This window comes from Buteo buteo, chromosome 12, assembly GCF_964188355.1.
Source record: "Buteo buteo chromosome 12, bButBut1.hap1.1, whole genome shotgun sequence".
Taxonomy (NCBI): Eukaryota; Metazoa; Chordata; class Aves; order Accipitriformes; family Accipitridae; genus Buteo; species Buteo buteo.
The window spans coordinates 33,201,103-33,489,460 of record NC_134182.1 but is presented as its reverse complement, the minus strand read 5'-3'; the positions used below and the strand labels follow the sequence as shown (position 1 = coordinate 33,489,460).

Genomic DNA, 288,358 nt, shown 5'->3' with positions numbered 1-288,358 from the left:
TTCAGCTCACCGAGATGGGGCAGCTCCTCCGATCTCAGTGATTTCGTCCCAAGTTAGGCCAGCTGCGGATATCGGCTCTCACTCGCCACCAAGGGAGGAGCCCAGGCAGGCAAGAGCCTCCTCACCCTGTTGTCCTAACAGGACTTCAGCAGCTCCCTAGTTATTTCAATCATATTATACATATTAACTGATAACGACCCCAAGCAGCCTCTGCCCTGCCCAGCGCAGCAGGCAATGCTCTTCAGCTGGGGCCCCTTCCACCCGGGACCCAGGTCCGCCTGTGCCCTCCCGTAAGATGCCCAGGTTCTCCTACACCCTTGCTAAACCATACTTCAGCTTCGGGGCTGCTGTAAAAAGGGGGGAGCCCACCTTACCTCCCACCTTGCCAAGCACCCCACTCCCTCCTCCGTTCTACCATTAGTGATCATCTGGCTGCAGGGTGATCAAGGGAATGGGAAGATCCAACTCAGCATAAATAAAATAAAATAAAATAAAAATGTTGTCAACTCATTCAGTTCCCTGACCGATCTCACAGCGCAGGAGTACTTACGCTGACACAGCACAGCCTCGGGCACCTGCCCCAGCCCACACCCTCTGCTTTGCAGCAGATGAGCGAATCCACAACCCTTGGTCCAATTCTTACTCACACCTGAGGCTCCTGTGAGGATACCATAAGTGGGTGCAAGTCGCCACTAGATAGTGTTAGAGTGCCTCAAAGGAGGGTTATTTCATATCTGCATGGCAAACTGCTATTATCTTTCTTCTTTTCACAATAATCCTACAGGAAAGCACAGTAAGGTTCAAATAACTGTGCTTATTAACTCTGCGCGAGGTGTTACGTGAACATTTTGCAGTGCTAGTAGTCTTTTGAACCACAGTAGGGCCAGGAAACAAGTCACATACAATTTAAAAGAAAGTTGGCCTATTCCCCTCCGTTACAAGTAGGCTTTAGTATAAGAATTACTGCAGTTAATCTACGCAAGCAACCCAGAACAAAGGAAAAAAAGCCAGTAGGTTTTTCAAGACAGTGCCAGCCAAGCAAACGATAGACATACCCAGGGTGGGAATTCAAAGACAACCAACAGTGACCTAATTGTTCTCCCATCAAAGTCTATGGGGGTTTTGCTATTGATTTCCAATATAGCTACCGTTTGCATAGGCTGGAATTTAACAGTGGTGGAAAGACTTTCAGTTTTACAGACTGCCTTTTCCTGTTCATAACTGCAGAGTCCTTTTTTCATGTCAGCTCCAGAACATTTTTATATTGAAAAGTCATAAATATTCATCTCTATTGAATTTTCTCTTGGTGCAGTTTGGAAGCTGGAAGCGAGGCAGGAAAACCAGTATCAGAGATTCAGAAAAGAATCGGCCAACATTGTGGAGTCCCTCTGCAGCAAACCACATCTACTGTCTGACACGTGGTTTTTTCAGAGTGTTGCAAGAAATTCTAATCTGGGAAGATATGAGGTGGATTCAAGGAGTGTCTGACTGGTTGGGCAGAAAGAGTAGGTAAGAGCCTAGACTGTGATGCTATTGTAGTCCGGGAACCATGAAGATCAAAATCCTATCAGATTACCGATGTAGTTCAATTAAGTGCTCAGACATATACACACTCGTATTTATGTATATGGGGCATCACAACCCCAAACCTCCCATGAAAGCATATTAGATATTCATATTGCAGTAATGGCTAAACACTGTCAGCGGTGGTATTTTTGTAATTTGCTCCCTGCCATTAGGAACACCGTGCTAGATGGCACATGAAACAATCCCCCCGCTACAGCTTAGGGCAAGGACAAGACACCATAGAAGGGCAAGATGAGCAAATGAACAACACACGGGCATTGCATTTTGCCACCCCTCTGTTTGCACAGTACAATGCCACTCACCTAGCAGATATTTTTCACGTTAGTTATTTCGAATAAGTCAACAAATGCATGTTTATGTATAAATGTTAATTATGCCTATGTAAAGGAAACCAAGATGATATTAATGACCCTCTCTGCACTCCGCTTTGATTTTTTTTCATTTGATTCATTGAGTTGGCCCCACTGTGAGTTGCAGGGTGGCTGAGGTTTAAAAACGCACATGATGGATCTCTTGGGCTGAACTACCCAGCAGCCTTTGTAGCGGAGGTCACATCTTAAACCATTCCCTTGCTCATAATCATGTCAGAGTCAATAAACATTTATATCCGAATACCAAATGTAGCAGTGCTGGTGGTTTAGATTAAGGAGGAAGGAACATGGGTCAGGCAAAGAGACCACTCTATTGGTTTTCTCTGTCACAATGTCTTTGATCAATACAACTAGCATCTCTCACCACCTGTCCCACCACCTGAGAATATCCTACTTGCCTCTGGAGAATAGCCTGCCTGGAGTCTCTTAGAAAAAATATTATTCTCTCAGTATTTTTACAGAACCTTGAAATGTGATCTGTTCTGGTCTTTCTTCAAGGTGAGACCTGATCTTTTCAGCCATGAATTTGCAAAGTTCACAAAACAATTCAGACATGTTCGTGAGGGTGTTTCCAATGTCACCAGGACAGATCATAAATTTTGCTGCTTCTGCCAAAACCAGGAGATAAGCTCTAGGCTAAATTGCAAACTCAGCTTAGTCAGCTCAAGGCTGAGCCCAAATGCTTCTGACACCCCCACACATATGTTGAAGTACTTGTAGTTAGCCTCTGGCTTTCAAAATTGGCATTTAAGTAGATAGAGTTTGTGCTCCTCTGGGTCTCAAATAAATTTTACTGAGTGGAAAATAAAGTATGTAAATTATTAGTCCCAAGATTTGGGTAATTAGAAGGTTAGTCAATTTATATCAGCAAGTGCAACAACCAACACAATGCTGCAGTACACCTTCTGCATCTTGCTGGACCAATTGGCACTTAATGACAGTGAAATTCAAGGTATGCTGCTAACAAACCTGCCCTCTCCAGTGACAGCTGGAGCTTGTGAACTGCCTTCGATGATTTTTCTGCCACTGCTGTGCACAGGTTTCTTGAAATCTCACCTTTGTGGGAAATTGGGGAAAATGAGGGAGAATGCTCGTGACTGAGCATTCACAGACTAAATTTTGTCTGAAGCAACGGCTGATTTTAAGTGGTTTCAAATCATCCAGTCAGAGCAGTCACTGGAGGGATAGGTTCACTGTGGCAAAACAATAACAGTTTAGGAAGTGTTTTCAGTACATTTCAGTAAATTTGGAATACCCTTCTGTGAGTCTTTCCTTTAGGCAACTGGTGATCTAGACAGTTTTAGAAGACAAAAGTAGAGAAAAAAGAATAAGCTGAGTTTAAAATCCCAACGATGCAGCGTTTGTATGTGAGCTGGGTGCACCAGACCTAAAGCAAATGCTGTGGTGGCACAGCCAAATTCTTCGGTGTCGTGGACCTTAGAGAGATATTCACACCAAGAAAAAATTGTAAAAATTACTCTCCCACTTTGTAACATCATACAGGATCCCTTCTGTGCTGGTAGAAATACCAACATAAAATGCAGAGCAGTAGCAATGCAGGCGGGTAACAGTGATGGACGTTCATCTGAACTCCAAACATAGCTCACCTTGACCACACACATCTCTACTATTAATTGCTATTTACTCATATGAGAGTTCATTCACCATAAAGCTTGGGAAGCCCTGGGAATACGCTCTCATGCTGGCAAAGACACCAATGACAGCTGAAGGTAGGCCTTCAGCTGCCTTGAAAATTCATACCTCCTGAGGATTTGCACCCATCCCCTCCCATTACTGGTGTTTTTTTATTTGTTATGCTCCTCAGAAAGTTTTACCCATCAGCACCATGCAGTTTGGTTAAGCAATTCTACCCCATGAAGTAGATAATTTGAATGCCATGGAAATTCGACATTTTCTGCCATGTTAATAACATTTGCATTTAGGGGAAAAAAAAGAAAGAGAAAGGGAAGAAAAGAGAGAAATTAAAACTCCCTAATTGATGCACAAACCAAAAGGATCAAGAACACTTTGGATTATTTATTCACAGTTAACAATTTATCCAGCCCTAATTACAGCCGCTAGAACATTTTCTTAGCTGCAATATTAATTATACTTCTTTCATGGCTGCTATTTATATGAGCAGAAGATGAAATAGGCAATTAGGTGATCAGATGCTACAGCAGTATCACTGATAATTTTTTTCACAATAGGTATCATTATCCTCTTAAAACGGTGCTAAAGGTTGGGTGTAATTGCTGCCCGTCATTTACCACGGAGTACAGAGAGTTCCAGGAGAGCCCTTATGGAACCAGAGAGCAGGTCCAAGGCAGCCCCTGTCCCACGAGCAAGCCCAGCTCACCCAAAACAAAGGCACGTGTGTGCAGAAAGGTTTCTCTATTTGCAAAGGCTTGAGTATCAATTACAAACACAAAAAGAAACAGAGAAGCTAAGGGAGAAGGCTGCCAAGAAACACCAGATCAGAGGCAGGACAACACTAGGCGCACAGTCCTAAGAAAAACTAAAACAAAGAGACTTCTGCACCTCCGTGCTGAGCGGAAAGGGGCTCAACACCGCAGGCAGCTGGAATCCCCGTGCCGTCAGAAAAACAAGACTCTGGCTCGACAAAGAAGAAGAAATTAAAAGAAACCCTTGATTCCATCACCATTTTCTCCAGCTATGGAAACAATCTATCATGACACTTTATATTTAGCTGAACACTTGCGTCAAAAAGGATAAAAACAGGAAGAGCACTAATATCTTGGTCTTTTATATTGCTTCTTCTATACTGCTTTTCATAGGAGGTAACACGTTATTTCCATTTTGTAGGTAGTAAAGCTGAAACACCAAAAAAAACCCCAAACTAAAGCATTACCGTACAACACAACAGAAGAAATAATATTTCCATTATAGAAGCTCCTATAAAACCTATTAAAGCAATAAGTTCTTAAAATTACTTTTTATGGCATGTTAAAAAAGAAAAAAAAAAGGAAAAAGGCAGATACAGCATATTTAATTCCATAGAATCTTGGAGTAAATTATCCATATGAAAAAATCCATATTAAAATTCAACAGAACTTATACTGGCATTATCTCTGCTTATTTTACATCTCATATGCTTTGTTCCCATAAAGATCTTCTTCCCCAGAAAAGAATAGAGGAGACCTATCCCGGGGCTTCATTTTTCTTACTTTAAAGTTTGAGAAAGAGGGGTCTGCAAACTATTTTTTACTCTGTTCTTCCAGCAGAAGTCTATTTTGGTCAGTTTTGTGAGCCTGGCTTCTAAGGTTAGTTGACTGCTTGCTCCTTCTGTGTGGAAAATGAGAGCACTACCACAGATTCAAGGATTTCCTTTTAGAAAGAGACATATAAATATAAGAGGATTATCACGTTTACTATTTAAAGTCCCAGCAACCTGCAGGATTTATTTTTATGAGTCCTGTTAATTGTCACAGTTATAGGAAACAGTAAACTTTAACTAACAGAAAGGAAACTGGTTTGCTTGTGTTTTGCTCTAACAGAGAGAATAAAGCCGAGCTAGACTTTTAGTTATTGCAAGTGTGCACAATTTTGAAGGCCAGAAAAGACGACGTATGTTTGCAGAAAGCAAAACAATTTGGTCTGTGATATCCTGCTCTGGAGGGGCAGCTGTGAGGCTGAATCTCAAACCGGTGAGAGGGTGCCTGACACTTGCCCGTTTGTGAGAACCACTGTTTCATGGAGTAATTGGGAGCAGCCAGGTTGCTGGTAGGAACACCCCGAGCCTACTGCCCTGTGGCAGGACGCAATTATTAGCCTAGTGTTGGTTAAAAAATATGCGGTGGCCAAATGTTTTTTTAAAGCTTCTCCAGAAGTGAAACTTTTAAAGGGAACGCATTGATCTGGGCCAAGTTATGAATAAGTGAAAGCTTAAATAAATAATTTCCACAGCTTTGCGTTTACATCAGCTGTTCCATCCCATTCATGCCAAATTGTTTTTGTGAGATAAAACTGTTTACATTTAACCTGATTATTTTGATTTTCTATTAAAATACTAAGGCATTATGTTTAATAATTGATACTGAACTATTGCAACGTGACTAGAATGAGACAATTAAATATTTTCAAATGAGCTTTAAGCAGGAATTTCCTTTTCAGTACTTTTAAAACTTTGATTCCTCTTCAGAATATCAGTTTTCAAATACTTGAATTTCTATTTTCTAACTGGGTTTTGCCGGTCAAAGTGCCCTATGGCTTTATAGTTCAACCTAATTTTCACTGTTTCTTTGTCCATTTAATAAATAATATCTCTTCCTACAGCTCATTCAGAGTTCATTGCTGGAAGTATATTTCTGTAGGGAGTTCTTTTTTTACAGCCATGACACATTTCCTTCCAAAATTTAACTTATTGAATTCCTTTGGTTTCCTTAGCTGACCTGGGCTTGCCAGGGAGAAATATGTAGCTTAATATATTTGAGGCAATAAGAGCCCTCATGCAGCTGATGAAGCAGCAGCACTGGCTAAGGTTAATGGGGAGAAACATTCCCTTTAGAATGTGCTCGGTGTGGTACCATGGAAATCGGAACGATTTTGCTGAGCAAAGACGACATTTTTCTTTGAACGTTGCCTCCTGCAAAGCAAACTAAACTCCAGTCCCGCTTCTCAGAACCATGCACTACTTTCTAAGGCTAAGACACATGATGGATGGCCCACATTGTTTGAAGACAAAGCTGTTTATAAATATCTCAGCCTACGACAAAGGGCCTGATCTCACTTATACCAATTTTAGCCCAGCTTTACATCAACTTATGTGAAGGAAGATCTGTAACATGTAAACTCTGGAGAGTAAAGTTTCTTCCAGAAACGTGATCTGCTTCCTGTATTTAAAAGATATTTATGCTCCCTCTGTAGCAGGCTGGAGTCTGCAGGGATATTTTTTTTTCCTGAGGAAAGACTGATTTATGATGCTCTGTTCATGTTGCTATGTAGTCAGTCCCCTCTGCATTTAGAAGGTCTTTACCTTTTTACCTTCACCAGCAGGACTTATCAGCAAATGCATACAGAAAAGGGATCACCAGGATGAGGCTGTCACCTGATGACATCTGGGCAGACATGATGTCATGCAGATTTCTGTATCTCATAACACAGACTGTGAACAATATCACTTAAAAGACCAGGTAGGTAGATAAAATACCCCCGTTCTCATTTTAATGAACATAAGTAATTAAGATACCTTCTCAAGTCCTCCTTCTACACCCTTGCAGCCCATTGCCTTGCTTGCCCTCCTTTCCAGGCTTGCTGAGAAATATCCATAGTTTCTCAAACATGTACAACTCAAGTTGATGGACTCATATGTCTGAAAACCAGCGATGAAGGCGAGCTGGAAGATTAGAGAAATGCCACAGTAGGTCATCCAGAAGAATCAGGTCTGGAGGGGAAAGGAGAATCCATTAATAACAGACTTGTTTCTTTCCACTTCAGAGCTCTCAAGGTGCAAAGCTTCAGATGTGCAAGATTTGACAGGCCCGTAGCACTTACAATTAGGGTGCATGGACAGGGGCATTTGGCACCAATGAGATGGTTTGTGAAGAAAATGTACCATTTCGGTCATCTGACAATGGGAGTGTTAGACACTTGTCACAGGCAGAAATCGGAGGAAGACGGCAGCCAAACAAGGGCCAGGACACTTGCAGCGGGGTCAGTGAGAAGCCCAGAGTTTAGGCAGTGGGAGAGGAGTTCCTCAGTGATCGAATACCCAGAGAAGAAAGGCAGCTGTAAGGAACGTCACGGGGGAGCAGCAGTGCAGCTGGAAGAGGGGTCAGCATCACTGAGCCAAAATACGAGACTCCTCAGGACCCAGAGGAAAGAGCCAGTGAAGCCAAAGCTGAAAACCAGCCAGCTCCGCCTTGGCCAGATATACAAAAGTAAGGGAATGTGATGAATTTCAAGCCGAAGCAAGGGCTCAGCTCCACCACAGGTGAATCCCTGAGCAGCTGCCTATGGGATGTGAACGGCCTGTGCCCAGCCTGGCTCCTGCGCCCGCTCCCAGGGAAGCAGCTCTGGGGCTCCGCGAGAGGCAAGGGAGCAGGGGCGATGCCCGATTAGCATGGGACTGATGGTTCTGGTTTCTCCAGTCTGAAACTCACTCTTAGTGAGCTAGTGATTAACATTTGCTGATTAGAAAAAAAAAAGGCAGAAAGTTCACAGCTCAGACATGAGCAACATAATATTAATCAGCTTCCCATCTGAAATACATTGTAGGACTCACGATGCTTAGGAAAAACTCACCAATACAATCTTCATAATTAAAAAGAAATGAGACCACTCATTCAAAACAAACAAACGCTTTGAAACTGAAATTGCTTTCTTAATTGTGAATTATTTTCCCCTTCAGCTCATGTTTTTTTGGATTCCTTACTTCAGTGTGACAAGAACTTGAATTTTGGTGTTTTGTTTTTTTACACCTTTATAATCTCTGAAGGGCTAGATTTTGATATCACCTTCCACACTAAGGTCCTGTTGGCTTTGTTGGTCTGCAAGTAGTAAAGTTTACTGTACAAGGGAAATGTAGCTTGATCCTGATCTTTCCTTCATTAATATTAACAAAAGGTGGCTTCACCTAAGTCAGCTGTCTAAAACTAGTGAAACAGAGCAGAGGGAAATAAAACCTCTGTATTTCCACCACTGTTTGTTCTATAAACCCTGGAGAGACTGAACAGCTATTTTCTCCATCATTTCTACTTGAGCAAAAAGTTCCTAGCCATCCTCCTGAAGCCTAGCATTATGTCTGCTTTTTTATAAACTACACCATATCAAGGACTAAAAACCCATCTCTTGAATTGGTTTGGAGCATAGACTTGACTTGTGTCTGCTCAAGAATGCTTACTTCTACACATCTTGAACATCTTGTGTCAGGGAAAACAAACCGCAAAAGACTAGCTGTTGATTTTATCCATGCAACAAGTTAACGTAACATGCATGGTAACTGTATATACAAAAGGATTTCCTACAGAAATGTGGATTTATTTTACTACAGGAGGAAAATAAGAGAGCATATTAGAGGAGTCAATGTGAGGAACGTAGATTAACAGTGTTCTTGGCACTAAAATCACACTGGTGTAAAGCTGATTCATTTCTGATTTACATTAGTGCAAATTCAAACTGGCTGTGACTTTTTAGTTAATGTGACAGTAAAGCTCACTAGTCACTCATCTGAAATGTTTCCTTCTGGGCAACTGTGACAGAGTGATGACTTCAAGAAGGCTGTTATCATTATGGCTGTGTCACTTACTGTCCATAGGACAAAATAAGCTTCAGAAAGCTGAACTATTCATTAAACCAGAGCAACACAGAACTGAAAAAAAATAACATTGTATGAAGAAAATAACACAGAATACAAGGCCTTGCATCTTTATACAACTATTTTCTGCAAATAATGCAGGTGTAAGAAACTATAAAACTAGACCTCTCCATTAGTCCATGTAAATAACAGTTTTCTAAATTGTCTTTATACTTGTTTCTCACTGGTGAATCACTTCCTGTGTTCTTGCTACATACTCTTCAGTTACAATGACGTAAACTACTGCAGTAAATGACAAAAGAAAAAATATTTCCTTTCTTTCGACAGAGAAGTTGAAGTCCTTATGGAAAAGGAAGAGCTCTGACTATTTGGCACCTGCATCTATGCCAGCATGATCATCTAATAAAGCACAGAACAGTGGTAAACCTCTATTGCAGTCTTCCCAAATCAAACAGGTTTTCAGCATAGAACAACACATACCTAAAATTCTGCAAAGTGATGTGAGATTGCAGCGACGAGCACGATCAGAGCAATATGTCACAAACAATCACATGTCCTGGCCAGTCTTCCAGAAGACAAGCAGACATTTTATCTCTCAGGAGAGCAAAAGTAATGAAAGGGTTTAATCCATTTGTTTTGTTCTCAAAAGCAGGGTCCAATTCCAGCATAATATCACAAGAAGCATCTGTTTCATGTTAGCAATCAGTCATTCGTCAGCATTCAAGCCACCATAAATTCATCAACTTGGAACGCACCTGAGGGAAACCCTAGGAATGGAAGAGCAGGAATGTTGCTGGTCCAGACGAAGACACAGTAACAGCTCTAGGTAGGGAAGGTCCCGAGCCCCAGTGTCAGGCCCCCTCCTTTTAAACATGTGCTACCAGACCTCATTCAAGTCACACAGGCACTAAAGCCACACACATGCATACCATGCAAAATGGTATGACCCTTCCTATGACCCTTCCCTGACTCCTATTATCCAAGGAGAAAATGACCTCCTCAGGGCCCATCCAGCCCGAATAACTCTACGATGCTCTCTATTGCACCGGGTTAAGCAAACCTGAGATCGAGGTGCAGCCCACTGCCCATAGGCAGCCCAGGGCACCTCTGGCAGGACGAGCGCCTGTCGCTGCCCACCGATTCCCCCAAGGTCTCTAACCAGATCGGCCGGCACTGCCCTCGGTGCCAGGGAGCGGTAGGTCGGTGTAACTTTAGCCTTTACTTCTCCTGGTACGAGGAAGATGTCCGTACGCTGGCCATGAAAAGCAACAAATATGCTGGCGTCGCAGCACTTTTTGTCTTTAATAAGCACTTATGAAGGCAGGATGACTGGACTGTTGCTGCTTCTGCAGACAACTAGGTTTAATGTCAGATATCTAAAGCGGCCTAAATATTACTTTACTGGGGCGAACATCAGGTACTGCCATCTGAGACTCCTGGCCTTAACTCACAGCAATCAGACTGATCACTTATTCCAGGAATTTACCACCACACCTGCTCCAATATGTGTGCTCCAATGCCTCCCTTTACAGTGACAGTTCCCTTGAATGCTTTGCTAAAATCAAACTGTATGTGTGTATACTAACAACCAAGGAAGTAATGATTTAAATGTATTAAAAATGCTCAGGTTACCCAAATTTCTGATTTCTTACAAATGTTTCCTATGTAGCTGACATTAAGTGCAGCCTGGATGACTCCAATCGCAGGGTGCAGAGCGGTCTCTATTGGAAGTCTCTCCCAGCAGATTAGGCATCACGACATCAGTGAACGCTTTTAGAGACATCCTACTTACCATCTCCACTCCTCACAGTTAATTTTTACAGGAAGCCAAATACAGTATTACAGAACAAAAGTCTTGAAAGGTTTTGTTTTACTTCAGAGGTTTGTCTGCCCTCTTCCTCTGCCCCAGAAAACCTAGTGTTTCCCCATATATTTGTCATTCTCAAGCAAAGAGTGCACATTTGGTGCACTCAGAATATTTGATTTAGAATCCATATGTATAAAAATTCACTGAAATCCCATTTGCATTTACTGTTTTTTAATACAGGAAAAAATTACTGATATTATGCAGGATGGCAAATGCTTAAAAAGAGCATTCCATGGGTGCTACATCGCTGTTTTTTCGGCTCAAGCAGCAAGCTTTGGATTTTTTCTGTTGGGGTGAGCTGTAAAGTACATTGGACATACCTAGCACCATTTGAGACCTCCTAGGACATCCAAACCACATCTGACATGGGACTTCTGGAAGGCCATTGCCCGCTGGAGAGGGAGGTAGGAGTCTAAGTAAGTAGAATACTGTTAGAGCACCTCAAATGATGCGACATGCTTGCAAATTGCTGAATAGTTTCCCAAATCTTGTTTCTTGCAGTGAAGAAAAGCAGGCGGTTTCTTAGCTTAAAAAAATCTCTGCCAACTATCCCAGGAGACTCCATATCCAGCCTCTCTCTCCCTCTGCTTCATTTTAAAGTCAATTTTCCGCTAGGGACAGAAGAACATTTCCTTAGCTGCTAAGTTCATTTGTGTGTTCAAAAACCTGGAAACCCCTCAGTCCATATAATTTAGCACAGAGGGCTTCACCTTCAGAAGCAAATTAAAAATCATAACAACCTCAGATAGATAACTTATTATAAATGTACTTTCTCAGATTTATAGACGCATGTGCAGGAGCTCTGATGGGTCTTGGATGCCTCTGTGTAAAACAGTCCAGGCCATTTAGAAATCGGAGATTTGCCAAATCTACTTATGTGTGCCCCAGTATATTGAGTGGTAGCCTCATATATCCAGCTAGTTTTACTATAAAAAGCAAAGCTCTGTTGAAACTGAAGGCAAATGTTTTGCTTTCATGAGGTGATGGTTCCTGGATCTGAATCTCACTTATTCACAGTTATTAACATTTCTCAGGCTAAGAGTATGTCATTAAGAGTATAACAATGTCAATGTAACAACGCATAACAAGTAACAAACCAATTTCAGTGAAGCATTTATAATGACGGATTGTTACCAATTTTAAAATACTTGTCATACTTCCTTATGTCTGGAGTTAGGAGATATCTTCACAGGCTCCTTGACTGATTTAACGAAACACAGACCTTTTCCCCTGTGATAGCTGCCTTGAGTCTCTGCACAGACAGGGGAGCAAACAGACGCTTGCGGGGCATGATGCTCATGTCCCAATATGGGTGCCTGGAAAGGGCAAATGAACTGAGCCATAAAAGGGACTATTTCTTCCCTTAACGATAACGGGCATGCAGGGTGATCAGCTTAGCTCTCAGAGGCTGGAGACTTTCAAATTCAGCAAGAAGGGTCCCACCGGGAGTGCCTGCCGCCTTCATTCTGGTAATGGCCCCAGGCGCTATGACAGATTGAAGGGGAAGATACTCAAGCGGAAGGCCAAGGGCTTGGCCTAGATAATCAGAGACATGTTAAAGAAGCACATTCCACTCTTCACATAGGTTTTCTTCTTTTTGAAAAGCAAAAAGCAAGTAGTATTATTCTTTAATATGGGTCCTTTCCCATTACCCTCACCCAGGCTGAGAAGGACAGCTGATGGAGAGCAGTTACACTGAAATACAGGAGGACATGCTCTGCTTTCTCTATCCCATAGGCAAGGCTGGGATGTTTGTAAACAGGAAAGCAACTTTGATTTATGCTGTTCAGAAAAAAAGTCTTTGTCTTTATAACTGGAAATGCAGCTCTTCAAAAGTCAAAGTTTCTATGGGCAAAAGTAAGTTTTCAGTTTTTCATTAGGACACAGAAATGAAATGCCTTTGAATCACATCGACCTGAACAGAAAGGTTCTCTGATGAATTTGTGATGCATCTGTTCAGCACTAAGCTGCGTCCCCTTGAATCGCCACCGTGCTATACACGAGACTGCAGCACAACATGAGCTTTCCCAAGAGGACAGATTCTCATGCTGCCCCTTCAGCTGAAACAATACACCTAGATGGGCAGTGCATGACTGTGGTGTGGCCAAACAGGTTCAGTCCAAGCAAGACACTCAACCTGGAGAGAAAAATTGAAAGCAGAGGAGCTGGAAGTAAAAGTCCCACAAGAGTCAGATTCTCAGTCCTCTGGACACATTAAAGGTTTAAAACAAACAAACAAAAAAGATTAAAAGAAGCATTTCATTTCAGTTAAACAAGGACTATGAGTAAATGTGAGACTGGAAAGTTTGGGAGTTCCCCAAGTCATGAGGAAGAAATATTAGAAGTATCAGAATTTTCCACAGGATGGAAATCCTGGTCTTACACCCACCTACAAGAATGACCTCAGGTTCTCTGCATTTAAGATGGATGTGGGCAGGAAGTGAAAAAATGAGATTTTTCTTTCTCAACATTAGTATTTCAGTTTATCAATGATTCAGGAAGAAGAGAGTCTACCGATACACATTCAGAGGCAGCTTTTTAAAAATGAAAATAGTCAGCTTTTTTTTTGTTTTAAAATTATATTTAGCAGAAAATAAAAGATAGAAATCCTGCAGTATGTATTTCTAGGAGGTATAATTATAGTTCACCTCTTTTCAAGATAAATTAAATCCATGACTAACAATGCTTTTGCTAAGAACAGGAATGGTATTTAGACCATCCTATGCCCCAAACCTCTTTCTTATCTTGTTACATTTCTAAAGATGAGATTCTTTCACATGTGAAAGATTTTTGAAGGACAGGTGTTTATAATGGAAGTGACAATGAGAAGTCGATGATTTTCATGTTAATTTAACAAATAATGTGAAATCATTTAACAGTAACTTGCTTTAATTATGAAACAAGAACATCTCTTTCCTCTGATTTTGAAACAGCACAAATAGAGCTGTTGCTTTAAATTGATGCTTCAGGCAATCTCACACATTCCCTGATCACCTTAACATTTTCTATACGGTGGTATGCACATTTACTTGCACTACATGCCCAAGGGTCAAAGTATGGTGTAGGCTGCACAATTAGAGTTATCAAATATTTATGCAGATGTATAACTCTGCTGGATATGCATTAAGTGCCTCAATGCAAGAAACAAAATATGTGTGTGGAGGAAAACAATCTGCACAATACAAAGGCAATAGTTGCTAGGAACTTTGTTCAAATACTGCCCACCTTCTGCTTTTTTTATCCCAGGCTGTCCAAAAAATGGTGTTACTGAATAAAAATGAAAGTAGCAGATCCTAGATTTCTGCCTCACTTAATTCACTCCTTTCTAAACGTCTATGCTCTTAAGCGTTGGCAATACTTTTCTTCTACTTCCTACTGTTGTAACTTGATACAGCGATCAGAGATAAAGTATTTAAGAATGTGCTGCCTTGATCATAGGTAACTTCATAAGTCTTGCCAAAAGGCAATAGGTTTCCCCCTCCAGGATGCAGAGTCAGCCACAGCTATTTCCAGATAATTTACGAAACAATTTTATAGTCTCAGGATCCCAAATTAAGGTGTAATGAGGTGGAGGAGATCTATGTGCTATCACAGCATCTCGTGATAAGTAACCTTCAAAGGAGTGTTAGATAAAGTAGTCAGATGCGTACTTTACATGCATCGTTTCTGCAACCTATCCCCAACTCTGCATGTCTGGAAAAAAACAATTGGCAAATTCCTTGTAAAAATGTGGGAGTTCCTTGGTTAGTGACTAAGGACTCCAGCTACCCCTGGAAGCATGGAGCTGCTTATTCAATGACAAGAATTAATGCCTGGCTAAGGGACTTTCAAGGGGCACCTCATCATGTAGTGCCTTTCAGCCTGGGATCTGCAGACCTGGGGCATGCAAAGTGTCTTCCCAAGATGACCACGAGGAAAGGTTAAGGAAAACAAGACTATTAATGTAAGAGGCTTACATACCTCAGTACCTCTACCAGAGGATGTGTCAGGCCCATCAAACAGAAATAAAAAGCCCTCAGGCTGCTCTAAGTCAGTGTGTAGAACAGCTCTGTCTTATACAGAAAAGTAGAAGGATTGCCTCCAATAGAGTTAGAAAAAAACTGACATTTAATGACAGTTGTTTCTAACATGTTCTCTGGAATAACATTGATCTCATCTTTAAAATTGCATACCATTTGTTGTCCTGTCATCTTGCTGCTGTTCTCATTTCAGAATTAACTGTGCAAATTAACCCTTTGTCACAAGAAACAATGGACATTTCATTTTGGCATCTAGCTGTGAAGGTCAACTTCTTCACCTAAGTGAGAGTCCCAGATCCTTCTGGCTTTGCACAGCTTAGTTTGTGATCAGTAGGCAGACTTCTTCGCAACTACTATGCCTGCCATAATCTTGAATATTATGCATACCCACTCGATTTTGTCAAATGCAGAGTGACTAAACATTGGACTGTCTTTGAAAAACCCCCAGACCCTCCTCAACTGAATACTGCACTCTTTGTGTACATGATTGAGTTCTGTGTACCACCCATACTGCCTTTGAACTTTCACTGACTTGCTTTCAGGGTCAGTGGCCCACCTAGCTGTCTGCAAGCAAAATGGACGTGCCAGGAAGCATGAACAAAAGTCTAAGGACACAGTCACTCTGGTAATCACCACTCCCGAGGAGCTTCTGCTTGAGGGGCCCCGTTGTGTCCCCACCAGCAGGGTAGTTAGTATGACCAGGTCAGAGGAGCAAAGCTCTGCTTGGCACTTCTCACAGCCACAGCTGGATGGAGCAGGGGACTGGTAAGGGATAGAGACCTTCTTGCACATCCCATCTATTTCCCTTCTCTCTCACAGAGAGCAGAATGGGACTTACTAGCTCTGATAATTAACAAACCCGAAGGACCACCACTGAACAAGTACCATGACCAGCTCTGGCGTAACCCGATTGTAATCGCTTCTGCTTGGGCTTGCACTGAAATTGGCTCTCACGTATCTCTGTGGGACCAGTGCCTGAGAGGCAGAACTGAAAGCACTGCACATATCTTTTGGAAGAATCAACACTTGACAAAGTGTCCTGAAATGTGTTTCTCTGCCAGAAGTTATACAGCACCAGGTTGAACTGAAAATTCCTTGTTGCTATGGTTGCCACTTGCTCTAAATCTCTTTACTACTCCTTGTTGAACAGCAGCAAAGGAGAATAAAAACATATACAACGCTTGTAATTGCCTGGTGCATATTTTAACATTTCTCTTTGGTGGCTGCTTTAAATTATGCAGTAATATTGCTGGCAAGTTTCTCCAGTCCCTCTTCCCTAAGAGGATACATTTTACAGTGCTGAAATTGGACACTGGGTGTAAGAATCACACATTTGAATATTTTTTTCAGTAGCAGATGTGTCACATGCAATGTATTACAACTCAAGCTGTAAAAATTAAGTGGCATTTGCATTCATTAAGCATACATGAAATCTAATTCCACTAGGTCCAGCAGCATTAAGGTCTGTCTGTTGCTGCTGATGTTATAGTTTAAGGACATTATATTTTCTGGCTAGATTCTGTTTCATAACCTAATAAAGCCAGGAATTACATCCTGGCTTGATGCCTTTGCAAATCCAGCTCAGCGAACATGCAACATGAAAGCTGTAGATGTAAATTATTTATATTCATCATTGTCCAAAATATTAATTTACCAAGAAAGGTTTAACAGATTAAGCAAACTACAGGCACCATGCCCACAGCAAAACTAATTTAAAAGACAACAATATGATTTGCTGAATCCAACACTCACTTCTAATCTTCCCACTTTGTTACAGATACGATACAGAAGAACTGTTAACATTTCATCAAGGCTTTTTAAAGAATCAAAAGCTTACAGCTGCATTTCAGTCAACTTCCCAGAAATGTTGATCTGCACAATTCCCCAGGAAAATCAGGGATACTTTACTTTTTAGATTTCAATGTTTTTAGCTGATGTAGAAATTAGGTAAAGAAAAGGAAGGCAAAATGTGAAACAATTTTTTTTATAATTGATTCTGCTGAAAGGATAGTTTGGGTGCAGTACTACAAGCCCAAACTCAGCAAATGAACCAGTGTGGACAAATCACTTTGGTCTGTATATAGTTTCACGGAAGACATCATGACTGAGAACACAAGACTGCCCTCCTTACTCCTCTGAAATCAAATCTATCAATTAGAAAGCATGAACTGAATTTTTACTGGCATTTTCTGTGAGATGAATCCAGGTGCCAGTGCAAGTTTTCATCCACTGTCCTTAATTTCCAACTATCAAATTAACAAGGGTTCATGAAGTAAAAGTGCTTTTCTTCTAAAGTCTTTGATTTCTTCTCTGATCCTTAATGGCACTGGCAGGCTAGTCCTCCTGTTGGAAGTACCAGCAAAATGTTTATTTCTAATGAGCTGAACAACAAACCTATTTCCATGGAGATATGAGAAACAGAAAGGGTTTACTTAATTATGTACAAATGATGCCTTATTTTCCTGTAAGTAACTTACCAGTGGTCTAAGATGTTATTTTTCAGAAATCAAAGTTCTCAGCTGTATCTACAACATAATTTCAATGGCTTAAGTGTCCACCACAGGCAAGAGATGATTATTTTTGCCTTTTCAAGGACTCCTTATGGACAATCTTATCTTTGTTTCACTTTAAAATGTGCTAAGTGTATATATTTTATTTATATATATATAAATGAAAATATAAAAATGAAACTAATCTCATGTCAGCTTTACTTCCATTTCTAAACGATTCCATCCTCTCTTTAAAAAATCCCTCAAACTACCAAGCTATCTTTGAAATTCTTCAGATCTAAGCTAAGTCACCTGTATCTTTCTCCATAGTCAATGGAGAGAGATAAGAATCCTCAGAAAACTATTAATCTCATCTTAAAATAGGTGGCTTAGATAAGAGAGCTGAGCCATTTTGGAGGTCACTGTTTCCTTCTAGGAAACCATGCATTGGACAGCTTAGATCACTAACTCTCAGAAAGCTCAACTTAACTGACATCTCACTTGGTAGCTACTTTAACTGGAATCTACTTTGAGAGCACAGTCTCAGTGGTATGTTTCTTATTAATTTATTGCAACATTGTGGGAAGAAGCTGTACATCTCTTTATGAGTCAACATAAACAATTTCAACTGTAACACAAAAGCATGCAGAGGATGACTGAGCAACAAATGGTCCAGGCTGCTTTGTAACCAGCTTAGAAAAAAAGTCATAATGTAAATTCCCAGTCATATTTAGGAAGAAATTAAATAAACATTGTTTATTAAGACAAAAAAAGGTGATATTTTATTTTCTGTTTTCTAGTTTCACATTGGTGTCTGTCTAGAACTTGACAGACCACAAAATATGAACGTATTTCTATGACACTTAAAGCTGGAGAAATGCAGAAGGCTGTGATCACAGGCCCCAGCCGCTTTGCACTGCAAAAATGATACAAAACATGCAGAAAAGGCCCTTCAGGGGAAGCTGAGTTTACTCCCATCTACACCTTCTCTGCAGCGTTGGTCTGCATCAGCTGATCCCAGCCCTTCCACCACAATACTCTGTCAGATCTGTGTAAAAACATTTGCTTTGATGCGGTATGGACTCTGAGCTGGGAAACATTTCAGGCCAGGGTGCTGGTGGAGGGGAGGGAGATTTTTCATGGGTACTCATGGCCCAACATAGGAAACTGCCCTTCATTTACAGAGTGCACTTACCTTCCTTCTTCTCTCTCTGGCCCAGCACAGAGCTCCCTCCTGTAATGAGAGAAGCATGTTTTATGTAAATCACTTCCCAGTAGTCACACATTATTAATGCAGACAGCTGTAAAGGGAGAAACCCATGGCATTTAGCAGCAAGAACTGTTAATGAAAATGTCATTAAAGAAGTCAATCTGCAAGCCATGAAATAGCCCCTCTACCTTTTTCTTTTTTTCCTGTCTTAACACTTCTGCATCTCTGGGTACGTTTCCCTGAAGTCAATAATTTTTGGCACCAAGTCACAGCTTTACCTGGGGGGAGGCATCAGTTTCTGGCAAACTGGTCATATCTGAGAGGAGAAATTATTTAAACGTGGTGGAAATGTGTCAGAAATACATTAGGTAGGTATGGGACTACATGGCAAGGCTGAGGAAGCAGAGACTCCAGTGACTGGCTGTAGGTTAGGCAATTTCCAGCAGCACTGATCTGGAAGTTGCAATGTAGCCCCTACTTTGCTATGTATTTTGCAGAGTTGATGACTGAGCATGTCACTTGCTTAGATCTTGCAAGTCCTTCATGCTTGTAACTCATACTGTTCACTGGAGTACCTTTCTGGTCACATCTATGTCCTGGGGATCTACTTAGCTGATTCAAAAAGCCGAATTCAACAATTCTGCTAAAAATTTCCTTACTCCTTAAGACCATTTATGTCTCAGCATAATGGACTATATTAACTAAAAGCAACTGTCTGATAAACTGACTCAAACTGGCAATGAACACCCCTTTTTTTCTCTGTTTCCTGAGGACTTTCCATTTCCACATTTGAATGTTCAGGGTTTTCCTTTGGGAAAAGCAGCTATTGCTATCAGGGAGAGGTCACTCTGGTCTGGGTGCACATTTGCTGATCATGGCTCACAGTCATAAGGTATAAAGGAATTAGTTACCTTTCTCCTTAATTCTGAGGGCTACCAGGATCTGCATTGTATGCATGTGTTTATATTAAGCCAAAACAATTTTGTGGATAAAGTCAGCATCTTTTATTAAAACAGCCACCGTACTTAAAAAAATACCCAAGATTTTAGGCACATAGAACATGATGAAAGCTTATGTCCAAAAGTCTGCCCATTTTTTTCCTAAAAATACTATTGGTGTATTAAAAAATAATACTACTCTACTCACAAACGTTATCTCCCTTATGACCTGACAGAACTATAGCTATAACAGCCTAAAGTGCATGATCACAGGATGATAGAAGGGTTGAGGTTGGGAGGGATCTCTGGAGGTCACCTCATCCAACTCTCCTGCTCAAGCGGGGTCACCTAGGGCTGGTTGCCTAACACCATGTCCAGGTGGCTTCTGAATATCTCCAAAGACGGAGACTCCACAACCTCCCTGGGCAACCTGTGCCAGCGCTCGGTCACCCTCACAGTAAAAAAGTGTTTCCTGATGTTCAGACAGAAACTCGTGTTTAAATATACTGTTTAAACTGTGTATTGACCCTTATTTGTGCTCAGTACACACCATCCTGGCTTGCCAGTACATTCCTTTTCCCATCAGCTTGGAAACAGATTCAGACTTTTACACTGCAGTATTACAATCCACTGGTGGCAAAAGGGAAAATGATGATGAGTCTCTTTTTTCTCAGCATAGAATGGCAATTCAACACGATGTGGCAAAAAATGGCAAAAAAAAGAAGCATCGTTTCCCCATTCTGCAAAGAAGCGGAGGCACAGAGAGACTGCCACCAGTGTAAGTCTGTTCCCCTTTCCCCTGTTACTGTACTTGGCAAGAAGAAAGAAAGAGTACTGAAAATGTTCACACCAGGCAATAATAGACAGCCAGTGATGGGCGGGGAAAAGCAAAGCAAAGCTGTTTCTTGCTGAAGTGTTAAGAAATAAAAGAAAGTCCAAGAGATAGACAAAATGTAACCAGCATTTCAGAACGCTGCTCTTTTTGCCTTTGAAACTTGCACCCCAGTTTGGCAGCTGGCACTGGGGAAGGCCACTAGCGCGTCCCGGCTGCCACGGAATGCCCATGGGACCGCCAGCAGTGCTGTGTGATAGCCCGCAGTGATTTGCTGCGGCTTGTCCCTGTATCTGACTGCTATTTATTGTGCAGGACACATACAATGTTATGCCTCGGTGGATGTACTTCACTGTCATGCCTGATCAAAAGTGTTGCCTTGGAGCAATCTTAGCTTGAGAGAACCCCAAGCAGTTTTATAAGTAAGAAGTCACCCCAAGGTGACACTTGAGAGGAACAACATTAAAGTGTACTCATCTCTCTTGTGTCCCTGGCTACTTCAGAAGCTCACAAAGACTAGCTCTGCTAGCTGGTACTCAGAGAGTAAAAGGACCTTTATGCCCTTGTTCATGTTGTATCAGTGCTTCCTGAGTAGAAAACTAACTAAAAATGCTGACGCTAGTCGTGAACACTGGAGTTTTAAGTAAAGATAGTTAAGTAAAAGATTTATTTTAAGCATATTTAAGTAAAGATAAAAATATGTAAGCTAGTGAGCTCACTCTTTCTCAAATCCAGAGAGAAACCAATGGCACAGAAATCATAGAACCACAGAATGGTTTGGGTTGGAAGGGACCTTAAAGGTCATCTAGTTCCAACCCCCCTGCCATGGGCAGGGACACCTTCTACTAGACCAGGTTGCTCAAAGCCCCATCCAACCTGGCCTTGAACACTGCCAGGGATGGGGCATCCACAATCCCTCTGGGCAACCTGCCTCACCACCCTCACAGTGAAGAATTTCTTCCTAATATCTAATCTGAATCTATGCTCTTTCAGTTTAAAACCATTACCCTTCATCCTATCACTACACTCCCTGATAAAGAATCCCTCCCCATCTTTCCTGTAGGCCCCCTTTAAGTACTGGAAGGCTGCTGTAAGGTCTCCCCGGAGCGTTCTCTTCTCCAGGCTGAACAACCCCAACTCTCTCAGCCTGTCCTTATAGGGGAGGTGCTCCAGACCCCTGATCATCTTCATGGCCCTCCTCTGGACCCACTCAAGCAGGTCCATGTCTTTCTCATGCTGAGGGCCCCAAAGCTGAGCACAGTACTCCAGCTGGGCTCTCATGAGAGCAGAGTAGAGGGGGAGAATCCCCTCCCTTGACCTGCTGGCCACACTTCTTTTATAGCAGCCCAGGATGCATTTGGCTTTCTGGGCTGCAAGCGCACATTGCTGGCTCATACTCAGTTTTTCATCCACTAATACCCCCAAGTCCTTCTCTGCAGGGCTGCTCTCAATCCACTCATCGCCCAGTCTGTATTTGTGCTTGGGATTGCCCCGACCCATGTGCAGGACCTTGCACATGGCCTTGTTGCACTTCATGATGTTGGCATGGGCCCACCGTGCCTCAAGGCTGTCAAGGTCCCTCTGGATGACATCCTTTCCCTCCAGCGTGTCGACCGCACCACACAGCTTGGTGTCCTTGGCACACTTGCTGAGGGTGTGCTCAATCCCACTGGCCATGTCACCAACAAAGATGTTAAACAGAATCTTCAGGCCTGATCTCAAGGCACAAAACAGATTAGTTATACACAGAACAGTCATATACCCATGCACACATGCAGGCAATCCCCTTTAGCAATGCCAGCTGCAGTCCCCCAGGGATTTTCCTTCAACTCCAAGGAAATGCCTCCGTTGTGCATGGAGGTGTGGAGCAGAGATGCCTGTGCTAGCTCCAGAGCCAGCAAAAGTATAGCCAGTACAGGGCAACACAGCATCTGCACTAAAATGCCTGGCTCACACAAGCCACGTGCATGTTTTCCGTATGCAGGGCTGAGGCACGATGCCATCTCTGCACCACATTGCTACTGTTCAGCACAGAGATGGTCTCAGTGTGGGGAGAAGGAAATGCTCTCCCCTTGAATCCACTGCATGCAAAGAGCAGACAGTCCTTTTGAAATATCCTTCTGGTCAGTGCTTACAGTGTTACTACCAAGACTACACTTTCTCTCTCCTTAATTCAGTCTGCCTACAGCATCCTCACTAGTCTTTCTAAATTGATTTTTCTCCCCATTGGTACAGTACCCACAAGCAGACAAACAGATTAAATTATCTTTATGCTTTTGTCTTTTTCTTGCTAGGCTTATTCATAAAAGGATCAAGTATTGTCTTATAGCCCTCAGTCAGCTCTGTGTCCATCTGCTGAAATCAGGAACACAAATCCCAGATGATGGGCTGCAGCCATCATGGGTTAAGTGAGTCTCTTGGGCAAAATAAAAAATGCCACTTCTCTGTTAGTAGCTGAGATAGGACTTGTATTGGGCAAAAGCACTTGGGATGGGACTGCCAGTGTTATTTATCTCCTCAGTCTGACAAACAGCTGAAGGGAAGGATTTGTTAATGATTCATCAACCTTTCTCATTTGTTTAAGAGCTGAGAAATCCCACGCAGGAGCCCTCTGAGCAGACCTCTTCTGAAGGCAGGGGAGAGTCCTCGGGTGAGAAAACAAGCAGGACACCTTGCTTAGGAGCCAGAAGAGCTAGACTTTTCAAATGGTACCCATTAGAAAGGAGAAAAGCAGACCACCTTTTCCTTTCCCAACGAGGTCAGCAGGGGAATCCCAGGTCTATGCTATGCTGGAAGTCACACAGACACTAGAACAGCCTCTCTGCTTTTATGGTTGATGCAATTTTTAATCTGGTCACGTGGATCTCAGTAAAGCCACCAAAATTACGCTTTGTCATCAGCCAGCCCCAAACCTTTCTGTGGCATCAAGTACTCTAATAGATTTCTCTTAATTTGCTCTACTAAAAATGGGAGGAAATAGCTATTTCCTCTCATTTTTCATCCACATGGAAGTGTAAATTTTTCAAGCTTTGGAAATTCTCTTTCTTTTTACTACACAGTGCACCAGGGTTTTGTTCCAAAGTACTCGAACTAAGATATAAAAAACGCATATCAGATACTAGCAAGCCATATAAAATGTACCACCCTGAAAAAAAAGGTGTTTGGAAACCTCCCAAAAGACTTCGCAATCCAAACTACAATAAAATTAATTTAATTTTTCTGAGCTCTTTGAAAGATCCAATGCTGCCAAACACTTAAGAGATAAGTTCATGAAGTTCTTCAATGAATATTTTTTTTATCAGAAAGTAGCAAGTGACTGAAACAAGTGTTTTGCAGGGAAACATAGCAGCATTGCCAGAACTTTTGTCAGGAATGATTTTTCATCTCTAGGGTGTGATTTATGGTCAAAACCCAAGAAAGGCTTAGAATTGACAATAGCCTAAAGTCCTGGGCTCTCACAGACCTGAACTTAGGACCCCTGTGTACTAGGCAGGTTCTATAAATCACCAAGCTATTAACTACCTACCAAAGTCAGCCTCTTACTTTCACAGGTTGGCGCTGCTCCATTTTGCATTAAAAAAAATTGAAGACTGCAAGGAGGATTCCTGATATTTCTGTGGTCAGAGCACTTTTCTGGAATGTGGGAGGCCAGCAATATTAAATCTTTTTCACCTGATGTGCGTTGATTAATGAACTGTTGGACATGCTAAGTGAGGATCTTTCTTTCTTTCTTTCTGCATTTTTTCCCCATAAGAACAGAAGGAACGTGGTTTCAGCCCTATACGGAACAGAAAAGGGTTTGGTTTTTTTTAAACCTCAAAGTTGTGTACAACTAGAAAATCATCTCTCACCCAGCTGTTAGAGATGACTCATCCCTGTAAGATGGCTGTAATTTTCTTTTAGGACATTCAATAGCTTCCAGGTGAGCAGCAGTGCAGCACATAATGGGGACATCATGAAATGTAGGGGCTTCTAAAGCAAGCCCAGATTAAATGAGGGTCCTTGGAGTTTGGGAGCAGATATCCAGGTTTAACATGGAGTTAGAGGGACAGAGCTGCAGGAGCTGAGAAGTTGCAGGGTTTATACTTTGCCTGTCTCTTTACCAGGGCTCTACTCATGCTCAGGGGGATCAGGGTTCAGGAAGAATTTTTTTTTAAAGCAGCCTGCTTCGGATATGGGCAATGACATTAAACATTTGTTGCAGAGGGACCACACAGTTTCACAGTTTGGGTGGATCTAGGTGCCATTTTAGTCTTAAATCAACCTTGGGATATAACAGTTCATTCTAGTCTAGTGCCCCTGCTTTCACCTTACCACAGGTTAACCGGGGGCCATCATACAACCAGTTATTGTTTCATGTAACCAGCAATAAAACTACCCATCTGGATCACTGCACACTTATATATCAACAATAGGACATGATTTAGGAGTCCTTGGTCCTGCTGTTTCAGATATGAAACCGCAATGGAGCATGGCCATCATGTCAAAAACCACTCTTGGGGCCAGGGTTTGGGCAAAGTGCAGTGTACCCAGCAGATTTCAGCTTCACCTATGCAAATCAGCTGTTTCTGAGTTGTGCCATTACAAATACAGTCTGCATATATACATATATACATGTACAACTAAGTGAGGCAGGAACAACTGCCTGCATGCAGCCTGGAATTTTTACCTTTGAGCATCCCAGGATGGCTCAAAGGATGGGCAAAAGAAGCAGGCTACCTCCTGCAGCCCGTGGCCAACAAGGTAGCTGCACAGTCCAATTTGCTGTCTATTGCCACGTGAACAGAGCTGAAGGACTGTGTAGCATTAAACTTCTCACAGCTCTTCCTAGAGAACCTGAAATCTCCTCCTTCTCCTCAAGCCCAGGCAAACCTGCCTCCCCAAGCCCTGAACAAGGTGCCTCTGAAATGCTCAGGTCTTAGGTCCCACCACCCCCAGGAGGGAAACACGTCACTTCTCTTGCAGCAGGCACAAGAGCGTATCATGCCTGGATGTATATTGTCACTCTTGTCCCTTCACTCTTTCACCCGCATTTCCTCAAGCAGTCACAGAAAAAAAAAAAAGAAACCAGTAACTTTATTAAAACTACCTGCTTCACATGTAGCAGGAATATATTCTACTGAGAAAGTATTCGCTTTGCAGATTAAAAGTCAGCTGCACAATTCTTTAGGATAGAATAAAACTGAGTCCCCTCCAAGTAAAAACACACCTGGGTGTCTAGGGATCTCCTGAAAATCTCCAGTTCATCAAAGCACTGAAATAGGTAGAGAGCTGGGAGAAAACATGAGGAAAGTAGATGCTGATCTACCTTTTCCAGACAGTACCCACCTACATCAGCCCCAAGGAAGAGCATGTAGCTGCCCTAGGATTGCTCCAGCAATTACTTATCCTTTCTTGAAGACTTCAGATGGCTGAAGGCTCACCATCCCTTTGAAAAGCCAGTGGCAGTTGTTCTTCCCCTTTCACTCCTCCAACATAACTGTTTTAAACTGGCTCTTACAAACATGAGATACCATTTTTCATCTGAAAACTTCCTGTGAACATGCAATAACTCTTAAGACCTGGGAGTTGCGCAGAAATCCTCTGGGATGTAAATGGTGCTGCCTTCATTTCAGGTGTGCTGGCTGACAGCTGACACAAACTAACAGTAAACATGAAATAATACAACTATGTTTATCTGCACATACTGTTTAGCTTGTGGCCATCATCACTGTAGATAAAGCTCTCATGTCCCATTTGAAGAGACAGGTAAACAGATTTAGCTTAAAATAAGAATACCAAGCACCTATAGTATTTCCTGTGTGACAGACTGTATGTGTTTGTGCATATGTGTATGACAGTGTTGGAATATTTTAAACACTAAACTGCCACATCCAGAGATTGGTAAATTAAATAATCATTCATTAGTTACCATAGTGATGCAGATGCAATTGCAATGAACAAAGAAGGAATAGGGTGGGCGGGGGAAACAGAACAAATGCTGACAGGAGCAAGACCCTGCATTGATTTTTGTTAATATGTTTTTATTTATTAAAATCCCCTGACTGCAGGATCTTTTTCCATATTCATTAGAGATTCACCTGCCTGCAAAGGGAAATGGCAGATACTCTGATACAGCCTGAAAGATCCAAATCCTGAGCTGGAGCAAATTGGTATAGCTCTATTGACTTTGGCAGAAAGCAGCCAGTTTACGGCAGCTGGAGATCTGGCAAAAAAAGAGCATCTAATTCTCTTTAGCTTCTGCAGCAGCTGAATACTACTGCATCCTCGGCTACTTTGCAACTTCTTACAACAGTGCTCTCCAGTAAACAAGCACAGACAGGGAGAAGCTGGCTCTCCCAAAGCCAGCCAGTGGGTTCAGCCATATAACTGTCATTAATTTCAATGGCAGCTATATAGCTCAGTCTTCTAGTCAGCCTTGAGAATCTCACCAATAATCCCTTTTCCACTGATAAGAGAAACAGCATGTTGTTAAGAGTAGTGCTCATCAGGCAGGCTTTAAGGAGAGGGGGACGTGCTGCCTTGCCCAGGCCCATCGGTCCTCCTGCTCTCAGGCAGCCCCGCACCAAGCGGCGTCACCCGGACCCCTGCAGCACCCAGGCGTGAAAGCAGCAGCATCCATCTGAAGGAAGCTAAACGAGAGAGAGAAAGAAAGAGGACTCTGCCTTCCTTTGGCTCACTGGCAAACACGCCCATGGTCAACTGCCTGATGATAATGCTAAGTGACTGGCCTGCTGAAAGGCCAATTAAATCTTCTGAATTTATTTCTGCACATGTGTTTGCATAGAAGAGAGTGTGCTGATAGATAGAAACTGTGCTGAGACTAATGCCAAGGTCTGGGCTAGAGGACAGGGTCTTCCCCAAACCAGGGCAAACTGCCTCAGCCCTGTCCTCTGCCGTACATTCCCTCACCTCAGCCGGCGGCAGCGGGCAGATGAGCGCCTGGCCTGCGACCCTGCAGAGTAAACCAGAGCGAAGGGCAGTTTGCACTGAAATACCAATGCTACCACCTGACGTGGTTACAGGTCTCTTTTTTTAGTCCACCACCACTTAATTTTCTGGTGATAAACCATGACAAAGGAAAGGGGCCGACAACTGGGGCAGTAACAACTTGGACACAGCAAGCACAAGAAAGACACCAGAGCGCGTGTGTCAGACATGGAGTGGCCTTAGAACAAATCCCCACCACAGCCTGAGTTTGTTGCTCTTTGGGTTTCTGACACTTGTCCAATGCCAGCATAAAACTCCCAAAAGCTGTGACTAGAGGCAGCTTTTGGCTAGTGATTCTCAACAAAGTCTCCGTAGAATGGGTGAACTATTGTGACCCTTTTTATGAAGTCAAACATATCTTCCATATGTTGGAAATATTATGCAGATGCTCCAAGAAAAACCATTAACATCTTAGAGGCAGAGGTAAAAGTAGGAAACTGGGCAGTATCGTGCCCAGAGGTCTGCCTGCAGTCCATCCTCACAGCGCTTGAATGTTTCTGTCCAAAATGACCATCAGCGACTCCTACATCAGTTACCACTAACCACTAGGGCCAACATAGCACATTGCATGAATGAATCTGGGCATCCTCCTCTGAGCTGCTTTGTCCAGATGATATCCACTGCAAGATCTGGCACTCTCCAAAATGTAGGAAGCAGAGAGCCAGGCTGAGATCCCTTCTCCCAGCTCTGGATCTGTGCTGTAAGAAAGAAAGGCCACAGAGGCATAAAGGAAGCCCCAAAACATCCAGTGGCTACCCCTACTGCAAACAGTGTAAGATGCAGCTGCAAGTACCCCAGCCATCCCCCAGCAGGCACTTGCAGACAAGCCCCAAGCCGGAGGTGCAAACACGAGACTCTGCAGTTCCACGGAGGCTGCTGGGGTATGGCTGATGAAAGGACACTATTTTCTGCAGCATGAGCTAGGCACGGGGTGCAAAGCATCCTTGCTGCACTTCAGATAGAAATTCAGTCCCTTTTCTTACACTATTAGCCAAAGACAGCTGCTCAGTAATGTCATAAATCCCTCAGCATCACATAGCTTTCGTTTAAAGGGCCAGTGTTCTCTAGCCCTTTAGATAAGTACGTATTATTACATCTACTTAGACATCTTGAATACAGTAAATAATAGCCATCTTTACATAGAAACCTTCTTGACAATAGTCCCACTGGAAATGACCAACCTGTTTTATCTGGAGGTACAGGAACCAGTATTGAGCTTTTACCTACTTCAGTGAAAAAAAAAAATACCCACTTCATTGCTGTTGTGAGCTGTGACAGGAAAAAAGCTTATGTTTACAAATCATATTCTGCGTTACATTTTAGCTGATTGTAAAGACTCTCTATATACAGTCTGAGTCATGTAAGCAGACCTCTGCACAGAAGAGAACAGTCTCAGGTTGCTAGTCTGCATTTTTTTATTTCTGTTACACGTGTAAGTGACTAGTAGCCTCAAAACAACCTCTTCGCATTCACAGCACTCTGAAAAGCACAAAACCTTGAAAACTTGGTTTGTCTCCTCTCTCACTTCCACAGGTACTAACCGGGAGTAACGCGGCTGAATACAAGAGGAAACAAACGTCTCCCACGTGCTCCTGCGGCTGCTTTGCCCACACTGCCCTGCGGACACCACCGCTCCCCAAGGATGTGGCCTTTTCCCAGGACTCACACCTCTGGCAGAAAATCTGCCTCCCCCTGCAACAATCAGGCAGTAGCAGATTAAGCAGCTTCCCATTTCTCTTTACAGCGAAACAAGCACCTCTCCGCTGCCGGGCTCCATCCGTAGGACTTGCTGTTCTCCTCAGGCATCAGTAAAGCTTGGGCTCTGAACACTCTTCCCTGTATGAGACGTGTTCCGTGCTCTTACCCCATGAAGTCGTATAATGGAACCGCATATGGGGAGCATGCTGACATTGTTAAGGTTAATGATATAACAACAGAAAGCGCATTTACAGGCAAACAGATTATAATAATTGCTCAAGTGAGCAATACGAGCAACATATTGCAAATCGGCCTTCAGTGTGCTGTAGCAGCATTGTCGTCATCATCCTATTTTCACAACAGGTAGTGCGCTCTCTCTGATCCTGGGGGACGTGATACTTTCCACAGAGGCTCTCTGTACTTAACTATTGACCACACGTAAGACAAACATGCACCCTATAGCTTACTGTATACCCTAAGGCACTGTTGGGTGCCCCTCCTGCAGCTTTGTGGCATTCAGAGAAGGGCGTGATGTGGTTTCAGCATCACATGTGTCTTGCCTTTGACTTCCCAGCCAAATGATCAGCTACTGATTGCAGGTGTTTGGCAGCAAGAGGCCTTCAGTGTGAGCCCAGTGAGGCATTAAGTGCTTTAGCACCATGCACTGAGGGGGCACAGAAAATGAAAAGTGACTAAAACAAGAGATTCCCCTCCCCATCCAAAACCCAAGGGGGGCTGCTTCTTGATTTCTTTACTTGTTAGTCCTGTTTCTGGATCTTTTCAGTAGCGGTCATGACTTTTTAATGGTTTTGTGTGATGAAAGCCTTTGACAAGAGCATGTGTCACAGAAAGCACAGTGGTGAGCCATGGCTTTCATATATATGTTAACCAGCCTTTATAGCATTACGGGGCCTGGGTGACACAAGAGTAAATCAGTTAAGCTGCAGCGAAGTACACATATTCTGTACTATACATCAGAAGACAGAGGAGCATGGGACTGAAAGGCGAACAGCCAGAGAGCAGCCAGCTCCACGGTGTCCCACAGCACACGGTTAATAGGGAAATGCTGCTGTGCAAAACACGTGGGACACACTGCTGCTGGGACCATGGCGTTGGGAAAGCATGCCGTGAAGAAAAGCCTTTCCAACCAGACAAGGGTTTACACGCAACTTAATGCTGAAGTGAGATTTCGGGACAGCTTGAAGTGCTGAAGAATATCACGTTTCTGCTGCAGATAGCCAGATTTGCCCACAAGCAAAATTCACTCAGAGACATATACAAAGTGAATTTGCTTTTCCTTCTGATAATGTCGTGTGTCCCCACCCCCCACATAAAAGGAATCTCTGGCTGGTGTAAATCTGCCTTTGAATGAAACTCATGCCTCTAAACTCCTTAGGAGCTTTTTTTGAAAATCTGACTCTAAAAGTCCTGGTTTCCACTGAGATAACAGTGGTCTTATTTAGAAAACTACAATAGAGTCAGCATCTGTCCACATTTGCAGTCTCTAAGGAGAGCTACCGAATAAATGCAAGTATTCTGCTTTGTTGTTTTTTTAATTCAGGATTTTCTACAGAGGCTTAAAAAGTATCATCTACTATAACACGGAATCTTGAGATGAACAGAATAGAATAATACAAAATCAAACATTTCTAAGGTTTACTTTTAGAGCCATTTATTGGATTTCTATTTCTAGGCTTCAATTAGAGTAACATAATTTGTAAAAAGCTGAACAGGTAATCAAATTGCAATCAGCAAATCTTCTTTAAAAAAAGGACAGAGAGAGAAAAGATTTAAACAACAAGCTTTACAGATAGAAGAATAGAAGTAAATTCACTTCTACAGCCCCATGGGAAAATCTAGATGTAATCAATTCAGGGTAGAATTTAATTAAAAGACACAGCAATGGGATGGGGGACAAAATTCAGGTATATAGGAAATCTTTGAGAAATACTCCTATGAGAACACAGTAAGATCATTGTTATTCTGCTCATACAGTTGAATCATATCAGTAAGCAATCCATATACATGCATCATCCGACTTACAGGGAAAAAAAGATAGACTCATTTTCTCCCCCTACCCAAGTAGCTCCCAGCTTAGAGGGGTTAAAAGACCATAACAACTGCTTGATAGCATTCCAAATATTTCTGTGCCTATCCCCAAAATAGTAACTGGTGTATCAATTCTGCTTTATCTGAATCTTAACTCCTCACTGGCCTGCCACATAATTTTGGTTGAAAATGACCTAGAAATTAAGCATAATAATAATTACAAAAGGGAGGGAGAAAGATAAGGGACACTCAGTTTTTTCTTTAACTAAAACCCAGTATTGAGCTCCATGAGAAAGAAAATCTATTCAATAAGGCACAAGTGTACAAGTTAATGCACACTACAAACAGCAAATTATGTAAAACTGCATCAACTATTATATACTTGCTATAATCAAAAGATTATACAGCTCCCTTAGAAAATAGTTGGGAAATGCTGGCCATTGAAAGATGGTGTGAGGAAAAGACATGAAACATAACAAAAATGGAAAAGAGTCTGATGTAGCTCAGAAAGTGTTACATTTGATTTGAAAAGCATGCAAAACTCAAGCATAAAATGCTAAGAGATAAATTAATGAAATCCATCATTGCGAAGTGCAGATTATATACTGTGTTTCATTTATTGGTCTTTTTTCTGCCAGGACACTGCAGCATATGATGGGCCAGATCCTCAGCCAGCGACAGTTGTTACCAACCCGTGACTCAGCTCAGGTACCAGCACTGCCCACGGGAATGCTGAGAGTGGACCAAACAACAACACATAAACAGCTCGACACCAAGGGCATGCAAACAGAAACAAAAGGCACCTGGCAGGTGGGTCAGACACCTCCAGCAATCTGGAAACAGCACACAGCAACTTCGTGGCCATGCTGCAAGTCCAGACGAAGGCCAAAAATTTCAGTGTTTCGGACTTCCACCTGAGCAGAGAACATTTTGTCAGGATAATAAATAGGCTTTTTGTCACTTGTAGTAGTGAGAATACGCAGGAAGATTTTCACAAGGCTGGTCGGTTCTGCCAGCTGTGTGAGGTCACTCATGGTGTGCTACTCCCTGGGGACTCTTCCAACGCAGAAGCAAGTACAGCCAGTGGTCCCAGGCCTCTCCGCAGCGGACTTTTGTGGTCACTGCCCAAAATATAAATAGCTCCTATCCATCACTACCACTCCCTGTGGGCTATTAACTCCACAGTGTACGACTTCCCAGCTCCTTCCCTGGTATATCTGTGCCTTTACAGAGGCCTCCAGGCCACGCTGTAGCATGCAGCTGCAGGAGGAGGGAATTTGTGGGTGAGAACTACCCCCGTCCACATCAGACCTATTTTCCAGATAAATATAGGGTTGTCTAAAGAGTAACCACCAAGATTTTCAGATAAACTAAAAACCAAAACAAAAACCCAACCCTAATTTTCAAAACAGTTTTACTGCAATACACCTGTGACTCCTGCACACGTTCTGGAGTTCCGCACCTGTATGTTTAAAACTGGCCTGTGCCCCCATTGTACAAGGACAGGGAGCTCAGTGATGGGCTGTAGGGAACCCTTGAGGCTAAGTAGTGAGAAAAAAGACTGTCAGAAGGAGGAAGTAAAAGTGAAAAACAAGGAGAAACATATCCCCTAAACGTTCAGTAAGTTTCATGCTGTCCTCATAACACTGAGGTAAAACATTTCAGGCAGAAATCTAGTTGTCTAAGGTGAGAGCGTTCCTTCAAAACTCAGTGTTATGATGATAACAAAGAGTCTCCCGTTTGTGTTTTCTTGGCAGAGGTTTCCAACTTTCAGAAGGACAATGAGAGAATTTGCAAAAGAGAGATAAAAAACTTTCTCATTGATATATGAAGACATTGCTCTGTTTTGTTTAAATGGCCTTTATAAAATGTTCATTGCCTATCAACTGATGTATTAATTATTGATAGGGGAAAACCAGTGGGCAGCACTGCACTCAGTTTGATTGAGGGTGGGGAAACATCCTGGCTTGTAACACCAAATGCAGAAAGTGCTTCACCCACAGGAAGCTGTCCCAAATGCAAAATCATTTTTAAGGGGAAATTTCCACAGGAAAGAATGACACTGGTAAGAATAAATCCTGTTCCTCCCTCAGTCCCACTTTCAGTAAATGTGTATGCTAAAGGGCTTTTACTTTGGTTGAAACGGTGTATCACACTAACATGCTTTTTTAAACTTGTATTCTAACTGCTAGGAAAACAAAAGTGAACAAGTTAAAAGCACTCAAAAAGAAACGCATGGCAAAAACCCTAACAGCCAACAAAAGGTTTAACACAAAGCAGAAGAAATACATATATAATGTAGATGTATACAATATTTGCTGGAAGCTAGCTGGGATTATGGATGTGCTGAAAGAGCCACAGTCAGATTTTGCTTAAAATCAGATTACAGTTCAGTGTGTTGTGGGTTAAACTGTGTATTACAGAAACCTCCTAGGATTTTACACCTAAACAGAAAAAACTCATGACACCAGCTATATGTAAGAAATTTTGTCAGCATGGCAAAAAGTTCAGCTGAATAAAAAGTCGAGTTGTACGTTGTGTGTGTGCTGGATAAGCAGAGGGTATTGCCCAAACCGAGATGTGTTTTGAAAGTTCACTCCCAAAGACAACACTGGGGATGGTGTTTTTTCCAACCTAAAAAATCCTTCTATTGATTTTCTTCCCTTTAAAGAAATCACATGCCTACCACATTTCAAAGGAAACCGTCCATCCTGCAAAAGCTCTTGTTTTTCTGCTGTTGCTTTTCCCTGGGTCTCAGTAGGGGTGCAACTACACACTTGAAATGTGTATACAGCAGGCCAGCACATTGCTCACCCACTGTATAGTCAAAATCCCTGCAGGCAGGCAGGCAGGCTGGCCTTAGTGCTAACAGCAACTGCAGAATAAGAGATTCAGAAGTGCTAATGAAAGCCCAGCTGAAGAAACTGGAAAATTTTTCAGACACTATAAGAAAGCAATCTGTAATCAGGTGTATAATTACACATCATGGTTCACACACAAAGTCCTACCTAAACTTCTGGCCTTCCTGTTCTTCTCTTCACCCTAAAATCTTCCTATTTCTTTTTTTCCTTTCTCTCTTTTCTTCTTCTTCTACACAAAATGTGCTCTTGGCCCTTTGAGTAGATTTACAAGATCTACTCCTGACCTACTTTTCTATTGTTACTCCTGCAGCTCTCATCAAGAAACTTGGCAGAACCAAAAGGCTCAGTAGCAAGGCAGCAAAGTCCTCTAATGAGCTACATCAGTGAGCAAACCTTCCCTAGCTTCACCCTGCCCTTGTTTCAGTTTCTTTGTCATTCAGGTCAGGAGCAAGCTCTCAAAGGAAGAAGCCTGATCTCCCTCATGGAGCAAAGACTCCGGAACCAAGCTCTTGAATTTTACCAGAATAGCAGCCCATGGAGGACCCTAGGAGCAAGCAAGGACGTTTTGAACTTTTAGGGAAGAAACCAAATTCACTCGTCCTATTTGGAGACTAACAGCTTTGAGCAGAAACATCTGATTTGGTGTACCACTCTTAGAAGTTGATAACATGACAAAACCTAACAATAAATGCAAAGATACAAATACATCAAGGACAAGAAAAAAGGACAATGTGGTTAACTTGGATATCACACTTGTCCGGAGAGGTAACAAAGAAAGTGACAGCGAAAACGAATAGTTTTGGATTTCCTTCTGCTCATTTACTTTTTGCATCTGGCAGAACTTTGTTGCTTTTCACCCTTTCATCTCTCAGCTGTTCTCCATTCCTGCAAGATAACCCATACATCAGGTGCCCACGTGTGCATACAGCTCCCCCAGGCCTGTACCCCAGCACAGAGAGGCACCCCATCAGCCAGCAGGCAGGATTTGCAGCTTGATTAATACGTTTCACCCTTGCTGAAAAGGTCCTTTACAAAGCTCCACCGTCCTCTACCATTCCTAACTAATAAAAGGAAAAAAAACCCTAAGAAACTGAAAGGAATTTTAACAAGAGAAGTCAGTGCATGCTCTTTTTTTACAGGGTGTTATACTAGAAGTGGAAATCTTTTGCAACTTAAAAAGCAGCTAGACATGGAGCATAACCAACACCAACACTTCTCACACTGGGGAAGTTTCAATTCCAGATCTGGAGCTTTACATTATCTCTAGCCTTCGCACATCCTGTTACTACATCAGGGCTCCAGAAGGTGCAACCACTGGCAAAATATAAAGGAAAGTTTTTGGTTGTCTGGGCAAAGTTGATGTTTCCAGCTTCCCTAGCATTCTTGCTAGGTTACAACTCTAAGTACTGTTCAGGAAGAGAAGCCCTTTATTATGTACAGTACAGCACAGTTTATTTTCTTCAAGCAAACACAGAATATGTGAAAGTGGCCAGAATTACTGCTGTAGAACCTGAAGTACATTTTCACCCACAGTATGAGTAGACTTACTGACACCATGAGCTGCAGTTGGTCTCTAAATTATACTAATACATATCTTGACCATGATGCAAAAGGAGTACCTCTCAGTGATGCACAGAATTTCTGGCCAGAAGGGTCTATTATGATAATTTAGCTTGGTCTCCTGAACAGCACTGGCAATGTCCATTCATCCTTTCAAGAATACCAGCAGAGGAACCAATTAATTTTGTTTGTGATGGCACTTATTTGCAGAATGCCTCCTCTCGCCTACTAACAACTTCAGAACAGCAGCCTCCCTTCTCTGGGGCCAAGCCCTTCAGCCCTCCTTTCTCTGGGGCCAAGAACAGCCTTTGGATACCAGTGATGGAGTTACAGAGCCACACTCGAACCTGTGAACAGCTGAAACTCTCTGTAAATAGTTATCAGTTCCCTGTGTGATCCAGTATGTTAGTGACAGAAAATCACAATCAGCCTGTTTTCTCTTAGCTGGCTTTAAGTACCTGCAAACTGTGATTTCCTATGCTAGAAAGAACACATATTCATGGAGCTGTTAAGCTGACAGCCTCACTTATTTAAGCTAATACTGTCTCCTTTTTGCCTGTGTGATTTCAGAGGAGTTTCCAACACACTTCACCACATCTATGCAAATATCCTGCCACAAATTATATTGATGATATATCCTCCAGCTTGCAGATAAGATCACAGCACATTGTTTAAAGATCTGCCTTTTATACAGTCAAAGACTATGCCAAACAGCAGTACATTACAAAGCAAAGCCTTTGTTTATAAAAGAAAAATATAACCCCCCACTGGAGATCTTCTTGCTGTGTACATGGGAAATCATAGGAGTAATATTAGACCAGTATAGTTTAATAATTAAGGTAATACTTTCAGGGCTGACATTTTTCTTGAACAATACACTTTTTCCTGAACCCCTTAATCTTTTTTCACAGGGATTTAAGCTAGAGTTTTTCACTTTGTGTTGGGTCAGCTAAGGGTGTAAACATGGTCACTAAGAGACGCAAGGTTCATCAGCGCTCGTCAAGGTATATCAGCATCCGTCAGCTGTCTGCGTTGTTCGCATGCTCAGGGTTGAGCTAATCACCAGATTTGGAATGGGGAAGCAACCCTCTTCCAGATTAGCTCATCAGAGACTGCTGGTTTTTGTTTGTCTTCCACTGCAGCATAGTGCATGGTCCGGAAGCGTCTGCAAATGTCACCCAGCAAATCTCCTGCTAGCCAGGAGGACTTATAAATGCCCTTGATCTCTCCTGTTCTCCTCCTGTGACACAATTATTGTGGCATTTGGTCTTCTAGCACAGACTTAGAGTCTGTTGTGAGGAGCCTGGAAATGTACAGCATCCCAGGGGGGAGATGAGCTACAGCGCACAGGACTGCAAATCTGCAGCATGCCTTTCTGCATTTTGAGAGGCATTGACTGGATGACTCAGGTGGTGCTTTTCAGTCCTATATCTTTAGTTCACCTGTGTGGCCAATCCCTTGCTCTGGAATGACTGCCATGGAGGGAGCTGTGCAGGTATTGTGGATGTAATTTACCTGCATATCTCTAGACGTACATGACTACCCCTGAGCTATTGGCTCTAGGTTCACTTATAGTGTGAGAAGTGAAAGAGAGTCTTTTGGTGTTCATCTCTATTCATCTCTATGTTCAGTCTGCATTTGGTCAGATGAGTTCCACCTGCAATAGCAATACCATTTCAGGCTGCGGCTTTAACTCCCAGTGTCAATGTAAGCAGTGTGCTGGGCTTTGCTTTACACGCTGGTTGTGAAAAAGACTCTTAAAAGACTCTTACACTCTTTAGTGTAAGAAAAACAAAGCGACTGACTGTGCTGTTTGCCTGCCAACCTTACGAAAGATCTAAGTGTAGAGATCAAGATCACCCCACTCAACTGTAGACATTTAACCAAGCCAGCTAAACAAGCCTTGGTTCCTGTACAATCAACAGACAAAAAGAGGCTCCTCAGACAGGGAGTCAGTTAATCTGAAGGTCTGACAGCTCTGGAAGAGCCTCTCTCCCTCCCTGCAGCACAGGGCAAATGTGACTAGGTTGCCTCTGCTAAGCAGGATGAATGCAGGCCTTACAGTGGAGATGAATAAACGGGGAAGACATACAAATGAGAGGAATCGAGAGCGAAACGAAAGCTGCTGCAAAGTTGACATCTGTTTTCTGCAGCGTGTGTTTCTCACACACAGATTTGAGGTGCAGGGGTTGCACTTTGCTCACCCCTTGCTGAGAATTGCACACAGCCATCTCTTCTCACGTGGGCTGTCCCACCAGTCAGACATTCCCACACCGTTCCAGGTCTCGGCGCCACGTTCTCAGTGCATTCAGGAGAATGAGCCTTTTTCCTGTTCAAGATCAGCCTACAAAAGCACAGCTGAGTTTTCAGAAAGTATTTTACCCCCTGCCTGCTTGCAATGATACAGACAGCTTTCAGCAGAAGTGAGAAAGTATGGGGGGGAAGGAATCCTCCTCTGAGAATTTCCAGTGTTAAGGCCTTCATGAAAGATGTCATTATAAAGAAATGAATGAATGCATTTGTCAGCCTCTGGGAGGTTTCAGAGTGGCTTCTATTTTTATCTCTTTTTATCCCTTGAAGGAACTGAGAACTAATATTTGCGATGCCTGACTGAGGATATTAATGTTTTCAAAAAGCTGCCATTCCTTCCAGGGCATGGAATAGAGTAACCTGTTTGGTTTTTTTCACTGGTTCGTCTCTTGAAATGAAATTTCTGTGACTGTGTTTCCCCTAAGACATGCCTGCAAGACTATCCAAACTTTCTATTCCTGTCTATTTATCCAGTATCAAACCTTAACAAATCTGAATGATGTGTGACCAGCTAATACATGTCCAAAATACATTTCTTTTTATTTTCTTGCAGTATTTTTGCTATGCTATGCACTATTGTTTAGTCTGGACTTACAGACAGCCTAGAGACCACAAGTTCTTGTAAAATCATGATATGTATTTACTGAAGATAAAATGCTGAGAGGAAGAAAAAAAAAAGAATGATAAGGATGTTTTCAGAACAGAAAAATCTCATGGCTAACTGTTATATCAGTACCAAACTCTCTGAGTGTAATGATTTGCCTGCCTGAAGCACAAATATTTCTATTTATAGTTAGCAGAGTGGGAAATCATTAGTCCAGTTACTGGTATATTCATGCCTCATACAAGTGTCCGCAAATATGAGACGGCTTTTTGAAAAATCTTCACCCGCTACTGCAAGACTAGATGAGACTTGTCTAAAAGACTCTTCATGTTGCGTTTGATGAAGCAGATGGGTCACTGCTGAGCACACACTATTACCTTGCCAGAGGCTAGGTCTATCGTTAGAGCAACACTTCTGGCCTCCATTGGCCTGAACAGCAAACGATCAGCAGCAGAAATAGAGACTGGAGACCCCATCAAAAGGAGATGGCAAAGAGCTCACCCTGTAAGATTATATTAAGCACTCTTCCTTTATGGAGCAAAGTTTTCATATATATTTTTGTTCGTTATGTTTCAAATTTCACTCTTCACGACATGAAACCATTACCAGCCCAGTCACATGCTCACTGTCTCAAGACTTACTGTGGGGAAGAAGATGAGACACTGCAACCTCTGAGCGCCCTGCCACAGAAACAGGGCAGGCTTGTATTTTTCAGAACTTTTTCTTCTTGATTATTTCCTCTGCAAAATTAAAATAAGCAATTTAAAGGCAAATTTGAATTAGCATATTGAGGACAGTTTATTATTTATGAGATGGAAATCAGGATCTTGGATGACTGAACTCATTAAAGACCATTTGGAATAGTTCCCATCTATTTCTTCCACAGTACCCACACAACAAATAATTCACACAGTAATTAATGTCACGTCTTCCCAAACAATACATGCTTCCGACAGAAACTGTTCAGATAGGAAATGCAAGAAACTGCACTGGCATAGCAAGAAGCTTAAAATACATACCAGCAAAACCAGGAAACTTTGCGTTAGGGCAATCACAGCTGCTTTAGCTGAACTTACTGGGCCAAAGACATCCCTGAATTAGCTCAGAGAAGGTCAGCGGAGTTAGACAAGGGGGCAGTTTGGCCAACCAGGCCTCTGCACTGGCACAGCTCTCGTCTGACCTCGTGTCAGGGGCTTACAACAGACAGCACTCTGTCTTTCTGCCCACGCAGACTACATGGTGTAGCACAAGAGAAACAAGCCTATTTTCTTCCCTAGCTGTAGCCCACAGGGCTATTTGCATAGCAGTGAATTAAATACTTTTCCAGCATTGCGACTACCTGTGAAAAGTTCCTACAGGCATAGCTATGCTCTGCAACAGAGTGCAGCCCTGGGATCCCCTGGACGGGGCCAGCCGAGGAACCGGCAGCAGGACAGCTGTGTCAGCACAGTGCCGTGCCTGGACTAGTCCTCTCAAGAGCTGGGGAGATAATTAGCTAGGCAGGCTGCCACATTTTCAGCGCCTAAGAGCCCTGCATGGCAACACGGAGAGCTACGCAGATGCACCAGCCTCTCAGAGCGTCTCCCCTTGTGCTGCAGTGCCCACTCCTGAAATGCAGGAAGGAGCTGGTCAGGACTTGCAATAAGGAATTGCTCGCTTCCAGCTGCTCGCCACTCCTTGTGAAGGGCTGGTGGCCTCACCACTGGGCTGTGGTACTGCATTTCAAGGCAAGCAAAACAATCCCGATGACAGCCACTCGCCATCGCTCCCCAGGGCAGGAGCCTGTGTGCTCTGTGCATCCCAGGGATTCGTTCCCTTCCAGGGGGTGCTTATCCACTCAGCATCTCTATGTAACACTGGTCATGTCTTACGAGAGGAACTCAGGCACAGAGACATTCGATCTTCCTGAGGAAACCTATGGCAAAAGAGAGAGTTGAAGCCAGATCTCCAGATTCCCACATTTATCATCCTAAAACACAGTTTATTCTTTCCTTCTAATCAATAAAGCAATGTAACAGGCCATGATTTTGCCCTGTCCATACATTTAAGTTTCACGCCACAGCCACCACCATGGTAAGTAAGAGTCAGCAAGTTATGGACATTAGCAGGACACCAGTGGGAAGTACTCCATACTTGCCACCTGGCAGAGTAAGAGTAAGGGCAGGAGCTTGAAGGGATGAAGTGTGCAGGAGGGACATCGCTGTTGAGATCCCTGGAACAAAGCTGTTAGCCAAGAAAAGGGCCTCATCTTTATAGTGGAAATCCCACTGCCAGGCAAGCCAGGGACAAACGTCCATTTGAGAGCCATTTCTCTCACAGTCCACCTCACTGAACCATGGGATCGCTACTATGTCTCCTTGGAAAACAAGAAGGGACGTGAAAAATACAGTGCTAATTGGTTCCTCTTTTTGTGACGTCCAGAAGCAGCTTCATACCTCCTGTTCACTAAGTGGGATGAAATACTTCTGCCCCCTTCCTACTGGGCACAGGCACTTAAGTATCACTCAGCCTGATGCACAACCAGTGAGTAGGATCTGGTCCAGTTCTGCCACTCTGCATAACAACATCCCTGACTCTTTTTGTTTTGCTCTCTCTAAAGGAGAGCTCTCAAAGCAGTCAAATCGGTTTTAATTTGTTTTTAAAGGGAAAAAGGGAAACAGCTTAGAGGTAGAAAACGTGCAGTGAACAAAACAGCTGTACTGTAAACCTCTGAAAAAACATACTTTACAATGGTAATTATGACAGATTAAACAATGAGTGTCATCAGTGTGATGGTACAATGCACACAATACTGTTTCCTACTCAAATATTTGCAGACATCTCCAATTCTTTATTTTAATGAAATCTCATCTAACTATTGAATTGACTTTAAGAACCATCCTGACGCTCACAAGAGCTTTTGCTGTCAGAAGCTCTGTCAGATATTTGAACTGCAATTTGCCCCCAATGGTTCCCAGCTTGAGCTAGAGGAATGCTGTAAACATAGTTTTCTAGGAGGCAGTGAGTCAAAAAAATCACTGCTTACAGAGAGAATGCTAAACCCTGAGAGGGGCTGAGGTCCTATCCTGCTCTACAGTTACAACAGGAATTGTAAGGACACACACACCTTGAAGAAAGCTTTTGGTACAGATTTTCTCCACTTCTTACACATATGCATGCAACTGTGCTGCTGTGTGATTAAGCTGTCCTCTTTGGATGGCTAAGCACCTGGAATCCTTTCGTCATTCAGTCCATATGTGCATGACAAGTATGGGCTGCAATCATGAAGCCAAAGAAAATAAATCAATCCCTTTGAGAACTTGCTGAGAACGTCCCAGCTATTGGATGGGGAGTAACACAATTTAAACACAGATACATTAATTAATGCTAAATGACAGCATGCAAACCCATAGGGTTTCCATTAATACCAAATGAGTTCATGATGGTTTATGTCAAATAAAAGGAAAGACTGATGGTAAAGCCTCCATGTGCTAGTGACACCCAGTTATTTAAGGAAATTTACTTTGCATGTTGCTGGGCATTATGCAAAGAACATTAAATGGGTTGAATCCTGAGGTTGACCCTTCACTATTGTTTTGTTTTAAGCAAAAATGTCTATTGGCTTTAATAAGAACTTTTTTTAAATGAAGGAAATCACCTCAGATGTGACCCTTATGGATATGTCTCATTGTCACGTTCAACATAGTTGTCTAAGCTCCTGTATTTGTGACATCCTGCTTCCTGCTGGCTCTCACAGTCTCATTCTCTCTCAAGTATTTGCCAGATTTTCTCATGTTTCCTTTAAGTGTCTGCTTGGACTGAGTTTCCCCAGATCCAAGAAAGATGATGAAGACTGCTCGGTACAGAAGGAGAAGCTGTGTTTTGCCGCAGTCCCATTAATCCTTGAAGAAATTTGGAATCAGAAGGCAAGCTGGCATGGGTTGTATTTCCAAGCTGGCTGTGAAAGCCATGGATTCACACATATCTTAAAGGCCAACCATTTTTTGCCCCCCTGAGGTAATGAGAAAACAATCCTGTGTGGCACCCCTGCTGACTTTGCAGAAGTAACTCTGCCATAAGCCTTAACTCTCACCACTCTGAGAAAGTGAAATACTAAGGACAGCAATGAAATCATTAAAAAGACAGCAAACAGACTGGTGTTTGCCAAATGGACTAGGGCCACATGACTAGGCAAATAATGTTTATTTTAACACTCCCAAAGTCTGCTAAAGATAGTAGAGAATGAAAATACACGTGAGAGCTATCACACTGAAGTAAGAGGAGTTAACAAGCATCTTTAACGTAGCAACGCAAGGGAGGTATTTGGGAGCTGTACATCTGAATAGATTCTGCACCAGCTGTTCTGACCGCCCAACTGATGGGGTACTTTGTGGACAGGAAGGTACACCCTGAGAAGTGGGGAGAAACCATGGTATCCTTCATTTTGATGGATAACAAAATGCCTGTGCCAATAATGCCATTGCAACTGCTCCTAGGCTGCTCCATACATGACTAGATGTGGGTCAGTACAGAATTAAGGATCATGAAGTAGAATTTGGACACAGGAAACAGCAAAGGTCCCTGCAAAACTCTGCACAATATACAGAAACATACGCAAACAGCAAATTCTGAATAGACTGAACATTCACATTTGACTTTATTCCTTTTCGAAACCTTTTCTAGATTCTTCAAGAGAGAAACCTAAATATAGTGCAAAAACCTCATATGCTTTGCTCATGTATTTTATAATTTTTCATTTTTTCTGAACTGAAGAAGAGAGTTCATGAAAACTGAGAGAGTTATCAAAGGCTGCCATCCTTATTCCTCAATTTCTTCCTGTTTATTGCCCTTTCACAAGTGGCTGACTCAACAGACAGCTGAGAAACGACTAAATAAGTCTTCTCTGGGTGGCATTTTAAGCTGCAGTATTTTAAGAACTGCTATTATGTTGCAGCTGAATATTCCAGCAGACTGTCTGACCCCCTTCTGAATCAGAGTCCCACCAGGCTAAATATGTGCACAAATTCCAAGCATTGCCCTGCAGATTCTGCACAGAGAAGGGCAATTTTATATCCAGGTGAACAATGGCTCTTTACTCCAGCATTTGCTCTGTAAAAAAAATGCAATCTTTAGAATGACACCAGAATACGTAGATTTAATTGTAGATCTAGCAAAATGCATGTTTTCTCAATATCTTTTTTTTTTTAATAGTCCTACCTCTCCATCCATAAACAGGTATACAACTGTATAGAGAGATCTCTTTGTGTACAGAGATCAATAAATCTGAAATTTTACAGAAATTAAGGGCAAAAGAAGGCATTTCAGAGCCTTCAAAAGACAGACTTGAACCAAAGTTGCTGAGTTGCTGCTAATGATACCAATTGTCTGGGTTGGAATTTTTTGAGACGAAATGTTAGTACTTCAAACATACAAATAAGGTCAGTGAAAGACTTCACCGAATCAGCAAAATTCCTCAGTCTTTCAGTCTTTTAGAAAAAAACAGAAGAATTGAAGTCTAGTTCTAAGAAAGGAGGACTGAAGAGATTGCACTGAGAAGAACCAGAGCTATTTTAAAAAGATTACTAAATGTAACTAATGTAGATCCTAATAAGTACCTGCTGTCTTTGGGGCAGTAGCAGGTAATAAAACTTGGCTCCATAACCCTGCCTTTCTGAGGAATGCCTATTTTCTAAACCACTCTTCCGCGACATGCAGTCTGAAGAAGTGTTATCACAAGTCTCCTTAAAACGGTGGTTAGTAGAAACTAGGACTACTGGAAGGAAAAAGGTCTTTTATTCTACCTTGCAACTCAACAACAAAATGTTTTCTGTTTATTTTTAAGAGAAATATGCTCTCGTGACCAGAGGATTGACTTAACACACCAATGAGAACAAACTTTAAAATTGATACCCCTTTCTATTTAAATAATCGTTTTGTCACTAACTCGCTGACTGATCTTACACAGCTTATTAACACCTATAGTTTTCCCAGGTATTCAGTAATTTTTATTTATGTTGTCTGTGCAGAATGAAATACAGGAATAGGGCTGATTTTCAGGGACATCAAACTGAAAATTTCAGTTTCACATGAAACTGTTGGCAGTGCAGAGGCTCGGCCTTAAAACAAGGCTTTGGTTCCTCCATAATTTACCCCCTTATCTCCAGTTGCAGTTACCACACACAAAGATGCGTCTTTGCCTACGCGGGTCGGAAGTTTCAAAATTAAGAGGTTAGAAATCTTGGATTAAACGTCATAGTCACAGTATGCCCATCTGTAAAATGGGCAAAATGCCTATCCATTGTCTTCCCGGGGGAACCTCAAGAGCAACTATGTGACCACTGTTAAATACATCTGTCGCTTTCAGTGTATCAGGGGAGTCTTTTGTCATTCTTCCTTTACAGAGAATGACAACTAAATTGTCAGGCCCTCCAGGGATAGGAACGGGCTGGAGGAAAAGGAAACACAAGGAAAGCAGATGACTGATGGCAGGAGACGAATGTGGCAGCGAAACGGACTGGCCATTTGTTTCGTCTGCCACAATGTCAGTACAATGGCAACACCCAAACACTAGCAGCCTTGACGACAGAGGACTTGTAGATCTTTGGCTCATGTGCTTAGAATAGAGGCAGTGGAGGAATGGAGAAGAACTTAATTATTTACTTCTAAAGCCCTGGTCACAATTCAGAGGTCAAGCTCCTTAACTCTCATCTCAGATGTAACAGCTAATGAAAAGTGTCCTTTAAATAATAATGATCAAGGGACCTGACCAACACTGAAGGGTTGGATTCTTTAACCATTTCACACGGGTTTCTGCTTTTCTACAAAGTGATTGTGATGTGACAGAGGAAGGAAAGGGGGGAAAAGGAAGGAATAAAAAGAAAGGGAGAGGGGATTGGTCTTTCTTTTAGTTACTTCCCTGATGGTAAATGGTGAGGGTGTACTGCAACTTTAACCGAACACCATCAGTTTAGGACACATTGTTTTAGAGTCGACTTACTAACTGAACAAAACAATTTTCTTCCCAGCTCGGCAAGCATTTGCTGTGCCTGTGGCAAGGAGGCTCTGGTATAAGGGAAGGGTGGTCAGAGAGGGAAGGGCACCCTCTTTGCCAGGCAGGAGGCAAGGAGCGCAATTCTCCGCAACTGTGTCCACCGCAACTCCCACTTTACATGCACACAGGAGACAAAACAGGAATTTATCAATGCACGTTCAAGGCACTCGGGCATTACAGAGATGGAGACATTAAATATGAAGAGGTGACATTGACAGGTGATTAGAAAACCCTAATTAACGTAGAACCACAGTTTTTAAAATCTCAGGTAGGTACGGGCCCTCAACTATGGGGGGACTCTTCAGCACACAGCCCTTGGCACAGACCTCCGTGTTTCTCTTGGGGTGGGAAGAGGCCGCAAAGCAGCAGAAAACGGCTTAACATCCCTCCCGGCCCCCACACGGGCTCCTGCTGACTGATGGCGCGCAGCCCACCATCCCGCCCCGGCTCCTGTCGCTGTTACTCGCGATCCACCAGCGGGGAAAACACGACCGGGGCCTCGGCTGCCGCCTTCAGAGCCGAGGGCAGGGGCACGACAGCAGCCGCCGCGCCTCAGAGTCCGCTTCAGAGCAGACGCCAGGGAGCACCGCGTTTCCACCTGCTGCCTCCGCGGCCCCCCGCCCCGGCCTGTCACCGCAGGCTCCGGCCAGCGCAGGCTGCAACATGGCTGCCGCGATCCCCCCCCCCCCCCGCTGGGGGCACGCAGGAGGCCACGGAGCCCTGCTCCTCTCCCCACCCGTGGGATCAGGGGCCAAGTAAGCGCCTCAGAGTCCCTCGGCCCGTGCTGCCCCTGCGCTGCGCTGAGGGGGTGGCGGGTAGCTGTTCCAGTGCCCGTCCCGGGACGCCGACGCCCCCCCGCCCCCGGCCCGGACTACAACTCCCGGGGTGCTCTGCAAAGGCGCAGTTGCTGCGGGCAACGCGGGGGTGGGGACGACACCCGACTCCCGGGGGAGGCCGACCGCCCTCCCGGCGGCGCGGACAGGCGCTCCTCTCGCGAGAGAACCGGCGGCCTCACCGAGCGCCCCTCCGCCGCGCACTCCTCTCGCGAGAGCTGGCCGCCGGGGCCGCCATGGCGACGGCGGCCGAGGGGCTGTTCGCGCTGGAGCTGCTGGTGGAGGCGGTGCGGGTGGCGGCGCCGGGCCCCGCGCTGCGCCCGGCCGTGGCGCTGCGCCTCTTGGATTTCCCCACCCTCCTGCTGCGCCCCGCCGCCGCCGCGCCGCCCCTGCGGCCGGGGCCGACCTTCCCCTTCGGTCGCGGCAAGCGCTGCCTCTTCCGCTGGCGCCGGGGTTCGCTCTGCGCCGCGCTCCGCCGCCGGCCGCTCCGCGCCCTGCTGCTGGCGCTGCCCGACGGGCTCGCCCCGGGGCCCCCCCGCCTCCTCGGTAGCTGCGACGTCTCCCTGGCCCCCGCCGCCGCCGAGCTGCTGCAGCGGCCCGGGGCGCCCGCCTCCTGCGGCCGCCGCGGCCGCTACCCGCTGCAGGACGCCGCGGGCCGCCCCGTCGGGGAGCTGGTCCTGGGCTACCGCCTCACCAGCCTGGAGGCCGGTGAGGAGCCGCCCCCGCCGCCCCCCGCCAGCCCCCGCGCTGCCGTGCCCCCCGCCACCTCCCCTGAGCCGGGGGCCGAGGAGGAGGAAGAGGAGGGTGAGGAGCTGGAGGGCAACATCTTTTGCCCTCCCGTGCTCTATTACAGCCGCCAGCCTGCTGAGCCTCATCTGCCGCCAGCAGCAGCGGCCGCAGGGCAGCGGGAGCATGTCGAGGCCTGGAGGCCGCAGGAGGAAGACAAGGGCCAGAGTCCCCCACATCCCAGTGCCGGGCCCTCCTTGCTGCATCCCACCGGCCTTCGACAGCTCCACAACACCCTGGGGCAGCTGCCGCTGCTCAGTGCCCTGCTGGCAGAGCTGTCGGTGCTCGTCCACAGCACTACGCCTGCCGCTGTCCACCCCCATCTTGCCTGGCTCTACCAGGCGCCGGGGAGCGGTGGCGTGGCCTCACAGCCCCCCAGCCCCAGCCGCTCCTCTGGCCTCAAGCCTGCAAAGGCACCTGTGGGTCCTGGAGGGAGCAGCAGAGCTGCCAGCCCTCGATTCAAGCAAGGCCGGCAAGAGGCCACCTCACCAGGGTCTTCCCAGGCTGGGAGAGGACCTAAGCAAGCTATACCCCAGAGAGAGACAGGCTCTGAAAGGAACTGCAAAACTAAGGAAAACAGACCTCCCAGAAAGAAATTGTTGTACGGGCTGACAAATACACTGAGGCTGCGGCTGCAGCAGACCAACCCTGATAAGCTGATAATTCATGAAAGGAGAGAGCAGTACAGAAAAAAGCAAATGGAGATGCTGAAGGAGAGAAGCCCTTTATCCAAAAGAAAGCTGTGCAGAAATGCTGGAGAACAGCATGTGATTTCTTACAGGCATTGTAGCAAGAGAGACAGTTCAACGCAGAGCAATCAGTTTAACAAAACTGTTGAGACTTCATTACAAAACAGTGCTCTCGCAGAGTACGCTTCCATGACAGGAGATGTGTCCCCTGACCTGCAGAAACAGGCTATTGCAAGTCCATTGAAGAACGATGACATTGCAAGCAAGGAACGTCCACGCAAAGTAACCGCAGCCCCCTTCCTGCAGGAAACTGTATTAAAATCTGCTCACAAGGAAAAGTATGTGAAAACCCAGCTCCCAGCAGCTTTCCCATCAGATGCTAATGCAAATGGAAGTAATGGGGAAGCAATACACTTAAGCCATCGTAAACCCACGATGGAGCATGATGATGCATCTGTTGGAAGTGATCGTAAACCAAGCCCCAGCAGGAGTGTTGAAAACAACTCTGAATTCATATACTCGGATGACTTCATTGCTAGTCCTGAGAACACAGTTTATTCAGAAGATTTCACCAGTGCTGAGTGTACGGGCAGAGGCTCAGCAGCTCTTGACAGCAGTCCTGAATCTCTGCGGCCTGAAAGTCCAAAGCGAGGTTGGTCAGATACAGAGCCGGAATCCAGCAGGTCCAGAATTTCAAAGACAAGTCAAAGAGCTGTAAGTACTTCAGATCTTCTGCCAGTTCCTTCAGCTTCATCTCCAGTCCAGTCTTTGAAGAGAAACCGTGACTTAGAAACCAGCAAGAGAACTAGTGGTGAATCTGTTGATACACTTAACCTTGCTCAAATGGAGGCATCATTATTGGATGCAGAGCAGGAAGCCCAACAGATGAGTAAGGAAGAGAACAGGGGTGATCACCATATTAAACAAGTATCTACACTGAGAAGCAAACAAGTTAGCTCTGATACTGATCTGAGTATAGGAAAGGAACAGACCTCTGCAGGAAAAAGCCAGTCAGTAACTCAAGTTAGCTCTTACTTGCCATCTAACATGTCTGATCTTGAGCTTAGTGTGCTGGAAAACAGTTTGTCAGACAAAGAAGATGATTTTCTGGGGAAACTATGTGTTCCTAATCAATACAAAGACATCAGTGAACTTGTAATAAACAAGCTTCCGGGATACACCATGTAATTATGAGTTTTCACTGTCTAGATTAGGATATGGTATTTAAACTTTATAAGGCCTGTTACATTTAGCTGCAATATATGCAAGTTAATTTAAGACTTCATCATGCACATTTAATACACTGGTGAAATTTACTGAAGAGGTTTTTAAAATAAACTACTGTTTGAATCTCTAATAAGTGGTTCTTATGTGGTACCTACGGCATGACTTTAGTGTCAGTATCTTAATACGAAAGTAATCCAAACAGCACAAGAAACATAACTTACTGTCAAAAGCAGAAATGGAGACTGAAGCAGCAAATGCAGTCAGTACCAACAAAACTTGTCCAGGATAGAAGTAATAACATACTACAAAAACAGCCAAATACAAATATGTTCCTAACTGAACATTCGGTATTTGTTGTTCATGAAAACAGTTCCATGCTTTTCATTACAAATAGTTACTTAAAACATACAGTCACAGCCAGTAACAGCACAGACTTTTATCAGCTAATCTGTATAATGATGTATTTGTTTCACTGTTCTATCACTAAATACAGTGACTAGAACTAGATGAGCCCTTCTAGAGTTTCTTAGGTTGAAGTTTCTCATTTAAGTCAGATTTTCACAATTTATTATAAAATAGTTTAAGAATTATTGGTGACAGTAAATCTATATAATCTAGGAGAGCTTTGAGAGGTTGATGGAAGTCACTTGACCTTGAAGACTAAGGGTGTGGAAAGAGTAGGGAAGAGTGCAGTAAATTTTCAACGCTTCACAACTCCCTGATTGCATTCTCTGACATGGGGGAAGGGCAGGGGTTCAGCACCCACAGTCCAGAAACTTGGAACAAACGAGCATATTACATCATGATTTAAGGATTCGAGATAATGAAGAATTTGCCGGGTCCTCTTTTCTGTTCCATTGGTTGAACTACTACCTGCCACATCCCCTTTTCTGTTACGATGGTTAACTACTATCTGATGTTCGCTTTTGATTTCTGGTTTGGTTTTTATGACTTCCAGTTTGATCACTGATCTTAATGTCTTTTCTTTTGTTTTAACTACTGTTTTTTGAGAGTCCATATCCCTGTTACAAATTTCAGAGATGTTGTTTGACTTGAATCTGAAGAAGCTCAAAATTCCTGCCTTAGTTTTTAGGTCTGTCTTGTCCCCCCCTTTCCACTCTCTTTGAGTAGTTCGTCTCCTTTGCCAGCTTTACATTCCTAACTATCTCTTCATTTAGGACATTTATCCTCAGGGTTAAATGACAGACTTACCAAGTCCCCTTTTCCTTATAATTTACAGTCTGAATTCTTTCCCCAGCTTTTTCATTTTTCACTGCAGTTCTCTGTGTACTTACTGCAAGAGCCTGTGTTTACACTTTTGACATCTTGGAGGGATTTTTTTATTTCCATCCTACTGTGTGTTGATTTTGTAGGAATGACAGTACCTCTCCTATTTAAAGTACTAACATCTGTGAGGATTATTCAAGTACCTGGTGTTGACTTCTGGGACCACTACTACTACTATTTTTAATCTACAGGTAAGCGGCTGAAATTACCCATATATCAAAGGAATCTCTGGCCAGATCAATTCTTAAATGTTATTTAGGGTGCCTCTGTTTCATCAGCTCCAATTCCAGACCAAAATACATTTTTTCTTTTTTCTTCTAATGGCATGCACTTCTTTGATACACATGGATTCAGACTGTCATTTGTACTTGGCAGTAGTTCTGAATTTATTGATGGATTAAGATCTTGCAGTTCTCATGGGCAAAACAGTCATTAAAATACAATGCTGCCCAACCATTTTTACTGTGTAGCAATTTAAATTAATTGCTAAAACTAAGAGTCCACAATTTGAAGATCATTACTTAAGAAAAGTCTATTTTAAAAATAAAGTTTATTTTCAACCCCAAATGGGTTGAAACTCAAGGGCAAATTCCCAGTTCTTTTTCTATCCCTTATCCTATCTTCACTTTTCAATTTCCAGAAGCAAATATGGAAGGAACAATATTTCTTTTGTTTAAATAATGAAACTAATCTCTTCAGCTGATTTTATTTGGAATAACATTTCTAATGTTTATTGTGTAGTGGCATTTATAATTTTACCAGGAGAATGATGCAAATGACAGAAAAATGCATACTAGGAAGACAATAGGAGACGTTATCCAAGAACAGAAAGCCAGTATCATGCTTACATGTTTTAGTTTGGTTTTGTCTTTTCAAATATAGACTCAAGGTAGTTATTACTGCATGGAGAAATTAACAGATAGTTTCCACCCTCTGGGATAATAATCTTTTCAGATATTATCTATGTTGTTGTGAAAGTAAATGAAATTTTACTTAATATTCAAACAGCAGCTCTCAGTCAACAAAAATGGGAAAGAAATTCATGTCACTGATTTATCACTGAAAACTTATAAACCAATATATTGGCAAGAAGTACCTGCTAATGACAAAAAGATTCTATATGTCAACCCAACAGAGCAAACCAAGTTATTTACTATTGTTATAAAATAAGAAAAAAAAATGGCAGCAACAAATTCCCTTTTGTACAAATCCTATAATAATCTACACTCAACTACATTATACTAGCTAGCCAATTTTGTCATTATAACTTGCATCCTGTACCCCTGTGATCAAGTTGTTAACGTCAGAGGTTTAATAAGAGATTTCTCTACTTTAATGGAAGTATTACCCCAATTTTTCATAAAGACATCATTTCTAAATTGTAAGGGCTAAATTGCATAGATTATGTTTGTGCAGGGTACATGGCAATATGCTGGGAGAAGCAAATAATAGTAGCATATCCCCCACAGTTCTTGCACAGCCTTCCCAAAAGTAGCATAGTTACTTAAGAATACATGCCTGTTTTTCAGATACCCCATAAGCATCCCAAGAAGTAGAATCATAGTGGTAGAGCTGGCATGTCCAAGTGAAGTAGCAGAAGTGTTAATACTTTCTCTGGGAGCTCTGTACTACTTTTCTGATTCAGTCCTAAGAAAGCCAGTGCATTGGAAAACTACTTTCCTAGAAACATCTCAACTAAAACTGTTCCCTAAGGACTGCTTCACAGACTAGAAAAAGAGAAGATAGGTGAAGAGTCAAATCTTGTCCCACCACACACAAAACCCCTGATTTGAAAACTCAGCTTTTTGAGCAAGAATAGCTAATTTTTCCACATGCATTCAATCCAAGGTTCTTTGTCTTCTTCTTTCCAGAGTTCCTGGAAAGATTATTAATTAGTACTCATTACAGTGTGGGCCCTTATCCACTGGGAGACTGATGTAAAACCAAAATGGTTTCTAAGAGCCATCTGGCTGTAAGAGCTTTCAATTGCTACTGACAGTTGAGCAATCCCCATAAACACACAGTCTCTTAGCGATTTGTTGCGTGCTTGACAGAGCCAATGGCTAGTCACAATGCAAAGTGTCACAAACCCAAAATATTTACTAAAAGCTCCATATTTCCTAATTTCTCATAGCCCTCGGAGATTTCACATATAATTCTATTTTGAGTGAATTTGCTGTAGTTTTCATTTTGGTCTCATTGACTCATTAACTCTAAAAATTTCCTTGCTCCACACTATTAAGCAGTAAACTATAGTTACTTCAAATTCAAGTTTTATGTTGTTGTTAGTTACACTTTAAACTTTACTACACTAAAATTAAAATGTGAGAATTAATTACCAAAGTTTATTATAGATCCTCACTAAACAAAGCCATCTAGGTTCTTACTTTTGACTTGTTACTTTAGCAACTGATCTTTGCTTTAAATCTGTATGATATTCTAGAAATAAGGTAGATTTGCATTCAAAACCATAGTTCTGTTGCTGAAGATAAGGGTGGTTAAATCAGCTTACATAAAATTGAATTAATATTTCACCACAAGTCCTAAACTGAGAAATAAACTTAAGTATACACGTTAATTCTTTTCAGAATTTATGACCCTAAGACAAGTTTGCTATGACTGTCTTTTAAACAGTTATTCCAGCATACTATTTATTAAAATAAATTTAGTTAGCCAGTACTATGTAACTGATGGTGTGATGGGAAGAGCAGGATACCAAACACTGACAGTTTGGGTGACTTTACTTCTTCTACTGTAACGTTTCCTTGCTGTTAAGTAGTTCTGATGAGTCTTACTACTCAGTCAGTGGCTAGGAACATTTTTAAGAAGGCCCAGCCAGGCATGTTTCCTCCACTTAATATTTTTTATTCCTCAGCTCTTAGCACTCTGATTAGATGACACAGTTTCTTTTCTCTGTGATTTCTCTAATGATAGTTCCTACCACCTATTTTACAATTTGGAAGTCCTTTTCCTCGGTTTTCTGAAATTACATCCAGCCTTGGTAACTGCATGATTTAATTTTTTGACTGAGTTACTCATTCGTACTACTTTCATTTTTCTAGGTCCCATTATTTTATGATGCCTGCTACTGTAATTGTTTTGTTTCTCTTTGTGCAAGTGCTGCTCAGACTTAAATGCTAGTCATTATTTGGAAATCTTTGGGACTTGGCTTTCCTTTTCTCAGCATTTCTCGCCAGCATCTACTTTACTCCTTGCTCAGCTTTCATGGTCTAGAAAGAAGTCAAATCATTGAATCTTATATTCACAGCCTTAAAAGGTTTTGTCAACTTCTACATGCAGGATCTTCACCAGCTCCCGTGAAATGTAACACCACTCATTCTGAGCTGCTGAATGACCATCCAGGACTGTGAGCATTTGCCCGTGGTTATCAGACATCAGGTTTCCCTACCTCTCCCATACCCTGTCTTTAATCCTTCTCTAAAGTTTTGATTTCCAAACTAACCTTTCTTTTAAAATGATTGAGACCATCTCTGTGAGAACAGATCCTGGCTTTAATTTAACATGCATGTAGAGCTAATGGCAATCATATCTGCTACAGCTAATGTTTGCTACCAGCTAGCTGCTTGCGTTTTCCATCTGCCCTTTTAGTCAATATACTGTTTGATCTCCATTTCAGTTTTGTTCGCATTCAGACTCTTCCCTCATTTTAAATTCCTTGTATGTACACAGTTCTGTTATATTGAAGTCACCCAGATGAGCTGCAGCTTCACTGCCTTTTTCTTGTTTGTCGTTGACATTCACCTGTATTAAACTGGTTTTGTTTTGTTTTGGCTTTTATGATTTCACTTGTCTGAATTTTATATGACAATTGTAATGTAAACCTCCTCTGACTTTACGGAATTGCTTGCATTTTCCCAGAAGGGTAGTCAGTGTTCTCTATTGGTTTCTAGAGGATGAATTTGAATGTCTCATGCTGGAGAAAACAGTATTAATCTTCAGTTCTGCAGAGACCTCTGCAAGTGATTCACTTACCAATTGTTTAAAGTAACATGGCTTGGTAGATGAAATGTTTAAATAACATCTGAGATACACATTACTCCTAACTAAATTAACGTTTAAAGATTGATTCACGTACAGTTAAAAAAAACCCCAAACAAACCAAAACCTAAAATGTTAAGTAAAAAGCTTCAGATGTCTATTATATATATTTATTCTAATCATAGACATTTTTCAAACATTTTGGGTCATAGCCTAGTAAATTTCCTTCATATATTGCAATATCTGAGCTAAACCAGCTAAGAATTTGGTTCTCTATGTATCCATCAACAGAAGGTAGCAGGTTTTCAAAAGGAAGTAAATATATTTACATGGTCAAATCCCCTGAAATTCCACAGGAATTAGTCACCTCAAAAAAAGGTTGCAGAGTGGAAGCCTGTGCAGAGGGCTCTAAAAGTATTATCTCTTGGAATGCAAAAATGTTTTTGAAAGAAGGTAAGTTATGCTTCAACAAATATTTTCAGAGCCATTTGGAAAGTTTAGTGGTATCATGATTGAAAGAAACTCCCTTGGTGTCGAGAAAATTCCAGCTCTTTTTCTCTTGTGTTTAACTGTTGGCAGATTCAGTATTTTTCCTGTCCCTTATTGCTTATGTACTAACAGTACATAACCTTTGACTGTCCCCTAAATTTCAATGCCACCACGCAGTCATGCCTGTGAGTCCTCACAGTATCTCCAGAACCTTATTTCAGGGACATGTCCCCCCACTCCAAAATCCCTGTTGTGCCTTTCACCTTGATGCCTTGCCTGTTCCAGCTTCTCCTCATCACATATTTCATGCCGTCTCTAGAACTCAGCTTGCCCTACTTATCATTCAAAAAAATCTCCAAACACTTCTCAGACAGCTTCACTGGCTTGTTCTCATCTTTGATATAAAACTGAAGCTCTGCCCAGTGTCTGCTGGGCACTGTATGGTTTCTCCCCTTCCTGCTTCCATGCACCTTAGCTTCCTACTCTGCGCCCATTTCTCTGTAACTCTAACTTCTATTCTCAAAAAAAAAAAAAAAAAAATCTGGAAATTGCTGTACATCTCTGTTTCCTTCCTTCATCTCAGTCTTGCTCTTTCTGCCTGTGGGTAGCTGCATTGCTTAGAGTTCTTGTCTACAGGAACATGCCAGACATAGAATTTAAGACAGAAACCACCAGATCATGGCCTGACCTTCTCTACATTGTAGTCCTTACTATTTCATCTGCTTACTCCTGACTGCTGGTGTCAACACTATACTAATGATAATGCTGATCAAAATTTAATGGCATATGTAGTGAAGGAAACTCTTCAGGAAACATGGTCAAACCTTGCTAACCTAGAACACAATATAAGGGAAGCTCTGATATACCATGGGATGTGGTTTTAATTTTCTTATCCATAACTCTAACAAGACTCAGCAATAGAATTATTGTATGTAAGAAAATCTGGTTTCTGATTCATAGCCATAATTCATAGCCATTGCTGTAGTCTTCTGAAACACAATTAACAGCCTTTTGATTGTTGCAGGTCTCTCATCTCCTACTCCTCCTGTAATGCTACTTTACAGCCCTCCAAACATTGTGCAGTTTTATTTGTAAAGTGGAATAGATGCATAGGGTTTCTTCAAAACAAGCTTCTAAGCAGTAGTTCAGGGTCCTTTAACAGAAAGCCAAGAACCCAAAAGCAAGGTACTCCACTACATTTCCTATATACCCATTTTTAATAACAAAATATTGGAGCAGATTCACTGTTCTCAAAACCTTTTATCAACAGGAAATTTGGTTCATTTTCAATAAGAGCAGCAGATTCGCTAACTCACTGCTTCCATGGTATTCATCACTGTTACAACACCACTTTTTAACTGCATTCTTTTTCCAAATTTTTAGCTGTTGATTAAATTCTGACAAATTACACACATGCTGTGTGAATTTAGTTTGGGTTGATACAGTCAAGGGCTGCATCGAGGAAAGCACTAATTGCAATAGAGTCCTAACTGAAATTTGCTTCCCATTTTTCTGAAACCTTGTAGCAGTACAGGAGTCAGCCAAAGAAACATTCTTTGTCTGCTGCTGGCATCACATTTGTATGTCCAGAACAATGAGTCATGGGCAAACTTTGGTGTCAAGTTGGGGTCTAAGTTCCAGATGTTCCTCTGAAACTTTATTTTCTTCTTTTGAAGTCTTAAAATGGAACTGAAATTTTGTTTCCCCTGCCTCTATGAGTTTTCTAACAAACTGAAGGGAAGACAAAAAATAATTTTCTAGAAAGCGCCTCTGGCTTCTTAAACACACACCAAACCTAGGCACAGGAAAGCTATTCGAGGAATGTTTACAGAAACCATTTGAGAAATATTTCTAAGCACTTTCCCATTCCACTTAACATCCCAAATAATTTCAGAACAGCATCCTTCACTGTATTTATTACTTCTACTTCTGATCTCAATAGGAAGAACTGTGAAGACAGGCATTTTGTTTTGGTTTGAGTTTAGAAATAGTGTAGATCCCAGCAGTCCTGCTTTTACTGGAGCCATCTCACACAGGCCTGCCAACAGCTCCGCAACTGGAGTAAATACCAAAGTTATGGATCAGATATACAGCATAAAGCAGAGTCAAGCTGTACTGATGCAATACTAACAACAGGATTTTGCTCCCTGCACTCCAGGTCAAAGAAATTATGCCTTTCTGGAGCAGCCCCACTGGCCTTGCATTTTGACCTGCAGGACATTAAAATGCAAACAGACAAGAACGGGAAGGAGGGAGTAACTTTTAGGGACGAGTCCCTCTTGGAGGGACCCTAGTTTCATTTGCTTCTCCACTGGCTAACCTAAGCATCCCAGCTGGTCTCTCAATTACCTTCCTCATTGCACAAGGAAGAGTTTGTCTTTTAAGACAATCTGGATAAAAATTACTTACATATTAGAAATGACATCTTGGTTTGGTTTCTTAAAATGAGTAGTAGCCCATTCCTGCATAAGACACCACAACTTGATGATCTTTTCTCTTTCTTTTCAGTTTGGCTGTTGTTCTGGTCAAAATGTTAAAAACAAGCAGTACACACAGAAACACACACACCACCAAACACCCTTTGCCACCGCAATTAAAGACAACAGAGTAAAGCAAAAACAATGGAAAAAGTGGAGGAAAGCCCTGCCACTTAAAGTTTAGAAATTGCTTTAAAGCCACCAGTGGTGACAGGGATTACACGTTCTCTCTTTTTTCATCATCTTCCTGACAGCTGTTGGGGAACATCAACGAGACTTTCAGGCACATCTGCAGGGTAAGTGCAAAAATGTCAGCTGATGCAAATGAGTTGCTCAAATGCATCAGCTAGGAAACCTCCCATCCCCAGTCCTGCAAGTGGTCAGGAAATCCTTTGGGCACCATATCATCTATTATTACACTCTATTTTCCAGAAGCTGTCTTGTGATTGTCCTTAGTTCCTATGTCTAAGTAGGCAGCTGGTTCTGTCATTCAGTATCATGCTTGTTACTCCTGAAAAGACCTAAACAGTTATGTCCATTTCTGCATGAAAGCTCCTCCTCGCCATTTACTGAGAGCAGGCCAGTTTCCTGCTCTTAGAAGAATCCTCTGCAACAGCTTTACCTCCTCGTGCTTCATTATCCCACATGCAATCACAGAACCAGCTATGAGGAAAAGGCCAAGCTACCACTTCTTCATGTACATGACCAAAAGGGAAAAGACCTCCAAGGACACAGGCAGGCAGGGAAGCAGGGTACAACCCATGCCTGCAACTTTAATGGGCTTCAGTGATCATCCTCCCTTTCTGCCATGGAAAGGCCTGCCCCGCTGCACTGAGCGAGCTCATGACACACACTTTTTCTAAGCCCAGCACAGTGAGTGTTTTTCCCAGCTCAGAAGGTCCTGAGCAAGAGTTTGAGACATATGAAGTGTGTTGATGCACATCCTCCCAGGATGTATCCTTTCTTGCCTTTCATAAACCTCCAATGGTCAGCAGATTTTCTCCATTTGTTTGTCCTCTTAACATCTCCTATTCTAACTTCCCAACTTGGGTATTCCATCCCACATCCTGGAAAGCAATTGCTTCAGGATAAGTGTTCCTTACGTTGCACGTACTGATATGATGAGATAGTGTGAGATATGATGAGATAGTGTGACTTGAATTACCTCCCTGATTGGATCACAGCTTTTACAATCTCAGAAATTCTGGTTTTTTTAATAAGGATCCACTAGTTTATTGTGATTAAAAAGCTGTTAGAGTCTTACAGATGATTTAGAAAACAAAATAATAACAAAAATTCCTAACTTTAAGAGTTCCCCGTGGAAGTTTATTACTTTACACTGTTTAATAAATACTGAAGCAATTCTTTTTACGTTATTTAAACAATAAGGTATGTATATTAAAAATTTGCAAAGTACATGTAGCAGTTGTCCCAGTAACATTAACACAAACAATCTCTGCTGCAATCCAGCACAGAATATGTGGACATAACAATTAGGAACCATCTGGTGACCTGGCACTTGCTGGTACAGGAATGAAATTTCAATTAAGTTTTATTATCAGAAAATGTAGTGACAGCTCCCACTTGAAACCCCAGAGCCAGTAAACTGTCCAAATAAAGAGAAGCATGTCACCCAGTTAATGGGTTGGATCACACTGCTTGATTACATACTTTGTAAGTAACGTGCTCCCTTCCCATGTTCTTGGGCACAAGTTGCTTATGCAGTTGGATTTTTAAGAAGAACTGGCCATATGGCAGGTAAATTGGGAATCACACTGCAGCTTACTGAGAATGGGGCAATACAATAGATGAGTCAATCATTTCCCAGGTTTGACAAGCCAGGATTGCATCTTGTGCAAGATAAAAAGAAAAGCCCAACTGAAAAACTGTATTCTAATGATAAGGTTATGCTAGCTAGCACAGCAACTGTGTTCTGGTTCATCTGGAGCTGTGAAACAAAACTCAGAAGTGCAAGAAAACTTCTTCTCTCTTACTCCAGTGCTCACCTTACTATCAGACCATGATTCAGGTGGTGGTCTTCAGGGTGCCAGAAGAAAACCAGCCCATCAGCACTAGATGAACAAGCCCTAGATTTCTTGTCCTCTCTTGGCCATTGATAACTATTATTGCTATGATTGTTTTCTTTAATATTCGGTATATAACACTAAGGGTCTATCAAAAAAATATCAGTTACCTCATAAAAAAATGATTAATCTTTTCTACATTACAGTTGAGTTATAGTTCTAGTTCCATTAAAGAAATTGACTCTGCAGCTACTGACCCGTGAAAGTTATTACAGATCTCAATTTTGTAGTCAAGAAACCAATTTGTGATACAATCACAGCACTTGGAGAAGGTCTGTTCTGCTTCAACCAATCTCCAATTGTCTAAACCAGAATCAGAATTTACAAATAAGAAGATGAAATCCAGATTGTGACCCACTGCACTTTGAGTTCATTCAAGAATAATTCCACAGACCCACAATGCTGAAGAGAGTTACAGACTCAATCTCTGGAGAATTTCTCCAGTGTGCGTTCACAAATATGTGGATACATTTGACTTTGCAACATTAACCATTAACCTCAAAGTATCCATCAGGTTAAGAACGAAAGTAGAGGATTTCTCTACATTCATTTTAAAGTTTCAGCAATTTTCCTCCTTTAGCAAAGGTGACTGTGCAGACAGAAATCACTGCCATCCTCCACACAACCAAACCATCACAGCCTTTAGATTAGGCTTCATTGCACAAGTATAATATTGGTTATTGTTTATATTTATGCTTTGGGGGCATTTTGAATTAAGTAATGTATTTTTCACTCACAGAATTATTTCTCACAGGCCCTATGTTTAGTAAGGCAGCAAGCTTTGTACAAACAAAAACTATTCTCAATATTCAAACACCCTAACATAAATTGACTTTACTCCTAAATTCAAGCAAACATTGGTAGCATAATCCTGTTCTTAGAGTAAGCTCTGCTTGGAAACTAAATGGCCAAAGTGCTCCCAAGGGCAGCAATTAGTATTTTAGCCAGTGGAATCATTTGGGGAGACTCTTGTAAATTTAATGAATTCCCTAGTAGTCAATCCATCATAGTCACTAATATGCTGGCAATACTGCTACTGATAATGTTGCCAATACATTATAAGGCCTCATTTATTGCCTTAAATTTTAATTCAATGAATTCTGCATGTGAACTCTTCTCAAATGGTGATACTTTGTGCTAATGCAATCATAGATGGGCCATTTGGGAGTATAACAAGACTGAACTCAGTACACTTGGCAGGACGTCACTGGGAAGGCAAGACATTTCTCACCCAAGCTTCTGTTCTTTATCTCTTACCTCCCTAATACTTGTGCCTCTAAACTAGAATGTAATTAGAACTACCCCTTCTGGGCTTCATTTTATGGATTACAGAAAAGCACAGGGGAGAGGTCTGAGTGAAAACTCAGGCTCCCTATGTATTCATCCAGCTTTTAGACATGAATATGGAAGTGCTGAATTCAGCAGTGACATACAGAACTACAGATGATTGCGCTTGAAGGACTCAAGACTTCATCTAACCCATCCCCTTGCCCTTAGGCAAAAATCAACTTGTAACTACATAAGTCCTGACAGATTTTTGTCTAGCTCATTTTTTAAAAAAACCCGTAAGAGAGATTATGCATCTTCCTCAGGCAACATGTTCCAGTGCTTAATTATCCTGAATGTTAAAAGTTTTTCCCAGTGTTAAACCTCGGTGTCCCCTGATAAAATTTAAGTCCATTATTTCCCATCTTACACATGACAAAGAGAACAAATGATTCCCTTCCTCTTTAAGGGAGCTTTCTGTGTACTTAAGAGTTGCCTTTCCTCTTGGTTTTTCTCTGGACTAAGCAACAACAGCTCTTTCAGCCTTCCCTCACAGGCCACTGGTCATTGTTGTTGCTTTCCAATTACAGCTGTGCACTTGAAATACAGTACCCTGAGCTATACACAGTCACTCCAGTGGAAGTTTCCCTAGGACCTAGTAGATAGGAAGAACTACCTCACACACCTTTCAGTCTCTCCCTGTTTACTACTACCTGCGAGTATAATACATATCCTTCCTCTTCTATCACTTAGCTGTTAATGAAAATATTGAGTATGCCCAGAGTCATAACAACCCGTTACAATGCCTCAGTACTACTTATTTCCATTTGGACAGTGTCCCATGGAGAGCTATGCACTGAGAACACAAAACCAGCTACATTGGAAATTTGACATCCAGAGCATGTTCCCCAGCTTACCTGCAGGAATGTCAGAGCATCCTAATGTCAGAACTTGTGACATGTATTGATTCTCCCCTATCCAAACAGCCTGTTACATGGTCATAGAAAAAAATAGATTAGTGTGATACAATTTATTCTTGACAAATCCATGCTGGCTATTACTCATTTCCTTGTTAACCTCCAAGCACTTACAGGATGTTTATGCAGTTATTCGTTACAGCATTTTTCCTCTTGGATTTCAAAAGCAAAACAGTCAGGCAATGTGCAGGTAATCAGTAGTAAGGACAGTCTGTCCAGAAAAACAAATGATGAGTAAGGGAACACAACATACCTCAGTGGCTTATGTCTATAAGCAACCAAAACTCTTAATAGATCAAAGTGCAGTTGAATAGCCAAAAAAAAAAAATGCTTTAAATTGGGACTAAAGAAATCCTTTATGTTCCTTACTCATCTTTACTCACTGTTAAGGTAGACCCACCAGAACACACAGAAACTTAATAATGATGGCATTAAGCTATAGCAGTATGATCAGACTCATTCAAATCCCTGAACAACTTTACCTTAACAGGATAACTTAACTGTTAAAAAACTACACTAATAAGACAAGCAGTTCACGATGCTCTAAAGAGAAGGAAGTGTTTACAAGAGTCAGAATAGAAGTTGCTTTACCACTAAGTAGAAAGTGCATGTCTATGTAGGCTGGAAATGACTTATGGTGCAGATTTCTCACCATCAGTGCTTAGGAAGAAATTTCCTTCTAGGTGTAATCAGGAAGAGGATTATCATCTGTGAAGCATTAGGCACCGGCTCTTGCTGGCAACAGGAGAACCCAAATCAGAAAGAAATTAAAATGCTTATGGGGACATAGTACTTGCGCTACATCAAAAATAATAAACTAAGGGGCAGAGCACAGACCTATGCCCTGGTAAATAAACAACCATGCTGTTTAACAGCCTGCACCTCACCAGCTGGGCTTTAGCTGTACCCAGCAGTCCTGTCGCACATGTGCAGGCTTGGTTTGGAGGACAGCATGGGCTGGGGGCAGCTCCCAGGAAACAGACCAGGTAAGACCATCCCTGTCTAGAAGAAAAAGAACGTGGTGATATTGAAACAATCACGACTCTGCCACTTGATAATGGGCTGGAAGATAGACCTTGGCCTGCTGTCTTTACTATTATACATGCAGCCTTGAAGACCAGCCTGGAAACAGAAAAGGTTTCCCAGAGCGGGGTAAAGAACCTTACTATGAATCTGTGACAAGCTCGGAGGATCTCTCTACCCAGTCCCCCAGTGCTATCTCGATGTTGTATTTTTGGCTTAAACTGGAAGCAGCTTGCTCTCTGCTCACCACATTGAGAGGCCAAGGCTAGGCATCCAGTGGGTCATATGGAGAGGGCAGGGAAAAGGACCCAAATCCCTACAAGCCTTGCCCATGGATCCTAGTGCATGCGTCGGTAGAGGAGCACAGCACCCTTTTTTCCCCATCCAAGATCTCCATATCCCTTTTCAGCTTATGGCAGGTCCCAGTCTGCAATCCAGGAGAGATAGGTATAAGCCCCTTTTCCCTAAGGAAGGGCATAATGTCAAAGTGATCTTTTTCCTCAAATGACAGGGCCCCTCCAAATCCCAGCTTTCATGGTAGAGAGTCTTGAATGTAGTTGGAAGGGTGGCGATATTGCAGGTCTTCACATAAACTTCAAAAATAAAGCAGAAGGTGAAGCCAAAATGTGCTTTCATGCCTCCACATCCCACTGTCTCCAATCTTTACCTCCTTTTTGGACCTGAGACCTCCAGAACTTCTCTTCACTCAACCCACTAGAACCAATTTACTTCATCATTGCTTTAAACCTCCCCTCCACTATTTCTTTCCACTCATGTACCCCTTCATGACATTTTACCTTCCTACCAACATTTAAGCATTCTCTTTTCAAATTTGTACAAGCTCTTTCTGAATTTTCACAGCTGGACTCAGTTTATATTTTCCCCCAGATAAAAAGCTGCAGCATCCTTTCCTCCTTTAATTTTTAATACTGTTTGGATTCAAGGCTGCACTGAGTCACACACTTCATGTAAAAGACAGAAGCTTTGCAAAATTTCTGAGTTTTCCATTCATTCACTTTGACCATTCAGTCATTACTTTCATACCTAGAAAATCTTTTTTAAAGAAAACATATTTTCAGTTTATTGTTATCTGACAAACTGCTGTGTATTGAGCACCAGAATGAATAAAGTTGAGTGACAGACAACTTGATCAAAGGCAAAAGTTAAGCTTCATGGCTCAGCAAACACTGGTGGAATCTATAAAATCTAAAAGAATAATCTTTGGAGTGCAGGGAGAGAGTATTTCAAGAAATGTTTTTTCAAATAATCCCAAATTTAAACAATAATATTGTTAAGAAAAGCATATGGCATATCACAGATGGACCAACATTTGCATTTCAGTAAAGAAAGAGAGAAACATAACTGGAGAATAGCTTCAAAAGTTATGAACATTCAAACCAGCAGCAGAATTTGCAAAGCCAGAACAGAGCTACAGCATGCCTGCCTTCATTGCTTATGCATGACACCAGCTTTAGTGTGCTTAATAAATCATTCTGAACCTTGTATTCATAATGGATTTTTTAAAAGATCCATCAAACAGATAGTTCTTTAACTTCTGTATTTAGAATTAATTTTTATTTAACCAACCAAAATGTATCCTTTAAATACATACTTAAACATATAACTATCAGAGTAGGAACTGCTATTTTTAATTTTTAATTTGCCCCACAACCATATTAGTCCATTCCTATTTCACAAGGGAAAAAGACAGTACCACCCATAAATGTACTTTGCATTTTCTGATTCAGTTTGATTTCACTGTTCATGGATAATCATTAGATGTGATGCAAGAGCTTAATATAGTTTTTCTTAACATTTTCCCTATAGAAAGCTACTGCACAGCTACTGGGGTAGCACAGAATACGTTTGTGTATTATGCTCTTTTTCGCATGGTCCGTGGTAAGAAATTACGTTTTGACTCTAAACTTGTTTTCTGTTCTCAGAAGGATAAAGTACAGTGAGCCAAATCTGAAGTGGATTTGCTCAGGTGGTTTGGGATTTCAGAAACAACTGCTTTAAGCATGGATATGTGGCTTTTAATACAGTTCCTGTTACATTATTTAAGCTTGAATCTATTATCAAAAACATGAATTTGTAACTTGTAAACAAAAGAGAAAATATTTCTTTACTAAGTCAGATTTCCCAAGAGCTTGGACTGGAGGCTTCTTGGCAACAGCAAGAGCTTTGCCTTCTGTGTTACTCTCCCTTAGGCAAAAGAGATGAGTTGCATGCTTTTACAGTGTGGAGATATATTAATTGGATGTCAAATTTTAGCTGGAACCTATCAGATTTAATAACAGAGGCAACTTTGAATTCCAGAAGTAAATCCTTACTTAGTGCAAGCAAGGAAGGAGGGTGGTGCAGATCTCAGTGTTACAGATTGGCAACAACATGGAGAATCTGTCATCTTACTAAATACATTTAATAAGCATATTTTTTGAGTCAGCTATTCTTAGATTAATTTTCTTTGGATGCACCACATTTAAAGGTGTTAGCCCTCAGAGCATAAAAATTCAAGAGTAAGAAGTTGTAAATTATGGAACAGATCTCCTTTCAACAGAGGGCAAACTGGAGAATTTATCACAGAGCCAAAGCACAATAAAGCCTTGTCTTTCAAAGATAAACTGAAAAGACCTTTCTGTTGGGAACTAACCACTTAGTTGAATAATGATATGCCAAATTTTAAAAGCTGTTTTATCTAGGACTTTACAGAGTGGCTGTACCAGGTATAACTAAAGGTCCAGTAAAAAGGGTAAGAAAAGGGCACATGTAGAGTAGCCCTTCCTCCCAGCCTTTGCTGGATGCATGATCCCAACGATGCATCTTTGACAACATGGTGATGATCCCTGCAGTGCTAAAGTAATTATTTCAGTCAGCTGCATCCCAGGCACCCTTGCTCCATCCTTTCATCCTGTGGGAAGGCACACATGGGGTTCTCTCAGATCCTTCTGATTCTATTATTTTCCAAGGGCCTGTGGTGGAAACACAGCCTTTCTTCCAGAGGAGAGATGGAGAAAGCAAAGGATGGTTCACAACACACACCTTAGTTACAATTTTAGAGAAGAAATCAGATCGGGCTAACTAGATTTGTAACACTGGAGATACTTTTAGGCTGATCAGATGGTCAAGATACCCCTGATCAACTAAGACAGATTATAAATTTAAATTAGGTTCTTTTAAGTGATAGTTACTGTTCTCAACAATCTACACATACTGTTAGTCAGTCTTTATTTCAGTGCCACTGCAGTGAACTTTGGAGCTTGAGACCACAATATGAATGAATGTTGGATGAACACAGAGATAGGTTGGGAGCCCATAATTAGCATCTTTTCTGCACCTCTTGACTCATCAAGAACAGCACTCTGTCCATCTCTGAGGTGCCAAAAGCGCTGGGCACAGAGTTAGTGTTATTTTTCTAAAAGATTGATTCTTTTCTTAGGTCCCTACACAGGCATTGGCGATGACGTACAAGGCAAAAAGGACAATTGCTTCTCCACAAGCTCCGCTGAACATACTCTCTTGAAAGCAAGAGGAGCTCATTTATATGGATGAGCCAAGCAAATGAAGAGCTGGAGTTACTGACAGCATGCTGTAAGAGCTCTGGTTTTAGAATGGCTGCTGGTAACAGGAAGGCTCAGTGATCAGGCATCTCCATCCCTATGTTCCCACAATGCCCCAACATACCGTGAAGTCATGAAAGGCTGTGAAACATTGCAAGACTAACTGAAGGGGAAAACAGATCACTAGCCCTTTAAAATGTCTTTACTTTTCTCTCTTGTTTAGCAGTGGTTCTACAAATAGGCGGAATATATAGTTTTATCAGGCTCTTTTAGCCCCCTGAGAGCCCCTCAGGCATAAAAAGGAGGACATTTATTTTTCCCTTAGATACCTCAGAGTTCAGAAACAATACAGGTTATTCATCAGTGTCAAGTTTTGAGCTTCCTCCTCTTCACAATAGATTTTTAAATAATAAATATTCATATATTGACCTAGAAAATCTGACTTTTTGCAGTCTTTCTCACTCATGACAACAAAATTAAATACTGCATTTTCATCTGGATATTCTCCACCCTCAAATACCCATCCTCCTTTAAAAATGCTATGGGTAACAATAGTAATAACACAAAAGTAGTCCCCAAAATAATCCAAACCCTTGTGTAACTGTCGTGGTTTAACCCTAGCCAGCAACTAAGCACCACGCAGCCGCTCACTCACTCCCCCCCCACCCAGTCGGATGGGGGAGAAAATCAGGAAAAGAAGTAAAACTCCTGGTTTGAGATAAGAACGGTTTAATAGAACAGAAAAGAAGAAACTAATAATGATAATGATAACACTAATAAAATGACAGCAGTAGTAATAAAAGGATTGAAATGTACAAATGATGCGCAGGGCAATTGCTCACCACCCGCCGACCAACACCCAGCCAGTCCCCAAGTGGCGAATCCCTGCCCCCCCTTCCCAGTTCCTAAACTAGATGGGACGTCACATGGTATGGAATACACCGTTGGCCAGTTCGGGTCAGGTGCCCTGGCTGGGCATGAGAAGCTGAAAAATCCTTGACTATAGTCTAAACACTACTGAGCAACAACTGAAAACATCAGTGTGTTATCGACATTCTTCACATACTGAACACAAAACATAGCACTGCACCAGCTACTAGGAAGACAGTTAACTCTATCCCAGCTGAAACCAGGACAGTAACCTGCAACAAATCAAGGCAGAAGGGTTATTGTGGGAAAGGAATTAGACCATGAGGGACCAAGAACAGGGCAATAGCGTAAACTTCCCTTGGGCAAATGCCCCACATGGTTACTGAATCACAAGGGTTTCATACTTATTCTTAAATTATATCTGGAAAAACACAAAGCTTCATAGAGAATGTAGTTATCCAGGTAAGCAGAGTAGACAAAAACCAGACACTTTAATAACTTCTTTTCAAACCCAACCCAGCCAAATAGCAGTGAGAGATCAACTCCAGCCTAACTCCCTTAAGTCTCCTCCAGTTCCCTCAATACATGGAAATACATAGCTTAAGACCTACAGAAACATCCACTAACCCTCCACTCCAGAGGCCCATCGCTCTGCCTTCACTCAAAGCCGTGACTTCTTCCTTGGGCTTTGACTGCCACCACAGGGACAAGCCAGGACACAGGCCTGTGGGTGCCCCCAGGGCCATGATGCTCTTCCAAATACCTTTATCCAGTACAACACAGATCCTACCGTTGCAGACACAGCTGATGTCAAATTCAGACCCAGCCTTTGGTGTAGGTCTTCCAAAGACCCACTGCCTTTCAAGATGAGATTGCCTAAGGGGTCTCAGGGCTGTATCCCCATCCACACAGCTCTCCTCAGCATGAGATGGCCTCAGCCATGGGATGGGGAGCAGCTGCAGATCCTTCTTCCCCATCCAAACCCACCTGTGGCTGCACTCACTTCTGGTCCTTCCTTGCCCGCTCTGTGGAACGAAGCCAACACACAAGTCCCCCTTCACTCCCTCCATGCAGCCCAGGCTGGGGTTTGATGTGGCACACCAACCCCAGGCACTGCTCAGAGATGCATTTGCAACGTAAATGTTGCTGGCTGCCACCTAGCATGAGCTCGGCTACAAAATCGGTACCAGAATACTGCAGCCCAACAGTGCTGACCCTTGTAATACCTGTATGCAGATTAACCCTCTCTGCTTCACCACCGCAGCATTTGGCATACTATATTAAGCACTTATTTTTTCCATAGCTTCCCACAAACCCAAGCAGAGGAATGGCAGTGACAGTAGCCATTTGCCATCTAATGGCACAGGGGGGTTTCCTGCAAATACAGTTTACCTAAATTGCCATCTGCTCTCCCACACAGTCAAGAATGTTTTTCTTGTGTAAGGAGTTATCCTGGATCTAGTTTATGTAACCCTCTGAGGCACGTTAAGCCCAAAGCCTAATTGTTTTTGAGATGAAGACATATTAGACAATCAGGGTCTGAAATTATGTGTTTTGAAATCTAGTTGTGGTTAATTACCAAAAAAGAAAAAGGAGTAAAAAAAAAAAAAAATTCCCTTCTTTTCTCCTGCCTTCACCTCTGTCTGAACTCCCCCAGTTTGTTTGTGCTAGCTCTCTTGTTTATAGCCAATGTGGGTCTCCCACTGGGTTGTCCCAAGATGCATTAATAATTTCAAAGCACTCTGTTCTTTTGTGTATTCCTCACCCTTGCTAGAAGAGCATCAGTAATCACCTAACAATCCTGTATGTCTCCAAACTGAAGAGCCTATCACTTCCTCCAGAAGCATCTTCCCAAAGCCTTGCGAGTGAGCCTGCCCGTACTCCCTGCGCCTTCCTCCACTGACCCCAGAGTATGTACAAATTGTGCTGACTTTTTAAAAGAAATGACTGCAGGTGCCTAGCTCTTTGTTTATTCTGGCAAGGCTGAAAATAGCAACTGCTAACAAATATTTTGCCCTTCACTAGGCTTCTCACAGAGATGCAGCTGTTATCTCATCTAGTAAAAGTGCCAGCCCTAAGGGGAAAACAGACACTTAATTAGGTTAGGATAAGCTTCAAAAAGGTGACTATCTAAAATTAGTACCCATAATGCTGTGTGGGCTCATATCCTTAAACCGAGTCCTTACTTGTGTGGTAGGGAACAATTACTTCAAGTTTTTTTTTTTCCCATACTTGTCTCTTACAGGCTGATGGCTCTGTTTAATCATCAAAAGCAAGCAGCATGTAAGAGGAAAAAGTATGGCTTTGTCGAGGTGGACAGATCTCCGGGACACAATGTTAAGCTTCTGGGGAATATATCACTCTCTGGATTCCTGAATTTACAAACCTGCCAAGGCAAAGTGCGTCCACAGGGAGTCCACTGCAGGTTTTACAGTGAGACCAATGTGTTATGCAGAACTTTGGGATTTTTGTCTGCACCCTGTGAAAATCCACACAACAAATGGTGGAACCTGTGACACCTTTTCCCCAGTAAACTTTAGCACCCTAACGTGAGAAGCTTCCTGTAATTAGGGACATAGTAGTTAGTGCCAAATTTGCAAGGAACAAATCTAGGTCAAGTTCAATTATTAATACACAGTCCAAAACATATTGGGCTTTGGACAAATAGCCTCCAAAGTGTGGTAAGAAATTTTCTACTCTGAGCCTCTACCATCTGTACTAAAAGGAAAAGTTGTTCAAGCACATTGGCATTTTCATGAAATAGCAACTAAAATAATACTAATACAGTACACAATTTGTTTTGGAAATTGAGCCACATATAAGAGCCTCACCAAGGAATTTCTATCTCACAGTTCATGACAACAGTGTCTACAGGAAAAGCTCCAACAGAGAGACTAAGCAAAAGGTCATACCGGAACATTTATAATGGCTTAGTCTGAAAGATCACAAAGCTCCAGGTACAATCCATTAATCCATTTTTGTAACACCCCATCATCCCTTTTTATAGATATTCAAGAAGAGAGACATAAATCATGGGCCTTCTGACTTCTTTTTTACATTACGTCTGTTCTGAAGCCTTGAAAGCTTGCCTCAAAAGTTTATGAGGACAACCAGGGCGGTCTGTCAAGACTATGTTTCCCTGCTCACGTATATGAAACTATTTTTAAAATTATGGGGTACTACAGTCTGGTTAAGAGGCAAAAGGGATTAAGCCTGATTTAAAACACTTGAGGCTAAACAATGTTTGATATTTAAACAGAAATACCTTCCTGGGATTTCATATGGGGCATGTCAGTTATATCTGTAGTTTCACATAAGCACATAGACACAGACTCAATAACTTACTGCAATTAAAAATAAATACGCCGAGTCCTTGCATCAATCCTTGAAAAAGCAGATGTAAAGGAGACTACAACTAAGAAGTTCTGGGTTGGTAAGATATTATTTTTAACAGTTTTGACTATTAATGCATAGGAAGAGAGAAGATTAGAAAGCCAAGAACCTGCATCAAATAAGAAAAGACACCTCAACGTTCAGCTCCCAGTTTTGACTGTCATCCTGTTTTTCTTCAAACTTGCAGACTTCTGTGCCCCACTGTTCCTCAGGCAAATGCTTATTGTAATAAAGATGGAAATATTCCTTTGCCACTGCCCCACGCAGTGTAAGGAAATAAAAGAAATTGCCTTCTTTTCTCTGGATAGATTCCAGCCTCTGTACATTTTGATAGTTAAAACAACAATAAACATTTGGATCCATCAATAAAATGAATCATTAAAATCCCACAGTTTCTCCTCTCTCACCAGGGGGAGAAAATCAGTCTGAAAATAGGCATTGTTATGGAAGATCCCAGGGTAAGTATAGCAGCTTCTTATCCAGAGAATTTTTTGTATATGCCCTGGGCCATGCCTCTGCTTTTTCCAAGAAAAGCATGCAATAGAAAATGCGTGGATAAGCAGTCAGGATCCAGGGCCATGTATTACAGAAGGTTAACGTGCATCACGGCTATCCCTTTTGTAACACTACAGCTCAGTCATCAGCAAGGAGAGCTGGAAAAAGCTGTGGCTCAGAGCTCCCTCGGGCCAAAAGCAACACCTGTGGGTTGCTCTGCAAACTTAGCTTGTGCTGGATGATAGCTCATGGATAGGAGTTGTCTAGCCCAGTTTCTCTTGCTGTTGCAGGTAGCAACCCACAAGTGTTTCAGTTGCTCCAGCTTATTCTCCACTTCACAATGCTGTGATTCATAACTGGATGGTATCCAGATTTCCCACTTGTAAGGCAGTACAAAATAATGAGCAAGGGCTGTTTCAGGGGTCCTGACTGGACTGTCTGCCACGCACATCGAGCCTACCCTAACAGTTCTGTTTAAAACCAGCAACAAAGCTCCAAGCATGGTCCATGCTGAGCACGCATGGGGAAATAACCCCACTGCTTCATGAAACTCATACAGCTGCAAAGGCTTCTGTGCCCAAGGACAGACAGGTCCTGATGTTATAACTCCTCAGAGAGCTAGGCAGGACACATCTGTTTCAGTTTTCAAGGATATACCTTGAAGAATTCACCATGTCACAGAATTTGAGAAATTCAATAGCAAATAGTAAGTCAAAAGCACTTATATTTACTTCTGCCAAGGGGTGGAAAATAAGTAAAGGGAGAGCCTTAAAACTTTATGCAAAAAAGTAATCACTGCTAGATCTTGTCTGTAAAATATACATTGCTGAGGTCAGCTGACAACCTCAGTCAGAAACTTTACCGAGCCTTTTCCCCAAACCATATCAAATTTCAGACTTTACAGTGAGACCAGCTGAACTTTGCCTGATTTCTAGTTTTTGGCACACCTATTGGAGAGCTTTAGTTATCAGATGCCAAATAATTATTCTTTCAAGATAAAGGTAACATGGCTCACAATCATTCATGTTGCAAAAGTACAGAAGTGGCTGGAGTTACACTGAGGAGCAGTCTGACCCACCATCTTCCAGCCTTAAATTAATTACGTGAGGAAATTCACCATTTTCATATTTTACTTTTACAGGTCATTAAATACCAATGTAATTGCTGCGCTGTTTCATTTCTAGAACATGAATTCTAATTAATAGCATTGCAGTAAGTTAATTTAATATGGTAATAGCTTCAGAATAGCTTAATTGTTGTCATTATAGAGCACCTGCAGATGTTCAGCCAATCAGCTCATTCATTATCTGACCACTCTCATATATCCGTACATAGAGAAAACTTTGTCTGCAGGAAGGGTAATGAAATGTTTCCAGTGTTACTACTGGAAAAAGCTTTGCCTTTTCTAAGGGTGAAAGGTCTAAGGGGAAGGAGGTGGTTGTAGCTACATAGGAAAATTTTTTTTGACATCACTGACATTTTAGGAAATGGAACTATCGCTCAATGGCTGTAACCAGAATGTGCTGTCCTCTACTACCTTCCACCTGCACAGCTATTATAATTGTTTAAATTCAGCCTCATGTTGCAAATGCCCACAAGCTCTGTATAAGTCAACACTGGGCCATTTCTACATCATTTCAAGCAAATTCTCATGTGGACATGATTGGGAATAATCAGATGGCACTATTCTTGCTCCACTTAATGGTGCTTATCTAGATGAAAAAAACATGTTGTTTCTGGAGACCTAGAAGGGGGGAAGTTGACAAACATACTTTATAATTTCAATCCTTCTCATCAAGAAACCTTTTTTTTTAAGGTGTAACAGCAGTGTCAGAACATTTGAACTACTGGCCTGCAATATTTTCCGTCTGCCTTCCAAACAACTGACATTTTTTTTATTACTTGCATACATCCAAGCGCACCCTTGGATGCTTGGAAATGCTATTTCCAATATGAAGGTAAGGAAACAGAGGCAAACAGAGTGAAGTGACTTTCCACAGTCACTTTAGTTAAGAAATAACATATGTAACAACCTGGAATCAAAGAAAAATGGAGGTGGGTCTGGAGTTTGTCTCCTCCAACACCCCACTCCCTGCAGGGACACCTTCAGAGTGACAGCAGGTTGCTTAGGGCCTTGTCCAAACTCTGTATACTTCTAAGGATGAAGACCCTACACCTTCCCTGGGCAATGTGTCCCCATGCTGCATCCCTCTGGTTGTGACGGTTTTGTCCCTGTACTGAGCTGGTGTTTGTGTCATTGTGGTGTGTGACTGATGACACTGTGTGCCTGTCACTGCGCTCCTCTGGGAAGAGCCTGGCTCCATCTCCTCAGCCCTCCTAGCTGGAGGCAGCAATCACACCTCCCTGAGTTTCCTCCAGGCTGAACAGACCAAGTCCCTCCATCTCACCATGCCTGGAAATCGTTTCCATTCAGAAACGAGTGTGCTTTCATTCTTGGCTAGAGCTATACAGATTTGCCTGTCCTTGCTTGCACGTCAGGGTTGGTAGCTTTTCAGGACTGGCATGCAAGACTGTACTTTGTGTTCCTAAATTAGAGACTCTGTGTGCTGGTAGGAAGCCAGCAGGAGATCCTTCCTCTTCAGCGGGTAAGACAGTGCCAATCAGCCTACAAGTAGTACCAGGCCTCTGTGTGAACGAGTGGCTCCTGGCAAATGTAGGTCCTGGGGCTCCTCTTGTTCCCAAATGCTGACTTTCCCAAAATGCTGCAGGCCCCAACTCTTTCCTCTGCTTGGAAATCTGCCTGCAGTTAGAGCTGCCTGAGCCATCTCGGTCATCATGACTCAAATAGATGTAACCTTGTTTCCGAAGCATGCTGCAGTTATGTAAAGCATGAAAGGACTGTTCATCTCTTCGCAAAAGGCAATGGGAGTTCTTTTGCAATTTATTCAGGTTCTTACTCTGCAAGTTAAAACTTACAACATTAATAGACGACCTCACAGCCTTCAAAAAAGAAGGAGGGAGGACAGATGACCTGTGTGGCATGCGCTGTAAGGTTCTGTAGCACAACAAACATTATAGCAGGATTTTTAGGAGAGAAGAGACAAATTTCTGGCAAAGGAGCAAGACTGAGTAAAATGAGCTGAATTTGCCTTACAACCTTCTCTCCTCAGTAGCAGAGATCTGACTTTGCTCTTAGATTTGTTCAAATACAGTAAAGTAACAGCAGAATTCAGCGAAGGACAGACTATTAATTCGCAGCTAGGTAAATGTGCCCTTTATTCTGCTTCAGTATAGATCATCCTATATATTTGACATTCAGGTTCACTAAGTCCAGAGACCATTGTCCCTGCAGCAGAACTATAAAAGAACATTCATTCTGATTTAGTTTTGTAATTAATCTGAGGTCCTTGGATCTAATTCAAGGCCATCTCAGTTTCTGAGCTTTTAGAAGAGTTGTTCCTATTTTATACCAGCATGTGTTAAAAAAAATATTGGCCTCTTTTCCTGGAGCTGGATTTGTGCAATGCTTACATGTAAAAATAATCCCACAGAGACCCCCATGGCTGCTTTGATTGCAAAAAGCCAAATGTTCCTATCTATTCCACAATGAGGAAAGGAGCAAAGGGCTTTGCAAACTGGAAGAAAGGACAGGACAAAAGCACAGATGAGATGGGAGAGAGCTTTGCTCCATATTCCTGGTGAGTTTGCAGAATCTCTTCCGTATTAACATTGCAAAGTTTGATATCTGCAAAGTTCAGAGGAGCCAGCAAGCAGTCCCTGGAAAGGGCATAATCCTTAATGACCAGCACGTTTTTCGGTCAAAGTTAATGCTGCTTGCAGCACACAGCAGCAGCAAAGCAGCTCTGGCAGGAGGGATTTTTAAGGGCAAGGCTACCACTTCGTGGGACAGTGAGCAAGAGCGAACCAGTGCCACTGCCATGATGGAAATACTGCCCTACTGAGTCTAGCTGGAACAGGGCCCTCGAGCCAAGGAGAGCCTGTGCCAGGCTACATGGCTGTGGGGAGGTGAAGTCTCCTGAGCAGTCACAGTGCACGCTGCGTACCTCAGCCTTTCATTTCTTGCTGCAGGGAAGTCTCAGATTTGCAGCATGCACAGGCTATTTGTGGAAGGCTTTCCGTATCTCTCATGCTAACACAAACCTCTTCCCTCTCCAGGAAGGTGCTTTGGGTTTATGCCAGTTTGCAGAGCTTTTCAGATAGTTTCTCCTTTCTACCAAAGGTAGAAAGGTAGGAGGCATTTTACCAAGACGAGCAGGAACTAGCACAGAAGCAGAGAAATGACTCCTCACAGTTTCACAGGTGCTAAAGTCTGACCAGATTTTGGCTGACAACTAGGAAAAAAATGAGAGATGTGCTTTCTTTGTGTCCTTTTGCTCTCAGGAAAGATCTTGAAAGATCTAACTTCAAGGAGACTGGGAAATTGAAGAAAAGAGACAAGGTAGGTAGAAAAAAGATGACCCCAAACTGACTGTTCACTCTCTCCTGTGTGATTCATTCCAACTCACCCACCTGACCTGCAGACAACCCCTTCCAGGAAGGGGGGGAATCCCTTTAAGGGACATTCTTCTCTGAATAGAGAATGCTCAGTCATCTACATTTTCCTCCCTCACTGTGTGAGAGATTGCAGTCCCGAATGGAAACAGGAGGCCTGCCATGGCAGGGATGGTGAATAGGGTAAGTTATCTGCTACTGAAACAAACGGTGTCTCAAAGTCAAGAAGAAAAAGAAACACGCCAAAAAAAGGAGAGAATCTGCCAGATCAGACATGAACACAAGAGTCATTACTCCTCTGAGAAGTGTCCTGTCTGCTATCTCAGTAATGTCTGAACTATCTCAGAGGGAAAGGAGTGTTAGCATACAAACAAGAAAAGGAGTTAAGAACAAAATGGTAAAGCTTTGTGTAAGAGAAATCAGAAACTCAGAGACTTTTGTGTCAACACACAGTAGTGACAGTCCTTTGCAATGGCCCTGTTTGACATCAGTCCCTAGGTGTGGTCTGTCCTGTGTATGTTCACCACTAACTAGGTGGCCATGAAAGGTGTCAGGCTGACAGCCAGACAGACGTACCTCCACTGCAGTGGCCTTTGGGGAGGTGTCTGGAGCTGGAAAGAAATGCATGGAAGTGGAACTGCTTCTCCTTTTATTTCATAAAAAAACCAAAACAGGATGTGTTTCCCTTCCTCTCCTTTTCCTGGATCTGGGAGGAGAGATAGGTAAATAAAATCTCGTTCAAAAGGATAACAAATTTTCATCTCTAGTGAATTATCACTATCATAAATGTCATAGTTTTTACTTAATGATGCATCTCAAAGAAACTACTACATTTGCACATTACTTTCTGTTAGTGCACATTAGTGCATGTTAGAAAGTAGAGAATAATCTAATCAGTCTTCCTTAAATTTAGAAGTTTTATATTTAGAAAATCTTGCAATAGTCTGAGCTCATACATGCAAGCTATAACATTTATTGTACTATACTGTATTTTGCTCCATCTTAACACAGTTCTGCAACAGTCAGCAGAGAGTCTATTCAGAGATCTTCCCAGTTACAAATTTTCCAAAGGAAATTCGTTTTCCAGGGTCATTTTAAAAATATATTATATTCCAAGCTGTTAAAGGACTTTTTTTTTTTAAACCAATTTCACTCTTTGTTCTCCAGCAGGCAGCCTTCTTGCAAAGAGTATTTCCAAGATTCGTTATTCACACACGAGATCCCAGCAAGACTGCAAAACCCACCATTGAAGATGCGTGATATTGAATCAGTTCCCCAGCAGACTGACCTAACTTCCATAAACATGTCATTAAAAGCTAAGTACTTCCATCCCCCGTTTAGCAGTCTGCACATAGAGGGAACATTAACCTTGAAGCCTCTCCATTTTATTCTCTGGGAATATTTGAGCAATTCCAATTTGCAGCAACACTTAAGTGACTATGGAAAGATGTGAACATAGCTTAAGAAATCGCTGAAGTGCTAAGACTATTTTTTCCTCATTCTGCAGCCAATTCTCAGACCCCTTTAGCTGATGAAAATACAGTTGTCCCTTGGGATTTAGAATTATACCACGTGCTGCAAATTCAGCTAAAAATGCCTTAGCTGTTGGACTACAATGTCATACAAAGCACATGCCAATTCCCTGAACCACTGCTCAACCCTTAGACAGGCCATTTCTTTTTCTAACCATGATAACTGACTGTGGGTAGTGAGTGATTCAAGTGGAGAGTAGCAAACACTGTGCCGTGGCAGCAAAGAAAGCTAAATCTGTTCATCCCATGGCTGATTTTGCCCCTTTCTGCTATCAGCCAAGGGTGACAGATGAAACATTGTGTTAACCTGATGTAATTAAAAGATAGACCTGGGGGGAGACAGTACAAGCGACAGCTGTCAAAACATAGTTCAGGCACAATATTTAAGCATCTCTTATCAGTGTTTATTCATTCAAAGGTTGTACTAATAGAGAAGAGCTTGTGTACAGCTACACATGCATGTCTGTACTTGGGAAGACAAGCAGCCCTCGCAGGCTTCTCACGGAGCTGTGCAACATTTTGATGCTGGTTGTTAACACACCAGCTCAGTACTTTGTATGTAAGCCTACCTCTAGACAGTGTTTTACGTTTGCTGTGTTACGCATAACAGAAGTGGATCCCAGAGATTCCTTGCCCGGTAGCCCTGTTTCTCCATCCCAGTGATACCCAATGGGCTTGACTCAGCAGAAATTGTCCCTTTGGATATCTTTTGCTTAGACAATTTCTGGCTTGACAGCGCTGCCTTTACAGTTAAATACAAGTACTACAAATGAAGAGTGTTTGGCTATATTTTACTCTCTGTAGCAGGGATGGTCAGGGAAACCACTGCCCTGTCTTACAATGGTAGCTTGGCTGATTCCTTGGCAGCCTTCAATTGGCAGGATTCATCCCAGTTTCTTTGAGCACAGCTTCTTAAGGAGTACTGCAGGATTCAATCCAAATTGAAAATGAGTCTTCCACACTTCAGTCTGAAGAAACAAATTCTAGTGTCTGAGCCATTTGTCTGACTGTAGTCACAGGGAACACTTCCAGGTACCCTTTACAGCCTGATACAGGGAAGCCGTACATGATCCACTTGCAAACTGCACGTGGCTCAGCAACCACAGGTTTGCCAGTCCTGTTACAGTACTATGCTGTCACAAAAAAGCCAAAGGTCATCTTTAGATGGATGAGGCTAAGTGTCATACTAAGCTATATAAATAGATTAAAAGAAATTTATAAAAATTCTGCTCCATGAAGTGCTGGTAAGGCATGGTCTGGATTACTGCATCCAATTTTGGTAGCCCACTTCAAGGAAGGGATCTAGAGAAACTGTGCAGCAGTGTATGATCAAAGGGATAGGAGAGATTTAATCTGGAAAAGAGAAGGCAGAGGGGAAACTATAAGCTTCATGTACACAAAATGCTACTGCAAAGCAGGGAACTGACTCTTCCCAATGCCTGTTGCAATAGGATAGGATTAACGGCTTTGATTGCACAAGGGAGATGCAAATTTGACATTAGGAAAGCTTTCTAGTGGGAAGGTTAGTTGAGCACTCAAAGACTGCCTGGGGAGGTTGTGGAGTCTCCATCAGTGAAAGTTTTTAGGAAGAGATTAGACAATCATCTGGTCAGAACAGTTAGGGGGAGTGGATTCAAGGAGCTCTTATAGTCTCTTTCGATCTTATTTTTACAGTCCTAGAAAAGATTTTTTTGGTTTGGTTTAGCTGCAACTGTCTGTTTCAGATTCCTGCTGGCAGGGATGACATTCAAGAAAAGCGATGGGTAAAACACCTCAAAACGGATGTTTCTACATTTGCTTTGCATACTACTGCGATCACTGAAACTCCCCAAACTTTAATGTGTTAATCCATCAAAACAGTGCTTTTTTGTTTCAAAACCTGTGAGTCTGTAGTGGAAGAAGGGATGGATGTTAGGCATAATGAAACCTTAATCCTAGAATCTCCTGAGTAGTTTCCCTTTGATTTTGTGATCACAATAAGGTTTAGACACACACACACAAGTATGATGCAGAAGGAATTAATGATATGCTTTTATAGCATGAAAAGTTCATTTGAGCACACAGTATTCATGGTTTTCCTCACAAAGATCTCAGTTCCTTAAGCCTCGCTCATGCAGGTAATCCCCTTAAAACTGAAGGTAGAGAAGCCATGAAGGAAACAGCACAGCTCATCAGGAGTCAGTACTATGAGATCTGCAAGACCAAGGCACCAGTTCGTACCAGTAAGCTACTACTCTTGCATGACATCCTTGTAACTACTGGCAGTTGGAAAAAGGAAGATGTTATCTGGAATGAAAATCAGAGATTAGGCAAAATTTATTTTCTTGCTGCCAATGAAAACACCGACGCAGGAGGCCAGATTTTAAAAAAGAACATGTGTCAATATGCGGATATGCATGTGTTATCTTTTAACACTGGGTGTTCCCCGCTGCTGTATGTAATTTAAAGATCTGTTGCCATCAATAACTTATGTATCCAGTCTTGCTTGCACTCCATTGTTACATGTTACTGTTCCTATTTTCAAGGACAATTTAACATTGGTACATATTTTTTTAAGGGAAGCTCCTGCTGTACTTTTCCTCTAGTGTTTTATTTTCTTCTGAACTTTTGACCTAACTATAAACAGATTTTAGGTTATCATATTTAATACATGTATCAAGACAAAGTCTCATTTGAACCCTCCTCATCATCCCTTTCCCGCACCTCTTCCCCTAGGCTTCACATTAGATTTCAGGATTTAACTTTTTGTACATGACAATACAAAGTGAGTCACTCTTTGGAAACTCTTCCTGCAGTGGTACAGGAGTTTTAGCGGTAGTGTGATGTGCCTTCACAAAGCATGGACCAGGGGAATCTGTTTTATGATTCCCATTTGCCCATGCAGCACACATTTCAATACACATTGCATGCTGAGCAAGGGAACCTGTGGTCTTAAAGTTTAATTCCCACTTATAGCTGTGGGCACTAAATGAAATTAGCAGGTGGCAAGAAGTTTAAAGCAAACAAGAGATTCTTGATGATACCATAAGCGGTTAAGCTGCAAAATATCTTAGCACAGGAATACCTGTAAAAATGTATTTATGTTCAAAAAAGGGCAAATTCACAGTGAAAAATCTATTAATGACTCTTGAATCCAAAGATACTGCCACTGTCTTAGGGAGTCCCTGGGCCAAAACTCCCTGGATCTTGGGAGAGTATTCTGGGGAGGGATCACTACAGGCTTGCTCTGCTCTTACATTCCTCTCCAGGCTTCCCCATTTGGCTATCACCGGTGACAGAATAGTGATTAGGTGAACCTTTCTTCTGACCTTGGGTGGCTCTTTGCATTTTCTTACATAGAATTGCCTGTAGGTGATATGGGATGGACTCTGCCCCATACTTTCTAGTTTCACAGCGGCAGCTGACTCTCAGCTACAAAGTTGACAATATAATGCAGAGCCCAGCAAATCTCAGGTACTGAGCACAGGACCTACTCTTTGCTGGGAGCACAGCCTCTCACCTGCTTGCAGCACAGAGCCACATCTTGCTTGGAGACCCCCAGTTGCCAGCTGGGGTTAAACCATGACACTCACACAGTGTAACTGCAGACAGACAGGCAGACAGGTCTCTCCAGACCTGTTTAAAACACAGTGCAGAGAAAAATCTAGTCCTCTCAATTAGACAGCTGCCTACCCTGCTGGTGCTTGGTTTGTGCTCTCCTGCCTTCTCCTTTCTCTTAGGAGATGCTGTGGAACAGCACAATGAATGCTGTGGAACAAAAAGTGGAGCCAAAGCAAACATTAACTTAAACCAAGAGAACCAAGAGTTTGACATAGGAGAGTTGAAAGTGAGGCTCCCAAATTAACAAGCAAACACCTACCAGATTTTCAAAAGCACTGTTGGGATGACTGACAGAGTTACAAGCCCAGCCTTGAGATGAGAAACCTGGTCCCCATCACCGGGGGTACGCTGCATCACCTCCTCAGGAGATCAGCGGTGGAGAGTAGGCATCCACCTCATGAGCACCTGATTCTTATTAGAGAATATGTATAAGCCCCAACTTGTTAACTCCAGAGATGAAAGTCAGTGAGAACATTTAACACAAGCCTCTATTCTGAAGTCTATGACATAAGTTGCCTTTATCACATTAGGGGAATTCATTAATCATATTATTGTGGGGATACAGTGTCAGGTTGTGTTCAGCCTCAGAGCCCTGAGCCCGAGTCAAAGTATGCTATTTGGAAAAGCCAATTTCAAACCATTTCCTAAAGAGCAAATGCTTATTTGTGCGTATTTGCCCAAACAGACTTAAAATGAATTCCCAAGTCTTTGCAGCCTTCACACAATTCATCAATTTCTCATGATCAGTCTGGGGAGGCGCAGAGGAAGGCTCATGGTACTTTCATGTTTTCTCATTAAAAAACACCCATTGGTACATTAATAAGACAAGAGCATCTCAGCAGGACATATAGCTAAGTGACATTTCTTTTGAAGAAAATGCACAGAAAGGAAGTGAACCCCAGCAGCTACAGCCAGCAAGAAAACAAGTAAATGAGCTTTTGTTGCAGAGAACAAAGAGGTAGGGAGCCAGGAATGGGTAAAGAAAGTGAAGATATGACAGAAAAGGGGAGATCATTCTGCTTGGGAGCCTCATTAGTATCAACAGACTTGAAAGAATGAAAGTCTTCAGAGGTCAAACTGTTCTGATGTGTCCACCTCACTTAGGCTAGGATAAAAGACACCAAAAAACTACTGTCCCATTCTTTTCAGTGTATCACACCCTGTACTGAGCTCCATTCTGAAAGGGTTAAACAAACTGGTTACATTTATTGAGTGTACGTATTACACCCTATTTATTAAGTTCTTCCTTCAGAGTAGCCCTGCAGAATAGGACAAAGATGGAGCAAACCATCTCTCATGATAAGACTCTGGAAACCAGTCCTCCTAAATTTAGTCACAGTAAACCCAACATATCTCAATTTTTTTGCAGACATGCCTCTCTATTTAGGCCTATCCATCTTCATGTGATTATCCTTCCCTTCTTTCAAACAAACTTCATCTGAGACCACATAAACTATGCCTTCACGGCTATCAGCAGTAAATCCCCCTCTTTGATGCTACTGCCATGTTGATCAGCGCTTCTCCACTGGGAGCAGCCATTAAGCCCCACCAGACTGAGGGAGTGAAATGCATCTGCAAATACTGGCTACAAGTCTAAACACTGACTCCCCTTCTCTGGAGCATGAGCAGCTGCTGGCAGCAAAAGCAAATAAATGCATGCTTTCCAGAAATATTTACTGGTAGTGCAAAATTGTTTTTAAAAAGTAGATTCAACTGTTGAAGATTGCCTTTCCATGAACCCCATAGTTTCAGAAATACAAGTTTAGTGTGTACCTGGCCTAATGCATTCCCCACCACACTGAACCTGCTTCACCTTTATTAGAAGAGTATCTCCCTTTAGCAAGAGGAAAGCATAAGCCTCTTATGTACTCACTTCAATAGTTTTCACTTATTGCTGTGTGCTTGACAGCCATCCAAGTAGCCTCCATGCTTTGTTAACATACTGAGTATATTAATCCATTTTACAGTTTGCTGAACTCTCCCTCTATCCCTTCACTTTGACCAAGAAATTAAACTTTCACAGTCAAAGGTAGAGAAACATCTTAACATCTTACATATTCCATCATATGTCCCCAGGCCTTTTAGATATATTTGCATATTTTTTGGCATATAACTATTTGGGGGAGTTCCCATAAAACACATCATATTCTTGCTTATTTTTCTAAGTCTTGGGGTTTTTTTTCACAGTGTAGGAATAAAGTACTCTCACAGAGATGCCACATAGCATAACTAAATCTTCCAATTTATTGTACTGTTTTGGAAATTTTCAGTCAGCAACCCCCCAGTATCTGTTTTAGCTGTCTTAGAAATCTTGAAGTGTATACATTTCCAAAACATTTTCCTCCTGATCTAAAAATATCTACATTTAGTCTCTAGCAAAAGGACAGGGTATTTTAGTTGCATGACTTCATCAACTTGCCTTCAGTTTTTTAAAAAATGTTTAAAAAAATGCTTCAGTTAATGTTAAAGCATTGAAAAAATGCTTCAGTGCTACAATCTTATAAAACATACCTTAAGAAACAAACTTCAAGATATGTGGATACATTTTTTTCATACAAAGGAAATGAGAACTGAAGTTACTTGAACCCACCATAAAAAAAAAAAAAAAAATTAAAGAAACTGCATTGGTAAAAGGTAAAAATACAGAACTTTTAATTAAAAGATCTGTTTTTCCCCTTAAAGAAAATCCCTACATAGTTTTGGGACTTGTGACCTTTTAGGGTTGTTTGTTTTTCATAAAAATCAAGCATTTTCATTTATCAAAATCTTTTCATGAGGAAAATAAGCAATTCCCTGACCAGTTCTTTGAAGCATCTTGGATTATCTATCCATATTGTCACATACAAGAAAAGAATAAAAAATATCCCACAGATGGCTTCTTCCAAACTGACTCTAATATTAGTAGGCAGATGCAAATAATTAATTTATGAGCTGATATTTATTGTCATTTCAAGGCGATTAGGAATGTGTGTGTGAAGTAATGGAACTTACCAGCCTTAAGGAACCGTTTGGCACACCCAGCCCAAAGCACAGCAGTCACGTGCAGAAACCCCAAAGACAACTAGCAGAAAAAGTACCATGAACAGGAGGCATTCTGAAATAGTATTCCTATATCAAAATTAAATTGGAGGAAAATAAATACTGGCTTTTATTGCTGTATGACGTTAAGAAACAGAGGGGATTTTTAATAATAAATGCTTCAAGTTGACCCCTTTGGTATTAAACTGCAAATAAACTTTCAGTAAGAACTTCCACAAATCCAGCATTGTATTTCTAACACAACTGCTGACAGCCATCAGAGCAACAGTTTACAGTACATTAGGCTGGTAGACCAGAACTACAGATAATAAAGTAAGCATATTTCCAGCACAACTATAATCTGTAAGAAGAATTGTTTAGGTAATATCTAAGCTTGTTTTCCTCAGATGCACAATCAGAAAATACTATTTCCTGAGCTAACTCTTAGAGAAAAAGTATTCACATTTTTCTTCCTCAAAGTTATGCTAATAAGGGCATGTTATTAATAATGTTCCTCTAACAAGATTCTGATTTGCTGGATTGTCACCAGAAATTGTCCATAGATACCAAACATACCACTGGTTTTGATGAGTAATCAAACTAAAAAATTCACTGAATTATTTTCTTTCCATTAAAAAAGAAGTGACTCTTCATGATAGCTCAAGGAAGCTAACAGTCCATCCTTACTCAACAGGTACAATATGAACAGCCTCCACACCTCTGGTTAATGGCAATAACCCTGGGAAGTGCTTCTGTTCCTATGCAGAGAGATCAAATGAAGAAACTTTTGGTAGTTTGGACATTTGAGCTAACAATTCCAAATTTTTTCCCATCTAGCACTAAATTCCCTGCATTATTTGGATAATAAATTGGAATCCAATCCACACCTATTGTTGTTTAAGCTTTTTTTATGTTGCCCTTCAGATACTGAAAGCAGCCATCACTTCCTGCGAGAAGCCACACCAAATACCCATTATTCAAATACCCTTGATTTATCCTTGTGGCAATTTGAAACAGCTGCAGACAAAGTCCACAGCAGAGATATAATGAAGTTGGTTAAAAACAAGGCAGGCAAACACTGCACAATACCACACAACCTGCTCTAGTGAGCAGCACCTCTGGGAGGAGCTCCATTATGTTGATGCTACAAGCTGAAATAGGAGTATGGTGCTGTCCCAGAGAGAGAACACATCAAAGAGCAAGAAGAAAAATTGGGCACAAAAATAAAATGGTCTCAACTGCTGTATGCTGAGAGTACTGCCTCCCACTAAACTGCACTCTTCTGAAGAAATGTTTTAGGGTTATTTCCCTAACTTCGTTCTTTGTTTTATTTTTTTAACTTTTGACACACAGGAAGTTTGCACTATCCACTGCCAGTTTCAAGAGCCATCTAGTTTACATTTTGAGTCAGGCTTTCTATGTGTATCTGTCTGTTCTCCACAGATCTTTTCAATGCCTTGGACAATTTAAACAAAATTTGACAGAGATGCTGATAAACAAAACAAAACAGGCCACTGGATAAGGGAAGAAGACCACCAAGAGTGTGATGACTGAGGGAAAGGAGGTCGGACGATCTCACATGTTGATGGACACCAAGGAAAGCACATGGGAAAGTGAGACATTCCTAGTGCTCCAACCATGGGAAAGTCTTAACTGCTGCAACTGCACTTCAATCACAAGAAACAAATCCAAAGGGCTCCTTTTGGAATAAGACCTCAGTTTATGGTCACTGGATCATCACTGTGCCACTGAGGACACATAGCAGGGGCTTCCACATAAACACTCTCGCTGGGTCTCTTGATTTTTGCTTGAAGCCTGGAGACAACCTGCCAGTAGGACCAGCAGAAAGGGAGGGCTCAAGGTTATGCTTTTATCCCAGCCTCCCCACTTCTATGCTCTCCCCCTCCCTCCTCCTTATGCCATTCCCAGAGAGTCTTTGGGAGGGTCTGTGCTGCCCAAGTTTTAAACCATACAGAGTTCCTTCTTCTCCCAGGTGTGACATTCCACAGTTGTACTACTGCTTCACTTAAATGGTTGTACAATATTTTTAAAGTAAATATTCATATTAATATTAAATATTAAATATCTGGTCAGTCAGACTCCTTGCAGATAAAGATTTTAGTACATAGTGTTGGGTGTTGCTTCACAGTTCTCTGCTGTCCTGTTGCACTCACCAGTCTATCAAGGTGGCAAATCCCTGTTAATGAGGAGACCCAGAATGGAAAATTGGATGGTCCCACCAGAGCAGAGGAACAGAGGAGCACCTTCACATCCTCTGAGTATGTGAGATGAAAAATCAAAACATCAGATGTGTCCTGTAGTCCCAAGATGAACAGAAATGCTTTTCTTCATTCTCAGAACCTCCATTAAAGGAAATTACTGCAATTGTCTCAATAAAAACAAGCAGTTCCATGGGCAGCAAAGCTAGTCAAACCTATTTTACTATGAGCTGGGTTTTGTGGTTGGATTTGCTGATATTTAATAGGATGGCAGAGCTGCTTATATCTTTTGCCATTAGGGCATTATACTGTTTTTCTCCTATGTGTACTCCCTGGTGTCTAAAATGGCACAAATCTGTACCGCAGTTGTTTTTGCTTGTGGAGACACTAATAAGCACTCTCTCTCCCCTCCTCCTTGGCTTCCTCCTGAAGCTTGTGGGATTATAACACCTCTGAGATCAATGCCCTCCTGCCAATCTGCCTGAACCTGTTGGTCCACCTCAACAGTTGTTCACGGGGCAAGTGGGCATGATCCCCAAAACCTTCTTGACTTAAAAAAAGTGCTCTAAGAAGACAAGACAGCTGTGTTCATTTTTGCAGCTTCGTTGAGAGGTAGAAAATGCTCTTGTACCCCTTCACACTGCAATGAGAGAGATGTAAAATAATCCTACAGAGTTCCCTTCACTAAACTTTCTCCTGAATGAAGAGGAAGGGAGAAAGTATAGGATAAAGGTACACAGCACCAGAAACATTTTCAAAATTCATTCTGAGAAAACAGCATGACACGGGATTCATGTTCCCAGTGGAGAAAACTCACTGTAGTTTTTTCTACAGCCACACCATCAGTGGGATTTGTGGTTGTGTTTTGTGGCTGCTGAGATAGCAAAGAGCCAGAACTGGCAAACCAGCTCACGGAAACAAAAAACAAAACACCCCCCTGCAACCACTAGACTTTTACAGCAGGATTGAATTGTTACTTCTCAATTAATTGAACAGGACTTGCAATTTCTGTCATTTGTCTGATTTCTTCCTTGCTATCTACAGGCATCTTTGCTTTTACTTAAACAGTTCCTTCCCTGGCTGAGGGGGCAGGAAGAACTTCTTTGTAGTCTACATCACCCTGTTGTTCAAAAGCTTGCTAGTGTAATAAAAATTGAACCCTAAATAGCCAGTATTGAATGGATTGGCAGAAGGTCTCTATAGTACAATACAGAAAATCAGTATTTACTGTGTGACGGATGCCCCAGAATTTTGGAAAACTCAAAAAGTATTGTATGAACTTTCTGACAGCTGTATGTATAGCCAAGGACTTTTTGTCTACAGAGCTAGAAAAGCAAGATAAAAATCCACTTCCTTTACAGACTTAAGACAGTGAGAACCAGTTAATATAAATCCTCTATACCAAAATAGGGAAGATAACAAGTCTTTTGAATTTTCACATCCTCACCTCATAAGAAAAAGGGTGGAATATTTTGACTAGATTCATAGGTGTCTGTCAATAACATCTACTGGTTTGAGGACAGTCAGTCTCTATTAACAGGAATGAACTCACAACCAAGCAGAGCCGGCTGTGCACAGTGCTCTGTGGTGTTGGCCTTTGAAGAGCCCTGATGAAAGGCAAGGGACTAACTGTTAAGCTATGGATGCCTCAAAGAGCAGGGGGTTACTCCTAAATGTTTTTGTTCTGAAGAGCTAATGATTTGATTTCTGAGTCCTGACAGGTCATGAGCAGGTTGCTTTAACTTGTGGTTTCTACCAGAATATCACACCTCTCAAGGTAGTCGGAGCACATGTCCACAACGCGTGCTGGGAGCATGCTTAGACCCTTGTTGCAATACAAAGATTGTGCTGTTTCTCCCTTCCAGAGCTATAATCTGCACAAGGACAAGCACAGAGCAGATAATACCAACTCAGCCTCATGCCATAGTCCACTGCAATTGTAGACATGCGTCCTCTGAGAACTGCAGACAGGCTTAGCCTGGGATTGCACAGTGGAGAGAGAACAGCAGGACTATCCAGCAAGGTAGACATCCTCCTTAGATTGCAGCTGGGACCACTGGGAAGTCAGAGATGCAGGTAACTTAGAAACTACATGTATCACTACAGCCATGAAGATGAATGGAAGATTTCCTCCTCTCCTGCATGATTGCTTCAGTCTTTAAATGTGATTAAAATGTGAACTGAAGATAACACTGAACAGGACTGAATTAAAAAGAAAGTCAAGAGTCTCTTTGAGACCCCTTCTCTGAACCCCCTCATTCAAAATGTTCAAATGGAAAAGATGACCTCTCTCTTGTTTGTTTTGTTTTGTTTTTTTTTTTACTGTACCACTCTTGTGTCATTCTGGGCAGTCTGGGGAAGCTACTTACACAGCTTTCAGAACTAATGCATCTCCCTGTGTTGGGGACTTTACCACAAACAATTTCCCCCAAACCAAACTAACTGAAAAAACACTGGTTTTATAACACCCAAATAAACAAAAACCTTGCTGTGATGAACCACCAGCAAGTTAGTCCAGAAACCACGGTATTAAAAGATTTATGCTACTATAGTCACTCATAAAAGTAGGAGAGATTACTCTGACAGGGAGTAAAGTGGTTAGCTAAAATTACAGCTAATAAAATCACTCCCTTCACATATATTTTTCTGAGATGGAAGAGATGCAACTAAACCTGCTACAATAATGGATGCTTTGGTATCTTTAGATGACCAGTTCAGCCAAGGTCAGGCTCAGATCACTTCTGGATCCTACCAGAAGTTCTTCTGTGCCCAGTGAATTGATGGGGATTTTTTTTGTGGATGGCATCTCTTCAGCACAGCAGGCAGGACTGAAGCAGATGTGCAGAGACTACAGGTAAAATAAAGGTGGGGGAGATGGCAGGGGGAGAAAACTGTAGGCACTATAAGACACATTCTCGCTTGCATAATTAAACAGGATTTTGATTGTCTTGGAGTTCCCTCTTGCACTGTTGAGATGTGAGACAGGTCACTCCTATCAAACACAAGCCTATCTATAGGAAGGACACCACAGGACATATTGTACTCTCACACCACTACAATCCCATGCAAGTAACAAAGGTACCATAGTGCGGAACATGTCCCACAGACATCCATCTCTTTTGGGATGAAAGGCAATTTCATTACTTCCCCTCACAACTGCAAATTATACATGCTGAAGTAACTGCAGCACTTGCCTTCAGTTTGTTATAGCCAGCTTCAAAAGGAATATACTTTTACACTGAAGTGGATTGAAAGCTACAGTTACAGAAGATGGAGTTGAACAACCTCTCCTCAATTAGCAGCATCTAATCCTTCCACAGTTGTACATACAGTTTTAAGAGGTTTGGATTCGATTTCCCATTCTGTCACACCAAAAGTACCATGGCAGCATTCAGTGGAATTTACAGGACTCTCCACTAGGGCTAAGTGGTGTAACAGTGCTCGGAATCACTCTTACATGGCCAAGTGCTGCTGAAAAACAGTAGCAAGAACATAGTGATCTGCCAGGTCTCACTGGAGATCCAGTGAAGACATCGGTGATCAGGATGAGTGGAGACCACACTAAAAAAACTAGTGCTGCCTGAGAGAAAAACCACAATGAGGGAGAGCATTTCCACTCCTGCCAACACAGGTTCCAGTGATCTGCAATTTTAAAGGCAGTTTGTACGTTCAGTAAAGTTGAACCTTGGAACTTTCTGCAGACCAGGACTGTATGTCAATTACAAGTTTAAAACAAAAAACACTCATCTAGCCAGAGCAGACAACCTCACCCAACAATTCCCAAGTCACTTTAATAAGCTGCAGTCAAAACTAATTGTATGGAGAAGTGCACAATCAGATTTAAGCTCTTGGAAGTGACGGAAAATCCATCATGACTGCTACGTCCCTAATTACCATCCCATTAGAAAATTTGGCACTCTATTTCCAATATGAATTGGTCCAATTCCCCTATTAGAGCTCATTAAAACTGCCCTACTACAAATCTTCCTGTGTGTATTAAGAGTGATTAAGTCACCTCAAGTCACCTGAATGGGTGAATTTGAGAGCTTACCTTTTATTCTCGGAGACTTAATGAGTTTTCTACACGACTGTTCTCTCGTCTCTCCCTTCCTAAGTGTATTAACACCAGCACAGGTCAAGGAAGCCCAGTAATAGGCACAGTAATGCTGCATAATGGCAGAACATGCTTCTCCATCCCTGCTCTGGATTCCCTCTGCTACACTGCCAAAAACTGTGCTAGCTACTCAGCCTCAGCGTAAAACCAGGAGTACATGTTCAACCAATTACCCCTCAACCCCTGGCCCTTCCCTGTCCTTTCTGAAGCTTTCTTTCTCAAGACACAGCCCCCACTGCATAAGTGGGATCTACATCTTTTTGCTTCTGAAGCATGCAGCCTTTCATTTGTCATGCATAAATGCACTTAGTTCATAATGCAATATCAGCTGCTCTTCTTAAATGACCTACCTTGCTCATTTTTTTCATTCCACCAGTTTTTATCATCCGCAAACTTTCATGCAACAGCCTTGTATTTTCTTCATGCTGCAGACAAAAAATAATCCTCTAGATGAGGCATTAGTACTTTCTTAGCCTCAAAAAAATGCAAGCAAGACTTGTACCTTTCCTGTACAAAAGATGGCCGGCAGCATAAAGGAAATCAGTGTTCCTATTAACACAGACCTGCCACAGTTCTACTAAGATAACGAACACAGTACAAAAGGCCATTCCTCCGTTCACCCCTCATAGCCCATTTGATTTTATTTTTTTTTAAAGAAACAACTCTAGCCTCACAGTTTTTTCTTTCACTGAGGACACTGCAAAGGTGATGTTTGGTGGCTACAACCTGCAATAAGCATACAAAATTCATAGCTGATGGTAATTCTAAAGAGTTTAAGTTTTGGAGCTATGCATTCTCTGGTATTTACTAGGACCATAAGATATCTACGAAAGAGGTAAGGGGAGAAAAATTACTATCATCTTTATTACGGACTATGTCCTGAAACAGCTTTTCTGTAAGTACAGACTTTTCAAAATCACATGAGCTTATAAAAAAGAGGCTTGTTACTATTTCTGTTGTGGTTTTGTTGTTGTTGGGTTTTGTTTGTTTGTTTGTTTTAATGTACACTTAGCAAATCCTTTTGGCAGAAAGTTCCACAGGAAAGTCAAAGTTGGTCTTCTACAATCTGTGTACTTTTATGATGGGAAAATGCAAACAAGTATATAGAATTCATTGTCTGTCTGCCATTACTTTAAGTGTATCTTGCCACCAGTTCTGTTTTTCAAACTATGTTCTGTGACACATGAAGAAGACTGGAAGAGTAGATTGAAATAGAGTGATGATTCTTAACAAAAATTTCACAGATTTGCATTCCTCTCAATTTGAATGTTCCAAGCACATTATTTTTCTAAAGTCTGGTTTTCTCCAGATAATTATTTCCCTTACCTGCCTCTTAAATAATTCTTCTCTGATGTCAAGGACACCACTGTCTTTTCTAGACAGTTCTAGACGTTTTGTTAGCAACTCAGCCACTCTCAGGTTCCTTCAGAATTGGAGCCATACTGTAGCTCCTGGTGACTCGTTGCTTTCCAGTTTTCCTGTGCACTCCAGTACATGTTCTTGTTCAACATATTCATACACTGGTGCAGTGTCAATGCAGAGCAGGAGACAGCACAACAGTTCAGTTGTCCGCTTCTGCATGACCCTAAGTGCCCATTGTGTCAGATTGGTAATGGCAAGGAGAGACAGAAGATGGGATACAATCTTGTAGCTCCTCTGTCTGCCTAAATCTGTCACTCCACCTCACAGGACAAAATATACAGAAGAGAGGTTCTTCCAATTCTACATGAATAAAAGGCAGGGAATAGAAGGGGATGTTCTGCCATCCTGTCAGAACACAATGAGCCAAACTTTCTGCTTGATTTCACTCTGGAGGCCACATTCTGCCTCTTTGGCTTTAGTGAGGCTGTAAAGTGCATAGGCTACTACGAGGCATAAGAGGAAGAAGCAATTTTTAATCTGACTCTGTGTGTAGGGAAGAAAAATTACACGAACACAAGCATTTAAGTGTTTTTATAGAAGAGAACCCCTGAAGACCTACCCCAGCAGAAGATTAAGGAGCAGAAACAAAGCTGAAAAGGAAATATGACACCAAAAATAGTTTGCGTGGTTGTTTTCATTTCAGAGTGCATCACTGCAAAGACAGAAAGAAGTCAAAGAAACCAACTTTTTGCACACCACAATTCTTCTGGGATTCCACATACATCCAGTGCACCATAAACTGTAATTGTGGAATGAATGATAATTCATGGCTTTGTTCATTTCTAAGTACAGGAAGTTCCACTTGTACCCTCTCTCTTGTCCTGCTCCTGCTGTTGGCTGGGAGATCTAGTGGAGAAGCAACTGAACACAAGAAGCATCAAAGGAATAGGAAGTCAGAGTTCAGTGGCTCCTACAAGATAATCAGTGCATCACACTTGCTAGAGACTAAGATCAGAGGATAAAAAAAACCCCAAACCATAGTTTTGAAGTGGTAAGTAGTTCAGGGAAAGCCACTTTGCAGAGACTGAAAACTTTGGAAAAACTTCCTCCCATGGGTTTTATTGCATGTGTTTGGGTTCAGCATCTTACTGAGAATCCTTTATCATAAGAAGTCAATACCTACAACAAATAGTAAGATACATTTAAAACTTCAGCTCCTAAATTAAAGATTGCACTTCGAGTAAGTAAAATACAGCAATCCAGTAAGTTTTTACCGTGCAAGGGGTGAATGACTGTTTACATTAAGTGGCATTGAGCTTGTGCACTATTTTTAACCTCTTTAATTGTTTAAATATGTGCAATATTTAGGGATTATCCTGACAAAACAGCAAAAGCCTCACTAACACCTACAGATTTCTTTTTAATTCTTCTTGATGTCCATAAATCTAAATTCAATAATGAACATTGTTCAGTACTCTGTGATCTGTGCTGGATTCAGTCCAATTTGTATGTCATTGTGAAATACTGACACGCTGTAACACTAATTTTCTGTGTATGATAAAGATAAAACACAACTTGTAATTTGCTGACTCATTCTCAAAAAACAATTAATCTTCTTAAATGCTGTCTGCTTTGGAGAAAAAGTGATGGAGGAAAGAGAATGTACATCATGATGAGGTTATTCAAGTATTAATGCCACCATTATGAAAAAATGTGGTCAAAATACATTGTCTAATGCACATATCTACATGAAAGCGGACATGCAGCTATGAAACTTGACAGGCTAGAGACATTGTCACAACGTTAAAAAAATCTATAAATTCAGGGAAATCATCTAGGATCTGCTTTGCTGGCTCAGTCCTGTCCTGCAGACCACAGACTCTGTACACTGAATGTCTCAGCTGAAAAAATAAAACTCTGCATTAGAAAATGAACTTTCCTAATACTGACCTGGATAACCAAGAAGGGTTTAAAGGAACTTCTTATCTGAAGAGGAAGAAGGAACTGAATTCAATGCCTCTTCAGAGAGACAAATAGAAGAGTGGCCTATGGACAGGCCTATGGGTCTTGTGTGCAGTTTGTTCATTGTTTTAAGGATTGGCACCTATGTTGTTAACACTAGGAAGTGGGTTAGATGTAGGAGGATGCAAGATCTACAGGCTGAGGATTGCTAAGAATATGATGTATGGAGTGGAGAGCACTGAAGTTATTTCCATTTTATTTCACTTGATTGTATGATATGACTATTTGTGTTCTTTCCCTTAAATATTAATTTTCCACTTCAGCAAAACCCTCCTGCATTCTGAACTGTAATACTCCTAAGTAGATTGTTATATTCAGCAAATTATGAAAGTTTTCTCCTACTGACAAGATAATCGTCATCAAAGCAAATTGCCCTTATGGATTCCACAAGTCAACTTAGATTTCACATTTAAGTCAGACTTCGTAAGGGGAAGAGAAACCTTTCAACCTACCAACATTTCTATCATGTATCATCATAGGAAAGCAATTTGAGACACACACCGCAAACAAAAGTTAAATTAATTTAGGAATTTACTTAAACTGGTGAAGAATATTTTTTTAACTGTAAACAGTCATCTGTTTTGATACTGACAACCATTCATTAGCCCTGGTGTTTGCCAACTCAGTGCAGCAGATGTTATTTTCTTGTTGTATATTTTCATAAGATGCGGTCATTGTTTAAGCTACATTCTAACAAGGACTCAGAATTAAATGGAACTAGCTAAATTAAAACCAGAATGTTATTCTCCAATGTGAATTAATTACAATGACACACTGAAGTGAGAAGAAATAATTCGTGTTCTACAAATAGCTGCAAAATGGTTGCAATGTTAACCCTTGGCTGATCTTCATGCACAAATGGAAATAAGAGTATACTGGAAATGCTTGATATTGTGCCTCTAAGCATTCTTTTGTAACATAGATGTGTGTATAAATAATATATATTTGACGGAAGCACATATATACATGTACATATAAACACAGACAGGTATTTAAATTGTGGATTTTTGCCCAATTTAGTAGGAAAGGACAAAATAACTTGAATAAACAGGAAATCTCTTATATTTCCTCAGTCTCTCTAAACTGAAATGCAGCCCAGAGTGTTCAAGAAAGCTCCCAAAGTTCAGATAGTTTACTTCCCATTTCCCTTCTGACACAAAAAATGGTGAGATGTAATGAAGAAAGTTGTCCTCACACTATTTCAGTTTAACAGCAAAGGATGGTAAACCTATATAAGATATCTCCCTAGATTTGACTGGTTCATATATGTATCTGCTAACAATCTGAAGTGCTGGACGCTCATTTGGACTGAATTTTAAATCCCTGAAGATTCATCCACCGCCAGCTTACTGTCTGCAGGAACAAGAACACTATTTACTTTGTATTTTGTTTTTCTTATCTTTCTTATTTTTCCAACTTTATTACTTGTGAAAGGTCCAACATTACTGTAACTGGAGACTAGACTGTATAAAAAGATGTTCTCTTTATCACCAGAAAAATTGCCCTACCTTGTCCTCTCAATAAAACTTAAGTCTGAAACGTAAAACCAGCTGCCAGATTCTGACTACTAACGTGTCTTTCATCATTGTGCATTTAACAGAAACTTTATGGCCCAGTTTGAAACTCCCTGTTCAGCATTCAAGGAACACAGAATATGTGAAGAATTCTATGGCTAAGAACAAGACAAAGCTTGTAGGTCAATGTAACTTCTTTTATTAGCCCAACAGGTATAGCTTTTTGAAAAACTTGATAAAGCTTTTGGACATGCAATCACTTCTTGGGGTCTGAAATACATAATAGAAGCAGCCTACTTAAGAACTATGTAACAACAGAGAAAACTGAGAACTATGACAATTACAACAAAACACCACAAACCATTGAAGACACTAAATTTTGCTATTCGAAATTGAGACTACACAAGATAAAGGCAGCAGCCAAGTTAAACATGACATCTCTTTCATAAAAGATCATAGAGACACTGCTATTAGCCCGACAGTTAAAAGCACATGACTAAAAGCCAGTTCATGTCCCAGGCTGTGCAACTGTCCTATTCTGTTACTCTCTGTAAAACTGTAGTATCAACTTTCCACCTGTTCCACCAAAGCAGGTTCACACCAATTACATTAATCTGTGTAAATCGCATATAGGACTTCAAAGGAAAGAACTGTAAAGTACAAAGGATTGTATAATGAATAACAGTTGAAAGAAAAGCAGAAAGAACATGCAGTGTTAAGCCCAAAATATCCACAATTACCCGACCATCAGGTTTTGCCTCCCGCTAGAGTTCTGAACAAAACTTTGGAAGAAAACAGTGGAAGCAGAAATCATGGATGACGTAACAGGAATGGACCTGAAGACCATTCATTTATTGAGATCAGTGGCTCTTGCTGAAACTACAAGATCTGAGCCAGTGCAGGTGAGAAGGGGAGAAAGCACACTTCTGGTCTAAAGATCCCCTTCCCTCCCAAGGTCAGCAAGCATATCAGACTATTTGGAGGATGCAGGGGCTCAGACTTGCAAGGACAGGGGCAGCAGCAAGCCTGCTGTCTCTCACACTGATGGGATGTAACTGCAATCACCCAGAGTTTCCAGCCCTTGAGGGAGGCAGCTTGAGTCTGAGGTGAAGCTCATCTTTTGTTTTGATTCCAGTTGCCGGGAAGGAATGAGTTTCCAGCAGCTTTCATTATGAGGCAGGAAGCAACAAAAAAACAGCAATAAAAATTTAAAAAAAAAAAAAAAAGAAAAGCAGAAGAGGGCAATAGGAGTCAAGAAACAGCAAAACAAGTTAGTAGAAGGACAACATGCAGGATATATATGTATGTGTGTGTCTGTGCCTGTGCAGTACTAGCACTTCCCGTAAGACTTAGCTATATGCCAGAACTTGGCTTAGTGTTGATCATAATTTGAGACATCAGTGACTGGTATTCTCCAAGGACATTTAGTATCATTGTTCACTAGGCATGATGCCTAAATATCATTCCACCCCTTGAGGAATTATATGCCAAACTTAAGAAGTAAAGTACTTTTAATAGTGGTCTATTCTTCGCATGTGGCTTTGATTGATACAGGTTTTATAACAGCTAATAGCACCTACTGGAAAGGCTCTGGGACCAGCTTGTGCTGAATAATGGTTAGCTGTGGGAGCCAGGATTCTCAGCTCGTTATCTTTAAATAAACCCCCAAACATTAGGATTAAAGAAAAGCAGGAAAAGCACGGAAAAACTAGCACTACCAGCAAGGCAAGAGTGTCAGAAGTATATTTAAGACTCTCCAAGCAGCATTCAGGTTTTTATAACAGTCTTGATAATGATCTTACACTTACAGAGTATCTTTCTTCCAGAAGGATTCATTTATGGGCTGTATGCATACCATGGGAATAACTGTCCTCCCTTCTGCCAACTTACACAGTGAAATGCTGTTTACACCTCTAGAGGAAAATGTTGTGCTACGTGAATTGCTACATCACAACCAAAATGGATTAGGACAGGCAGTGCCAAGTGCTACAACAGTCAAATACAAAACATAGTAGGGAATTCGAAAGAAACAGAACATAAATAATCAAAACCACATTCTGGTCAGGACACTGAGATTAACAGAGAAACTTCCAAAATGTATCATGGTATTAGTCATCGAACTTTTGCTTTTAAATCCCCTTTGGACTTTTCAGCTCTCACTTAGATTCTCTCAATGTATACTCATACAGGCTGCTTTCTAAAACATTTAGCAACCAGCCAGCTGAGCCTGACAGAGCTGTTTCCAAAACTTTAAATAGTTATGTTACATATAATATATGGTAATTACTGGCTTTTTAATTGTACCCAATGTAAAACAAGATTTTAAATCAAATAACATGAACAAAAAGCAGTTATAGAATAACATTTATATTTTAAATGCATTAGGATAATTCTCACTAGGTTCAACTACCCTCTTTAATTCAATTTGTTTCTGACTTAGTCCCATCATCCTTACTTACTTAAGTTGTTTTTTCCCATAAAGGTGGAAAAGAACAGGACTGCTCATCGAGATAACAGAAGCAAACTCAGGACTCCTGCAACAGAAGAAACATGAAAATGGTACTGACTGCCACATTGTAATTAAGGCTGGTGTAAATTTGCACTTGTCAGGGTGCAGTGAGGCTTTGTGGGAATGGATATGGGCTGAGGCCAGGGCCCTGAGAGTGCATAAAGCACAGAATGAACTCCACACTTTATCACAGGGCAACCAACTTCATGGCCTCCTTCAAGGAGGAGGTAAAGGCCCAAACCCAGTCTGAGCTCCTTTAACTCAGTTTCCAAGAGGGGAAAGTGTTCCACTTTCACTCAACAAGGGGGAAGCAAAGCCACAACAAAGTTTTCTGGCCTTGGGTCCAAGCAACCCAAGGCTATATCCTTCCAACCAACCAACCAACCTAGCTACCTATAAAGGCCCTGCCCTCAGGTTATGAACTCAGGACAAAAGCACAGAAAGAACCGTTCTTGCTATTCTTTCAGCACAACACTAGTCTACAGCACAATCCAGGTAAATAATATAACCATTGATGTTTTCATTTAAAAACGTGGGTCAGGAGACTTGGGACTGAGGGAAAAGACAGCATCTTCCTGAGCCTTAGCTGTTCCCCCCGCCACTGTGTTTTCTTCCTTTCACTATTTCCCTAATCAAAAAAGGACTTTTGTCACATCATCTCCCATTAGCTTAACAAGTCAGAGCAGCCAGCTCTCCTTTGAGACCACATTGCTCAGGTGATTTTTAGATGTCGCTTTCCAAACTGTACCTTCCAACAATTAAACTTAATTCCAGGTTAACTCAGCTTTAGATTTTTTCCCCCTATGGAATAGGAATAATACTAAATGGGGAAAAGTTTCCTAGTGCAAAAGTAGGTATTTCAGATGAAATTGGAAGGAAGGAGCCTTCCACTACCCCTAGGAACAGGCCATGATATTGCTGGACCTGTTATGACAACTAACAGTGGCAAGACTGAATACAAACCTAAGTGCTTGCAGAATGATGGCCAATGTCTGACACAAGGTCATAAGGCAGGGATCCATCCTTTATTAAATTTTAAATGTTAAACGTATTGCCTTGCTATGATATTTCTACCCACTTCGTGTTGATCCACTTGCTTCACTCATGAAGGATTTTTACTTGAAAAACACCTAAACTACAAATGGATCAAAATATCAGTCATGCAGACAAAGCACGTATTACGAACAAGTAAATAACAAGCTTTTCTTCTGGGAAGAAAACAAATCCTCAGTTCCTGGCAAGGAGGCAAACCACTGTTCCTAGCAACCAAGACTTCAAAACAACGATCTAAACTGATGAATCAGAATTTGTAATGACAGAAACAGAATTATACACAGCCCTCTACACGGGTTTATAGAAGAAATTAAACATAACTACATTACCAGTAACATGACAAATGCAGCTAAGCTAGAAAACACATGATAAAAAATAGTAACTAAAGCAAATGGTAACCATGAAGATGGTTTTATCATTTAAAAAATGCATTTCATCCATCTGAATGCTCAAATTACTTTTTTTTTCCCCCAGTAATATTGAGCTGAATTGGCTATTCAGCAATTTCAATACCATTAACTGCTAATGCTGAAATAGGGTTTTGTTTTTCACATCAAGCAAGAAATGATTGACAGCCATGCCAGAGTTTGTATAGATTTTAGCACAGGAGAGACTGTTTGTTTACTCTCTGTGACTTTCCTCATTGTGGCTGGGCAAAACCACAGGTGGCACTAAGAGGAATTTAGTTAGCAGGCAGAATTTCTTTCCTTTGTTCTTTTCTTGATGGAAAAAGAAGGAATGGAAAAGTAACTACCAGTGACTGAATTTTCTTGGGAAAATGTGTTTGTTCTTATAACAAGAGCAGGGGTACAGGATCTCCCTTAAATTAACAACTAGGGTGAGAGGGAAGATATAACAAGAGAAACATACAGGCATTTCTTTGATATTGACACAAATGTAAGCACACCTAGTATCAGATTAGTAGAACAGCATCCAGTTTCTTTAATTAAATAGACAGAGACATAACAAGATTCACTGGTTGAAAACCAAAGATAGAAAAATCTGAACAGGAAGAAAAATGCAAATTTTAAATGAAGGTAATTACCTACTGGAATATTTTATTGAAATGTGTTGGTAGATTCCTCAGCAACTCACTTGGATAGCTTTTTACAAGATAAACCCCCAAACAAACATAATGTATTAGGCTTCACACAGAATAAGTGGGTAATACTTCATGGCATCTGTTATAATACAGATACAAATAGATGTGCATAATGGTCTCTGCTGACCCTGAATGATCAAAAGCTTTAACCCAAACCGAATATACAAAAGAACAAGAAAACAATTTATGGATCCTTCTGCCAACTTCAATTATGCTGATAAGTGTCTTACTGGATAATAAAATCTAACTGAAATCATTTCAAAGTGTCACTAATGTGAGTAAGGCTGGAAAAATCAGAAACTTCCTGTTTATGGAAATTAGATTTGTAGTTATGCTGTCTCTCCGTTTCTTCAGACTTAATATCTTTTGAAACTAATAACTAATCTAAAAAACAAATGGGACACTAAGTGTCTGAGAAATTAAATTCTTGAAGCTGAGGGGCCAGGTATATAATTTGCTTTTCCTCATTGCCAGCAAGAATCAACCTATTGACATACCCACGTCTGGAGACTTACTACAAGAACATGGTGTCTGGTCCTGGCAAGAAACGAGTCATGTTTCACACATCTCCCAGATTTTGTTGGAGCACATGGAAACAGATAATCCGAATGACAAAGTCCATTTGGGTTTCCAAAAGGCCTTTGAAAAGGCCATTCACCTAAGGTTTTTGAAGAGCCGAACTGCCATGGAATAACCTTATTACGGATAAATAATTGCATAAAATACAAGAAAGAAAATGTAGGGCTAAATGGACATTTTTCACAGTGATGAAGTTCATCACCAGATGTCCATCTGGATCTACACTATGGTCTATTTTATTCAACTTCATCACAAAATATATAGAGAAGAGTGGACAGTAAAGTGACAAGGCTTGCTGCTGATGCTAAATTATTCAGGATAGAAGAAAACAAAAGCTGAATGGCAAGAGTTACAGAAGTACTTCATGATACAGACTGGCAAACAATAAAATGACAGATGTGGGGGAAAACAATGCAATTAATTTTAAATATGCAGTCACAGCAAACCAGGCTTGGTATAGTTTTGCAACCAAACCTGAATGACAGGCAGTGAAGAATTGTACTACCTGCAGATCCAGCCAGTGGGGCAGCACATTGGATCCTTTTGCTTATTTGTGAAAGATTGAAGTCACTTCACCCAGCAAGAGGTGGGATGGACTGTATCGCCTCCTGAAATGCTTTGTGAAGGGTGAAAAAAAGCTTGTCTGCTCACCTCATCTGTTCAGTTGTGATTAAAGGCTTGTTTCCAGGCACACAAGGGAGCACAGAGGAGCAGTGGCAGGCAGGGGAACCCGAATAACCTCATCAGAAGAACCTGCCTCAGCTTCTCCAGAGCCATCACAGGAGGGGGATCAGCCCACAGCCAGGGTGTGGAGTCCCTCAAGATGAGTCAATGGAAAAGCTCTCCAGAACACCCTACAGACTGAGGGAGGTTACTGCCTACAGAGGTATGGGACTCACTATCGGATGTAAGAGAAGAGCATTTTGGGATTGTACCAGACTTATCGGATGTCCAGGGGATGAACCGAAGGTAGGGAAAAGGATGGATCAAGGTGGTTTGGGGAGGAACAAGCATGGAAAAATAGAGGGATAAAAGGAGCCAGTTGCATGTGAACAGGTTGCTGGTCATCACTCTTATCTGTCCATGCCCTGCACCTGATAAGCACAGTCTGTCCCATCTTCTTCCTAAGCTCCATTTTAAAGTATTTTCTTGGGTGAGGGGACCCTCTATTCTGTGTGCCATTGTGTGCCTAAGGTCTAAGTGCCAGCAACTGGAGTCAGACCACAGGTCATGGGAGCAACTGTAGAGACTGGAGGGAGTGAGGTGTCTAAGTGTCAGCAACTGCAGAGGGTACCAGGAGTCATAAGGGCCACTGTGTCTGGGTTGCCAGCAATAAGAGAGATCAGAGCATATGGAGGTCTAATTGGCAGCAACTGAAGTGAGGACCACAGGTCATAGTGACCTGTGTGTCCGGGGTGCCAGCAACCACAGAGACCAGAGCGTGTGCATATTTTGTGGGTCCATGTGTCAGTGTATGATCATTAACTGAAGCTAGATTGCCATGCAAGTAGGATAAAGAGGCTTGGGAATCAGGTATCAAAGCAGCCACAAGTCTGGGCCAGATACTGCAAAGACCAGAGGGTCTGAAAATTGGCTGATGGAACAATCCGGCAGTCCAAGCCAGCTCCTAGAGAGACTGTGAAATCTGTGGGTCGACTAAGAGACTCATTTGCATTTGTGTGTCTGTGCACAAGGCAACTGGAGACAAGAGGACCTGGGGCCAGCTACTGTATAGACTGAATGTCTATGGCCAGCTCCTGGAGGATCCGTAGTGTGCCTGTCTGTGCGTGCGTGCGTGTGTGTACATAAGAGGGTCTGAGTAACAGCAACTGAAGTGGGGCTGCAAGCCTCAGGGGCTTGTACATCCAGCTCCCAGCAACTGGGGAGAATAGGAAACCCAAGAGCCAGCTACTGGATAGACTGAGTGCCTAAGGCCAGCTTCTGGATGGATCCATATTGTATGCGTGTGTGTATATACATATATAAGTATGTACATTTTCTATTAAAGGGCTTTCACCCTGATCAGCCAGAGAAGGGAACAGGATGAATCCATTGCTACTGTTTATGCTGTGTTTTCTGTTGGTGTTGATCTGCACGGCCAATCATTTGTGTATGTATATACGTACACCACGTGTGGATGTGTATCTATTGGGAATACGTGCTCAGTCTCTGGTTGAATGGGGGAATATGGAGCAGGAGCAGCCTTTCCTCTCTCAAGCTACCAGATTCAGCAACTCCTAACAGCCTACATGATGACTCCACATTTGCCCTCCTCTGTGTGGATGCCAAAGAGACCTGAAGGCCTTCCTGGAACACCTTTACACTTGTCCACCAGTATACTGCAGGGCTTACCACTGCATCCTTTATGCATAAAAGTTGTTAACCAAAAAGGAGTATCTCTGAGGAAAATAAATCTGAAAACTACATTTTCTAAATACATATATATCTACGGCTTGTCGGACTGGCTTAGCTTTTGTTTGTATTCTCTTAACTATTCACACCTGTTAACTTTGGATATTTTTTTTCTATTGCATTTAAGAAGCTTAGGCCCCAGTGGGAGATAATTTGCTTCACTTTCCTTGGGTTTTTGTATTCACTTCATCCTATGGTTTCCCTGATTGAACTGTCTTACAGGAATTACTGCCTGATGCACTTGTTCCAGTATAGCAGCTTGTACCAAGCACTCTGCCAACTGTCACTCAAAGCAGTATAGAAATTCACTTATGTTCCTGCCTATGTAAACCAATAAGCACAAGAATGACATTTTCTTGACAAAATCGTTACACCTTAAAAATTGGCAATTGAAAAATTTAGCAATACCATCAAATTTATTCTCCATTGCAATGAAGTTCTTCCTCAGTTACATATTATTCCATTGACATCTAACACACACAGCAGAATTCAGTTGAAATTTGAAATTTGCAGGTGAGTATCTATGTCAAAATAACAGATTAACATAGTAAATTTATATCATCCCATAACAACCCAAGCTGGATTTTTTTTTCCCAGAGTAAATGCTTCTTGCTATTTCTACTAGAAATATAAGAATACCATAGAAAATGTCATGCAGTTTCAAGGAGACTAGTTTGTTTTTGAAGAAGTAGGAGGTGGGAGATCACTGAAAAGAGCAAACAAGCAAGCTGTTTTATCAAGAATGGAAACAATGAAACCTGGTTTCCTATGGATTTACGCTATGGGTTGAGCTCTATGTGGCTTCTCTCCTGCCTAATAAGGATTCTGTCTATGCTGCATAATTCCTCTCAGACCATTAAAAGGGTCTTCCTCTTATATCTAGACATGTGTGTTTAAAAAAATGTGTAGCAACTTATTAGATTTTTTACTTTTTCCTCTCTGCCAAGCTGGCTGCAGTTGCCCAGGAGGTTCAACATACTATGCTGGTAGAGACAGAGGACTACATTCTTTGAAGGGTGGTTGGTCTCTGTTTACAACAGTAAATTCAATTTCACAAATATTCTCCAACTTCCATATAAAGGGTATTTATAACATTTGATATAATTTATTTCTTATGTCTCTATTTTTAGGAAATACTTTCAGGAATTTCTTCTGTTCTGGGGAACACAACCATGGATGGAACATAAAGGATTTCTACTGCATGAACAACACACAAGAGATCCATAAATAAATCACTGATAGAGGGAGTACCAGTGTGGTGGGTTGACCCTGGCTGGATGCTAGGTGCATACCAAAGCCATTCTATCACTCCGCTCCTCAGCTGGACAGGGGAGAGAAAATATAACGAAAAGCTCATGGGTCAAGATAAGGACAGGGAGAGATCACTCAACTATACCGTCACGGGCAAAAGAGACTTGACTTAGGGAAATTATTTTCATTTATTACCAATCAAATCAGAGTAGGATAATGAGAAATAAAACCAATTCTTAAAACACCTTCCCCCCACCCTTCCCTTCTTCCTGGGCTTAACTTTACTCCTGATTTTCTCTACCTCCTCCCCACCAGTGGCGCAGGGGTATGGGGAATGGGGTTGTGGTCAGTTTGTCACATGTTGTCTCTGCTGCTCCTTCCTCTTCAGGGGCAGGACTCCTCACTCTTCCCCTGCTCCAGCGTGGGGTCCCTCCCATGCGAGACAGTCCTCCACAAACGTCTCCAGAGTGGGTCCTTCCTATGGGCTGCAGTTCTTCACAAACTGCTCCAGCATGGGTCCCTTCCACGGGCTGCAGTCCTTCAGGCACAGACTGCTCCAGCATGGGTCCCCTGTGGGGCCACAGGTCCTGCCAGGAGCCTGCTCCAGCACGGGCTTCCCACGGGGTCACGGCCTCCTTCAGGCATCCATCTGCTCCGGCGTGGGGTCCTCCCCAGGCTGCAGGTGGAGATCTGCTCCACCATGGACCTCCCTGGGCTGCAGGGGGACAGCCTGCCTCACCATGGTCTTCCCCACGGGCTGCAGAGGAATCTCTGCTCCAGCGCCTGGAGCACCTCCTTCCCCTCCTTCTTCACTGACCTGGGAGTCTGCAGGGTTGTTCCTCTCACATATTCTCACTCCTCTCTTTGGGTGCAGTTTTCATTGTGCAGTTTTGGTTTTTTTTTCCCTTCTTAAATCTGTTATCCCAGAGGCACTACCACCGTCACTGTTGGGCTTGGCCTTGGCCAGCGGTGGGTCCATCTTGGAGCTGGCTGGCATTGGCTCTGTCAGACACAGGGGAAGCTTCTAGCAGCTTCTCACAGAAGCCACCCCTGTAACCTCCTCGCTACCAAAACCTTGCCACACAAACCCAATACACATAGTTTTCATCTAAAGGAGGCCCTGCATGTAGCTAATGGCTTATCTCTCTGGGAAGTTTAAGATTAAAGACTGGCAGGCTGTAGATGCTCAATGCTTATTCTCAGACACCTGTGGATGCCATGATTACTCCACAGGCAAAACAAAGTCAAGTCAGAAATACCATCAGTAATATCATTAGATGGCCAGTGGTATACAGCCAGGCCCACTATCTGTGAGCAGGAGCCTTCTCTGCAAGTGAGAACAAGGACAAAATAAGGAACTCTCTAAAACTAAATCTCCTAAAACCCAAAGTGTACTTCCCTATCCTTACGTAAGCAAAATACTGTACAAACTTGAAATACCATGAATCAAAAAGACAAGTTCTGTTGGAAAGCAAGGAAAAGGTTTCAACCTAACCATTCTCTCTCCCGTGAGGGGAAAAAAACCCCAAACCTAAGACCAGATAAACCAAGGGCTAAAACTGTAACAATGTACTGAGCCTTCCTTGAGGCAGAGTGCTGAAATGTAAACTACTGCCCAGTTGTGGGTGCAGGTCAGAGATGGTAGATTACACTCTCATTCCTTCCAGCTTCTACTCTAGGGAATACCATAAATATCATAAATGACCTCTTTTCTTAGCCACTGGTCTGGAAACTTGCAGTTAATTAACTTTACCCCATTCAACATAAAGGTCTATGACTCCATCCAAGTTTTTTTTTAGTGAACATCCAGCAATAAATGCAGGCTTCCCCAGGCTTAGCTAACAGTTTGTAACAATGATTGGCAGCTCCTTCCAAGGTCTCCACAGGTCACTCAGAATCACAACTTGCCCCTGGTACTCCAGAGGGGCTCTTTTCCAGGCACCAGACTTTTGTAAATACTTTTTTCATGGCCTTGCCCAACCATACAGTTCAATTCAGCATGAGTTGAATTTAACTGACCCTCACCTAGCAAAATCAGAGTCTAGATAGTTGGACAGGAAAATATTTTGAGCTGGCAACCTTTTAGGAATAAATGACTACTAATTAAGCTACCCCTGTTGGAAGAGGAAAAGCTGGGGTTTTCTCTCCTTATCCTAAAAGGAATAAAACCCATGTTGCCTATTTTCTTTTAGAGTTATCTACACTGCTAAGGTATGTGCTGTTTCTACTTATTTCAGCTAACCACCTCCAGCCAAGAATGCAAAAATCCCATGATCAGGAGAGCACACAGGCTGGCCCCAAAGACTACTGGTTACAACATACAGCTACAGCTTCTTGAACAATGTGTGTCCTATGTAGTCACTAGACTATTGAATAAATATATTAAAGAGAACCAACTTAAATAGCAAATCTTTGACAAAATATACAAAAAAAATTCCAATTCATTTCGCAAACATAGGGTCCTCTTTACAGCAAAACTACAGAAGCACAACTGGCAAAACTACTTCCTGTTTTTGGTGCACTTAAATGACTCCAACCTAGATGGAGCTTCCAGAAGGAGAGAACATTTTATGGTACAAATTACAATGGAAATCAAAGTGGAATGCTAACTAATTTAAGCCCTGATGCTGCAACTACTTTACTCACGCATTTGTTTGCAAGACCAAGGTCTTAGCCACACAGTAAACTAACTGTCAGAGTCCTCTATCTGAAAGCAGGATGAAAAGATTCTTAGAATGTGGTACCAGAAATCAAGGGTTCTGTCAAACAGTAGTGATAGCCCTAAAATTCTCCACACGCACTTCTGAGAATGGAAGGTTGATTTATAAAACCTAGTAAAACTCTGTGTCGAACAAAACAACATTGTCTGGGTCTCTTTATGTGGCCTGCCTGGGCGACCAGCCAATAGACTGATATAATTTAATATTATATAGAAAACCTACCTGTAAAATCAATCACAGTAAGCTCTGCACAGGAAGTTCAGGGCAAGGGTGAAGTAGCCAGTTATAAAGCGTTGTTCTTCTGTTAATAGTCTAGTAAATACGCAGTTCTTCTCTGTGGTTTTTTCTTTAGATTAAAGATGCCTGACAAACACCGGCAGGAAGCCGTAAGTTAACATCACAATTTCATTGCTCCTGAAAGAAACACAAAACAAAGTACTGGAATGTAAACTACGAAAATGCAGTTTTCATTTTAGATGACCTGGGAAGCTGTCTTTTTTACCTCTGTACCCTCCTACCCGCCAAGAGGTAGGCCAGAGTTGTCAAGTTTTTTAATTAAGTATTTAAGCATGAAACATGTTCCACAGAACTCATGTGAAATGAGGAATAGAAGTCTTTGTGTTTAAGAGAAAGATAAATTGACTAAATCTGGTCATTGGTGAAAGCAGAGAACAGGCAAACAAGAATTCAGAGTTATGATCTCCTGTCTGAAATGACCTCTGGCCAGATCCAGTGAAGTAGTTAGGCCAAAGAAAGGTACAGATATCTAAAGTATGATACAAACAACTCCTGATCTGCTCAGAAGCAACACTTAAATTTTGCTTCTGATGACTCCCCAAATTTTAGGTAAAACAGAAGCGTATTGATCACGTGTAATATATCCAGTGAATAGACCATATGTAACATAACCAGTGACTGTACAATGCTGTTTAGGGCAGAAACTAGGTTTTCCCTCCTCTGCATTAACATCTTAACTGTGCTCTGTCTGGCCCAACCAGCTTGACTTTGTGGCTGTACTGTGTCTCAGCCTTAATAGGAAAAGCCTGTGAATTTGGTCATAAGGATACTCTCCTGGCAAATGGACAGTATGGATTTCAACTCCCTTGAGGTTGCAGTTGAAGAGGATACATGTTTCCTACTACCTGACTAAATGGTAGCCTATTACATAAAGCAGAAGTGCTTCACCTGCAATTATAGAGCAGCTGTAAAAAGTTCTGGTTTATAAATCCCAGCTAAAGAGAAATACTCCTCTACCATCCCAAAATATTGCACCAGATTTAGGGGTAGGGAGTGTTTCTAAGCATCCTCCCCATGTTTCCTACTGGCAAGCTTCCTTTCCCTCCATACTCTCTTGGGATCCTAGGCATCAGCTCCGATTCTGCATGCCACCCAAGGTACCAAATGTGTAATTTATTAACCCCACCTTTTAACACCTCTTTGTTGCAATTTCTCCTTCTGAAAGTGGTGATGATAATTTCTACCTCACAAGATTGCTGACCCTTTACTGGTGTGTAACTGGAGACTGAAAGAGACTTTTGCTTTCCTCAGAAGCCAGAAGCGTAGTGGTACAAGGTACTCTTATTATGCAGTGAAATCGCTGATTGCATCCCTCGCACTTTCAGATGACCCACCGTTCTACACAGACCCCGATCCTAGCTGACCTGAAAGTATTTTATATTTAAAGGTGCAGAATCACTAAATAGAGGGTTACTCTTCATTCTGCTAAGAATATAGAACAATACAAGGATGAGTGGCCATATGTGATGTACACATCAAAAATATTTTGTTTAATTTATGGAAATACCTGTCTATTGTGATGTACACTATACCTGCTGATCTACACATTTCATCTGGCTGAAAAGGATACTCATTACCTTTGTGAAAATGATGAATAACCTTTAAATCCTTGGGAAATTACTGAAAATGAAAGCCAGACAAAGATGTGTGGAACCTGAAGAGATCCATTCCAGCTGAAGCAAGCAACAACCACGATGTATCCCTTTCATAGCTCGGTATTCTGGGGTAACTATTTTAATGCTTACGGCTAGGCAGGGATCAGTCTGTGGCAGGGCATCGCCTCACCCAGACTTCTGCCTGTGCACTGCAGCCCTCCACACAAAAATCCTTTTCCCTGCTCTCTTACAGCTCCCCATCACCCGAGCCTAAACAAATAAGGAGGCCACACGCATAGGGCGTTTGGGGACACAGATGTCTGTCAGTGTCTTTGCTAAACCTGCCAAACCTTTTCATTTGTGACCCAATTCGCTCAGCTTTGTAACAACTCCCTAGTTGTATATTAACCCCCTAGTTACATTTGCTGTCTGCACTGAGGTATCAGTCAACCCGTTCGTCTTTTAACTGAGTGCTTGGCTGCATCCCGGAGCACGTTGTTTACCGAAATGGGTAAAAAGCTCTAAGGAGACCTTTCTTAACATATTCAGAAATTATATAGGTCAAGCTGACGGGATGAAGAAAAAGCTGACCCACATTTAGGAAAGTAATTGTTTTCCCCCCTCTGCCCTAACCTTAAACAATGTCCATGTCCTGGGAAACACCACAGCAGGCGCACCTCCGGGCGGGAAGCCGCCGGCAGACACCGCCTGCCCGGGGCGGCTTTGGAGTAACCGCGGCCCGGGGGTTTCCACAGGAGAGGCCGGGCTCCCCTCAGCAGCGACCAGGGCTCAGCGCGCCAACCCCCGCCTGGGCGCTGGAACCGCCCGACGCCCTTTGGGGACCCGCCTCAGCCGCTGCCATTCAAGGCCACGGGAGCCGCCACGTTAAGGCAGGACCGGGGGGGGCGGACGAGCTCCGTCCCGCGTTACCGCGGCCGCCCGCGAAGCACGGCCCCCGCTCAGCGCTTCCCCGCAGGCAGAAGGCGAAGGGCAGGGGCGGAGCGAAGGGGCGGTGCAGCGCGGCGATCCCGCCAGCCGGGCCGCGTCGGGTAGGGGAGAGTCCCCTCCGCCATGTCCAAGCACGTTTTTCTCACAGGACCCCCAGGTAACGGCGGCAGGAGGAGCCCGGGGAGCGGGGTGAGGGGAGGCCGCGCGGCCGCTGGGGCCCGGCCCGGCCCGGCCTAGTCAGTCGCCCTGCGGGGCTGTGAAGCGCTTAGAGCCGGGGGAAGGCAGCTGCTGGCGGGTCCCAGCACCGGCCCAGGTGTGTGGTGGAGCCCCGGGAGCGCCTCCTGCTCCAGCCGGGCCCGGCAGCGGCCTGCGAGGTAACCCCGGCTGCGGCCTGTGGGCCTTTAGCTGCTCCCCTCCGCGGGTGTCGCCTGTGGAGGTCAAGGCTGCTGCATTCATTAATTTGTTCCTAATGAAACTCCATTTTAGCTCTCTTCAGTCCCATGTCGTATACATTTCCAGATGCTACTGCTTTGTCCCTGGCTCCTGCTCTGCAGTTCAGTGCTGAGAGGAAAAAAAAACCCCAAAACAACACCCTGGACAACTAATCCTGCCTCGGTTAAACTGCAGCCATTAATAATCTCTGAGCGTTCATCTCTTCTGTAATTTAATCATGATTTAGCGCTTCCAACCTCAGTAATGCTCAGTTACAAGGTAATAATTGGTATCCCAGATGGGCAGGCCTTGATTGAAGCGGCGGAGTATTTTATCATGGTAGGAGAGTCTGATTATTGTGGAGGTAGAACGGGATATACTATGAGGGTCGAACTATAAGGTTGATAAAGAAAGAAAGCAGTTACTGTGATTGCAAAGCTTTCTTTTGTGGTCTGGAAGTAAAGCAGTGGGCCTAGTTCTCCTTTTTGTGCACCTTTTGCAGATGCCCATCTTGTCTGGATTTAATTTAAAATGCTACTGCTAGGCTGAGCTTCTGTCTTTCCATCCACTCAAATAAAGGCAGCCTTCCAGGAGACACGGAGGTTAGGCCTGCTTAGGCCTTGCCTCTGTTCATTTAACTGAAATTGAATGTACTTTTTTGATTAGCTAAATGTATAACTTTAAGCTTTTTTTAAACTTAGTTTGGATCGTTTTAGCTTTCTTTGGCAATTTACTGAATGAAGATAACCAAATTAGAGATAGCAAATCTGCTTAGCCAAATTAGTATAAATTCATTTATAGAGACAAGGCCTCAGAAAGATGGTAGATACTGATGGTGCCACATTTGTCATTTTATTGTTGTTCAAATGCCAGGAATCCCTTTGGCTTCAATTTTGGAAAGTTTGCTTAATAGTTTGACTAGGTGCCCTTGAAGCCACAGAATATTTTGCTGTCAATATTGACTGTTAAGAAAGTAGTTCCTAAATCTGCTTGAAATCTAAGGGAGGAATTTGGTATGCGCATGTTGAAATTATTTCTGCCAGCATCTTTAGGCACCTCACATTTGGTCTATATTCCTTGTCTTCAGGAATTTGAAGATTTATTCTGCAGGATGTTTTCCATCTCCTGATTTTTTTTTTTTTTTACAGCAGTGATTAAAAATGAAGTGATAACACTAAATTTTGTGAGAGATGATAAAATTGAGTTTAGAGGGAGATTGTCAAGGGATGTACTTGTACAATGGCAAAGGAGAAGAAATAGCTCCATTGTGGGAACAGAGAGGATGTCTGGAACATGGCCAGCATTCACATCGTAGAAGGTACATCACACTGTGCTAGGAGACATCAGGTGGTGAGGGTTTTAAGGGTCTGTCTTAGGGTAAGAAAATGGCTTATAGGACCACAAGATAATTCATGTGAGAAGGGACTTCAGGAGGTGTAAAGGAGGGTCAGCTATGAGGCCAGACCAGGTTGCTGAAGGCTTTATCCAGTCAGGTCTTGAAAACGTCAAAGGGTGTGAAGACTGCCTAGCCTCTCTCTGGGCAACCCGTTCAGGGTTTGATTGTCCTCACAATAAAAAGCCTTTCCCTGCATCTAGTCAAAACCTCTCTTGCTTCAATTACCATAATAAGCATGTTTCTGTTGTTGGAAATACTTTTTGCCATGTAGGACCTGATATCTCAGGGGCACTGAGCGCTTCTGATTTCTAGGACATCAACAGAAGTAGTGCGTCCTTTGTGCCAGTTAGGCTCCTGGTAATAACAGTCAGCTTTGGCCTTATGATCTAAAAGGGGGATGAACTCAGCTCTGTTCTTAAAAAGTAGTGAATAGCAGTGGTATAAAGGGAGATTCATCAGTCAGTCTTCCAGCTAGCTTGGATATCAGTTGTGTAACAGTATGGCTCTCATGTATTTACCTGCCCTGGGGCAAGCTTTGTGGCCTGCCTGCGCACTATCTAAACTAACAAGTTCAGTGGTAGCCTGGGATAGTTGTACCATTCTGTTGTGCCTTCACTGTAGACATACTTCGTAAAGGCTAGTAAAACATTACAGTGTCAGTACAAGATGAACTTTAAAAGGTGCTTCTATTCTTTCCTTTCCTACTGTTTAAGAAAACCAATTTACAAACTTAAGAAGTAATCAATGTTCCTGCTGAACTGAATCATTACTGTGGTGTTTAAAAATGGAGTTTTAGTGCAGCAGATTAATCCTGTGTGCTTTTTATTTCTTCTTTATTTTTAGGGGTTGGAAAGACTACCTTGATCCAGAAAGTCACTCAAGCTCTAAAATCGTCAGGCATCTCCATTGATGGATTTTACACAGAGGAAGTTAGAGAAGGTGGCAGGAGAACAGGATTTGATGTTGTCACTTTGTCTGGAAAACGAGGACCTTTATCTAGAGTCAGGTACTGAGGTTTTAATAACTGTAAGTGGCTTACTGTTTTATGCCTCTGCTCCGGTTTGTCGGCATGTTAAATGCTCCACCAGAAGGTGATTTCCAGCACACATACGACTCTCACGGTCAGGTTCTTTGTTCAGTTCTCGTGTTCTGGCTGATACCTGTATTGTGTATGTAGGCAGTGTCTCTGTTGCATAGTGAAATATTGAAAATGTGCTAGGGAAGGATGTTTTCTCTTACTGCCTATTTTACATCAGACAGAGAGGAAGCACTGCTGAGCCTTTTATTGTGAGGCCAAGTCTATTTGGGGTACAGTAAGTAGTTTATTGTAGGTAGGGAGGAAGATTTTTTGTTTCTGCCAGGTAATTTATGGAGACAGGAGTGGAAAATAAATGGGAAATTGCATATAACATTGTTTTCAAGAGCCACTGACTGGGCCACAAAACCCACATGTGAATTTTAAGAAGAAGAGGGTTTCAGAGCCCCACTGAGAGGGGGGGCTGTGAAGTGCAAAGGGGCTTGCAGTCTCTGACTTAGCTTTTCATGCTTTGTGCAAAATTTAGTCTAGGTCCAGGTGTGACATTAGCACGTCATTTGGACATAGTTGATCTGACTAAATAATTTGCATACTGCTAATAAAGGAGGTTCACCTAGGATAGTATGATGCAAGTGTGATTTTTCCAAGATCGTTCAAGTGTTTTGCAGCCCATACTGAGGTTTGGGCTACTGCTGTGATGCTGTCTGTAGTGTCACATTACCAAATTCAAAGATGTCACATTACCAAATTCAAAGATCTGAACTGCAGGCATGTATTTTGATTTTGGTGTAAATACACCTGCTGGCTTTTAGATCCCATTGTCCTTCCATACACTGTTCAAATTTGACCTTACATAGTTGTGAAGGTAGCTCATGCTATATTTATTATCTGAAAGTATGCTATCTGCAATGTGACTTAATGGATGATTTACAGAGTTTCTTTCCTTTTCTTAGAAGTATTAAAGGGATTTGATGTACTAGGATAACTTCTCATAAATCCACTTGAAATGACTGCAGTGTGTTCTCACTAAACTCATTACTTAGAAGGAATTGTGTATCTCTTTTTCAAATTCAGTTCTGATTCTTCTACTTCAAGACGTGAATATCGGGTCGGACAGTATGTTGTAGACCTTGTTTCATTTGAGCAGTTGGTTCTACCTATGCTGAGAAATGTAAGTATTCTATGAAAGCTGCTGAAAAATGGATACTTTACGATAATCATTGTTATTGGAAGGCCATTCTAGAGCACTAATTTTTGATATTAATAAATGGCCTGTTTCTTGGGTATTGCTGATTCTGATTGACTTCCTGATCAGGAAGCTGGAGGGGCAAATCTGGCTTGTTCTCTTGTGCTTATTGTGGCATTGGAGAGATTGCAATCCCCTCTCATTCTTGATCTGACATTGTCTTGTGAGCAGGACCTCCTTGGACTGATAGCCGAAAGGAAGTTTCTTCCTATGCCACTGTCTTGCATATTGGAAAGCAAACAAAAATGTACGAGTGGCTTACCACGCAGAACTGGGTGGAGTCAGTGGGTCGAAGAAAAAGGCTTTTGCTGCTGCTCATCTTCTTTACAGCCTTTTTTTCCCTCTTGCTCTGATTTCCATCTTCTTCCAGTAGAAGCATTTGTTTCTTGAATCCAGTGCTTATTTTTGATTACCTGTGTAAATATCTGCAGACTGGTAGGTTTTAACTGATAATAGCAGCCTAATAATTTGGGATTTAGCCTGCTGCACAAGGAGTGCTTTGACTGTGACAAGACTTTCCACACAGTCTTTTTCCTATCCTTCTCCTAACATTCTGTTACTGCCTTTTTCCTTCTCCTTGCTATCTCTCACTCCAACCTTTCCCCTCTCCAAAATTGAACAAGAACAGATCTGATTTTGGCAATAACATACCGCAAAGAGTGTGCAGCAGCTGCTGAACTGTACTACTGAAAAAATCCTATTGTGATTTTTCTACGCTGCCAAAGCTCGTGGGGCCAAGGAATAAGGGACTTCTTAATGAACTTCAAAAGAACAAAAAAACAAAGAGGTGCAAGGAGCAAAAATGAAATTGAGGATCTGATTCTTGCTTTTGTCAAGGAATATTAAAGTCTGAGAGTAGGGAAGCAAAGATGTTGGGGACAAGGGAGAAAGGAAATATGAATAAAGTGGGGAAATTTTTATATGTTTAATTCACTGTAACTTGATTACTATGTTAGTAAATAGAAGGATAGTTTAATAAAAAAGACTTAATTAAGCCAGCGCTATACTTGGAATCCTTTTACTGCTGCATTAATGTGAAGTCCAGGAGAGATCTTGCTAGAAGGGTGTTAGCAGTGTTGAATTTTTCTGGTTGTTATATAGCTTTCTGCAAGTACAAGAGAGTGAAGAGAAGAAGAAAAGGGGCCAGGAGGGTTGGACAGTGCATGACCCTGTTCTCATTGAAAGCACTGTTAATCAGTTTTGTGGGAATCTGATCATGCATGTAGGTGGCACAAAACGGGAGAGGAGGTGAGTGAGGAAGATCACAGAACTGAAACAAGATGAGACAAATGGAGAATGAGGGCAGGAGAGCCACAGATATGGTCTGGTTTGATCAGAGAGCAGCATGGAGTGGGCATGTGCCCATGTAGTCTTGAGGACAGCTTCAGTTCTTAAAGCTTGGATATCATTCACTCCAGTGAGAACAGGGGTAGATCCTACAATGGATCGTCTCTCTGGTTCTGGAAACTTTACCAGGCAGGACTGAGGATTTTTCTTTCAAATTAAAATGCTCTGTTTCTCAATGTGTGACCTAGTGACTAGTATTGGCTTTTTAGCTCACTGATCTATGAAAGGATTTTAGATAAAACAGCTACTCAGCAGGGACTTAGCTTGAAAAGATATTAGGATGCATGTTATACAGTTCTTCCACTTTCCCAGAAGCAAATACTCTGCCTTCACAAGGGAAAACATTTCATTTTTTTTTTCCTTTGTTTTTAGGAATGTTCTGTATAATATGGCTGGTATTGGTATATATCCATGGATCTACAGTGATGTTTTGACTTGAGTTTATTTCCTCCTCACTTCTATAAATAATGGAGTACCGTTCTCAGTTACTTTTACCGAGAGAGGGGAGGCAGTGCACTTCCTTTTCTATTGACTAGTTCCTCCACTTTCCAAGTTGCCTTTCCCAGAGTGGCAATCACCCATGTTCTCTCCTAGACTTCCCTGCTGCTCACACCAGTCTGCAGCACGTTACTGTTTGGCACAGTATTCATTTCATGAAAAAAGCAAACAAGCCCCAAATGTGGTTAATCTTTAGTATGGCGCCTATCGTGTGTTCCAGGGGGATGCCTAGGACTATAGACTAAGCTATATCTCAACAAAGAAATGGAAGGTGACTGTTCTGATGTGAGAGGGGCTTGGAAATGGCTTGGTTGTTATTCACATAGCTTTGAAGAAAACTAGTCGTTCTGAGAGAAATGCTAGTTTTGACCATCCTTTGACCCAGCCACAAGAGGAGAAACATCCAAATCTAGATTTAACACGAGTCTATTTTTTTAATACTTGTGTTGTGTGGATATTAATGTATTCTAAGTGGATAATTTGTTGGGAAGAGTGATGTTTTGAAAAATTGGTGTCCCTCAGATCGATTGAGAGCTGCTAGTAGGCAAAGTGCAGTTCTTAATTGTCAGATAGGTCATATGAGACCATTATAAAAATTCTGCTTTTAAGAAAAACTAATATTATGGGTATTTCCTATTGTAGTTGGTATTTGTGCTGTACATACATTTTCATCTTTCCAAAAATCTGTCCTGAAATAGAAATGATGGATTTATAAGTCTGTCAGTTACCAGCAGCAGCTCTGACTTCCACTTTCCCCAGTATTACAATTGTATTGATTTCTTTTGGAGGTATTTATTTTATTAGCATAGAAATTATTTCTGTTGCTTGTCCTGTGTTGTTTACAGTCTCTTGATGCACTTTTCCACAGGTAAACCATGGCAGTGATGCAGAGAAAAAAATCTGTGTCATAGATGAGATCGGTAAAATGGAACTCTTCAGCCAGCCTTTTATTCAAGCTGTTCGTCAAACACTGACTGGCTCAGGGACCATGGTGCTTGGAACTATTCCAATACCTAAGGGGAAGCCACTGGATCTTGTTGAAGAAATAAGAAGTAGGAAAGATGTTAAAGTGTTCAATGTGAGTAATATTTAATATCCTTAAAGAGCCTTCTGTTCTATGTTGATGGTTTGTATTTGGCTCTGTTTAAAATCTAATTGTTACTACCAATTGATAGCTGTGGGTAGCTTGTATAAAATAAGTTTTTTAGTTTCCATTTTATTCTTAATGGGCAGGTGTTCACCTTATTAAAAAAAAAAAAAAATCACATTTGGCACTTACTGTAGCAGTCTCACACAGCTGGCTTTGCTTGTGAGGGGCTGTAGAAGTAATGATACAGTTGTTTTAAAAGGTTTTCTTGCTGTAGTATTATTGCCATATAAGTATTCATTACTCCTAAGAGTTAAATCTTTTAAAGTACAGTGAGATTTTTTTTTTTCCAGACTGGCTTCCAGAAGTATTACCACTAATCATACTCAATAAAAAAAAATAAAAAAAAGGCAACAGTGGAGTTTGCAGAAATGATTTCTAGAAGACAGACACTTGTAAATGGAGTGTACTTTCTCTGGAGTCAGTGAAGCAATTTTGGAAATGATTATGTTATTTTTACAGACATAATTTTCAGAATATTAGGGCCTCAAAGTGCATTTCTGAGCAGTTACAGGGAGGTTCTCAAAAACTTACCACAACAAAACATAGCCCATTCACAGGAATACATGTGTGAGGTTTCCTTAACATCTGTAAGTGTCCTGGATGCTTCACAAAAACAAGCTAAATGCAACCCCACCTCCTTTGATTTATTTTTCTGCTCAGTGTGTACTATTTGTAGTAGAGAATAAAGCTGTGTATCTCTATAAATTATAAATTCAGTAAGTGGGATTTACACATCCTAGCTTACTAACAGGGGTAATATGCTGTAGAGCAGTATACTGTTGCAGCCTATTCTTTATCAGATGCACGTCACAGTGAGAATGATTACTTTGTTTTCATGTAAGTGAATGAGGAAGGAAAAAACACTATCTCAACAACTTCATACTGAATGATCTTAATTACTGCAGAGAAAGCAAAGCCTCCAGCTTCTTTTTTCCTCTTCAAAGTGAGATTAATAAAACTGCAGTGCTCAGAAAAGTTCCTCAGCTTTCTTTTAGTTGGTGGTCCCATCATCATCTTCAATTTCTGTTTTTTAAATTAAATGCCTGTTTAATTAAGTGCTAAAGCAATCCTAGGAGCAAAGATGAGAGAAGATTCCTTTCCTCACATAAGAATTCAACTCCTACCATTCCTTTCAGAGATAAAACCCCAGGTTTCCCACTGACAAGCTGATGTGTGTGTTGTCAGGCTACTACTGAACAGGGATGCATGTGAATGTGAATTTTATATGACTTGCTTTACAGTGGTAGGACTGGGAAAGAGGGAATGGAGAACGCCTCACTGAAGGTAACAGTCATTCGGTGCTTAGGCTGCAGTCATGGCAAGGCAATAGTGTGTGTTTGGTCCTCTCAAGGGAGGAAACAGAGTGCTAGAAGACAGCATTTGGCTTTTCAAGGAAGCGTTTGAGGCTTCTGCTGCTTCTTTTTATCGGGTAATGTTCTGAGGGCATGTGCCACTCAGCCCCTGCTTGTTAGCTATATCAGTCTGCTGATACATCTTTCCCTCAAGTACTGACTACAGCCAGCAAAAGTGTTCCTGTAAATTTCAATGGAGCAGTGTTTTCTCTAGCTTAAAAAAAACTTTACTAAAAAAATGAGCCATCCTGTTTACGCTGCTGAGATTAGGATGTGCAGGTTTCTTTTGTTTAAATAGTTCTCTGGTGAATCCGTTAGCCAAAAGCATGAGTGTGAAATATGTGACAGACTGCAATAGTTCCCAGGTGGCAGAGACCTACTATGCTAATCTTATGCAGGGGAGCATCTGTCTTGCTTGCTCCAGTGACACACTACATGCTCTTTCCCAGCTAGTTAAAACATGTCCATGAGCAGGAGCGGAAACTGTCCGTGGGGAGTCAGAGATGTTACTAGCTGAAGTAAATACTGGATCACCAGCTATGTGATCTCACCAGCTTCTTCAAGGGCTGTGGCATGGGGAGAACCTGGAGTGCCCAAATAGCTCACGGTCAGTAATTCCTTACTAACTTTTATGGTGCCTGGAAGTGTGCAGAAGTAGGAGGCTACCCTTCAAAAAAGTTCTGCCTGTGTTGTCACTTAATGTGGAGTTAGGCTGCATTCAGGTAACTCAGTAGAGTTTTCTCATCCTTCTCTCAGTGTCACAAGGACAGTCCTGATGTTTGATGCTAAGAGCATAGAGACAGATGTTTGGGGTTTTACAGTCCCTTCTGTCTTGCAAGCCTATTCAGTTGGTGTAAATGGGCCCAGATGCCCTAAAGGCAGTTGAGGATTTGGTCCCAAATGTTTAATTTAGTATGTTTAGAGCACTTAACGATAGGAGCTCTGATATTTAACACATTTCTTTCCATTGTTGCTCAATTCCATTTTGCTGAAAACTAAACTTTCCAGTGAAACTACAGAGGGTCTTTTTGCACTGCCTGGGTCTGTGTAGTTTTGCAGACACGGTGTCATAAATAGGATCAGATTATCCTTAGTAGCTGGCACATATTCATTTTCTCCCATTTTCCCATCTATTAAATTTGCTTCCATGAAACCCATTAGTGAAGTTTGGTTGCATATGCCTTTTAAGAAAGAAAATAAATAGTTAAATGCATCAGAAGAAGAAAAGGCTCCATTTGAACAAACTGTACAAGAGGGTTTTCCTTGACAGTACTTCAGCAGTTAGGGGAAGAAAGCTTTTGTCCTCTACTATTGCCTGCTTAGAGTCTAGATGGTAGTTTCCTCCAAATTACCCAAGTGCTTAGTATAAGCAGCATCTACTGTTAGTTATTTTAAATTCCCTGTCTAAAAATCTGTGCATCTGTTTGAACATTCAGTACAGATACTGGGAGATTTGTTCTTTCTGGGAAAGCTGCCTGCACAGAAAGTCTCGAGATCTTAAGAAGAGACTTATATCTATCAAGCAGCCTTTGTCAAACAGTTGTGAAAGTTTCCCAGCACTTGGCATTTTCTCGCTGCTGCTCTCACTGGACTTCTGGCATGTAGGTATGGAAAAGGGATAGATAAAATGTACTATTGTTTTTGTTGGCTGTGAGACAGTGGGAAGGGCTATTAAATGTTCAGAAGGTCCTTTGAAAGTCAGGATATCAGGACGCTTGCTGTGAGATTTAGAGTTTGCCTGATCTATGCTCTGATGCTCTGTGCCTTGTTTACCTTAGGGTCTCTCAATAGCCTTACTGAAGAGCAATTCCATTCTTTGTTGTCTTGCTCTCTTTGTTATTGTGGGGTTTTCTGTTTATTTTATAATATGCGTGGAATGATACTCAATAAAACCAGCAGCATTTTCAGGCAGATCTTCCCTTTCATTCCCTTCCTTTTTTTTTTTCTTTTTTTTAATGTCACTTTTTCTTCTTCTCATGTTGATCTGCTCTCTTGAATTCAAGCCGTGTAGGTAAGACCACCATCTCTAAGCTTTACACTGTTGGTCTCCAGCATTTGGATAGGATGTCTGTGACTAAATAGCAGTAGGCTCCTAGGGCCAAATTCTTCAGGTAGGACTGTCATCTATTTAAAAATTATAATAATAATAATACTTTCTCCTGTTTGGTATTGACTGTAGTGCTGGAAGGGACACAAGCCCTTGTGCTCAGATCTTAAACGCAGCTGCAGGGAATGCTGTGAAGCCTTGCTGGTAGAGAGTTTTATGCCATGCATAGTGTGGTGTCTCTCCTTCCTCATCAAACAGCATTTCCCAAACTTTGTTAAAAATATGAACGCCCTTAATTTTTTTTGGTTCATCTGTCTTTGTCTGATTTCTTCCTTCCCTCTCTGCAGGGATCTGAACAGTGGGGAAAATTTCTTAGGCTTTTTAAAATGAGGCTTTTGCTGACACTTCACAATTGCTTTTTAACTCTTTCACCACCCCAGCTATCTCCACAGGTTTGGTGGAGTTAGTAATGCATGACATTGTGGGTCAGTGGGCTCTGTCTCAGGACCAGGTCTATCAAGAAGGAGTAATTTACACACACACATGCTCCCTGCCCCCCTCCAGCTCTGTGTTCTGTCATTGCTGCACCTGGGACCTGAGCTTACTAGCAAGTGCTAGCATTTGCTTGGCAGTTAACAGTAATCTGCATGTGCTGCAATGCAGATGGGGCCAGCAAAAGACAGGACACTGAACTATATGGATTTTTCACATGTACTGGTCTTAAAGCCCAACATTTCCATGGACTGGTCAACCAAAAGCATACCTCAGTGTGCTACAAAAGCCCCCCAGCTTTCTCAAGTAGTCGTCTGTCTTTTTCAAGGTGTTTCTGTCCTGTAATGCCAAGGTTTCACAGAACACAGAGTTGCGCTGCTAAGCCTGTTTTAATTTTTTTCATTGCAGATGTTTTTTACTAGATCTGTCATCCTAATAAATACAACTCTTTCAAGTACTGAAGGCATAAGAACTCTGCTTTATAGTAGGAAAATTATATTTGGTAATTGAAAAGGATTTCTAGTAATGACAAAAGTAGATGCTGGTTCTTCGAGTGATTCTTGGTAGTTATTCAAGCCCTGAATAATACTGCAAAATACCATGGGTAATTAAATCAAAAAGATGACTGAATATTCAATTACATATGCAGGTTTGTGGGTTTAGCTTATTGTGTTCTCAGTAGCAGAAGAAAGCAGGTGTTTGACACTCCACATTCCTCCACTGAGAAAGAAATGCATTTGAATTTCTGCTTTGTTTGTTTTTGAAGTAAACACTGGTACAGAGGTTATTCATCAAATTACATCAGTTTTAATTTCTCTTTCTCTAGGTTAGTAAGGAAAACAGAAACAGCATTTTGCAAGACATCTTGGCAGCTGTAGAATCCTGCAGAAAATGAAGACCTTCTTGCCTGTAAACACTAAAGCTTTTATTTTAACAAAACATTACAACATTTTGTGTGTTTTAGAGTCTGTCCTTCCTGCTTTAGCCGCTGGAGGCTTTACTGGAGCTTTCAGGGTAAGCAAGGTAAAGCTGGTAATACTCTAAAATGTGGCAATGAGATAGCAGTTTTCTTGTTTATTCAGTTCACAAGCTGATCCATTCAAAATAATTGAACAGATGTGTAGTTAACATCCAGTTCTAATCTGGGTATTTGGAAGTTAGGTGGTCTGACTCTGATGCTAGTTACACAATGTAAAAGAAATTAACTGTCAAATCTGTTTGAGATCTTCGTCTTTCAGAGTGTAGTGTGGACTGTTCTGCCTAGAGGGCAATTTAGTATCTGGAACTGGTGTAAGAGAACAGAACCCTGCCCAAAATATATGTGTGCTCTGCCTGATTTATGTAGAAATATCTTTGCTGTTGGTGACCCAGCTTAGGTGTGTCCAAGTGTGTTTCAGCATGGGTGCTGACAATTCATGAGGTAGAAGGAGCAAGCAGATGCTCTCCCCTTAAGCCCAGACACCCCTCTCTCCAGTTGCAGTATAAGAAGGGTTAACTAGAATTTCAAGGATATTTCCTGTAGTCCCAAGTGACTTTTACAGAATGCCACTTCAGGAGGAAAAATAACCAAGTCTACCCTCTCCTAAGTGGCCCAGACAGTAGTTGATAAGAGGGCTGCATTTTGGGTTTATTTTAATGTTTCTGACGGCAATCCTGCCTCGCAGCCCCTTAAAAAAAAAATTGTGTATATAAATCTTCAAGTCCATGAAATTCAGTCAAATCTTGACTTGTGTTTTGCATGCAGAATTTATTAAGTCAGGATTGACTTAATACTGCATTTGTCTGCATGGGTTTTACAATCTCTTACATTTATTGATGCTTTTTGTTTGGTTGGCTTTTTTTTCCTTATTCAATTCTGTACATGCTTAATGGTTAATGGTGAAATAAGAAGTGTTTGAGAGTATTACACAATGTGTTTCCCTATGAGGTGTGCAAATGTGTTCAGGAAAAGTGCTACCACTTAATCAGTTTTGCATGTTGTGAAAACAGAATTCCCTCTCAGGTGCACGCTTGTTCATTGTATGATTTATAGCCATCTCTGGCTGTAAAAAGTTGTTTAGAATTCAGTTGTTTCTTAACTTTTTTCTGTTCTGTTCAGCAACTGTTAAAATGAGCAAACTGTTTCAAGGCACTTTCAAATATCATTTTAGTTATTTATTTCTGTAAAAGTGACACCCAAAGTTGTCAGGGTCTGGATGGGGACAGGCATTTTTGCAGGTGCCCTCAAAACAGCTGGGAGCATGGAGGGAATGTTCTTTCTCCTTCCTGTATTCAGAACGAGGGTCTGGTACAAACATTGCCCCTCCACAGATGGTAGGAGGTACATGCCATGGCCTTGTTCCCCAGCTGCCCTGTTACACTATCATTCTGCCTAAATCCATTTGGATGGTAGTATCATCATCTGTTTGGACGGTAGTATCATCGTCTTCATCATATTTAGGAAAAAAGAGAATTCCTCTTAGGGTCCCGCTCTTTGAGAATGTACAGCTCCTGGCTGCTTTTTGCAAAATGAGGCTGTGCCCTGAAGGTATCAGTAATCCCTTAATTACTTCAGGCATCTTACTTAGACAAGATGCCTTGTTAGAGGTGAAGGACTTGGGACCAAAGTAATCTTTTTCAGGGCTATGTGCCATAGACTTTCAAACAGAAACTTCTCTGCACTTTAGTGTTGGATGTCCTACTGTTCCAATGTTAAGTCTCTTAACCTGTAAAATACGCTGCAAAATAATAGTTCTTTCAAAGATTAAATAATTACCTAAAGTCTAGAAAGGTTTTAGAGGGACTGCAGTTGAGTCTTAAATGAGGACCGACCTTTAAAGCTAAATAAAATGGAGATATTTGACACTTCTCTGGAGATGCTGGGTGGGGGAGTTCCTTCAGGAATGATGGCAGAGTTCAGTTTTCCAAATTGCAGTTCAGCCAGTATTGTTGGGAGTTCATCACTTAAAGAGGTATTTGTTCCTCATAAACATTGCCCTGCATATAGTGCCATGATGCCTACAGTAGTCTCATGATTTAATAGACTGGAAAAAAAGGAAGAAGAATCATAACAAGTTTGGGGAACTTTTGACTGGTGTGCTTATAGTAGTTTTAGGCCATTGTCTCATGGTGCAAGGAAGACCTTTTGTAGTGAGGGTAGTTAGTCACTGGAAAAACCTCCAAAATGGACGTGGATTTTTCCTTCACTGGAACTGTGAGTGAAGTGTCGGCCCTTTTAAATCAAAGGGTGTTTTTGCTACTGACAGCAGCGGCTCTTGCTTTCTGCTACCTATCTCAAGATTGCTGAGAGTCTTTAATTTGTTGTTGTTCTTTTTTTAAGCCCATCTTCTCCCTGAGCTAGAGTGCTTTTCAAGAGAAATAAAGAGAAATTTTGTGGCCTGTGTTCAGCAGGAGATCCTGGATGATCTTAACAGTCATGTCTGGCCTTTAAATCTGAGACAGTCCTGAAAAAATGATTCACCTGTTTCAAATATACATTGAGTGAGTGAGAAAGTAGTATTTCCAACTGAATTTAGTTTTTATGACATGCTGTGTTTACTTTAGAGGTAAAAATTTATTGTCTGGTCTTGCACTAGTAAAATACTTGGAAGGCCTTGAGAGCACTGTAACAACAAACAGAGCATTCACAATTCCCCTGATGGGCTGATTTTACTAATAGCACACATTTGGTGAAAATAACCTCTGATGTACTAGCAAGATTCCAGATGACAATATTAGTGCACCTGCAGGTTTTAATTGGTGCAAAAAAGGGGAGAATATGAGGTACCAATTACTCTCTCGAAGCCTGAGAATCAAGGACGTTTTTGGCAAAGAGGCTTGTAATTCCAACATAAAATTGCGCACAGCATGGAATAAACAGGGCCTGCATTATTTATCATGCATTAGACAATTTTTGACTTGTAAAACTCTTGAGAAGGCGGAATGAGAGAGGTGAATCTTTAACACTGGACCTACTGCAAAGTTAATTGTAAGTAGTATGTCTGTGTTGCAGATTTAAGGATGTACAAGCACTAGTGAAACATTGTAATTAAATGCCAGCTCCCAATCCAAGGAGTAATCTAAATATGGCAATAATTGGGTGGTTAAAAAATATGCATTGATGAGAAGATGATTATTACATGGTGGAGAATTTCACTGGTAATTCTAATCTAAAGTGGGCTGCACAAAATTCAGCTAATCGTTAACTTAAATTCCCCAGCAAGAGAAGAGCAGTCGGTGGGTTGGAGCCAAATGCAGATGACATTTCTTGCTTTATTCTAATAAATAGCTTTTTTTAAAAAGCTGTGAATGACAGCCCAGAGACTCCTAAGAACTTAATAGCTTCAGAAAGTCATTCATAGATACTGAGATGAGAGTATCTGGCCATCTTGTTGAGGGAAGAAGACTCACATTGGTAAGTCCTTTTTGTTAACGTTTGTCTCAAATGCAATGAATGCCAAGATTTTCTGTCTTCTGGGAATGAGGTGAGACTTTTCAATGAGAACTCCAGTTCCTCACATAGAAGTCTGTATGACACTTCAAAATGGAGGGAACAGCAGGACCTCCAGCATGTGTATTTTTTGATGAACAGAAAATAACTTTGCATGTTGCACCCATCGCTGTTTCCTACTTGCTTGCTGTGGTAGGAAACAGCTGGGCTGAAGGCCAGGCTAGGGGTTTGCCAGCGTACCTGGTGGATGTGAGCAGTTCAGCAGCCTGCGGTTGGCTTTAGTAAAATGTTACTAAAAGTCCTTTTACCAGATCTTCGTGCCATGTTTCACCCTTAGGAATGTAGCACGTGGCTTTTACTGTATGATGTAAACAGGAGCCTATTAGTGAAAGGAGAGTTTAGGAAAAACAAAATGGGAGGGGGTAGGTATCCCACATTTAATGCAAGGACTGAAGTACTCTGTGTGTGCTTGTTTTACCATATACTCATTATCCTCCATCCTGTAGCCTGCTATACTGTATGTGTTCCTCTCTGGCTGTGAGGGCCCCGCTGAGCCAGGGTGGATAAAATCACTCCCCATGTTTCTTTTCAGCAATGGTCATGTTATCTGGGGTTAAGCTGGGGGGAGGCAGGTAGGGCCTCCATCTCTTTGTCCCTTCTGACATTCCTGTGAAAGAACCGCATGCACCAAATGCTCTTATGGATTGAGTGCCTGATTTCCTCAAAGGATGCATTCAGCTTGCTAGCGAGACGGGATTGTCACAGCTTTCAGGTTGTAGAAACAAGAAGGTTCTGGGCTGGCTGAACGAGCATCTGGCAGGCTTCTGCCTTCAGCCCCTGCTGAGTAAGCGGCCTCTGCAGCTCTGGAAAAATTCAAGCATAGCACCTGAATCTTCAAAACTGACACAGAATGGAACTGCATATAAAAGGTACTTATGTGTTGGTGGTGGCCATCCTTCCTGCATCACAGTTCTGGTAAGAGATCAGACAGGTAAGGCAGGCAAACTGTTCAGCCTGAGCAACTTCAGGGCCAAGCTTCAACAATAGCATTAAGCATTGTAAAACCTATTATCAGTGCTGCAGCTGACTTAAAAGCAGTGAAAGTTGCCTTTGCTTTTCATTCAGAGCCCAAAACTGCCCAACAAGTGGGGTTCCTGAGGTGTCACAGGTACCTCCATCTTGCGACTCTGAAGTACTCCCTTGTGTGTGAGCTTTAGTATCAAGCTGCTTAGGTCTTTCAGGAATGAGAAGTACGGCTTAAAGCCTTTGTGTATCTATAGACACTGGTGCTGAGAATAGCATACCTATGGATGCAGGTGACTTTGTACGACGCAGAGCTGTTCTGAGCAGCTTACTGTTGAAATTAGGCCTGTTAGATTAGGTACGTATTTGTTAGCTTTGTGTGCATCAGAGCCTTAAATGCATCTTCTGTCACGTACAGAGTAATCGGGTCTATCTCTACCTCATGCAAACATGGGGGGGAGGTCCAAGATGCATTTAATGAATACAGCCTCATACCTAGTTCCAGGTTTTATTTCTCGCCACCATGTCTGACTATTCTGTAGGATTGGCCCATATTTAAAAACACTGCATATAGCAGTAGTCTTACTAGTAACAGCAGACTCTCTCAAAAATTATGGAGAAATGTAACGTGGGAGAGTTTGTGCTGTCATCTTGGATTTATTTTTTTGTCTCTGTTACTGTTGTTAATGGTCACTCTTGGTTTTTTTCAACCCACTATGCTACAGTAACAACTTTAAGGCAAAATAAAAATTCTGTCATACATGGCTACCAAAAGAAAGTAATTTTTGGATCTTATCTTGACTCCTGCTCTGCCCTGCTTGCACACTGTGCCTCAACAAAGGAGTTAGGATGTGCCTTTTCTGGCAACTGCCCTGTGCAGGAGGAGGCTGGGCTTCATGGCACACTACTGTCCCCAAGGAGTTACGCTCCAGGTGTTGGTGGCTTGAACTAAGTCAGGAACTGTGAGGCAGCTGCATTATCTTAGGGTGAAGTACCAGCAGCCATGGAGATGTTAGTGTCTCTTTCTTACAGAAGATGTGGTGGTGCTGGGCCTCGGTCTGTGCTAAGCAGATAAAACAGCTTGCCGCTGGAAGGATTTTTCCACCTGTTCCCTGATCTGGTTTAGTATGCTTGAGTTGGATACATAGAATAATTTAGGTTGATTGGGACTACTGGAGTGACATATTTTTGATGGAAATTAATTCAAACCTAAGTTAAAGATGTGAAAACTGGAGACCTAAGTAAGGCTAACTGAACATGGGAAAGTTTTTAGTGCTTTCCACAGCTGCCTGTTTGCCCTGCCTCCATGCAAGGCAGGCTTTAGGAAAACAAAGCAGTGATGGTTTACCTTAGTAGACTTCCATGCAAAGGCTCCCACCCAAGGCAGAAATGGGGCTGGTGGCTCTTAAGAGCCCTCCAACTGACCTGTAATAACCTCCATCCTTCATTTGTAAAGAAGCATTTCATGAGCAGGGGGGTAGGAGGAGAGGCATGATCTTCCAGAAATGGTCAGAAGGGCGCAGCTGAATTCAATTTCCTCTTCCGCATCACACCTGGATGCTGGAGGGGACATAGTAGGGCCTAAGCTGCACTGATGACCATGTGTCTCAGGGCTGTACATGAATACTCTGCTTTTGCCCTTGCAGACATGAGCATAATTTTGCCTAGGTTGTGCTGAGCTTTGTAAATAATCCATTCATCAAGATCTGAAGTGAAAGAAAAACAATAGATTTCTCAATTCCATACGGCAGAAAGCAAGCAAAAATAATTCAAAATAAAAAAGAAAAACCCAAAAACTGCTGCCACACAAAACATACTTGGATCATTTTATTTTCACTAGGTGTTACTTAGTTCAACTACTTATAATATTGTGTGGCACAGTAGGAAGCTCAGAATGCAACTGTGTATCTCCTAACAGTAATGAGACTTAGCTACAGCATCTCTTGTTAAATCTTTCTTGTTAATTGGGACAAGAAAGCCTGGCTGCGCATCATTGTGTTGAGAATTAGAAACAATCTATGGTAGTTACAGTAAAGAGGAACAGCAAGACACTGATAGCTGCAATTTTTTTAATTAAAAAAAAAAAGAATGAGGAGAACAGGCGCGTGTGTGTTTAGACGCTATAGTAGAGGAAGGATTTGTTGTAGCCTTTTGGCTTCCAAAGTAGTCATGCATTCCTGTAAATCAGTGTTTCTCAAATTCTGTGAAAGCGTGGCCTGCTTTTTTGCATCATCTGTCTTTATGCAACTATTAAATTGGCAGCAGCTCAGTTTCTTTGGAGGGAAATCAGAATGCTGTGTAATTACTGGCTACTAGTGTTTATGGACACTGAGCTGTGTCCAGCAATTAAAGGCATTTAGCTGTTCCCTTCCTAATACAAAGACTTCCAGACTATAATTCCAGCCTGCTTTGCACTTTCCTGTCCTTGAGGAGGATTCCTCTGGGCCCTTTTGCAACTCCTAAGGGGGCTGTTGCCTGGTATTTGAGAAACACTGCTGTAAACCAAACAGGAGCATGAGATAATACCTAGGAGCAGCTGGTTTTGCAAAGCTGCTTTCTTTGCAAATAAGGTGCATCATATGCTTTGAAGGCTTTCCATGCGTTGGATACTTTCTTTTCTCGCACTTGACTTTTGTTAATCTGTGTAGCATGGCTCGTTCACACAATATTTCAATATGGCTGCATGCAGTATATCAATCTGTGATGCTATGTTGCTATTCAGAATTACCACCTGCATAACATGTTAAACAAAAAATAAGGAGATTTGCTGTTGGAAAAAAATAATCAGATTTAGCTCTAATGTTGCAGTATGTGTTGTACTATCCTTTTATGTATTCATTGCTTCTGTTCAAAGTTGCCTTTTGCTATATGTTATATATCAAATGCCAATTAGTTTGCATGCAATCAGCAGTTTAGTTATGGCAGGAAAGAGATGTCTTGTGTGCTTTTCACTGAGTTGTATTAATATTTCCCACTGTATTCATTCGTGATTCCAACCATTCTGGGGAAGGAACATTAAACAGGTTGTATTCATTGTTCTACAATTTACAAGAACCTGAGATGAAGTGGCACGGTGTGTTTTTTAGGACATCTTCCAACCCTACCTATGCCAAGGCCTTTAGCTGAAGAACATCTGCCCCATAGCATTCTTGTGTAGAAGTTAAAAAAATAAACATTTGGAGTTTGCTTGTTACATTTGAAAGAACCTAAACCCACGTGCAGCTCCCTGACCTAACTCTGTCTTTAATTCTAAGAAGTGCGTGGCCCTTGTGCTAGGAGTACTCCTTACTGCTCCTCGGACAGGCTTTGCTGAGAAGCAGTGTCTTCCAGGGCCATATCTTCTTGGCTGGCCCTCCGGCACTCCAGGAATATGGTGTGGGCTGGACCTGCCTCCCGCTGTGGTCTGGGTTCTGTGGCATCGGTTGCTTCGCAGGTCTCGGTGAGTTGCTGGAAAGAAGGAAAGAGAAAAAGTCAACTAGTTCAGGAAATTTCTAAGTAACACTTCAGCTATTTTTTGAAGTGGCAGGTGAAAAAAAGTTAAAAATCGATTTAGGAATGTCATTCTGTGAAACTGCATGGGATTCTTAACATGCATTATTCACAAGGGACTTCTGAAGAGGTACTTGTCACTCTTTCTGTAACGCATAAATTTGGAAAGAAAAGCAGACCAGGAGCTAGAGGTTTAGTACTACAGATGTACATGTATAGAGAGCTGTAAAATCATTTGGATTGAAAAGGACTTCTGGAGGTCATCCAGTCCAAACCTCTGCTCCAAGCAGGGCTGACTGCTAAGAAGTTAAATTGGGTTGCTCTGGGGCTTGCTTTATACACCAAATTTTAACTCCAACTTACAAAGAAACCTTTTCATCAAAACTGGAATGCAATTATCGGTCTGAAAATGTTATGCGCAGAGTCACCCCATTGTAAGGAGTCCATTAGTATAAAAGCTTTCCAGAACTGTGCTAACGTTTAAATAAAACACTTCCTCCTTACCACTTTCAATCAGATAGGCACCTGGACTCTGAGCAGTTACTAGATGATGAGCCTCATCTAAATTTAACCATGTAGTCTTAGTGTATCATCTAGGCTGTCAGTGGTTGGCAGAGAGATATGAGTGCCCCAGGGGAAGATTTCGTCCTGACAGCTGTAACGATGAAGTGGATCATCCTCTCCACTGAACACAGAGGCCACACCAACAATCTACTGAGACTTCATGCCCAAATTTTAGATGGCTTAAAGTTAGGCGAGGTGAATCCTACCATTAGTACTTAGTATTGCAGACTGGCTGAGTTCCTGTGAATTAGGCTATAAACTCTTGAGAGTTGGAATTCTGCCTTGCCATTTGATATGTTCAGCTGTACATGTAGAAATATTATTAATGCTCATTAGAGTAATAAAGCAGGATTGGACCCAGATGAGTAATGTTCCATCAACTCCTGTTGAAGTTTATGGCAAAACTCCAGGGAACTATACCAGACAAGGTATTTTTGGGTTGAGAGCAAAATACACACAGGCTAAGAAGCTTTTTTCACTTGAGGTTTGGAGAATTCTTTGAAAATTAGGGAAGTTATACACAGTTCAGAATGATAGTAGCAGAAAAGTGTTTTGGACTTTCCCTGCCCACAGTCTTCCCCTGTTGCCAATTTGGTTTCCATTTTGATAGGCCAAATGTGAAAGTCTGTCTTAATTATGTTGTCACTCAACCTCTAGCTGCAGTTGCCCTTTATCTCTAGTCCACCTTGCATGTTACTGCTCTGTAGTGCTGAGGTAAAAGTTTCAAAATTCAGGAAAGCAACTGATGGCAACCCAAGTTAAATAAATATACTTAAGTAGACAATAAAACAACAACACTAGTATGTGCATTGAATTTTCCAGGAAAGATGGGAATAGAACTGGGAAGAGGGCTGGAAGTTCTTTGTGTGTACTGTTTTGCTGTTAGAAAATGCTGAATCACAGGGCATACAGGTTTCCTTTGGGAAATACTTCCTTTGACTAACCCTTTCAGCAACAAGGTTTTCAGGTCCTGGATTGAATTTCTGGTCAGAGAGTGGGACAGAACAAGTGTACTGTTCAGTGGGGACCATTCCTCTGTACAAATAATTAAGTTCAGCCTAAGCAAGCAAGGAAGGAGCTATTTAGTCTGCTTTTGATGGTACTCATCACCTGGGCTGCAGAAAATGGAGACTTAAGTCCCTGGTCTGAGTGAAAGGAAGAGGGTCTTTGGCCCAGTTTGTAATTTCACGTGCATGCTTAACAGTCAGCCTGTCAACTACTTACAAATACATCACTCTCATATAGACACTAACATTAGTCTCATTTTCATTCTGATGCAGCACAATCCAAAACAAATACCAAAATCCTGACCTTGTTTTGGAAAAGACTATTTTCTGACCAGTGAGAAGGAAGAAACCAAACAGTGGTGAGGACAGTTCAAGAACCTGATAGGACAGCAGTACAGTAGCTCATGCTTCATACTGCTCTTTTGGCTTCAGCCTTACCCGAGTTGCTTGGCTTGCTGCTCTGGCAGATGGACCCATGGCAATATTCATACTGCTGGATGACTGGGTGTCACTGGTGTTACCTCCGTCTGCAGCTGAGAGCCCAGAAATCACCAAAGCACTTGAAAAACTTCTCTTGCCGAACAGCAGGCTGAGAGTTGAGCTGGTGGAAGAGGCCAGACTGGACCTGAGCATTGCCGCAGCTCGGTCCTGCACAGTCAGCTGGCCAGCAACAGGAACAGCAGGGGACTGGGAAAACACAGATGTTGCCGAGTTGTGGAATGACAGCTGACTACTAGAAAGCCTTTGGGCAATTTCGTGGGCAGATGTAGATGTTTGGATGAAAGGCTGGCGGCTTTCTACAATTGGTCCGGAGTGACTTGAAGCAGGGGGCCTTTGGTTTAAAGCAGTGTGTGCCTGGACGGACTGACTCCTGGGTTTTCTCCTGCCTTTAAAGGAAAGATTAATATATTTAAGTAAGTGGCATCCTGATGAACTCCACGCTATTGACAGTGTCCCATGTGTACATATTACTATTGGCATATTACTACTGGTTTTATCAGCATAAGAATCCCAAGAATAACAGAAATAACAAATGGCTAAACCTATGAACCTTGCTGTGTTTTCCATTACAGGGGTTCTGGCTTTTGGTCAGAATAGCTCCAGTGGTTCTGCACTGAGTCAAAAAAGAGGAAAATGAGAAGACACCCCAAAGAAAGTACTCTAATCACAGGCTCACACCTATTCTGCCACATACATTTTAACCTGCCCAGTGAATGACTGAGCATAGTGTTGCTGTAACTCCACTCCCCTTTGACAATCACACTGAAGTAGGGGATGTTGAATATCTACATTAAATGGCTCGGTACAACTAAATGCAAAAATAAAACAAAAAACTGTGAGTTAAAACAATGACACATTAAAATGAATTATTCTTGCGTACAGGGAAAGAGAATTTGAGAATTCACACAAGTGATTCAAACCACACTACAGCATTCACCACAAGGCAGTTTTTAAGACTGTTAAACTGTATCTGAGTTCCAAGAGTGATATTTGCAGTATATCACAGACTGAAAAGATGTGAACACCTCTAATTAGGATAAGCTATTGGAGGTCTGAATGGCACACACAAAAGGCTCTTGCCCCGTTTGTGAAGCATCTCGATGCGGCCACTGCTGGATACAGAGAGTAAATGAGCTAAGCTATTCTGACATGCCTAGACAACTTCTATATTCCTTTACATATACACCTCCATTTTTAACATTCATATCAACACCTTATGTCATTCAAATAAGTTCTGTATTTCTTACGCTTGCATATTTAAATAGGCATAGAATGAAAAATAAATCAACTTACTGGCCAGTGAACCTACCAGATACTGCTTGCACCCAGGCACTCTGCAAATGGATGCAGCAGGCTGGCACGCGCCACAGGCCCTGAAAGAGTTTACTGTTTCTGCAGACAGGCTGTAACCCAGGCTTACGCAGCAAATACCCAGCCACATGAATGCCTGCTTGACTTTTTTGCTTTCCAGGAAACTCCAAACATTAGCACAAGCTGGCATTTTAGTTTCCTAGCTATAGCTGTGGGGTAGAGAGGGGATGCCAGAAAATCTGTTGAGAGCCATCAACACAGAAAGAAGTTTTGCTGGCAGGCTTTTCCAGGTTGTTGGTAATTTTTTTTTGCTTTGTTTTTTCCCCAATACCCAAACTATGGAAGGGAGGGAGCACTGAAACTCCTCCGGATACTGAAATTTTGCAGGCATGAAGGAATATAAATCTCACACTATCTTCTAGAAACATGACTGCTGAATTCATGAGGGTTCAGGTAATGCAGAAATTCATATCCAAACTATTTATATTACATAGCTGAAACACTGTTTTACATCCACAGACCTGCTTTCCAGAGGCTGGTATCATTAGCCCCATTTTTCAGATGCTGAAGCAAAGAGAATTTAGGTAATTTGGCACAGAGTCAGATGGCAGAGCTGGGCCAAAACCTAACTGGAGCTCTTTAGCTGGACTAAAACCTAGTTGGTTTGGCAAGCACTGGACACTTTCGCACCCCACTTACAATGTATCTTTAGTTGTACTTTTATACTCTAAACAATAAAAAATTAATTTTCCTGAGATGGTATGCAAAACAGCATTCTCTGTAATAAGAGCCCCAAGATCTCTGCTCGAGAGCGAAGGGACGGATGCACGTGGCTCCTGTGTGCCACGTTGCCGGCGTCCTTCAGGCGTGATCGATGGGGAGGGTGCACGCTGTGATGGGGTCAGGCCTGGCTGCCGCGCTGGCAGCCGTGCGCACGTCTGGCCTCCACAGAGACTCAGGTTCTTCAGACTCTGGAGTCTTGTTTAAGTGCTTTGGTTTCTACATCTGATGGTTATTTTAATATGTTACTCTTTTTAAATAAAAAAGAACGGACTGGAATTAAGAACAGAGGGGCTGTGGTGTGTTAGTTTGTGCAGGGGCTAACGTGGCCAAACATCTGTTTGTAATTTAAACTGCCAAGCTGACCCCTGTCCAAAAGTATTCTATATTCATCCCAAATGCAGTGGTTAAGAGCATTGGACAGGAGACCACCCGCGTCTACACATAAATAACTCTGTCCTTGAAAACACTTAAGAAACAAAGGCCGTTCTATAAACTGCATCGTGAAATAAGGACACTTTGGGGGAGAACCCCACACATTTCCAATGCTCCCGATTTTGGTCACACTTTTGTATAGGGCTTTCATTGCATTTTGCAGACTCAGTGGCACCATGCTGCAAAATGAAATATGAAATATGAAAACATTCAATGCATTTGATTCATAGATTATGAGTCTAGAAGGGATTGCTGTGATCATCTAGTCAGCTGTGCTATACAGCATGGGCCATAGAACTTCCTGGAATTAATTCCTGTATGGTATTACTAATTACTATGATTACTTTTAAGAAATGCATCCAATATCTCCAGTCATGGAGAATCTATCTTAACCCTTAGTCACTTATTACACTGTTTATTTACTCTCACTGTTAAAAATGTGCACTTGATTTCAAATCTGAATTTGTTTAGCTTTGTTATATCCAAGTCTGCTCGGATCAACTGTCTTTGGTCACCTTTTGTTGCCCAGGTAAGTACTTACAGACTATGATCAAAGCATCTTGTACATTATAAATTGTTTGAAAGCTCTTAATCTTTCACTACAGAATGTATTTCCCAGATCGTTGATCATCTTTCGGCTCTTCTTTGAACTCCTTCCAAATTAAAAATGTTCTTCTTTAATTAGTGCACTGGGACTGTGAGTGGTAGGCCAACAGTGTCCTGAACCAACGTCAGAGTGACAGACATGCATCACCCAGGTCACCCTATTCATTCTGCTTTTTTAACAACAGGCATAGCATAAGTTCTTTCCCACTCCTCTGGTATTGCCCTCAGTGTCCCGATACTTACTGAAGATCAAACAGAGCTTGCTTTTCAACCAGCTCTCTTAAAAACCTTGAATAAGAGTCATTTGGATTCGCTCAATTAAAGATATAGCTTTGATAGCCACTCTTTCATGTTCTTTGTAGCTGTTAGGATGGAAGGAACTACTTCATGATCAGATCATAGAAAAATATGATCATTTCAATTTTTCCCAATACAAACCAGACATTTCTTTTCTCATTTCTACATTATTGGCAACTCTGCCTTTCTATATAGTGATGGATCAAGACCACTGTTAGGATTTCTTTTGCTTCTAATACTCTTTAAAATTAAATAGCCACAAACCCACTTTCATCTTTTTGTCCCTAACGGTGGTAGCCAGAAACTTCTCCTTGTTTCCTTCTCTTTCTCTTATCAGCAGTCTCTCAGGACTGAATACTGATTTGCATTTGCTATTTTCCACTTCCTTGCATTTGTTGTGCATTTCTTCATTTTACCTCAAAGCCAGGTTGCTTTTCTTAACTAAGTGTGACCTTCTCTCTTGATTGTGGTTTTCTGGGCACCCAATACGTTCTTTTAAACAACTCACAATTAACTTTCATTGTTGTATGGCATGCTCAGGATCATTATTTTACAATTAAGTTTGCCATTCTGATTACTGCAGTGTCAAGTTATGAGTATGCACATGGGGATTCCTCTAATGCTAGACTCAATTAAAATCAGCTGTTATTTTATTCTTACAACATGATTTATATTCAGGGCAAGATTTTCTCCAGTCCTGTCCATTATATTTAATGATAGGTCAAAATGATCTAACGGGAAACAAACAACTATCATACCCCTCTAGTTCTCTGCTGTAATTTATACAGTAATACCACAACTTGTTGAAAGGTTGAGTTAATTGGCTTTACATTACAAGTCCTGATCCCATAGTGATAGGTCCAACAGCGACCCACTGCCAAACTTAATGTATATTTCCAATGTGAAGGCCAGTAGTTCTACCTTGTGAATATGTCTGAAGTACTTTTGAATCCATAATTTAATCTGAGAAGGGCTCAGCTGTTAGTTGACAGCTGCCAAATGATTGGCAGCATTTAATTTTCTCCTGGTAACTGCTGTATAGACGTAAGAAGTTATTTCCTATTTGTTTGTTCTCCACATGCGCTGATGAACAGCCAAACCAGTTCCTCAAATAAATTGTCATGGTCCTTCCAAGATAATTAAGATTTTTGCATACTTTCACTTCTGCTGTTTCCAGCCAATAGTAAGTGCAGGTTCACTGTGGTACGGGCTCCCTGCATTGCACAGGTAGACTCCCTCCTATTTGCATTTCTCATTCTGGCATTGTTAGTGGCACCTCCTAGTCCAAAAGTTACACAGAAAGGAGTTCAACAGTGGAACCTTTGGTGAATCACATTTGTCTTATCCCTCCCAGTAAATACCTGGAACAATATCAGGAAGCCATCTCCTACGCGTGCTTGGTTATTAGGAAGGACAAAGCCCTCTCTTTCTAAAATTAGTTTTCCACTGGATATGAGCATGCCCCCAAAGCATCTGCCTATGCAGCCCCTCAGGAGAAGACTACAGAGAAAGCCAAGTAAATTGTGCAAATACCTGCACGCTGGTGGACCTCTTGAGATGAAGCTTGCAACTGAGGGGTTCCATCTCTGGTGGGCTGCGAGCTACTGCTCTGACTTGAATTGCCTGTGGAATTGCTGCTAGATGAAGAGCCCCCTCCAGTATCCACCTCTTCAACGTTACCTCTCTCATGGTGAGCTGCATGGCAGTCCTTCCGCATTCTGTGTGTGGGAATACACGCATGGTCAGCCATTTATTATGCACAAAAATTTGTGCCACCAATGTTAGGTGCCCTCAAAATGTGTAATTGTACTCTCTCATACCGCTGCAGGTCTTTTGACATCTTTTGAGATGACAAAGATGATGATGTAATAAGCTTACTTGGAACAAATCATATACGACACAAACCAAATCTTTCCTTGTCTGTGTTAAGTGGCTTTGGAGCCCTGCAAGACCTTAGGACTCTTTATTGAATGTTAGAGTGGTCTCTGAAGACAACTTTTGCATGAGGTAACCAAGTAGCAAAGAAGAGGAATAGGCTGGAGGAAGCTCAGTGGGAATGAGCTGCATGGTGGGAAACGAGCATATTAAGCCACTAGATTTAATCATTTTAGCATAGGTCTTGGCATGCAAGCTGGCTCCCATAGTCTCTCCATAGTCTCCTGCCTCTCCTCAGCCACAGTGGTGATAGGGCAGGTGGGGGGAATGAGGCAAGAGTGAGTTACTGCTGTATGAAAAGTGCATGTAGGAATGAGAGATGGAATGTGTCAGATACTGATTGTGCATACCTAGGGGAAGTTGGGCAGTTTTTGTGGATAGTGAGTACGTTTTTACATGTGTTTTGGTCAAGAACAATGACTTGGGGATAATCAATTATACTGCCTAAGCTTTGGAGCATAACCCACCATAACCCACCAACACATTTATTCATGTTATGACATGTCACTGAGTTACAGAAAAGACACCCTTATTTACAGGGCATAAACAGCAAAATTCCCTGGAATAAGGAACATGTCTGTAGTGCTAAGTGATTTGATAAAGAATCTTGTTGAACATGTAGAAAGCTTTGCTTAAAAGCTATGAATGAGTTAATGAATTTGGTTTCTGCTATATCTGTAGGGCTATTTTGTTATATTCTGAGTCAGTTGCAATTAATTTTTTACTCATAGGTAACAGTATGGAATTACTCTCTTTTAACAGGAAATACAGTAGAACCAAGACTGCACAGTCTCTATCTGCATAGCCAAAATTTAACACCTACCTTAACCATTTGGATCTGAACCACTTTTTAATGTTGTCCAAACTGACAGGTCCCCCCCAAATGTTCCTCAGTTGGCTGTGTGTCCCAAGGTACGAGGTGGTTAAAGGGGAAACATACATTGGATATCCCAGTGGCTGATCACATGAAGAATTAATTAAGTTCCGCAAGACCTGTTTATTGTTCTGGATGCTGCCTCTCTCTGGGTTACGATTGCGTAAGAAAATCAGTTCCTGCTGCTGCCCAGCCCAAAGCCCTCTGACGCACTCCTTGTTGACCTACAGGTAGGTTAAAAACACGTGGATCGTGAAAATGTTTGCTACTGAAGATGCAGAACTACGCGATCCAGGTAGAACAGCAGTAGCTGTGTGTGCAAACACCTTGTGTCTTTGCACCAACAGGTTTTATGAACTTTTGCAGCTACTCCCTGGCAAAGCCTGGAATGTTATTTCAGATACACAAACATACGGGTGCAAAATGGAAGTCAACTGAAGAGAGCTCTTTTAGACTCCAATCCCTAACTCGATAACTACAATCAACCTCTCCTTTTGGCCAGATTACTCAGAAATATTAGTTACCACAGCCCTGAATTACTGCAATATTAGAAAGAAGGTTTATGTACCTTGATAACCTTGAAGCTCAAGTAGCTTTTGTGGAGCATGATAACTTTATATTCATCTGCTCCTTCATCTACCACGTGTCTCAGGGTTAGCAGCTCCTCTCTGTTGGAGAGTACAGCGCTGCGCCAGGCTGGGTCCCCTTCGTGACAAATCACAACCTTTTCTTCAAAGGATTGGATTGCTTCATACAAAACTGCTGGGTCCTCATACTCATCTGGGCAGGTGAACTGGTCCTGGTAGTACACAAAAAAGTATTGAAAAGATCAGGTATATTTGTGAAAACACAAACACTATGAACAATAAACAAAATCCTGTTTTTTGAACAGTTGCCCACTGACCCTGCCAAGTGACTTGCTGTTTGATACAGCATGTCTTTGGGGAAGTAGAGAAATTAATTTAACAGTAATATAGAAAGGTACGATTTTTGTTTTCTGGTAACCTGTTCTGATCTCATGTCTCCACTGGACAGATACTCGGAGAATGCCAGCTTATCCACTTTCTTTTTATGAAGTGGGAAACCATGGGAGGCAGAGCTTTGGGGTAAGCTGGAGGGAGATCAGAATCACCTGGGGCATTCCACAGCTCTTGTGCAAATCCTTATTTTTATTCACGAAAAACCACCAACAAAAGCACAGACTGGGAATCCATCAGCAGATATCGCAATATTGCGTTACTACTTTAGCTGTCACGCAGCAACATGGCCAGTGATAACATTCATAAAATTACTGTGTCAAATTCTCAGATATTAATTCACAGCAGTTCCACTTCAGTTACATTCAGAGCAATTATAAATATCATGCATGATAAAAGCATATAATACTAAATCACAATGTGCCAGAGCAAGAATGAAATCAACTCCAAGCTATACAGAGGTTGACCTGAAGAAATTGGAGCAAGTTCAATGTGGAGGTGTGCCAGATTTTTACAACTGAAAACAGAACAGGGTCAGAAACAGCCTGACATAGTCAAACAAACAGCCGTGACACTAACCCTTCAAGCCACTCTCCTCTCAGCTGTGTCTTTTAACATATGGAAGCATTACATGTGTATTGCTGTTCACAAAAGGATTGATAAATTAGCAATGAAATTAGTCTAATCAAGGTATTTCTTTTCAATCTAGGAACCATCTTTATAGTACCCACGCAAATAAAACATGACATGACCGTCAGTTTTGTTTTGGTGAAAAATGCAGGGTCAAGCTCTGCAATATGAATGGTTTCAAATGGGCAGCTAGGGGGTACAGAAAAAGAGATCAAGTGAATGCAAAATAAATAAAGGCCAAGCTTTTCCATTTTGGTTAAGGAAGTTTCTCAGAATAAGGCAGAAGCACTCCATTTCACTCTTTTTTTCCTTTGGACAGTTTCTAAGGTTTCCTGTGTTTCCCTAAGAAAACAGATGCAGTAGTAAAAGTTAAAAATTAAAAAAGACTGTACCTGGTGTAGCTTCAGAGACATTCGGATTGCTGGGGCAACAACCTTGTGCAATAGATCCATGTCTGCAAAGACCCACTCATCTTTTGCTGCTATCCGAAAGTCTCCTTTGAACAGTGCATGGAGCCCATAAAGAAAAGAGTCCAAGCTGTAAGAGAAAGGCAGCAGTCACTCCCAGAAGTCATTCCTGTCTCACCGAGCGGGATGGACCCCCGCCAGCTGCCGGCCACGTGCTGAGCTGCGCAGTGACCGGTGCCCCTCCAGCGCAGGGTGAGCTCTGCGGTGGGTATAAAGCAGGGGTCACATCGCCTATTTCTAATGAGAAACCATTCCTCAGGGTAAGTGGTTTTCCTTCTGCTTGCACTGTAAACGACTGGCCACGAAACAAGTGTGGCACCTGCAACAAAGGATGTCCTAAGGATGGGTGGCTGGGTCACGGGATGCCTCAGGGTGCTGCTGCTCTGTGGCTGTGCCAAAGAGACCAGGTCAAAGAGTGCCAGCTGCTCTGCAATCCCTGTGCAGGCAGCAGAAGCTGCCCCCTCCTTTGAAAGTTTATTGATTGGCCCTGTTACTCTTAGCAGTTCTCCTTGCAAGGTAAAAATTAAAAAAAAAAAAAAAAGCAGCTGTAAAAAATATTTTAAGCAAATCCGAGACTTTTGTCATGAAACTCAAACCCAGACGTGAACATTAAACCAGATGTACTAAGAAGAATACTAAGTTTCAGGAACTGTTCAGTAAACTGGGTGAGAGCATGAATCAAATGACAGGCATTTCATACGGAAACAATGAGCCCTAAAGCAAATATGCACTGGGCTTCTTTTTTCTAATATAAGAAACTAGATGTAACCAGTTCTGCCTGACCTTGGATGATGGTTTGCCTGGACCTGAGATTTAAGCAAAAGGTAAAAGGTACAAAATTGAGTAGTTGTTGGAAAATGGTTGCACGAGGGCTTTGTGAAGGGAAACAACCAGCCTTCAGCTCCAATCTTCACCCCAAATCACGAGCGTCCCGTGATGACACCACAGCCACTTGTATAATGCTTATATAGCAGGACTGCCGTCCCAATGCTGCTCTGAAGAAGTGATCTCGAAACTGAGGAAAACAGAACCATCTGTTAAAAACAGGCATCTCTTGCAAACCCACAGGACATGGTTTCATCTACCTGCCAAGATTTTACTCACTCTTCGAACAGTTGATTTGTTCAGATTGTAAAGGCTCTGAGGAGAAGCTGCATTAAGATGTTGGTGGTTTTCATTACTGCCCAGCTTTCTCCAGAGAACACACAATCTTTCCACGTAATTGAGCTTTCTTAATTATTTTAGGAAAGGAAAAAAAACTTTTGATTTTTTTCTCTTCTCTGAGAAAGGGAGAAGAGCGACTGGGAGACTGCTTGGCCTATCTTCAGCTCGGACACATTCTAATGTTGCCCTTGGTGGGTAGCATGATTTAGAAATTAAAATGGAAAGATACATATGTTGTTACCAGAAAAACAGCTGGATACCGATTTTCTCCACGAAAGCACTGTGTAATACAAATCAACTAATCGGTGGGACCCAGGCCAGTGAGGAAGGCAGGGCTGCTGTCGCTGCTGGGAACATGAAGAGTACGGGGAAGCTCTTGTGAATTCCTAACTGATTTGCATTTATTACTACTAAGTTACGTATTAAAACATGCCTATGTGAGACAGGGACTTACACTCAGATCTTCAAAACATTCAAGCACTGATTTCAATGGGAGTTATGTGTCTTCAAGGAATGGGTCCTGCTCTCCGCTGACTTTCAGTCAATCATCTCCACAGTTTAGAAAATGATAATATACCCAAATCCTGCTTAATAGCTCGGAAAGCCCTAGAATAAACCAGTTAGGGGGAAAAAAAAATGGTAGGTGCAGCCAGTGTGGTGAAATATGTGACTATCGTCTCCTTTGAAAAGGCTAGAAATCAGGAAGGGTCCTTTCACTCGCCCACCCACTAGACAACATCCAGCATACACAGCTGAATCCTTGCCTGGAAAAAATACCTCCATATCTAAATATTCTTCCCAGGATGAAACTGAAGAATCTACCCTGAACTACGCACCAAATGATCTGTAGTGTAGTTTTTCCCCACATAACACCCCCTGAATTTGCTCTGAAAAGTTGGCTGGGATGAAGGGAGGAGTAGGCAGGAGACCGACCTGTTTTTTACATCATTAGAGGCTCTCGGAGCCAAATCTGAACACCAGAGCAGACAAAGAGTTTGCATTCGCATCAAAGTGTCTTAGAGGCATCAGCACATGCTAAACAGGCTGCTGTGAACAGCAGTATCTGCCGAAAGCAAGGCCAGGACCAGGACAGCTATGCAAACTGCAGCTGAGCATCAGCAGAGGGAGCGGAGGGAAGCACGTACAGCTCTCACTGTGCTTAGTTAGGGAAGACTCATCCATTTCTCATCCCTCTGCATAATAAGTTCTCTAACCAGCATTTTTAAGAACAAATATGACTGCTACAAGGAACAAAGCAGTGGTGGCAGTAGTTGTGAGAGGCTGAGAGTCAATTATTTTATATATCGTATTTTCCACCAGAGAGGTCTGGAGGAGATTGCTGTATTCACAAAACCAGGGACATCTTTTATTCTCCTGCCAATCGTAATGAGGCTTTTGGGTACATTCTGCCTATCATGTGACACTATCTCAAGCCATTACGTCTGTAACACTCAGCCCTTAATCCACATAAGATACAGCTGTTGTTATTCTTCCCATTGTTATGCTCTCTGCTGAAGACTCTAATGAGATTATAAGGAAGCTGTAAAGCCAACAGCTTTGATCTCAGGCCTGACTCAAGGTTGTTGCTGCTTTCTTGGCCCAGTTTTAGCATACCTCAGTTGGTAATCTGCTGTAGTTACAGGCTTGTTCAAAATATTTTAAAAACTAGTTAAGGTAAATTCACATGCCAAAGAAACGATGTTAATCAGGAAGAGACACAACTACTATTTCTGGCAACATTTCTAACCCTCTGAGCTAAGAACCCGAAAAGCCGCTGTCACAACTGTGAACTATTTTAGAACAAGACTAGTAGGTGTGTGGGAACCGTCGGCCCCTCAAATGTGCAGAAAGGAGGGGATTAACTAGTACCACAAATACCAGAGGGAGGGCAACAGAGCCAAAGCAAATACTCCCTCCTACTGCACTCCTTGCGTTGCTCCAACAGCTGAAAGTAAAAGCATTTGATGCAAGCCTGAAAACAGTATGGATGAAGACCTATGAGCTGGTGAATGTCTCTGTGTGTATTTTGCACACCAAAACCCATCCTCTGCAGGGACCCTTCCCAATGTTAACCGTAGATTTATTTAAGCAATAAAGAAACATGCATGCCTGTGAGCTCGTAATGACCTAAATGTCGTAGCTCACCTGAATGAAGTATTTTCAATGGCAACCCTTCTAAATTTGATATTTTAGATGACAGTGGTGTTGAGCTAAGAGTCAAACTTTTCTCCCCTGCTTCTGCTCTGCTCAGCTCTGGCAGACATAAAGCTGCACTGTCTGCTTGGACTCCCACTAGCAATGCAGCATCACCTGCAGCTTTGTGGTGCCACGTCCAGGCAGAGCCATTCCTTGGAGTGACCCACTGTCCACGCTGAGGGATACCACCCAGAGGGAGCTAAGGGGACCTGAGCATCCAGGCTTGGTAGTGTTGGAAGTATCTGATGAGAGATGCTTTATTAAGGGATTTTTATATTTCTCCAAATTTGAAATGTATACTACACATTTACTTATTAGTAGGTCTAGTGGCTGAATAGGATTGTTAAGTAATTTTTTACAAATGCACACCTAAACATATCACTCTTTTGAATAAATGAATGGTAATGTCATGTCGTTCCTTAAATTGCATTTTGTGCAGGATGCCTCCTAATGACAGTTTAAAAGAGCATTTGATTTGCATAGCAATGTTCTGCCTTCTTAATGAATGCATTTATTGTGTAATCTAGTGTTAATGTTGGGTTTCTACTGACATTTACATGAACAGGTACACTGAATAATTATTTACATACATTATATAAGAGCATTTAAAATCTTGGTTTACACAGTGACATTCACTGATTAATAGATTAGACAAAATCATGTGTACATGAGTGCAAATTGATAGTTTACATACACAATGTAAACTTGAATCTCAGTTCTGTAGTGCACAGCTCAGTGTAACATCACCTTTGTATTACTGTTTCTGTGCAGCAGCTGGATGACTGTCACTCCTCACGACACAGCAAAGGCTAGACTTAGTCCGGAGGAAGTTTCCTACTACCTGAACAGTGGCCCCAGAGAACAAAACATGGACCACAGAGCACAGGTTCTGGGCTAGTTTGCTCACACTGGACATATATGAAACTATTCATAGAAATAAGCGTGAGGAGGAGAAGACTACAATGCCTGTCTGGCCATTACATCGCAAACTGATCACGAAACTTCTAGGAATGTTGTATGCAAGATGCTTCACAGCCAGAATTAATAGCAAGTCCTGATATGAAGTTCAAGATAATTTCTAAGTGCCTCTAAGTAGGCTCCAAAATGTCCCCAAAATATCATGACACCTTTTCAAGGGAAAGGACTGTGAAGCATCACCTAAGGAACGATTCCTCCAGCTTCTGAGGACCTTAAGTACTTCTCCCCCATCTGACTGAATGCAGAACTGGGGGCGAGGACCAGCAATAACGCTCTAAATCAAGCTCCATACGAGCTGCTGTATCTCCATCAAACACAGAGAGAGGGGAGGGAGACCTGCCTTCAGCGCCTAAAGTTAACCCTCAGGAACATCTCCTCCTGGCCTCAGCAGCATTGCACACATTGGATGAAGTCTCCTTCCCCCTGGCATGCTGTGTAATTGTATTCCTAGTGGAGACTCGCTGACTTACTCCTTCTTTGTGTATACATAAGTTGTGAAAATCTGCGTGAAGCAGTAAACACTGTAAGTACAGTAAGAACTGCCCTTTGTGCTTTAGTGCATGTATTTGGGGGATTTTTGTTGATAAAGATCTTGATGTCAGGGGATAATTAACTAACAAGCAAGGTAACAATTTCTACTAAATTGTTTTTGTCAATTAAAATAAATATATAAATTCCTTAAAACAAGAATAAACGTGTTTCACAAGTTAAAGTCATGTTTTGTAGCTGTAGCAATGTATAACTTGAATTGTGCTACTCAGATTCCTTTTTTTCCCCCCAAATCTTTCTGACAGTTGAAATGTATTAAAGGTAATTTAACCAGGTGGGTAAGTGACACAGTTTTTCCACAGTGAAACTTTTCTAGGGAAAGCTTTTGTGAAGTAGCACTGAAAAAGATACTGACAGAAGCTTCCACTTAATCCCTTTTATGTCACAAAATACATTTTAAAAATACAATGATTCAATACTGCCCTGGAGCACTTGCTTAATAAAAAGAAAATCAGGACTTTAATTAAAGATATAGGATTATATAGAATAGATTCAGAACAACAGGGATAGAGCTGTGCACTGCATACGAGTACCGCATTTTTTGCCTTTCTACAGACCTTTTCTCCTCAGGAAAAGTATTTTTAAGTATGGAGTGTCCACTCACCAAAAGAGAGGAACTAATTTGGTTCATTGGTAATCTTCCAGATTTCAACAAGACATGGTATAGCTGACTCCTGCAATTATTATTAAAATCTTTACAGAAGACTTCGCAAATAATTATCCTCAACATTCATACTTTCCATGTTAAGCTTTAGGAAGTCTCTGATAATATTCTCTCTTTGCATTAGCTACTAACCATGTAAGCCAATATGAATAGGTGACATTATTATTGTATCTGTCCTAGTGCCAAAACATTGTAATGAAGATTTTAAGATCCAGTGGAAAGTACACACAACGTGATGACAGTTTTAAGGAGCTTTTGTGATATTTTTAGATGCATTTCTAATATTGCTGTGACATATCTATTGCAGGCCCAGATCAAAATCACTTTAATCTTTTCTCAAAAAAATTCATAAATGCACATCAACTTTTCTACCACATCCCCAAACTCTAAAATTTGGATCATCAAAAAAATAGGGCAATTTTAGAAATACCAGTGACTTACTAAACATCACACTAATTTGAGTGCATAAAAATGAAGGGAGAGGAAACTCAACCCAGAAGAAAACTACTACAGGAAGGGAATGTGCAAAGACTAGAAGAAAAGAGATGACAAAAGCCACTTTAGAAAGCAGAAAGAAGCAGCACATCAAGAAATAAGCCATGTGGGCCGCAAACATTCTGCATGCCTGACTGAAAAGGAAAGACATAAACCCAAATGTTAAAAACATCTCAACAGATAACAAAGCTAGAATGAATATTTAAAAGGACTGTTTTATCTTATAATACAAAATGCATTCAAAATCACACATGCTGTCTTTGTTTGCTTGTTAGTAAGACAAATCCTCTCTAAGGAGCACGTTGATAGAGGGCCAGCTAGCTTTGCTCACAGTTTTGTGCCAATACAGCAAGGTCACTTAGATACTCTATTTACTCGTCTACTGGTACTAAACTCCTGCGAACATGGGGAGTTCAAATGCGTCTAATAAAAATCTAAAATTAGGTAAGAAGTTAGACTTTATTAAAATAAAGATTATCTCATTAATAAAATGCCTGATCTATAGAACAGTGTACATGGTACTTTATAAAACCCAAACAACTCAGAACTCCTAGTGAAAATGGAAGAATCCCTAATGAAAATGTAAGGAGAAGAGTGTATTCAGAAACAATCTTAACCAAGCATATTTTAATTAACCAGACTTTCTAGGAAGAAGTGTTTTGAATGAATGAATGAATAAGGTAGACAGAGAATGGACAAAGCTGTGGTCTCAAGAGATGCAAGGTTCTCCCTTCTTCAGTCACCAGAATGAAGTGGCACAATAAACGGGAATACAGCCCTGAGGAATACAGGACCCTTATGTATTTATTATGATGTGAGATGACTTGGCAGTTTCTTCCTCTTCTGGAGGAAGCCATCATTCCAGTAGCCAGGCCAGGCATGAGTGAACACAAGCAATAACCATCAGTACCCATTCTTTCAATGCAAAATACTGCTTTGCCCCATGAAATAAAGACTGGTATTAGTTATTTAGCTAACTACCAAAGTAAAAGATGTCCAGAAATGGTGGAAAACAAATTATTTTATGGAGGAAAGAGACTTTACCTTGATCTAATCTTCTGTTGAGATTCCACGTTAAGTGAAAAAAGACAAACAGGTCTTTGCTTTAAGATGAGGAAAAAGGATTCCTAAAAACTACCTGATGGCCATATTGTGAGCTGCAGTTCCCAAAGCTCTTCGGCCCAGTATACACAAGGCAAAGGAAAGCGTCACTAGAGGAGAATCCTCATCGCTGTCCAGGTGCTACAAAGTTTTAAGAATAGCATGTTATTCGAAATGCAAATACCATCTTTAAAAGCACTGAAATACTATAAATGGTAACATTCATAAAATTTGCATATGCCTGGACCTACACACAAAAACATTCTTTGCAATTAAACAGAACAAGAAGGGAGATCATTGCCATCAGAGGCTTTCTGCAAAATGCAAGCTTATTTTGCCCATTGGCTAGAAATGGAACATTTCAACCTCGGGTGGCGAGATCCCAAGGAAAGGGAGCTTTGTTGGGGGGGGATTGTAGGGGGTTTTTTTTGTGGGTTGGTTGGGGTCCCCCCCCCCAATCTGTCATTCTAAAACAGAGCAGATTCCTTATTGCTGACAGACACTGCAACTGGAGGCAGCCAAACCCCTTTTCTTGGGACACAGTGCCTGTGAAACCCCGCCACAGATTCCAGAACAATCTATTTGGAAAAGTTTGGAGGAACATACTTTTAGTAAAAACCAATATATATCTAAATTGTATACCATTGATGACACTGACCTCACATTTTAACAAGCAGTCAAAACATTTCATTTACACTTACCAGCTCAGGAGAGTTTCTTTACTGAAATTTTTGCAAAGAAAACTTTGCTATCAAGCAGGAAGAAAAAATTGAAACAACCCCTCAAGAATGTGAATCTTTAAGAGGATACAGACTATTACTCATGTCCATGCAATAAGTGATTTCTTATAGCTTGCTTTGACTCTAAACCTGAAGCCAATTACAATAGAGAATGTAGCTTCTTCTATAAAATACATTGATTCTCAGGGCTATGTGTACAGTGAAGCTTTTTTTACATCTCATCTCCTACATGAACTTTACCTCTATATAGTCAGTGAATTACAAAAACAGGGGTAAAAGAAAAAGATGTAAAAAATATATATGTGTGTGTGTGCACTCTAGTGCAGGCGTTCGTTTGCCCTTTTAAGTCCAACTGCTAAGTTTCAAGTCTGTTGGGCATCCCTAAATGTATTCTACTTGAAAGTCTCAGCCACATAACAAGTGAAAAAGCATCATTTAACAGTGGGTTTCCCTGCACCATACAATTCTTTCTGTGTCAGAACTTGGGATCTGAGACATGGAGATGGGAAAGAAAAGAGATGAAATATTCCTAGTAGGAGGAGATGGTGGGGAAGGCTCAGACAATTAAATGAAAACAATATCAATGTGATGATATGCAGAGGAACTGGTGGAATGGTATTCAGGGTTAGAGACATGAGAAGGAACTGAAGCAGAGAAGAAACATTAAAATTCAGCAATGTTACGCCAGCTAAGGTCAGTGGTAGCAAATGGGATGTGCACTCAGTGATCCTGAATGAAAAGTGCACAAATAATAGCGCATGGTGGCCAGGAAAGATACACTTCTCATTTTTTGCCATCATCAGCAATAATCAGAAAATTAAATCAAGGGAATATGCTTGTTCGAAACTGTATTCTCCCTCTGGGCTATTTTGAGTATTCTACGGAAATACAGTAGTGCATTTCCGATAAACGATTGCTGACCATCAGTAATCTTAGTGGCTCAAAGCATGTGAATGTGTAGCTGTAAACCTGCCCTTGACCTTTTAGAGCTGTGAGGTAATTTCACACGGTTTTGTGGCATGGTTCACATTTGAATTATGAGCTCTCAGAGGGGACCTATACTAGCAGTGAGTTTGTTATGCACTTCCCTACCATTTTAAGTACCCAAATATAGGCAAATTTTTGGAAAGGATACACAAACATCACAAACGTTTGGCAAATGTACACTGGCAACACTGAAGGAACAGTCATGCTCTGGTGACATTCCCTGAATGGAGCCTGCTCTAGCAGTACTTCTGCAAGCTCTTGTTATATCCACGCTTTCTAGAGCTGAGGAAATTAATTGTGTTGGAAGTGTGCACAATAAGGAATTGGTTCTGTATTCAAAGACCAACGCTCCTTAAAACTCTAGTTTTTGCACAAGAGTAGTCTCCAAAATATGTTTTTCCATTCCACAAAACATATACTTTATGTTAAATCTGACAGCTTAAATAAAATCAATTTTATTGTATTAATCCTGAGCGAGCAAAAAGACTACCCATGCATCATTTAACTCCTATCCCAAGAATTAAAACTACTACTACTAAAAAAAACAATGCAAGCTTACCTCTACCCTTTTTCTAGCACAGAACTGAATCCAGTCCAGATAAACACTGCAGAAACTAGCTCTTGTTATTCCTTGGAGACAGGGAACATAATCTTCATCTATGTTAATGTTAAACATTGCAAGGTCACGTTCAATATAATGCCACTTTGCATAAGGCTGCAGTATCTTTTGGATGGATTCGTCTTTTATCCAGTCCAGGATTTTGGGAGAACTTGCTGTAAAGTATATTATACTCTGTTGACAAAATGTGCAAATGTTAGTCACTCTAGAGAATAAATCAAATAGGACCACATTAACTACTTATAATGGTACCTATTTTTCCTATTTTTTACTGCTTGGCATAATTGCTTCACAAAACTGTTCAAGTTAGAAAGATGATAATAACGGATATCTAAATAGCAGACAACAGAAAAAGAAGTCAGATTTTTAATATTCTTCTGCGTTACAGGAAAATTAATACAAACAACAGACTATGATAAGCATACAGGGTTCCAGCATTCAGACATGTTAATTACTGAATATCTGTGTGGTTCTAGAGTCTATCAGCAAGAAGGTGACGTCGATAAAAGTTTAGGCGTATTTTGAAAAAACAGTAGTACATGGTCACATGCTCAACACAGGACTCTCTTTCCTCCATGGACTTCCTGTTTTCTGGGGACGAAGCTTTCCTAATTCTATAACAAAACCAGTTCCACCACAATTGAACCACAAAGGTGAGATTTGACAGCTGTGTACAACACAGGTCTGAAAACCCCTGTTTTAATTGTTGTTTTCTTTCTGCATTTAGTAGCATCACTATTTTTGTTATTTGTCAATGAGGCCAGTAAAGAATAATGCATTTTTTCTTATATGTCAGATTAAGCAGCTGATAACTGATGTAACTGAGTTTGCTTTTAAAGCACTGAAGAAAGAGCAGCATTCAGCAGGAGCTCTTTTACCAAATGAAGAAACATTAGAAAGCAGCAACACTCGTATCTCATATCCATGCCTGAGTTTCTAGGTTTAAGTTCTTCTAAGCGCTGTGTCTGGAGCCATGAAAATAATAATAAATAAAATAAAATAAAATAATAATTTAAAAAAAATCTGAGCCAAATTTAGAGCTGATTTTCAAAAGAATATAAAACTTAGGGAGAAGTTCCAGTGCCACAAAGACAAGTGGCATCAGCTGGAAAGTCCCATTATAATGTTTTATTATTATAATTTTTGTTTTAATGAAAGATACTAATTTAGAATTGGATTCCAAAGCAAACAAGGGACAAGTGAACGTGACTGAAGATGATGTAGTTCTACTTTATCCACGCAATGGAAATATTATTAGGCAAATAAATGTATAAAATGAAAACATGATGGACTAAAAAGGCAGAAGCACTACCAGCCCTTTTAAAAATCCCAGATGCTCTCCACAGTTTATCTTTCAAATTGTACAAAAATACACAAGCAAGAGGACAATTAAGCTCCAGAGGAAAAAGACAAGTCAGACAGATACAGAATGAGGAAGGGCCCTTACTTTCTTGGCATGTGGAGAGCAACACACTCTTTTAAAAAGATTCATGCAGAAACAATAGGAGCTGAAAACACAGCACTCAGCAAATGCAGACTTCTTGAATACTAAAAGATGTTTAAATAAGAACATATTGAGAAGAGATGGAGGAGGCACAAGGGAAAAATATCACAGTAGTTGGGCAGGAAATTATTTCAAAATATATGCAGAAGGGCTACAGGAGCTGACCCACTTTACTTGTGGAGAATAAAATTTTTTTTATAAGAAGAAATACGGGCCTTTCTAGGCCATCAATGAAAATGCAAATGAAATAAATACATTAGGAATAAGACACTCAGTGCAACTCATTGTTTAAAAGACCAATATGGTAAGTATTCTTGAAGGATAGGAGAACTGAAACAAAGCATACGTTATCTTTGTTGATCTTCAAAATAGAGTTTGCTTTTTTTATATTCTCACCTGTGTTTACAAAGAAGCAGATTCAGCTGCGAAAAAAAAAAAATCAGGGTCGCAATCAGACACAGAAATAGCAAAAAATTCTGCCACCTAATTAAATTCTGCTCTTAGTAGCTCTTCCTAGCTATGTTTTGTGCACAAGTACTTCCTCAGCTGTATGGCAATTCAGAAATAATATGGTAAATATTTACAATATCGTAAGCTACAAAGAATAAACTAGAAGCACTCCAAATGCTCAGTGCAAAGGAAGTGCAGTTGCTGCTGAAACTCCAGCCTATGTGTTTTCTGAGTTTGTGATTTATGTGACCTGAATACTGCATTAACTAGAGGAGTTCTTACAATTAGTTTCCTACACTGTTAAAAAGAAAGTGTCGGGGCTTTAAAATGTTCACAGTGAAATTGCGCAGGGTCTTTACAGCTCAAGATTCCCCCATATGAAAGAGCTGGGGAAGAAATGAATTCTCACCTCTGTTTCTGATATTATCTGGAGGTAAGTACTAAGTAAACAGGATGAAAACTGATCTGATACATAATATAATCTTCTCACCTTCCGAGGCTGTACTAAGGATTTTACCAAATCTTATCGAAGCTCCTGTTTATGGAAGAAACTAATAACTTGAAGAATAGGAGAAGAAAATCTCCATCTAGCTTTCTTTTGGGAAGTGTCATTCTAAAGAAGGGCTCTCCTGAGCGCGCTCTCCCTTCGCTGAAGGGAGCCCCAGCCCAGGCTAATATCCAAGCTGCCAACAGGTTACTACTATCTTCTCTTCATCGTTCCCTAAGAAGAGAAGTAGATTAAAGGACTGACACCTTTCTGAGAACGAGGATCTGTCAATGCAGTGTTATAGTACCAGCTCAACTAAATAAAGCCAAAAGAGATTCGATTTTCACACCTCCAAAGCTGTAGGTGGTGGACATACCAAAATCTGCATACAGCAGAGATGGAGCCACAGCATACCTCAGTAGTGGGGGGATCATTTAACCCACCTCCCTTTTACTCAAAACAGGATCAATTAACCACCCCTGTATCATACGGGACAAAAGTTTGTCTAAGTGATCTTACCTATGTCAGCTGCTTCTCAGGCGTGTTCAGAACCAGCAGCACCGAACCACCTTTAGGTTAAGTTTTACTTCCCATGTGATAAACCTCACACTTTCCACCAGTCCTCTACATATTAGGTGACTTAAAGGCACTAGAAGAGTTTATAAAGCACAATTCTTCACTGCTTTAAACTAATAAGCTGCTGATTTGATTGCAGCTTCGACTGGGATTTTTTTTCAGTCTCATTCGTCACCAAAAGCTGAGTCATATATCAGCTTGCATCAGTTTATGTTCAGGTGATTCAGGTTACCTTTTAAAGTAAACCAAAGCAATTGTACCAATGTATTCACTTCAGTTTAAAGAAGGGGATTTTTTTCAGTTTAGACACATTGCTTAAAAACAATTTAATTTATAGCCACAAAACCCACTTCTAAAGTGAAAAAAACATGCTCACCTGCAGTTTTGTTTCTAATTAGTTAATTAAACAAAGCAGGTTGGTTACCAGGCTCTACTGCCTGTAAAATTATTTATGAAATCCCAGTCTGCATTTTACAAAGTAATCGACTGCATGATCAAAGCAGCTTTGTGAGGCAATGATCTTGTTTTTACTGCATCGGCTCACTTGCAAAAAAAAAAAAAGGTGATTAATTTATTTACAACAGGTCTCTCTCTAAGGTTGTCAGGATTTTTACAATTGCAGAGATGTAAGCAGGGAGGAGATGTCAGGGATGGTTGGGAGCCTTAGTAACTGGCTTCATGGTAGTATCAGTGGCACAGAAGGCAGCATTTGGCTCTTGTTTCAGTAGAGGACAAGAAAACTCAGCAATTTCTCCATTTGCTGGACTGGAAACCATTTGGCAGAGGATGAAGACGACTTGCTAGACTATAAGGTTCAATTATTTTGACAAATTAATATCTGTGTGGTCATTGTGATCTTAATAACAGTGCAAATATAGAAGTGATGTAAATGAATTGCTGTTTAATCAATGGAATAAAACAACTTCAAATGTATTGTGGTATATATGTAAAACAGCAGGTAAGAAGGGTGTTTGCTCTATTAAAAAAGTACATTTGAGAAACAGCTCATCAGAGATTTCCCAAGAACTTTATGCTTGTTGATTTATTTTTTTTTGCCAGAAAAAACAGTGGAAAGGCCAAGTCAAGAAGAAATAACAAACTGCCAGTGAAGTTTTGCCTTGTAAGAATGCTTCCTCTGACTTTATCGCTACAGGATGTTAACTCACCTTCTTAATTTCTGCTTAAGCGTGCCTGTGATTTTCTGTACAAACTGTAGGTATAAGTGGTCAGAATCAAATGTAGCAAAGGGAGATATGAATTAATTATCGCTACCTAAGATCAAGTCAGTCTGACTGCCAGCAGTGCAAATGAATAAATATAAAGTCAAAAACTTCAAATGCTCTTTCTTCTATAGACTGCCAGTATTCTTTCTCTTTGACAAACCTGCTGAGGAAGTACACTTTACCAAAGAGTTTACCTTTATATAGTATCTGATAAGTATTCTCCGCAGATCAAACACTTGCAGCATTGTTGCAGCGTTGTTATCAATGATGCTATATCCTTCCAGGATGTACTGGGTTCGTGTTATTTCCCATGTCAGCCATCGCAGGTTAAAGGCTGCATTACATGATAACAAGTGAGGCAAGTGCCCAGGCTTACAACAGCAGCAGCCTTCATTGTCTTCATCTCCTTCTGTAATAGCTTCCACTTCTCTCTGCTGGCAATATGTCCCTTGGCAGTGAGAAAAAGAGAGTATGCTGCCAGTTATTGGGGCAGGAGGAAACAAAGGACTTCTTCCAAGCTGAAAAAGTATGATTGAAGGCTCTAGGCACTTAGCAAAAATCTAATAGGAAGAGCTATGGCAACAAATTAGATGTGCCAATTGATCCACGCACAGTAGCAAATAAAGAGCTGTACATTATTTATTTACTATCACCTATAAAAGCCAAAAGGGCCTGATCTAATGTTCTAGGCGTTCGGTTCTGAGCTGAGTTAAACTACAGACTACAGCTTCTGCCTTAATAAAAACTCACCAGGAAGCAACAATAAAGAGTCTCGCTCCATCAGGCACATTAAGCAAATTGATCCAAGTCTCAGTCTGCTTCTTCAAATAACATACAGGATGCAAACAAAGATTTTACAGTGTGTCGGGGCACTTGTAAAATCTGGGTTTACCAAACTATCTTGGAAAGCAAGTTCCAAAAATAACATCCACCGGGTTGTTCTCCCCCCCACTGGAGTAAATGCTACTCTGGATCAAACATCTCTAATGAATAGCACTAGTGGCACTGTATCATGAGGACAGAACAGCTTTCTAATTAGCCTATTACACAGGCTTTAGATCAAAATAGAGTAAATCTTTCTGAAAAAGAGATGTTAACTCATAAAGAAGTCATGAGGCAGATGCAGAAACAATAATATATCCGCTCTGCAGACTGCATTTGTGGCCTGGGCTGTGCACACTAGATGGTCAAGCTGAGCCTTTCGGGATTTAAAATCTATGAATGTGGTTTCAACACCATGTAGGGCACTGCAAATCAAAACCGAGGTGGACGCCCATGTGCTCCCCCCACTGTTCTCAAAATACATGAGTTCTTGATGTATGGATCTTTTTAAAATTTACTCTCTGTGGGCTGTTGCAGAGCTTACTCTCCACTGAATTTGTACATAAACCATCTTTCAAGGCCATCTCCTATGATGCAAGTTACACCTATGGTGTAACATGGAAAGCATGGGCTTTCCACCAAAGGTTCAGTATCACCCCACGAGGGAGCTGGCTCCGTCAGCTTCCAAACGGTCTCGACAGGAGAGGAAGGTGCTAGATACTGTCCTGCAGTTCAACAGCTATAACCCCCCCCCCCCCCCCCCCCGCCAGGACCAACAGACCTGTTCCATTGTGTCACTGTAAAAGGGAGAAGAATTTGGCCATGTTCGCCACCTGAACGTTGGACCAGGAAAGACTACAGCGTCAGCTCCAATCCCCTGCAGTTTGCCAGCGGCCTGAAAGAGAGCCTGGAGCAAGGCAGCATCCCAAAGGCCTTTCTGTGGAGCGTCATGACAGTCACTGTACCCTTGACTGTCTATCCCGGTCCCATCACAACTGTCTGGTCAACAAGCTGTGGACCTTCATTTGTACCCATAGAAGTAGCACCCAGAATATTCCTTTCTCTGCACTAAGAAAAGCCTTTCAAAATATAACAAAAAATATTAAAGTATTGGTTATCACCTTCTCTTTTCTGCCTAGACACTTTCTAAAATACATCCAGCAAGCAAAAACATACAAGAAAAAAAGAATAGAAAGTTCTGAAGGAAACGTGTGAGAAAAAACAGGATTGTAGAGATGGGGGGGGGGGGGGGAAAGATCCAGTATATTCCAGTATTCTCTGTTCAGTTTTCTATGAGTGAAAATTTACACTGTGTACCCAGTGTTGTTCACTCACTGATACGTATTCTTCCTTAGACTTCAGGCATATACAATATGACAAATTATTAAATGCCTTCAAGTCACCCAAATATAAATAACTTTCCTTTCAACACTGCCGCAAAGTCCAAAACCTGACCTATCAAGCTGACATTTCCAGTTGGACTGGGCATGAACTGGTCTGCTTCTGCTTTGTATTTCACAGATTTCTACATGAATTAACACTTATTGCTCAACAGCAACTCAGCAGCAACTGCTCTGGGTCAGTGGATGCTTTTCTGAAGTCATGTCAAAAGACATCGTACTCAAACTGAAGTACGGAAAGGCATATTCTTTTATACATGGCTTGAAAAGAGTAAAATAACTACTCAATGCTGGTGCTGTTACTACTGCTGCTATGTTGATTTTTGAAAGTTTAAAGGTCTCTCGGTATTAAACTGAATTCAAAAGAAGATACATCTTCATCCCAGGTGCTAAATTAAGTATTGCCAATGTTTATAACTGATGAAAAACACAAACCTAATAAACAACTGCCAGTGATCCCCTTACAACTAGGGGAATTAAAGATGGCTTTGCTCAGCCTATGTAACTCTATCCTTGAATATTTTTTTATTGTTTTGGTATGGAAATAGCACATTTCATTCCTATAGAATGCTGGCTGTTTCTATGTGCTCTCTGTATTATCTCTATTAATAAATACCAAATATTATTACTGCAGATTCTCTAATTACTAGTTTTCTTCAGCCATATATTATGTAAAATATGGGGCCTAAAGAGGCTGGCAAGGCAAATAATAGGCGGATTTAAGAGACCCTCAACGTTTGAAGGAAGCTGTCATCACATGCATAACAAACAGAAAAAGATGCCAGAACAATTATTTGCATTCTCAGGTAAATTCAACAGGTAAAAATGCTCCAAGTCATCTTTGCTAGGTAATTTCAATCAACACAAGTTAAAATTGTACTACAGTGGGAGCAATCAACATTGAACTTGGGGAGTGAGAGACATTCTAACTGGGGCTGTGTTATTACAAAAGCTCTGGGAACCAACCAAAGGAGCTCATGTGGTCATTTTGCAGATTTATTCCAAATAATGAAATCAGGGCTGTGCAATCCCACATCTGGCGAACATGCACTTGCTTAACAAAAGCTGTTTGATGGACTTGGGTAGTACCACCTTGGGGATTTGGTGTCCTGACTGCTTGCAGAGCCTCTGGGGTATCCCTGTTAAGTTTAAAAGTGTAACCTGAGCCATGGCCAGTGCTCTGTCAAAACACCAAATCCCTATTCCTGCCATCATGCTGCTGATTAGTATTTCCAAACAACATCTAGTAAAAGGACAAGTCTGCAAAGACGAAATGCAGGCTTGATGCTCCAGTACATGTTGGTTCCCTCCCAATTCTTGCAGTCAGTTCTAGAAAGACTGCCAGTAATTTTCTCTCATCTTTAATTGAGCCTTACTTTAATCCATAATGCACTGGCTGGACTTCAATGCCACAGATTTGCATGTTACTGAGAAACTTCATTTTACCAGTGCCTACATCAATCTTTTTGGTTCATTACTCTAGACACTAGTACTGCAGAGACTTAAGAGCATGTGCTCAGCTTTATGCATCGAGCCAAAAGGGACAAGTCACTGTACATGAAGTTAAGCATTTGTGTACATCTTTTACAGAAGGGTGACCTTAAACTTTTGTGTATATGTTATAAGCTGATGATTTAAATGACAATTTTTATATTGCTTCTCAAAAAATTATCAAGTTCAAGCAACTCTGAGAGAATTATTCATAAAACCAAAGAGCAGGGAGCAGAACGTGCACTTCAGTTCTGCAATATAATTAAGTGTAGTACCATTAAATATTAAAACACAGGAAGATGTTTTCACCGGTAATTAGTGATTTTAAAATCTGAGGGAAAACATCTTTTTTTTACATTTCTTTCTGCAGTAGAAAGAAAATAAGCTCTCACACTTCACTCAAGCTTAGACATTCACTGTGACCTTTGCTAGTATAGATGAGACCGATTCATTTGTAAGATCTAACACTGGATGGTTGCCAAAAATCCATCAATGCAAAAACATGTGCCAGCTGAACAAAGCAAGGTCAATCTATGTGAGCTCAGGAGAAAACCAGGGTGAGAACTTGGAGCTCTTTCTATTTTCCTGACGCATCAGGATTTGAGGACTGACTTCTGCTCTGCCAGAATGATCTGACCTAAATGGAAATGAGAAAATTGAAACTGAAGACTGTAATCTCGCTTCGAGAGGACATAAAATACACCTAAATTAATGACCATCCAGCCTTCTAGAATTTAAGGCTGAAATCGGAGTGCTTTTGAATTCAATTTTGAAAACTCAGTGAGTGAAAAGAAAAGCATTTTTCCGCTCTGAAGGGCCAGAAAGAAAATCCCCTAATACAATCACATACTACTTTTAATTTCTATAAAACACTTCAATTTAATAACACATCCAGAATGGGGACTAATTATTGTGGCTGAAGGTAGTGATAGCTTGAGCACTAAGGATTGCTGACCTGTAATAAGCTAGGGTGCAAATGTACATAGAAAGGGTTTATAGGGCTCATGCACTAACCCCAACCCACAGACATTAAGAAGATCATAAATCACTCTCCTGCACTAGGCACTTCAAGCTTTAAATTCTGTGATCCCAACAACCAGTTTGGTACCAGGGGATTTATCCAGGTGTTAAGTCTGAGAGGTGGAGCTGTATATGGAGATGGGAGCCATGAAGATGGACTGAAGCCCAAGGTAACTCCTTTTGTAGGCCAGGTCTCGTCATCGACAACTCCACAAAAACGCCTGGTTGCTCACCATTCATTTGGCAAAATCATGCATGTGAATATTTTACAAATATATGCATTACACTGGAACTATCTGACTCTGCTCCTCTGAGCTCTGCTGCAAATCTGAGTATTCCCAAATTCTGATGGATAAGGCTCAGGATAGCATCTTAGTAAACAACAAGTTATCACCCAATGGAAGCACAAAGAGCATAATTACAGCCATTGAAAGGCCATCCTCTCCTGAAAAAGCATCGTATGTAGCTCCAGAAACACAGAAAAACAAATACTTCAAAAAGGAGTGAACTGAGCTCCCAAACAGAAACTCATGAACCCCAGAACTGGACACATTCTGGAAACCAGCAACTGGTTTTGCTCCTTCCTGCACTTTTCCTTGTGGAATTGGGATTAAGAGCAGTAATTTACAGGCTCTGATAGTCTCAGGTTGTTTCAAAGAAAAATCTCAGGACTTAAAAAGACAGTATCAATTTCTCAAACATCAAAGCTATTAGTTATAAAAGTGTGGTTTGGTTTTCAGCTGCTTCAGGTGCTTGTATGCCTGAAAAATAGTGTGGTTTTCAAACCAGATCAGTCGGTCTAATAACAGGCATCCCCTCTCCTCAGAAACCTTTCCTTTTCTTAGTCCACAGAGACACATTATGGAAGCCCATAAGGATGCTAGCTGTTAAACTTTCAGCTACCAAACACCACGAAACCCTCTCATTTCACCTCTTTTGGAGTGCAATGCAAGATGTAACATTTTGTTTCTGGCAAAGACATTTTCTCAATAAAAATGTTGTAGTAGTGCACCTAACAATATTTTCCTTCCTTCCTTCCTTCCAGAAGTCCTCTCCAGTGCACCCATATATACACATAAAATTGTGGAAAGGAGGAAAGGGAAAAAAAGACATCAAATATTTATTCTAGTCTGTGTTACAGAAACTATTCTAAGCCTATTTGAAATTCATAGATTGTTTCCACTGCTGAAGCATTATTGTACACCTAGAAAGACTTGTCCATCACAGATTTCCTGCATTCAACATAAAGTATCATCTTCCCTGTTTCATGCCATTCTTCCCAATTAAATCACCAAGATTAAGGAAACCCCTTTGCATCCTTTCTGTTCATGCCTCCAATATTTCTGAGCATTGTGTCTCTCAGCTTTTGTTCTTTCCCTCAAACAATGTACTTTTGGTTTTTAACCTTTTCTCCAAAGAGATGTGTTAAAAATGGCTGCTTTTCTCTGAACTCCTCCTAATTTATCAATACCTTTAGATGGTCTGGTGCATATACTGAACATACTTCAAGTGTAGACTCCGGAAAAACATGAAGGTGGGCACTTTTATTTTCCAACAGCAAGAAGCAATTTGTAAAAGCAAAAAGTGAAAGATGCAATCACTCTTTAAATAAAGAATGATTCTTGCCAGTGCTACAGAGCCTTCAGACACAAGAATCAAACATCAATAAATATTCCTTACACTGGTAATGTACTTGCTACTGTAATAAAACTATACAGCATACACATACACTGCAGAAATGAGAAACTGTCCTTATTTCTTAGACATGATTACTGTGCCTAAAGCGTATACCCTAAACTGGCTGCGTTCATACACCATTTTGCGTGGGAAATAAGCTAGCTAACCCAGAGAAAGCCCCACAGGCGATCCCATCCTGCTGTCACAGCTGCCTTCCACTACGTACAATTACATCTGTGTCTGCTCTGTGCTTCTTTCCTTGATTCATCTAATGAAGTTCCAAGTGAAGCATGAATATTGCACGTGCAACATGCAGTAACAAAAAATCACAGCAGAGATTTAGAAGTTAATTACATGATTGAAGAATACCGGGCAGGAGTTAGAAAACAGCTCCTCAAGATTTCAGCATCACCATCCATAAGTAATTTCTGCACATGTAACGCCTAACTGGATATTCTCCAAAAGACATTTTGTAGAGGCACAGACTAAACAGGAAAATATTTTAAGTCTTCCTTGTTCTACAGGGAACTTGCGGGAGCTAGATATTTTGACATTCTTTCTGCTTGTTCCCCGATTGTGGGTTTTCCCCTGTCTGTTCCTTTCAAATTAAATGATACATTATGTATTTCTTCTGGCAGGCTGCTTTTAGCATACCGCTGTGGTCTAACACAGTCAGTAGAGTTAAGTTACCGAAGGGCTTGATTCCCCCCACACCAATGTGCAGCTACCTGAAAGTTTTCATTACCACCCTCTCTTCGTTTTTGGTAAAGGAGGAGCTGGGCGTCTCCTCTCAACGCCTGGAGGTATTGAGCCTCCCCGCTTCTTTACACACAGGATGAATGACACGATGGAGGCACATCCCCTCTCTGTCCGGAGAAAGAGAGATTGAAGAACTAATTCATACAAGGCGCTTAATTTGAACAGGACTAAAAATGGATGAGAGGAATCCCAGCTTTGCTGACTCTCTTCTTCCAGTCTGCTCAGTCTGTATCTTCTTACCCAGCCTGCAGGGGTTTGGTTGGGTTTGTTTTTGGTTTTGGATTTTAAAAGCTGAGCCAAATGTTTCTATTACATACAGTTAGAAAGGCATCTGAATCAGTGGTTTCTAATGCCAACTCTCAGTTAGGCTGGACTGCAAACTGGGGAGGCTGTACCTCCTGCCCCCAGTACACTTAAATCCAGAAGACTCTGTGACCCCTTCTTCGGCAGTACTGCCAGCACCGCTCTTCAGCTACCACAATGAGAAACACCCGTAGGAAAATCCAGAGCTCCACAATGCAAATATTGCTTTTGGTTTACTCACAAAGAGAAAACAGTCACAGACACAGAGAACACTGTTGCGATTCGCTCACTTACAAAGCAAACACAGATTTCCTATTTAAAGAAGAGCAGATTTTTAGGTCCCTCAATTAAAATTACTCATTTGAAATTGAAGTCAAGCTGCCAAAGCTCAGAAATTACAGATTTCAAGTTCCTCCTCTAGCCCTTTTTCCCCTCCTTGTGGGAAACCATTCTGTATAGTGAAAGGAATCAGGGTCCTATGTGAAAAACAGTGCACGAGCAGACAACTAAGAATAGGAATATAAGATGCCCAAAGCAGAGGAAACGAGCCTAGTGCTTAACAACTGCCTCTTGACCTCGTAAACCACCACGTTCTTCCAGGGCAGTTGCACACACTCTTCCCACTTAGGCAGAAAAAAATCCTACTGTATACAGTTGTACCCCCACCCCGCCATTTGCAAGGTTTGAAATGGGGAAGAACGTGCCTAGTCCGTGCGGGAGATGGCTCCTGGTGCGGCCTGGGGGCAGCCCGCTCTGACTCCCTGCCCCTGCAGGCAGCGATCCCGCTCAACAGAAGGGGCAAAGAAAACCTTCCAAGGAAGAGTTTCAGCTCGGTCTCAGCTTTCACAGGGTCTCCTCAGGCCAGCTCTTGGCCTGTCCCCTTCTGCAGCTTCTGCCTTCGGGCCAGCGCTTCTGGCTCCTTTTACTGCGACAGAGTGCCGTGTGTCCGGCAGGGCCTTGTTGACACGAGGACAAAACCTGTTACGGGAAGGGCACGGTACTGCAGTGTAGTTTACCTAAAGCACGGCAGCCCTCATGGGTTACCCGGAGAGACGAGCAACCCTCTGGGGCCAGCACACCACCTCAGCAAGTCTCCCCTGGGCACACAGCAGACTACCTGCCCTCACTTTGGAGTCCATGAAGTCCATCCATCTTATCTGGCTTATGCCTGGTTCCCCTCTGGGCTCCTCTGTTCCTCCTATTCCATCCGTAAGCAGGCTTGTAATTCATGCAGTTTCTCTGGCACCCATTCCACATGGTCCAGTGGGGTTCAACGCTCACATGGCATGTCAAATCCTACATGTTTGAGCTGCTCTTTCCTCAGGGATATTCCTTTATTCAATCCTACATGGCTTCTCTGTTCCAGGCTAAACAATGTAGTAACAATACCGACACACTCCTAATTTCTCCTCCCATAACATCTCCACCTGGAGAGAATATTCTGAAAGCCGGAGAAACCTTCCTTACATGCTATGTCTGTGAGGACACAAACTAACTACGCATTTTCTCTTATTCTTGGAATAGCATCATCCGGTGGGTTCAGAGAAGAGGGGGAATCCATTTCCCTCCCATTTCCATCCTTTTCTTCTCCTTCCAGTATTGGGGAGTCTCTTCCCCCAGTGATACTCTGAGCAATTTTTGAGCTTTGCTCTCAGATCCAAATGCAAAATGGCACTTGCCTGCTAATGAACCATCCTGGCTCAAAGTCAAATAAAGTCTTCCCAAACCACTTTGCAACAAAGCTATCTGGTTGTTCACCGTTCAACTTCCAGTTCACTAAGCCCCTCTGCTAGGCTCCTGATCTTTTTATCCAGCTAGCATGTGGTTTGAGGATCCTCTGAGATTTTTTCATCTCTGTTTCCAAGATTTACTTTTCTTGAACTGCCTGGGGATGGTGATGATGGAGAGGGACCCAGCAGTAGGTGGCAACTGCACAGAGGAAAAAAAAACCCACTCACAAAACTCATGTAATTTAAGCATGGAAGTGAGATTTCTTTCTTCTGTTTGTTTCAAATCCTACAGTGAACTATGTTAACACAAAAGGTTGATCACCAAAGATAATTTTCTGAAATTAGAATGCAAGTTAATGGCAATGTACATGGTCCTGCTTACTCAAAATCCCCAAAAATCCAAACTAAATGTCAACGTTATCCAAGATATGTCTCTTCTTTAACATACATAAATCCCTCCTGGAAGTCACTTTTCTTTTCAGATCTGCAGAAATGAATGAACTAGTTTTTGACTTCACAAAGTTTCCATGAAGAATTATAACTGTGAGCAACCTAAGAGGAACCAAATATGACAGGCTGACTAAAACTGCCTTTAAAAAAAAAAAAAAAAAAAAAAAAAGGCATTTATCTCCCGAGATTTACCAGCCTGTGAAACCAGTGGTACTGCAACTAAGAGATTTGAACTGCCACAGTATTTAACTGTTCTTGCAGAACAACATAAATCTGTATTTGTCTGGCCTGGATTTGAAAGAAGTAATAGAAAATTCCAAATCTACCCAAAAAAAGCTTTCCACCCATGGACTCTATAGGGTACTTAACCTCAGTCCCTATCCCTGACACAGCAGTACCACTGCTTACCTTGGGGCAGACAAGGAGGAGACAGTACTTGCACTGAAGTCTTTGAAGTTGAAGAAAGCCACAGAGCCACATGTACATCATCATCATCATGAACAACAAGAAATTATAAGGCTGATAAACAAATTCTTTCTTTTCCTTTCCAGTTGCTTTTCCTTACAGTTTGCCTTTGTATTGAATAGGTATCACTTCAGGTACTACAATACTGAGCTGTTTCAGGTATTTACTGTTTTCTACATAACTTTTCTTAAGATACAAGAGCGTTATCTTTGTCCCCACCATACAGGAAGAAAAGTGAACATCAAGCATTTACCACAACCTGTTCAATATCCTACAGGCCATCTGTCACAGAGTCAAGACTTGAGCCCACGCATGTTATTTCCTAGTCTAATCCTCCCACACCTAAGTACATTCAAAGGGCCAGTCTGTCTCCTATTTTCTCATACTCAGCCTTGTTGAAAAGTTGCCTTGATCATACACTCCTCTACACATTGCCCATTAGATGCTCAGCCCTTGAGCCTGGGAAGCTGTTTGTTCTGGGATTTCAAAACTCCCATCACCTGCAATTGCAAAGTGGTATCTTTGAAAGGTTACAAACCCAAGCAGCCAATATGTGTAGCATGAGCAAAATTTAAAAGCTGTTTAAAAAAGTTTTGTGGTTTTACTTCCATTTTTCTTCCTACTCTAGGGACAACAACAGACAAAAGGACAGGAATGTGACATTAGGAGCAACTGGCCTCACAAAAGCCACACCACCGAGGAAGGGGATGCAATTGCCATTCCTTAAAGAGGAGTGTCCTGATAGAGGAGTATACTTAACAGGATGAAAGTGAGGTCCCCCCTTCAAGTGAAGTCAGCACTTCCTAAATAAGAGAAATATGAAGCCCTGATTGACTTGCTTCTCCTCTCCTGTTCTACTGTGATGGAGACCATCTCAGCACTGGCATCTTGCATGATCTGACACATGATATTTGGGTCCTATGATATTTGGGTTTTTTTCAAAGACAAGTTTGGGGGGTTGAACAATTTTAAGAACACCTTCAGTTTTCATGGTTATGGAGGGAAAGAAATAATCTGCACACATAACTAAGTATAACTTAAAAGATCTGTGAACCAAGCAAATAACTCAACATGCCTTCTTTCTGAAAGTCTTATGGTACTGCAGAACATGACTTCAAATTTCTTTACATCTAGGTTCCAAAACACTGTCAATCAACTAATGATACAAAGAAGTACAGAGGATTTAGACAGACAAATATCTGTAAAAAGAGAGAGAGAAAGGTCCTTAAACTCTATGTCCTACTATAGAGTTGTGATAGATTAAAAAGCCAGACAGGGTTCGTTGCTGGTTTTGTTGTTATTTAAATCATCAGGGGTCCTTACCTCGAAATTCCAGCCCTCTGAGCTGAAAGGTGACAAGGCCATTTCCAATTTCGATCAAGTGCACAAAGGCATTTAAATAATCCGATGCCAGAATAAAACAGTCTCCTGTGTTGTAGTTTCCCCAGCGGCCCAGAATCAAATCTCCACAAAGAGACTCCTGCAGAGATCTTGTCAAATGCTCATAAAAAATGGAGTTGAGATTATTGTCATCATTTCCTACAACCAGAGCAGCACACATTTGTAAAGAATAAAATTTATAATACACTAAGCCATTCTGCATAAAACCCCATGTTCTTTTTTATTCCTGCATAAAGCTTCTTCCTCTAGTTGGATGATATCTTCCTGATACTTTATACAATCTACATTTCCTAGGTGGTTTTTAGTCTTTCAGAGAATCAGGCCTGAAACTTTTGTTTAATATCAACAATGTCGTAAATAGAATATAAAATCAGTGATAACATGTATTTCAGACTTAATCAAATCACCTTGATGTTTTACAACAGCAAGAATTTTTTGGCTCCACTGAAAGTCTCTGCAATGCTAAGTTAAGGTCTACATATTGTTCTTAATTTTAAGAAACAAGAAATCATGATTATTTCAGTATATAAGCTTAAATCTGAGTATTATTTCTGAGATTTTTTAAGAATTCGGTCACGCAGCTTCCAGTAATTTTGTTGGGATTTTTTTCTTTTAGTCCTCCAGGAATTTTTCAAGGCTTTGTCCATGAATTATCTGTTGGTACTTAAAATGAGAATATAGTATATTGAGAAAGAATGAAACAAGGTTCATTCACCACTAGAATTGCTACCACTTCTTTAAAAATAGTAGCTGTCCAATTACATGTTGGTTGGACCAATTGTCCAGGTGAAAAACACCCAGTCACAGTCTAGAAGTGTCATCTCATAAAGGCCTATGGCATTTAATTGGATTAAAAGTAGCACTTTATGATGGTGATTATAAAGTGAAAGGGAATGAACCTCTCACAAATGCTAACACAGTGCCACATAATCCAATGTGGTGTTTTGTGCTTGTACTCCTTTACATAATATATGCTTGACATGAGAACTGCTTTTCTTTTCTAGAATGTGTCAGTGTCTCACCTTTCAATACTTTTAAAATGCTGGTGCATGAATAGATACATATGTACAAACCAACATCTTGTAGGTGTATTTGTATACATGAGAGTGTATCTGGATACATATGTACAGGTACACATGCATATTTATGTATGTGCATATTTAGAAGCAGATCTAACATGGAGAAAAAAATCCAGAGGATGACAGGCTATAGCTTCCCCTACAAATTGCTCCTCAATACAAGAAGAGGAGTGGGCGTGTTACTACGATGATTCTCATCACCATGGCCATTATGCATCTAGCCCTGGTATGTATGTACGTGCAGGTGTGTATGCACATACAGACATACTCAGCTATACACCTTCTAGAATATAGTTGGTCAAAATCTAAATGAGTCATAAAATGAATCTTTTAAGCACACACACAAAAGGAATGTTTTGCTTGAGCTATGGGGTTTAAAACATAATTAACTTATTAGCATATATAATAATGCTAAAGGTTATTACTATCAGATGACAGAATGGCCTTAGGAAACATCTTAACTCCCTACCTTGAAATGATAAATAATGAAGGAACACTATATATGCCTCAAACTGCTAATACCTCTCTCACTTTCTTGGACACCCTGGATTACACCCATTTCTGCTTGAAGATGTGTATTCATGCTACTGATGTAATGGATAAGGATAAAGGGGGGAGGGGGGATAAAAATATGATAACAATAATTACAATGTAAACTTATAGCTCCACAATACAAGCCCTGACACCTCAGTGGCAAAATAAAATCAGGCGCAGAACACAAGCAGAAGAAACCCATCTATGAAGCCCTGGTGTCTCTCACTGGGTCTGGGATTTGGCATGAAACACTGGTATTGGTTTCCCCTGGAAAGGGCTCTGTCCCGCCAGGTGCTGAAGAGCATCAGCGGAGGTACCACACACTCTCCACATCCACTGACCTGTCAAAAAATGCTCTCATTTCCCAGTCTCACGGGAACCACTCGGTGCAGTCCAGGAAGGTGCTTTACATTGCCAAGGTCGGAGCTCATTTAATGCACCAATACCACCCAGAGGACAAACCCACCACCTTTCCTACTTCTTTCTTTTACCCCCTCCTGCAAATTTTCCAATTTCCCTTTCCTCCCTCTCCAAAAAGATTTCTCTCCAGGGAAGAGGAGCTACCTGTCAGCCCAAACTGCTCAGCAGTATGGGCACCGTTAACCTGCTGCTTATTTCCAAGACCTTTCCCTGCTCACAGCTGACCTTAGAGTCTAGCTAGGGTGTCTGCTGTGTACTCTGCACAAACAGCAATGTCATGATTAACCAAGCAGTTCACAGCCCAGCAGCTATCTGATCAGCTACACATAACTGAAGAGCTAATTTACTGATCGAGTCTGGTGCTCTGCTACATTTAAAATGCTCTGGTTTGTTCACACAACATTTAAACTCTTTGCATCTCTTCAGCTTCCCAGGCAAAGCCTCAATGGTGTAAATACATCACATTTTGCAAATCAAGCAAACACCCAAACTCCCAGGCCATACCTGCATCCTTTTCGATCTGAATTGCCAGTCTGGTGTTGGAATGGTCCGATCTTTTGGTGCTGGAAATAAAGACATGTTGTACAGCCAATTCTTTTTTTTTTTTTAAATAAGATTCTCCCAAACCCACATTTTTACTTTCTTTTTAATGTATCTTTTCACTCTGTGTTTATATCATTATGCAGTTCACACTATAAACCGTTCATTGGTTTACTCCAAGTAGGCATATATAGTTATTTCAGTTCAGCATTGCTATTGATATTGTAGCTTATCAGCACACAAAACAAAAGTGTCTGTGTCCCCTCCTCCTTTTCCTCAAACTCTTTCTTCCTCATTTTCCTTCTTGTGGGGCAGAGTCCATTCAGAATTTGGCATCTGTGATAATACACAACACTACGTACTTAAATAATTGAACTGGCTCCAGAAGCACATCAGCCAGGTGCTACCAAAACACTGAATAGAAAGCATATTAAATCAGTCTCTCTTCCTTTTTAAGCCTTAAGGGAAACAGCTGGACTCAAGGGGTTTTCTTTGTGCAAAAACATTTCTGTGGGTGTATAACATCTATGGAAAAACGACAACAAGAACCACTTTATGTAGTCTTACATTTAGCTAGGCAGCGATGAGAGAGTCCCTAGTCATTCTTATCACTTGAAAAAGAGTAAATTACAGGGTCTTATTCCATACAGACTAGGTTGTTGTGGTGACTAGGGATATTCAACACTAAAAGTCCAAAGCACCTCCCAAGCATCCATCTCCCAAGCCTTCAGGGTACAAGTGAAAGCCTGACTAACAGAAATGCTATAGTAAATATAAATTTCCCTGAAATACTGCTCTGGCAGTGGTGCTTTATGATATCAGGACACTTCATTAAGAATACTGTCTTGAGTTTTGCCCTCAATCACTAGCCTTAGCAGAAGGCCTATCAACCAGATACGTAAATGTTATCATTCTTTCGTAAATGGGGTTAAAACAGAAAATGGGGAAAGACAAAGCTGTTTGCCCTAAACCACAGTCAGCATAAGGTTACATGTGGCAGTGGTGAGAGTCTCATCTGTTCACCGGCCTGCAAACAAAAGGGAATTGTGCCAAGGCACCATCGCTCCTGGCACGGGACCTGAGGGAGAGACCCAGACACAGTCCTCATCATGTCCTTTGTCAAACTGTGATGAGGATAGCATGGCCAGGTGGGACTGGCTGGGGTCTGGCTCATTAGGGTGGAGCACAGTGGAGATTTTTGAACAGGTTGGCTGGTCAACTTAGCCCAAATTTAGCTACTCGCTCTGAGAACTTAGACATGGCCCAAGGAAGACTGTGGCAAAGAGGGTGTAAGTTATATGGGAGGCTTTCAGACAGCTTAAATAACACTGAAAAAGGATGCTGTAAACCCAGGGTAATGTTCTCTTTGAAGCACAACAGAGACTCTCTGGGAGCCTGTATGTCCTCATCGCAGTATTGGCTCCCAGGATTTTGTGTGTCAATATACAAGTTATTTAAAATGTTGGAAGTTTCTGAGCTGAAGCTATAAGCTCATGCTGAAGACAACTGGGAGAGGGATGCCATTGATGTCCCCAATGTTAGAAAGCCTCTTCATCCACTCTCTACAGCCTACCCTAAAAAGCTGTGGAAAACCGACCAACAGAAAAATTGCACACAGCCTTCCGTAGAGGAAGAGAATTGCTTTACTTCTACTCCCTACCAGCAACTGATTTCTGCTTTAAAAAGGCATGTTCTTTACTTTGCAAGAAATACAGTTGGAGAGAATATGAGTCTTAATTAGAATTATTTGTAATTAACATTAGTACATTATCTACAGAGATTAACATTTTATTTGATGTATTATTTATCTTCCTGCCTCTGGTTGGCTCAGCTTATTGTAATTGCAATTTCCATTTCCTATGCAACAGAAAATGGCAACGGGGGAGGGCCTTCTAAGCAGTTCAAAACAGAAAGAATGATTTTACTTCAAAAAGGTTGTCAGAATTCTTCTACCCTGATATACATCCACCTGCAAGTGCAACATATGCAAGAGTAAGCATAAAGATTAGGTTATGGAATTCAATCAATTTTCTATTCTCAGCAGAGAAACGCTGCTGATTTCCAAGTGCGTATGTTTTAAGATTATGAGACTCCTTATTAACTTTCAGTCCCTCTGAAATCAGTGTGGCAGTATGAGGTACAAGTCAATACTATTCTTTACCCCAATTTTTTACCAACCTATAAAGCATTTCTGTTCTTGAGAAATATTGAGACCCATACAAATCAAGCAATACTTCAGAAAATTCTAATCTATAGTAAGTAGGAATCCTTTTGCCCAGCATGCAGCTCTGGCTTCATTTCTTCCCCCCCCCCCCCCCTTTTTTTTTTCCTTTGAGAGAAAGATGCATGAAACAATCAGGGAAAATCACAAGTGCTTCAGGACACTCGGAGATGGACAATGCAGCCTGACTGGGAAGAAGGGAAGGAAACAGAACAGCTCTCACAAACAAAACTAAACCAGGCTCCATTGCAGCTTTATCCTCTATTCCAAGCACAGTAACAATTGCTTAAGCAGCTAAAACACGGGCCTCAGGACATGAGACAAGAAAGGATTTACCTTTTCAGACACTACCAGAACAACTCAAAGCTTTATACAGATATTTTGAAGAATATTTTTAATTTTTTTTAAGACCGAGGATAATATAGACAGTTTGTAAAGCAAACTTCCCTCCTGAAATTCAGTTCAGTTGAATAAATTCAGTCAGGTAATCCATTTTGGACTTTAAAAATCTTCCACAATTGTTAGTAACCAAAGCTATGTTTGTACCTCTTGAAGGCAATGGGAATTTGCATAGCATTAAGCTATAATACACTGTGCCTAACAATCAAACCAGCGACGCCTTTACTCCTGGGCTTTTCACTGTCGACGAGGACCTCTCAAAGTGAACTTTTGGGACTAGTGGATGATTTGGGCTTTCCTCCAGTGGCCTCTTGCTTTAAATTTGGTTGTTACCACTCATCCAAGGTGATAATTAGCTCAGTAATTGGATTTCTTCCTGAATTGCATTATTCTATGCAAACCAAGTGCAGGTCCTTGGGCACTTGCCCTAAAGAGCAAGTGATTGTGTTTGAATGTCTTCAGCTAAGTCTTCAGCAATTTTAAAGTCAACATCCTGCTTAGTTCCTGAAATATCTATCTCACGCTCTTTTAATCCAGCATTTACATGGGCACTGAGATAATCCACTGGTTTGCATAGCACTGTTCATGTCATTATAACTATTGCTTCCCATTGCAAAAGGATGAAGTCACTTCCTATGCTTCCCTTGTCCAAAAATACTGCCTCATTTTTCAACCTGGAAAGACTTTCTTCTCCCACTTTACTCTCCCAATTTCCTTAGAAAGGTAGAAAAAAGACTGAGGGGGATTCAGGCAGCCTGGGGAACATACAGCGGATGCTGAGAACCGGGAAAATTGAGGGCAAGAAAAAAAAAATTCATTGCTGTTCTTATTTCCCGAAGATGAAAATAAAATTGCAGCTGTTCTATCTGCCTTGCTGTTGATGGGGTTTTCCCCAAAACACAAATTCAAGATTTCCAGGATTCTTGCTGTAAAGAAGGGGATCTCTACTTTGAAAGAGAACAAAACAAAGAAAAGCAGTTCCCCTCTGAGGGATAGAAGAGATGCCTTTCTAGGGGAGATCCAAAGTTTTTCTTTGTCTGTGTCCAATGAATTTTAATCTGTCTTTCCATGACATCTAACAGGCAAATCTAACAGAGAGAAACTTTACTATGTTGCAGCCCTATGATTATTCATGAGAGTCTGGAAAAAAAAATCCTCAACATTTCCATGTGAATATCTTACGCTGCTGGCACTATGAACGGAAGGTTTAGCATTAAAAACACAGTAGTAGTAGGCTACAACAGCGAGGCAGGAGGGAGAATGAGGAGATGGCAGAATAAGCAGGCATCTATGATTATCTGAAGGACACCAGAGGCAAAAACGATGGTATTAATTGGAAGCGTAAGGGTGCCCAAGTAGTTTTAAATCAATTTCATCTAAAAAGCAGAATGATTTCAGTGCGATTATAACAGCAAAGGCTGACAGCCCCTTCGTGCATAACCATGGCCAGGTTTTCTGGACAGCTGCATGGAAGATATGCCTTAGGTTTAACTCACATTAATAAAGAAAGATATCTTAAAAATGAAAGCAACTTCTTCCTGATCACTCACTCTGATTTTTATTTTTCATGCTTTCTTCCTCCTCTCCTTCCTTGACTGCTCCAGTGTTTCATCTAACAATAATATAAAGTGGCTTTGATTGCACACTAGGAAACTGGGGGAGGGCACTAAGATATATAAAAAGTACCAGTTGTTAAAGAGAGCGCTGTTGAAGGATCCTTTTAAAACACAGGAAGATCTTATTATCAATAATGTTTCCTGCTCTTAGGGTTTCTTTACTTTCTTAAAAAGGTTTCTATAAGTCATTCTGAGAGCTTATTGGGTTTGGTTTTTGGGTTTTTTGTGGTTTGTTTGGTGGGGGTTTTTTGTTTGGTTTGGGTTTTTTAAAAGTAGATATAAAAATCAGACTTGCGGTCATTTGCTGAGATACTACTGAGCATGTTTATATGGCATATTCTGAAGCCTTTCCTGAAGATGTGGTTTCTGTGTTCCTGCAGCAAAAGGGATGCAAGAGAGGTGTGAGTGCCCAAACATGGATTGAACAGCCCACCTAAGTGCTCTGACATTCAAAGGTTTAGCTGGGGAATTCACCTCTTATTTGTAAGCCAGGTCATTTAAGCATCTGTGTACTTGAAAATATTCACTAATGCTTTACCAAAATGTCATCAATATCCCCGCTTTTGTCTTGCCTACCTTGCTACTTGATTTCTTTCCCCTTGTCTGAGTATGCTTTTTCTTTCAAAAGACATTTAGTCATGATCTCCAGATATTTTATACTAAGCAATAGAAGAAGCTTTGCAAGTGGAAGGATTATGCCAACTGCACAGAGACATTTGTGTTCACTCTTGTGTCAGTGAAAAAGGGCTGGGACCCTGACATTCCTGTAAGGATGGGGCTTAGTACAGGACCCTACATCACAGCTATACTCACTGTCTGCAATTCATAGAGGTACTTTTAATTCAAAAAGCAAATGTCTTAATTACACACAAAAACATGCATCTGAAATAGTGCAGGTGTGTGTTTTTTTCTGGTTCTCCCATTGTGAGCCAGCACAAACATTATAGGAAGGGTACTATGGTGTACCCAGAGCTCTGCAGGACTAATTCACTTGGGCTCTGCACTGGCTGATGGGCCCATGCGTGAAGTGGCAAAAGCCTGAGAAACTGTAAGGACCTGGAGAGTAGAAAGGAGGTGATAAGAAAAGTCCCAGTGAATTCTTCACCAGAAAAAGAGAGCAAGATCAGAGAGCAAAAAAATATGACCAAAATGTTGGAAGCTGCTTCAGCAAATGAGACCAAGATGCTTACCTCTTTTACTCCACACAGAGAGATGCACGTACCCTTGCACATCAGGAAACATCCAAGATTTGAGCAAGCTATAGCATGAATTATTCCCTGCTGCTATCTGTACATAACTTACGTATCACCTCGGTTAAAACAGTTACACTTGCTGAACATCTCCTCTGTGATCTCAGCTTTTCCCCTGTCTTCACATCTTGACAAAAGTTGCTTGAGTAAGCACCTTCTTGAATGGAAGGTTTGAGTTTAGTGCTCGGAACCTCAGCTTGCCCCTAAATGTTTGATTCAGTTAAATCTAAAACAGGAGATGATCTACATTATCCAAGTGAATAGGATGAACACTTGATGAGAACACTTATTCTTACAGAAATTCAATCAATCCATTTCAACAGGTTTCCAATACTTGACATGTCAGAAATTTCATGAATTTACTTGATCTCATTAGATCTACATAATTTGGAAGCTAAGCATTAGATGAGCAGCTTACAAATTTTAGTGCCACTGTATATCCACACGAGCCCTTAAAATATTACATGCTTCCTATTTATGATTTATGAGTCCATCTTTATCTTTCTCTTATGCCCTGTTGCTGCCTTCCTTTCCCAATATGTTTAAAAGTCCTCTTCTATCATGCTCATGATTTCTTTTCCTCTATAGGCCTGAGTTCCTGCTTATCAATGACTGTTGCATTATCCTCTCAGATTTTTCACTGCACGCCTTTTCCTTTTTTGCCCATCCCTTTCCCTTTTCATTTATCCCGCTTGTGGTTTTGATCTCTGCTTGTGTTCCTGCCTGGCCTCAGCATGCATTCTCTCTCTGATGCCTCCCTTCTGTCTTTATTCTGTCCTCTTAGAATGATTCAGTGAATCGGAGATGTGAATGCATCTTTAACTCGGCAGGGAACTACAGAGCACTGAATCAGAATGCACTCCCAATTAATTATCACACATATGGCTCCTATTCAATTAGCCTCAATTTGTTTTATTGACTGCCAGGGGCAAAATTTGAGAAGAAGAGATGTTACCAGTTAAAGAGATACTGCCAAACAGTTAAAATACAACTTTGAATTTTGTATAGCCTCCCTTGAGTGGCAACTCAGAAAACATTTTAATACCAGATCTATTTGGTTAAAGGTGCTTGCTTTTCTTCGCCCATCCTTTCCCAGACAGCCCTCACGTTTTCTCAGTTCGGTGTGACTCCACACATGGAGTCAAGCAATGAGGTAAGGGCAGGTTTGGAGAGGAGATGTACACACCTCCATGCTACAGCCAGCGGCCAAAGGGGCACACGTGCACACAGGGTCACTCACTCCGGGGGAGATCACAGTTCAAGATGCTGAGGGGAACGTAATTTCTAGTAGGGCTTCTTTTAGCCTGGGGCTTTACCTGAAGCAACACTTCCCACACCTGAATGCTGTGGCTTTGTCACTCCTCAAAGCCCTACACCCCTGCTGAAAGGGAATAAAGACTCCTAAAGCAGGCAAGTGTTGCAGGTACAAGTCCATGGGCAGTACTGGTGGTGCGCAATGTGAAGATGTACAGCAGATAGGCTTTACAGCAGGGAGGATACAGGGATGGGTCTTGAGAAGAGAGTCAGATGAGTAAGTAATGAAAAACATGTAACTTCAGAGGGCTCATGAAGAACTACGGCTGAAGTACGGACAAAGAAGTTCCTTGTTCTTCAAATGTTTTGGTTTTCTCTGTTTTCTCCCCCAGTGCCAGAACCATGGCCACACATGCACCTGGAGAACAGGGTGCAACTTCTCAATGACCAGTTTATACTCATTGTCTCAACAGAGGTGCATTTTTTTCCCCAAAAAAATCATCTTTATTGGGAAATCTCCCAGTTAGAAGAGTAATGAAGGAAAAATAGCAGTAACTTGCTAAAGTTTCAGCTTTTGCATCATGGCCAGCCAGGGAGTGCCACTATAGTCAGTAGGAATGCTATACCCAAGAGCACCCAAGCCAGGCCTAAGCATCCCTCAGTACTAGTCTAGGCTGGATGCTCAAGGATCTAAATCCCTTTGATGTCTCCAGAAAGACTCTCTCCAAATTCCACATGCTTTGTGAACAGGACCAGGCAGCCCTTCTGATTTGAAGACAACACACCAATAATTCAGACTAAAAACTGTTCATTCATTGGTCCTATTTGCTTTGACTTGTAAGTCCCAGGCACTAATAAGCACCTATTTTGGTTTTATCTACACGCTGATACTTATTTATAGTATTTTGCCGAGTTCTAAATTAACTTAACACTCAATAAAAGCCTGGAGGAGCCCCAAGGCCAACTCAGTGAAGGCCTCTCTTAAAAGAGCCACAGTCATCAAAGGGGCTAGCATTCATAAAAATGAGCAATAGCTGATAACAAAGGAACTAGAACCTCAGTACACTCTAAAGTCGTGCAACTGGAATACAGTGCTTCTTTCTGGTCAGTTCATAAAAAACAGTATAGAAACAGAAGCCATCAGAAAGAAACACAAAAAGTAGCAGAGAAAGAGAAACAGTTCAGAAGAAACTAAACCGATGGCAATGAACAGTAAAACTCAGGGCTGCAATGTGGCTTTCATGTCACAGGTGGCTGGAAGCATTCAGAAAAGTTTGAACCCTGAGTAAGGAGAACAGGCAGTGACAGTAGTCAGAGCATAACATTTCTGAAGTGCTATTTGAGGAAATAAGGCAAACACTAACTCCTGTCGATCATGGGAAAAAAGGATCTCCTATGCTTAGGTTATGCTATAACTGTTGACTTCAGAGGTTAATGTACCTTTCTTTAAAGTATTCATTACAAATCAATGTCCAAGATATTACTGAACTATAAACATCTGCTGCAGTTGTTCCTCTGTAAACACCACCACTATGGAGGTCTAAGAACAAGTGAAAAATCAAACAACATAGCAAGAAAAGACTAAAAGAAGAAATCCAGCCCTGAAAAGAACTTGAAAGGTCTGAACATGCAGCTCCCAAACAAGGCCCATGGACAGAATGACATTTTGTGTTAGGAGCAGGGGTTTTAGCAGCTGTAACAGATGAGCAGGCTCACAAGGAAACCAGATCCACTAGGGTGTGTTAAAAATAAGCATTTGGAAGTGGAAGGCCTGTTATTTTATGGGAAAAAGGGAGGGAGCAGTCAGGTACTTTTCACAACTCCTTTTCCCACACACGTGCATAATTGTGAGGTCAACCTGAACTACGTTTACGCTGGGAAAACTCTTCCCGTTCCACCTGCAAGCTGTCCACGATGGGCAGGTTAAGTGAGCTGGTAGGAAAAAAGAAAACACCAGCTGCACTAGATTTGAGGCCAGGCAGCTTTTCCTCGCCCTCTGTTCCCAGCTGTATTAAACTTACAGGTGGCTGTTTTCCAGACCACAATGACTGGAACAATAACACAGTGTTACACTTTTCAAAAAGACGGAGAAAAGAAAGGCTTGTTCACATATTCTCAAACACAGAGAGGTATCCTGTCATGCCATTCTGAGATAACTGGCAATTTAATCACAGCCTCTTTAGACACACCTAACTAATTCAGTTACACCACACTGTAATTCACCCAAGACCCTTCAAAGAAAATGCAAGCTGTGCCTTACCCAAAAATAGGCACTGAACCAGATGACCAAGAAAGAATAGGAACAGGAAGGAGCAGGAGAAACGAGCGGCTTGCAGGCAGCGAAATCTCCAGATTCCTGGTGGCAGTTTGCTGTTTGCAGGGACGAGTCACAGCTGCAGCAAAGAACAGGCTGCTCAACATGATCCAGCGGTTAGACCCACTGGGGAAGGAAAGTAAACTTCCTACGCTGTTCTGTCCATTGCCATATCCAAGATACAAAGCAAGATAAGAGGGAGGCAGGAGAGGGACAGATTCAGGCCGCAGCGTGACAAAGTATTTAAGAAAAAAAGCAAAGCAGAGGAATGGAACAACAGTGTTTGAACAAACACTTTATGCTTTAAAGTGCCTATACATTAAACAAGATTTACTGCTATTTCCTTTTCTCTCGCTGACATCTACAGCCTAATCATTCCAACAGCTGTGAAAATAAAGACTAAAACAAGACTTTTCAAACTGGGAAGCAGGACCCAGGCTAATGGGAGGACAAAGCCAGTGTTGCATCAAACTTTAAAAAAAAAGAAAAGAAAAAGAAAATTTGTCATAGTTGAACTCCCATGAGGCAACCAGCTCATGAGCAGCAGGCCAGCTTTCTGATTTTACACGCCTCTCTTTTCAACAATGGCAGCAAAAGCTGTAAAAAAGTGGTTGCATGAGAAGCTGTTTTCTTACCTTCCTTATTGCCTTATTTTTCTTCTTCTTAAAGTCACTCTTCCCTTTCGCCCCTGAAAGATCCCTGACCTCAGTGATGTATTGGTGTACTAGACTCTGCACGCAGTGAGTACCAAAGCGCACACTATAAACAAACAGAATCTGCTGATTGCAGGGAAGAACACCCATGCTCTGTGCACACACCGCAAGAGCACAAACAGGCACAGTATGATTCCCGAATTTTGAAGAGCTTGCTAGGAATTTCACAGTTTGCTTACTGTCAAAATGAATCTTTTTTTTTTTTTTTAAACCCGCTTGAGTTCCTCCACTGCCTTGAAAAAAGAAACAAGCCATCATTTTAATTCTCTAAGACTCTCAGCTACAGCTCACATCATCTAGAGTGGCAGATGCCCAGTCAGAAACCTGAGGAATCAAACTCCTCTTTAGCCAGCAGAAAAAGTGGGACTAAAAGAAACACCAGAAATGCAAGATGTGTTAGTGTGCACCTAGAAAACACCAGGTAGAGACAACCAAACCAACGCTTTAAGGAATAGCTGGAGCAGTTGCTCACCACTTGGGCTACTGGCCTAATAGTCCAGCTCTATTAATGAACATGCCACTCTCTACTTGCTAACGTCCAAAGCTTCGACTTTGGATTCACTTTACAGAAAGTGAACTGGATGGTTTTTCCTTATCTAATTTCACACTGTTTGCCCAAGTGAGATGCAAAAATTAAGTTTTCCTTAAGTGAAACAAAGAAAAAATGAAGTCTGCTTGACAGCAGCAATGTGTGCATATACTGATGAACAGATATGACAGTCTAAGAAAGCAATCTAATTTATTACTTGGAAGAAAAACAAAACCATGATATTTTGCTATCTAGACTGCTTGTCAAAACTGTTTTCAGTTAGTCCAGTTAAGAGGTTAAATTATAAAAAATATAACCATGGAATTGACTACCTCTATCTTCATATAAACGTAAATGAGGTTTTGTGTAGCTAATATAAATGTGATAATTTAATGTAGTCATCAATACAGCAAGGAAGTGTTTGAAAATGAGTATGCAAAGTAGGCAAACCAAAAAAAGCTATATAAAGCACAGTGAAGGTAGCTTTCCCCTGGGCAAAAGCTCCTGTCAACAGGCAATGAGTATGGAAATAGCAAAAAAATCTGCCAGAGCTTCTGCTTTGTACGAGTGTTACCTCAGACTGCATTGTAGTGAACCTGTGACTTTCCATGAATACCCTGAGCTGAACTTGGCAAAACTAACCGTCAATGCACTCCAAAAAGGAAATCTATACACCACCTTCCCCATCTGTTTGTTCTGGTTTGACTTACAGCACCTGAAAACTCAATGCGCATCTGGCTGTAGGGCACTGCAGCCCAAAGACTGGTCAGTGCACGAGCCAGAACAACTTTCCACTCCAGCTCAAGTTCCTGATCCTATTTAACTCCACAGCTCTGAAGGAAAGCAATTATGCCATCCCTTTGAATTTTCAGATGTTGAAGGGTCAAGATTTAAAGCAGTAAGGCAAGGCCCATCTCAATTCAATTATTTTAAGTATTTTGTAGAAAATTTCCCTAATCTTAATACAAAATTACTCCCTTCCCTTGCCTTTTTCTGTCTTTTCACTGTGTCCCTTTAATGAACCAGGAGTATTTCAGTCCAATGCTCACTTGCTCTGGTCAGTTCTTCATGTGAGCAATGAAATACTGAAATGGAAGCGAGGCAAAGAAGAATCAGAAGTGCTAGAGACAAAACAAATACAAATTTAGGAGGAGTCATTACATTTGCGTATGTAGGGTGCCACAGGTTCCGGCAAACATTTATTTCACTTGATGACTATCTGAATCTTCTACAAGGCTGTTTTCTACTTATGAAAGGTTTTTGAGGGGCAAGGTTGTAGGTTTTATGTTTTAAGTGAGAAGATCATGAAAGATACACTAGAATTTCTAACAAACAGCAAAGCATGATTTTTTTACAGAGTCTAATTTAACATTCACATTGAAGACAAATTTGTAATAACTGCTTATTTTGAAAGGGCAAGTAGTGGTGGTTTAAAGTATTAAAAGGGTTCCGGGTTTTGCACTTGGGGTTTTACAGTTTATGGGTAAAATAATTAGCTTTGCTTTCAAAAATTTTTAGCACCAACTTATTCCCTTAGTGGGAGTCACAGATGGTCAGTACTGATGAAAACAAGACACACACCCCCCCTTATTTAAGTATCAAGCATCAACCATCTTTTGAAATTTCCTTTTAATATCTTCTGTTCACCTCATCCCAAAAGCCTCAGTCAAACCAAAAGCAAATGAAAACGGTACCCTCTCTTTCCATCTACAATAACACAGACTCTACATTAACCTAGCTATATAGAAGTGATGTGCCTACAGCTGAGTTTGATTCTCTAACTGGTACCTAGAGAAGAAGCCACATGCCTTCAAAATGCTCTGGTTAAAATAAAATGTAGCAGATGTTAAAATCTCTACTTCCTACTCAATATTGTTCCAATAATGCAAAGCTGTCTGTGGGATTAGTGGTAGCTTCCTGCCTTTCCATGACTCCCCTCAACTTCATTCCTATGAAATAATAAATGTGTTGACCCCCCAAAAAAGATGCGTGAGAGAATTTTGTTAAGATCTGGCCCCAGTGTACAAAACTCAGCTCCCCTCAGAAGGTTTCCACAAATCTCATCATATTCAGAAACAAATACAAAGCCTCTTTACACAACTTGGCTTTGTCCAAGTAATTTCTTTATAGATAAGTACATATTCACTCACTGATACAAGTCAAAATCAAACAAAATAAAACTCTTCAAACTAATCAGACCCTTTCCCCTAAAAGATGGAAAAATCAATCACTGTAATTTTCAGTTTTGAATTATCTTGAGGTGCTCAGATACATTAGTGGCACTGATACAAGAAGTGTGGTAAGTGTATAGCACTTTTCACTGGTCCGGCCAAGTCCTGATTTGGCCAATACAATTTTCACTTTGTGCCTCAAACCGCTGTTCTGCAGCTGCAATAAATTACTCCGAGCCTCATTACATGTTAGTAGGGGGCGAAGAGCTCATGCACTGCCCAGAGCACAGGACTCAAAGGGCCCACCTTAATCACTGAGTCCAGCCCCTAACGCTGCAGACCGCTCATTCACCCCTTACAAAAACTACCTCCATCTGCAAAGGGAAGTGCTTCCCTGTCTCTAGTACTCTTTTGGGAGCCCATTAGATCCCAGTTACCAAGAGCTTTCAAATCCTACTGGGTAGAAGGAGCAGAAGCTCTTCAGTCAATCTTTTCAATATTCTGTGTTTATGTCCTTGTCAAACTGAATGAGTGGCAGCTAAAATATGACACAAGCAACCAATTCGTAAACCCCAAGATCAGATGTAGCAAGTAACAACAATGCACGCTCATCATCACTTCACTATGAGAGTTACCTGCCACATCCCAAATGGTAACATTTAATCAGGCTAGTATAAAATATATTAATGCTGCCTGACTTCTAGTGCCAAAGCCTTCACAGATTTAGTTGCTAACACTAGCTAGCAAGACAAAAAGGCTGACAACTGGGAGTTTTACTGTTTTGGGTTTTTTTCACAGCTTTGTTACTGTATGTCTGTACAACAAATGCAACATGACACCTCATCTGTAACATACCGATAATTGTTTAAATACGTTTTCAGAAATAACCAAATAACCATGAAATAGTAAAACACCAGAATCAAGATTCAAAGATTAACCTCTCATGCCCTACAACAATTTAAGGATTATCTTCAGAAAGAAAAATAACTCCAGAAATTAAACTAATGAGAGCAAAACCTTTACAAATAACAAGTGTAGAAAATTTTTGAATAGTCTTACTTGTAGTTTTTCTCCCAGAACTTGATCGGTCTTGCATATGATGCGATGAAGATGACGCTACCAAGAAACGGACTCAGTGGTGTAGAAAAGACTGAAGTGGCCAGAGTTTGAAAAAAAAGCATAGCAGAGTCTGAAAATTGCAAGTTAAGGTAACACAAATGATTTCATTATACTTTTAAACCATTGTTGAAGCAGCTCTTTGAACTACTTATTTTCACTTTTTTGTTGTTATTTATTTTACCAAAGAGGTGGTAAGGAAAGGAAAAGAAGGCAGGTAGTGCCAAATTGCCCATTACCAGCATGTAATCGGTAGCTCTTCAATGTTACACAGTTGTAATGGAGGCGACGTGTTTGAACAGAGTACATTATTAGCAGGGTGACCCTGTCTAATCTCTGCCTGAGGACAGATCCTGAGCATAGGCAGAGCAGTATGTGCCCTCTTCCAGCTACCTAGTGTACCTTCTATAACAAAAAGTGCCCTTCCAGAGTCTGACACAGAGTTTAAAACATAAACCCCTCAAAAATATCACTTTCTTGGAAATTCTTTGTTCTCTGCACTGGCGTCTTGCTCCCAATGTGTCTGGTATTCTATTCTGTGAGTTTCTGCTTATTTTGGAATGACCTAGTATGTGGAGAAACAGCTATGCCTCTATAATCCAGCCTGCTGACTTAAAATCATGCTTTCATGTTAATTCTTACTGACAATTTAATAGTCCATGCTGACCAAAAGGTAAAAAATGTTCAGCATTTCATACTTTTTGAAAAATACATTAAATGAGAAGGTGAGGACAGAGGAATACTAAATATCACACATAAACATCATAATGAATGCCTAAATCCATAACTTATTTAAATGTAAAGTCGTATTTGACATTGCCCGAAAGCAAGTTAGGAGATGCATAAGGATACTGAAAAAATGCAAGTTATAAGGAATGTGATTAAAAAAACCCAAGTGAATGAAATGTGAGGCTTTAATTCTTCATTAATTCATACCACATCCATGAAATCTCAGGAAAAAGGTTTCCAATTTGGTGTAAGAGACCAGTTGTCCTTCCTTACATCTCTCTTGGGAGCAGGGTGCTAAGTAAGGAAGCAATGAACTAAGGAGGCACTATCAAAGTAGAGCAATCAAGTGCAGCTCAAACTAAAAATTAAGGTCAAATCACCCAATAACCACAGTCTTTTAGCTTACCCTCTCATAGTAATATCCTGCATGTGTGTCCCACAGTCTCTGAGACTCCACAAAAAATATTTTAACACATGTAGCATCATTTGTGACACAGTATTTCCACAAAAAGGCTAGCTAGCCATGATTTCAAAGCAATTTGCAAAATCTACAAACAAATATTTGCCAAAAGATATCTTTCAAATCCCTCAAACTTATTAAAAGAGAGTTGTCTGGAACAGTGTCTTTGTGCATTAGAGAGATTGGAAATTGAGCTGCCCTCAGAGTCTACAGTTCAAAAAGCAACAGAGAGCACAGAGCAGGAGGCAAGTGCATCAAAAAAGTTAAACTGTCACATTACACTGCAGTCATAACCAGCCTTGGCTGTGAAAGATGAACAAGTATTTACAAGTGTCAGATAAAGGAAGGAGGCATGGGAGCTGAAGAGACAAAAAGAGAACAAGAAGGACAGATAAGGACAGCAAATCAAGTTTTCTAAAGACAGTTCTAATGTCATGATTGATTTAAGAATTGCCACCATCATGAATAAAGACATTTAGGACTCCACTGTGAACTGTTTGTGTCTAAGACATAATCAGTAGCAACAGTTTTATTTTTGCTAAAAGACATAGTGCTCTACCAAATGTAGGTAGGAAGACATTTCCCATTTGACTTGTGAAGAGTAATTTTAACTGTTTCGTATATGTAAGCATGTCATGAAAGCAAGTAACAGCACCTGACTCCCTTACATATAGTTGATGTGTACAGTGGCAATTATCTGTCAGCAAGGGGTTTTTATTTGTTGGTATCCAATTTGCTTTTATTAAGTATTTTTTTTTAATACCAATGCTTTAATTACGTCTAAGTAAAAAATATAAAAGAAGTACCAAAACCTTACAGGCATACTTTCTTACGCTATGTCCCAAGCCCGGTTTCCTGTGCACCATCTTTGTTAGGTTATATTGTGTAGAAGCAGAAGTTGTTTCTTTGTGAATAATGGATTTTCTTTTTAAGATGGCCAAAATCAAATTTTGAGAAAAAAACAACTAAAAACTTTTCAACATGAAATAAAACATTGTATCTGAGGATTAATTCTTATCACTTAAAATCTGTTTAAATTCAAATCAGCTTCAAAAAAAGTAACTGAAAGACTGACATTTTAAAAATCTTCCATCCCCTTCTTTTAACACAAAACTATGCAGTAAGGCCAGCCCAAATCCTCTGTTTCTCAAAATCCACATTTTAAAATTGCAATTAGTATTGGTCACTTCCAGGTACACGATCACCTAGAGTATGGGAGAACTGAGTGTCACAGGGCTTCCTTTCCTGATGTTAGAGCTGTAACCCTGAAAGAACCAAAGCAGAAACTCTCATAAACAGCATAATCTGAACTACAAAATCCTTTCTTCCTAAATCTCACTATTCATTTATTAGATAAAATCCTCCTTTGACTACAAACTACACTAACTTTCTCACTGTGCTGATAATTAAACACGTAAACTCATCTTACCCCTTTAAATACTGGGAAGTGAAGTCGCAGATCTCCTCCAGCCAGAAGACCATTCCCGTTCCTGGTCTTTCAGGATTAGGAAGGACTTTGAGGAGTCACCTAGTCCATCTAGCAGTCACAAGGCAGGATCAGCTAAACGTATATGACTCCTGACAGACATTTGTCTAAATTCCTGAAGATCTCTAATGGTGGAGGCTCCACAACCTCCACCAGGCAAAGCTCCACATGTGTTACCCTTCATGCCCTGCACACTGGAATCAAATGCGTTAACGCATCCAGAACTACTCATATCACTGAGCTCTATGGCAAAAGTTCACCCAGGCACTTCAAAATTTAAAAATTTATGTCCCGTTTGCAGATGTGATTTAGGCAATTAAGAGCCACAGATAATTAACTCTGCAAAGAAATGGCAAGCTTAGTACATCTGCAAACTGCAATGTGCATTCATCATTACTGTTTGCAGGGTTATGGTAACAACAAATAAAAATACCATGCAAAAAGACAGAGTTGTTGTTGTTGTTGTGGGAATAGTAATTTGGGTGTTTAACCAGTATCTTAATTGCAACATTGCCTTAAAGATAGATTTCCATTTACAAAGCACACTATAAATATAAATAATAGAAAGCTAGTCTAGATCGCTTTAGCAATAACTGTGTAAACAGACTAAACCCCACTTACTTAGCTACTTTCCATTTTGCAAAGTTTAATTGGCACTTTTATCACGAGTAAAGTTATCACTGCACAAAATATTTGTGACCAAAGGGAAACTCATTGAAATATAATCATAGTTCTTAAATGTTTTGCTAAATAACATTATGCACATTTCTCCTGCAATTCACACCTACAACAGAGATGAAAATAATTTTTTGTTGTGAATTTCTGGAAGAATTTGCTACAAATCACTCAAAATGCTCAGACAGATCACTGTTTTTATAATACTTTCCTTTCATAAATAGACAATCTAAAGCTTTCCCTCTGGGAGTTATTCTGTCTGCATTTCCCTCTGTCCAAGCCTCCCATTTATTCTTCCTATCTAGAAGCATAAGCATTGTTAATCAATGTTGCATATGATTCAATATATCACAGCAAAAAGCAGAGGGAAGAAATCACTCGGGGGGGGGGGGGAACCACTGTAAGATGAAAGGGACAATGACTTAAGTGTGTATATCTAATAAACAGTACAAAGTAAACTCTTTGGTAGGTCTGAACTAAAACCACTTCATCAACTCTTCTTCCACAACTGTGGTTGGGAGGGAAGGAAGAAAAAGTTAGTCTCTGAAAATGCTTTAGATGTCAGTGAAGTTAAATTTGTTCAGTTAAAGTGTTTTATTTAATTTTTTTATCTTTTTCCTGTATTAAATCAAGTTTGTAACTGAATTAGACTTTAAGCTGAAAATTTTTGTTCCAAAAATCCAATATATATTTTTTAACCCTACAGACATTTGGAGGTCATTGAACTGTGTGTTTTACTCTCCATATCCACAAAACTAACATTCACAGGCCTGGAACAGGCACTGAAACAGACTGTTTCTAAAGGACTGCTTTGGTGTTGATGAATTTATGTTGTTACTCATAAAACAGAGCAGAAATGTTAAAAAGGAGAATGTTTCTCAGGTCCACAATGAAAAATGTACATTAAAATGTTAAAATCCAGCTGCTTCTGAAATGGGGGGGGGGGGGGAAATCAGGACAGTTGCAACAGAAATTGGCTCGTTGAAATGAATTTGTACCTGAGATACCAACTAGAAGCAACTGAGAACGTAACCTATATTTTAGAGCTCAGTCAGCCATACACCCAGCACTTTACAAAACTAGCTTCTGCATACATAAAAGTCCACTCAAGTTGGAGCTAAGATGTCAGTCACAATGTTTCTTTCTGGATGCATCAAAAGTCAGTGCTGAGGACTGTGGAAGTGATCTGCAGAATGTGGCTGGGTAGGAAGTGAGCAGGCATAAACAGACCAGTTTGAGTCAGAGTTCAGTTTCCCAGTTTCAGATCCCATGTAGCCAAGAAAGACAGAAAACTGTACTTCTCAGGAGATGCTCCAAGCATTTTCACATTTGAAAATAAGTTACCTAGGAATTTTGCACCTTCTTCAAACACTGTAAATAAATTACATACATGAAGAGGAATTTAAGAATAAACAAAACCAATATATTTATATATAAAGGATATGAGGTATTGCAAAGAGCTGAGCAAAAACATGGAACGATGATCCCCAGGCAATCTGCCAGGGAGCAATGTATGTCATGATGAACTGCAACTTCTGCAGTAGATCCCACAGCTGAAAAAAAGAAAGGAAAAAGAAAAACATGGTGACTTTCTAAGCACTGAGATAGTTCCACTGCTAATATCTGAAAGTGACACTTTTTAGACCTGTGTCCTGGAATGAATGTGTGAGAAATTATATTGTATTATTAGCTTTCATGGGCATTAAGGCCTTACTTTAGTAAGGCACAAAAGTATATTCTTCATTTGAAATTCAAACTTGCAATGAGGTACGTTTTTAACCACCATACTGAGGTACCTCCCAGATTACCTTTCGTCAAAAGTACATCTGCTTTAATTAGAAAGCGGAAAAACAGGTTCTGATATTCCCTGCGTATATCACGCCACCAGTCAGATGGTTACAGGGGAAAAGACTGCAGGAAAACGTGGATATAGAGAACAGAGGAGGCTCTATGTGCAACACATGTGGCTCTGCACATGGAAGTCAGAATTATTACTCAAGAACAAAACACTTTCATTTGTTGAATCAATGGGAGAAGCTATTACTATGTAAGCATATGCTTGGCATAAACCATGAATGGTAGCTGCATTCTCAAGGTCAAACCATCCTACCATAAAAATGTTGCATTAATATGAATTTTTATTGTTGTGTGGTACAAACTGAAAAACACAATTTACTTTTGCTTCCTGTAAAATATGCTTGGTGCTGCAACTAGCAGTTTCTGGTTCAAGAATGATGTGTACTTATTCCCTAGGATACTTTTTTTTTCCTGCCAGCTCTCTTGGCAACAGGCCAAAACAGATCTTATGTCTCATCTGCATTGGGCCATCAGATTCATATTGCAGAGTAGGTTCCTGACAAAGTGTCAGGAAAGATTTGGCCATTAATAGACATTAGTGCTCAAAAACACACACAAGCTGACAGTGAAACAGGACTATATGCACTATTTCATGCTCAAATAGCAAACATACATTGCATTTCCTATAGTAAATTTTTTATTTGAGTTAACGAAAAACAAGACTTTGCCAATATCTTGAAAGACATTGACGCTGTATCAGTACTTGAATATTAAATGCTTCCAAGGAATGTTCCCAGGCACTGGTATTGTGTATGTTGTTAAATTGTTAGAAAGGTCCCTGTGAAGATTTTGGTCTGGCCCAGCTAGCACTCTTCAAGCAACCCCCAGGCATCCTTTCAAATGAAGACTCTCCAGGGTCCACTTCCAGGTGGGAGTTCCCTACCTTCACCCTGCGTACAGACTGGGAGAGTTTATTAGCACGGACACAAGCTTTCCCAGGAGAGCTGGCCTCAGGGACAGAGCATGGTCCTAGGTGCACTTCATCTACAGTATGTTGACAGAGAGGATGCACCTTCACTGGCTAACTCATTTCATCTGTCCTTAAGTTACCACCCCCAAAGTAACACTTGGCCATCTGTATCCCCACTGGCAATGCACTTACAAGATGTTTCACTGAGCTTCTCTATGAATTCTTGTAAGTAATTGCATATGAATTGGGAGGGAGGTAAGAATGACTAATAGCATTAATGTGTTTTGGTCTTTGTGCTACCAAGCAAGCACCACAGAAGCAGCCGCTAACTCCAGTAACAACTGATAAACCTTCCAGCTGAGATGCAAGCAGTGCTTCATATGCTTTCTGTGCTTTGGCGTGACTCAAATTAGGAGCAATATGCAAAATACAGATTATGTTAACTTTGCACAGGCATACTATTTAAAAGCAGCAAACCCTGAGAAAAACAAGCTGTTACCATCTCTTCAAGGCACAGCCTGGTTAACCCTACTCAGTTTAAGTATGAGAAATTCCTATCTTGCCAACTTTGTTTTCTCTCAAAAGCACCACCTGTGACTTGAAAACTACAACATTCGATAAAGTAGGCAAGTAAAACTGAACAGAAAATAGAACTGACTTTTATTTGTTTGAACCCTGTTTAGCAGGTTGTGGGGTTGCTTTGTTTTCCTTAATTTTTCTTTATCTGTTATGTCTGAATGAACAGCTGGGAGAAAAATTGTATCTGCTAAAAGATTTACAGTGAAGGGCTGAAAAAGCTAATGACTCACATCTGAAACCTCAAAAATTCAAAACTGCAGGACAACCCAGCAAAGTTCTGCCTGTTACAGATTGAAATCACAAAGCCATAAATCACCCCAGCTGTGCTCAAAGCTCAGGGTTCATCAAAAGGTTTTCAAACCTCAAATAAAATTCAGGTTTTGTGTTTGCTAGGAAACCAAACCCAGGAGGAGACCCTTCTGGCTTCTCGTTCCATTACATTGTTTTAATCATTCTTTAATATTTACACATTCTTGCAAAACAGCCCATAGACCCCAAGTCCCTGTTGCTTCTAACAAGTCCTCCTACTTCTACATTCACCACTGCTTGATCGTGCTGTTGTTTCTCTCAACGCTTGCCTCTCGGCTAATGTTTTCACAAGACAGGCAATGGAGCTCATTTCCATTCGCAAAAACATGAATGCAAGAAGTATGCTGTAGTGAACCTCTTGGTTTTTGAGAGCCTTATGAGACTGCACCTAAAGGCCTACAAATGTGTGATTTTCAAGCGACTTCTTTCATTAAGAGTTGTCAAGTGCCTCTATTACCTCTTAAATTACTGCTTCCAGGGCATGTTCTGCAAAACACCTTAAGGGTAACGTGCCATTAGCATTTTACATATCTAACTGTAATTGCTAAAGGTGATGTCACCTAGCAACTATAATCTAGAGAATTAGGAAGGGGGGACTTGACTTTACATTTCCTCTTTTTCATTTTGCTAGAACCATCTGAAAAAATATTTCTCTTTGTCAGTTCTACCCAATTTACAAAATGCTTTCTCCTACATGTGGTATAGGAACTCCAAGGCTTCACAAAGCGCTATTGCTTTTCCCGCAGAAAGAAACTGAAGCTGCTAAAAAATTCCCTTCATAAATAGGAGGAAGCTGATCCTCAGAAACAGTCATTCTGTTATTTCAACTACAACTAACTGCATTTCAGTCTTCAATAATCGTAAGACACTAGCTAAAGAGGAAAACCTTCAACATCTTTTTTTAAATTGTCAGAAACAATATAGGATTAGAAAGGGTTAGGAAAACCAAAGCCCATCTGGAGTTGAATCCAGGGAGGAAAGTAAAAAGCAACAGAATGACTTCTACAGGTCTATTGGCAGGAAAAGACAGACTGGGGAAAAAAACCATGGACCTGCTGCTGAATGGGGCAGGGGACCTGGTGACCAAGGGCATGGAGAAGGCTGAGGTTCTCAATGCCTTCTTGGCCTTGGTCTTCACTGGTAAGCCTTCAGGAATCGCAGGCACCCGAGACCTGTGGGAAAGCATGGAGAAATGAAGACACCCGAAGTAGTGAAGGATTAATGAAGGGTCCATTTAAACGAACTAGAGAAAAACACCTCCATGGGACCTGATGGGACACCTCAGCCCTGCTGTGATTCTGTGAAGCACGCAGTGTATCCTCAGTAAAGTTTTGTTTGAATGAGGGTAATAACTTGCTCCGGAGGGTGTGAGGAATATTTTTTTAGCAGTGCTAGATACAAAGGGGGAACCTTCCTATCTAAAGTGAAAGTGTAACAAAACAAGTGAACAAACAATTCTGTGCTGAGTTTTCACCCTCTGTTTATAACAATTTCCTTAAACGTGTAAAAGATTAATTTTTCATGAAGACTTCTGCATCCCAGTTTAGGATGATTTAGAAAAGAATATTTTTATTAAGTCTTCTTAGATCTTCAATGTTTTCTACAGTTCACTAAGCAGAAAAATGATATATTATTTAGGGGACATAAAGTTCGAATATTCCTAGATATCTTTACTCATGTGACAGTTTTGCACAGTAAACAGTTTTTAAGCCTTTGATAAAGAGTTCAAATTATCAGTATATTCAGTGAATTTCATCTAGCACATTCCCACTACTGTTAAGTGAAAGTTCAGAACATTCATCCATCTTTCATATTTATTTTATGTGGACACACATTTTATCATCTTAATCATCCTTAAGTCTTCTATGAGTTCTGAAGCCTCTACAGACCTCTGGCGCATAAGCTATATCTCTATAAACAAAGCAAAGGCAAAGACTTATCTGATATAGGATTTCTTTTAAATTTGGTTATTCTTACTTAGCCAAATTTAAGTTACATTACACACTAAAAGTTAATGGAAATTAGTTAACATACATTAAAAAAAAAAAAAGAAAAAGATTTTGGATGTCTGAATCATCACTAAAATGTGATCTTTTCTCACTTTGGTAGATTTCAATAAACTAGGCAGAGATTAACACCTGAATTTAAATGACACCGAATGTGAGATGGAGACTATGCAATGCTTTCAGCTTTTGGCAGCCTTTCTATCTGTTTAGCATCTGTTGGGACTCTGTGTGGGCAGACTCCTTGGCAATACTGGGACTAAATAATGCATAAACATTAACATTTTCTTGCTAAGCTTGAATTTTCCTGTGTTTTAAAAAAGTGTATGTACAAATTGGTTTTAAACAAAAATAACTGTCATATACATATGGCTATATGCTCTATGTGCAACACAAAATTGAGATTAAAAATGTTAAATGCAGAAAGCAATTATTTCCTGCTTTGAACAGGTATTTCTTTATATTCCCGTTTAGATCCTGAGAACTTGAGACAGATTTGAACTCAGATGCTAGGGGGGGTATTTAGTTTCTCCTGTTAAGCTAATTCTGGTCAATTGGTAGGTCCAAGTCTTGGACTTAAATTCTAATACCTACTGGTAATTTTTTTTTTTTTTTTGGTATGTCAACAAAAATTAAGATACATTAAGAAGGAAAAGTTGTGAGCATGTATGTGTTTATGGATATGAAATTAAACTTAGGTGGAATTATTTTATTCTAGGTTCACGGCTTTGTTTTGCAAATCATTGACTTTCTGTTTTTTATTTAATGCCATTTAAAACAAACTTCACCTATGAAATCCTACAAAACAAGATTTACTGGAAATATTAATGGTCTTTAATGTTTATGTCTTAAGTCATTGTGACATTCTACTGGTGTATTTGAACAGCACTATGTTTGAATCTACAACAAATACTTTCCAGGCTGTCTTTATTTGCATCTGCTTACAGGCATTTGAAGCCTTTATATTGTGGGATTTGAAGATCATTGTCTAATGCAACATATGTAAGAGGATCAAAATATAATCAGTCCAAGGCTCTGATATCAAACCTCGGAGGAATATATTCCTGAAACACAGTGTTCAGCACTTAACATTGACAGTGTACAAAACAGGCATGTTTTAAACAGTTTGAGTAACAAGCCTTGGAAGCCTTACATTTGAAGTTAAATGTTAACCATCAGGCATAAGCAAGTATGATGAGGATTATGACAATAAGATGATGATAAAACCTAACAGCCCTAGATCTGCTCATGGCAGATGCTGCTTCTTCCTACACTGTCAGCTGACAGCAAGAGCCCAGGGAAGGAGCGTGTGGTACTGTCAGAAACCAACTCCCCTATCTCTGGAGGTGGGCAAAAAGGACAAGATCAGAGCTAATCAGCTTAATTTGCAGAAGGCCAGACAAGTGAAATAAATCAGCTGCGAGCTGCACTGATCCAGCCTCTTCTGCAAAGCCTTCATAGGCATGGCTCCCACCAGGACTGCATCCTCCCAGAAACCTCCTTTACTAAAAACAGACATAAAAAACGCACAGAGTAAGTTGTGTGCTGAAGCGCCAGATACCCAAGATTTCTCTTTCAGTGCCTGCATCAACAGATCCAGAACACACCTCTACCAGCATGGATGTACATGAATAGTCCTCAGCGCACAGTGAGCCAGACTGACCCGGGGAGCGGGTGCATGTCACCCTGCACCCCTGAGTACATCGGTCCCATTCTAAAGGAAAAAAAAAAAACAAAAAGAGAGAGAAAATGCAACTTGGGAATAGCATCAGGAATGAAGTCTGACAAAGAGGTCAGTGACAGAAGGCTGAATGAAAAATCAATTAAACCATTTCTCCAATATTAAAAGGAAACATGAACTGTACAGTGCTCAAGAGAGTTAGGGAGTCTATGGAAAAATACCACTGGGATTATCCTGTCAAATATCAGATGTAGCCTTGGGTATTTTACTCAGCAGAAAGTGTCTTAACAAGGTTTATATGCCAGATATCAAAAGTTGAGGAAACAGCTGTGAGCCAAGAGGGTGCAGCTGATTAAGACATTGGATTTCAGTATGCACGAATGGCAAGAAATGGATTAAAATATGAATTAACAACTTAGTGCCAGAAGCTTTGAAGTGAAACATCAGATTTAGAGAAGATGAAAAATCAGAAGGGGAAAGGAAAAAGACTGAGGCTCTTGACTTATAAGTAGCACCTAAATCAATCAATGGGCCATGCCAACTAACAAAGAATTTTATTGCCACAAAGGCAATAAAAAGATCCAATAGGTTAATTACTTGACTTCAACAAAGCACCAAGAAGGTCAATGAACTTGGTAACACTTTCTCATAAAATGAAGGAAATAAGATGACATGCATAATTTCTTGTCTGTCCAAGGGATTGTGTTGTAGATGTTGAAAGTTAAGCCTGATCAGCAGCACAGGTCTGGCAGGTTGTTACAAACTGGCTCTCTTAGCTGGAGTTACTTTGACATAAAGATCATCTCTCATAAATGTGTGACATTGGACACTATAGGCAGAAAGAAGTATACAGAAAGAAAAATTCTTAAAAAAATAAAAAATGTGGATTCCTTATTAGCTGGAAAATGTGTTCTGGGAAAGAAGAAAAAATATCAGACAGGGAAATTGTATTCTTAAGTGAGCTCAGCAGGGGTAAGAGTACTTAGGCAAATGAATTCAGTGTTAATGAAGGCAAATTTAACAAGCTCTGGTTCTTTGATTATTTTGCCTTATGCATGAAGACAAATTCAGAACCCTCAGAGGACTTGACTATAAGAAAATATAAGGTGATTTCATATTTTAGTATTGCTAATTAGTTCATCCACACACACAAATTAAGAGGCCATTAAACTGCCTGCCAGTGACATACAAGACACTGAAAGGGATAGGAAGTTGTAGTCCTAGGCATTAGAGGGTTAATGACACTGGGTCTTATCATTCCCATCCGGATCTGTGTAGTAGATGAGTGTGTAAGCTAGGGATGGCTCTTTCTTTAGGGCTTAAAGGAAGCTACACTGATTTGTCAAGAACACATATTCCCAAGTACAGGTATCATTTCGCAGTTGTGCTCTACATATGAAAGAGTTGCTGGTCAAAGAGCCAGTTTACCACAGTTTGGCATACAGGAATCTCCAACACGCTGCTGGTTGCTCCCAGTAGTGAACAGACTGGCAAAAAAACCCACCAGTTTTTTCTAGTAGCCAAGAGCACACTACAGCCAGAAGCATCCACATTTGCACTACCAAGTTTTTTTGCTGTCTTTGCTCCTTCAGCTCAACATCAGCTCCACTCGAGGTTCCAAAAGCAGTTCAGGGAGACACTATGATCCCTCTCCACCAGCAAGATTTACAGGATGCCCATGGCACTGGATGAAATGGAAAGCCGCATCGTTAAAAGAACACAGCAAAAGAGCTGGGACAAGCCTTGCCCTGAGCATCTTTGTTAACACTCAGCCAGTTCCAAACCAGTATCCTTGCTGTTTGAATGATTTGCATTGGTTTCTACTTCACACTTAATAATGCCTGTTCATTCTTGACTCGAACAGTTGTTACTCCAGACATCCTTTAAAAGGAGCTCACACATCTGCCAAGGAGGGCAGTGCTGGGTGCGTTGCTTTTTCCCTTTTTTTTTTTGATCACACTGAAGAAAGATGGACTAGATGAGCTATAACATGCACTTAACTGTCCATGTGCTCTCCCTCTCATGTGTGTTGCATGTGTTCAGAGTGTTTGCTTGGTTAAGTATTATGTCAGTAGACATCAGAAGGGTGGAAGAAAGGCCCATCTTTTCATCATTCCCAAATAGTTTATTCAAACTGGTTAATATTCCCACATTTTTTAGCCTATTACAGAAAAAGTCTCGGAGGTTCTCCTACTGTTAAAAGTCTAGAAAGAAATCTCCTAAGTCCTGTTACATATTCCATCTTTGCTATGCCTGTGAAGAATATATTCTCAGTTATTTGTGGTATTCTATTTTCAACTAATATGAACATTCTTATTAACCTTTGCACTGACATCATCTTCTAAAAAGTCCAGGGAGAACAACTGGCTCATTTGAAAAGTTTACACAGAGTCATGTAGACCAAGAAGACTGTCTTGATTATCCAGTTTGAATTCCTGTAGAGCATACATCAGAGCATTACACCCACAATTTTTGAATGGCAACCATGTATTTTTAAGAAGCCATTCAGCTCTGATTTAAAGAATATAGACAACAAGAGTTTTAGACAGAAGAATCCCAGGCTGTAGCCAAGGACACAAACTGCGCTGGCTACAGCAAAAGTCTTACCATAAGAAAGATGGAGAACTCCTGTTCCACTTGAACTGAAAGCTGCAATCATTCTTAAAAATAAATAAAAAGGTCTTTCCTAAACATTTATCTTGGTCCCTTCCCAAGGCAATTTGAAAGACAAAACAGAACACTCTGCATATGCCTAGTCAACTTTTAGCATTGTTTTCACATTCTGCAACTTGTCAAAATGTAAACAGCTAATGATTTTTTAAAAAGTAGTGAATTAACTGTGTTACATTAGTAAGTCCTACAATGTTAAAAGGACCAAAAAATCCAGGTTGATTAAAAAAATCCTCAGGGATAGAATTGAATAGACTTTCTTGTTCTCTGTGTTACTCCAGTGTGAGTGGCTTGGCTATTTGCAAACAGAGATAAAAATCTGTGAGCAGCAATTCGGACTTCCATGCCTCAACTTGTTTAGGGAGCCACAGGCTCATTTGGAGATTCTGATTTGACTAAATCACATTAAATCAACAGCACAATGGGGAAAATGAGGGAAGTACAATCAGTGAGATATTCAGAAATATTCCACCAACATTATTAGCAAAGTTTTATTTAACATAATCTGCTTCACTGCACACTAGTGCAGTTGTGAATGTCTGTTGAATTTAGATGCCTTCTTCCCCAGTGCCTGGCAGAAAAAAATAAATGCTTACTACCACAGTGCTTTGAGAGCATGCAAATATTTTTTTGTGGGGTAACCATGCTTAAAAATTACCATCACTATGACTAAGGCACAGCACTTCTAGTGTTCCCAAATTCAGAGGGTGGCAAGTTTACATTTTCAATGAGTAAGCAGAAATCAGCCATGGCTGTGTAATAAGTTCTGCATAGCCAAAGGTGATGGTAATAGAGACTATTTCAGTTTTGGTTTTCCTTTTTAAAAATAGTTGCAAACATAAAAATGACTGAACTACAGACCGACAGCATCTGTGAAGACCCATAACGCTTTTAGGAACTGAGGTGGATGCAGCTTGCTTAGGGCCTATAGTATGGAATAAACACACATCATCTTTATCCTCAAGTGACCATATCCTTTACTAAAGGTCCACAATATTGAGCTAATTAAAGCTCAGACCTTAATTAGGGTAAAGAAAACTTATGCCCTTTATGATTTGAAATTAATAGGGCTTTAATTGCTATCATCTGCAATGCTATTTTTCAGATTGGCTTTAATGATCATTGTGTAACTGCACATGTGCTTCTGTAATATAAATAATTCAACCGTTTAATTTCAATTTTTTAAAATGGAACAGGGACAAGTCCACTTGATGAACTAATGACCTGCAAAATTTCAGATATTATCAGATATGAAGACGATGGCAGACCAATGCTAAAACTACATTTTCAAAACATGTCTATAGTTTCAAAACAAGCTTTCAGTCTAGTAGAGTAGTAGTTATTCTAGCAAGTATCTCTGCTTAATTTGGTATGCATCCTTTGTTATCTCATTTGTACAGCTATCACTAGTCTTTCTACTATAAACAGTAGCTTCAAACTACCCAAGCAACTCCCCCCCAAAAACCCACTGAAAAGCGTTTACATCTCTCTCTTCCAAAACAGTGCAATAATCCACACCAGTATTTTGTGATATGCTCACAAGGTCAACATTTTCAAAAGAATTAATGAATTGCAAGATTTTCAATTCTGGGGTGCTAATTTTTTGATCCTGTAATGAGTTTCTGAAGAATGAGTTTCAGTACTAAATAAGCCATTATCCAGACACGGGATGTCCACTGATGCACATCACTGACAATCTTCTCTGGAGATAGAAATTCACCCCTTACTCTAGGGAACATGGTAATGCAACAAATACTGAAAACTGTGACAATGCTACCAACCTCTGCATCACTTTCACTGGTCATCTTTCACTCCAAGGTAAGAAGTTTAAAAAATTACTCTAACCCTATTTTAATTCCTCCCTTCTCCTCCTCCCGTACAGCAGCACAGAAATAAACCAGGAAAAGCATTTAATTTCTGCTTCACTCTTTGCCTGAATGACTGGGAACTCCCAATGTAACACCAATGAACTGGGCCTTTCCTTAGGAAGCCTGAAACTTTCCAAGGGAGCAAGGACAGCGGTGCAAGCTGACACTTTGTGTAGAAGGGCTAAATATCTCCACGCGCACTGTTGGGCATCTCCACAGCACATGCAGCAGTCAATATGGAACCATGTCTTTCTCCTCTCAGAAATTAAGTGGTGCTAGCTGGGTCATACTCACACATATAATAGGAGTATTTTAGAAAAAGAAACCAAACCAACAAGCCTGACAAAAAAACCCTGAACAACAACAAAACCAAACACCTCACCAGAGCTACCCCTAGACAAACTGTATCATATGTTATGGCAATTGGGGACCAACAAGTTTAAAAATAAAACAAAATACAAAAGAATTGATAAAAGCTTTAGGCAAGTCTTCAATACTTTCCCATATTTTATCAAGTTATCAGTTAAATCTGCTTTTTTTCAGTGAAACAGCATAGATAGCAAATCAAGACAGGATCTGATCTGACTGATGCAGAAAGAATTTTTTTTAAGGTAACTAGAGCACACTCCAAGAGTTAACAATGTAAAAGAGAGGAAGGAGCTCTGAGGTTAAGGTTAAGGGCAGCATCACAAGGATAACAGACTGAAAATAGGAAAAGAAAAACGTTAAGGCTGACATTAGGAAAACATTTATTATCATGAGGATGATTAGATAATGGAATAACTTCCCAAAGGAAGTTGTTGAGTCAAACACTAGAGGCATTCAAAGGAAATCTAGATAAAAACACCAGGCAATTGATCTGGAGGGCAGCCCTGTACTAATGACCCAAGAGGCTCTTTCCAACTCATTGAGGGTTCTCCTCTTGAAAATGACAATTCTGAACTTTCTATAGCAACATGTGAACAAAAAATAAATGCAAAACATTGCAAAAAACAGAGGAGACATTTAACTGGAACCTTGTTTTCAGTTTACAGATTTTTTTCCTCTATAGTACCAATAATCTGTGTCTATATATGCATTGACTACTTCTAAAAAATCCTACCACATATTGATCAGCACAGTGACACTGAGAAGATAAATAAAGCTATGAAATGTATTTTCCAAAGAAATGACAGGAGCTATAAAACTTGCCTTGTGAAACACAATGGACATCATGAAGAAATCCAGCAAGAAATTTTCTGAAATGTCTCTATAGTCAAATCGGAAGAAGATTACAGTAAAGCTCAAAGTAACAAATTGATTAATAGGATTACAGAATGAGGAACGGAGGAGTTTCATCCCAGCAACTGTTATCAGGATAATATCACAGCTGTAAAAAAGGCAGAAAGAAAAACCTAATCAAGTCAAAGTCATAAATTATGAAGCTCTAAAATACAAATAGCTGTACCAGATTTATTTTAGATTGCTATGTATATCTAAATCTACGCATCTGATTGATTTTTTATATTAATCCTATGTTCTTTTAATAATCACATTTATTTTACCCATGTGCAACTTCATATTTTTCCCTTATCATTATAAAACACTTGTAATCTGTAATAAAGAATGAACTCTGTACTAAAACCAGTAGTATTGACTGTTAAAAACCAAGAATCTAGAAAGGAAATTTTTATATAGGTCTTAAAATAAAATTTCAGTTTCAGAAATATCTTGGCACTTCCATTAATACATTACTGTAATTTGAAAAAAATGTCTTGAACCCACTCCAGTTTTTTTACTACTACGAATTTCACTTGATGACACAGTTTATAATTATTCTCCTAATTTCATTACACACAATGCCAAAATTCTGGATAGAAACACCCATAGACATGAAATGCTTGAAATTCTTACCATTGTTCTTGATCGGAAGGTCATCTTTTCTATATAGTAATTACTTCATCAGAAGAAAAGAAATTGTGTTGCATCTATGTGTTGTAAGATACAGGCAGTCTGCATTTTACTCTCCCTTATTATATTCTAGAGGGTGAACTTAAGCTGAGAACTCTAAACAGTAAGTGACCACACAGAGAATCAAGAATTCCAATCTTTAAAAATTAAAGTGCTTGCTGCTATATCTCCAAGAAGACAATGTTCCTCTTTTAACTCTCCAGAAAACTACACAGTTTTCTGTGTAAGAAAAGAAAATACAATTATATGAGAAGGAAAGATGGAAGGTGTTGGCACCCCTTGAATTTAAAAAAACCCTCCAGTCTCTGGATATCTATCAGAACTTACAGACTTGAGGTTGTTCACATTTTTAAATTTTGTTTTTAAGATACTTTATATAATTAGAAAGATGGTCTTGCTTGGACAGCAATTTTGATCTCTTGATAATACCACCTATTCTAGGGGTTAGATCCTAGAAAGGTCTCAGACACATAAATTTTTAGATCACCTGGGTAGACAGGCACCCCCCTGAGATGAGACAGTACTGGGCTCCAGACCATGAACAATTGCATGGTTCTGTATTTTATCCAACAACCACTAAAAACACAGGAACAGCATCAGGAGCAGGAATTGGAACACAGTTCCCCACTCCTGTAAGAATTTCCTTACCACCAAAGCAGGAGGGATCAAGAGCAAACCTCCCATAGCCTTTACTTTCCTGGAAAGTGCTTAACAGTTAGACTCCTGTTAAACGAAAGGGGCAACACCACCTTCTCCACCAAGGTTTTTAAAAGGAAGGAAATCAAAGCGGTATTTTGTGAACTCAATCCTGATCACATACTGGGGATGCTGCAAAAACAGCTCTCAGCTCAAAATCTTTGGGTTTCTGGGTTCTAGTCAGTATAAGATAAAAGTGATTTATTCAGAAAGCTCTGGCCATGTTCAGAAGCACAACTCAAGCCTCCTAATGAACCATCAAGTCAAATTCAGGAGTATTTAGTCATATCAGGTACCCTCAGGGTTTTCTGGCAGTTGACCAAGTATGTTTGGATTGCGGTTTTGCACGTCGATGTCCAAGAACCATATTGGATCTATTCCTGAAAAGACAACTCAAACCTAATAGACATGAACAAGTAACACCCTGTTAATTGAGAGCCAGGTGACTTCTCTTAAGTAAATTAAGCACATTGACTTTTTCAGAGATGCATTGCTTTTTTGATGCTGGTGAAAATAGATGGGGACTTCAGTGCATAATGAGGGTCTTAAAGTAGGCCAGGTATTTGCAAAATACATGGAAGCTTCTCCTCCATCCTGCTGCAAACCAGGAGAATACCTGCTGCCATGACTGACACTTGTCAGGCCAGAAAGCTCTAAAGAGGTTTTCATCATTCTAGAAAGGCTCATAAGTCTGTACATTTCCAGGTTGATTTTATTTTATGTGGCATTTATTCATTATTGTGTATCTTCCTGTAATGCAGATGCAACTTTATTTGAGTGCAGGTCATTCTAAAGGATCACCAGGACATCACTGTTGGAATGAAATGCCAAGCTGACCTTATTTCTCACCTTGTCAAAGCTGTTCTTTTCAATTTGCCCCAGATTTCTGAATAGAAAACCTAGTGACTAAGCTAAATAGATTCTGAAGCCACTAGAAGCCATCTCAGTGTATCCTGTATGAACCAGTTGGATCTCGCTTTCTTCAGAAAGAAGAAAATTCTTGCAACATGGAGGAATTTTCACACGGAAAACTTCCAGATCATAGAGCAAAAGGGGGACTTTTTCCTCACTGGATCTGTTAACATGCAGAAAATTTCACCAAAAAATGACATTTTTATAAAATAATGATCTCAGGTGTAACAGAAAATAATTTGCTCATTATCCCTCTTCTTTCAAGCTATTGCCACACAAGATGCTTTTCCTGGGGCCTTAACTCCCAGCAGAGAGAAAGCAAGAGAGAGAGAGAAGGGGGGCTTATTTCTGAAGCCTCTGCGGCAGGTAACACGGGGCAAGCTTTTCAGCTTGTCAGCATGGGTCCCATTAATAACCAGCACGTCAGGCTCTGGAAAGCTCAAGCAAACTCCTGACTGTGAAGGAGCTGTTCTGCTGCCTTCCTCAAGAAGGAAAGCGCTTCAATCCTTTAAATCACAAAGCTAGATGAAGCTTCTTTGAAAAATACATTCAAATTGAGAAAAACTCCAAAATCAAATGATGCAAAATGTATCATCTCACTTTCAGACACAGAGCAGGGAAGTGCCGCCTTCCCTTCTCTAAGGTACGATGCAGTCTGATCTTTGGGTGGTAAATAACTAAGGAATGTTCTGACAACAGAAAACGGGTATTTATGTATTAAAGCAGAGAAAGTACAACCCTCAGTAACACGGTATATGGAAGGAGCAAGGAGAATCCAGGATCTTTCATGGGCTTACAGAGTTGAAGAGAAAGAGGTAGGATCTGAAGACAAATGTTTTGTGTGTGGCATTTACATGGTAGCTGTAGGGGAAGCGTATTAAAGAGGAGTGCCAGAGAAGGAGGGGTGCTGGGGGTGTTGTGGATAGACCTCAGTTACAAGCAAAAGGAGAAAACACAGGTTTTAAATCCAAGGTGATCACAGAGACACAAGGGGGATGGGGAAAGGACGGACTGTCATGGTATTCCCCTACAGGCCAAACAATCAGAGGCAGACAAATGTAATTACTTCCTTTAATCTCAAGATTTCTGGGGGACTGACTCACTACTTCTGAACACTTGAGGGAGGTGATACTTCAAAGTGCAACCTAGCTTGGAGGAATGACTATGTAAAAATAGCACCTTCCTAACCCTACATATTTGCTCCGTGCATGTATTCAGTCACGTCTGCTAATGAGTGACAAATGACATTTTGATGACTTTCTAGTTCTCCCAGCCTTGCAGAACCAAATAGAGGGATGAGTGTGAACTCAGTTTCACCCTGGACAATACACCTAAACACCTGAAGCACCTTGGCGTTAGCATGTCCCAAGTGCCTGGGGGAAAAAGGTCAATGGGGGACTACACAGGCTATCTCTGAGTGACTGGTGAGAATCTCTCTGGAAAAGTAGTTGTCTGGGAGGAATATGCAGAAAATTTGACTAATGCCTTAGTCCTACTTTCAGCCCCTAAAAGCAGGGACCACCTTTTCCTTATAGTTGTGTAGTCCCTAAAGCTGTATTGCTCTTCAAGAGAGAAGAATAATTAAAACAACATGCAATTTTTACATCAAAGTTCTTTTATCTAATATTTAAAGTTAAGAATCTACATCATTATTAATACTGAGGAACTCCCCCTCCTCCAGCAGTTTTTCCTGCTATTGGAACCTTCCTTCCTGAATACAGGCTGTTTCTTTGTTTTTATGATCTGCATCACTGTCATTCTGATAAAAAGACTGCAGAAACTCTGCCCACTAGGGATACTGCAGTCACTAAGCCTGCTGAATATCTGCAGCAGGCAAGTCACTGAACAAAATATTTACCATAAAAGTCTGTCTGCAAGGATCATACTGTTTTTTCATGGATCAGCATCACCAGTTCTGCTTAATATCAGAGACATCAGACTTTGGAAAAAACTTATATACCTACCTTTCTCAAACCGCTCTTAATGCAGGACTACCCACCATTCTACTCTGCTGAATATTTTATTCAGTCTTGCCTTAAAAGACTTGTGTGGTGAAGCTTCCGACAACTCCTTTGGGAGACTACGCCATAGTCTTAAAAATCCTCAGTTAGGAAATGTTTCCTGATATCCAGCCTAGATTTCTCATTTTCATATGATTAATTCTAGTTACCCCACTGTGTTTATGCCCATCAAACACCTGCAGCCTGGTATAGTGTGTCTCGCTTTTAATTGACATTTAGACATTCCATGTATATCTATATATAGCTCTTTAATCTTTTAATTTCTCTCTCATTGGAGTCATGTCTTAGCATGTGCTAAGGTAGTTTTGCTTTTTTCTTTCAGCAGAGCCAATGATTATTGTATACTGAACTAATAATGCACAAAAGCAAACTGTAACAAGCAAACAGACTTAAGATACAAATTTCATTTCTCAATCTTCAGTCTAAACCCAAATAGTCTGCTAATCACATGCTTGGAGTTATAATCTACTTACTGTGTACCAAGCTTCTTGTATTTACTAATTGAGAAGGCATCAATGGTGAGGGCATTCAGTATTATAGCTGGATACAAAATGTATTTCTCAAAGCACTGAAGCCACACATAGAGCCTTTCAAACCACATCAAATGAGCAGCATCTGAAATAGAAATTCAGATAACAGATCATTTCATCCAATTGTCAGCATTTTTTGCACTGCAATACCATAAAAGAAATGAGTTAGCTCACATTCATAATCAACCAACTAACTTATGAAACAATGGAATTCATAATTCATTGCGATAGAGAAATCATTTTTGTTCTCTGAATTTAGATAGTATCTGTTTTGCTGCTTCTAACTGCACTCATGAGAAACACTCAGAAATGAAAAGAGATGGTACATGCTAAATGGTAGTTTCTACATAATCCAATTACTAGTCACTATATTAAATAGCACTTTTAGTGACATAATGACTCCAGAGAGGCCCTCTCCAGCACTGACCTAGTGGATGACCTAAGGAACCTCATTTGAACTCTGTGCCTCTCCTTCCCCATCTTATAGTGGCAAAACACTGTTCCTTAGACTGCAAAGTATCATTGACCTCATTGATAAATGAAATACCCTTTGAGATTGTGATGGGTTGACCCTGGCTGGATGCCAGGTGCCCACCAAAGCCGTTCTATCACTAAAGCTGGACAGGGGAGAGAAAAATATAACAAAAGGCTCATGAGTTGAGATAAAGACAGGGAGAGATCCCTCACCAATTACCATCACGGGCAAAACAGACTCAGCTTGGGGAAAATTAACTCAATTTATTACCAATCAACCAGAGTAGGGTAGTGAGAAATAAAAACAAATCTCAAAACACCTTCCCTCCATCTCTCCCTTCTTCCTGGGCACAGCTTGACTCCTGAATTCTCTACCTACCCCCCTCCGCAGTGCAGGGGGACGGGGAATGGGTATTACGGTCAGTTCATCACGCGTTATCTCTGCCGCTTCATCCTCCACAGCGGCAGGACTCCTCACACTCTTCCCCTGCTCCAGCGTGGAGTCCCTCCCATGGGAGACAGTCTTCCACGAACTTCTCCAACGTGGGTCCTTCCCACGGGCTGCAGTTCTTCATGAACTGCTCCAGCGTGGGTCCTTTCCACAATGTGCAGTCCTTCAGGAGCACACTGCTCCAGCGTGGGTCCCCTGCAGGGTCACAAGTCCTGCCAGAAAACCTGCTCCACGGGCTCCTCTCTCCGCAGATCCGCAGGTCCTGCCAGGAACCTGCTCCAGCGCGGGGTTCCCACGGGGTCACAGCCTCCTTCAGGATCCCCCTGCTCCGGTGTGGGGTCCTCCCTGGGCTGCAGGTGGAGATCTGCTCCACCGTGGACCTCCGTGGGCTGCAGGGGGACAGCCTGCCTCACCAGGGTCTTCCCCACGGGCTGCAGGGGAATCTCTGCTCTGGTGCCTGGAGCATCTCCTCCCCCTCCTTCTTCACTGACCTGGGGTCTGCAGGGTTGTTTCTCTTACATGTTCTCACTCCTCTCTCCGGCTGCCGTTTCTGTGTGCCCTGCAACTTTTTTTCCTTCTTAAATATGTTATGCCAGAGGCGCTACCACTATCGCTGATGGGCTTGGCCTTGGCCAGTGGTGGGTCCATCTTAGAGCCAGCTGGCATTGGCTCTGTCAGACATGGGGGAAGCTTCTAGCAGCTTCTCACTGAAGCCACCCCTGTAACCACCACCCCCGCTACCAAAACCTTGCCACACAAAACCAATACAGTAACACTGGTGTGTTATCAATACCTTTCTAGCTACCAATGCAGAGCACAGCACTACGAGGGTTGCTATGGGGAGAATTAACTCCATCTCAGCCAGACCCAATACAGAGATCTAAAGACTGAAGAATTAACAGGAGCTAGAAACTGTCATAGATGCTTCTCAAAATACTTAAACAGCCATTGTAAAAAGTATCTGCCAGGATCACATCATTCACCAGTAAAGAACATCTTCGTTTGCAGTAGACTTTTCTAACAACATCACAGTGCTTAATATGAGTATTAAACAAGAACTGAATGCTCTGTGCAATTCAACTGCTATGAGAACCTAGTGAACTGGGTTCAGAAACACTTGTGTGTGGACAAAAACAATGTCTTTATTCTCAACTGAGCTCAGCTAGACAAGGTTATTGGAAAAACAGTGAATGCAAAAAGGCAGAACTTAGTATTGACTCAAAAATAACAAGGCCAGCTACTGAATCTCCAGTACTCTTCCCAACAGAAATTAAAACAGTTATGTATACACATCCCACCCTCCCACACACACCTTTTCAATGGCGTGCAAAGTAGACATGCTGAATCAACAGATTTGTATGTTCTACAGGCACAGGTGTATGTTGTATAGGCTCAAAGAGAAAGAGCTAAAAGCAATCCTTCCAAATTAGCTTTAAGTCATGATTTGCCAGTATCTTAAGCTAAGGCAATGCTCTTGCAAAAGTCTGCCTTCAGAAAATATGATCAACTTTTGTTTCTTGTTATAACGTAAAAATATTTCCTTCACTTATTACCTAAAGGCCACCTCCAAAAAGTTCATACACATAGCAAAATGTCCATTTTGGAACCTGTTACTCTCCATTCCTCTCTCCTCCTCCTGAACTGCAAATTGCTGTCAGAGATCCACTCAAGAACTTCATCCAGCTGCCCAAAGCTGAGCTCTCTGTAAGAACTCAAGCTTGAATAAACAGATGTGCATATCAAGTAGACCAAAAAGAAGGTAGCTGCAGGAGCAGAGAGAGATGTGTGCAGACAATGCAGACAGAAGAAAAAAAGAGCTCACATTCAGAGGGGGCCCAGGGAAAGATGTGGATGATTTGAAAATGGCCTACATGAATCTGTGGGCTATAAAAGCAGTAGTGGGGAGGGAGGAGAAAAAATAGTCTCTAGTGTTTCAGGGTTTCTTTCTCACTCAGTCCTGCACTACTTTCTACACATCTATTATACCATAAGCTCATACATCTTGACCTCAGACTTTCTTCCTGCAGTCAGGCAAAACAATGACAAGTAATAAATGAGTTATCTTATAGGGCCAACATGAGACCTGGTCTATAATTGCTATTCTGTGGAAGGCCTGGAAGTTTGAACAGCTCATCCAGAGTCTATGAAACAAAGCCAGGAATAAACTTGTGGAACTGTCATTACCAGCTGCTCGTCTAATTGCAAGCAATCATTCACCTCCCCATAGCACTACACTTGTCAAAAATTAGGAAGCTGAAAATGAAATTCAGTGCAGTACAAACTCCTCACAGATATCTTGTTTTGTGTACTTGTCCCTTCATTGTCCACGCCTGACAACTACAGGATACTGTCATTTTCCGAGTTTCTCTTTCTATACAAACAGCGAACCTTTAAGTTTGGCTCCTACACTTTTCTTACAGGGTAAAAGAAAGAAGACAGCCTGTCCGACATATCTATCAAAGGGATTACACAACCTTTTCCTTAGCCTGTCTCATCTCAGAACATGATAAAATGCCTCTGCAGCTGCCTAAGGGCCTGAAATATATATTTATTTATTTTTTTACTCTTGTTTTCTAACACACAACACCAGATACATTGCAATAATACTTAAGCCCCAATGTGCAGAAATGGACCACATAGAGGACTGCAAAAGAAGGAAAAAAGCCTGTTTCCCACAGCAGGTAGCATGGGAAATGCAGCTGATCTCAAAGCACAAGCAAACCCATCTGAGGAGATCAGTCTGGCAGATCTCTACCCTCAACCTTTTCAAAAGCTGAGTCATTGCATTTAGGAAAACAGTGTTTTCTCACAAATGAAGACAGACTTAATCAGGACAATGGAAAGAAATCCTACAGTAGTCTTTTATGATTAAGCGATGTAACAAACAATAAAACTTGGGTATTCATCAGAATTACTGATTATCAGGGAGAGGAATCCCTGAACAATGTTTTCAGGTGGGCATGATCCTTAATAAGACTTATATTTCTACTACACTTTCCTTGGTGTATTGCAGTAAAAGTTAAAAGGCAACCTTCAATCAAGTCTCCTGGGTACTTTTTTCATACCCAAGCCTTGTTTGGAAAGTAATCGTTTTGAAAGACATGATTTTTTTAAAAAAGATTTAAATCCTTAATGCATGGTTTTGCAGAGAGTAATTTGAACTCTTTTGTTGTCTAGTTGAAGAACAGACTAAAGTCCCTCAGCAGACTGTGTTCTGACAATGCTGTCTTCAAACACCTCAGGAACATATATTGAGAATCATTAAGGCACAGGATCCATCAAGAAATGACAAGCAAGCTTTTGGCTGGTAGCAAAGGCAAGACAAGAGCCGGGGGGGGGGGCGGTGCAAAAAAAAAAGAGGTGCACTTCTCAAAAGTACACTGGCTGCTTGCAGAATAACTGTATCAGAACAGGAAATCAGATCTTGACATAATAAAATATTTACTGATACTTGCATGTATCAGGGTACTACTCACTGAAGCCAGCAGACATTAGCAAGAACAAATCTTCAAGAACATTTCACAGTTTCTTTCAATTTTAACGTTTCTCTAAAAGTGTTATGATGGAAATTAGAACTCTAAGTTGCACTACCCTTGCTGTTCAAATGATATATATGTCAGAAAGCAGAAAAAATTCTGCCTCTCAATTTCATCAATCATTTAAGTTTTTAAATTATATAAAAAGCCAATGTATTAAGCATGAACTATAACATATCAAGCAATACAGCAAGTAACAGTGCTGTAATGTAAAAGCAAAAAGCAGATCAGACGATGGCTCGTGAAAGACCACTTAGGGCCAATAAGATGATTAAGGGGCAAGAGGACTTGACATAGGAGGAGAGGCTGAGAGAGCTGGGATTGCCTAGCCTTGAGAAGAAAAGGCTCAGGGGGCATCTTATTCATGCCTGATTGGGGCCGGTTTTGGGGTATAAATACCTGATGGGGAGGGTAAAGTTGACGGAGTCAGACTGTTCTCAGTAGTGCCCAGTGACAGGACAAAAGGAAATGGGGAAAACTGGAAATTCCATTTCAACAAAAGAAAAAAAAAAAACCAACCCCAAAACCAAAACAACCTTTCTTACTGTAAGGATCATCAAATGCTAGAACAGGTTGTCCAGGAAGGTTGTGCAGTTTCCATGCCTGAAGATATTCAAAACTGGAAGCAGCCCTGAGCAATGTGCTCTAGCTGACCCTGCTTTGAGCAGGGGCATTGAACTAGGCAATCTCCAGAGGTGCCTGCCCAGCCTCAGCCCTTTTGTGCAGTGGTCTCAGGAGACAACTTCTACAGGTTCACAAATTTGCTGGTGATCGGGGCTGGGGGGGGGGGGGGGGGGGGGGGATGGAAATGATGGGCTATGCATGCTATTCAAGAGGCAAATGTAAAGCATAATTTATTCTCACTTATCTGTTCCTTCTGGATTTTTTTTTTTTTTTTTAAATCAAGACAAGCTGCAAGTCATTGCATCCATTGTTTAGAGAAGATTTTATTACAAACCTCTCACTTCCCGCTGCTGGTGCTCTTTGCTTTTAAGTATGGGGTGGGAGATCCACAGCCAGGGGTGATGCTTGCGAAGTTGAGGAAGTACATAATGTGTTACAAATCCCACAGTCCATGCTAAAGCAAACAGGACAATGCTGAGAAATGGCTGAGCCAAAAAAGAAAAAATGAAACATGGTTATAATTTACAAACAACATTTTTATAAAAAACTTTTTTTAAACATTTTTTTAACAGTTCCTATAATTGTATTTTGGTGCAATTAATTTTTATTCCTATGTTCAAACTCTGACTCCACAAATGGATATGGATTTTGAAATATGTATTTTGCCCACTCAATTAACCAATTTTTCCTCCCTAATTGGATGAAAAAAGGCAAGTGATCAGCTTTATTCATTCTGTCCCCCAGGTTCTGTATCATAAAAGAGCTGTCAATATGCAGAGGTTTAAGAAAGAGACACCAAATAAGTAAGACTGAAGTTAATACAAATATCCATAAACTAACTGCCTTGCACATAAAATAATGTTATTGTGACCAGTAAACACATTTTCACTAACTTCTCTTCCCACAATCTCTATTCTTTCTCGTTAAAGCACCCTGTGGTTTTGCATAAAAGAAGTAATACCTTAGGGGAAAAAAAGAAAGAAGAAAAAAAAAAAGACAGATACATACCCTTAATGATAGAAACACAGTACTGGCACTAACAGCAAATGACAGAACAGCAGCCACTGTGCAGACAATGAGATCCGATTTCAAGACTTCTTTCTGTGAAAATAATTATTTTATACACAATTAGCAAGCCAATACTATTTTAACCAAGGTAAAGGACTCTTTTCTCGATTACTCACAGTCTGCATTGTGATAAGGCTAATCAGAACTCCCTAATACAAAAGTATGTTCTCCACTCTGCTTTGGGAAATTATTTCTTCATACTCTGGGTTTGTGAAAGTAATCACATTTAAATTCACCATGCCTAACTTTAAATTATATTTTTAAATAAGATAGTTTTAAGATTGGAGAAATGAAAGCAATACATTTTCATACCAAGTCTGATTCTGTTTAAGGAATATAATTCTTTTACATTACGACTTTTTTATTTTGGGGAATCAAAATTCTGGTTCCATTTCCTATTTGCAAGCATTAAGATGCAAGCATTCAGATTCACTTTATCTTGCATTACTGAAATGACTTATGCTTTTCTGTAATGTCTTCAGAGACACGGAGTTAATACATTTATTATGTTCTAAAGTGACATGTCCCATTCTCTGATTTTCTGTATCGGAAGCCAAATTTTGGCAAGATTTTATGGATTTCAGACAAGGCCTTTTTCTAGTGTCACTGAATGATAATGAAAGGACACGTCTGCCTTTACATAAAAATCTATAACTAGGGTAGGAGTAATTTTGTTTCTAAAGATTGGAAAATATCACTGTCTTTCCAGCCTATTTTTCTTGTGATTAAAATGTCATTCTCAGTAAACAAATAAACAAGATAGCTTGCGATGCGTGCGATCTTCTGAATTGTAGTTCGGAGGTCACCCAAATGTCTTTGTGAGTAAATAAAAATCTTGTCTTAGATTTATGAGAGGGGCATTTAAGTTCAGCACTCAATACTACTCCTAAGTTATCAAATGAGTAACTATTTGTAGCTGTTGGTTTAGAAGCTGACTGCTTTAATTCAAAGACTTATAGAAACAAGTGAAATGCAACACTTTTGTTCAAATTAGAAGCTCATCCAATTTCCTGGTGTTGCAGTCTTCACGTATCTCATCAGAGAAAAAGAAAGAAAACTAAAATAATGATAGGATAGCAAACCTGTGAATAAGGGAGATAAAAAGCAAGAAAGCAGAACAAGTGAACAACAGAAGGGTTGTGAATTACAGGGAAAGCTGGTAGCAACCACTATATTTAGGCTGCCTATCACTCCCTGTTATGAAAGATGCCTCTTAGTAAAAGGTCACAAGCATCAGCACTTCCACTTACTGCAGCAGGCCTTTGAAATTCAGCAGGACTAAAAAGCCTTCGGGCTCAAGAAGTACTTTTGCTTTCTGCCAGGAAACTCCAATCCGGTTTAGCTGAATTCTCAAGCCATCACCACTGTCCTTCCCTTTCCCAGGCTGCTCAGGAGCAGGTACCCCCACAAGAGCAGCACACCCTCCCCTCCGAGAGCTGTGCCCTCTCCAGACAGCCCTGTACTCACACACAGACTACAGCTGGGAAGGTGTAGGAACAGAGTTAGGTCTTCCTAAATCTTTCCAACCATCCTTTCAAACCATAGTCCTGCTGGCCTTACTCCTTGCTTCTTGGCCATCATATCCAACAGGAGAACGGCAACATAAGGGACCCTCAGCGGAAAGGCTTTCTCTTCCCTGAACAAACCTTTGGTCTCTGCCTGTCCCCACAGGTCCTCTCTGTTTGGTTCAGACTTTCACTCACTAGCAAGTTGTGTATCCATCTCTAACTCAAGTGGTTTTAGTATGTGAAGCAGTACTGAAAGATCATGGTCAAAACCCTGATAAAGATGGATAAGGGAATTACTACCAATGCATGTAACGAAAATAATTTTTTTTTAACCTTTCCAAATCTTTTCAAAGACGTTGCATACAAAATCTATGCAAAGCAGCAGTATTTAGCTTGTAAAATTCAGCATCTGTGAAGGTTAAGCAGTGCCAGATTTATATGACACTATTTCAGCCCTTTTATGAATACATATTATGAAAAGTCTTGATCAAGTATTACTGTGCACAGCTGAATCCAACTACTCAATAATCTAAAACAAGCTTATAAGAACAACAAACACACTCCAATCATATTTTCAAGCTCTTCTGTACAACCAGAAAGGATTACTATTAAAATGACTTATTTCTCTCACAACCAGGTGACTGAAGAAGCTGCCATTTTAAGAACTACATCAAATATTAAGAATTTAGCTGTAAAATCAGCAGAGGTGATAATAATAGATGTTTTGGGGAGAGACAGCATCCTAACTTTCCATTCCATGCCAGGTCACCAAAGAGAATCTTTTCAAAAGATTACATTCAAAAGAGAATGTATTACAGAGATTATATTGCACAGGACTGGTATTTTCCACCTTTCCCATCTTTGAGTTTGCAAGTGTTAATTTTAGGGTGCCATCACCGCTTTTGACACATTAACAATCCCATACAGGAAAAGGCCTGTGTTTTTAAAGCAATGATTATTGTTCAGGTATTTAAACCTAAATTTGACAATTGCATTCCAACTCCGGCAACATCTAAAGTGTTTAAAGTATCATATATGCCCAGGCTTGCCCTTTTGCCCTTGCAAAATGTAAATGTACGGCTCAGCTGCTGACTTGCACAACAGTCCCCACAGTACCTCCTTCTTGATGTGGCAGACGTTTTCAAACTTCTCACAAAATTCAGGTTTTTTTCCTTCTGTAACAAAGCTGTGCAGCAGTTGCTTTTGTTTCATGTCATGGCATAGTGGTCAGGGCCCCCCAGGAAACAGCTGACCCTGAGCAGTCATCTCTGGCTGAGGGGGATTCAGAGCAACCTTCCAGGAAAAAACCTTGGGCACCCACCTAAAGGCCACTGTGGGTGGATCTGCTGCTTCCACCCTTGCTGCTGAAGGCAGCTAGCTCCCGCAAAGCATGTGCCTACTTTGGACGCAACTCTCTTCCCCATCCTGCATTTAGACCCAACTGTCTAAAGCAGGATTTTGGATTCCATTCCCAAGGCCAGGGAATTGAATGCTGAACAGCCCTACGATGTGAAGCTTGAGTCCTTCATTGCAATTGGTCCAACGTGGAAAAGTTAAGCGCTGATCACAGTCAAAATCTCTGCAGTGAGAGATAATCACCGATACAGCTTGTGCTGAAAGCAGGTGTTCTTTTTTCTCCATTTTATGTTCAAGGGAAAAAAGAAACCCCAAACCATCGCTACATTTGATGCCTCAGAGATTTTACAAGCAGAATACACTATAGTGGTGCTTTTTTAAAAAAAATTATTATTTTCAATTATGCTTTTGGAGCTTTTTGTACAAATCCTTTTACTAGCTATCTAAATGTTTGTATTAAAGGCCAGGAAGGAAGCTGAGTTTGAATGTAACACATTAGCACCCTCAGGCCACTGGTTAATCTAGTAATCAGCCATGTGGATGCCTATAGAAATTAATTATAATGGTAGGAAGCTCCATTCTCAAAGTTGAATGGTCAATTATCCATCACAGCTGCTTTATAATTCAGGCTTCCAAAGCTGGCAATTCTTACATGGCTATTCAATCAAAGGAAAATCGCAAAGGTCATGTAACTAAACATTAGAGATGCTGTATTTATTATTCCTATCATCAATGCAAAGCCACTACAGAATGCAACACATTAATTTTCAATATTAACCTTGTTTGCTTTCAGCTCCTTGAGGAGATGATTTGGTTCTGTACACCTCAGGATTTCTGATTAAAACGGGTCTTATTTAAATGGCATGTTATGTAGACCATATGTCTGTATATAGCCCAGGGCAAGGCTGGCTGTTGTGTTGCATCATGCCATCTCTTGCCACTGACAGGGGGTTAGGAATACTCTCCCCGTAGAGGAGTGCTCCAAGAGGAAAAAATGAACTACCACCATGAAATCTCCTTCAAATACTGACATATTGTTTCACCCAGTTTCTCAACTGTTTGAAGATCCCCTTGCAGAAGTTCTGGAAGCTATTTAAAACTGTCAGCCAAGTGCTACATCCTAAACATGATTGCTATTGCTGAAGCAAGTCAGCAGAGACTGTGGCTTTATTGTGCTCCTCAAACTTGAGACACATGCATTTTCTCCTGCCTCAATTCTTCCCTACTTGCTCTATTAGCACTGCACTGTGAGATAGCAGTGGGAGTCTCCTGGCAAACTGGTTAGTGTTTAATCGAGACAGAGGTACCAGATAACGAAGGGGTTAGAGAAAGAGCCTGCATTAATCAGAAATTGCCCTTTCTTTCTTCAAGACATCTCCCAGTGTGGAAGAATTAGAACTGCTAATTGACATTGTAAGCAAACACATTTGCTTACAGTTTTTATACAAACTGAGGGAAGCCTGGACAGAGAAAAAAAAATGAAGGCAAAGAACTGGCAAGCTCCAGCAATACTGAAGGAAAGGAGCCTCTGTCTAAAAGCAGCAGTAGCAGCATGGAGTATCAAATGTACAGAGCAGAAAAGTGTCAATCCCCCAAACCAGGTATATCCTGGAAAGCAAAAGGTGCAAGGAATCCCACTTAATTAAATGCAAAAAACCACTGGCAAAACATGACAGGAATGAATCATAGAATCATAGAATCATTTAGGTTGGAAAAGTCCTTTAAGATCAAGTCCAACCATCAACCATGCCCGCTAAACCATGTCCCGAAGTGCCTTGTCTATGCGTTTTTTGAATACCTCCAGGGATGGTGACTCAACCACTTCCCTGGGCAGCCTGTTCCAATGCCTGACAACCCTTTCAGTAAAGAAATTTTTCTTAATATCCAATCTCCCGTGGCAGAACTTGAGGCCATTTCCTCTCATCCTATCTCCAGCCACCTGACAGAAGAGACCAGCACCCACCTCACTACAGCCCCCTTTCAGGTAGTTGTAGAGAGCGATAAGGTCTCCCCCGAGTCTCCTTCTCTCCAGGCTAAACAGCCCCAGTTCCCTCAGCCGCTCCTCATCGGACTTGTGCTCCAGGCCCTTCACCAGCTTTGTTGCCCTTCTCTGGACACACTCCAGCACATCAATGTTTTTCTTGTAGTGAGGGACCCAAAACTGAGAGACACGGTGGAGAGAAGAACTGAAGTCCTATGTCTGGCCAGTCCCACCACAGTCCTCCCTGCACTTCTGCATCTTTCACCCCAGTGGCTCAAGAGCCCAAGTGCAGTTGAACCACATGGTAACCGTGTTAGTAAAAGACATCAGATCCCTGTCCATGTTATTGACAAAAAAATAGGTTGAGAGTCTGCAGCATGACTCTGTTTTGAAAATATAGCCAGGGTCTTAGAGGAGAATTTGTTCATTCTTTTGTTTTCTGTTTTCAATATATTGAAGCCTTGCTTAAGGTTTCCCTCCGCGCTGTGAAATGAAACTAGTTAAGTGGACAGCCGCAGTAAGTGCTTCAGTCCCCTGGCAAGGCTCCATCTGCAGAACAGATGAGATCAGACTCTGTACTGCTCCAAGAAGAGCACTATCAGCAAAAAATAAAGTGGGATACAAATACGGGGGAATGAGAAGCTTTCCTTTACATCTGCCATACAGTGCCCATCTACAAGCATGGGCTGACAATGAACCGTGGCAATAACCTATACACCAGAAATATCACAGAATATAGCACAACTTTAAGATAAGTATTTTTTACTCTGTTACTAACTGGACATTCATACTGCAGCGTGACCCTGTTGCAAACAGTTTAGTTTCCAAGAAACTGTAGCTCAATACAAGCAACAAGAAACAGACATATCACTTAATCTTAAGTGGACCTTATTAGAGTAAGCAGTTTAAAATAACATTATGCATGGTAGAAAATAACAATCTAAGCAGCAGCTTAGCAAAGAAAAGTAGAAAACATTGGTAGTGGGATCAGTTCATGTGCTGAATGTAGGCTGTGTAACACCTTATAAAATGCCCAACAAATGATTCAAGATGTACAGGAGAGATGCATCCCTTTGAAGGGACATCTGGAGGCCAGGTCAGCTACCACACTAGCAACCTGTAACACTACGCTCTATGGACTCTCAGATCAGGGCTAAGGGTCAAAAAAAGGCAGTCTGTCTTCCAGGCACTCTCTGAACAACTCTTGCTTCTGCAAGCTTTCAGGAGTTTAGAAATAATTGCCTAGGTTGCAAACGCTCAGATGCAGGCATTAGGGATGTGCTCTGGAGGAAGGGCTGTCTGGTCCGACAGCCGGGAAGCAGGACAGTTCATGACTCTAAAAAACGTCAAACACTCCTTAAAACTTCTGGAAACTTGACGATCTTCCCACATGAACTCTTTATAAGATCAGCCTCCCCTGAGTAACAGTGAGGGGTTTTTATACAAAAAGGCACAAAAAGGAAGATGGGTCACTTTGGATGTTTAAGCTGAAGTGGGAAATAAGCTGACACAAACTTAGAGCTACGTGCCAGACAGCAGGAAATAAACAGCCTGCCAAGCAAAGAAGAGACGATGAGACGGCAATGCTTGGCACCAGGCATGTACCTCCCTCTCTCATACTAGTCAGGTTTCACATGCTTCTTCCATCGCTAGGTGCCAAGTCTGGTCTGTGCTCCACCTGGCTTGGCTGGGGTGAAGGGCATACAGTCAAGAGTACTCCCTGGCACAGAAAAAGTTATTCCTGAGAACCAGGTCAACTCCTAGCCCTAGAAAAAGAATGAATAAGGGCTGTTTTAAACACACGTAATTGTGTGGACCAAATCCTGTCCCCCTCCAATCCAGTCAGAGAGTTCGGCAGGACTGCTCACCGTTTTGAACACTTGTTGAACAATCCAGCCCACCCTGTGCACACCAGATTGCCAGGCTGTAACTCTAAGCACAGAGGCTGCATTAGCCCTCTGAGTACCAGGATGAGATGTCCCATACCCCAAGCTCTACAAGTGCATTTCCCATCAACTATATTAAGGAATCAATGTTGCCAAGTCCTTCAAAGGAACCCTTCAGAAAGGAAAACTGCAATATCCCCCTCCTCCCTTCTGGCCTCGCTGGAAAGAAGATCTAGAAGAACTTATCTCAGTTTCCATCTGTGGATTTAAAGGAACAGGACATATATCCTCCCATTTTCTGTGCTTTTAGTAATTTAAATATTTAAATTACTAAATGAGAATATTTAAAAGGTTCCTCTGTGGGGAAAACGGATGGGAGAGAGCTTTGAACCAAAAGTAATGAAAGAAAAGCTCTTACCACTGATTCTCTCATCTTTTCTGGGAGTGGATCTACTGATGAATCTTCAAATTGTTGACGTAGATAGTGAGGGATATATTTGCATTGAATAAGGGACCTGTTAAAAAAAATCCTAGTTAGGGTACTTGTGAACAAGTCTAACAGATATGAGTATTCCTGGGGGGCAGAGAAGGAGGAACAGCCTCAGATTTCCTTCCTCATGTATGCAGTAGCTATCTTATCTCTGCATAGCTGGAGATTGACACAAACCAGCTCTACCACTGATCAGGGTAGAACTTCCTCATCAAAATGTTAAGGAGTCTCAGCAGTCCAATCAATGTGACTCAGTCATTTAGGGGAATGAGCAGAGAGGGTACTGCTGCATTCATGCCTTTTAGTAATGTTTCAGCTAAGCTGAAACCAATATGGGAGCTGTTTAGACCCACATTAGAAAGGCCAAAGAAGCTATTTCTGTATAAATTATATATTAATCCTCAGTTCAAGATTTATGTGCTACCTCCTCCTCCATCTTGAAGTTTATGCCACAGGCCATTCCTTAAATACTATTTCCAATCTCCTTAACTTCCTTTAATTAAGTTCAGAGCTGTTTAAAAAACAAAATCTTAAACCTCTTTTTTTAAGGATTATACATTTTTAAATATAAACACAATGAACATTTGATGTCATTGTACACATATTCTTAGTCTTAAGACATTTAACAACCATTTCAGCTGCTGAAGATTAAGAATGTTATGAAATGGGTAGCTAGATTTAAAAGTTAAAATGGATTTAATGGTTTAAGATTACTTCCTTAAAACAAAAGTCTTAAGAAAAGACAAGTTTCTGTTTTATTAAAGAAGTTAATGAACTGGTGTGTCCTTCCTGGGGAGTGGGAGAGAAGAATACATTTAAATTACTTCAAAATTGAAAGAGCCCACACTTCCATGCTGATTTGCAATTTACCTGTGCATGTCTTACTCCAAGGCTAAACTAATCTCCCTAAAACAGCACACAGCTTCACTTCCTTCCACACCTGAGTTCCATATTGTAACGGTTGATGAACTACACACCACCTATACAAAGCTTGATCCAGGTCTAACTGACATCAGTGCCAGACACAGTAGGCTTTGGATAAAGTTAATGGCAATAGATATAAGCAGTTCTTGTTGCTTTGCCACATCAGGACCTAGTAATGTATAAATATCAGATTCCCTGAATCTTCTGGATGGTAAAGAAGAAATTTCTCAACTCTTCAGTGAGATTTACTGGGATGCCAAATTTCTACAAGTGCCCTATATCCTTTCCTCCCTCATCAGAATTCTTCTCCTTTTCCCTAGTTTCTCTCCTTAAATATAATCTTGAATGGCCTAAAAAGCCCTCCACTTCCCTTCTCTCTCCTGCATTACAGAATTGTGCGTCCAACTGCCCTGACTTACCATATGCCTACTACAATCTTCATACACTAAAGAGCCTCACCTCAAGAGACACAAAACACACCTCATGAATCAAAGGAGAGAACCCGTGGGTTTCCTCACAGGCCCTCCGCACTGTTCTGGGATAAGACTGAGCTGCCTGTGAAGCAGAATCCCAGATGGCATGGTGATACCAGCTGCAAAAAACCCGCTTGCTTGCTTAATCCCACTGCCATATACATAGATGCCCAGCTGCTTGTGGACTACCACAGGCCCCCCGACAGCCATATAGCACAGTTCCCACACAGGAAAACTCACGTCTACCACCCCTGAGCTATGGATCTATGGACTCTCTCCCATCACCTCAACCTGCAGATCTCAATGTTGGGACTTCTCCCCTGGATCTCCCTTGTTTGCAATGTCAGCTCTTAACACACACTACCTTGCCTCAGCTACCTCTAGCAGACTGTGTCAGAGCAGAAGAGGAAGGAGTTGATCTCAGCAGAGGCATAGCCTACTGACAGTGACCCTCAGCAAGAACTGGAATTGAGTCATCTTCCCAGCACATCAAATGTCCCTTCTCCTTGCCACAGTGCTATCCAATGCACATTCTGCAACTCCAGTAGCCTGAGCACCCCCTCAACTAAATTGCTATCCTCCAACATGGCAGGCACACAATTTTCCAGAGGCTGAAATCTGCTTCAGAGAATTTGGATAGTGCTGTTTAAAGAGCACCAGCCCTACTGGCAATCTGACTGCAGCACTTCATTTATTTACAGGACTGATACCAATCAGGCAGACATGGCGAGGAATTTCCACCTCACCACAGTACTTTCACAGGACAGTCCCTGTGGTTCTGAAACCCAGGCATCACTCTGGTTGTGTGCTGTACAAAGTAATCAACAAGTAACATTTGCAGGCAACTTACATCAGTACAGATGGGTCACTGCTTTGTCTGCTGAGGTGATAAGAAAGTGCAACTAGCAGACCACAGAAAGCAGAGAACAGCGCTGGAATGTGTTGTGCATCCCAGGGTTCCTGAACAGAAGGACAGAAAGCAAAATATTTGTAAGTTAGGAATTCACAACTTAAAAAAAAAAAATTAAGTAGGCTAAACTATACATGCAGTATTAAATGCACAGCATCTAAATTTGTACACTATCTACCACGGACTGAAAATCCTTTTTCATATCAAAGTCTATGATTGTGAAAAAGACTGTGATTAGAGACATGTTTTGTGATCATATTATGTAATTCCTCTATAATTAGCAATTAGCTAGGAAACCACATGAAAGGCAGTTTTCTTTCCTCTTTAATGAAACATCATGGGCAAATTCTCATTAAAATGAGATGCAAGTGAAATGAACTGTACTGTATTTGTCTAAACTCTAAACTGATATGTAATTACTTGACCTGTGGCCAGACTGCATGCGACAAATGGCAATGTCACCTAGATCAGGCAGTGGGGTACAGTTCTAGCACCTCGCTCTGAAATCTTTCTGCTGCTTTGTACATTACATCCAGGCCCTGCCTGGATGATAACACAGTGGAGAGGGACAGCGCTCAGCACTGTATGTGACATCCCTGAGTAAGGAAAGAAGAGACAATTTACACACTCTCCAGCACACTCTGGGTATAACCAAAATGAGAAACTGTCTCTGGGTGACTTAAACAGCTAAAATTGGCTAGAAATAATAAAAGAAAGAACATGAAACCTAAGGAACACTTATCAAGACCAGCTTCATCTGTGGAGTCCTCAGCTACAAATTAGCTACCCTAACACATACCTGTGAGTCCTGGCTGAAAAGGACACAAATTCTGGCTGTGAAGGACACAGAAACTTGGTGGACCAGATCGATAGCCATTTCACTTACTAGACTTGTTCAATGCCTCCACACAACTTCTACCTGATCAACTGAACGTGAGGTCACCAGATCCTGACATGAGAGTACTTTCTGGGTAGATTTTGAGAAACAATGCTCGTAGGATCTGTGAAACTGTAAGCTAGTAAAACCAAGGCATCTTCTGCACCATATCTTTTTGCTTGAAAAACTTCACAGTTCATACAGGACCAATATTCTCACAGAATGAAGTAAGTTTATTGGTCTTATTTTGCCCAGTGATATGTGTGATTTCTTAGCAAAGCTGACTCACATTAAGAAACACTCCACTTCTTTCAGGTACAATGAATACCTGAGCAAGGCAAACTAATTTTCTTTTAAGGGACAAACAGCCAACCCACTGCAACATGACATTTCTTTGGAATTGAACCCTGAAATTCTCATTATCCTAAAAGTAGTATCAGAGAAGTGAAATTTTAATTCTAAGAATCACCTTCCCCTCATCATGCTACTGAACATCACAAAGATGAAGAAGAGAACCATCTAGTTCTATCAAACAATCCTACTCAAAACAGCAATTACAAACAAAAGAGAGAGTTACATGGTATTACTGAAAGAATCCAGCACCATTTGTTTGACAAGTTAACCTTTGCCATCCAATTCCACTCCTCATTTCATTGTTTCCAGTTTTGGAACCAAATACATTTTGGATTAGCTTTTCCATGCTTAGTCTTAGGTCAGAAATTCATATTCTTCAAAACACTGAAGAAAACTAACTGAAGTCAAAATGTTCTGAAAATAGCTCAATCACAGCCTATCCAAATATCCATTGTCCAGGGCAATACAACTGTGTACAGATCCACCCAGCAGCTTCTAGTCCATGACTGCCCCTTCACCCTGCAACTTCTTTTGAAAGCAAAATACCGTAAAGAGCCCAGCAATATACCTGGTACTGATATGTATCAGTAGCCAGTTTGAGAAACCATGCTGCCCTCTTTCTACTGTAAAACTGCACATAGCTGATTCCCCATATTAATGCCTCAGGAACTCTTTACTTCCATATTTTCTGTATATTACACACAGCTTCTGCATTTGGCTGGCCTGTGCTCCAGTTCCAAAGTGTCATTGTCCCTCAAAGCTCATCTGTCAGGGAGCCAGGAAGGCAGGCAGGATAGGCATCGATATTTGCTACGTGCCTAGAGACCAGGATTTTGCAGAATAATGCTACACAATGTTGTACAAAAGATGAAAGTGAACAAAGGTGTCATTTCTCCAACATCAGTGTGATGTACCCTGCTCCGTTTTGTCATTTTCCTTCCCCACTAATGATCCCTGGTAGAGCTTTAAATTAAAAAGATGAAGAAAAAAACAACAATATAGCTGATAATCGGACAATGATTCTTAGTGGGAAAACAGGAATGACAGGTTTTAGTCTTGGAAGCTGGTATTATCTGTAATACTAGACAGGGAGTTTGACTTCCTACTTTACCTCATTTGGTTGAGGTGACATGTAGTGCTTTCATATACAGTTTTGACTTTGATGCAGACACTCACATAGTCATTTTTAAAACAAGTGAAATGGACTTACAGGGTTAAGGATGAAAGTGATGAGTTACAACAGACCCAGTGGTGGTGGTGGGAGGGGTTCCATTCTAACCACAGAATCGACTAATCCCAAAACAATGCACTAAAAAGGAAGATAAAGGTGTCTTTGAACTTAGGAGCCTTTTACCACTGGTAGAGATGGGGAGGCAAATGTATTTTTTAAAAGTGGCAGTAGCAGTTTTCTGTCCTACATTATTTATTCTTTTTGCTTCTTTCTTCCCTTCCAAAAAAAAAATGCATGTAGCACACTTATCTTTCAAAGATAGACTCAAATAAATCATATGTCCTACTCCAGAGACAAAAAGTGCTCTGAACAGAGAATCATTTGTGCAAAGTAGAAGTTCTTGTTACTTTTTTTTTTTCTCTTTTTTTCAGATTATTCCTCTCAACTCAAAGACTTTGCAGACTACTGCAGCATTAGCATTGTTGAAGGTGAATGTGTTTGCATAGTGGCTGGCTTTTTAAATATGGAGACACACTGCAGTTCTTCACAAAGCACACCCACCTTCTGATTTTCCACTCTCTCATGATTTCATCATTATTCACAGAACCACAGAATGGTTTGGGTTGGAAGGGACCTTTAAAAGCAATCTAGTCCAACCTCCCTGCAACCCAACCAACCTTTCTTTGGTCTTTCTCCTTACCTCCACTCCCCAGCTTCATCATGGATCTATGTTATTGCTCATATCAAACAACACACAGGACAGCTGTTGACGGTCAGCCATTCCACATGTGTGATGGTAAATTGAAAGAAATACTAACATCCTGTTTCTGAATGAGATTGTAAAAGGGAATCCTCCCCACCCCCAAAGGTAAGAGAAAATGGTAACAACAACTTGTTCTCTACAAGGTTAACTATAAGCTTGACTATATTATCATGGATACACATTTTCAGTGAACACTAACAACCAGGAAATGTGAATTATTCATGAGCCTCGTGTTACACTGGTTAGAGACAAATTCTACGGGGAGATGCCCACCAGCCTTATCTTCCCCTCATCCATGGAAAACAAAACATTACTTTCCCAGAAGAGCTCCAAAAACTTGACAAGTGATAAGCTACCAGAATACAGATACTACCGCCCACTCTAAGCAATGTTGTCCCTGTTTCTCTGCACTCCCAGCTGCTATCTGTGACCATATTTTCATTGCTGAAATTTAAAATCCATAAGGATGGGACTGATGCAGGGGTGTGCACGCACCACCTTACACAACAGGGTCCCGCTCTGTGCCTAGAATTCCTCAGCTAGGGAGCAAGATGAGCAACAACCCGAGGCAGGAGGCATGGATACTCACGTTTCACATAATTGTGAGTTTATCCTAAAGAAGAAGTGCAGATTTCTACATTCCTATACAGTGACAACACATCACTAAGAGTAACCCTGGGCCATATTGGATTCTGCAGGTATAATTTACTTTTTCTGTTATATCTGGACAATAAGTTCTTATTATACACAGAAAACTAAGAGCATAACTATTGAAGTTATGTATAAAGTGCGTTTGACTATGGCTGCAAACATCGCTCACTGAAATGCGTGATATCTGACAATTCTCTCCAAAATTAACACTCCTAACAGCTCTTGCTCGAACCTCAGGGATCTCTAAATTGGAAAGTACATAAAATTGATGAGCTTTGTCTCGAAAACCTCCAACAGGGCTGAAAGTATTTTATGCGGTAGAAACAAAGCTGTCTAATAATCCTATACTTCTATTTTTGGTCACTTACACATCTGGGAATTCTGTCTATACACATGGGCCCATTCGGTGCTGTTTAGAAATTTGTTTGGGCAGTCTTAGAAGACTGAGGGAGACGTATGCTTGCAATTCTTTCCCATTATAAAACCCTAAGACAAATATTTCAAAATTATTAGTACACAGATGAAGCCTGCATCGTTGAAAACAGGAATCAAGAAGTATTGTTATTCTGAGTAATGAGTTTAAAAGTCATTAAACAACAAACCAAACTACATAATGTCAGCTGAGAATGGTTTAAAATACACACAGGATTTTTAGTAACTGTCCACTGAAGCAATAAGTAAGTTACCAGAACTTCTTCAGATATAAGGTAATGGAAACTACATAACTTTCATTTAAAAAAATATGTACTTCCACAGAGCTAGAAAAGGCAGCTGTGCCACATATGAACACATTCACATCAGTTTAATTTTCTGACCCAAGTCCAAAATCTGAAATTTTTCCAGGCTGATTAAGATAAACCACAAGTTCCTTAAGCAGTTTAAAAAACAAAAACAAAACCAAAAACCCAACAAAAAAGCTGGATGACAAATAATTAACTGGCTCTGGATAAGTTTCAAATCCAAACCAGCTGATTGGAACTGAAGGCAGAAGAGAAGGACTGACTGATTCCAGAAACCTTTGAGGATGTGCTCTTCTGCCCCACAGAAAAACACTGATGCGCTGGAATGCTAAAGACTGATATCAAGATGGCTAAATTCCAGACTGAATATTTGTGGAAAAAGTAGGAGGGCACACCTGACTTTTTTTTTAAATATCTGTTAAATATTTGGGCACAGACCACCAAACAGATGGAGAGGGAGACAAAAATCAGTACATCAGGCACTTCTAGTCAAGTGAAAAAGATGGCACAGAAGTTCCTGTGTCTCCAATCTGATGGATGTAATATCTGAAAATAAAAACACCTCCTCCAGGAAAAAAGAGATAACCCTTTCATATATCAAAGCTAAGGTAGCTATTAGAGCTGTCAATTTCTGTTCAAGATTACAGCACTGAAGCTGAGATCAGAAATAAAACCAGGCTGAAGTGAATGCAGATAATTTTAAACTGAAGTCAGTAACCCAATAGCTTCAAAAAAGTAGCAAATTGAAAAATAGCTGCTGTTAGGTGTAACAATCCAAGGAATGACCAAAAGACATGATAAAACCATGTTTAGGATTTAGAGCTTTTTATTAAACAAAAGTAAATGCAAGTTCATAGAGGACCTGGAAAGAACTGGAATAAGGAGGGATTATATCATTAAACAGAGGCCTGGGAGATAAAGAAAATCTCAAAGCAAGCTGGAGAAACTCAGGCCTTTGCACTTCAGGAGCTACAACATTTATCTTCTGTCTTGTCTGAAAACAAGTTCACAGTATTGTTATCTGTAAGGCTGGATAAGCAGCTGGTGTCATATCACTCATGACAGGGATGTGTCATGGGAAAAGATGTATGAAGAGATGCTTTACAGCACCTGAAAGCTGTAGCCAAACTACCTTTGCATCACTAGGATAACATGACTGTAAACCAAAAATCTATCCAGGTGACTTCGCATCATCACCAGAGGGAACGACTGCTGTTCACCAGCTATGTCAGACAGCGATTAGAAAACCTGCTCCACTCACAATACGCTCCTTTGACTGACAAGAGTGATGAACAGTGTCCTGTCTATCAGTCCTCAGGGCCTCAAACACATGGATGGAGACCTGGAATTCCAGCTATTTCGTGTTTTGGGGTTTTTTGGAGAAATTACCTGTTCCAATTTTAGAAGCAATACTCTGTACATCCTACTGTGAACAATTTGTGATTTTCTTTTTTCTTTTTTAATTTGACAGCTTTAAACAAAAAGAAAACTGATCAGTCCAGCAGTAGCACCATGAGAGGAGGTCCTGACAAACTGCAAACCCACAGTTCCTCCAGACAAATGTCAAGCAAGGGCAAAGCTGCTAAGGAGCACTCTGAGGAGGAGAGCCGATCGCTTGGCCACAGCAGGTGGACCCCTTTGCTTCTCAGTCAGCTCCGAGCAACACATCCCTTTTCTCCACCAAGTATCTGAGTCACGCAACTCAAACACAGGTCTCCTCATTGCACGATGAGTTTGCGCCTGGCCTTGTAACAGACCATCGCTTATTTTAGTTGTGTGGAAAGTGCGTGTTTGGTCACATAACACCCTGCGCCCCCCAGGTAAGCAGTATGCAGCCACTCCCCAAAACACATCTCATATGGTTCTGATCAAGTCCTGCCACAAGATCAAGCAAGTCTGCCACAGGATCCAACCTGCACACCCGCTGTTAGCACAAGGCTAGAGATCTGTCCGTCCTCTTTTAGGCAATATGTGCATTTTAGCCATGAGAGTGAAACATTTCTGGTTGTGTGATGGCAAAGATGCTGCAAGGTCATTAAGAAAGAATGGCAGGGCCAGATTAACTCAAAATCTGGGCACACCAAATTTTATCTGCAGATCACAGGATGAACTCTCAGCTGAGCAGAGTGTATAACAATTTTCCTCAGGCAACTTATCTGAACAAAAATCAATGACAATTATTAAGTTAAACTAATGATACATCTATACTGCAGCTGCTTTTTCACAGAGACTCTCAGCTGGTTTTGTACCACATAATTCAACAGCAAAATCAGTCTGGACAAGGCACAGGATTTCAGCACAGGCCTATTTGTCTCAATTCTCAGAGCTTATATTCACATGTTTTAAAGTTAACTCGAGTACTTACACTGTTCTCTTGACACAGCCAAAACAATTGCTCAATTCTTACTTTTTATTTTTTCTCAAATTGGAGTTCTAGAGCAAAGAATTAATTGCTGTGAATTTGCTACTCTAAAATAATTTCAAAATTTGACTGCAACTAAATCAAACTATTGTATGCACGTATATACAGTTTCTGTTCTAAAAATGAACAAGAAAAATTCATTTATGAACACAGATCTATTATAAAATGAACATTATTTATTTTAATAAAAAAGAAAATCATGTGGTAAATTAATTATTCTTCTAATTAACTTCTTCAGGAATAATATATTTCCTTTTGCAATAATTAACATCCACAGAGAAATGAGGCTAGACTATTTCACCCTGCAAGATAGTAATTAGAACACAAGAATCACTTAAGGAAAGAGAGACTCAAGCCTGATACTGCTGGAATGGGTCTTCAGCCTGGGCATTTGATGTGAGCAATTGTTCACCAGTACAAAGCACACAACCACTTAGAGATCTATTCTCCTCTGCAATTTATTTCAGGAAATAGAAGTCTGCTAGTTACACCTGCTGAGCTATAAGATGTTCTGCCAATAAAGAGAGTTTACATTTGAGGATGCTACATTTCAGCCAAGAAATAAGCTTTGCAGCCCAGAAATCCCATGCCAGTGAGAGCCTATCATGCTTCCCTGCCCTGAATCTTTTTGATGGTGATGATTTTTTTGACCTCCATAAATACTGAAAATTTCACTCTGTTGGTTTTGCCAAATTGACTAAAAGTGAAAAGAGTAAAATAAAAATGAAAAATAAAGAATAGCTGTAAAGTGCAAGTGTGGAACAGATGCCATTTCTATCTTAAAGAAAACCATGTACTTATCACCATTGTGCAAACCCCTCTGAAACAGATTATAGTATTTGCTCAGTTTTGAGTTAAAATTCTGCAATTTCTCGTGCACCAAAAATCCAAACCTTCATTTGATTAGGGTCAGAAGTTGTTTATCACTACATATCAGAAGAGTTCTAGTTTCTTACAGGGGTATTAGACCACCTGTCACAGTGGTCCCTATTCAGGATCAGATTCTTTTCGTACATTTAAGCCAATTCCTACTCCTCCTCCACGAACCAAAGAATCATTCTCTTGCAATGTTACAGACAACAGTCCAAAAGGAAAAAAATCTCTGGACCTGACTGAAGAACAGGGAGGGTTAACACAAGGGCTTATTTTATAATTTCTAGAAAAAACGTATGAAATTTCAAGCACCCCAGTAGACTGAAATGATGAGCTGAAGCAAGTGGAATCATCTTTACATGCTTTAAATTAACCTCCTCAGAACTGCCTTCACAAGAACAGTGCCATAAAAATTCAAATTAACTGTAATTTCTGTGTGAACAGAAAGTCTGCACTTAATATTGGTAATTTACAACAGATATCTTGTAAATCTTTCACAGCACTCTACAACTTCACGGTAGCATTAAAAGCATAATTCTAAGCAGTTTGAAGTCTAATCCATGAGGAGATTGCTTATCTACAAAGCCACCTGCATGCTGTAATTTGAAGTATTACACTCAGAAAGGAGTCTGTAGAATATTTTAAGAGGCTTTTCTTTAATACTGTTTACCAAACTATTTTTTAAAGTATCCATCACACAACTTCCCTGCCCTCAACTAGTGATTCGCCCTCTGCTAACCTTAGGGAAAAAAAAAAAAAAAAAAAAAAAATCATTTCCCCAGATATTTGCCTGTTGAACAGTGGTTTAACTCAATTCCTTCTTTCCATATAGCACTTTCCATTTTTCTCATTGTTTCTCCCACTGTTATAGATTTTTCTCACTCTGTTCATTCTTACAGAGAGCCACCTTCTCCATCCCAGCTGCCAGTTTTGGAATCATTAATATAGGCGGAAAATGGTAGTAGGAATGCTAGCTAATTTAGGAAACTGCATAAGAAGCAGTTAAGCTTTCTAGCATCACACAGCTGGGTCAGGTCAAACCAGTATAACTGCTATACTGGGTGAGCCTGGCAACAGGATATTCCCTGGGAGTACACCACATGTTCAAAGACATTTAATTTAAAGTGTCTTAACGCAGCACTGCTCAGCAGCTGAGTTGCCATAATTTATTGCGTATGGACTCAAGCCACCCAGGGGCAAGATAAAATGGTGGCTTAACACATTTTACCTTACTATCGGGAGTGGTTAAGAACACATGCACAGGCAGCTCTGATCATCTCTGATAGACCATTAAGGCATGATAGTTGACCTTTTTTGATTTAAGGGTCCTATTCAAAATTTTAAGTGGAAAATTGTTAAAAGCCATTATAGAAATGCTTATGTTCCTTAAAGAACTCCTTTAAAGAAACATCTGACTGCCCCTCTCATCTGTGTAAATCACCAGCCTGGGTGTTGACATGATACATCCTTGGCTGTTGTAGAACCTCATATTGGGATCTCTGTGTGTGCTATGCATGTGTAGCACCACAAAGCATCCTCTCACGTACGCCCACAAGATGTCAAGAGCAGCTTGTAAATCACTGCACATCCTGGTGCACCCCTGCATGGGCACTGACAGCATCTAGCCTGTAATGAAACACTGTCAAAAGATTGTCCCTTAAAGGATAAATTTTATCACAAGTCTAAGAGGAAAATTCTGGTCTTGCTGTGGTCACTGGGAATTTTACAGCAGACTTGAAGGCAGCCAACATTTCATTACTATTTTTTAAATAAAACAAAAAATGCAGAGGACACATATATTAACTGGAAAAAAAAAAAGCTTTAGATTGAATATGGCTCAAAACGCAGCATCTGCCAAAAAAACCAACATTGGGCATCACTGGGAAGTGTTCTGAGAACAAGGCAGCCAGTCATTTTGCCAGCATATAGAGCCGAGGCACACCCACATCCTGAGCGCCATACGCTGCTCACTCTCCACATCTGAAGGTCACAACAGAGTAAGAGAAGGCACAGAGCAGGATGACTAACTTAGCTACTCCTGAGAGAGCAGCTGCTTTACAAGATGCTAGAAAGGCTGAGACTCTTCAGTTTAAAGAGAAGATAGCTGGGGGAGGATATGACTGATGCCTACAAAACTGCGAAGACAGTGGATATGGTGAATGCAGAACAGTTCTTCCACAAATCCTGCAATAGTAGGCATAGGGAAGACTTGGTGAAATTAGCAGATCAATTTAAAACCAATGAAGGACAGCACTGCTTTGCACAGGGCGCAGTGAACATCTGGAATTTGTTGGCACAAACTTGTGGAGACAGACATGACCAGTGCATTCAGGAAGGGACTTGGCAAATTCATAGACGACAAGTCTACAGATACCAAATGAAAGAAGCAGGGACACACTCTCTAACATCCCTAATCCAACACTTGTGGATACTGATGGAATATTAGGGAGAAGAGTGACAATCTATCATCTGGCTGGCATTAAGCTCCTAAATTGCATTTCTTTGTGGATGCAAACACATTACTGGGTTAATGGTCCATTGATCTGCCCAAGCTGGACATTTAAGTTCTTAGGCATACTGTTATGAAGCAACAAAATTTTTTTTTTTTTTCCTTCAGAAATATGGACCTTATTAGAAATTTTGACCAAATTCAGCTTGGCTTATACGGGTCAATAAGAGTTGCAGCTTTTTAAGCCAAGGCTGCTGTTAGTCTTCGTAGGGTAAATTCAACGGATCATTTCAGACTGATACATGTAAGAGGCAAAAAGTCACAGGTATTAGACACACGTTTACTCCAGTATTTCTACTACAGTTTCAATCCATTTCAGTGTACCTAACAGACAGAACCTGAAGCACAGCTTGTAAAGCATATCTTGATAAACAACAATGACAACACAGTACCAAACAATCCTGGTCTCCCTGGATTATATGAATTTTGAGCTTGAAATTTTGAATTTCTGCAGCATTGTTTTTCTGGCTTACCTTCACTGCACTGAAGCAGAAAGCGTATAGGACAATCAGAACCACAAAGCTTCGGGAAATGCTGTATAGTGCAGATACGAACCCAGCAGCAGCTGAAATACAGACATCACGTATTATTTAATTTCTTCCTAAATGAGGATGTGCAATCAAAAGAAAAAAATTAAACAGCTCTTGCATCACGAGAGGTACAGAGATAAAAATCAGATATCACAAAGCTGGTTGTTGAGGGAACACCTTCAGTGCCCCAAATAAGCTTACAAAACTGTTTACAGCTAAGATTGAAAGCCTGATGCCACTGTACTCCATGTGTTTTCCATTGACCTGAGGTCCCATGCTATTGGTTTTTGTACTGAACATTCTTTTGCCAAAATATCAGTATGCCTCTTCATGTTGCTACCAAGGAGGAATGAAGTGATCTACAAAAGAAGCAGTTCTCTAGGCAAACTCCACGTGGAGTTTTCCTCCTTTGCTTTGCTCCTGAGACACAGGAGACACCAGGTACCATCCAAAAGCATCCTAACTTGCTCAGTCAACCATGATTGGCACCATATTGAGATACATGAATGAACTTAAAGGGAGAGAGAAGGATGCCAGCTGATATCTTGCTATACCTCCTTTGAGATCTTCCAGAAGAAGGGTAGGAAAAGCTGTCAGAATTAGGAGTTCAGCAGTCTCAACAATGGACATACAGTGGCTGCAAAACCGTGCTCTAATTAGAATTCAACCTACACCAGAATCATCATTATTGATAGGATGAGGACTTTATCCAACATGTTATTTCCTCCAGGTCTGCTATGGTATTTATGAGACAAAAAGCAAAGAATACCTGTATCATCTGTACTAGTTTTAACCACTTGCCAAAGGCTATGTCTACAGTAGCAAACAGAATGATGCAGTAAACATGGATCTGTGGAATGAAAAGTTCTGAGGATGTCGTATCCATGTTATTCATGTTTGAGATGCCTTACTGCAGACTATCTCTAGTCTGGTCCCACAGACTGTATGCTCATTAGTGTTTGGAGCGCAATAGTTGCACCCTTACAGTGCACCTTTCTTTTAAGCTTCATCAAAATGGAATCCAGTTTGCATACACTGACACCATTCCATGATGCAAAACAACATGTGTTAAGTGGGAACAAGGAGGAAGTTTGTTTCTGATCAAACTAAGATGACAGTGTAGATGCATCCCAATCTTCTCTGTTGCTTAAGGTATAATGAAAAACAAAACCCACCACTACCAACAAAAAAAAAACAATGCATCATCTCTCATGGGCCTTGTTTAATCTCTGACTGAAATAACACCAAAACCATCACATATCCAATATCTTGTGAACAGGCCTTACTATGGAAGAATGCAAACATTTTTTTATTTTTATTTTTTAAATGGAGTTTTAACAGAAATTATTTTTTTTAAGTTTTTCTTTTTTATAAATGTAGTAAAGATCCACATCAGACATGCCAGGAAAGAGCTCTTTGATGTCAACCACATTCTGCAGCCCACAGCGCAACTTGCATACAACTTTTCAAAAGAAAAAAGAAATCTAATCAAGGGGGTCTTATTAGTATTTACCCACTGTTAAATGAATACCATTAGCTGTTTGAGCTTTAACATGCACTGTGCTTTAAAACATGCAATAATATACTCTAATCTAAGGTTATAAGCCCAGAAAGGGATAGCTCAGGCTGCAACTGGCTACTTACCAGAACCACCAAAAAGCAACATGTCTATTTGCTCCAAAAGATATATACAGAAGGTGTTGATTTGAGGGAAAAGACCAAGAAGAGAAATTGCAGGAAAACAATATAAAAACACTAAAGAAAAAAAGAAGATGTATGTTAGAACACAGTCATACATCACAATGTATGGAGAACAGACAAACATGCATCATACCAGAATAAGAAACTGTTGCAATAAATTCTGAAGATTACTCAAGTGAGCATACCTTAACCTTAGCAGCAACAATTACACTTTCCTTCTCATGTATTCAAAATAAATTATGCTATTTTACATGTAAGAAACTAAAGCTCGGAGGTTAACTTTAAGCTTTATTTTGGATAAAAGCGGCAGCAGAAAAAATAGCGTTATGTAGCCTCTTTACTGCTTCTCAAATACTTTCAAAGTTATATTTGTTCTATTTAAAGTACAGAAATTTTAATTTGCAGACTCCAGAACTTTCTCCTTGAATCTGAAATGGTTCAAGCACAGGTATAACAACTCAGTATAAACAAACAAAAGATATTTTAATGGCTAAGATCCTAAGTATCTTGGCTATCACAATATTCTGCCTCTGCCAGCAATCAACAGCAGACACTTAAAGCAGCATGTAAAAATGGGACAAACCTATAGCAAAACTTCCCCAGAATATTTCCCCAGCTTCCAGCAGGATGGACCTTGACTTTGCAATAGTGAAAGTACAATAAAAACAGTAAAGAAACTCAGGGGTAAAACCCAGTCTGACATCTTTACATAGTCTCTTTCTAAATAGAAATGCTAATTACAGTCAAGGAAAAGCAGAAGTCATAATTCAGGTAACTGTGCTGCTAGCCTTATGTTCTGTTCAATTCCAGCCACTCCTCCTTCCCATCCATTTATTCCTTATGTTCTGTTCAATTCCAGCCACTCCTCCTTCCCATCCATTTATTCTTAGCTCCACCCTAGAAAATGCTAAGCACAGTTGTCTAGCAAAGCATCTAAACACACACTTGACCCAAGCCTCCGATACTGTCAACTTTCAAGGATACATGCACATGTTTAATCAGGTTCTTACTGCTTTGTTGTACTAGTACCAGAATGTTCTGCATGATGAAGGAGAGAGATGCGTGTCAGCCACTCTTCATTGTAAACATGTATTTGTCAGTTTACATGCTAGGAAGACTGCAGTTTCCTCCTATTCATTCTCATAAAAAGCAAATTAAACAACTCACTAGTACAACTTATTCCTCTTTCCACCCCACTCAAACTTTAAGAAGGTAACAATAGCATTTGTGTTCTTTGTTGAATGCTAATTTCACATTTTACTCCCAGCTCCTCTTACTAATGCATCTTGTGCTAAAATAAAACAATACACCGAGTTTGATCTGACAGCTTTTATCTTCATATTATACATTACTGCTATCTAATATTGTAAATCTTTCTGAGAAAGTCAAACACAGGAGAAAAAATGACATACTCAAGTGTTAAACACAGACAGGGCTCACTTAAGTATACTTGCATTCACAATGCACCCTTCATCACGACTTCCTGCCACTGGCACAAATTATACATACACGTAAGAACGTAAGGAAACACTGTCTTCTCGATCTTTTACATGCAAAATGCCATTATTAATCTCCTCTTCCTTTACTAGTCTGCAATTTTTTTAGATATTCCACCAAGCCATACCAAGCCAAGCAAGAACCACTCTTGAAGACAGACAATGGCATGACAGCAAAATGCCCAGCAGGCCACGTGGACTCGCCATGGGATCACCTATCCGAAAAACTCACTGCTGAAACTCATAGGAGATCTTGTTCCTTGGGCAAAGGACTTGCAGAACTGCCAGAACTCATCTTAGACTACTGACTTACAGTCCAAACGACTGCCTTTGCTGTAGTAACCTCAGAAAAAGCTGAATAAGAGCACGGGAAGGAAGGACAAGACCAGAGACATTATCCTGTCTGTACACCAAAATATACAGGGGTGAATGTAAACAAGGAGGGAAAAGCTGGTTGACTACAGCAATGTCCTCGCCTCACCCTCTCTCTATTAATACCTTGAATAATCCTAACAGCTCCGTTAGCTAAGGTAGCTTTGTTTATCTCATCCTGCACAAAGGAGCATACGAGAGAGGAAAATAAACAGTTGTCACTTACAAAAGTATTGAATATAGGAGCAGAGGTTTCCCTTGTGGGAGGCAGACAATAAAAGTAATTGATTAATCACTTGGAATTGCATTATGAATTCCAGAGAGAATTTGTTTAAGCATCACACATTTCCATACAGAACAACACCTTTAAGAGCTGGACCACTAAGATGCTTATGTGAGCTGCTGGCATTTAACACTGCAGTTTGAAGGTTTCCTCTACATGAGTAGCTACCAGATAAGTGTAGGAAGGGAACACAAATTTTGACTTTGGAAACTCTGGGTCTTTTGAGAAATGTAGAATGGTAACATCACTGCAAACATTTTAGAAGTTTAGAAAATTATTAATTTAAAAAAATGATGTATCCGAGTACTAGACCATTTGATGTGTAATAATATATACTTTTCCACAGGGAAAAAAAAATAATGTGTTATTTCAGTGAGAAATTGTCTTTTTGTTCTCCCCCTCCTGAACATAGCAGAGGATAACATCCACAGAGGCTTTCTTCCCTGACAGAAGCTCAGTCATTGCTGAAAGTAGCAGGCAGAGAACTTGCTATCACAAAATTTTGCCACCACCTGATAGTTACTCTTCTGAGATGTCTGCCAAATAATTTCACTCACCTGCCTAATGTTTAAATGGTTTCATCACAAAAACTATCATACATTAAGTGCATAACTACTTTTGTCACTAGCCATACCCGTAGCACCTAGTGACTGAGGTTGACTCTGTCTGTGCCCTTCACTTGCACTACATACGTTAATCTAGGAAAAAGGTCAACTGAAATAAGGAATTCAAGATGAAAACCATAGTTAGAATGAATTAAAGCCATGATCCCCCAACTAATATAAATCAACAGCAGAACCACCATCAATTTAAAATAAAACAGAATCAGATCCTAAATAGATTGCTTGAAAAAAGATGGCCCTGTTAAAAACTGCATTTCTAAGTAATTAGGTTACACCTCTAACAAATTTCCACTGATTTTCTTTTATAATCTTGTTTCAAGACTTTTATCATAGTATGCTATGCAGCATCACACTAGTTCCTCGGTAAGTCCTTTCTGTGATTTCCATCACTTCAGCTTCTTACCATAGTAAACACCTGAAAGAGAAGACTTTTCCTTTCCTTGGTATCTGTAATGTAGAGTCAAAAATCCCTTGGTTTCCCAACATATGAACTCTGAATACTACAATAAATTATGAGTAAAATACAAATTTAAAAGTTACCATATGATGACAAACCAATAAAGAAATATCAAAAATACATAGCAAATAGGCAAAAATGCAAAATGATAGCAACATTTCATTGGTATTCAGCGAGGCCTACTTCCCTCCTCTTTTTATTGCCAAAATCAAATACTTGTATACCTTTAGTGCCTGAGGGAATCTATACTCAAAGTGCAGCAAGATGCTGGAGGATGCCAGACTGCCATGACTTACAGAAGTAGCTGCACTGTGAACACTTACAAGGATTCATGGCAGCCAGAAGTCGGGACTCCCATAAGAGCCAAAGCAAGGAATAGCCAAACCGTGGCACCAAACATCACTTGAACAAATACACCTTGGCAAAATAAGGATAGAGGACAAGCAAAGGGAAATGGTTTCTTCTTCCTCTCTCATTAAACTGAGCCTGTATTTCCTCTCTCCCCCACCTCCTCCAGGCTGTTTCAAGAACCTGCTCTACCACCTCTTTTGAGGCCAGCCAAAATTAGCACATTCATAACCACACTTTGTTTTCTTATTCTGGTTGCTATAGTTTTTCATTTATCTCTATCCCAAGTGTCATTTAAGATTCTCATTGAATTATTTATCAGCATTTTTACTGTTCACCTTTGACAGGCAGAGAAAATAAGATGTAAGAAGAAACTTTAATGAGACCAAAGGAAAGTAATGAAAGAAACTAATGAAAATAAGTGAGATGCAGGTCTTCATTATTCCCCTGTTTCTGGTGAGAAGGATTGGGAGCCAATGAACCCATATAAAGGACCAGAAGGCTTTCCTAAAAATAGTATGCCTTTCAGGCAGTAATAGCCTGACTTGAGTATAGCAACAAGCAAGTACAACAGTCACAGGTGAACAAACACCCCAAAGGTCATACACTCTATATCACAAAGTTTTTTCCTCTACTACGGAAGGTTTTCCTGGTTCTAAATTCACAAACCAACGTGTCATCTTTGGTACACCATGACACAGCTCTTGGGAAGTTTTACTTTTACAGTAAACTTTAACTTTTCTACTTCATACCTAACAGTGTTGCACTGCTTGACCCAAGTGCAGTTCAGCACTCTTATCTGTTGGCACAACGAGAGCAGCATCACAGTTACAGACTGCAAGTGCCAACGGATCATTAGCCCCGTTTTGGGGCAATATCTGAATGTCCTCAGCCACCTCAGAACATGATTCCAGAAGGAAACAGGTTGGAAGAGCTACTGTGGAGTGGCCGCTACACACCAACTCATCACATGGACAGCAAGATGAAACTAAACCAAGAAAAAACGTGTTCTTCATGAGCAGAATGTCCATCTGAGGACTTGGCACAGATTAGCTTCCAGGCATTACATTTAAAACTCAGCTTATTCTGCAGTAACTGCTCTGCACAGACAAGCCCTTACAAAGATTAACTGCATTTCACAGATGATGTCTTTTGCTAATAACATCAGTGACTGTTAGTTTTCTATAGAGACTTTTCTATGAGCCTCATTTCATTAAGAACTCCTTTTACGTGAGGGAAGGTTGCCAGCTGCCCCCGGCCCCCCTACACCCATCTTAAGTCATTCCAAATGTTTCTATCAATTTGACTTAGAGTTGTGCCTCCATAACATGCGTTTGATTGCCAACATGGGAAAACACAGGCTTCCCCGGCTAATGCTTAATTCATTTTTACAGTCCTAGGAAAAATATTGACTCACCTATTACATGGTCTCTGGCTGACTGGAGAGATCTAGGCGAAAAGAGCTTCAAGCCATACATTGTATAAACTGGAGGATTTGTGTCTTTAGATCCAGCATCTAGCAACAAAATAAGGCCACACAATATACAAAAATATACAGGTCTGCTGTAGGTTATGATTTTATTGTGCCCCTGGAAGAAAAGAAAAGAAAAAAAAAAAAAAAAAGACAAGTGTTTGAATTTTGTATTCATCCTCTTACTGCGTGCACTGCATTAACCTGGAGAGAGGGTCAAGAGTCAGACAAAATATTTTAATGACTTATACATACTAATTAATAATAAAAATGTTACAAGGTATTTTATCTTCTCCAGAGGAGACTTTCAAAAGGTACAAAAAGCAGTTAAGACTAACTCCAGCAATCATTTATGCTTTTCAAAATCCAACCTTCTGGACCTTTCAAAACACACTAATTGCAGAAGTTGTCATTTTCTGTGGAGAAAAAAAGCCTCAATCTGTCTGAATCTTTCTTTTCAATAGAAAAAGATTTTTTCTCTATATTACTTTAATGAATGTCTGCTTCAGGTAGCTTAGCTTTTTTTTTTTTTTTTACTTTATGAAATATAAAATTAATTTTTAATTGTATCCTGGGAAGTAAAAAAATAGTAAGGCACCTCTTAGGTGCAGTGTGAGGCATGGAGATTGATTTTTTGCACCAATACAATTCAATTTTTTTTGTTGATTTGAACTGCCTGACAGCAAATCAGTGTCCCTCCTGGAGGGGTGACACTCATCAGCAGTTTCTGGTCTCTCTCTCATGCAGCACTTTGAAAGGATGATCCAAATTAATTAATATGTGGAAGGATCCTTATCTTACATCTTTCATACACATCTCACACAATTGATTCGCACTAATCCTACAAAACACTGCTGTGGGCCAGGGAGAATAACAGACGCTTAAGAAAAATCTTAATAGTTCTCCTGGTAGGAAGCTTAAGGGTAAGAAAGACATTTTAAACACTGGTGAGTCAAAAGATTCCTTGAGTGTGAAAAACCAGGAGCAAAGCGACAAGGATTCCAGTTTGCCTTGCATAAAGCTGCTGTGAAACTGTTCTTATTTGTAAAACATGACTTAAGTGAGTATAGTAAAAGATCATTTCTTTTTTGAGTCTACTTACTGATTTGAAACAGCGGCTGTATTTGTTTGGCTGCCAGCCAAGCTCATATGTTAGCATTGCTATTAACTGATCTGTACTCTCTTTTGGGATCAATCAGTTAACAAGGTGGCAGATTGCAGGGAACTGGCGGGCTTATATTGCACCTCACATCCATGGAATATGAATCAAGTTGGACTGACAAATCCTAGCTGTTTAATCAGTTTCAATTTTACTAATGCTTTTAAAAAAAAAAAAAAAGACACATGTCCATGAAATAATCAAAGGAGAATTAGAAAGATAAAAATCTGACTCTCAAAAAATTCACTTAAAATACTATTTTCTGGCTGTTTTTAAACTTTAGTGCATTTATCTTAAATACGAGCTGTGCCTTAGGAAAAGAAACCAGTAAATATTACATCTAAACAATTGCTTAATGATTTATATCCTGATGTGCACTCCAGACCAAAGTCTATTTTATCGTGATGTTACATGCTTGTCTTATCTCTTGAATTACAGAACCCAGGTTTTATCTTTGCATGGTAATTATTTGAAGGCAGTTGGGCAAGACAGATGACTAGAAGTCCAGAGGTTTAGCTCCCCACACCCTTCAGTTCCAAGCAGAACGCTGACATACTGAATTAGGTTTACAGTGTGTATTTAACTGTTACTTCTGAAGTAGTTCATGGTGTGCTGGGTGAAGAACTGGCTGAATGGCGGGGCTCAAAGAGTTGTAGTGAATGGGGCTGCATCTGGCTGGCGACTGGTCACCTGCAGTGTTCCTCAGGGCTCAATTCTAGGGCCAGTTCTGTTCAACGTATTTATCAACAACCTGGATGCAGGAGTTGAAAGCACCATTAGCAAGTTTGCTGATGATACCAAACTGGGAGGTGCTGTTGACTTTCCTGAGGGACAGGAGGCCTTGCAGAGGGATCCAGATAGATTGGAGCATTGGCTTATGATTAACGGGATGAAATTTAACAAGTCGAAATGCCGGATTCTGCACCTAGGATGGAGTAACGCCGAGCACAAGTATAAATGGGGAGGGGAGTGGCTGGAGAGCAACCCTGCAGAGGGATCTGGGGGTGCTGCCGACAGCAGACTCAATATCAGTCAGCAGTGTGCCCTGGCAGCCAAGAGGGCAAACCCCATCCTGGGTGCCACCAAACACAGCATGACCCGTCAAAAGAGGTGATGATCCTGCTGTATTCAGCGTTGATGCAGCCTCACCTTGAATGCTGTGTGCAGTTCCGGGCACCACAATTTAAGAAGGATGTCAAGGTCCTTGAATGCATCCAGAGGAGGGCAACAAAGCTGGTGATGGGGCTGGAAAGAATGTCCTATGAGGAGGGCTAAGGACTTTGGGCTTGTCTAGTTTGGAGAAAAGGAGGCTGAGGGGTGGGTGACCTCGTGGCTCTCTACAGCTTCCTGAGGAGGGGACGTGGAGAGGGAGGTGCGGAGCTCTTCTCCCTGGGATCCAGCAATAGGACGCGTGGGAATGGTTCAAAGCTGCGCCAGGGGAGGTTCAGACTGAACATTAGGAAGCATTTCTTTACCAAGAGGGTAGTCAAACACTGGAACAGGCTTCCTAGAGAGGTGGTCAACGCCCCAAGCCTGTCAGTGTTTAAGAGGCATTTGGACAACGCTCTTAACAACATGCTTTAACTTGGTGAGCCCTGAACTGGTCAGGCAGCTGGACTAGATGATCATTGCAGGTCCCTTCCAACTGATATAGTCTATTCTACTACATTCTAAATAAATCACTCTTACCATGCTAACAACAATAATGCTAGTTAGGATTGAGGAGGCAGCCTTCCAAAGCTGTCTGAACAGCCTGCAAAATGTGAACAGATACTACCTTCCTTATCTTCCAGGTGGCGGTGGGGAATGAGACAGAATCCTGAAAAGGAAATCTTGCCTACTATTGGATTAACAGGAGCAAAGCAACAGAGCAGCAATGCACTCAGAAGGACGCTGGCTGCACAGCTGTCACGCTGCTTGGGATGCACTCGAGCTGAACGAGCTTCCCAGAGCACAACAAATACTCCGGTCCCCACAGCTGGGGAACAGGCAACACAAGAAAGAGGAACTGCTGTGAGTGTTAGTGCTGTATTTCACTGTCATTTACATCCTTTGTGTGAGGAGGATTATTCGGGACAGGATTGGTTTGAGGCCAACAGCCGACACCTTCTAGGAGAGAGAGGATCAGTGGGATGGTGCATCACCTCCTGAAAGCCACAGCCAGGGGATGGCCAGTACGTTTCCTCTTTTCCAGGTTTTAGAAACAAAAAAGTAAGGCAGAAGCCCTATTGTGCCTGCCACTGACAGGCCAAGCTAGGCAGCCCCTCACCAAAATAGGGACGTGGCAGTGCAACTTATCAACAAGGTATTTTAGATATTAAGGGCTCATTGTGTTCTACTCGACAAACTCATCAAATTATGATATGCGAAACTGATTTCATCTTGGTAAAACTACTCCACTCTGCGTCCTCCTTCAGAAGAATTTAAATAATGAAGCAGGATTCCTTTTATATTTTACATCTGATTTGTTGAACAATCTTTTTCTTCTCTGCTGATAAAAATTTCAGTGAAAACTCTTCCTTTCCCTAAGTCTGCCAAAAAATGTCACTGACTTTTTCAGGCCCATGTTTCTCATGAATATGTTTCAGAAACATATTCACATCCTAGCACTGGTGCATCTCGTATATTGATAAAAATATTAAGATTTTCAACAAAGCTAGAATAATTTCACAAACACTTCCATTTAATAAAATAGCACTTTTGACTGCAAAGCATTTTGATGGGGAAATTTCAAAAAGATCTAATGATTTTTTTGTTTGTGGGTGCACACATGCAAGAGGAAAAAGACAGAAGGCTTTTTATATAAAGAAAAGTGTGTGTGCTCAGTTCTACAGAAATGCTTACAGGGACAAATTAAAAACACTTTTTAAGTGCCTTATGGGATTTATGAAACTGCCTATGGTAGCTACCCAACTGAGTAGCTATCTGCTTTAGTAAGTAACGGAACCGAGACAATGAAGTTATGCAAGCGATTCTGTAAATCTTATTAAGAGCATGACTGCAATCTTTCAAAGCTCCAATGCCTTTGTAAACCTGAGCTAGAGCCTGAGCTACACAGGTGTCTTATGAGGGACTTACAGACAAGCTCTCACGGTCCTTCTGTATAGCCATTTACCACAGACACCGCCTTTATTGCCCAATCTGCTGCTGCCTCTAACCAATAACAAAAGTAACTCTGCAGTCAAAGCCACTTGTCTAAAACCTTGAAATGCACATGACAAGGATCTCTTGGATCTCCAAATTTAATACCCTGCAGTCACTGGCACCTCCCTTATATTCTGCTGTTAATAAACTGATACACCTCACACTTGGGATGGACTTTATTTTCTTCGCCCACCACTCCAGGGAGGAGGCTGTTCCTGAATTTCACCATCCCAGAACCACACACCCCTGTGTGAACAGCAACTAAAGGCCACCAGCTCCCAATGGACCAGAACTGGAAAGGCTAAAGCACAGGCTAACAGGAAAATTAGGCTCTCATCTTGTAGCAGGCAACAGTACTAAACCTGCAGCTACAATAAATGTCAGTAGCCAGCATGAGCTGTAGAACCCGGGAATTTCCAACTTCAACACCAAAGCTAATCAAAACAGAATTATTATCACATCACAATTCAATGAGTATAAATAAATACAAAATTCAAAAACACTAGCTGAGTTAGATAGGTTATCTATATACTGAAACTCATCCCTTACCACAGTGACAGTATACAGCAATACACAGTGTTCACAGTGTTCAACTCAGAGACCTTAGCTGTCACAGCATGGTATGGGGTGCAAAAAATAATCTTATCTCCAGTAGAATTGTACCAGACTTCATAGGGTTTAATCAGCCAGCTCATCCTGAACACCAGGAAGTGAATACACTGGTGCTCGGAAGGAGTTCAGAACAAAAGCTTATGCATCCCTAGGCACTGTGTTTTCTGAATTCACTGGTTGGTGTTTTAAAGCAGAGTCTTTCAAAATGGTATAGGCTAGAGATGACAAAGTCACATCAAACAGTAACAAAGTCTGCGTGTGAGAGATAGGGAAGAAGTTTGGAACCTCCTTGGCAGGCATGGATAACATAAGGCATTAGCGGCTACTCATGGATCCAAGAATAGAAATTAATTCTGTGTACAAATCTGTGGCTTGCAATGGTTTGTTTCACATTAAAAAATCTCATCTGCATTTTCATTCATGGACATGGTACTGATCATTCTTTAATCCCTCTGCTGTTCTGCATCCTTACATTAACATCAAGAGATGTTACTCTCTTTAATTTTAATGTAGTCACATGAATTATGAAACAGTAGCTGGAGTATCTTTTCTCGCCTTCTTGTTGTCTTGTTTTTGTGGTACTTACTAGCTTAAGCAAGCTTTTACAAAAATCTATTGTGTTAAAAAGATATAATGTAGAAACAGCTAATCTTCTATTCTAACTTGATCTATAATACCTCCCACCTTTAAAACCCTCTGTGGAAAAACTCTCTAAATTTTATTTCCATTGGAGTTCCTATGGTGCACCAAAAGGTTTGCAAGAAAACATCCCTGATAAAGTTTTAGGAAAGCATATGTAAGATGAGAATACACCTATTGTTACTTTGCTACACTGCTGCATGACTTCTAGAATTCAATATGGTGAATAATACTTGTAACAGTAATGTGGCAGTCTGAAATGCAAACCTGGATTCTGCACAGAAAATGTTCTGTTTAAACTTCATTAGCTACTTTGTCTTTAATACTATAAAAAAATATGGGCTAGATAGGTTTATAATGAAGTTTTGATTAAACTGTTTGCCACCCACTTCAAACAAATGTACACATTACTGATGTCTGAATAAGTACAAGCTATTTGATTACAGTTCACATTATTATGTCTATACACATGCCAGCTGAACTGAAAAATTACATTATTTTAGTCCCCCAAACTCCCAACTTTTCACAGAGGTAGGAATATTTCTTTAATGTACTGCAAATATTGCCCTTCAATGTGTAAGCTGCTGTTTATTAACCTTCCCTACTTTTATGCAGACAGCTATTTCCTGTGAATGGATTACAACCAACAATACCATAAGTTTGCCCCATAATAACCTGCATGGAAAAGAAACTAAGAATCTTCTGAAATCCATGTCAGTGAAATGTGTAGCATACACTTCTAAATACACCTCAATTTCAAGTTCAGCCTGCATTTCTAGCCTCTAAACTAACAAAAATAATTGCTCCCTGCCAAAGGGTAATGATCCAGCAGACCTGCAGTTTTCAACGTGCTGGTTTTGAACCCTGATGGAAGAGAGGGGGTCCTCAAAAACATTCAAAGAGCTAAATAAGAAATGTGAGCAACTAAGCAGTGGGTGTAAAAGCAAGCAAGGGACCTTGTGACCACTGAAATGTCTTCCAAGATCCGCAAATCAAAAACGCTGAGACACTGTGACAGATGGAGGGGTCAGGTTGCAGTTGTAGGATGATGCTCCTAAACCAGTCCTATTATGAGGACAGACTTGGGTAAGGAACTGGTCCTTTGCAAGGTGGTTGTCACCATCAGAGTTCATTTTTCCAGATATACTCAACAGACAAATAGCAACCAGCAAAGACCCTTAGAGCCTGCATTCACCCACATATTTGGCCATTTCTTCAGGACACAAGCACAGAAACTGTGACCATATTATAACAAAGGGAAAACACCTGTGCTATTTTACAAGCTAATAATACTACTGAGATACACATCTGCAATAACAGATTTTAAAAAAAATATATAAAATATTTAAAGACCCAACTGACCAACAACTGAGCTGCTAATCTGGAACTTCTGCTGTTTTCAGTCACTGCTTCTAGAGGAAAGCAAAGAAAAAGCTTGTCTGATGCCACAGGATTGAATTTCAGCAAACTAGTCCAGGTCCAGATGCATTTGTTTTTACTGCACATTTTAGCTTAAAGAAAAAGCACTTTGCTAATAGCAGTGACAAATTCAAATAGCTTAAAATTAATTAAACCTAGTACAAAGTCTCAAAATTACAGACATCATCTTGCTCATTTTCATAGATCGCCTAGAACAGCAAACTACTTATACCGGTTTCACTGAACAGCCAACTGTTACACAGTACACTTGGGATAATAAAGGAGAAAGACTTGTTCTACTGGCCAAGACTTACATGTATTGGTGAAGCAGGATCAGGCTGAACGCTCTAAAAACAAAACAGAAGAAAAAAGTTTGCTTATAGGATTTTGCCTTCAAAGAAGTTAAAAGAGAATTCAGCAATTGGGTATGAACTTGTGTCCTACCTTTAGGAGAGAATACTGGCAGCTGGCCATCACGAGACAGAACAACAGAACCCAAATGTCTTTACAGAAGCCTTGATTCAGAGTCAGGAATCCAAGAAGTGAAACGAGAACCACTAGAAGGACAGCAAACACATTCTCCTTTATATCTTCTGTCCTATGTGAATAGAAGTGTTAAGAGAAGTACAAATATTTATATATTCATTAGAGCAAGGCAGGTCTATTTACAGCTGGTAGGAACTGTCAGTGCTGGAGCTATCAGAATTTACAGGATCTGAGGTTTTGTTCTCGAAACTACATTTCCATGTTCAATGTATTTCACCCCCGTGCCAAAGACCTTATCCACTAGGATAGCTAAAATGTATAGAAAAAAAGGCATAGGCAATGAAGTCCAGCACCCTCCAATCTCAATTCCCAAACAGAATTCCACAGTGAAGCTGATTTGAATGTAGGCAAGTGTATGTTTATTTAAAAAAACAAAAAAACAAAAAAACCAAAAAACCCAAAAGACCCACAAAAATCCCCAACACCCAAACACTTTTAAATAAGGAAATAAGGCATTCATTTAATGAAAAACATACGTCTGACAACAAAGAATTAGATGAAAGACCAAATTTGTCATCCAATGTTTTATTCGTTTTATCTGTTCTATTAGAACATGGAAGCTGAGATAAAAAACAATGTTAATATTCAGGCTATAACAAAAGAGTTTATCAGCAGATGCTTTCCATGCAATTGAAACACAGAGATAAGACACTGCAATCAAGTAAGTATCTGCTCTGGACCCAAGCTCCCTGACTATATAGCCTGATTTCTGCAGCATGTAAGACTGTCATCTGAAATTTCTGCTGTGGAGCCCATATTAACATATATGGCATAGCACCCACCCAAAAGCAGAGACAGGAGAGCCAGCAGCCATTAGGTATGGAGGCTAACATGTTTGAAGGTCCTAGTAGTCCATCAGATTACCATGTGAGGTCTAATAGCAAAGAGTACTGCGTGAAGGGTTGATGACAAATGCAACTGAGGGACTAGAAAAAGGAGAGATGCCAAGACAAGAAATTTTTTCTAAACAAATAAACCTGAACTGGAATAGAGGGAGCAGCTGAAAGATTTCCTCCTGAATATCACTAATTTTTTTTTTTTATTTTTTTTTTTTTTTAAGATTGGAGTACTTGGTTTACAATACCCTGGGACCCTTCCACTTCTCTATTTTTGCACCAAAACCTGATTGACTCATCAGAAAGCTCAGAACCATTGGATCCAACAGCTGAGAGTCAAATTAAAGACTAGTCTACAGGCTTGGTTCTCACATGAATCAAAGTCTCTGCTGGAAGACGACGGGTAGCAAGAACCACCAAAACCAACTCTGAAGAAAAACATTTTCTTCATCTTAAAGCAAACAAGCATTTATCTACTTAATCTGAATATAAGACACTAATACAACGCTCACTTTTTCCTTCTCTAGTGATCTGCATTGCTCTATGGACATGTGGAGCCACCCACTGTAACACTACATAGAGTTGCATTAAAAAAAAAAGCTTACCTGTCCAACAATGCCAACAAGGTCAGACGATCATACCAGACTTTAATCCATTTGCCAGGGAATATAATAAATCTGTAAAACTGCCTGTTCAGTTTCCGTTGTGCTGAAGAACATGAAGAATCCTCAGGGTCCTGGCTGGGTTGCTTTAAAAACAAACAAACCAGAAATACACAAAACTCTTTCACATTGACATATGGCTGCCAGCAAAACAGGTGTTTAAAAGGCCAAATTTACATGAAGTTTCAGATATTTTTTTTTTCTAAAAGGGATAGTGGGAGCATATTTATTTTCTTTGTTTTAAATTAGAAACAAAAATATCGCATCAGATTAATTATTGCAGATGGACAGAAGCTATATCAGTTGTGGATCTCAACAGTGATAATATGCTTTAAACATAAACACTAAATATTCATTTAAAAAATAATTATTTTTTAGTCCTGATCCACTGCTTGTCTAAAGTTTCTTTTTGAAGATTTTTCCATGCGTCATGCTAATTACAGCATGACACAGAACCCCACATGATAGGACAAATCCTTGTTTTTATTAAAAGACAAAAATCAAGTAGGCTTTAAGGCCTAGAGGCATGACTTATCAACTCTCCTTCCAGAACACAGCTTTGTTTATCTTTCCTGAGATGCTTCTAATACCACATCAGGGGTGCATCCTCAAGAACAGCAAGAGGAGAAAAAATAATAATTGCAAACAAGCACAAACAGCATAAACATCACTGGTTTAAGAGCCTCTAATCTTACCATCACAATCATAAATCTACCCCTTTGAATACTGCTTTTGTCAGATTCTAAGGCCTTTTCTTCTTGTCTGTTTGAACTACAGTGTTTCAGATATCCTCCAACTCTACACCTGCACTCCTTCACCAACACTTGTGGGGAGGGAGGCTTATCTACAAACCATCAGCCAAGCCTGCAAAGCTACACAACAGAACAAAAAAACCTCTGCAAAGTAGTGGTTTCTTTCCAAGGTACACCAATAATTGATTTTATGGGGGGGGGGGGGGGGGGGGGGGGAATCGCTTATTTTTCTTTCCAAGAAGAATTTGAGATTTCTAATCACTATAAAGTCTAGCGGCTTTCTAGCTTCTTCTAGCCCCCGCCTTGTTAAAGATAATTAATCAACATTAGATAACAAATACACCTATTATGGAACTCTAGGCAATGCTTACATTAGAATCATTTGTGTTATATTAACTTTCCCAGTCAGAGAAGGGGATTTCTGTGTGAAGTAATTGATCATCTTCTTGAATTGCAACTGTTAGCAAAACACAGGTTTTTAAACAACCTGTCCACCTGCACAAAGGTATTGTTAAATTCTCTCTCAGATTATTGGAATAATTTCTGATCTTCACTTTCCAGGAAAAGGAATTTTACACATAATTTACATAGTACTTAATGTATTGCTGCGTGTAAGCTGGGAACCAACTCACTGATATCCTCAGTCTGCCAGCAAACATGAGGTAAGACAGGCTGGCCTAAGGAGAAAGAAACTTATGAAGAAGTTTATGCATTTTTATCTCATGCCTCCAATTGACTAAAAGCATACAGCCATGCAGTGCTGGGTAGCTCAGCCAGCTATCAGCACAGCTATCAGCACAGGACAGTAACTCAGTCATGTTTCTGAGCATTCTGACACGCAAGAGGGAGCTGGGCTGTTCAGCATTCTTTAATTTATTAACAATTCCAAGTAATTTAAAAGCTGTGAGACTGATCTTTTCACTACACTGATTTTAAAATATAGACGTAGTTTAGGAACTTCAAATTTTAATATTTCTATTACCACTTTAAAAAGTCTCTTAATTATGGAGTTGGGGTATTTTTAAAGAAAAACTGTGTTTTAAAATATTACAGTTGCTAATACTGGCACAGTTTTGCTTCTCTTGTGTCCTATTTCCCAACAGAAAGTCATGTGAAACTCAATCAACTGCGATCATTAAGTTCACTCATCTAATCTAGATTGCTCACTATAACTGAATAAAAAAATCAAAATGGTGGCAAAGAGTCCATTAAAAACACCTGAGGATCTGATTGTTCTGTCCTCAGAACAGCTTAACACGTATTTAACTGAGTGCATAAGTGAACATTTTGGCTCCCAAGGAACTGTAACGTTTGGATGAAGTCCATTACATGAGGCTCACAGTACTTGGGCTGGAATCAGATTTTGGAGCTGCATTTGGGAAACTCTCTGACTAGCCCTGAGCAAGTCACTAAGTCTAATTGTGCCTCCTATCAAAAAAGAGCTTATAAAAATTCACTTCATAAATTTGTATGGTGTCAGAGGCAGCCTGAAACCCTAGCTTCATTGAAATCAGTGACAAAACTTTTCCTGACTTACGTAGGCTCAGAATTTCATGTTTAATAAAAAAAAATTCAGAAACCAGGAAGTTCTGAAATTACTCCCTGGCCCTGTTACAAACTTGCTATGTCATCTTGAGCAATATGTCTTACTTCCTAATGGTGCAGTTTTCCCAGAAGAGGGGAAAAAAAAAAAAAAAGAAAAGAAAAAAAAAAGACATGATAATTGTTCTCTAATTTACAGGCAGTTTACATGATTATAAATATCTGGAAAACATCTGAGCCTTTAGATGGAAGTCTCTGTCCAAATCCGAAATACACAATTCAGGACCATTTCCTGATTTTTAACTTAAAAGAGTTCCTTTATACAAGTTGCTTCTAGCTTTAAGTTCCTGTGCAAAATCTAAGATGAAAGATAATTAACTGGCATTCTAAGGTTATTCATAAATATCAAACTAGAATTTGCCATGGAAGAAAAGAGAAGGTTAAAAGTTATTACAAAAGGAACTGTAAAAACAGATTACAGCCTTAAGCCATTGGTCACAGACCCCAAACACTGTAAAGTTCAAGTATGTCCACATACTACCATACAAACTGAACTCTGAAGGCCTTTTTCTTTTACCAGCTACATTAAGAAGGTGGCTTTGACATTCCACAACAGACATCCAGAAGTCTGGTTGCCCGGTTCAGAAAAGTGAAACCAGACATGAGGTTTTAGGATAGTAATGAATCTGGAATAAACACTTCATCCTATTAAAATCTGGTGGTGTGTCTAAAATCCTAACAGCTGTGTCCTCTTTCTTTCAAATGAAAGAAGACCAAAGATAGAAGATCAACTTCTTAGGTGATGGTGTCTTTAAGTACTCCCTTAGAACACTACTCAACATCAGTAGAAAGCAGCTGAATTGCATCCATCAACATAAAATACATCTTCTCCCACATGAACAATAACAGGCAAAGTAGTATAGAAAATCAACAAAACTGTCTAAGGAACAAGCCTGCAGCATTTGTTTATAAAGCAGTTTATCAAAATGCTAGAAACTGAGATATTACAATGTACCCGTGGGCTTTCTGAAAGGGTCCTTCGTGCCACCATCAGTAGGAGCTGCTGCTGAAGCGCACTTGCTGCTTGATCCCCAGAAGAGGGTTCTTGGCTCTCTGAAGTGGTAGTACTAGAGGAGCTGAACTGTATTTCACTGTACACAGAGGGGAGAAAGGAAAGAGACTGTTTTAAGAAGCAGTAGTTTCCTAGTACTTCTGAAACATTACAGGAGGAAGCCTGTAATCACATTACTGGTTGGCTCTCAGGACATGGAACCTTCCACCTCCATACCTGAAATTTAGCCCAGGCCCACAAAGCAGTTAACACCCAAATTTAGATACACATGGTCTACTACATCCACCACAGAGAAACAGATACTTTGCTATCATAATTTTTCTCATCCCGAGATGAACACCTCCAATGACTCACACTTCAGAAGTGCCTTTTTCTGTCCACTGACAATAACTCAGGTCAAGACCTGCATATCTACAGAGCCAAACTGCAGGGTAGCTACTGTAGAGGTCCTGGATTAGCTTTCAAACAAGCTCACTTAAGTACCAAGCTATTCTGGCCTCATCTACACCAAATTCGGTGAGTACTAATTTATCCTACTGAGAATTCAGGCTACAGGAACATCCTTCTGCCGTAGCAAGATGACAACAACACATGAGCTAATTCACATACGGCTAGCTCAGATAACCCTCATACTGAGCGTAAACTCACCCTGAGAGGGCCCTGAGCAAGACGCTATTTTTTTTTCCCTCACCGTGTTTACTGCTTTATGTTGGAGATACAGCACTCAAACAGTTTACTTGAGGAAATCTTCTCCACCTACAGCAGCGATACCTGTTGGGTTGCAGAAATAGTGTGCTACCATGACATGACTGACTGGGTCTCAGCAAGAACCATACTGAAATGAAATAATTGTTACTTGGGGAAAAGAGGTATTTTGAATACTTCTTGCTTATTCTCTTCCAAATGGGGCTTATACATCAGGCACCCTGCTCTGAGCTCATTAACCCCCTGCCTCTGGATGCCTGCCTTGGGCTGTTATTACTTTCATATCTGCATGAGGTGAAAGCACCTCGGTGCTCATGCAAGGTAGTCAACACCTATTGTTCCTATTTTCCATAAAGAAAAGACAAGCAGGAAGAACTACAGCGATCTGCCTAGAGTCAGCCAGGAAGCCTGTAGCAGGGCAAAGATTAAAACTGTCATCTTGCACACCCTATGCTTGCCCCCAAGCCACCTTATTAATTTTAGTTAACTCAACCTTCCTTGCCTTTGGGCACCAATTCCCAAAGCCTGTCACATAACCCTTGTTAAGCTCAACAAAAGGGGCTTTAAAATTGTGGCTGTCCTGCACGTAACTGGCTGTTAACTTAAGCTGCAGTGGCTAGCGCTGTGCTGGGATAAGGTTCAACATCTGGATTACTTAGAAGCAGGGCTGAAGAGTCACACCAACAGCTTGAAACGTGCACACTCTCTCCTTCTCCCCTCCAGGACTTGCTCGCTCTGCCTGGACCAACAGGGACACCAGCAGCCTCAGGATGCCACCAGAGGATCCATCCCGCCTCTGGTCTCTGAGCCAGGTAGTTTAGTTTTTTCAAAGCCTTGATTGCTATCAGGCTTGGATCCCAGACTTGATAGTCACCATCTGCCACTCCAGCAGAGCTATCGGCTGAGTAGAAATGAGAGCACCCCATGTTTCTGTCCCTAATGGCCTCCCCTGCACTCCCCACTCCTCCTGCTACAGGCAGAAGCATGATCTGCTCCACAGAGTCAGGACAGCTGTCATGTTCCCTTTGGACAGTACTAGGAAATGAGGACTTGGTCCAACACAATCCACTTGATGTCCCAGCCACGAGGCGACCCTCCGTAAGAACGTATCTCCTTTGTGGGTCTTGTTTAGTACTTGTCAGCAGTCAATACAAGAGTACAGAAGGGATAGGAACAGATCCAAGATCCTGGATCTCAAGCAACAGATTTAGGCAGGCAGAAAAGGCAGGAAGGCTAGAGGCATGCCTCCCAGGAGGAAGATTCCCACAGATAAAGACTACAGAGGACAGCCATGCCTTTTGCATATTCTGACATGCCCTACTCAAGGGTGACCTTGCCCAGCTTGAAGGAAGGCAATGGATTTCTTTGTTTGTTTGTTTCCTCAGGATGAGCTGTCCTGTTCCTTGTCATTGTGGGTGTAACCCTGGGACTCCCTGTTCAAGTGTAGCCCACGGTATGCAGGAACACTACCCTGGGAATTTCTGCCCAAAAAGCGACCCAACAAAACAGAAGGGAATAGAACAGTGGCTGCTCATGCCTTCCTAAATGAAGAGTTAATCTCCAAAAACTTCCTGTTTCTTTAGCTGTCTTTCTACAAAAGACAAGTGGAGTCAAGAGTACTTCTAGATTGGACCATGTCTTTTATCCCACATTTACCAAAAATGGAAATGGCAAGAGGACAGACAGATAGCCCAAGATATTCCCCTGGTACTCTGCTCTATCAGTTCTCAGAAATCAAAATTCTTTTACTCATAAGACTTCTTCCAAGAATAAACTTAAGAGATCAAATCATCTGCCACCAGACTTCAAGATAACTGAAGAGCCAAGAGAGCCCATAATCTGGTTTCTGTTTACAGAAAAAATTCATAGCTCTACCTATCAGCAACCAGCAGAAGAGTCTGCAAGCAGCTGGGACACTGACTGTGGGAAAAAGTCGAAAACTTCATAGGCCTGAAAAGGCAATCAGGGCAGAGAATTTGGGAAGGCAGAGCTAGCAAAGCAACAATTCCAAAATCAGAAGCCATCATCTGGCCTTCATCTGCCTCCTACGCCTTTTATTCCTCAGCTTCATCTCTCTATTTTCTTACTCTTCCCTCATCTTCCGTTCCCCTCAGGTCCTGTTTGCAGGTTTTTTCTTCCTTACCTTATTTTCCACACAACCTCCTTCTGACACTCACTTGCTACCCCTCTGATGATGAATCGCTTGCACAGCTACTCAGAAGCTGTATGTTTCATCTGATGACACCATTATCACACTGACAGCAAATACCAGTAAGAAATGCAATGGTGGTGTTTGTGTTTTTGTAAGCCCATAAACTAGATTCCATAAATTTATTACCATATATAAATAGAAGCAAACACTCTCTAATCATAAAATCATTATAACAGAGCTGATCACAGTATAACATGGAATCTTGCTAAACAGAAAATCTGTTCATTTGCAGAATCAAATTAATGTTATCAAGATCTACCACAGTAAACTGCACGGCTAATGTAAGCAAAGGTATAATTGAACTAAATTTTGAATAATAAATTATTAACTAAAAATATCTTTGATAAACATACAAACTATGCACATCAAATGCAAAAGATACATAGCACCCTCTACTGATAACTGGTTATAAAGTCAGGAATTTTTTTCTGGCTCATAATTCAGTTTTGTAAGAACACTGAGTAAACATAAGCTAGTTGAGCAATCATACAACACTGACAATGTTTTAGTATAACCACACAGCACTAGAAGAATCTTCCTTCTCCATCTCTGATTAGTCTGTGACAGTTGCCTTACACCACTGACAATTTGGCCCAACCCATTCAAACATAACGCAGCCCAAGTCATCCCCTTTGTTAAGGATTAGCTAGCCCTGAGTCTGAACACCTCTCAAGGTAAGCTCATTATACAGGCAAGCCAGAAGGAATTCCCCTTTTATAAAATTGTTTTTCAGGTGTTGGCTAAATTTCATTTTAACCTGCATATAGGAGAAAAGACAAGAAACCTTGTAACCAATGTCACAACAGTCACTATAACAAAGCACCTTCCTCTTGGTCTTCATGCTTAAAACCAGAAAGATCCCACTAGACTGCTGTCTGGGTCACTACAAAGCTTAACAATGCGCAACAAATATCCATAGCGATAATAAATAATATAGCTGAAAGCTATTTATAATACTCAATAAAACACCACTCTTAAGTCAAAGCAGCTATGGCTGTGACATTTGAAGAAGAGCCAGAGTGAAGCTCAGAGTTGGGAATCGCCCCTTCCACACACGCAACAAGCAATCACTTCTGAAGTATCGGTCTGAGGTGCGCTCAGAGTACTTGCTGAACTGAGACCTGAGCGATCCGGTTGTACTAGAGCCAGGTAGTGCTAATGACATAGCAGGAACTCCAAATGCCCTTACTTTTGTGTCCTTTTCAAAACGGTCACTTTGTGGTACAAACGTAGGTGTCCGAACTGACGTTGGAAGTATTGGATCAACAGCAGCCCACAGCTCGCCGATGGTGCCTCTGGTACTCAATGCCGTTGCTGATGTCTTCCTACCATCAACTCAGCAGCTTTGCTCCTTCTCACTTAAAATGGCCTCCCTGCCATTTCACGTCCCAATCACTTTTACACCTCATCACACAGGCCTCTTGTTATGTCTCTACTCATTGCTCACCAGGTCTCCGCTCCAAAGCTGCCAGCATTAATCTGACCACAGTATTGCACAATTCAGGACCGAGATTAAATCCACTAGTTGCGGATATTGCCTTTTTAAGCAGCAGATGATTTACAGTTCCCAACTGTACTACTAAATAACAAGACTTACAAAACTAAAAAGCAACTTAAAGTATATAAGAAAACTGAAACATGCAAAAGTGAGAGCAGCATTACGATTGGATAATGATGAAACAAACCCAATCGTAGCAAACATGGAAAAAACATGAAGAGGATGGTATTTTCACTTGTTTTTGGTAAGAAATTAATAGTTTCAAAAAGAATACAATTAATTCAGAATGCATACTTGAACTTTCCTTAGTGGTTACTGCTGAAGGGAGCTCAAGCTAACAATGAAATCTCTCCTAAATCTTGTTCACATTTTGCTATTCATACAACAGGATTTGGGGAAGATTTTTGGCATCTCTTTTAACTAGCAATAATAACACCCCTAACGATAATAAGATAGAATACCTGAGTTTACAGAATGGGAAAGCTGGATGTACAGATTTACTGACATGGTAGACAGAAAAGGATAGAAGATCACTGTTACAAGTTTTGCAATGGACTACAAAACGAGCAGTGGTACATACTACGTTCATTATGTCAGATATTACTGATGAACAGAAAAGCCTTGCAGAGCATGTTACCAGTAGTGTTGCAGGCAGTATGAAGGCAAGAAGTTATGCGTGCCTTCTTACTTAGGTGTTGTAAGAATGGGATCCACTCAGTACACCCTTACTTGTCTGTACTTGGATTATTTTTTTTTTTAATAACAAGCATGTAAATTGTTAATTTGTAAGCCTATTACATCTCAGAGCAAAGATAAATGTACTAACAACTTCAAAACCAAACAGCATATACTGGCTAATAAACTAGAGGATGTGTTTTGAGAAGATGCAGCTTTACTGGAATTAATGCATTAACAGCACCCATGCTTCCATTATCTGCATAGTCTCTTAAAATATCCCTTTTAGCAACCTTTATGAAAGGGTGGGGGGAGGGAAGAGAAGCCAGTCCCAAAAGCTAAAGGACTAGCCAAACTCCTAGTCCTGAGTAGGATTTTGCTGCCATCATGTGGCACCTCATTCTGTTGAGAACACTCACTTCCCTGCTCTGCGTTCACAGAGTGAAAGAGGGGCTAAAAACCCCTACAAATACAGGAAAGGATTTTAACTAGCCAAGCTAACACAAGGGTTTCCTCCTGTCCCTAGCAAGCCGGCAGGAAAATTCTACTGAGTTTTGTAAAGAGTACTTTTCAGAAAAATCAATGGCTTTATTATAATTCAAACATTACCATTTTCAGCCCACACATGCACATACCACGCTCATTTATGCGTTCAAGCAGCACTACACTCAGGTGAACAGCTCATCTGAAATCGCTGAATCCCAAAAGGAACTATATAATATTTGTTGCATCCATTTCAAAATGTGCTCAGCTGCAGAACTGCACAACCTGCCAAGCAGCTTTAAGCAAGAGTCAGCAGCCTATTACTAGAGCAGTGGGTGATCTTTGTTATTTGGGTCACCTTGCTGAGAAATATAAAGATGTTTTAGTCATTCTAAAAGGGCATTTTGAAACACTAAAAATAAATTTAAAAAAAAAAATCTACTTATAAGTCTATTTTCTCCTATGAGGAATAAACCTCAAAGGTTCAGGGAATTTTTCAGTGGTGAACATACTAAAGTATTAATGGATTTATACAGGAGACATACAGTACTGCTAAGGCATTCAGATAGATACTTTCATATAGTATAATCCACTCAAGCAGCTTATTCAGGGATGTGAATATAAATCCACTAAGTTAGCTCATTGATTTGAAGTTGTCTCTTTTGCCCAGGGCCAGAAACACTAGCACTCCGCAGCTATACTAGCAGGTAACTTAAATTATTTTCTTAGTACTTGTTCGTCACTATTTTGCTGCAACTCCTTTTTAACCTATTAGCCCTGCTGTTGACCCCCCCCCCCAAATACTCTCAAAACAAACAAAAAAATTTAAGCAGAATTTTTTTTTCTTAATAGAGTTCTCTATCTGTACTGTGAAGCATTTTAGACTCAAACTACAACATAGCTTCTTAGAGGCCTGGTTTTAGTGTCAAAGCCTCATCTAAAAAGTGAGGAGTTTAGAGGACCAATTGCTCAAACAGGACATGCAAAGTGCAATATGAATGCATGAATAGCACTGGTATGGATGAACCACATATAATAATAAAACATATATAAATACAATTATATACATATATAAAATTATACTATTTTAATAATTATATACATAAATTTTAAAAGATACATTACCAAGAAAGCAGGAGAAGGCTCAAACTAGAATAATTATTTTCTTTTTAAAGGTATACAGCAAGTTATGTGTATATATATATGTGCTGGTTTTGGCTGGGATAGAGTTAGTTTTCTTCATAGTAGCCAGTATGGGGCTATGTTTTGGATTTGTGCTGGGAACAGTGTTGATAACACAGGGATGTTTTCATTACCACTGAGCAGTGCTCACACAGAGCCAAGGCCTTTTCTGCTTCTCACCCCACCCCACCAGCAAGGAGGCTGGGGGCGCACAAGAAATTGGGAGGGGACACAGCCAGGACAGCTGACCCCAAATGACACAAGGGATATTCCAGACCATAGGACGTCATGCTCAGCATATAAAGCTGGGGGAAGGAGGAGGAAGGGGAGGACCTTCGGAGTGATGGCGTTTGTCTTCCCAAATCACCGTCAGGCGTGATGGAGCCCTGCTCTCCTGGAGATGGCTGAACACCTGCCTGCCCATGGGAAGTGGTGAATGAATTCCTTGGTTTGCTTTGCTTGCACGTGCGGCTTTTGCTTTACCTATTAAGCTGTCTTTATCTCAACCCACGAGTTTTCTCACTTTTACTCTTCTGATTCTCTCCCCCATCCTGGCGGGAGGGACTAAGCGAGCAGCTGCACGGGGCTTAGTTGCCGGCTGGGGTTAAACCATGACAATATACAATTGATTTCAAGTGAAAGCCCAAGTGTAAGTGTCACTTTGGCAGGAAGAAGAATCTACAGCTGAGATAGAAAGACTTTTTTTTTTTTTTCTCAGGGCTGGGCAATCATTCTTTCTGCCCCCATTCTCAAATATTTCAGCTGTGTGCCATACATTCATTTCTGTGGCCTATGTTATGTATTTATTTTAAACTCATATATGCAGCACAGCAGCCTCTTGATGCAATTCATGGCTACTGCTGACTGTTGCCAGACACATGAAGTGATAAACTGCAACAAGAGGTCCAGCACTTAAACCTATATATGCATTTGAATGAATCAAATGCTTTTGCGTTACAAAGTTGAATCACTGCCGGTAAAAACTTGGATTGTTCTGAACAGACACCAACTCTATCCCTTCAAAATCCATGCATGTGCATAATGATATCATCTTGCACAGAACTGGGAGTTTCGATATGGTTTCCTTCTCAGGAGTTTAGCACAGGAGAGAAGGAAATGGGCTCAAAAATACAAGCAGTATTCTTAGAAATGGCATTCTAGAAATCCCAGAGAATTTCTTGAAAGGAATATAAAGCTTCCACAGCTTGTGTGGGCACAACTCCAATTGACTTTAGAAGATCTAATACTTCACAGAAACTATCAAAATAGTAAAGTGTGTTATATTAGTGCCCTGAAGTTTATTGTAAGCTTACTTTTTTCTATCTTTCACAACATAAGTGAAAGAAGCAGATACGGAGAAAGTTCTGAGCTCCATCACGGAATTATAAAATGACCATCTCATTCAGCATCAAAAAGAGTGATCAAATATTCAAATTTCGTAGGCTATACATTCAGGCAATATATTATTTTAGTACTTGATACTTGGGAAAAGAAACTACAACAGTTTACATTAGTTGAACAGAGTTTTTCATAGATGTGAAACCAGGAAGGATAACATGCCTATAGATCAACCTCTTACATTCAAGTCATTTAGAAAGACAGGGCAGTATTTCAAACATATGTTCATGAAAGCTATCTTACTGACAGGTATCAAATACTGACACATTTTTCTTCAATATGTATGTACACACACGCAGAGGTGGCTTGATCTTCTAAACAAGAACCCCAGTATGCAAAGAAAGCACATTTAGAAAAGTAGTTAAACATATTTAAAAATATATTAGCCTGGTACAGCAATTACGCATGGAATATATGATTGCTGTTAAATTTCTATATTGGCATTGATATATACCTTATGGCCCTATTAGCCTCTCTACTGAGGACAGATCACACAAATTGTGCAAAAATCATTAATCCTTTTATTACAATTATTGTAATTTTAGGGGTTTACACTTTCACTGATATTTATAAGCCACTTCACACGTAATACCTAGATAACATGATAACGCACATTTATCTTTTTGACTGCTTATCAAAACTGGCTCAGTTATTTAATTACAAGAGACATTCAAGGGTAATTAAAGAAATTCCTAAGAAACATCTGCTTTCTGTCACAGTGGCAGACAGAAAAGGTGTGTCAGAGTGACACCTCCTTATTTGTAAGACATTAACTCCAACTTGTTTCACGTACCCCAGAAAACAGCTATATACCTCTAACGATGCTTTAACTTGTACATTCTTTCAACTCATATTTTTAAGGATGTGTTATTGCTAGTGATTGTGGAGTTTACTTTGTATCACCAATCTAATGAAAACAATTTTAACTTGAAATTGTAACTGCTCTAAACAGGTAAAATGTTAAACATAGTGACTATTTGGTGAAAAGTCAAACTAACCATGCAAAAAGGTGGTTCATGCTTATACTAGGCATCCATTTCACAAAAATGTGAACTTTCTCATCCTTCTCTGCCTTCTCAGAAGCCAATCACATACCCAAACCACACAGCACAGAAACATTAAGGATTCATTGCAAGAGAGACAAAGGCTAGTAAAGAATTTAAAGTAATGGGGCAGAAGAATGTTTTTCAGGATGAGAAAGCCATTTCCAATTTCTCACTCCAAAAACAGATTCAAATGGTCTTTCTGTAACTAGTTTCTAATGTAATCCATGAGCTGAGAATACAGTTTACACTTTGTCTTGTCAAAGCCTATCACAAAGCAATTTATGGCTAGAGGTGAAGTTGGCAAGGTAATGGGAGCATCAAATTTAGAGGCAATTAGCTCAGCAGGGAACCCATTCCACAGGGACTGCTGGCAAGAGGTGTTGCTGGAAAGATAAGACAAAAATGGGGTCAGGGTAATTACATGGACAATAATTGGGGAATTGATTAGCTATCTGCCAACTCAGTAACAAGAATCACCTGCCAAAGTGAGGGTTAAGATGGAGAAGGAATCATCTTTTTTTGGTGATCATTACAACATAAGAACCTCCTTTAAATTTAACTTGGTTAACTTACGTTTTTAAATACTTTAGAAGCTGAACTGTTGAGAGACAAATATGGACACAATTTGAAACAATTCTAATTCTCAGCAACCTTTGGTATAATTTTAGAAATTGTTATTAAAAGACTGTTTATGCTACATTGAATAAGCTCTGAAGATGTCCAGGACAAGGACTGCAGGTACAGGTAATAACTTTCATTAGGACAACTACTATAGTTGAAAATGCAAACACTAAAACTAAAAAGATGAAAAATTAGAATCTGGTGGAATATATATTAACATTGATAAATGAGAGAATGCTCCAAAGATCAGCTCATAACAGTGCAGAGCCAAAATGAGGTGATGGACCGCTGATATTTGACAAGACAAATTGTAATTCCCTCAAACAGTATTGCTTCCAATGTCAAGGAGCCTCTGAAGGAATAAAGCACAGACTGCTTCAAACTTGGACATCTGCCTCCTCTTTGTACATTGTAATCCATTGTTGTCCACCTAGCCCTTTACAAGCAAAGGACAAGCAGAAAGCATGTGAAAGCTAAGAACAACAACAAAAAAAAACACCAAAGAAAACAAAAACCATAACACAGCATCACTTCTGTGACACAGCAGCATTGCTAAGATTCTGCATTATTTGTGAGAAATGGATTTCAGAATCCATGCCAAGAAGATAAGATAAAATGTTTACAGGCCATAGAAATACTACTTTAATATCAGTTCCTAATAATTTGTTGTGAAATGCCAGACTGGTTAAGACTTTACTAATGGAGCAGACAATAGTAAGACTCAATAGACAGAAATAGCATGTTATGATTTGAATTTAAGATCATTAAACACTAGTTAGTCTGCCTCAAGGCTTTCTTTAATGGCTTCTTTTGAGTAATATTTAAATACCTTCTCCAGTTTTGCATAACTTAGTTAAAAAGTATTTACCTATGGCCAATTCATAAGGCAGTTACATTATTCTTGACAAACCAGCCAGAGTTCATATCCTCCCCAGCCAAAATTCCTCCCCCGCCCACCAGCTGCAGTGTTACCCAGAAGTGCCACCGCTCCTAGCATGCCAGCGCCTCTGACCTGCTGCTTCTCCCAACAACACCCTCAAAGCAAGAGTCCTCTTCCCACCACCTGGCCTGGGCCAATTCTCCTCCTTGTCAAGGGGTACATCACGGCACAGTCCATGCACATCCACGTAGTTACTCCACCAGCTCAACACAGTTTGACATTTTCTCTTTAGGAACAGCTTAATCTTAACACTATAAAGCAAGCATGATTGGTGAAAAGTGTTTTTAAGAGCTTATACGTATCTGCTGCAGACCTATCTATTGTTCTCCATAAGCTTATTCTAGATCCTGAAATCTAGGCTCCTGAGATCAAAACCCTATCCCTCCTATCCAAGGAGGATGCCACCTCTTTTGTCTAGGCATTAATACCCTCCTGCATCCTTTGACCTCACAAAATCTAATCTGGATGGCTCATTAACGGATTCAGACACCAAGCTTAAAGCTGTTGTTTCTGCACCATCTCCAGTACTCATGAAGAAGTACTGTCAGAGTCATTGTCTTCTCCTTAGTTAACTTTCTGATCAGCTGGGAGATAAGCCAAGGACATCTCAGAGGTGCTTTCCATGTCTCTTTTCTAATATCCTTTCATAACAGCAGCATCTCCTATTGGTACGGACTACTCGCACAATGAACATCTCCACCAGAGGAGGGCCCACCCTCAAGAGAATAATTTCTGTCAAGAGCTCTCCACAGACACACAGAAGAGACTAACTCAAGCGATCATTGATTGTGCCTTGTGCTTTATTTTATTCTATTTGCCTTTTTCTTTCAGTAATAGAAAGAACATTAGTTAATAACTGCAATTATTTGGCTTGTCTTTTAACATTGGATAAGAAATTAACCTGGCATAAGTGATGTACAAGCCTGTAGGTGGGGATAGGGGAAAGGAAAGATGCCTCACTCCTGAACTGTGTTTAAAGCAGATTTGCCCCTCTATTTTCTACATGCTGTAAGTCTTCCATATTGTCTAAATACAAAATTACTTGATGGTGAACACCTGAAGAAAAAATAAAACTCCCTACCTTCCTGTGCTACGCACAGATGGTAGGAACTGCCCATTGAACAAACAGCTCTCACTAATCTCTCTGGCCTAAACATATTACAAACTGCCCTTGCAAAAACCAACTTGAGCACGCTTCATGCTTCCTTGTCCTCTTTCCTTGTTTTTAATGTGAACTTCTGCTTTGTACTTTCCTTCACGCTGCTCTGTTCTTGGAAAAGCTCTTGTTTTCTGTCTTCCCGTTGACTCCCATACAGAACCAGTCCTGGGAACCCACTCATCTTTGCTGATTTGTTCTGTTTCCCATTCTGAATTGTCACTCTACACTGAGATTTCCAGCAAAGGTGCTGATCTTTAGAAATTAAATGCAGGTAAATGGCTGCAAAGAATAGCTGAACTTGCTTTTGTTAATGTTTAGCAGACCCCTTAAAAATAATTCACATCCCTAGAGGTCTGCAAACCACAAACTAAAAAACATAGTACAGGAAGACAGAGATGTCACATAAGCATCTAGCAAAGACAGATTCAGAAGGACTTCTCATAGAAGGAGGAGGAAGATTGTTCTTTTGATAAAAAACAGATTAACTGATAAACGTCAGGGGACAGTAAACTATTTCCGAATTTAGGACAGATTCAAGTTCATTGTTACATGATGTGGGAGGAGGGGAGTATTCCATGCAAGGTGAAACAAAGACAAGTTGCAAGCATTAAATAGTCCCAAAGTAAAATGTTTGATTTTAGGTCAAAACTGAACTCTACCACTTTGGGGTTTTTTATTTTGCTAAAGACAGACAGAATATTTCTACTGTAGATGAACTCAAATTATTTTTTTTTTTTAAATCTTTGCCCACTGACTATTAAAAGCATTATTCTCATGTCTCTCGTAATAGCATTCTATCTAAAATGCTAACACTGTTCTTAACATGATCCCAAGCTTTTCAAAAGTCTCCACTGAAAGCCAAACACTTGAAGAACAATATTTACTGTTAACAACAACCCTTCTCACCGCCTCACTCAACTTTTCCAAATGCTGTATAACAGTATAAAAACTATTAAATTATTTAATAAAAATACTTATGAACAGTTAAAATTCTTCTTACAGATATGCAAACAACAGATCACACAGGGAAGTGTAGAAACCACACTAAAGAATATGGGATTTATGTGGATCACTCCAAAAAGACCTTTGAAAAAAGGGAATTGTTCAGATACCTTTTCTGAGTGGCAAACTATCATTAGAAATTTCATGGAAGGTGAAAGGCTCTGCTGCTAGAATCCACAGGAAGCAGTGTCACTGGCTGATACTGACACAGCACTAAAAATCTACAAAGGATCCAACAGGCATGGGAAGTGAGCAAGAGACAAGGTTGAGAGAACAGCTGGTAACAGTCCCACTTACTTTGTTTTATTCACAATCTTATTTATAATCGCCACACTTGACTTTGGCTATTCCCAGAAAATAATGAAAGCACACTGGATAGTTCTGGTTTTCACTTTTCCTTATCAATATTCTTACAAAGCAGTCACTGTTTTAGCACAAAACAAAAAATGCATGCTTTGACATCTCTAGAAGAGGTTAGCACATTTATTCTCCAGTACTCCTCTTCACATGCATCTTTCACAGCTCCAATCAGTTTCATAGCTTCTAGCAATGAAAACTTTTAATATATCTAAAAATAAGGGCTTACTTACTGAGCATTTGAAATACATTCACAATTTGATAGCTGATGTCGAAAATTTCCTTCCTTCTGACAGCCAGCTTTTAAATAACAGGATCTAATTTCCCCTTTAGAAAGCACAGAAGAAAAAAACAGTTCGGTGATACGATCTTTGTTTTACACACAAAGTTTATAAAAAGTACATTTTAGGTCAGGCACATTTATAAATATAGTTTTCAGTCTGTGCACTAGGCTTATTTTAGACTTCAGAAAGCAAATATTTGAACAACTGAAAGCCTGAGACAAATCAAAACACAGAAGTTACAGTGAAAATTTAAAAGGTATATAAAGTAAATGCAAAGCCCATCTATCAATATAAGTTCACTGTAAAATGTGAAATCATCAGATTTTTTTCTTTCAGTTCACAAAGGTGAGGTCAGGAGATATAAAGCAGGGAAAAATTCTGCTAAAAGTATAGCCACTGCTACTCTCTCTCTGCATATGCATCAAGAAGTGAAGGGTCAGTGCTCACTGACCCAGAGGTCATGCCATCTGCCCGACTGGCAGCTGCTGCTCTTAGCCCCACAGCACGCCAGGAGGAATTGGCAGAAAACCAAATCATCACTGGGGTCACGAACCCAGCTACCATGAGCACTCATTCCACACTGGTTTTGAAGGCAGCTTTAAGGGAAACACGACTTTTGGGACGGCTGCCTTTCAGAGGTATGGGCCAGTACCTCACAGGGCACTACGCGGAGTTCAAACAAACCACCACCAAGTATATGACAGCTTCAGCCTCCAGGAATAGCTGCAGAGCAGCAGCATACCAAGCACAGGCATGGGGGCAAGACTAGGTCACTCATTAATTCTCTTGAAAGGGGTAGCAGACCACAACTCTGAACGAGAGCAACCACCATGTTATCAGAGAGAGTTCAGGCTGAACCAGCTGAAGAACAAAACAGTAAAAGGGAAGAACATTTTGCCCAGCCAGGCCAGTGCAAAACTCCTCACCAGGCAGAAAGCGCTCAGGGTTCTTCTGCAAAGACAGAAGTAGTCTTCTGGCCTAGCCAGCATTTTTTGAGGATGATGTTTGGAAGATATACTTCAAGTGTAAGCCTCAGGTCTGTGATGGTCGCTGGTGGATTTTGAAAACTCTGGTTATTGCTGATCTGAATTTAAATTGCTAAGCCCTTTTCCTTCATGCACACAGAAAAACATGCAGTCTGTAACAGATATGAGAAATATCCTTCCAGGGCATCTAAAGTTTCTTTAGAAATTTCCTCACACATTGTAATTATTCCAACTACAGAAACTCACCATTTTCATCAATGAACACGTGCATTGCATCCACAGATAGCTCATCTTGCACAGACGCCTCAGGTCCACTTATTACTTGCAAGACAGAACTGTCTTGCTGAGAAGTTACCCGGTAGATTATCTGCCTTTGCCTGTTGCCCTGGTAACTTGACACAAAAATGTTTCAAAACTACTATGAGGAACTTTTTTCTTGTTCTCAATAAAACAAAAAGAAAGAGAGGTTAATTAAAAGTTTATGTCATTTCTACTCAGTGAAAGAAAACAGCTTACATCATATCTTTGAAGTACAAAATTGTAAAGTAAACTGGCCTTACAGTGCTGCAAATTTGGCAGACTCTGGTAGCACCGGACTAGTACTAGCACGATCTTGGCTTTGTACATCTGATCTTTCCTGTTTAGGAAGTTGCTCACAGTGCTTTTCTGTTCCCACCACTTCTTCTTTTCTCTCCGTCATCTGGCTATCTGGAAAACAGGGCAGCGAAGTGGAGCCACTCTCCGCAGATGACTGTCAAGAGTTTTGTTCATTAACTACTGAACAAAAGCATCTAAAAAGAAAAGCTAAAACACTGCAGTAATTACTAGTTTTATGGAAAATGTTAAAATTATTTAAAACAATACAATCACAGAAATCTGGATGAGGAGGTACTCTGACTCAAGGAGGCTGCATGAATGGGTTGTTTCAAGAACAGGCTGTGTGAAGCAAAGGGCAAACGAGACAGAATTTCTGCTTTGCTTCTCCTATTGTTTCAGAAGGAAGCAATCTGTCCCTAACCTAGAATGGTTAAGAGGCTGCTTCCTGGGGGCCATAATTTGTTCCCAAGCTGTGTATACTGGCAGCAGAAAAGCAGAAGCACTAGCCCATTCCCCTTTTACAAAAGGGAAAGCAGCACCTTCAAAGGAAATAGAGCTCTTGGACAGGAAAGCAGGTAACTGCCTAATCCCTCTTCCCCACCAGCCACACACCTGATGCAGGACAAATTGGCTAAACAATTTCACAGTAGATTTTCCTATGCTTGGAAAATACAGAACTATAGATTTTAAAATATACATGATGGACTTGTCCAATTTCTACTACTTTGAATACCAACTTGAATACCAATTATATTTACATTACATCTCTACACATGTATGCCATTTACTTAGATATATGTGCACAACTTTCAAGCAGTAGTCTCTTTTAGTTACTAACATTCATGTTGAATAGAGGAACATTTTGCAATTGTGCTTTGACTGTAAACTAAAAAAATTATCTGTTAGGATTTTAAAGTGCAACTAAGACAGTGGTTTCATCACCACCATGTGCAATTGCAAAATTAAATGCTTTAAAAAAAAAAGTTTTTGTAGTGCTTTTTGGAGATGCTTCAGTGAGTCCTGTAGCTTCTTGCACTAAGCAAGGTGTATTGAAATGTACTTACCAGACTTCTTGTAATACTTGCTGTTTAAGCGCTTTAGAAATTTAATTATCAAGAAAAAAACCACAGAAATTCCCCCCACAAAAAATTCCATTTGTTAAACTGTATTTCCTACCAATACAATTACCATCCTAACCTGCAAGAGTCACCAGTCAAGAAATAGTGGTGTCATAGCTAAGATGGTCTAAGGATAAAACAGATTCAAAGCTTGTAGAGAGATGTAATATCTTTTTATTAGGCCAACTGATATAATTGAAAAAAGCAAACAAACTTTTGGATATGCAGACCTTTCAGATCATCTGTCTTGTTTTCCTCCAACCATATCGGCTGATCTAACAGCACATTATTTCTACAAACCAACCTACCTTCAGGAGTTAAGACATCTCTACACCAGTTTCAATTCTCAGGACACACCCCTCTAACACCCTAAAGCCTCAGACACTCACACATAACCACTTTTCACTGCAGAGACTTCACACTTACTTTTGGGGGGGGGGGGGGGGGTAGGGGGGCGAGCAGATACAGAAGTGTAAGAACAACTGTAGTTGTACCACCACATCTTGTCCCAGCAGGTCTCAGCCCTTAATGTGAAGCACAACAAGCAGCACCAAGCCTGAAGAGTCTCACTGGGGCCCCAGACACTCACCAGCCAGAGTACCAGAAGCAAGAGGGAATAGGCAGTAAAGATAAAGACATCGTGTAACTCTTGCTTGGAACAGCAGCGTTCCTTCAGCTTCCACAAGGAGGAAAAAAAAGAATCTCACTACAACACTGCCAATATTTTGAGTCTCCTGCTCTCTTTCTGTAGCACACGACAACCAAGGATCCTGACTTCTTGTGCAATAAATACAATGAGTGTAAGTTTGGTTAAGGGAAATCTTTTGTATCTGTTGTGCATGGAGACAAAATTCAACAGGTCTTCCAGACCTACTTTCTTCCATTTAGGGGGGGGGGGGGGAGCGGACAACACTTTTTTTCCTTTCCTAATTAAAGATTTAAACTCCGTTTTAAGCAGAAACTGTGCCTTATTTAACTGTGGCATTACTGAAGCATCCCCTTAATGATGTAACTGTACCTGAGGGAGGTGACGGAGCCACAGACACCTAATCGAAATCACCTTCCTAAAGGCTTGGGCTATTCAAGCTGTAAGAAAAATTGATAGAGATCAGAAACTGTGGTTTAAAAATCTAATTGGTCCCATATTGCCCAAAACTGGCTCTAGGGCTGGAACAATTAAAAAGATTTTTTAACTTGATTATCTAGTGGTTTTAGAAAACGCTGCTCTCTTTTCCATTCCAAACCACAAGCCTTGCAGACTTCTTTTCCCTGCAGTGGTAAAGAGTCATAATAACAAAAATATAAACGTGCTGCTTCTTTATATGCCAATCAGACAACACCATGGTGATGAGTACTTCTAGCACTGGAAAGGTGGGCCGTGATGGGTTTGTGACTGGTTTTCATGATTATTACTCATTTTCTTCCAAGTGACTTACACCTTCAGTATTTAAATAGAGATAGAGGTGTCTAGACTAGGAGTGTTCTGCCAGGGTACGTAATCGGCTCTATGTCACCAAACACTCCTTGCATGGAAATTGTGCTGGCAAAGCTCAAGTTACTAGGAAAAACCCTCTCCAAGAGCAAGAGGAGAGTAAAAAGCACAACATGGCAGTGTACCTGCACCTTCCCTGTGGCCTCCTACCAGAGCCATTTACCCCAAGCCACTGCTCCACACGTCTCTGGTGTATGCACAGCTGAGCTTGCAGAAGCCCCAAGCTCCAACACTGGCTCTGCAAGTAACTTCATAATTTATCTGGAAATTATATGCCACATGACTCAGATATGTGAGGTGTAACTATCAGGATTCATGGCTAAGTCAGGCTTGGGGAAGGGTGATTCACAAGTACAAACAACCACATTTTGGTCTGTACACCATTTTCGTATTTTGATTGAGCACAAGATACATCCTTTAGTTAGTTACCCTGGTAAAATCCTTATCAAGATAAACATTTCTTGTATGTCCCATATGGGTATAAGATACTTCCTGTAAACATTTTTATCTACACTAAAGAGTTGTAACAGCATAGCAACATTACTTAAAAATGTAACATCCCACCACTGACAAATAAGTTCCTAATTTAAATGCAGTTACACTACCAAAATTTCCTTTGCCATGTAACTTTTTCATTTGTGGAACAGATTTTAGGTATCCCAAATCATCTTTGTAGACAAGCCTTTGGTCCACACTGAGAGGAGGCTGAAAACAGCTTTTAAGTTGAAATAGAGCAGCCTTTGTACATATAGTAATTGCAATAACCAACTGTCAGTGTATCTCAACTTTAAAGTTGCCTTATTATTAGGTAATTGGAATGAAATTTTATTTCCTGTAACTTTTCTCCAAAATATTTTTACTATTTCGTGCCCTCTCTCCAGAGCCTCCCAGACATTTTTCCTTACCTTTTACTTGTATATCCCTATCCCAATATCCACAACTCACTCCAGGAAGTTAAAATGCCACTGTTGTCATAATTTCAAATGCCATCTGGTTTGAAATCTGGTCAAGCAGAATTAAGCTAATTAAGCCTGAGTCTCTTCTGTTCATTAATTGCTCTGCTACAGAATCTACTTTCTTCCACAACACTAAGCTCCAAAATAGACAGTTTCACTTTAAAATATATTTGTTGCCTGTTTGGCTGCAGAGATAATTGATTTCAAATTGCTCTATGCTCTTGTTAGTACCAGCATGAAACAAAAGCTCTACAAGTTGTGAACTGTCCCACTCATATCTCTGGAGAATATAACCTAAGGACATTCCCAACCCTTTCTTCACTGACTGCTTTAGCAGAAACATCTAGCTTATGTACTTTATTCTCTACCCAAATTTGCCTATTATGCCACAAATACATTAAAAGAAAAATCTGACATTACAGCTGGTCACCCACCAAACAACAGGAGTGCCCAGGGAACCAGACACAGTCCAAGAACTGCTATGAAAGTTCAACATGGGCACTGAAGAAGCTCATGGGATTATCCATTAATCAGGATTACCACATTAATCCTGAAGTGATAGGAAAAACTAGCAATACTCATTCACAGGACAGGGAGACTTAAGCACAGAAGTAACGCATTCAAAACTATCTCCTAGGCCAGCAGCAAAACTGGGAATGAAATCAAGGGTTTTGAGGTCTCAGGTAAGTAGTCTAATCATGATACCTAACAATTATGTCAGGATACAGACCTCTGAATTAACCTCATAGTTTCTTTAGAGGTGTCAGCCTCTTGTCATCAAACATACTATTACCTCTTTGATTTAAAGACTGAAATTTTAAAATCTTGACCCGCTAAGCCTTACACATCAAGCATCCGATTTAGAGAACTGAGTTCTGCACCCCATTTCTTCCCCATCCAAAGAGGGGCATCAAATGCCACATGGTCCCTCCTCTCCATTTTGAGAGTCAGGGATGGCACACAGCTGCTCCGAGAGAAGAGCTAGCACCTGGCAGGGCTTTGGGTCCTCGGTGTTACCTGCCTGCCAAACTCCCCTGCTGTCACCTCCCACCACGGCTATCATCTGGGCTGGTGACTCAATGCGCAAGATCCCTCTTCCCTGTGATTATATGGCAGGTGACAGCCCTCTTTCTCACATGCGGGGAAAAAACTGAGGAGTCTAAAAATATCCACAGGAGTATGTTTTAGGTTTTTTTTTTTTTATAGGAGAAGGGTAATTGCTTGGGATCCAGAAGAACTCACTCGAGGTTGTGGTTTGTGCACTGCCCAGAATGATGAGTACCTTTTCTAAAAAGAGCCTGCAAAACATCTAAATGCAGGCCACACAGTCCTGGTTTAGGTCCTCCTGCGCCGGTCCCCACCACTCCCATGGCAGACTTTGCTCTCCGGGTGATAACATTGCCTGTCCTAGATTACAAGCCAGTGGTGCCAGAGGGGACATACGTGAGTTTTTGCCCTGCATAAGTCTGATGCGCAGCCGCATTTACTCACCTCCAGTCCTGTCAGAGGGACCCAAAGCAGCCAATAAACCCAGCTTTCCTTAGGCTTCTCAAAGGCTGAAGAAAATTTGCAGTTGCCCTTCAGCAGGCTTTCATTAGGTGGGTGGTGCAAGTTTGATTCAAAACTGAAAGGACACTGGCCTGAAAGTAATTTTTAGCAACAATGTCAGTGGTACTTTCTTATGATTTAGAAGAGGTGGGGTGGCAACAGTACAGCTCTTAAGACAGCTTTTTTATGTCCTGTATTTTAACGCATTAAATCTGGCATCTGTGGTAGCATAAAGCAAGGCTTTAATTTTCTTGTACTGCATTTTACTGAGCTGTATGCGGTCAGGATGGTAACTCTTCTGTTTCCACAGAACTCAAGTTCTGTGAGGGAGTACCTGTAACAGAGACCCATCCATGACATTCCCTCACTTGCAAGACTGTTCTGACGAGGACATGTCCGCGCCTTCTCCAAATTGCACAAAATGTCAGCTTTCTTACACACAGCTCTGAATTTCCAGCTTTCCAGGAATTTGCCAAGTTTCTCACATTGCCTAATAAACACCTTTGTGGGGTGCGTTTCATGCTCATTTGGACCAGGCACCTATTATTAGCTTTTGCCAATTAGGCAGTTTGCAAGGCTAAAAGAACAAAAAACAAACACAACCAACCTCCTCCCTCAAAACAACTGGCGCATAGCTTGACTTGTTCTGTATTCCCCCACACACATGCCTTTTTTTTTTTTTTTTTGAACAACCACTTTAATGTGGGAATTAGGTTTATTCAGATCTGTTCTAAGATGCTGTTTTGTTAAAGCATATTTGTAATTGCAAGGCTGTAAACAAATTAGAGGCTTTCTCATTGCTAAAATCCAGTCTTACTGTGGGGAAACTGCCAGTAATGACAGTAATTTATTTTGGCAAACAGCACGTTCTGACTCGGCTAGAAAACAAAGCCTACTTGCTCTTAAAAATAACTGCCTTTGAACTACCTCTCCCTAGCTTAAAGAGTTCAGACGGAATCTCCTTTTTCCCACAGCGCCGGTCCGAGGCGCAGGAGACACCTCGCAGCGACGGGAGCCATGGCCGCCATCATCCCCGCTCCTGCGGGGTGGCCCTCTTCCCAGGCCTGCTCCCCTCCCAGGGTGACACGTGCTGGGCCCACGCCGGAAACGAGCAGGGCTGCTTAATTATACACGCATGCAGCTCAACTTCACCCTCAGACGGGCTTAAGAAAATAGGAAAGGAGGCAATTCAGTTCAGGTCGCTTGAAGTAACAGCTTGGTCTGAGGGAAGAGCAGAATCCTTCTGTTTCTTCCTCAGGATCCAAAGGATTTCAGTAAGAAGAACCTCATTTGCCAGTTCTAAAGCACAATAACTACACACACATTAATAAAGTTTTGGGGTTGGGGTTTCTTTTTGGTCACTGTGGAATCTGAGTCTGATTTATTCTGATCACCCACTGCTTGCTTTTATGCAGCAATCTTCCCCATTCTTATTACCTGAGGGCACTTGTCTGAAAGCCCTTTCTAGATGAGCTGCACTCTTTCCTTTTTTTTATTTAAACTTACCTCTGAAATTTTTATCATTTCTCTTTTCCAGCTAGGTCACATCACACCAAAGTCAAATTATCGTGTAAATACTCCTTTTTACGGTTGATGAGTAGCAAAAAAAAAAAAAAATTAAAAATATCGCAATCTGCTTGCTGCGACCCTCGGTTTCTTGCATGCTGCTGCACAGGGAGGTGACCCCCCCCTTTCCACACCCGAACCCCCCGCACCCTGGGGTGCTGGCTGGGCTCTCTGGGCTCAGCCACGGCTGAGGTGAGCAGGCTCCGGTGAAAAGCAGGGCTTGCTCAGCACACGTACATCTTGGGCAACCACCGAGCACAGACCGGAGCCAGCCAGCCAGGCTGATCAACTCGATAGAGCAGAACAGAAACTGCTCTGCCCAAGTCGGAGAAGGCAGGAGAGATGGGTAAGACGGACCTGAAGAGAAGCACCAGGCCTAGGAGGAGCAAAATTAGACTAGGGAATGGAGAGGAGGGTAAGTAAGTACAGGAGAAGTGAACGCAAGCTGCGGGGAGGCAACGGGTTTAGGCGAGCTCAGAAAAGCCTAGAAAAGCAACAGTGTGGATTGCTAGGAAGAACAGAGGGAAAGATGAGAGAGAAGCAATACGAAGAGGAAGAAAAGGAGGCTGCACAGGAGAGGAGTGGCTAAGCTGAGAAGGGACGAAGGGGGAAGGGAATGCACAGAACTAGAAAAAGTGGGAAAAAAATGGACATAAGTGAAAGACACAATGAGCTGAAGGTCTAAGGCACCAGATAGGAAGACAGACTTAGGAAAGGCAGAGTGAAAGGTAAATGGAATCCACAGGAAAACTACTCATCAAGAGGATAAATCTACTTAATTTTTTTAAACAATGTAAAAGTACAAATTTCACATTTGTTTTTAAAAAAACTGACAAACTTTGAAATCAGCTGCATCTTTTTCATGTAATGGAAGGTTCTTGCGGGAACGAGCCTGGAGAGCAGAGACTCCCTAGAGCCTGTCTACGGACAGCGCCAAGCTGTTCTGCTGAGCGCCATTTTCCTACCTTCCATGCAAAATAGGTATTGAGATTACATCCTCTTAGCCTGTCTTAGAACAGCTTATTATAGGATCTAAGGTAAACTAAACGTTTTGGAGAAGCGGAAGATATGGGTTGTCTTTTGCTTTGGCCCCGATCTTCCAAACTGATTGCACGGATCACTTGGCAAGTACCCTGAGGTTGCACCTGCCTTCACTGCACCGTATCTCACATCCTCACGAAACAGTCCTGCTAGTTTTGCCTAGAGAGCTGCTAAAGACACTACAAACAATATTCCTTCCTAACAGAAAGGGGTCACAGAGTTAGTTGACAGATATTTCTATATAAGAGCTATAAATTGGATTGCATATAGGTTTTTAAATTAGCTGACAGATTTTTTTTGTTGTTTTAAATAAAGCCCCTTTGATTCAATGGAAACTTGCATGGGAAGATAGCATTTTTCATTAAAATACTGGGGGCTTTCATTGAAAACAACCACCAAACTTTCCTCCTTAAACCCCATATATTTTAGTTTTAAGCAACTAAAAATCAAAACTCTTACCTGCTGAGAATAAATACATGACTTTTTTCCTTTTTTTTTTTAATTATAAACCAACCCACATCTGTGCAGGAAGTTTAGGAATACGTGTGTGTACACACATACATGTTAGCTAAAAGTTGAACCATCACCAGTGACAATTCCAGCTTCTTACATACTTACAGGCACACACAGATAACTCTTCAACATGCACCTGATAAGATGGGCAACAGCAGGTGTAATGCTATAGCAATACACATTTTTGCAAGATATTTTTGGTATTCCAACAATCCAGCCCTGCCAAATACAAAATACTAGATACATACCAGACACCTAATGAGGTTAGCATTAGGTTTTCCAAAGGAAAGTCTTTAAGAAAATAAAAATATTAAAAAGAACTGCAGCTGACACTATCACATTTTCACTAAATCACCTTGGCCCACCAAGCCCAGCCCTTCCCTGGCCCTATTAGCAAAACCAGTTCTCCTCTGGGAATTTGCCCTACTGCAGATCTCAGGATAAGCTGCTACAAATAATGTAACTAGTCACAACTACTTTATTCCAAAAGAGTTGCAAACCATGCATCATACCTCCAACAAGCCCATTTTCCTTTGTCGTCTCTGTTTTGACAGTGGACTGATTAGATGCCTTCAACTTTGAGGTATTAATGGATTCCAGGAGGGAGACAAATTCTAGAAAGTTAGATTCATTGGGCACCTGTCCTTCTTTAGCTTCTAGATCCGATTTAGAAGTTGGTAAGGTCTTTTCTTTGTCAGATACCTCCATGAAATTCTTACTTAATAGCACATCTGTCCCACTGTCTACACTCAGCACCCGCATGTGCCTCTTTTCATGAGCAGTTCTACAGGACTGTGGGTCTAGGTTCTGCAGGTCTTCCTTAGAAGTTAAATCCATGGTCTGGACATTTTCAGAAGCATTCTCCCGATTTGGGTCTGAACAAGTGTTAGTTTCTAAAGGAGTATTTGCTGGGTTGCTGTGTTCCTTTACTGCATCACCCGATTCATAGCCAGAGCACTGGTTGGATGACAGCTCTGCATTTAAAATTTCTGGAGTTCTTTCGCCTTCACTAACTTCTGGGCAAGCCTTACCTTTACTGTCATCAGACAGGTCAAAAGTGATAACGGGGATTCTGAGCTGTTCGCTAGTTTTCTGACTTGGCCAACCTGCTGTAACTATACCAGACTCGAGGGCTGAGCTCGTTCTCTCAGTTCCCAGAGCCTTTAGGTGGACAGAGCCCGCTAGGTCACTGAGAGTGGTGTTTGGTGTAGTACTCATTGTGATGACAATTTTAATGGGCTCACATAGCTGGTCTCCAGGAAGAGAGTTGTCCACAACTGCAACAGCGGTCTCACTGTCCAAGCAATCAAGGTCCTCATGGGTATTACTGGCATTGCAAGAACTTTCCACGTGTTTGGGATCTTTGGTTGCAATGGCATTGCACTGTGGGCAGTTACTAGTAAAGCCTGTCTGTGGTGATCCATCTGGCAATTTCTCTCTTTTGTAGCTTTTAGGATAACTCAAATGGTCTGAAATAATCGAATTTTCACTGTCCCATGGCTCTGAAGAAACTCCAGTCCTTAAAATATCACCTTGTGATGAAGAAATATTGGAGAAGTTTTTAGCTACGTCTCTGTCCACAACAATATCTTGGGATCCATGCAGTCCATGTGGCTGTCCATTCCCTCCTTCTTGATTTATTCCATTACCAGAAAGTGTTTCCATAGCAGCTGGTTTTGTCACTATTGCTGAGGTGGTGGCACCTGAAGCGGAGGCTGTAGAAACAGGTAATAAATCTGCTTTGATACAGGGTGAGGTAGATGAAACTGGTGGTGCAGCCTGGTCTTCTAATACCATAACACCTAACAAAAAAACATATGGGAGTTAGGTCTCACAAACATGAACACTGTGCATTATTGACGTATGACCTTTAGCTAGCAAAACCTGATCCAGAACAAAGGAAGCACAGATGATATAGCTGATTAAAACAGTTCCTAAGCAAGGATCTTTTTTGTTAGCTACATGTGAAATACTATAAAAGCAAGCTGGAATCTTTCCAGGTCAGGACAGGTGTAGCAGCATGTCTATTGCATATGAATGATCAAAATAGCTCAAGAAACAGCTGAAATCAAAACTAAAACATTTTACAGAATTATCCCCACTTAAGGAGGGATGAAAGAAAGAATAAGCCAGCACGGCAGAAGTTTGCCTACAGTTCCAGTGCTTGAGATGTCTCAATATATTTTAGTTTATCTCCTTTTTGTTAAGGTTGATCACCATATCCTACGGGACCATTTAGGAATTGCACAAAGTGATGTAACAAAGCAAGGTGTGCTGGAATATACGCTACAGAGCTAAAGGTCAATAATCGTAACAGGAGTCTACAATTGGAAGATGTTTAAGAGCTTTAAGATGCTATCTGAGCATTGGCTTCCTGGTTTAATGCTTTACAGAGGCACAGAGCTTCCCAAGAATGTGGGGGAGAGGCTCTTTCATCTCCCTGTGTCAAAATGGGGGGAGCTACTTGTATGCTCACCAAAGGCTGCATCCCAAACAGCTTGGCTGACAGCTGAGAAAGCTTAGTCTGTTAAAATTCCCTTGAGATTTTGTTCTCTCGAGCTTTTCCATTCAGCTCCTAACATGAAGCACAACAGAACCTGCCATGGGGATCCTCTGTGCCTTTTTTGTGGCAAGCAATGATTAAACAAAGGTTTAAGGGGATTTATAAAGCCTTTAGGATACCTCTGAGATCCTCAATAGTTTCCCGGGTTGGCAGCTCCTAAAAATAAAAAGAAGCACACAAAATTAGCATGGGCATTTATTAAATTCTTTTGGAAAATGCAATAGCTATCTAATCAAAGGTTAATTACAGCATTGGTAAGTTGCTAACATCATTGAAATTTGGACATGTACCTTGCACAAAATGCAAGGGGTGGGTGAGGGTGATGGTTATAGAACAGTCATGCTCCAAATTGCATCATTGCAATTGTGTGTGATGTTTGGGGAGGGGAAAAAAAAAAAATCTAAGATTTTTTTTAAAAACGTTTTGCAGTGCCTAATCCAGATACTTTTTTTTTTTTTTAAATCATTACAGAATAGAATGTGCTCATTTGTTCCACTTTTCCAGCTATGCATTTCCAAAGCACTAAAATGAAAAGTTTAGTCTCCAGTACTTGGTAACAATTTCTCAATGGAAAACTAGTTGGACATAGCCATTAAATTATCATAGAATCATTTAGATGGCAAGGAAGTTTTGGAGGCCATTTGGTCCAAATCCCCTCCACCATACACACACCAAAGCAGGTACAGTTAGAGCAGGTTGCTCAGGGCCATCTCCAGCAGAGCTTTGAATATCTCCAAAGATGGAGATTTCACAACCTCTCTGGACAACCTCTTCCAGTATTTGACCACCCTCTTGGGGGGGGGGGGGGGAGGGGGGGGAACACAACCACAGACAAAAACTATTAAATCTAATTGATCTAATTGTAGCTTTGCACAGCTGCAAGTTCCAGCCACTGTCTCTTATCCCGTCACTGGGTACCTCTGAAAAGAGAATGCTCAGTCTCCACTGTATCTTACCATTAGGAAGGTGAAGACAGCCGTAAGCTCTTCTTCTAGTCTTACAAAAGGTTTTAGCCTTACAAAGGCTAAAACATCGCATCTACCTGTCCTCATACATCATGTACCTCACTCCTCAGTCACCTTAGTGGCCTCTGCTGGATTCTCATCAGCAGATCCATGTCTGTGGGAACCCACTGGGGAGCTCAAAACTAAACACAATACTCCACAGGAATACCTTGGGAGTCTAAATTCAACAGCCTAAGTGCATAACTAGAAAAAAAGCTAATGGGAAAAAATTAATGTGGCTCTCTTCTGGCTGACAGGCACCAAAACGAAAAGGAAATAATTATTATTATACCCTAAAATTTCATGGTGGTATCCTGGCAGCAAGAACAGGAGACTAGATTTGACAAGACTCAACCTACATGTTTAGAAGTAGGAGACTTGGTTGAGATCCCAAGAAGAAATGGGTTTGCAGAATGGACAAATACCAGAATACTGGGGACTAGGACAGAAACAAGGTGAAAAATATTTTACCTCATAAAAGAAAACTATTAATGTCTGTGAATCATACAGATGCTACAAAAAGGTAAAAACACTCCAGGAAATGAGGAAATAGTTCTCATTCAGATCAGGATTTGAACAGTTTGCAGTAAATAGGGACACGGGGTGGGGGTGGAGGGATATGAAGACAGAATGAAGTATCAAATAGCTACTTATTCAGAGATCACTAACCATCCTCTGCACTGACTGAGACAGGAGTCCTGTAGAAAAAATAGCATGGGATCACATAATTAAAGATTTTATCACCATATACATGGGGAGTAGCTTAAGATTACACAGCATTATTCTGTTCCTGATTTTTTGAATAGTTAACTCTTCAACCTTCTCATGGGTGTTTCCTATTTTTTCTTTAACAACATCTACATACATCCCCTTCATCACTTCATACTCTATTGATTTAGAAAGCATGGCCAATGGCATGGAATGCACATACATCTATTTTTAACCTCATGTAGACATCTCCTAGATTTATATAATGTTTTTTATGCTTTGTTTAAATACTCAAGAGATGTGTTGGGTTTGTTTTATAACCATAAGTCTAGTTACAAAACCAAATTATTAACGCTCCAGGAGCGGATCCCTTCTGAGGCAATGAGAGGCTGCTCTGATTGCATTAGCCTCTCCTTTCTCTCAAAGCAGCCAAGAAAACTAGTTGCTCTTTGCAAGATTTACAAAGGCCATTTGGTATCTATAGAGCAGACAGACCCCTCCTAAGAAGTGCAGAATTACATATACCAGTTTCAGCTTTGCAAACCCAAACCTTTAGGACAAGGCTGACTGACAGCAGTGGTATACCTAGTAGATCCACAGAACGACCTTTCCTCCTCAGGGCAGACCTACGCTTCAAGTGATCAGTACCTGGCAATACAAAACTCCGTGTGGTAAGCTGTGGACTGCATGAAGTGAAGACGTTATTACAGGAAACAGCATACTAACCATTGCTCCAGGTGAGTTCTGTGAGTCCAGAGCCTGTACTCTTGAACTGTCATGAATTGTTTGGATAGAGTCATTTTGCTTGGTCTCACCAATGACACCATTATCCCCTGTGTTATTGCTGAAAAGGAAGCAAATGAAGAGTAAAGCAATGCTTCTTACCACAGAGGATCACAGTAAGTTTTGGGAAGAAACTGAGGAATAATAACAGAATAGGAAGAAGTAGCACAGCACAAGGAAGTGACAGCAGGTTTTTCCCCTCCAATGCTAAAAGCACAGAGCTGAAAAATACTGTAACCCCTTTTTGCACCTCCTTCCTCACCAAGGCAACTTGCCAAAAATAAATTAATTAAACCCCCACAGTATAAAATGATTCTGGTGTCTTCGGAAGTAGAGCATTGCTATGAGAAATGCAATGACATCTCCTCAAACTCCCTATGTGTACATCATATCATTTAGCCTGCCTGACACGCACACAGATTTATTGGCACAAAAGGCTGTTTGGGGCTTCTCATTAGACATACAACAGTCAAACACTACTCCTTTCACAATTTTTGCTTTTTACATCCTTTCACTGTACCCTTGTGTACATATTGCTTATCTAACTGCCTGTTTATTTACCATCCTCCCATCAAACAACTATTTGAGATGCAATACATAATGTGTATTAATACAACCATTAGACCACAAAATAGTTGTTCCTCTGGTTTTAGCCAAGGCAAACATATGTCCATTACTAATTTCATATGTTATAAGACAACTTGTTGATCACTTCCTTTGTGGATGCATTCAGCTACCCACTAACTCTTTTTACACATATTTTCTACTAGCTTTTCCATGGATATAAGCAAGAATTTTTGGACAAGGTTTACTAATGAGAACTAACACATGTTCTCTTTCTTGGCTATAACACAACAAAAATTCAGTCAGAAAAAAAATCAACACTATAGTGAAATGTCAAAAAGTGTGGGTTTGGACTTTTTTGTTTGTTTGTAAAGTCGTTGTTTTCAAAACAACCCTTATTTTAAAACCCTACAACTCTATATAAACTATAAAATTATTTACCTGGGGATCTCAGCCACCTTTCCACAATTTTTTTTTGTAGTTCACTGGCTTTAAAAACTTGTTCAATCAACCTGTCAACTACCGGGGCCTGTTTAAGAACTTCCGTCATCCATCTAGTCAAAATACTAAGTTCTTTATTTTCTGATCAAGTACTAAATAATGGACTGTTGTGCCTAGGACCTCCTAGGAAGAATAGTTACATGATTTAACACACAAGTTTTAAGTGATTCTACCTCTACTTCTTAGACCAAATAAAGACAAGATAATGAAAGTTTGCATTCATCTCATCAGCCAGTGGTCTGTCGAGAACTAAAGAGGACTAGAGCTTGGAAGGCATCACCCAATCTAAAATAAAAACCTTGTATGGTTAGTGACACACATCAGAGGCATTTCTCAGAAGAGTCTCGATGCAGGCGGACCTTGACACTCCCAGCAACGTCACTGCCAGGAGCATAGCACAGACGTGCATGTGTAAAGACACAGACAAGCAGTAGCACAGAGGTACACAAACAATCTTGATACTACTTAGCTTCCACAGAGCTAGCAGTAGCGACAGCAAATGCACCAAAAAATACCCAAAGTTATTTTATGCAGAGCTCTCTGTTGAAGCTTGACGGGTAGTTGTAACAAACCTACTCAGTTTAAGCTTTGTTTGGACATTTCTATGCTGCCGTCACTGTTGGATGTACCTTATTGCACCATTTTTTACATCTGTCATAACACTTGGGAACACTGGAAGCCTCTTGCCAGCTTCATTTGTTTGTATGACACAAGCTTGAAAAACCAGCAAGAGAGGTCTACATTTATTCCAAAAAGTGTACGGTGGAATATTCTACCTATACAGAAATCTGGAAAATGTCAGTACTAGTCTTTAGTCCAATACTGGTTTTACCTTTAACACCATCTCAACTGGGAAGAAGCCTTATTGACTTTGTTTATTTGCAGCAAAGACATAGTGGTTGACTCCTCAGTAGAAAGGCTGCAAATACCTGACAAATGCCCCTGAGAAATAAAAGCGGTTCTAGCTTTCCACATGAATAGGACCACAGAAGCAGTCACAATAAAACGTAAAGGGGGAAAGTGACTTACGGATCTAGGTTTGAATCGAGAGGAAAGTTACTACAAGCACACAAAGACAACATGAGCTCAGGCCTTCAAAGCCATGATATTAAAGCATTTTCTTTGCCAACAGGTGCGTGCCACTTCTCCTCCTCTTCCCAGCAGGTAAGCACAGCAGGAAGAGGAAAGAGCAAGCATTTAAGGCTTCCGAGAAAACTTCTCCCAGGTTTTCTCCAGGATCTTTTAGCACCTCCCAGACAGGTCTCTTCCTACTGCCCTCACCATGCCCAGCTGCTGCCTCACCCTCTGAATCAGGTGCAGCTCTCCCTGCTTCACCGCAAGCATGCTGAAGCCACCGAAAATAAAAGCACTAAGCAGGTTTTTGTTCCCCACATGACTGGGAGGCATTTTCCTACAGTCAACAAGCATTTCTGCTATGCAGGACCATGGTGCAAACTCATCCATTTTATAGAATGTACCAGCAATGGGCGATGAAAGCCTTACCTACGATTTGAGGGCTGAACTGTGTTTCCTTTTGGAACTTCTGTGTCTTTACAATGCCTTCCATTTTTTCTTGAGAGCTTTGGTTGAATTACTTCACCTTTATCGAACATGAGATGCAGACGGTAACTGATCACCTTTATTACTGTGAAGAACACGGTCACCGAGCTGCAGTACACAAAAACCGTAACCGCATTTGCTGGAAAAGCCTACAGAAAGAAATAATAAAGACATAATCATAACAGTTTATTTTGAGAAGATGCTACTAAGATTTTTAAAGTAATTTTCAAACTCTTTATTCTTTATTGTCTATTATTTGTACCTCTACTGAGTTCTGCAACCACAAGAAGTAGTGCATCTTCATACAGCATACTTGAGTTCCACTCACAAAATAGGTCTAAGGATTTGTTCAAATTTGAAACCATTTTACAAGATTTATTCTTCTTTTGATTAGCTGTGGATATTATTTATTTCTTAACAAAATCAGTAAAATCTCACAATTGACAAACATTGTAAAACCTCCTAAGATACTGCATTCCCAGGATAATGCAGCTGCAGCCTTTCCTAAACTGTGAACTTATAAAAATACAGACACAACATGAAACATTAGTTAACTACAAACAGGAAACCCCTTTTGAATAATTCTGTCATCCTACCCCGCTTCTCAGTTATGATTTAACAGTTAAATGCTGTAGTTTGATCTCCTTTTTCTAAGACTTCTCATGTTCCGAACTATCTTTACCACCAAAGAATATTAAATAATTAATCAGGATTAGTCAAAACAAATGAATAAAATTCATGTGGAGAGGCAGTCTCTTTGGATTCTTTTTCTAAGGTTCATAATTGTCAATTTGCAGCTGTGTGATCTATTTACTGATCTGTGATGAGCACTGTATTTCTCAGTCATTAAAATTAATTACAGTTCAACTATAGTCTGGAAAGTTCTTTCACAGACATTACATACAACAGTTTTATACGTAAATACTTCCTTACAGTGAAGGGCAAATCACAGCAATGGACACTTGCAGTTATAATTGAAGGGCCAAAGCCTTTATCATTATAGTCATGGAATGCCCTTATGTATTGTTGTCACACAGCTGCCGTCTCACAATGAGTTTAATCTTTTCTCAGGTTTTTGTTTTTTAAACAGAGCATTACTATATCCCTGCACAATTTGTAGCAGGGGCGGGGTGGGGGAGGACGATTTTTCAATGCTCGGGATTTGCTAAAAGCCTACTGAAGTTAATTTTTAAGAATGGTCTTTCCTTTGGGCCTAAATCTATCATTTTAACTATCAGCATTGCAGGTCAAGGAGCATTTGGATGTAAAAGATTAGAATTCTTTTCAGATTCATAAATAAACCACACTGACCACACAGGTGAAGGGAACAAGGCACACTCGCTTCATCTCTAAAACAAGTCACCACATTTATCTTGATGTTGAAATTAATATGTTGAATCATTTCTGTGTTATTACAAGCAAGTGGGTTGCTATCCTGCTGCTACTTTTGGCTTTGTGAGACTTCATACCTTCAAGATGTACATGTGAAAATTTTCAGGCAAATCCTTTTTTATGACTATTCTAATTCATATACAAAGAATCTATTGCACAAAAGCGGAGTAGCTATTTAGCATGTAGGCACTACTAATGATCCCTGATAAGACAAACATTACTTTCTACAAGTTGAGGCTTAGTCTGTTAAGAGTACTTTGTGGTACTAGGTATATAGCGAAACGAAGCATACCCTTCAGTTATTTAGCGAATCTGGGCCAGAAAGAGGATCAGTTTGCAAGGCCATGCTCTCAGGGTATAAGGTTTGGTGGATGAGGTTGAAGAACTTGTGTTTTATGTCTAATGTATTCACAAAACACAAGTTAAAAATTGCTTGGTTTCACAAAGAATGATAGCCAAGTATCTGTAATCATTTGTTTTAAAGAGAGATTTGTTCACTCTCCAAAGAATCTCTTCAACTATACACTAAAAAGCATAGGCCAACCACTCATTATTAAGTAACAGCTCAGAATGAGACACTAGAAAAGAAATGCTCTATAGGCAACGTTCATAAAGCTTAATAAATATTATATGAATAATGTCAAGAGGACACAACAAAAATAGACTTCCAGTAATGCAGTCTACGGCTGCACAGAGCACGCTATGAGAGAGAATCAAAGGAAGCTCCTAGACTTCCAAGTGGAAAAGAGGGCCAGTTTTAGTAAATGCTGAGGGCTGCATGTCCTCATCCCTGCCTTGTGACCAGACCTACCGGAGATGCACCCGGAGCCTGCCAGCCGACTCCCTGCCCATCTGCCCGGGATACACAGCACTTCCCCACGTACGTGCCATGCATGCTCACAAGCCTGCCTATGTATAATAAGGCCAGCGCATCCTTAATATTCTAAATCTTGGGGCGAGCTAAGTAGTACAAGCCAGCAGCTTGCTCCCTGCCCACAGGAGGAATTAGGAGAAAGATGAAGGTGAGAATGGAAAGCCCTCGATTTTCTGAATCTGGCCTCTTGCATAAGGGTACAAGTGTCATATGACTGCAGTTCGTGTTCCCAGGTACGGATAGGTGAAAGCTATCAAGTCTGCTTGAGCTAAGGAGGAATTAAGTTATAGACCACTGAGGAATTATATGATAGATTCCCTTTTGATGCAGTATAGTTATAATTAGCCTGGTTTCCTATGGAAACGAGGTTTTATAATCACACCATGTGCCTGTGTATTCATCATCTCTCTCCGTCCCCTCTCCTGAATAACTTTCTAATTCTTTAGCTACTTTCAACTAACTTTGAGAGAATATACCCCACTGGGACAAGGTCACAGCAGCACACCTCCTGTGTTAACGAGAGGAACCCACACAGCTCTCTGACCTTTTGAATGCCACCCCAGTGACAGGAAAAGCTTCAATTGAGCTGACAACTTATTAGAAGCTAGAAAAAAAACCATCCACAAATACAAATTCATTAGAAAGCAGGCTTCATGACATCCCACAGGTTTCTGTGGAAGCTGTAGCTCTAGCTTTCTTTGCTCTTGCCCAATTAAAAACTCTACCATAATGTACTTTTTGTTTTCCAGTAGCTTCCGTTGTTATACCCCGCACCAGAACAGCGTGGGGTCACAGGCAGAAGCGCAGGCTGGTGCCTTCCAAATGTGGCCTTACTACTGCAAGTGCAACAGAGTTGACCTGCCCAGGCAGGGAGAGCTGTTGCTTGGGGCTTCTGCCCACCCAGAGTTTGCTCCCAGACGAACGGTCAAATTCTTCTCCACATGTCTACTAACACTATTTGAGTAGCACAAAGGCAGAGGTGACCGAGGTATATGCTTCCTAATATAAAGGTGTGTAACCTTTGAACAAAACACCACACCTTGTAAATTGGACTGAATGATTAAAGTCAATTAGACCCACATGTATCCCACCTGATGCTTGAGCACTTGAGGCATCTAAACCAAGATGGTGCTGCACCTGGGCCTCACTGTCTCGGTGTGCTACAGAACACAAACAAGGGAACTGCCAAATAAATATGCAGTCAGCTGCTACCATCAGGCTTGCAGAGATATGAGTGGGAGATATAATATTGGAGCCAAAGGTAAATATTTTTATGTTCATTTAGCTGAACTGGTAACCAAGAGATGTCCATCACACAGTACAAAACATGGGAAAACAGGTAGCAAATAAAATCGCAGGGGCAGTTTTAAGTATGCACCCTACCACACAATAAATACAGCAAGTACAGTGTAGCTTACCTCTCTTTTGTGGAGGTATATGTATCCTCACTTTCACAGAGAGATAAACTGGGGTAAAGCGTGGCCAAATGGGACCAGAAGCAGCTGACACAGTGCAAGTTTTATTACAGTTTACTGCTGAGTAATTTATGTGCCCACACCCTTATACTGCCATGTTGTACTTCTATCAGAGCATGATTGGAAGTAACAACCCTGTAAGTTCAAGGGCTTCCTGTCCAAAAAAAGGCAGAAGAAGCACTAAGCCCTTCTGGGGACCCACTGAAACATGGATGCACATTCTCTTGTGGTTTGTAAAATAAGCTCTAGTACAAGCATTCCCAAAGTTGCATCTCCGAGTCACTGGTGTTTCCCCGGGGCTGAATTCAGCCCAGTGGCTTTTTTACAACAATTACCGCTATTTTCATGCACAAAACACCTGGGAACCCTGGATTGTTTGGTGGAATAAAATAACTTTAATTTTTAATCTATTATGAGTGTTGTCATGGCTGAGTTAGAAGAGATGTCATTACAATTTTGAAAGTTGATTTTAACAGCAATGATGCTCCAAATAATATCCAAGGTACATTTTTAACTGTATATTTACTACTACAAAGGATAAATGAGAAAGTGAAGGAAGAGATGGAAACACTGATCTGCATTTTCAGGTGTGGGGGAGCTAATAACAGAACCATTAGTACCAAAAGGAAGCTATGCTGACAAAGCTGGAGAATGAAATCCTCAATCCACATGACAGAAACAACTTGATACTATAAGCTGCCCGACACTACTGTCGACACATCTCTGCCAAGCCAGTGTGAAAAATCTAAAAACTGCTGGATGAGTTTTGCCATTTCATTCAAATCAAACTGTTTCAGAGAGACTTTCTGACTTTGACAGAAGCATAATTAAGATTATACCAACCAAAGGAAAATTTTAAAAAGTAGTACTCTGATTTGTTTTGACTTTGACATTTCAAGAAATATCAGTGACTGCTTTAAGCTGAATCCAAAACTACTGGTGTCAAGCATGTAACATAAATACCACCCCAAACATTAGTGAATATAATATTATAAATAAAATTCCCCAAAGAAAACCTTTCGTTAAAAAGCAGGTTCAAGTTTCTAAGTGGCAAGACTATGTCTTGCACAAAGTTTACAAAGCCCAACCACTTAAAAGCAAGAAGACAAATACTTAAGGACATCATAACTCTCAAGCAGCCAGCATAATAAATGCATTATTCTTATCAAGAATAAAGAATTCCCACAGCAATACATTAGCTCAAGAACACAAGTCCTGCATTTAACCGGATGATTCATCAGAAAGTCAGCCAGTCTGCAGAAAAAGCAAAAAGATAGGCAAAGATGAAGCCCGAGAGAGAGAGAAAAAGTTCAGTAGATAAGTTAGGTTTTCTGCCCTTCCCTTTAAATAATGCCTTTTTTTACCTTAGCTCTGACCTACAGTCTTCGTATTCAATGTTATTTTGTGCAACCCTGAATGCCTTCTTCCATGCTATTAGTTCAGAAGTTTCCCACAAGGAAATAAATGTTCTTTCAAATACATACTTACATCAACTGGAAAAAAGTTAACCTTTACTTTTTTTCCTTTTTAATCACACATAATGCTTTGACAGTCCTGCAATGCAAGACTCTTGCTGGTTTGCATAGGAAATAGACCTTATCAATCAGAAGAAAGCATATTGTTATCTTGGTTCATTAACTCCATGAGCCATGCTTACAGGAATTCACTGCAATCCATGCCACAAAACACAGCGTACCAATTGATTTTTAAAAATACAAGATTTGCTTTTCACTGGGATGGCAGAGGGATTCACGAATGCGCTTTCCTTTTGAAAATCGGGCCAATAGCTGACCACGTAGGGTGAAGAGACCTATTTAGAAGTTTTATCCAACAAAAAAATATTCTACAGAATTTAGTTAAGAATTTAGTTGAGTCACTGTGAGAACCAGAAGGATGTAAATTGTTTCCAGTGGAAGCAATATTAAACTACAATCGCTCAAGAACACACCAATGAATAGATGCCGTGATCCAGCAAACTATACTTTCAAGTTTTTCTCACACAGTAGGAAAACACACAAAAATGGAGCAAAAGTTTCAGGTTTTCAAGGAAAATATTTCTCAAGTCTGGCGAACAAACTCTAGTGATTAAAATTATTTATTTCCAATGTTTAAATTTCAGCACAAAGGGAGCTGCATGTCACGAAAAGCCATGTGACTCACCAGTGACATTCAGCAAGGCATATTAATTACGTGCTATTTGGATTTTTCCATTTATTTACCCTTCCCAGCAGGTGAAGACTGGAGCAGAGTAGGAAAAAAAAACCGTTTCTAAAAGAGATTTTTTTTTTTTTCTTTAAACAAACGTCCCCGCGGTCATTCGGCATTTCCAGAGGCCAGCCCTGCACCCTTTCCCAAGTAACCCTATCCAACCGCTTCAGCCGGGCTCAGAGCTCCGGCCCCGGACTAACCCCCCCCCCCCCCCCTCAACTTTTGGACACAAACCCCACCAAGCCCATTTTTTTAACCCTCCCGCCGCCCGGGGTCCGCGGCGGCCGACCCCCCCCCCAGCTCCATCGCCGCCCTCCCCGCCGCGGGCCGGCTCTCACCAGGTGCAGGGCCATGGGCAGCGTCAGCAGGAAGAGCCACAGATAGAGGTGGCAGCTGTTGGTGAAGGCGCCCTGCTCCGGGTCGTGGTACCAGCCCCCGGTCAGCGCCGCCCACACGCCTTGACCCACCAGCCGAGCCGCCGGCGACACCATGGCGGCCGACCGCCCCCGCCGCCGCCACCGCCGCCCCTCAGCCGCCCGCCGCCGCCGCCGCCATGCCGGGCGCCCGCGGATTCTCCCATGGTGCCCCGCGACGCCGAGCATCCCGCCCGCCCCTCCCCGAGCGCCGCCGCCGCCGCCGCAACCACGGGCCGGCCCCCCCCAACCCCGCCGCCGCCTCCTCGCCCTACGCCGCGGGAGGAGCTGCCCCGCCGCCGGGCCCCGGCTACCGGTAGCGGGCGGCAGCGAACGGAGGCCGCAAGGCGGAGAGGGGCCGGGCCGACAGAGACAGACACACACACACACACGACAGTTCTGGCGCGGAGGCGTCCGTCGCCGTGGGCGGCCGGGAGGTTGGTGCAAAAAAAAAAACGCGCGGCAAAGAGGCAGCACCGGCGTCAGCCAGCTGGGCTGCTCTCCTCATCGGTCACACACACACACACACACCCCCCCGCCTTGTTTTCATTGCCAGTTATTCGTTTTGCCTGATACATCACGAGTTTCGCAGCTTTCAGCGCTGCCCCAGCTCCAGTGTTGGCGGTTTTGTGTTGTTTTGAGCTGTGTTTTGGGCAGGCAGGTGGGGAAATTCGGTAAAAAACATTGGGTTTCTTTCAAGAATGAGCTTAGGGTAAAATGCAGTCTGCCTTGCGTCAAAGAATTTCATGGCAGCTGACATCAAATTAGGAGAGTGAAGAGGTAGGTGAGGGATGGGGGAAGCACAGGTGTGGGAAGGAGAGGGGAGTGGGGCTGAGATGGAGGATGGAGCCAAGTTTCCAGCATGCTTTGTACAGATTTTTTACACAAAGAGACCAAAGATGCTATTAAACAACTGTATTTGTGAGCTAATGCACCACATCCCGGCTTGCTTCGTGACACTGCAGGCAATGCGGCCGCACTGGATGCTTGTGTTGGCTTGTTGGGAGGGATGATACAGCAGTAGGAACAAGCGGCTGGGAGCAAGGGGAGGAACAGCACCATTCCCTTCAGCGGCGCTGGCACCCTCGGATGTCTGTTCTGTGGATCTATAGCCACGGGGCGTGAGTAATGGCTTGGTGCGTCCTTGGTAAGCAGCAAAGTCTCTTGATCTGTTCAAGCGAGGCACAGCCCCAGCAGTGCCTCGTGCGCTGCTCCTCTGCGCCCATCTCGCCTAAACCTCTCTCTTGTTGCATGGAAATTTTTTGGTTTACCCTTTGCAGATTCATTTCAAAGATGACAAAGGTCGTTCATGCAAATGTAATGATTGAATCGAGTGCAATAGCCAGCCAAAATAATAATTTTGATGTGTGATAATTAAAAATGTTAATTTCTCAGAAACTACTGAAGTTGTTTTCCACATGCATGCTGGCAAATAAGATCATTTACATGCACAGCTCCAAAAAAGAAAGATGAGTAAACAAAGGCAGAAGTGGAAAGCTGCTTCAAAACCTCCTCTCTCCTGTTTTTTGAGACCTCCTCATGTAAGTTATTATTTTATCTGGAAGCCCCAGGTAATGCAGACTCCATTGGAGTTGATATAACATTGGGTCTTACTTGGGTGACTTGTCCGCCCATCACTCAAATCTTTCAACTCTTCCTCATCTTTGGATGATGTTGACACCAAATATTTTTTGGGATAACGGTACTTGCAGGAATGAAGGGTTCCTTTAATTCCCAGCTCAGGATATGTGTTCTGGACACAACGTAGATGCACAGTACTATACCTACAGCTGCCGCAGTGCCAAAGATGAAAAATGCGACCGCTTTTATCTCGAGAGATGCCAATGACAGACCGAGCCAAAAGCTCTGCCTTCTGTACACCGTTCTTCTCAATGGTTAACTCTAGGTGGTGCCATCAGAAAAGTCACAGGCACTTCCCAGCGTTCTCTGTAACATTTCCATTATTAGAACTCCTAGGAACAGCAATTATATACCAGGATCCTAGAGCACTAGGTGCTGCAGAAACACTGAACAAAGAATAACCTGAGTGTAGCAATTGCTAGAGGATAATGGTACTTCAGAGAGCAAATTTTGGAATAATAGCACTAAATAAATATTTAAACTTTTCACCGTACTGCAACCAATACCTTGTCTGACCCAAAACATTCCACACTTAATTAGTTCCTGCAGATTCTTTCAGATAACAGATAAAGTTCAAGGTGGAATTTGTGTGGCAGAATGCTTGTATTACAACATACTTTATGGCTTTTATAATAAGGCAAATACGCAGATAAGGAAAAGGTTTGTAATTATCTCTCTGAATAGCTGCAAGGCAATCTCTTATATTAAAGGAAATGGGAGAAGACTCGATAGACGTGCTAGTTCTGCATTCTTTCTTTTTGGTTAATGTGGTTCACTAAGTCACTTTCTGCGTAATTTTATTTTTTGCCTCATGTACAACTACAGGCACTGCTTAGACTGTGGGCTAAACAAGAATTAATGATTTTTGGATGCTGTAATTTTAGGGGTTTTTTAATTACTGTCTTTATGTTAGAATCTTAGTCCTGTGGTATCCAGCTGCAAATTTTGTGTGTATGTAGGGACATACAGTGCCCTGGATGTGGGTTTTTGTGCGAGAAGTTGAGAGGCGCTCATCACGCCGGGTTATTCTACCTGGCAGTGCGGTTTGACACCTTCCC

At 40.9% G+C, this 288,358-nt stretch overlaps 3 protein-coding genes across 5 annotated transcripts; 2 read left to right on the top strand and 1 right to left on the bottom strand.

Moving 5' to 3' along the window:
• The first annotated feature begins 46,754 nt into the window (after positions 1-46,754).
• On the top strand, positions 46,755-49,349 carry MAP10 (microtubule associated protein 10). The gene has a single exon (XM_075042063.1). The coding sequence runs from the start codon at positions 46,761-46,763 to the stop codon at positions 49,185-49,187; it is 2,427 nt and encodes an 808-aa protein (XP_074898164.1). The 5' UTR covers positions 46,755-46,760; the 3' UTR covers positions 49,188-49,349.
• Positions 49,350-109,395: 60,046 nt separating this feature from the next.
• NTPCR (nucleoside-triphosphatase, cancer-related) lies at positions 109,396-121,409 on the top strand. 3 transcript variants are annotated; one of them, XM_075043276.1, is made up of 6 exons: positions 109,396-109,623; positions 112,138-112,300; positions 113,405-113,501; positions 116,290-116,499; positions 119,360-119,524; positions 121,289-121,409. In XM_075043276.1, the coding sequence occupies exons 1-6, from the start codon at positions 109,590-109,592 to the stop codon at positions 121,355-121,357; spliced, it is 738 nt and encodes a 245-aa protein (XP_074899377.1). In that variant the 5' UTR covers positions 109,396-109,589; the 3' UTR covers positions 121,358-121,409. The 3 variants fall into 3 exon arrangements, with proteins under 3 accessions (XP_074899377.1, XP_074899378.1, XP_074899379.1); XM_075043277.1 differs by having other exon boundaries at positions 119,360-119,528; XM_075043278.1 differs by lacking the exon at positions 119,360-119,524 and having other exon boundaries at positions 109,398-109,623.
• A 7,695-nt stretch (positions 121,410-129,104) lies between these two features.
• PCNX2 (pecanex 2) lies at positions 129,105-285,737 on the bottom strand. The gene is made up of 34 exons (XM_075043275.1): positions 285,585-285,737; positions 279,241-279,446; positions 276,616-276,733; positions 274,297-274,333; positions 272,127-273,416; positions 263,344-263,491; positions 263,030-263,175; positions 261,747-261,840; positions 248,179-248,314; positions 244,813-244,955; positions 243,270-243,423; positions 243,140-243,172; positions 235,799-235,970; positions 230,746-230,856; positions 229,045-229,136; positions 218,152-218,261; positions 215,833-215,929; positions 208,624-208,716; positions 207,950-208,100; positions 202,474-202,615; positions 197,613-197,790; positions 185,987-186,097; positions 181,138-181,265; positions 167,576-167,634; positions 164,961-165,176; positions 153,715-153,968; positions 149,221-149,454; positions 146,972-147,075; positions 139,713-139,857; positions 138,282-138,512; positions 137,663-137,937; positions 136,438-136,622; positions 131,413-131,861; positions 129,105-129,361 (listed from the first exon to the last, which is right to left on the bottom strand). Exons 1-34 carry the CDS (start codon positions 285,735-285,737, stop codon positions 129,200-129,202), a joined length of 6,357 nt encoding a protein of 2,118 aa, XP_074899376.1. The 3' UTR covers positions 129,105-129,199.
• Between the last annotated feature and the right edge of the window lie 2,621 nt (positions 285,738-288,358).

Excerpts from the sequence above, each read along its gene's own strand:
- MAP10 (XM_075042063.1), top strand. The coding sequence starts at position 46,761 with ATGGCGACGGCGGCCGAGGGGCTGTTCGCGCTGGAGCTGCTGGTGGAG.
- NTPCR (XM_075043276.1), top strand. The coding sequence starts at position 109,590 with ATGTCCAAGCACGTTTTTCTCACAGGACCCCCAG. Across the intron at positions 116,500-119,359 it reads AAGATGTTAAAGTGTTCAAT|TACAGATACTGGGAGATTTG; the intron begins GTGAGTAATATT and ends TTGAACATTCAG. Across the intron at positions 119,525-121,288 it reads TCTCACTGGACTTCTGGCAT|GTTAGTAAGGAAAACAGAAA; the intron begins GTAGGTATGGAA and ends CTCTTTCTCTAG.
- PCNX2 (XM_075043275.1), bottom strand. The coding sequence starts at position 285,737 with ATGGTGTCGCCGGCGGCTCGGCTGGTGGGTCAAGGCGTGTGGGCGGCG. Across the intron at positions 276,734-279,240 it reads GTTCAGCCCTCAAATCGTAG|CAATAACACAGGGGATAATG; the intron begins GTAAGGCTTTCA and ends CTTCCTTTTCAG. Across the intron at positions 235,971-243,139 it reads ATCCTGCTTCACCAATACAT|GGGCACAATAAAATCATAAC; the intron begins GTAAGTCTTGGC and ends CTTTTCTTCCAG.